Consider the following 288,358-nt stretch of genomic DNA (forward strand, 5'->3'; position numbering starts at 1 on the left):
GGAAGCTTAACCATTCTACTCTCCTCAGAGAAAGGCTAGAATTAAATCTATAATATGCTCCCTTAAGAATTATTAATCCAGGGGCAGCTAGGTAGCACAGTGGATAAAGCACCGGCCCTGGATTCAGGAGTACCTGAGTTCAAATCCAGCCTCAGACACTTGACTAGCTGTGTGACCCTGGGCAAGTCACTTAACCCCTATAGCCCTACAAAAAAAAAAAAAAAAAGAATTATTAATCCAGGGAGGCTAGGTGGCACAGTGGATAAAGCACCGGCCTCAGACACTTGACACTTACTAGCTGTGTGACGTGGGCAAGTCACTTAACCCCCCTTGCCCTGAAAAAAAAAAAAAAAGAATTATTAATCCAGGGGAAGCCAGGTGGCACAGTGGATAAAGCACTGGCCCTGGATTCAGGAGGACCTGAGCTCAAATCCAGCCTTGGACACTTGACACTTACTAGCTGTGTGACCCTAGGCAAGTCACTTAACCCTCATTGCCCTGAAAAAAAAAGAAAAAAGAAAAGAATTATTAATCTAGAGGATGTGGTTTTCCAGTTGAAGCAAAACTTCTGATCACTATTTCTTTATATCCAAGGCTAGATTTCCTCCCCACTAAATACCAGTTCCAAAATGAACACACATGGTAATTAGCAAGAAACCTATTGATCTGAGTCAATAGCAAAAAACAGAAATCAAAATATACATAGGGGAATATATACCAGACAATACAAAGTAGAGAAGCTCTCCCACTGAGAATGAGGTAAACAGCACAGCCAAGAGAGACAGTCTGAGATCTCACCCATGGGGAAGTTCCCTGAGTCTTCTGGTGTAGCACACTGGGAATAGGAACATGGTGGAAACTTGCCAACTCCTCCCATGTAAGATTCTTCCCAGGGTCTTTTCCTTTAGTGACCTGAAGTGGGGTTTAGTGTTATCCATCTTCTCCCTCAAAACTGGAAGCAGGAAAGTGACTATAGACCTGAAAGAACCTGAAGAGACTCAGAGAGTCTGGAATTCTCCTGTCTCCTGCTCTCACCAACTCCACCTTGCCTCTCATGAAGATCAGGGGACTCGTCTCCACCAGTGAGGAGCTAAACCTATACCAATGGGCTTTGGGACTTGGGTTATATAGAATAAATTGAAAAAATCGACAGGAGGACACTAAAATTAAGAGGGATTAGGAAAGGTCTCCAGTAGAAGTTGGAATTTTAGTTGAGACTTGAAGGAAGTCAGGAGGTGGAAATGAGTCCAGTGGGCATTCTGAGAGACAGCCAGTGAAAATACCAGCATCAGGAAATGATGTGTCGTGTAGGAGGAACAGAAAAAAAGCCAGTGTTACTAGTTCAAAGTGGGTGGGGGAGAGTGTAAAGTTGTTGTTTGTCCTTTGTCCTGATATAATGTAAAACCTCAACTTTTTTTTTAATATATGTGCAATTATATAAAACATTACCATATTAGTCATTTTGTACAAGAAAACTTGAATAAAAGAAAAAAATTTAAGAAAGTGAAAAATAGCATGCTTCATTCTGTGTTCAATCAATATCAGTTCTTTGGAGGTAGATAGTATGCTTCATCACTGGTCCTTTGGAATTGCTTGGATCATTGTATTGCAGGTAATAGTTAAGTCATTCACAGTTCTTCGTCAAACAATATTGCTGTCTCTGTGCACAATGTTCTCTTGGCTCTGCTTACTTCACTATACAACATCAAGGTGACGTCATGACTTGAAGTGAATTGGATTTAAGTGAGGGAGGGCTGTGCAAGGTCACTAACCTCACTCTCTCCTTCAGAGTCATCTGGGTCCAGTGGCAAGATATATATCAGCACTACTGGAGATGGTCCCAGATATTTAAGGCAATTGGGGTTAAGTGACTTGACCAGGGTCTCACAGTTAGTAAGTGTCTGAGGGCAGATTTGAATTTAAGCCCTCCCAATTTCAGGGCCAGTTCTCTATCCACTTCACCACCTAGATACATACCCCTGGGTGTAAAGTGTAAGGATATTAGAAAGGTAGGGGGAGGGTTCCGGGTTATGAAGAGTTTTGAAGCCAAACTTAAGATTTAATATTTTATCTTGAAAGTGAAAGAGAGCTATTGGAGTTTATTGAATAGAGAGGTGATATGGTCAGGACCTATGATTTAGGAATATCATTTTGACAGCTGAGTTGAGGATGCAATTGGAATGGGGAGAGACTTAAGTGGTTGTTGAAATGCATACTAGTGCATTGTTGGTGAAGCTGTGAATCAGTATTGCTGTTTTAGAAATCAATTTGCAATTATGCAAATAAAGTTACTAAAATTTTCATACTCTTTGACTCAGAGGCTCCACTACTAGGCTTATACCCCAAGGAAACAATTGATAGTAAGAAAGTCTCATATGTACCGAAACATTTATAGTAGCACTCTTTGTGATAACAAGGAATCGGAAACAAAATAAATTCCCATTGAGTGGGGAATTGCTAAACAAATTATACATGAATGTTATAGAATACTACCAAACTATAAGAAATTATGACTATGATAAATGCAGAGAAGCATGGAAAGGACTACATGAACTGATGCAGAATAAAGTAATCAAGACCAAGAAAACAATATACCTAATGACCACAACATAAATGAAAAGAACAAAAAAAAATCCAAGAGTGAATGTTGAAAAATTATAAAGAACAAGTATGACATGAAAGAAGAGATATGAGAATAAACTTTCACCTTATGTCTTTGCAGCGGTCCCTCAGCGTGGTACAATGCATGCATATTCTCAAATGTTTTCAATGTATCAATCAGTTATGTTGATTTTTTCCTCTTCTTTTAACGTCTTAAGAAATACTATTTGTTATATGGTGTAACGATTGGAATAACGCCACCTGCTGGATACTTACTGTAGAAGAGTTCTGCCCATGAAGGGAAGGTCTTTGAGGGCAAGACCAGGAGTCAGGAAGTGACGCGGACTAGTGGGAGGAGGAAGGAAGAGACTGGCGCTGACTCTGGGGCTCTTTCCTCTGGACTCTGGCGGAGAAGGGAGCTAAAAATGTGCTCTCCCTTTAATAGATAGAAATCTAGGCCTTTCTCTCTTTACCAAATTCTTATTCTCCTTAATAAATGCTTAAAAGCCTAACTCTTGCTAAAGCTTATAATTTATTGGCGACCACTCATTAGATATTTTAGACAGACTAGCTAGAATTTTAGCCCTTAACAGATGGCTGACCACGAAGAGGAAAGCTAAACCTCAGTCTTCTTCTGATCTTCTGGTTGGGTAAGAAATTTCCCCTACCCTTTAAATTGCTAAGTACTGGTGTACTGGCTGTGTTTTCCCTTTAAATTTTTTCAAATGGACCTTTTAAACTCCCTAATTACCCTATTTTTGATTTTAGTCTGTTTAACCAGACAAATGGGAGATAAGATCATGTTAATGCTTTGTTTTTGTGGATTTTCTATTTTTCTTTTTATTTTTGTTAAAAGAGCCAGCAACTTACTCACACAAGGAAATATCTCTCCCTCTCCCAACCATGCTTTTTCAGAGAAACCTGAAGAGATTCCCGCAGCTTTTCCCAGTTCTAACACTAATTGTTGCTCTAATTTTGCATGCCTGGAGGCAATGACCCACCCTCTAGAAGCTTTTAATCCCCTAGCACCTGGAGGCAAAGTGGGGGAAGAGGAATCCAGGCCTGAGTTCAAAATCAAGTCTGATTCAAATTGCTCTGGTCCCTCCCCTCCTCTCCAGACCCCACCCTCTACTCCTCCTATGGCCAAGCCCATTGCTTCCCCTGCCTGGGAAGTCCAGAGATCTGATGCGCATGCTCAACTTTGTCTAACTACATTTGCAGCTTCAGGCTCAGCCCTTCCCCAGCCTGGCTGTGCTTCTGAGACAACCTTAGAAAACCCTTTAAATTCCAGATATGCTCGTTTTGTTCATAATTTTGCTAACCTGCTTTTGTCTTTAATTAGTAATCTTATAAAGCATTTGTATGGTGAAAAGGCTGACAGACAATATAGAGGGGTTAAAGAAGAAAAACTTAAGCCGAATAAGAATGACAATCATCAACATAGTTCAAGACTCCACTTCTTTTGCCATGGAAGGGTATATATTTTACAGAAATGTAGAAGTAAACAGCAAGATATTGATATGAGTATTGGGGATTTTAGATACCGGAATCAAAAGTGTTCTGAATTCACTCAGAGTAATAGTATCAGTTCAGAGGTTACATAGGATTTCTATGCTATTACATATACATTTTGAAATTAATGGTATGGGTTTATTTTTATAGAGATTTTCATGCTTTTGAGATTGTGTCTTATACTTAGTTTTTAAAACAAGGAGAATATTTGTAAAAGCTTTTTAGTCATGTGATCAAGTTTATATTTTATAATACTCTTATTAATATTAAGTTCATGCTCATTTAGATTTCCCTAGTTTGAATTTCATTGTCTTTTATTGTTCCATGTGTATTTTTCTCTATTTATTCATCTCTAATTTTGAAACATTGCAAGATGGTTTTGATTTCATAATACAATGTTAATTCTAGGAGTATTGTGCTCCCATATTCTGAGTTGTTTGTTTTTGTTTTTCTCAACTGATTATTTGATCAAACTCTTTAAAGCATTTCCCTGGCAAATTGGTTGCCACGGCAAGTGTAAATTGATTCTAGAAGTACTATTTTTGATAAGCATATTCCAAAAAGAAAAAAAAAAGAGGGGAACATTTGTAAAAGTTCTTGGAGATTGTGTTGTGCTTTAACTTGTATTTAAATATGTTCAGATTTTTCAAAAAAGTAATTGTATACTAAGTTAAAAAAGGGGTATTATTTGAAATTGTTGCATAATTATATATTGTGTTCTGAGTCAAGATGTATTCACATTTTTTGCAATCATTTATTATCCTCAATTTTTAAATCCATATGAGACTTGGATTATGGGAACTTATCATTTAAGACATTAATTGCCTTTATTCTGAGTTATCAGATGCCAGTTGGCCAAGATGCCATCCAATCACAAGAGGAATACATGCAAGAGCAGACACTGAACTGTCACATGAGGGGAGACATGCATGAAGTGAAGGTATGGCCGAGGGAACGGCTTTTGACTAATGTTGAGGTTGGATTCTCTTGGTTTAATATTTTATTTTATTTTTCCCCACAATATTGTACAGATGGCTGGAAGTATTCATCCCACCCATCTCACTTCTACACCTGGCTTCTATGCTCCCTCCTATATGCCTGATGCCATGGACATCTCAATCCCATGCATCTGATTAAGTCTGACTCAGTTTCCTCCAATGTGTTCAGTGGCATGGACATATATTCCATCCACCTATTTTAAGCCTGACATACTGCATGGACAGTACATATTGCTCAAGTGTGGGAATGCTCATATCCCATCATTTCTCTGTTCTTTTATGGTAACCCCCATAATTATCTCAGGTGTCATGATAAATACAGTGTTGAATTTGGCCTTGACACCTGTTACCAATTATATTAGATTTTTAAATTTCTCATAATGGCATGAGGATAATTAGGCAGATGATGCAAAAAATGATGAAACAAAGATAAAAATTATTTTAAAAAATTAATATCACAGCAATTGTCTTCTCAATTTTCCCTTAGACATGTTTTTGAGAACTTTCATTGTTTGATTTGATTATTGACAAAGCTATTTTAAAGTTGTGTTAAGCTCAATTTTGTAGGAAATTTTCCTGGCTGATTACCAGCATCCACACATCAACCCCTGAAAAGACTTCCATTCCACGACTACACCTAGAGGACATCTGAGAAAAGACTTTCAGAGACTTTAAATGAACAGTTTTGATTTGTTGTTTTTGTTGTTTTTTTTCTCTTTCTGTTATAATATACACCATCTGTAACATGTATTCTCTGCAGAGGCCCTCCCTTTGCAAGACTAATGTCAAAGCGTCGGTTCATGAGGACAAAAAAAAAAATCGCCCCTCTGGACAAAACTTTCCTCTCTTCCTTTTCTATATTGTTGTTCACATATTATTAGTTAGCAATAGTTATTATATTCTTTTTACTGTTCTGTCAAGGAAACATTTTGTTTCTTGAGGAACAACAGGGGGGACTGTAACGATTGGAATAACGCCACCTGCTGGATACTTACTGTAGAAGAGTTCTGCCCATGAAGGGAAGGTCTTTGAGGGCAAGACCAGGAGTCAGGAAGTGACGCGGACTAGTGGGAGGAGGAAGGAAGAGACTGGCGCTGACTCTGGGGCTCTTTCCTCTGGACTCTGGCGGAGAAGGGAGCTAAAAATGTGCTCTCCCTTTAATAGATAGAAATCTAGGCCTTTCTCTCTTTACCAAATTCTTATTCTCCTTAATAAATGCTTAAAAGCCTAACTCTTGCTAAAGCTTATAATTTATTGGCGACCACTCATTAGATATTTTAGACAGACTAGCTAGAATTTTAGCCCTTAACAATGGGATGGCTCTCTGGGCAGAGAAGGGGGAGGGATAATGGAAGAAATAAATGCTGAATCACTCAACAAATACTCAGCATCTTTTATGTATACAACTCTGTGCTTCTATGAAAGATAACTTTAATAAAAACAATAACCAAATGCTAACTAGCAGTCTTATGATGTTGGATTAATATATTTAAAATATGATTTCCTCCAGTAAATAATCCAGTAGTGTTAGTGCTTCCTCTTGTCTAAATCCCCATATAAGCAGAAGTAGCCATGCAGTCTGGTCATTGAGTAAGGATGCAGCTAGGGAGCTCAGTGGCTACTGTATTGGGCCTAGAGTCAGGAAGACCTGAGTTCAAATGTGACTTCAGACACTGACTAGCTATGTGACCCAGGGAAGTTACTTAACCTCTGCCTTAATCCAGTGGAGAAGGAAATGTCAAACCACTTCAGTATCTTTGCCAACAAATATGGTCCTTGGTGTCATGAAAATTTGGACATGATGGAACAATAACTTGTCACTGAGTAACACTGCAGTCTTGTCATTCAGTAATATTCTATGAATGTGTCTACAAATATTTGTGCTCTTAATACTTGGCAATGTATTAGGTACTATGGGGTCACATCATGAGGCATATGCTTTTTTACAAAAATTATGAATATATTTTGTTTTTGTATTATCTTCATTTACAAATATGCCCCTTTCCCTACCTAGAGAGCCACTCTTATAATAAAAAAGCATATGCTTGGGCATATGAAAAAAAGAAAGCATGTGCTTTCAAAAGAGTTTTGTGTTTTAGAAATAAGAGAAAGGATTTAGAGTCAGAAGACTTAATCTAATTGTTAGTACAATAGCTTTGGGTAACTCATTTATTTTGTTTTCCTTTTTTTTTTTCTGGGCAATGGGGGTTAAGTGACTTGCCCAGGGTCACACAGCTAGTAAGTGTCAAGTTTCCGAGGCCGAATTTGAACTCAAGTACTCCTGAATCCAGGGCTGGTGCTTTATCCACTGAGCCACCTAGTTGCCCTTTGTTTTCCATTTTAAAATATTTATGGCTTGTTGTTTTTTTAGGGGGAGGGGCAGCAATGAGGGTTAAGTGACTTGCCCAGGGTCACACAGCTAGTGTCAAGTGTCTGAGGCTGGATTTGAACTCAGGTCCTCCTGAATCCAAGGCTGGTGCTTTAGCCACTGTGCCACCTAGCTGCTGCCCCTATGTATTTATTTTTAGCATTAATTTTTTTAAAATTGAGTTCTAAATTCTTTCCCCTCTTTCTTTAATCCCTCCCCCACCCATTGAGAAGGCAAGCAAAACTATATAGATTAAACATATGAAATCATGCAAAACATAATTCCATATTAGCCACATTGAAAAAAACCATAAGAAATCTATAGTGAAAAAATAATACTGTGGTCTGCATTCAGAGTTCATCAGTTCTCTTTCTGGAGGTAGTCAGAATTTTTCGTCATGAGTCCTTTGGAATTGTCATCATCTTTATATTAATTAGAGTAATTAAGTCTTTTACAGTTGATCATTGTTACAACATTGCTGTTGCTATGTACAATGTTCCCCTGGTTCTGCTCATTTCACTTTGCATCAGTTAATGTAAGTCTTCCCAGGTTTTTCTGAAACAATCCTGCTTATCATTTCTTACAGGAATATAGTATTCTATCACAATCGTATGTAACTTGTTCAGCCATTCCCCCATTGATGGGCATATTGGGAAAGTCATTTAAGTTGCTTTAGCTTGATTCCTCATTTGAAAAATGGTAAAAATAGTCCATTATTACCCATCTTACAGAATTATCCAGGATCAAATGAGGTAGATGATGTCATATACTTTAAACTTGTTGTTTGTCCTTCATTTTCTTTTTTTTTTTCCGGTGAGGCAATTGGGGTTAAGTGAGATGCCCAAGGTCACACAGCTAGTAAGTGTCAAGTGTCTGAGGCCAGATTTGAACTCAGGTCCTCCTGACTCCAGGGTCAGTACTCTATCCACTGCGCCACCTAGCTGCCCCTGTCCTTCATTTTCAAAGAGGATCATGGCATTGCCTCACTCTCCCCTCCAGAGCCATCTAGGTTCGGTAGCAAGATACATATCAGGACAACTGGAGATGGCCCCTGATATTTAAGGCAATTGGGGTTAAATGATTTACCTACAGTCATTTGGCTAGTAAATTTTTGAGATGAGATTTGAACTCCCAACTTCAGGGCCAGGACTCAATCCACTGCTCCACCTAGCTGCCTGCTTTAAATTTACATATATAGAAAGTAATATGAGCCAGCACATAATAAAGTTTCAGATTAAGTATTATCATGGGTGTGTTTCTTGGTAATCATTTTGATATTCATTTTGTGGCATTCTCACTTTGTCCCACCCTCAGATCTACTCTAGGATTGCTGATAAGAAGGGAAAGGTTTTTTATTAAGGGACAGAAGGCTGCACTGTGTAACTTTGTTCCTAAGGTGAGGCTATCATTTCCTCACACCATATCATGGGGGGGGGGGGGGGAGTATAGGATTGTAAATTACAAGATCGAAGAAAGATAAACAGAACTGCTTACAATAGTCTTTTTTAAACTCTTTTGTTCAGATACCTGTTTTTCAACAAATGTTTATTAAACCCTTTCTTTGTTCAAGGTACATTCCTAGGAGCTAGAGAAAGGAAACTGAAATACAACACAGATTTGTAATTTAGTGATATCCCTCTGGCTGCTGTGTGAAGAATGGGTTGGAAGCGGGAGAGAGGAGACATGAGGAGCCCAGTGGTGGAAGCTCTTCTAATTCAGTCGTGTCTCTTCATGACTCCCTTTGGGGTTTTTCTGGAGCGGTTTGCCTTTTCCCTCTCCAGCTCATTTTACAGTTGAGGAAACTGGGGCAAACAGGATGAAGTGACTTGCCTAGGGTCACACAACTAGTAAATCTCTGAGGCCAGGTTTAAACTCATGAAGACAAATCTTCCTGATTCCCAGGCACTGCTCTAGCTGCCCCTCTCTTATAATGCTCTCTACTCTTACAGTTAATCTATGTGAAAAGTGATAAAGTCTTGAGTGGAAGTAGGCTAGGAGACTGATATGAGTGATGTTGCAAAGGTAGAATGGACAAGACTTGCAAACTAATTGGCTAAGAGAGATGAGGGAGAGTCTGGGATGAATCTAAAGCCAGAAATCTGAGTGATTACAAGGATGATGGTGCCCCTGCTAGAAACTGGGAAGTTCATAGGAGAGGTGCATGACATATCAGATGGTGTAGTGAACAGAGTGCTGGGCCTGGCCCGGAGACAGGAAGACCTGAGTTCAATCCAGCCTCAGGCTTTTATTCTCTTTGTAATTCTGGGCAAGTCATTTAACCTCTGTTTGCCTCAGTTTCCTCAACTGTAAAATGGGGATAATCATAGCACTTACATTTTTTTCATTCCCATAGTGATTGTTGTGAGGATCAAATGAGATAATATGTATAAAGTTTTCAGCACAGTGACTGGTACACAATAGGTGCTATACAAATGCTAGTTATTATTATAATATCATTATCAAGTGAAGCAATCAAGCAACAAACATTTGTCTTGGGGGAAAGCTAGATAGGTTAGCATAAATTTATAGTGAATTTAGATTGTGAGTTTCTCTGTAAGTATTTTGGAATCTGGGAATAAGAGCAGAGAAAGTGAATGATGGGTGTTAGCCAGAATCAGGTATTAGTAGACTGGGAAAAGCAGAAGGCCAAGGGATTATGAGAAAATAATTATTAATAATGGATTTCTTGGGGAACACAGGGGCCCAGTTTTAGCTTTCTCTTCACCCCACTTTAAGGTTGAATTCAGAAACTTTAGCTAATCCCTTTTGGGACCAGCCCAGGAGCCCATGGGTGGATCAATAGAAATGGAGATTAAAACCACACCTAGTGGACACTTAACACTTACTAGCTGTGTGACCCTGGGCAAATCACTTAACCCAGATTGCCTCATCCAAAAACCAAAAACCAAAAACCCACACCTATCTGAAATCGACTTTGCCCGGGGGGAGGGAGGGCTGTCTGTCTTTCATTAGACCCAGGCCACATCCAGGTAGAGCTAATTTTCTTTTTTGTTGTTGTTGTTTTGTTTTTGTTTTTGGTGAGGCAATTGGGGTTAAGCGACTTGCCCAGGGTCACACTGCTAGTAAATGTTAAGTGTCTGAGGCTGGATTTGAACTCAGGTCCTCCTGAATCCAGGGCTAGTACGCTATTCACTGTACCACCTAGCTGCCCCTGCCCCTCCCCTCGAGCTCATTTTAATATGGACCATCCTCAGGTCGCATCAACCAATGGAACTGAATGATCAAATGAAAGCCAATTAGCTTTGAGCAGTGTGTAAGAACTGCATCTATGGAAGGAGGAAGGGGATTGGACTGCAGGAGGCTTTCCCTCTCTGCACTGGAGATGCTCTTGAACTAGCCAGGTGCCTTCTCCTCTCCTTCTTGGCAAAATGTGCTGGGTATGTAACTACTGGGGAAGTCAGTCAGACATGTGGTCACTACTTTAGTAATATGGGCAGCTAGGTGGCACAGTGGATAAAGCACTGGCCCTGGATTCAGGAGGACCTGAGTTCAAATTCGGCCTCAGACATTTGACATTTACTAGCAGTGTGACCCTGGGCAAGTCACTTAGCCTTCATTGCCCCATCAGAACAAACAAAAAATAACAAAAAAATACTTTAGTAATATATGATCTTAATTAATAATAAAACTAATACAATAGCTTTTAATTTATAAGTAGCAATATTTTAGAAAATCCCAGCCTAGGCCCACAATATTTTAAATGACACAGGATCAAGAAAGGGTCACAGAGTCAGTCAGAGAAGACTGAAGGAAAAAAGACTGAAAAAAACCCCAACAAACCAGGACTGAACAACAATTATGGATCAAGGGAAGATGAGAATCTACATTGAAATTCAAGTAGGTGGGAAGTGAAGCCAGAATGGAATCAATTAAACAATGAACATTTATTAAGGGCCTACTGTGTACCAAGCATTGTGCTGAGTGAGTGTGAGACCCTAGACAAATCACTTAACCCCATTTGCTTCAGTTTCTTCCTCTGTAAAATGAACTGGAGGACAGCAAACCACTCCAGGATCTCTGTCAAGAAAACCCCAAATGGGGGTGGCTAGGTGGTGCAGTGATTAAAGCACCTGCCCTGGATTCAGGAGTACCTGAGTTCAAATCCAGCCTCAGGCACTTTACACTTACTAGCTGTGTGACCCTGGGCAAGTTACTTAACCCTCATTGCCCCGCAAAAAAAAAAAAAAAGAAAACCCCAAATGGTGTCATGGAAAAGGTAAGGTATGTATAATATAAAATAAACATTGAATTTTGTCTATTCCAGTGGAATAGACAAAGTACTGAATTTGGTCTGAGAAGGCATCAATCTTTGTTGGTAGCCATGGGAATTTGAGTAAGTCATTTTCTCTCTCTTAGCCTCCCCTTCGTCTTCCATAAATGAAAATACTTGTATCATTTGCCTCAATAGGTTGTGAAGAGTGCAGCAAATAAACCATATTGTGCTATGTAAATTTAAGCAATAATAGTGATATTAAAAATTCTTTTTTCTGTCTCAAAACATAACTGTTTATTGAAGCAATGAGAAAGAAACGAGAAAGATAGCTGTTAAGGCAAAGGGGAAAAAATCCTTTTGATCAATTGTGAAGCTGGTGTTAAAACCTCAATGGTTCAAACTTGGCGCTAGGTACCTATTTAGGAATTTTTAAATGTTATATTGTTTCCTCTCCCCTTCCCTGAGAAAACTTCCACGTTACTTTTTCCTGGAGGGTTTTGGGGGTCTTTTTTAAAAACTACACTAGTAAATTTTCCTTTATCCTAGAATATATTGGCTTGCTGTGAAACTAACATCTACAGGTTTTTATGACTTACCCTGGTTAGGTAATGGAAATTTACAGCCAGATCACACCACTGATATGAAGTAGATGGAAATTTTGTTACATTCCACTGTTCCTTTTGTTTTGTGTTGTGTCTGAGGATGTTATACAGAAGATATTTAAATTTTCCACATTATTTTGCTCAAAAGTATTGAATTGAACATATTTTGAATGAAACTGAGGCACAATCTTAAACAGAGTAATCATCTTCTCTAAGCCTGCCCTCTCTTTCCCCACCCCATTTCCCTTTTCTTGTTGAAGATACTATGATTCTCCCAATTTTCTGGCTTGGAATCTCAGCCATCAGCTCTCATTTCTAATTCCTCATCAAATCCGGTGGATCTGACATCTCTTCTTTTTATCCTTTTTTTTTCTCCATTCAAAGTATCATTACTCTTGTTCAAACCTTTATCATACCTCACCTACATAACTGTAAGCCTCCTAATGAATTTCTCTGCTTCCAAGTCTCTCCCATCGGGGCAGCTAGGTGGCGCAGTGGATAGAGCACCGCCCTGGAGTCAGGAGGACCCAAGTTCAAATCCGGCCTCAGACACTTAACACTTAACTAGCTGTGTGACCCTGGGCAAGTCACTTAACCCCAATTGCCTCACCAAAAAAAAAAAAAAGAGAAGAAGTCTCTCCCATCTCCTATCCACCCTCTATAATAAGGATGCCAAAATTATCTTCCTAAGGGACAAATACAGACTTGTCATTCCTGTACTCAAAACCCTTCAGTGGTTCCCTATGACCTTTATTTTTATTTATTTATTTATTTTTGGTGGGGCAATGAGGGTTAAGTGACTTGCCCAGGGTCACACAGCTAGTAAGTGTCAAGTAACTGAGGCCAGATTTGAACTTAGGTCCTCCTGAATCCAGGGCCATTGCTCTATCCTGTGAGGGCCAAAATTTGATATACAGAGCATTATTTGGGTGACTCACCTTAATATTGGGGTCCTGGAAATATGAGGGACTCTTTTAGGTTTAATCTCCCCTTTGAACTTTCCTTTTTATATATTCCTCCCAGGCCAATAAGAAAAGAAGTCTCTGAGCTTTAGTTCATAAAGTATCAGATTTTATTACTTGGGAATTAATTAAACCACAAAGGTGAAGCCAATTAATGAAATAAGGAAGTAGAAATATAGATAGATAGTCTTAACTCTAAGCTTAGTCTATGCAATCCCAGAGCATTCCCAATTAAGCTAATTCAAAGGAATTTAGGGTTTTCCGTAATTAAAACTCACCAACCCTGGTCAGTCTACAGTTACTCTTCAGAAACAGCAGTCACTTGAAACAGAGCAAAACACGTGCCACCACCAGGTCCAGGACGCCACCGGACTCCTTGCCAGGCTGAAAGAGCATGAACTCTTGAACACACCCTGCCTACCAGAAGTTGCCTCCCTTCTGGTGGTGTTCAGTTTTTCCTCCCCCAAAAGGTGAGGTCATTCAAAAAGCTGCTCAATAGCATGCACATGATTCAGCTAAAAACTTGCGACATTAATTTATGCCATAAATAATTTTTACCACAATCCATTGAGCTACCTAGCTGCCCATCCCTATGACCTTTAGTTAAAAATGCAGACTTCTCTGCCTGGTATTTAAGGCTCTCAACAATCTGGTTCCAATCTCATTCTACAGACTTATTTCATGTTGTTCTCCTTCCTGTTTTATGTAATCCAGTATCTCACTGAACTAGTCTACTAGCTGTTCCTAAAATGCAACATTCTATCATCTGCCTCCATGTATTGACACAAGCTGTCCCTCAGATTTGGAATTCACTCTTCATCCATACCTCCCAGAATCCTTATTTTCTTGCCACCTTCTCAGTGAAGTGAGCCTTTCCTGATCCTGACTCCAGTGGTTAGGGGTCTCTTTCTCCTTGAATTACTTGTGTACCTGTTGTATCCTCCAAGTAGAGGAAATAACAGTGCAGGATAAGATACTCTGAGTTTCTAGTATTTTTCACAATGTCTTTCACATAGGGATGTTTAAAATACTTGTTTTTCTTTCTTTCTTTTTTTGGTGAGGCAATGGGGGTTAAGTGACTTGCCCAGGGTCACACAGCTAGTAAGTGTCAAGAGTCTGAGGTCAGATTTGAACTCATGTCCTCCTGAATCCAACGCCAGTGCTATTCCACTGCGCCACCTAGCTGCCCCTAAAATACTTGTTTTATTGAATTGCCTTATAGGTGTCCACTAAGTTTTTGTTAATGAAACTGAAGCAATGATTGCTTCAGAATTTGTATGTTTCAAAATTATTCACGTTGGCATTAATTTGCCATAATTTGGCTTTCAACTCCCTTGACTATACTTGTTCATTCTACTTCCAAAAGAATGTTTTGCTCTGGGAACTATGTTGTAAGAGGCATATGGATAAACTAGAGTTGAACAGAGAGGGTAGCCAGGACAGTGAGGAAAACTCCAAAGCAAGTCTTAAAACACACACACACACACACACACACACACACACACACACACACACACACACACACACACTCTCTCTCTCTCTCTCTCTCTCTCTCTCTCTCTCTCTCTCTGGAGGAACTGGTGGTGTTTAGCCTGAAGAAAAGGAAGCTTATGATAGACAGATAGGTTTTTGAACATCTGAACCAGGAATTACACTTATTCTTCTTGGCCCTGGAGGGCAGAACTAGGAACTTACAGAGAGGTAGACTTCAGCCGAAGGAAGAAGTTTGTTATGTTTTTTGAGCTGATGAAAATGGACTGGGCTATATCTCTTGCAGTGGCTGAGTTACCCACTACTGGAGTTGTCTGCTCAAGAGGCCAGAGGATGCCTCCTGGGGAATGTAATAGAATCCATTCATGGGTGAGAATTTGGTCTGGATGGCTTCTGAGGTCTTGTTCATGTTTAAAAGTCTCTGATTCATTTTTCCTGGTTGTTGTCCTCATGCCCTTTCTTGGTATGAGGAAAAATCCAAAGTCCATTCAACCCTACTCCACCCAGTGTAATTTACTAATTTCCTTCCAACAATTGAATCCTGTCTTTGAGGTTCCCTGTTTGAAGCTGTTTTTTGTAAATGCTGCAAGCCAGGCTCCCAGGGATATGAATGGCTTGGTATGGTCTCAAGTGAGTTAGGCTTTACCTGCTAATATAGGAAAGTTTGGTGCAATGAAATGAGGACTAAATCTGGAATGTAATTTTTTTTTGGGGGGGCATATTCATCCTCCTATCAGAAAATGAACTCCTTGAGAGCAGGGACCATGTTTTCCACCTTTCTTTGTATCCCCAGCACTTAGCACAGAATTCCTGGCACATAAGCAGACATTCAATAAATGCTTGCCAGCAGTTAGGTGGTTCACTGGTGGATAGACTGCTGGAACTAGAGTCAGGAAGACCCAAGTTTAAATTCCACCTCAGAATTTCCTGGCTCTGTGTCCTTGGGCAAGTCACTTAAACATTTGTCTTTCTGTTTCTTCATCTGTCAATTGGGATAATAATAGCATCCCTTTCCAGATTGTTGTGATAATCAAATGAGATACTATTTGTAAAGCACTTTGCAAATCTTAAAGTGCTATTTAAATGTTAGATATCGGAATTATCATTGTTGACTAGACTGCCCAGTTCGAATAGTACCTCCTTCCTAAGCTTACAATTTTAAGCAAATCACTTCAGCATCAGTTTTTTGTTTTGTTTTGTTTTGTTTTTAGTGAGGCAACTGGGGTTAAGTGACTTGCCCAGGGCCACACAGCTAGTAAGTGTTAAGTGTCTGATGCTGAATTTGAACTCAGGTCCTCCTGACTCCAGGGCCATTGCTCTATCCACTGCGCCACCTAGCTGCCCCGGGGCATCAGTTTTTTAATGTGAAAAATGAGGGGAGTTGGAATAGTCCCTTCCAGCTTTAAATCTATGATTTTAGGATTTCAAAGTGAAATCCCCACGTGGTCTTGGCTCCTCCCGAGTACTGTGAGGTACAGTGACTAGCCCCCTTCCTCAGTTCTGTCAGCTTGTTACATCATGAGGTTATTTAAAAATAACTAGCATCTGTAGGGTGCTTTGAAGTTTGCGAAGCGCCTTATAAATATGATCACATTTTGCAACCCTGAGATATAGGTGCTAATAAAAGTCCTTATTTTACCGATGGAGAAATTGATGCAGATGGATTAATTCTCTTGCCCAAGTAATACACGTGGAGGGGTGTGTGTATTTTCTTGCCTGAGTAAGGCCTCTTATGGGGTGAATTCTCTTGTCCAAAGCGGAGTTTAAACTCAGGTCTTTCTAACTCCAGGCCCAGGGCTCCGTCTGCTGCGCCACCAGGTTGCCTCCTTCCTTTCTCTTGGAAGGGGTCGGGATTTCCTGCGGGAAATCAGGACTGTGAAAGCCAGGGGCCACACTCCTTTCGGCCCCTCCCCATGGGCGGGACTTGATCCAGACCCCACCGCCCACGCTCTTCCCCATAGGCTCCTCCCCATCCCGCTGTCACCTCGCGGTTAGGGCCCGGGCGGGACATTCGGCCCCGCCCCTCTGCCCACTCTGTCTTTCCCCCGCCCTCATTGGGAAGCCAGGGGGCGGGGTTTGTTTACACCCTGCACGCATCGCGAGCCAGACCAATCGGCGGGCAGTGGCGCCTGATGTCATGCGGCCAGGCGTCCAACCGGAGCGCTCAGTGCCCAGCCCCCGCCAAAGCTCGCGCGGGGGAAGAGAGAGGAGAGCTGAGCCGGGGCCCGGGGGCGACTGCCGGCGAGGTGTGAGGAGCAGGTGGGCCTAAGCCGGGCTCGGGCCGCAGCAGCTGTTCCCGACGCTCGGCTTGGGGGCCGAGGAGAGCCGGGGCGGAGGCAGGAGCAGGGCCGCGCACGGGCGCGGGGGCGCACGCGCGCGCTAGCGGGCACGAGGTTCTTGGCGGCTGCGTGCGCACGGCCGGCCGGTCTCGCGGGCTCTCGAGCCCCGGCGTCTTCGCCCCCGGCCCCCGGGGGATGAGTCCGCAGACCACCGGCGGCCCCAGTCCAGCAGAGACGCTGCCGTGGCAACTGTGCCGAGTCGTTTCCTCCTCCTCTTCCCAGCCCGGGCCGGACGCGTACCCCCCAGGCTGCCTTCTCCAGGGCTCCGCTGGCAGGTAACGTCCCGCTTCCCCCCCAGCGTTCGGTTCTCGCGCGGCCGCGGCAGCTCCGTGGGGTCGCCGTGGCGGCGGTGGGGTGGGGGGACCGAGGAAGCAAGCCCCTACCTCTGCTCGCCCCTCCCCCAGCGGTTGAGGAGGGGGTGGGCCTGAAATCCCCGCCCTTTAGGCTGGGGAGCCCCCGCGTGCCCGTCCCCTCGCGAGCCTCACCCTCTTTTATTTCCACGCGCGCTGCCCCTTCCTTACATTCCCGCACCAGGACTCAGGAATCTACGTGTGCGCGCGCACGCGGGGGCTTAGATCCGGACTGGGGACCCCCCCCCAACCCCCATGGAGGGGTGGCAGGAGAGAGCGACTTTGCTGGCATTTCTCGCATAACAAAAGCAGTGATGCCTTCTGGGATGAAGGACCCCAGCTCCAAGATTTTCTGGGTCCTTTTGCACTTTTCTTCCTCTCCCCCTTCCTCAGATCATCTTCCTTCAAAGCCATCCTCCGAGAAGTGCCTAGTATTTTCATTTTTCTGTTAATAAGACTTGGAGGCATTGATCCAAACTGAAGCCTTTCCGTTTGTTTCCCATCCATCCTTTCTTTTTCTTTTCAACTTAATCCCTACGTTCAGCCTTTTCTCAACAATTATTACTGTTTCACTCTGCCTCTAGAGAGGCATGTTCATGTTCCCATGAAGCTTTATCAAAGAATTCCGAGCTCGAAGGGACCTCAGAGATCATCTATCTCGTCTACCCCCTTCCTCATGGAAAATGAATCAAATGTTACCAGTGTCAATATTAAGATACTGTAAACTTGAATTCCCTTTCCTTTGCTAAGCCATTCCAAAATATCACTGAAATTTCCAAATACCTCAATTCTGTGTTCTTATTCTCCCTGAAAAAGTTAACAGCTTAGTTTCTTGTGTACTCCCCTCCCTAATTTTAGTATTATAGTCATAATCTGATCTCTTGTCAAATCATTTCCTGTACCGTTTATCATTTTGACTGGTCTCTCAGTCACTGACTGATAGAGGGTTAGAGATGATCTTCAGATCTCTCCCCCTTTTACAGATGAGGAAACTGTTGCCTTGAGAAATGAAACAACCTGCTTGTTCAAGGTCACATGGTTTAAATTACTGCTAGGATCTTCACTCTATTACTCCTTTCTTCATATCAGGCTGCCTTTGATCTGGAAATAATAGATCATGTCATAAATTTAAAGGTGGAAAGAGCCATTAGAGGTTATCCATTCCAACCCCATCATTGTACAGACAAGAAAACTTTGGGCTAATGAGGTCCAGTGAAATGCCCAAGGTCATACAGGCAGAAAATGACAAAATTGGAATTTTAATCTAGAGCCTTTGATCCCAATTCCAGTGTATTTTCTACTGTTATATGCTGTGTCTAAATCCTTCGTCAGCTAAAGAAAAGAGAATTAATCATAGAATTGAGAGCTTGAAGGAACCTTGGAGATCATCTAGTTTACCTCCTCATTCCCATGGAAAATGAATTTAATGTTATCTGTCAATGTTAAACTACTATAAGGTTGTATGCCGTGGTGTTCCCAAGTAGCAAAGCAAATGCCTAGTGTTGTTAGGAAAGCAAAATGCTGATTGCTTCTTTTACTTGTGCTAGATTTTTCTTAGAAGCTGGTATGCTGTTTATTAACAAACTATGTTGTCTTTTAAGAGATATATATATAACATGTGTTTTTGTGGATATGTATCTTATGAAATAGTGGATACTTATAAAATGTTTTGACATTTGCAAATGAAACTTTAGGCTTGTAGATTATTTTGCAGCCAAAATAATTAAGTTTTACCATTTATTAAATGGTCTTATGTCTGGAGCCAAAGTTTGATTTTAATGTTTTTACATAGATGGCACTCTTTTCTCTGATTTAGGACTACTGTTTCTATTTCAAAATAAGTCCTTTAAGTCTCAAGGCTCATTTAGTTCTTCCTTTATTTTCTCTATTGATGTTAGAAGCAAACATACATTTGTTAGATGGAAATTATCTAGACCAAGCCCCTCATTTTACTGATGAGGAAGCTGGCCCAAATAGGTTATATAATTCCTTAGTCAGGTTCACACAGATAGTATCATGTTATTGTAGCCATGTAATTTGTGTCTATTTTTTTAACATGACTATGGACTCTCTGGACACCTGTAGAGTTTTCCTTTGCAGCCAGCATTCTTAAAGCCTTCTGAGACATGAACTCAAAAACAGTCAGAAGTTGAGATACACAGATAAAATCTCTGCTGCCTTAATAAATGGAAAATGGTAGCTTATTGCCAAAACTATAATAAAGAGGACTGGTCATAGTGATATAATTTAAATGCGTAGGAAGCATTTAAATTTCATACCTTTGAAAATTCACAAAGTTCTTTCATGAGTATGGATTTTATAATGTGCTTTTGAAATTTTTTTTTTCTTGTAAGACTGCATTTGCTTGGTTGATGTTGATCCTACAGATTACCAACTAATTTTATCCAACTTTGTAAGGAGCAAAGGTAGTAAGAGTTAATATTAAGTTTTGGAAGTATGGGTTCCAAAGTAAACTTTAATTTAGACATGTCCATTAATTTCTGATTTGGGCATTATCTTAAATACTTGGGTGGTTATTTTAAATGCTTATAGAGTGTATGTTTTTGAAAACTGACAAGTCCATTCAATTTTTTAAATTGAGAAGAATGATTTGAAGAATGTAAATCAAGTCTAGATTAATCTTGGGGTGGTTCATGGCCAAATCAACCACATCAGCAAATATTACTTTCAATTTTGGGGGGGACATCATCACCTCTATTTAACACATTTTTTGATACTATATTTTTAAAAATTTATTTCAGCTTGAAGGTTAGGAGAAGTAGGGATATAATTTTCAGTCTTTCCTCTGAAACCCAAGCATTGCCTTCTCCATTCCTGGGAAAATGTGAGTCTGTCAGACTTAGGAAATGGACTTCTTTTTGCCTTGGCTTGAATTTTGTGCTTAGATAATGCTGGCAGTTTCTAGGATTGATTAATAAGAAGTTAAGCAGAGAAATTCAGTTCAACAAGTATTTTGAATTTTAAGATACTAAAATAAATTTAGCATTTCTATGCTGAGTAGAATAGAATAAGGAATTATTACATACAACTTGTTTTTTTTTCCTTTTAAGTATATGATAATTATAATATGTAACTTTCAAAGCTGTCATTTGTCTTTGTTTCCTTCTGCCCTTCCTTCTGTGCGTTTTTAAATGCTTCAGTGACCCTCTTCCTTTCTTACTTTTCTTGCCCTCCACCTCTCTTTCCCCCTTCCCCAGTTCCCTCTCCCCAACTGAAAAAAAAAAATAACCCACAAAAAACTTATGCAATAAATATGCATCCTTAAACAAAATAAAATTCCCACATAGGCCATCTCAAAAAATATATGTCTCATTCTGCACCTTGAGTTCATCACCTGTCTTTCAGGAGGTGGACTGCTTGCTTCATCATTGGTTTTCTGGAGTCCTGGTTGGTCATTGCATTCAACAAGTATTTATTAAAGATCCCTATAGGCTTAGGGCACGGTGTGTGGTTCTGGGAAGGAACTTACTTTCTAGTAGAGGAACAACATGTGCACAGATAAGTGAAGGATAAGTAAATACAAAATAACATTTTTTCCAGAAGGCACACCAACAACTGGGGGAATCAGAAAAGGCCTCCTTAGGAGAAGGCACTTGAATTGAGCCTTGAAAGTAGCTGGGGGGCTTACAAGAGGTTGAAGTGGGGACCTACAGCATTACAGGCGTGCCAGACAACAATAGACCAGGAGATTTGAGATGGAATGTTGTGTTTGGGGAGCAGCAAGTAGGCAATTTGCCTAGAATCTAGTGTGTATGTTTAGGGGGTAATCAGTTTGGAGAAGGGTAGGTTGAAAATAGATTATGAAGGACAGACAACAGGACAGCTAGACATAGCTCCACCCTCTGAAGAGTTGAGAGGTGATGAGGACAATTGTGGAATGAATAGAGAAGGGGACAGATGCATGAGATTTAGATGTGGAATTGAGAGGAATTGGAACCTAATTAGATATGGGGTGGTGGTGAAGGAGAGTAAAGGGTCAAGGATAACTGAGGATTCCCACCAGGGTAACTTGAACAGTAGAGTGTCTCTGTCTGTCTGTCTCTCTTGCAGAGCAATGAGGGTTAAGCGACTTGCCCAGGGTCACACAGCTAGTAAGTGTCAAGTGTCTGAGGCCGGATTTGAACTCAGGTCCTTCTGAATCTAGGGCTGGTGCTTTATCCACTGTGCCACCTAGCTGCTCCCAGAACAGTAGTCTCTATAAAAGAGAGGTTAGTCAGGAGACGGGTGAAAGGGGGAAAAGATGAATTCTGTTTTGGAAATGTTGAATTTGAGATGCCATTGGGACAGCTAGGGGGAAATGAGGGGTCAATGTATAGATTTGGGAGCATAGAGATAATAGATGACCTCATGAAAGCTAATGAGATCATCAAAAAAGAAGGTAGAGTGAAAAATAGCCCAAAAGAGAGCCTCAGAAAAACCAGTTAAAAGGACTAAACATCATTTCACTTTGTCTTTGTTTATGTCATCAGTGTAGCTGTTCTTGTTTTTTTTTAAATTGTGATTTTGTCAGATATCTATATTAAAATGAAAAATAGAAATAATTTCTGGATTATCCAGTTTTGTTGCTCAGTCGTTTTTTAGTTGTGCCTGACTCTTTGTGATCCCATTTGGGACTTTCTGGATACTGGATACTGGAGTGGTTTGCCTTTTCCTTCATCTCATTTTGCAGATGAGGAAACTGAGGCAAACCTGGTTAAGTGACTTGCCCAGGGCCACACAGCTAGGAAGTGTCTGAACTCAGGTCTTCCTAACTCCAGGCTCAGCACTCTTCTGTGCCACCTAGGTCCTGGATTATTCAGTAAAATGATACTATGTACCTGTATCAATAGCAGTAATAGTTAAAATGTTTTTTAAAAGGCATTCACCTTGCATATATTTATGTCTTAAATATCCTGGCATAGTAGGTAGTGTGGAACTGAGAATCAGAAAGACCTGAGTTCAAACTCCACCTCTGACACTGATTAGATCTGTGACCTTTAACCTTTCTAAGCCTTAGTTTTCTCAATAAAAATGGACATGATAATAATAACTTACTTCACAGGTTTGTTATTAAGATCAAAATGAGGGGATATATGTAAAGCACTTTGTAAAAGCTAAAGTGCTATATAAATGTCAGCTATTATTTTTATTAAGGCATATTTCAAGTTTAGCAATATTTTAGTAAATTGGTTAAGTTATAACTCATGGCTGTATGGCTATGTAACAAATAGATGCTTAGTTCACATGGCTACTGTTAGGCTACTCAGAGTAATGGTAGTGTGAGTATTAGATACTAATTACTTAAATCTATCAACAAACAGCTACTATGTATCAGGCATTATGCTAGATGCTTTGAATACAAAGATAGAAATGAAATGGTCTTTGCCTTCAAGGAGCTTACATTTTATCAGAAACAACATGTGCACATATATGTATATACAAAATAAATATTAGGTAATTTTAGGAGAGACTCATCAACAGTTTGGGATCATTAGGAAAGGCTTCAATGGGGAAGGTAACCTTTCAAGCTGAACTTGGAATGAAACTAGCAATTCATTTATATTATGTGTATAGGGCAAATGATATACTGTACTCTGTTATTTTGACTCAAAAAAAATTTAGGTTCAAGGAAAAACATGTACAATAAAGCCTTTTTCCAATCTTAAATGGGATGAAAAGAGATCAGCTGAAACTGTTTAAGAAAATGTGGAAGAATAAAGTAGAGAATAAAAAACAGGACAGCTAGACACTGCTTGACCCATTGGACACAAGATACTAAGAGGCTGTTGCTGACTGTTTTTATTTATGTCAACAGATATAACTGACAGGTAGAAATGTGAACAACAAATTAAGATAAGCACTAGTAATCTGTGTCATGCCACTTACTATAGGAAATAGAGTAGAAATAGGACTTTGGATGAGGTGACTAAGCAGATGCAGCACTAAATAGTTTCTTGGATCCTTACTACCTCTCAAACCTTTCAAAATAGGAATTATGTGCCAGAGATAAGCAGTTTTATTTCTCTCCACCGTCTAGGACACCAAGAACCAGTGCAAGGTAAAAACTTGAACTAACCTCAGGCTAACCTCCAACCCTGCCACTTAATACTCTGTTACCCACCATTCATAAGCTAACTCCTCCAGTCATCCTACTCCCCAAGGTTGAAGAGATCCAAATAGCAGAAATTTGCAGTCTGAGAGTAGCAAGGATCAAGACATCAGCAGGGAGCTGTAGTGATCTGTGATGACTCCGAGTTCAGCCCAAGAACTCAAGAAGAATGAAAGCAAATAAGCACCTACTAGGTGCCAAACACTGTGCTAAGCACTTTATAAATATCATCTCATTTAATCGTCACAACATCCCCGGGGGACTAGGTACTGTTATCCCCATTTTATAGTTAAGGAAACTGGGGTGGACAGGTTAAGTGACTTGGCCAGGGCCACACAGCTACCAGGTGTCTGAGGCTGGATTTGAACTTCCCAGTCTCTGAGTCCAGGCCCACTGCTCCCTATTCACTTTGCCTAGCAGAATTTATGGTCTGAATAGCATAAATAATTTGCACAATAGAAAGACTTGAATCCATGGTGGCCAGTCTCACCAAAGAAACAAAAGAGGACAATGGGAATGCAAGTTGGGAATGCAAGTACGTGGAAGTGAAGGACAACCTGAAAGAAGAGAAAAAAACCTAATAGTATTAAAAGAATGATGTTTACATGAATAAAACAGTGATCTTGAAGACAAGATAAATAGGCTAAACATAATGTAAGAAATAATATAAGAAAACTGCCCAAAGCTTCTGAACACAGAAGACAAAGTACCAATCAACAATCTACAGATTACCTTCAGAAAAAAAAAAAGCAACAACACAATGCTGAAAATTCCAAGACTTAAAGTGGTTAATTTGAAAAGTTCCACCACAAACAACAAATTGTGCAGGTGACTAGGAGAAAGAGCTTTAGATATAAAGGAAAGAAAATGAATAACATGAGATCATTCTGTGCCTACCAGAAACTGTAGGAGGAAATGGAATAAAATGTTCTGAGGAGCAAAAGAACTCGAGATGCAATCCAAAATAACCTACCCTGCAAATTTGAGTCCAACCACAAATGAAAAAAGATACAATTTCAGTAGAAAAAAAGGTGTTCCAAAAAATTCCTAGGAAGAAAACCAGATCTTAAGAAATTATTTGCTTCTCAAACATCCTAGATGGCAGAAATATAAGGAGAGTAAATAAATAAAGCAACAACAAAATAACAAGATAGACCATTAAGAGATTTCTTTCTAAATGTGCATGAAGAAACATTGATGAAAACTGAAGTCACAGAGAAGTGATGGTGGGGAAGCAAGCCCGAAACATCATGGACCAAGCCTCACAACACTCAGCTCACAGGTTGGGCACACTGCTTTTTGTGGGATTAACAAAATTCGGAGTTTCTGAAAGGGGAGAGAAGAGGAAGAAGATGGAGGGGAATACATGATGTGCCCCACTCAAGTCAGAGGTTAACAATGAAAGGAAAGTAACTACTGTAGCTTCTCAGGAAGAAAACTATAGGGAAATGGGTAAAGCAAAGATAGGGACTGAAAATGGGAAGGAAAGGGAGAAACCTTGTTTTAGTGGTGGAAAGGAGGACCATTGATGAATGTTTTTATGGGAGAAGAGAAATAATCTATAGAGAGATAGGGGAACCTTCCAATGAGTATTATCTGTAGGTATTTGGTAGTTAGACTGCTTATCCTACCTCATAAGATTCAGAGCTCCGGGTGGCAGCTGATACCCAGAAGAGTGGTAGGGCATGGACCCAGGAAAGAGATTTTCAGGCAAAAAAATTGACCAAGAGGAGAACAAAAGTCATTAATAGACTTCACAATCAGGGTCACGGGAAGATTTTTATCATAGGGCATTAGTATTTCTAAGAGTGAAGCACAACCAGAAAGGGAGGTGGGATCAAGATCTACAAGGTAATTAACCAAACAAACAACCCAACTTGTTTAGGACAGGGAATCCAAAATAGATACTTCTAAGTTTTAATTCCATGAGAAATAAAGAGAGTAAAAGATTAAGGGTCATGAATTAAAAAAAAAAGTCTAGAATAAAAGGAAACAAGGGAAGGATTCTTTTTAGAAAAATGTATAGAAAACAAAAGAAAACTAATGAACAAAACAAATCAAAAGGGAAGAGAGGCAGGGGAAAGATTCTACTTGAATACTTAATTGAGAGGAAAAAGATTGAAAAAATTAATGAGATAAAAACAAAAAAGAAAAAGTAACTAAAAAACAAAATTCCAAAACTAGGGAAAGGGGAAACATTAGGAGGGTGAGGTGCCTGAGGATGAAGGGAAAAGACCCCGCGGATTGCCTTAAAATAAATTAAAATAACTGAAGAGTCATAGAAAGAGGGGAAAATCTTCATTGGGGGAGAAAAACCCTCCAATATTAGGGACAGAAAAAGGAAAGGAAAATAAAAACCCAACCCAACTTTACATGTGAATGGGTTAAACAAATGGGTTTCATGGCATGAAAAATATTGACTGTAGGGTGGCTGGGTGGCGCAGTGGATAAAGCACTGGCCCTCGATTCAGGAGTACCTGAGTTGAAATCTGGCCCCAGACACTTGACACTTACCTGCTGTGTGACCCTGGGCAAGTCACTTAACCCCCATTGCCCCGCAAAAAACCCCCAAACTTATATACACACACACATATATACATATACATATACACACACATATATATATAGACTGTATAAGAAAAGAAATCCCCACAATCTGTTGCTTACAAGAAACACATTTTATTTTTATTTAAACTTTTGAGTTCCAAATTCTATTCCTCCCTCCCCTTACTCCTCCCTGAGGTGGTAAGCAATCAGATATAGGTTATACATGTGCAATTATGTAAAATATTACCATATTAGTCATTTTGTATAAGAAGACTGAAATAAAAAAATGAAAGAAAGTGAAAAATAGCATGCTTTAGTCTGTGTTTCATCAATATCAGTTCTTTATTTGGAGGTGGATAGTATTTATCATTAGTCCTTTGGGATTGTCTCTTGCTGAGAATGGTAAAGTAATTCAGTTTTTCATCAAACAATATTGCTGTCGCAGTGCATAACATTTTCTTGATTCTGCTCAATTCACTATACATCAGTTCATATAAGTCTTTCTGAAATTATCCTGTTTGTCATTTCTTTTTTTTTTTTGGTGAGGCAATTGGGGTTAAGTGATTTGCCCAGGGTCACACAGCTTGTAAGTGTCAAGTGTCTGAGGCTGGTTTTGAACTCAGGTCCTCCTGAATCCAGGATTGGTGCTCTATCCACTGCGCCACCTAGCTGCCCCCTTTCATTTCTTGTAGTACAATAATATTCTATTACAGTCACATTCAGCCATTACCCAATTGATGGGCATCCCCATAATTTCCAATTCTTAGCCACCACAAAGAGTTGCTATAAATATTTTTGTACAAATAGGTCTTTTTCTCTCTTTTTATGTCTTTGGGATATAAACCTAGCAGTGGCATTGCTGGATAAAGGGTATGCACAGTTTTATAGCCCTTTGGGCATAGAACAAACACATTTTACAAACATATACATATAATCAAAATAAGGGATTAGAAAAAAAGTTTACTATGCAGCAAGTGAATCAAAAGCAGGAATTGCAATTAGTACTATCAGGTAAAGCAAAAACAAGCATTTAAAACATATAAAGAAATATACATTATTCTGAAAGAAACTATAGACACACCAATATCAGTATTTAACTTATATGCTCCAAATGCTTTAAACATCTAAGTTCATAAAAGAAACATTAACTGAGGTACAAAAAGACGCAGTAACACAGTAGTGTTATTTATCTAAAACCTCTCTAGGTTTTAGAGAAGTCTAATAGAAGGATAAACAAAAGAGAAAATATAGAACTAAACACATTGCTGCAGAAACTAGAGCTAAAGGACATATCTTCTAAATGGAACTGCTAAAGAATATATGTATTGCTCAGAGCTACATAGAACTTCTACAAAATTGCCCGTGTATTGGGACATAGAACTATTGCAAACAAATGTCAAGGTAGAAATCGTAACACAGCAAAAATAGTAATCAGTTTTTAGAACACAAACAAAACACACAGACCCAAATGGAATCCTAACAGGGAAATCTTAAATAATGAGTTTGTCAAAGAATAAATCATAAAAATAATACTTATGCAAAAGAAAATGATGAAACAGTATATCAAAATTACTGAGATGTAGCAAAAACAGTCCTTATGTGAAAAGGAAACAAAAATAACTAAAGGAACGACTGAATTTGAAAAACTCCTGATCCTGATGGATTCAAGGAAATGCTATCATAATTTTAAAGAATAATTAGTACCCATATTATACAAATTATTCACAGAAATTGAAAAAGAAAACACCCTACCACAATTCTTTTATGAGGCAAATATGGTCCTAACACCCAGATAAGGAAGGATAAAACACAGGAGAACTTTAGGCAAGTATCATTAATGAACAAAAACTTTTCAATAAAATCCTGTCAAACAGACTACAATTTATTATTATTATTATTATTATTATTATTTTGTGGGGCATTGAGGGTTAAGTGACTTGCCCAGGGTCACACAGCTAGTAAGTGTCTAGTGTTTGAGGCCAGATTTGAACTCAGGTCCTCCTGAATTCAGGGCTGGTGCTTTATCCACTGTGCCAACTAGCTGCCCCCCAGACTACAATTATTTATCCAAGACATCATTCATTATTGTCAAGTTGGATTAATACAGGGAATGCAAGGATGATTCAACATTAGGAAAATAATCAACATAATTGAGAACACTGAAAAATCAAAACCAATCCCAACCATATCTCTCAATACATATGGAAAACAATCTTTGACAAAATATAACATTCATTAATTGTACAAGCCCTAGAAGTATAGGCACGGAGGGACCTTTTTAGTGTGTGTGTCTGTGTCTATGTATATAGTATTTAAAAAAAAGTATCATATGTAATGGGGATACACTAGAACCTTTTCCAATAAATATAGGAAAAAAGCAAGGATGCCAACTATTATTTAATATAGTTCTGAAAATACTAGCCATAGCAGTAAGAGAAGAGGAAAAAAATGAAAGCTTAAAGATATGTAGAAGGAGATAAAACTATTACTCTTTGATATGATGGTTTAGTTAGAAAATCTTAGACATTTAACAAAGAGTTAATAAAAATATGATAGCGTCAGCAAAGTTGCATACTAAAAATTAAACACTCAAAAATCAACTTTTCTGTGTAATAATAGCAAAATCCAAGAAGCAGTAATAGAAATGAAAATCCCATTTTAACTAACTACAAAAATGCTTAAAGTGTCTAAGGATCAATCCTACCAAAGCACATAGAAGACTTGTTTAGCAATTACGAAATGCTCCTTAAAGAAATAAAGAACAACTTTAATAGGTGAAGGAAATCCTACCAAAGCACATAGAAGACTTGTTTAGCAATTACGAAATGCTCCTTAAAGAAATAAAGAACAACTTTAATAGGTGAAGGAAAAATATACAGTGTCCCTGGCTGGATTGTGCCAGCATAACAAAAATGACAATACTACTAAAGTTAATTTACAGTTTTAATGCTTTACCAAGCAAATTATCAGAGAGATACTTTGTAGAACTTAATAAAACTATAACAATTAATTTGGAAAAACAAAATTTAGAATATCTCTGGAAGTGAAAAATAGGGACAAAGGGGATAATTGTACTTGCAGAATTCAAACTATTTTAAGTAGTAGTTATTAAAACTATATGATATTGCTTACAAAATAGGAAGTAGATTAGTAGAACAGAATAGACAACAGAGAATCAAAAACAATGAAACAACTTCTAACCGCAAAACAAATTATTAGGGAAGAGCCCCCCTATTTGTTTAAAAAAAAAACTGCTGGGAAAACTAAAGCAGTATGATAAAAATTAGGCTTAGATTAACCCTTTATACTATATTCCACAATACAGTCTAAGTGGATAGGTGACTTTAATATTAAAGATGATTCTATTAAAAATTAGAAGAGAGGGGCAGCTAGGTGGGGCAGTGGATAGAGCACCGGCCCTGGAGTCAGGAGTACCTGAGTTCAAATCTGGCCTCAGACACATAACACTTACTAGCTGTGTGACCCTGGGCAAGTCACTTAACCCCAATTGCCTCACTTAAAAAAAAACCCAACAAATATACCTAGGAAGGGAAGCATTTCAGTGGTAAAAGATCTTTGTACCAAATTTCTATGAGAAGCATTTGTTATCCAAGATAGGTAAACAGTTAACAAATATATATATACATACACACACACGTATTCTACAGGAAACCTTTCTCAATTCTTAATTCTACTGCCTTCCCTCTGTTGATTATTTCTTATTATTTTTTAGTGTGTGTGTGTGTGTGTGTGTGTGTGTGTGTGTGTTTTGTTTGTACATAGTAGTTTGCTTGTTGTCTCCATCTTTACATTATGAGCTCCTCGAAAGCAGAGATTGGTCTTTTGCCTTTCTTTGTATCTTTAGCATTCAGCTCAGTGCCTGGCACACAATAGGCACTTAATAAATGTTTATTGCCTGACTGAATACAAAGAAGCACGGGAAGACCTGCTGGAAGTGATGCAGAGTGAAGTAAGCAAAACCAAAAAAAACCCAATGTGCATAGTGACTATGCCAATGTAAATGGAAAGAACATACTCAGTGAATGTTTCAGAATTATAAAGAACAAACATCTTGAAAAAAATATTGTAAGAAGCCGCTCTTACTTCCCCCCTTTGCAGAAGTGGGAAGTCTTTCAGTGTTGCACATCGCACATGTTTTCAGTCTTTTTCAGTGTATCTACCATTATGCTGATTTTGTCCTTTTTCTCTTTTTTTTGGTCTTTAATAAAATACCGTTTGTTAGATGAGATGACTCTCTGGGAGGGGGAGTGAAACAAGAAGAAGTAATTAATAAAAAGTCATTTCAAAAAGAGCTTTTTTTGTTTCTCTGTGTGCATATTGTGCCATTTTAATAGACTGCTAAGAACACTCACACACATACTATACACACACAGTCCAGAAGTTTACAAACCTATATAGAATCACTTCTTTTTTGTGTAAAAATTATTTTTTATAATTTATAGCTTGGAAAGAAACCTTTTGAGTGAGGTTTTCTATGAAAAGAGAAATGAATAATTTCACATGTCATTAAAGTTAACTGACTACTAATTTCTGTAAACTCTCTTGATGTTTGTCAGCTTTCCCCAAGAAGAGAATAATCGCTATTCTAACTTCTGGTTATTTCCTAATATTTTACCTAGGCAGAATCAAGACTGTTTTCATGTACTGGCCCTTGTTTTAAGAACACAGGTATGTTCATTTGAATATATTTATTTTGAAAGATAAATCTCATATAATAGGTGTTCATCAGGTCATTTTCTATTAATTAACTAATGAGTTTTATTAATTTTCTCTTTGAATGTTATTTTATATTTCATATAGGAAACCCCTTATGGTTCAGGGCTTTTAGTATTTGGGGTATTTGGATTTTTAGTCTTGTCAACCTCAAAAATAAATTAGCCTTCCCTCTAGTACTGCCTCCCTGTGTGCTGTGTGCTTATCATTCTACGTAGCCCACTGTTGCCTCTATGCTTTGTGTCCATCCTTTCCCTCTTCCCCATTACTCTTTTATCTTATTGCTCAGCACTTAAAAAAAAAAATCTATGGGATATCTAGGTAGAAATATCCAGTAAACATTTGGTTATGGGTTACTTCCTGTCAGTAGAGAGATTAGGGTTAGCTGCTTAGATTGGGAACCATCTGCTTTGAATTGTTCATTGAAACCATGGAGACTGACGAGATACTTCCTGGATAGAGCAGTGGTTCTTAACATGGAATCTAGGAGTTTGTGCTGGGGGTCCAAGAGCTTGGATGAGAGAAAGATTACATCTTCATTTCAGTTGGTTTCCTTTGTAATCTTTTTTATGCATTTGCAACAACTATTAAACCTAAATAGGGGTTCTGGAGGCAGATGAAGCACCAGCTTAGGAGGTTGAAGAGTGATTTGGACAGGTAGGAGAAAGGCAGTGCCAAGGAAGGTGATAATATCTAGGATATAGAAGGGGGTGATAACAGTTTCAGAAATTTGAGAGGTGTTAATAAGGATAAAGACTAAGAAATTAGTATAATATTTAGCAATTAAGAGATTCTAGTTGGTTTTGGATAAATTCAAGTTTCAATGGTCTTCCATTCTTTAAAAACAAATTTATTTAAGTCCTAAAATATAACTCATTACTTTTATTTTCTCACTTTCTGCTCACTTTGTCAACCCCTCGCAGTCTGGCATCTAATCCCACATGTCTACCAAAGTTGTCTTCTGCAAGATTTCTAATAATGATAATTCAATTGTTAAAATTTAAGTTAGAGGACCTGCGTTTGAACACGTGGGCAAATCTCTTTGGGCCTTCATTTCTTTATCTTTTTTTTTAATTATGAAAGTATTTTATTATTTTCTAGTTACATGTAGAAATAGTTTTCAACATTTGTTTTTATGAGATTACTAGTTTCAAATTTCTTTATCTTTAAAATGAAGAGATTGTAACCAGGTGATCTCTAAGGGCCCTTCTTTTTTTTTCTAGATCATGCATGTTGATGATTTTATTGTTTTTAAAACAGTTGACATGTGATAACAAATGTATGGCACATGCCTCACACAACTCTAGAGTTCCTTGCTAACCCAGATTCAGTGCTAGGTGTTTAGGGTAAACAAAATTATGCAAATATGGCTTGAGGACCCAACCAGCATATTCTCTACCTATATCCCAGGAACAATCAATGAAATGGCAAAACTATTAATTAGGATAGAGTAGCAAAGTAAATAACATGGGTATTTGAGTAACTGCATGGTTCTCTACCCCTGAATCCCATGCCCAGACCCCCACCTTGTTGCAAATTGGAGAGAGAACACTTCTCCATATGTAAGATTCTCACATGCTTACAGCACTGGCCTAGCTCCAATGTCTCTTGGGCTGCATCACTCAGCAACAAGCTGTGCTTCATTGCTACTCCACTTTCTCTGTCCAGCTGCCATCCTGCTGCTACTGCTGCTGCTGGTGTTTCTTTTTCCTCAAAGCAGTGTTGTCAGTCTTTTTTGATTCTCCAAATGCATAAGGCTAACCACATTGTCAGCTCTTTTGTGAGTCAGATCCTCAGCCATACGTGGCTGACAAACAAGAGCCCTTTCGGTGGTTATTGAAATTATTTTGTCAGTCATAATCCCCCCAACACACACATCTATGAATTGCCTGAAAGCTCCCCATGTCATTAGAAAGGGGTGAATATATTCCTTTCTACTCCAAATATGACTGATAGATATCTCCAAAGCCACATGAATGTCCTTGTAGTGATGTAGGAGGCAAAAAGGGGTTAATAGGAAAACCTAAGGCCCAAACTCTAATTCAGATATGAACTCTATTCAAGGGCCCTTCTAACTCTAAAGCTATCATCTTGTTTTTGTTTTTTGCCAGGAAATGATAGTTGAGTGACTTGCTCAGGGTCACACAGCTAGTAAGTGTCAAGTGTCTGAGGTTGAATTTGAACTCAGGTCTTTCTGAATCCAGGGCCGGTGCTTTATCCACTGTGCCACCTAGCTATCGTCTTGTGATAGTTTCACCAGACTGATGTTAGTTTTTCCATTTCTGGTAAACTCAGCTAGCATTGTATTATAATAGCTCAGGAATGCTCTCTAGTGGCAACAGAAGGTAATTTTAAAGCCAGTCAGTCAAGCATTTATTAAGTGCCAGCTGTGTTCCAGGCACTTTACTAAGCACCAAAGAAACAAAAAAGGGCAAAAGGTGGTTCTTAAGAGCTCATCCTCTTATGGAGGAGACAACTTGGCAAACATCTCTGGGTAAAGGAGAGAGAGACAGGATGAATTGGAGAAAATCAGCAGAGGGAAAGCATTAGCATAAAGGGAGATTGGAAAAGGCTTCTCAAAGAAGTTATAACTTTAGCTGAGACAGGAAGGAATACAGGGAAGTTAGAAGACTTGAAGGAAGAGAGTTCCAGGCATGGGGACAGCAAGTGAAAATTGAGAGATGGAGTGTCTAAATGGGAGGAAACAGCAAGGAGGCCAGAGTCATTGGATCACAAAGTACATGGTGGGGAAAGGGAGTTATAAGAAGACTGTAAGGAGATTGGAGGCAGGTTATGTAGGCCTTTAAATGCCAGAGGATTTTGTTCTAATCCTGTAAATGCCAGGGAGAAATTTATTAACTTTTATATTGTTATAGAGTTTGGAGGGATCTTGTTGTTCAGTTGTTTTTCAGGCACGTCTGACTCTTTGTTACCCTGTGCAGTTTTCTTGGCAAAGATACTAGAGTGGTTTGCCCTTTTCTTCTCCGTTTCATTTTATAGATGAAGAAACTGAGGCAAACAAATTAAGTGACATGTCTAGGTTTCCACAGCTAGTTAGTGTCTGAGGCCAGATTTGAACTCATGAAGATGAGTTTTCCTGACTCCAGGTCTAGTGCTCTGTCCACTGCACCACCTAGCTGCTTATTAAAGGGACCTTAGAAGTCCTCTGATGCAATCTTTTTGTTTTATAGATGATGAAACTGAGGACCAGAGAAGTTTGGTGACTTGCTAATTACTGTATCACACAGCTATTTATTGGTAAAGCTAATCTAAGGAATCATTGTACTTCACTGCATCTCTTCAATAAGCAATTATTGACAGTTTTTTTACCAACAAGACACTAAAGGAGGTATAAAGATGAATAAAACATGGCTTCTAACTTTAGGGGACTTATGAATTAATTTAGTAAGGTAGATAAAACTTAACTGTAATTTTTTAAATAAGATTTCAATTTCCAAATTTTTCACCCTCCCTCCCCTGTCCCCTTCCCAATACAGAAGGCAATCTGATACAGGTTCTATATGTATAATCACATTAAACATATTTCCACATTAGTCATGTTGTGAAAGAAGAATAAGAACGAAAGGGAAAAACCTCAAGAAGGAAAAAACAACAAAAAATCCCAACAAAGTGCATCTGCATTCAGATCTCACAGGTCTTTTTTCTGGATATGCAGAGCATTTTCCATCATGAGTCCTTTGGAATTGTCTTGGATCATTGTGTTGCTGAGAAGAGCTAAATGTACCACAGTTGATCATCACACAATAAATAACTATAATTTGAGGTAGAATTTGATAAATCTGTAATGTAGGTATGAGGAACTCTGAAATTTCAGAGATTCCATGAGCAACACTGGCATAGTAAAGAATTCAGATGCAGGTAGCTAACATACTAAACATATCTTACTTGCTTTGGTGCTTCCAAGAGTACAAGAATCACAGAGTATTCAGGGGGTCATGTTGGGAACCAGAGCCAGCCATCTACCTCTTGGCTTCTGATTTCACCCCAGAACCTTCTCCAGTGCTCTAGGAGGGCCATTTATGAGACCAGAAGTGGCCATCCCAATACCTGCTCCAGCACTTTAGACAAACATCCCCAGGACCAGATGTTGCCTGTCTGCCAGCTGGCTTCTATCCTTACTCCCAAAGACTTCTTCAGTCACCCCACATCACACAGTCACCTCCTAACCTCCCTATTGGACTCTCCAGAGTGTGACTTATGCCCGCTTCTGCCAGAAAGTGAGGCAGAATTCCTGGGGTTTCACAGGATTCATCATCACCTGTTATTGGGTTGGATCTTGAAGGAACACAGACTAATTGCCTTCCTCCTTCGTTGGACTTTTGCCAAACACTGGTATTCTACTTGGATTCATGCTTCAGTGGTCGGTCTGCTCCCATTCCCAGCAATTTTGAACCTCCAGCTTCCAATGTACAAACCCTGCTAACCATTCTCATTGCCTTTTCCTTCATTCCTATCCCTTTCAACCCTACCATCTGCATCAATGATCTATTCCATATCTGCCAACTTCCACTGTGTTTTCTGGAATGCCTTCTGCATAGCTACAAAACATTCGATTTGGCAATTAAGGAATCTTAGTAACTTTGGAGAGGGAACTTTCAATTGAATGATGAGATATGAAGTCAGATTACAGATAATTTAGAAATGAGAGGAGAGGAATTGGAGGCACCTAGTGTAGACAGTTTTCTCAAGGAATTTAGCCAAAGGGGAAGAGAAACAATGGATTATGACTAGTGGTGATGATTGTGGATCATGTGAAAGTTTTAAGAGTGGAGGGGATGGGGACATGTTTATGGTCAGCAGGGAAGGAGCCAATAGATAATGGAGAGATTGAAGTTTAGAGAGAATAGGGATAATAGTGAAGGCAGTGTGTTAGAGAAAATGGGAGAGGATGGGGCGAGAGGAGCTATCGTTTCATCACACACTGAGGTGAAGGAAGAAATGATGGGGGAGGGTGGCAGAGATGTTTGAATTATCTGAGATGAGGAGGAGGGGAAAAGTGGAAGCTCTTGGGAATGGTCTGAGGTTTTGTTTTGTTTTCCAAAGGAAGAAGAGAAATCCTTAGCTGAGAGGGTAGGGCAGAGATGCAGTGGGAGGCTTGAGGACAGATGAGAAGGTTTTGAACAGCTGCTGAGGAGAATGGGTTCATTTCAGTTAATGGGTAGGGTGGTGTGGTAACTAGAATGTTTGCTTTACTGTAGTGAGGGCCTAGTTGAGATTATGTAAAATAAATTTGTAGCAGATGCAGTCAGCATGGTTCCCCGATTTCCTATAGTTCCATTCTGCAGTGTGTGAATAAGCAGCAGAGAAGTTGGCTGATGGGAATCAGTCACAGGCATAATTTGGTGCTAGGGTAAGTGATTGAGAGTAGGGGATAATAGAGAGCTGAACTGGCTTACTAGATGGTTAAGATAGGGAAGGGAGGAGAGTGCCATGCAGCTAGTGAAGGAGTGATGGTGTGTGAAGGAACAGAGGAGTAAAAGGAAGGGAGATCTCAGGGAGGATGAAGAACATTGCTTAAAAATCATAAATGTGACAAAATAAAATTTCTTTGCAAGTATATGATTAGGAGTAAGGAAATTAAACATGGATTCTACAAACAAATAATTCCAACAGTGTTTTTAATGGGAGTCTGAGATATATGTATAGAATGTGTTAGAAGTATTATTTTCAAACTAAATATTATTTGTATAGATACTGTACACTCCATTGATTTGGATTAGCTTTTGAAAAAATACCTACATGCCTTGTGGCATTTCTATTTTTAGAAATATGCTGTCGATGTTTTGTTTTTGAAATTTATTTCTTTTCTAGTTGAACACCTATAAAAGTAAATGATTAGCCTGTTGGGGAATGGTAGTAAAAGATGACTAGAAACTAGTGTTTTTCCTCTCTTTCTTATCTTTTTTCTCCCAAATTTACATGTTTTATAATTTGGAAATTTCATGTGAGTTTAGTTTTTTTGTACAATCATTTTAATCTTTAAAAATATTGATGTATTTATAAAATATAAGAATGTATTGTCTCTTGTGATGGAGCAGGGAAGTCTATGCCTTGTCAGACATTTGGATAATTAGTCCAAGAGCTGTACTGGCCTAGAAATTTTGACCCTGTTAAGCAGCATATGTGTAACAGGTGGTCTAATCCATTTAGGCCCTGAGAATAAATTAGAGGTTTAAAATTTGGTTTGTACTGGTTAATAAAAGAACCTTTTTGTTATGTTCTTGGCAAGGTCATAAAAACCTCATTTTGTTCTAAATCAGGGTGATCCTCAGTGTTGTTTTTTTTCCTGACAGGAGCATATATATTACCTTTTAGACAAATATATGTTACTCCTTTAATAGTACATACTTAACTAAAATATTAAAATGTTCTAAAACATTCTAATGTCTTAAAATTATTTAGAAATGAAAGTAAATTTTTTTTTTGAGGGGAGAATGGAGTGGGAAATAACATAAGTGTACAGTCATACTTAATTTAGGCTGTACTGTGAGTTAACATCATATTTCAAATTGATTAATTTTTCAGGTAATTCAAGTTTATCCATTTTAACATTTCAAAGTTAAACAATTTTTATAAAATATATTACATAATTCCTTGTTTTCTTAAAAAATGATACTGAACATAATTTAATTTTCATACAAATCAGGGCTGTGATCATGAATATTTATTGTGATACTGTTCAATTCTGTATTTTTAGGATATCAACTTTAACTTATCCTGTTCTAAAAAGTCCCTTTCCCCTATCTTCATTTTACTTCTACTTTCTGCAAACTGGTAACTTAATAACCAAATTTGTTAAAAATTGTATGATAAATATCAGTAAGGAGAAAGAAAGCCCAAACTCCCATGTTTGGTGTAGGTTTCAGTGACTGCTACTTTAGGGAACTCAAACCTCGTTTCTTTCTGTATTTAAAGCTATGTTCTAGAGCAGCAGTTCCTGAACTTTTTGTTCTCAGGAGCCCTCTATACCCTTAAAAGTTATTGAGGACTCCCAAAGAGACCTTGTTTATATGGGTATTTAATATATTTGAAAGTAAAGCATCTTAGTGTTATTAAGAAAATAGTTTTGACCTCAAAGGGTCTTGGAGACCTCACTTTGAGAACTGCTGTTGGAGAATGTAGGACATTCTTTTGTAGTTTAAACTCAATTATCTGATATGATCAGGTTGTGCACATTCTGGTTAACACGGTTACTACATATATTACAATGTTATAAAATCTTAGCATTGAAAATGATCTTTCTTTGATGGTTCTGAATGACCTTGATGATCTTATGTTACTCAGGAAATAACAGTTATTGTATATTATATATATGCTATCTATTATTAATAAAAATTCTGATTAATACCATGTCAAGTTAACTAGCTTTTGTCACATACAGGTAGTAATGGGTAGAGTTTGTGTCAGTTCTGATTTTGCTATTTACCTGATATCGCTAATTTATTTTGACTTATTTGCTTTTAATGCATGATTCCAAGTTGATACCCAAAATGGTAGGACGGATTCATAGCCTCACCAACAGTTTATTTAGTGTCATCTAAAACGGAATGAGTTCCCATTTTGCATTATTCTTGCTAATTTGTAAGGTAAAGTTTCAGGGTTTCTTTGATTTGTACTTCTCTTAAAATTAGTGTTTTGGAGCATTTTTCATGTGGTCATTTATCGTTTTATTTGGAAAACCATTCTTTTGAAAACTGTTCATATCCTTTGACAACATATCACTTGGGGAATGCCTCTTGGTGTTACACATGTGTGTCTGTGTATTTTGAACATCAGATTTACCAGTGATATTTCTTTTCTTTTTTTTTTTCTTTTTTCTTTTCTTTATGGTTTTTTTTGTGTGTGTGTGTGTGTGTGTGTGTGTGTGTGTGTGTGTGTGTGTGTGTGTGTGTGAAGCAGTTGAGGTTAAGTGACTTGCCCAGGGTCACACAGCTAGTAAGTGTTAAGTGTCTGAGGCTGGATTTGAACTCAGGTCCTCCTGACTCCAGGGCTGGTGCTCTATCCACTGCATCACCTAGCTGCCCCTACCAGTAATATTTGATGCAAATATTTCTCCCCACTAGTTTCTCTTCAGTTTTCATTTGTTTTGTTGTGCAAAAACTTTTTAATTATATGTAATCAAAATTGTTTCTCTTGGCTTTCATGAACACTTCTATCCCTTGTTTGGTTATGAATTCCTCCCCTACCTGTGAAAGGCACCTCTTGCCAATCTCTTGATTTTTAAAAGTTTTAAAAGTTTTTTCATTTTTTCTTTCATTTAAATTTTCTTTTTAAAAATATAAATATTTTATTATTTCCAGTTACATTTAGAGGTAGTTTTCAACATTTTTTTTTATAAGATTTCTAGTTTCAAATTTTTCTCCCTTTCCCCCCTCCCTACCTCCTAGCCAAGACAGCAAGTAATCTGATATAGGTTATATATATACAATCACATTAAACATATTTCTGCATTAGTCATGTTATAACAGAAGAATCAGAGCAAAAAGGAAAAACCTCAAAAAAGAAAAACAACAACAACAACAAAACCCAATAGAAATAATATCATTTGCTCTGCATCTAGATTCCACAGTTCTTTTTTTTCCCCCTGGATTTGGAGAGCCTTTTCCATCATGAATCCTTTGGATCTATCTTGGATCATTGTATTGCTGAGAAGAGTCAAGTCTATCACAGTTGATCAACACATAATGTTGATGATACTGTGTACAATGTTCTGGTTCTGCTCATCTCACTCATCATCAGTTCATGCAAGTCCTTCCAGGTTTCTCTGAAATTCACCTGCTCATCATTTCTTTTGATTTTTTTTTAATGATGTGGCCCTTTATTTCAAATAACAAGCATTTATTAAGCACCTACTATATTCTAGGACTGTACTGGGTGAAATTAAAACAATCCTTGCCCTCAAGGAACTTACATTCTATTAGGGGAGCCAACACATATGCATAAGTAAGAATACATTAAGACATATACAAAATAGACATAAGAAAGGTGCTAGCAGACGAAGGGACCAGGAAAGGCCTTCTGTAGAAGGTTGTTTCAGCTGAATCTTAAAAGCTGCTGGAGACCACAAGAAGTACAGATAAGGAGGAAGAGCATGGGTGTATGGCTAGTGCAAAGGTCCGGAGATGAGAGATGGAGCATCATATGTATTTAGATTCATCTCTAATTGGAGCTTTAAAAAAAAAAAAAACCACTTTTCCCATTTGGAGCTTATTGTGACATGATTTAAGTTTCTGTTCTAAACCTAAATTCTGCCCAAATTGTTCTTTGGTTTTTAAAGCATTTTATGTTAAACAAGGAGTTTCCCCCCACAGTATATTCTTGTTTTTAATATAACACTTGATTTCTGTTTTTATTGCTTCTGTAGTTATTTTTTATTAATAAACATTTTTATTTAAAGTTTTGAATTCCAAATTCTATCCCTTCCTTTCCTCCCTGAGGCAATAAGCAATCAGATAAAGGTTATACATGTGCAATTATGTAAAATATTACCACATTAATCATTTTGTATTAGAAAACTTGAAATAAAATTAAAAAAAAATGAAAGAATGAAAGTGAAAAATAGCATGCTTCAGTCTGTGTTAAATCAGTATCAGTTCTTTCTTTGGAGGTGGATAGTATGCTTTATCAGTAGTCCTTTGGAATTGTCTTGGATCATTGTATTCCTGAAACTAGTTAAGTTATTCAAAGTTCTTCATCAAACAGTATTGCTGTCACTGCGTACAACGTTCTCCTGGTTCTGCTCACTTCATTATACATCAGTTCATACAAGTCTTTCCAGGCCTTTTTGAAATCATCCTGTTTGTCATTTCTTCTACCACAGTAATACTCCATCACAATCACATACCACAGCTTGTTCAGCCATTCCCCAATTGATGGGCATTCCTTTGATTTCCAATTCTTAGCCACCACAAAAAGAGCTGCTATAAATAATTTTGTACAAATAGGTCTTTTTCTCTTTTTTGGGTATGTCTTTGGGATATAAATCTAGTGGTGGTATTGCTGAATCAAAGGGTATACACAGTTTTATAGCTTTTGGGGCATAGTTCCAAATTGCTTTCCAGAATGGTTGGATAAAACACAATCCCCCCACAGTGGATTAGTGTCCCAATTTTCCCATATCCCCTCCAACATCCAATATTTTCCTTTTTTGTTATATTTGTCACTCTGATAGGTGTGAGCTGATACCTCAGAGTTGTTTTAATTTGCATTTCTCTGATTAATAGTGATTTAGAGGGCAGCTAGATGGTGCAGTGGATAGAGCACCAGCCCTGGAGTCAGGAGTACCTGAGTTCAAATCCGGCCTCAGACACTTAACACTTACTAGCTGTGTGACCCTGGGCAAGTCACTTAACCCCAATTGCTTCACTTAAAAAAAAAAAGTAGTGATTTAGAGCATTTTTTCATATGATTATGGGTACCTTTGATTTCTTTGTCTGAAAACTGCCTGTTTATATCCTTTGACCATTTATCAATTGAGGAATGACTTGTGTTTTTATAAATTTGACTCAATTCTCTATATATTTGAGAAATGAGGCCTTTTATTGCTTGTAGTTCTTACTTATCTAGTCTGTAACCCAGATAAAATTTTTTTCAAATCAAAGAACTCAGTGAAAGTTAAAGGAATATAGTGTTCTTACCAAGTTCTGCCCCAAAGGTTATGGAATACCAATTCAAATTAACATTTGAATATCTCTTTAATGTTACTTTTATTTAGAAGAATTATACTCTATTGTGCTAAATCAAGACAATGTGCAAAAAATCAATTCTTATAGAAGTTTAAGTTAAGGATCTGAAATGTTTTAAAGAATTTAAATTCTGTTTGGAAACTTTTTCCCCTGCAGAAATATTATTAAATGTTTCCCTTTTGGATATGGTGCATTTGCTTGATTTTGGTTTTCACTGTTGTCTTTTACAATATCATTTCACAGTCTCTGAATCCATTTAGGTAAAGCTAGGTGTTTTACTATCCAAAGATTTTTTTTAAAATAAGCCCCTAGTGTTCATTTAAAAATGTGTTTCTTCTCTATCCTAGTTTCTAATTAAAGTTGTGCCATCTTGAAAGCAGTGTGATACAAGCTGCCAAGTAGTGATTGGGAGTAGAAAAGGGTCTACATTTTGAGACCATCTGTGTGAAGTGCTTTGTTTGAAACTGACAAGAGGTCATGGCAGATGGTGAGGTCATGAAATCTGGCTTTTTGAGCTGGACAAAAAGTGTTCATGAAGCTGGAAGAAGAAACCCAACTGTTTTTACTGGTGTTAAAGCTTGGTGAGCTGGGTTTTAGCCTTGACAAAGCATTCTGCATCAGTGCACATGACTTTGTTTCATCTTTCAGAAATTGCTAGTGCCACTCAAAATGGTGAACTCTTAAATACTGGATTTCATGTATACTTTTACTGTTCAACATTTTAAAGGGTTAAAGGCCATGTAAATTTTGTCTTCAAAGACACTGTAAAAATACAAATCTACTAGTTTTGAAGATTTGTTTTATACTTAAACAATTATATATTCTACTTAGGTTGGTATTTTAAGATAATGTAAGCAGTTACTGAAAAAAAAAACCCAATAGGTTATATTTCTTTTTTTTTTCTTTCTTTTTTTTTTTTAGGTTGTATTTCTGTAACTGTTTTCATTTAGAAGAAAAATTTGTTCTGTTAGGAAAGAAAGTGCCACCTAAAAATCCTTCCAGATTTTCTGTTGTGGAGTTAGAGGTTACATATTAAAATTTCCTTAGTGTCTCCTAATTAATCTATATTAGTCAACACTGACTAAGATATCATTTTGTACAGAGAGTACTGTGCTAATTGCTATATAGAGAGATAAATAATACAGGTAGAATTTAATTATAGTAAATATGATAGAACATAAAAATTAGTAAGCTTTATTTTAAATGGTAGTTAATTGATTCCATGTTCTAAAGAGATAGTTTATTGCTTATTTGTTAAAAAAAAATCAAATGGTGAAAGTTGCAATTTTGAAAGGTTGGAGAAAAATGAGGAAAGTTGTAGGGATATATTTTTCAGCCCTTCTTGATGGTAAATGCTTCTGTTTTCTTTATTGTGATTGTATTTGAATACAGTGATGATCCATTAAATTTAATATTTTTTAAAGTGCTTTTGAAATTATTTGCATTTTTAACAAAGTTGCTATAGGAACCCAAACCTCATTCGTATAGATATGTGATTGTGACAGTGTTTATAAAAACCCAAACCTTGTGTGATTTATGTACAAGAATGACATACAAATTCATGAAATGCTCCATATTGAATAAAATTCCAAAATTAGGGGAAGGGGTGACAAACAGAAGAGAGGTAGGGCTTAAGATGAGGAAGACAGGGTTGTCTTCAGGTAGATTAAACAAAAAGAACTAAAGAGATTACTACCTTCAAAGACAAAGAGGAATAAAAATAGAGGAAATCATAACCTAAGCTTCATAACTTTAAATGTGAGTGTATCAAATGGTCCAATAAAACAACAAAGAATTACAGATTAGACAAGGAAAAAAAACCCCACAATCTGTTGCTCAAGAAACATAACCTAAAAATGGAAGACATAGACAGAATAAATATGAAAATATGGAACAAAATTTACTATGCTTCAGGTGAATCCAAGAAAGCAGGAGTTGTAGATGAAGCAAAAACAAACAAAAAAAACCCCACACATTGTTTTTGATAATTACAACTTTGGGGAGACAGCTAGGTGGTGAAGTGGATAAAAGTACCAGACCTGGAGTCAGAAGTATCTGAGTTCAGATCTGGCCTCAGATGCTTGACACTTACTATCTGTGTGACCCTGGGCAAGTCACTTAGCCCTCATTGCGCCACCCAAAAAAAAAAAGAATTACAACTTTGTAGTATGGTTTGAAATCTGGTACGGCTAAGCATCTTCCTTCCCATTTTCTTTTTCATTGGTTTCCATGATATTCCTGACCTTTTTTTTTTTCCTCCAGACAAATTTTGTTATTTTTTTCTAGTTTTGTAAAGAAATTCTTTGGTAGTTTGATTGCTATGACATTGAACAAATAAACTGATTTTGTAATACTATTTTTATTATATTGGCTCATCCTGTGCATAAGCAATTACTATTTCTCCATTTATTTAGATATCTTTATTTGTGTGAACTATTTTGGAATTATGTTCATGTAGTTCCTATATGTGTCTTTATGGGTAATCTTCCAAGTATTTTATATTGTCTGTAGTTATTTCAAGTGGGATTTGTCTTTCCATCTCTTCCTTCTGGATTTTGTTGTAAATATACAGAAATATGGGTGATATTTATGAGTTTATATCTTGTAACTTTACTAAAGTTGTTAATTGTTTCAATAGTTTTTTAGTTGACACTAGGGTTCTCTAGATTATATCATGTAGAAACAGTGTTATTTTGTTTATTCTTTGCTTATGCAAATCTTTAATTTTTTCTCATCTTAATGCTATCGCTAGCATTTCTATTACAATATTCAGTAGTTAATGGTGTTAATGAACATCCTTGCTTCATCCCTCATCTTATTGGAAAAGCTCCTAACTTATCCCTGTTACAGTTAACACTTGTTCTTAGTTTTAGATAGATATTGCTTATCATTTTAAGGAAAGCTCTATTTATTATTTTGATTTCTAGTGCTTAAAAAGAATGGGTACTATGTTTTGTCAAAAGGTTTTTCTGCATCTATTTCAATATGATTTTTGTTGGTTTTTTTATTAAATAATCAGTTATAATTTTCCTAATATGAACCAGCCCTGCATTCTTGGTTTAAATCTAGCCTGGTCATAGCGGATAATCTTTTTTTTTTTTCATAGTGGATAATCTTGGTAATTATATTGCTATAGTCTTCTTGCTAATACTTTATTTCAGATTTTTGTATCAGTATTCATTAGGGAACTTGCTCTGTAGTTTTTGTTCCTCTGACTGTTCCTCTCCCTCTTTTGACTCTTCAAGGCCATGTTTTTGTCAAAGGAGTTTAGTAGGATCCCTTCTTTATCTATCCCCCCCCCCCAATAGTTTATATGTTGTTGGAATTGTTTTTTAAATATTTGGTAGAGTTCATTTGTAAATCCATCTGATCCTGTTTCTCTCCCCCCCCCCCCCCTTTTGGGAGTTCATTTATAGCTTGTTCATTTTCTTTTTCCAAAATAGAATTATTTAAATATTCTATTTCCTATTCTGTTAATCTGGACATATTTTTGTAAATATTCATCCATTTAATTTAGATTGCCAGTTTTATTGGCATATAGTTAAGTGGAATTGCCTTTAATAGTTGATTTTATTTCTTCATTGGTTGTGAAGTCATTTTTTTATATTAGTAACTTGGTTTTATTTTTTTTCTTAAATCAGTTAATGGCTTATCTATTTTCTAAAAAACAGCTCCTATTTTATTAATTAGGGTTTTTGCCTTTAGTTTTATTAATTTCCCTTTGATTTTTAGGATTTCCATTAGTATTTGATTGGGGGTTTAAAAAAACTTGATGTTTTTCTGGATTTTTTTTTTTAGTTGTGTGCCTAAACTGTTCATTTGCTTTTTCTCCCCTTTTATTGATTAAAGAGTTTAGATATAAACTTCCTCCTGATTGCTGCTTTTGCTGCATCCCACAAATTTTGGTGTGTTTTCTCATTGTTGTCATTATCTTTAATGAAATTATTGTTTTTATAATTTTTGACCTACCCACTCTTTAGGAATAAGGTATTTAGTTTTAAATTAATTTTTAAGTTTTGATTAAAGTTCTTTATTGAATATAATTTTTATTGCATTATGGTCAATCAAAGGTACATTGAACATATTTACTTTTCTATATTTGTTCATTAGGTTTTTATGAACCAATATGTGGTCAGTTTGTGAAGGTGCCATGCACAGCTGAGAATAGGTATATTCCTTTCTGTACCCATTCAGTATTATCCAGAGTTCTGTTACATCTGACTTTTAAAAAATTCTATTAATGTCCTGTTCTTCCCACCCACCCTCACAACCACCTTAATGAATTACAATTCAGTAATGCCTTCTCATTCTTTCCATCTGTATCCCACCCCTTTTTGGCTCCACTTGTCCTCATACTAGTTCCTGACCTTTTCTTCCAGGGTCTTCCACTTTAAATGCTTCACTTCCTATATAGAATTACATAACTCCCCTCTCCTAATTCCATAACTCCTTCTCTGCCCCAAAATCAAACTAATTTCATAAGAAATTAAGAAAGAACTCATAAGAAATTTATACCTGTAGCATAAACCTATTTTCATTCAGATAGAATAAAGTCCCTCCACTCATTTTTGTGCACCCTGAGCATGTGAGATAATTTTCCCCATTCTTTCTCTCCATTTTCCTCTCCCAGTGCATTTTTCTTTCCCCACACATTCTATTCTTTTAAGATCATCCAAATATAACAGAATCATAGTCAGGCCTTCTGTCTAATTAGACTCCCTCCTGGGATCCTTGGTGATGATAAAATTCTGAAGGATTACATGTATATCATCTCCCCATATACAAATATAAATGATTTAACCTCTTATGATTTCTCACTCTTGTTTACCTTTTTATACTTCTCTTGACTCCTGTATTTGTAGGCCACATTTTCTGTTCCACTCTGGTGTTTTCATCATGAAGGCTTGCAGGTTCTCTATTTTGTTAAAGGCCTATTTTCCCCCTGTGGCAATATAATTATTTTTTTCCTCTGTAAATTATTCTTGGTTGTAATCCTAGATCCTTTGCCTTCTGGAATATCATATTGCAAGCTCTTTTCTCCTTTATAGTTGTGACTGCTAAATGTTGTGTGATCCTGATTGTGGCTCTTCAGTACTTGGCATTCTTTCTTTCTGGTTGCTTGCATTAATTTTTCCTTGACCCGAAAGCTCTGGATTTGGGTTGCAATATTTCTGGGAGTTTTTATTTTGGCGTTTCTTTTAGGAGGTCACTGATGGATTCTTTCAATTTCTACTTTGCCTTCGGATTCTATGGTATTTGGACAGTTTTCATTTACGATTTCTTGAAATCTCATGTCTAGACTCTTTTTTGTTCACGGCTTTCAGGTACTCTAATAATTTTTAAATTATCTCTCCTAGATCTGGTTTTCTAGGTGAGTTTTTTTTCCTATGAAATATTTCACATTTTCTTCTGGTTTTTTCCTTCTATTTTTTTTCAAAGAGGAGAGTCTAAACTGGTAGAAATATCAGGAAAGATTTCACATTTGGCTGCTTAAGTTTGGTTTTAAGAGATGGATAGAATTTCAGAGGTAAGGGCATCTTGAATTATGGAGGATATCTAGGCATGGGGAACATCACAAGCAAAGGGGATAAGGTGAGAGGTGTAACAAGACCTTTCTGCCTTGGCTCTTTTTCAAATTCTGTTTCTCTTTCAGTCATTAGCTCAACTACTAACTTCACTGTTATAAGTAGTATCTTGAATATTTCATACTCCTTTGTTTGACCTCTATTAAAATCTTATTCTAACTCAAATTATAGTCATTTTTGTACATCTTTTTTGTATTTTAAACACCTCTAAGTGAGGACTGTGCCATTTAAAAAATCTTTGTACACACAGCCTCCATGCAGTTTTGTGGAGCTAAAAGTAAAAGGATTGAATGTTAGGGTGTGATGTGTGTGTGAAATCTAGGTTGACTGTAGTATATATATGGAGAAGAGTCATATGAAGTAAGGTTTTAAAGGTACCAGGTGGTGCCAGATTATGAACAGGCTTCAGTACAGGACTAAGTATTAATTTCATTTCTAAGGCTGTAGGAAACCATCGAAGGGTTTTGAACAGAGCAGTGACATTATCTCACCTACTAAAAAGGAACATTCGTTGGGTAAAGTTAAGAAGTTTGGATTTGAAGTGGGAATGAGTCGAACCCTGGGATCATCCTAGGAGTTTAGATTTAGAGCTAGAAGAAACCTTGGGCATCATCTCGCCCAGTCCTCTCATTTTACAGATGAAGAATTGAAATCCAGGAGGTGAACAGGTTTGCTCAAGGTCTCAGATTAAGTAGCAAACCCAGGATTTGAATTCTGTCCCTTTGACCCCAGATCCAACATGTTTTCCATTATGTGGCAGTCGTTCAAATAGTTGGTAATTAGAATCTGTTCTAGGTTTATGACAATGGGAATTGAGAGGAGGGTAAGTTATTTTAAAAAGGTAGAATTCCCCAGACTTGAAAGTTGAGAAAGATAATGTTGAAGTTTTGAATTTGGAGCTTCGACTAATGATGGTACCACTGACTAAAATAGGGAAAATAGAATGAGAAGCAGATTTGGACAGAAAATCCTGAATCTAACAGGCCATGTCCTGTAGATGGTTAAAGATATTGAGTCTCTAGCTTGGTAGAGGGGTCAGGGTTTGGATATAAAGAGTTTGCAGTCATCTTCACAGAAGTGAAAATTTTTATGGTTTATTCCCAAAGAATGAATGAGATTTCTCCAAGAGAATGTAAAGAGAAGAACAGACCAAAAACAGAATGTTGATTAAAAAAACTCAACCCATAGTAAGGGCTCACAAAGGAACTTTTTTTAAAAATTAAAAAAAAATTTTTTTTTTACGGGGCAATGAGGGTTAAGTGATTTGCCCAAGGTCACACAGCTAGTAAATGTCAAGTGTCTGAGACTGGATTTGAACTCAGGTTCTCCTGAATCCAGGGCTGGTGCTCTATCCACTGCACCACTTAGCTGCCCTAACAAAGGAACTATTGAGAAAGAACAAAGTGCCACCAGATAGCTTAGAGTGGTACAAAGGGAGACCAGCCTGAAATTCAAGGAAAGAGAATATCTAGCAGAGTCAAATGCTATGTGGGATGGAAACTGAACAAGGACCAGTGGATATAACTGGTTTGGCTAATGGCAAGGGCTTCATGACATGTAAGACAGTGGCCTGTGGCCCTGAAAGGTAGTACCTTAGCAGAAGACTATCAGTGAGAGGCTAATGGAGCTATAGCCCTGCCAACAGGGCAGAAGCTTGCTAACCATCACAGCTTGTGAAGGGATCCCAAACATAGCTGGATATTGCAGAGATGTAACACCTAGCAGGAAGCTTCAGAGAGCAGCGCTTTGTGGGGATCAGAGAGTGGCAGTGCTAGCAACCAGAAGGAAGACCTGAGCAGTTTGGCAGCAGTTAGGGCTGTGATCATGACATGCTAGAAATGGAATCTAACCCTCTCATTTTACCGATTTGAAAACTAAGGCATGGGGCAGCTAGGTGGCGCAGTGGATAGAGCGCTGGCCCTGGAGTCAGGAGTACCTGAGTTCCAATCCGGCCTTGGACACTTAACATTTACTGGCTGTGTGACCCTGGGCAAGTCACTTAACCCCAGTTGCCTCACTAAAATAAAAAAAGAAAGAAAGAAAGAAAACTAAGGCATAAAGCAGTTCAGTGACTTGCCCAAGGATCACATAACTAGGAGTGTCTGAGGTTGGATTTGAACACAAATTAGGTCTTCCTGAGTCCAAGTCCAGGTTCCTATTTGCTTCACCAATAGTTCCCAAACTTTTTGTTCTTAGGACTCCTTTATGTTCTTAAAAATTACTGAGTACTACGGCCCTCCCCGCCAAGAGTTTTTGTTTATGTGGATTATATTTATCAATATTTACCATATTAGAAATTAACATATCAGTACCATGAGCATAGTTTTGACCTTGTAAACCTTTAGAATAGGTCTTAGGAATCCCTAAGGTTCCTCAGACCACTCTTTGAGAACTGATACATAACACCATGTTTCCCTGAGTGTGAACCATTACATATCACTGTTCTGGCCACGTGTGTTCTCCACAGGTGTAATACCTTACATATGAATCCTTTATATGCTTACTCTTCTCACTGAGCATGTGTGGTACATATTTGTGGGAAATGAGCTCAAATTTTTTGGGTAGCTAAGTGGCACAGTGGATACAGTATCAGCTCTGGAGTCAGATGGACTTGGGTTCAAATTTGGCCTCAGACACTTAGTATTTGTGTGACCCTGAGCAAGTCACTTTGTTTGCCTTAGTTCCTCATCTGTAAAATAAGTTGGAGAAGAAAATGGCAAACCATTTCAGTATCATTGCCAAGAAAACCCCAAGTGGGGTAATGACGAGTCACCACTGAAAAACAAGTTCAAAGTTTATGGGAAGAATGTTTTGTTCATTACTATATTATTGTGTTTATTTCATCAATGCCTGTGCTTTGAAATAAATAGGTCCTCTGGCTGACTAGTAAAAATAAGTACGCAGAGGTGTGTCAGCTGTGATTTAGTAAGACTTCTGATCTATAGAATACCTTGAACTTGGGATACTTTACTGGGAGACTGTGGGTGAGGGGAACTTTGGATGATAAATATTATCCTATTTGATTCTCACAACTCTCCTGTGAGAAAGAACTTGTTATTTCTGTTTTACAGATGAAGAAAGAAAACTCAGAAATGTTATTACTTGCGTATTAGGCTTCAAGTCCCCTGACTCCAAATCTAGTGTTCTGTTGACAGCATGACAGTACCTCATCTTCTGAGATGGGAAGAATGGATGATGTGACTGCAAGGTTTTGAGGAGTAGAGAAGGGAAATTGAAGGAAGCCTCATTCGCAATAAAATATAATTCTTAGTCCTCTGCCACACGGTAGAGTTTGGGTAATGGGTTGGAGCTTCACTTGGGGACTTGAAGAAAATAGGTTTGGAACACTGTGTCATAAATGGTGGAGGGACTTTATTCCATCTGAATGAAAACAGGTTTGTGCTACAGGTACACATTTCTGACGAGTTCTTTCTTAATTTCTGATGAAATTAGTTTGATTTTGGGGCAGAGAAGGAGTTAAGGAATTAGGAGAGGGGAGTTATGTAATTCTGTATAGGAAGTGAAGCATTTAAAGTGGAAGACCCTGGAAGAAAAGGTCAGGAACTAGTATGAGGACAAGTGGAGCCAAAAAGGGGTGGGATACAGATGGAAAGAATGAGAAGGCATTACTGAATTGTAATTCATTAAGGTGGTTGTGGGGGTGGGTGGGAGGTAGAAGGCAGATTGTATTTAGAGACAGATTATCCTGAAGTTAAGAATCTTAGAAATAATGGAGTTGGGTTAGAAAATCCTTGATAAAAGAGGTATGATTGCTTTATCTAGATCTTTAAAATATTTTTAATTTAGGAAAACTTGGATGCCTTTTTGTTTTTCTTTTTTATAGGAACTGTGGTTGGATAAAGTCGTAGTAATTCAACTTTACTTTTAGGGGAAAAGAAAGATGGTTAGGGGTGATAAGCAAGAGAAGTTCTTATCTATTAGAAGGTCCAGTTTTGTTTTTTGAGATATTCAAGTAATACTAGTTCTTCACTGTATTAATTTTTAAACTTGTTTTTAGCTTACTTGAGATGTTAGGGGATTTTAGTTTTTGTTTTCAAATAACTTTTTAATCAACTGCTGAGTTTCACAAAACCATAAATTTATTATAACTTATATTTATTTAAGTAGTATTTTAATGACTTCAAGGTACTTTCATATATATTATTATATTTGATACTCATAACACTCTTGTTGATCATAATACAATTATTAGTCTTATTTTATAGATAAAATGGCCACAGAGTCCATAAAGAACCCAGGACTGATAGTCATATCATTGGGATTCTAGTGCAAAGTCAATACAACCTTTCTAGACCTCTCTTTCCTTATCCTTGAAAGATTTGAGTTGAACTAGATGATATATCCAATTCTGAAATTCTATAGTAGACCTAAATTGCCTAAGATTATTATATTTAGGAAATTCTGTATTTTTAAATGATGTCTTAAAAATATAAAATCTAATTTAAGTTTACTTTTTTTTCTAAGTAAGACTATTTAAAAAATTAATTCGATATCACATTTGATATTTTATGAATTGTGAATTACTTTATTATGCAGAAAATCTAGAGTTTTAGTGTTAATATTCAAAACACTAGCAGCTATACTAGTTGGTTTTTAACTCCCAGGAATGCTGAATTCTCAGGTAGATATGATTTATATATACTATTGTGGCCATTGTAAATATGCAGTAAAGAGTTATTAGTAACACTTATTAGCTTTACTTATTTAGGATTTTATTATTTTTTTTTTAGAGAAAGGTATTTGGAGCATTTGAATCTCAGAATGGGGAAACCCAAAATTGGGGAATAGTTTATGATATCCTTGGATCTTTTACATGATCCACTTTCTTAAGCTTAAAAACATAACAAGATAAAAGTATTTTATTAGAAAGTGAAACCATATGATTGTTTTCCCCTCCAAGCCAGTCTTAATTTCAAGTACAAATAGAAAATTCCATTTTAGCCTACCATAGTTTTTTGCTGATGTCTAGTTTGCATTACATTAGTTTGATTATAAAGAGCCATATCAGCATTGAGTGAGCATCCAAGATTCACTAGACTCTTAAAAAGAAAGAGAGGTTCTGACCATTTTGTATCTTCTGTATCTTCATCCCCTTCGCATTAATTTAGACAAAAGGGATAGGTCCAACTACATACCTTATTTTTCTTCCTCTTTCTAGCTTCATTTGCACAGGGAAAAGGTGTTTCAAGAATATTCTCAAGATCTTATGTTTCTGTACCTCTTTTTTATTTAACAGGATGTTTCTTTTGAAGTATTTTTGAAGATGAAGAGTTTTTTTATGCATTTAGAGAAACTAAAAAAGACTCCAGTCTGACATGACGACAGAAAATGTAAGTGTTAAATGATTTCTTTGAGGGTTGTATTGTCCCCTTGCCCCTGGTGTCTGACTTCTGGTAAATTGCTGTCAAATTGCCATCTTGCAGTCAGATGCAGATTGCCAATGCCAGATAGAAAGACCAGGTTTTAAGAGTTAATTCTTGCTGTTGCTGGAGAATTCCTTCTACATCAGTTGAGTACATTAATTTCACTGGAGGACTTGTTTAAAAAAATATTTTCTTGGTTCCTTCCTTCCTTCCTTCCTTTCTTTCTGTGGGGCAGTTGGGGTTAAGTGACTTGCCCAGGGTCACACAGCTAATAAGTGTCAAGCGTATGAGGCCGGATTTGAACTCAGGTCCTCCTGAATCCAGGGCTGGTGCTCTATCCACTGCACCACCTAGCTGCCCCAGTTGTTTTTTCCTTAATGAAGAATATGTACTGTATCAGAAAGGCACTGATTATCTTTCTTCAAAAAATCAGTGCCATCCTTTGCCTTTCTGAAGACTCTTTTTCCCCTTTCTTTTCATCTAAGAACCCCATGATATCATCTGCTACTCGCTTCCCTTTTCTTCCAGTTTGTGATAATGATATAGGCCTTCTCTTTGCCTAGGAGAATCTTCCTCAACATGTACCCTTGATCTTATCCCTTCCCTCCTCCAACAAATTACTACCCTTTGACCTAACACTAATCTTTAGTCTTTCCATATCTACTGTTTTCCCCCTTAATTGAATTATTCAAACATGATATTACATCCTCTCAATCTGTCATCCCATATTTCTTCTCCCTTTCTCAACCAAACTTCTTGAAATAATTGTCTACAGTTGGTGCCTTTACTTCCTTTCTTCTCACTCACTATTGATCCTTTTGCAGTATGACTTCCAACTTCATCATTCAACTAGAACTGCTCCTTCTGAAGTTACTAAAGATTTTTTTTCCTTCCCTCCCCTCCCCCTTTATTCCTTCTTTATTCACTGTGTCACCTAGCGGCCCCAACTAAGGGTGTTTTATTTGATAAATCTGATTATTTTTTTCTAAGTCCCTTCATGATCTAATTTCTGCATTTGACACTTATTGACCATCCTTTCCTTCTGGATATTCTCTTGGTGGATTTTCATGCCACTGTTCTCTTCTAGTTCTCCTTTTACCTATCATAACCATTCTTTCTCAGTCCCCTCTGTAGCTCATCATCCTTAACTCATCCTCTTATTATGGGATATTCTGTGGGGTTCTGACCTGTACCCTCTTGGTTTCTTATATTTTCACTCTGTTTGTGACCTAATCAACTTCCTGAGGTTTAATTATCATATTTATGCAGATGACTCCCATATTTATCTCCTGTGAGCTTCAGTCCTACATCAAAAACTGCCTGTTGGACATTAAAAACTGGGATGATCCGTAAATATCTCAAACTCATCACATCCAAAATAGGATTTATTATCTTTTCCCCAAAACTCACTCTTCTTCCAAACCTATTCATTTCTGTTGAAAGCAATAACTTCTAATCTAGAGTGCATCTAAATTTATGACATTTGTGTAATTCTCACCTACTCACTCTTCATATATAACTCACTATATGCCCAAGAAGTTGCTTCATTCATTCAATCAACAGGCATTTATTAAGTGCCTACTATGTTATAGGCCCTGTGCTAGGCCCTTGGTATCCAAGTACAGAGAGTGAGGCCATACTCAAAAGGAATTTATGTTTTAATGGGAGAGACAACAAGTATATATAGAATTATATACAGCATAAATATAAGTATAAATATATGCACATAGAGATATATACACATACATAAACACACTAAGTATACAAGATAGGGAGCAAGAGTACTATCAGTTGGGAGGTCAGAAAAAGCTAATTGCAGAATATGGTACCTACCGTGCCTCTTCAAGGAAGAAAAGGATTCTGTGAATCAGAAGTCAGGAGGAAGGCACAGAGATAGGAGATAGATGATCTTGAATGAGGAACAGTTCAACCAGATCACAGAGTATGGGGGGTGGAGATATGTGTAATATTCATTGATGCTGTAAAAATAGATTTGGGCCTAGTTAGGAAGGGCTATAGAAACTAAACAGAAGCAGAACTGTAAAATTTCATGAGAAGGGGACTAGCTTAGTCAGATCTGTACATAAGGAAAATTACTTTGGTAGATATGTTAAAGGTAGACTAGAGTGAGGAAAGATTTGAAGCAGGGAGACACCAAGTAAGAGACTGTTAACCTAATATAGGCAAGAGATGATAAAGCCTGAACTGACATGGTGTCTGTGTGAGTAAAGATGGAATTGCATGCAAGAGATGTTGTGGAGGTAGAAAAGGCAAGATTTGGCAACAGCTTGGACGTGTAGCATAAGAGAGAGTCCTGAGGTTATGAAGCCGGGAGACTGAAAGTTTGGAACATGTTGACATGGGTCATCTAATGACAAATGTCCAAAAGGCAGTTGGTGATAGAGAACTGAAGCTCAGAGGAGTAACTTTGGCTGTCTTATGTCTCTCTGGGAGTCACCTGAATAGTTAAAGCCATTGGAGGGGATGACATCACTGAGCAAAAGTACAGAGAGAAAAGAGGACCAAGGACAGGGTGAGTGACAAGGCTGATGAGCAAAGGAGATGGAGATGCATGATCATACAGATAGGAAGATAACTAGGAGGGAGGTGTGTCTAGAAAACTCAAAAGAGAAGAGAGTATGCAGGGAGAAAGGGTGGGTCATTCTCCCTTCTTTCTCAAGTGCTTTATCATTTGGCTTGTCACATTTCTCTCCATCTCCCCTCACCTGCCATTAGATTAGGTCAGAAGTATCAAACTTGCCAGGAGTACAAATCCCAAAAAATCCCCAGTGGGATCCAAACTAGATTAAAATGTAATTGGGAAGGTTTAACAAAATAAATAAAAATCCAATACAACATAGATAATGTTAATTTGTGGTTTTCTAAGTCAGTATTCCACATGCAGGAATCCCCTTCTATTTGAAGATTGATACCACTGAATTAGGGGACTTCAGTAGTCACATAGATGCTGCCTCAAGCTTCTTAACCTCATTAAATCCCATGGACTACCCCTTCACTCCATCTTAACTGTACGTAAGGATAGTCACAGTAGCTTTCACTATTATCAACAAGTGTGGATCTTTAATAAAAAAAACCACTTAGGCATTTCCTTATCTGTCCATAACCTTGTTATCATTCCGTCAATGAACCAGTAAACACTGAAGTGCTTACTCTGTTCCAGGCACTGTGCTAAGCACTGGGGGTACAAAAGAGGGGAAAGACAGCCCTTGCCCTCTAGGAGCTTACAGTCTAATGGGGAGACAACACGCAAACAAAGATATCTAAAGCAAGTTACATATAGGATAAACAGGAAGTCATTAACAAAGGGAAAACACTGGAAGGGGATGGGGAAGATTTCCTGGAGGTGAGAGTTTCATTGGGGCTTGAAGGAAGCCCGGGAGCTCAGCAGTCAGGCTGAAGATGGGAAGCATTCCAAGCCTGGGGACAGCCAGAGAAAAGGCCCAGAGTGGAGAGGCGAATTGTCTTGTTTGGGGAGCAGCCAGGAGGCCAGCGACAGCAGACTGAAGAATACATATTGGGTAGGAAGGGATAAGAAGATTGGAAAGGGAGGGGGGCTGGATTGTGAAGGGCTTTCTGTAGCAAACAGAGCATTTTGTATGTGTTCCTGGAGATCATTGGAGGCCCCTGGAATTCACTGAGTGGAGTGGGGAGGGGCATGAGCAGGCCCACATTTGGGAAAATCACTTTAGTGGCCGAATGACTTAGAGTGCCGAGACTCGAGTCATCCAGACCGTTATTGCACTAGTCTAGGCATGAGGTGATGAGAACCTGCGTTAGAGTGATGGATGTATCTGAAAGATTATCAAAAGGTGAAATCAGCAGGTGTTTGCCACAGCTTGGATATGGGGGGTGGGTAAGAGAGAGGAATCCAGGATGATTCCATGGTTGCATGCCTGAGGGATGAGAGGGTGATATTGCTCTCTACAGTAATAAGAAAGGTATGATGGGGAGAGTTTAGGGGGAAATAGGATAAGTTATGTTTTGAACATATTTTGAGATGTCTAATGGACATGCAGTTTGAGATTCTTAAAGGCAACTGGAGATGCAAGATTGGAGGCCATCAGAGAGATTGGGCCGGGAAATGTAGGCCTGTGAATCATCAACAGAGAGATGGGAGCTAATGAGATCACACAGTGAAGAAGTATAGAAAAAGAAAAGAAGAACCAGAACAAAAAAATCCCAAACCTTGAGGGTCACACCCAAGGTTAAAGGGTGTGGTCTGTAAGAGAATCCAGCAAAAGAGAGAGAGTAGTGGCCATATTAAGTAGGACAAAAGCCAGCTGTCCTGGTCCTGGAGGCGCCTGTTGTAGATGGCTTTCTAGAGTTTAGGTACAGAGGGAAAAAGGGATATAAGATGATAGATGTGATAGATCAAATGAGGGATTTTCCAGGATGGGGTAGGTAGTAGGTAAGGAGCCAGTAGACCGGGAGAGTTTGGAAATGAGTGATACTGTAGGGATGATAGAGGGAAGAGATGGGATGGAATGGGATCACTTGAGCAGGTAGAGGGGTTAGCTTTGGTAAGGAGTAAGGGGTGAAGGGGTAGAAGGTACCTGAGTGATAGACATGGAAGAGAGAAGGAATTCATAGAAAAGGACCTCAATTTTTTTTCTGTGAGAGGGGTAGAAGGAGCCATTGGAGGTTGGAAGGGGGCTGAAAAGCTTTGGAAGAGCTGCTGGGCTAGTGAGTTGATAAAGGAGGTAGAGTGGATTGCCTAGCAGCAGGGAGGGCCCAGTTGATATTATGTAACATAAGTTTGTGGTAGACCCAGTCAAAATGGTTGCATGATTTTCTCCAAATTTGTTCAGCAGCACATGTGTAGGAACAGTGGTGATAAAAAGTAGGAGTCATCCTAGGCTGAGGCTTGTCTGGGAGTAATCATTGATATGATAAGGGGGCTACAGATTCAAGAGTAGAGGACATGGTGCAGCTAGGTGGTACAGTGGATAGAGCACCAGCCCTGGATTCAGGAGTACCTGAGTTCAAATCCGGCCTCAGACACTTAACACTTACTGGCTGTGTGACCTTGGGCAAGTCACTTAACTCCAATTGCCTCCCCCCCCCCCCAAAAAAAAAAAAGAGTAGAGGACAGTATAGGATTGAACTTGTTCACCAAGGAGTCAAGATGGGGAGTAGAGGAGAGAAAGCCTAGTGCAGGGGAGATGGCCTGGGAGAGGATCAAGAGGTCAAGGGATTGGAGGTCATAGTGTGGATTAAGAGTAGGGCTATGGAAGGGAAGGCAGAGGGAGAGGTGAAAAGTGTGGTGGTCAGATAAGGGGATTCCTGAATCCTGGAACATGGAGGTGCTATATTTGTGGGTGGTGGTCGAGGTGTCGGGAAAATAGGGTAGGGGTTTGGGGTCCTTAGGAATTTAAAGAATTACACCCTCTTGCACACAAAAGCAATTAGAATAAGATAGTCATTTATTTAGGGGCAAGGGAAGGGAAGGGAAGGGAAACCAAGAGAGAAATCCTTGGACTTCTTCTGGGGAGAAAAGCATGGCACAGAGGTAGCTCTGAAATGCCAATCTCCTTGAGCAGGAGACAGGTAGATACTTTTAGAGAGGACTGATGGGGGTGACCATCTGACTGTGGAAAGTTCCCTTAGTGAGGGAGGATCACCCCCTACTGGTGGTGGCTGGAGGAGTTGGGTGAGGGATGACTGCAGATCTCTCTAGCCATCTCCTCTGGACAAAGGCAGCAGTCACACCTAATCTTATGTCCCCAGGGCTGAGGGAGACTAGAATGAAGGGTGGAGGTCTCAAAGCTAGCTCAGTCTGATCTGGTTCCACTTATCTGTTTAGGTGTGTCTGTCCTTTGGTTTAGCTTCTCAAGGAGAAGGTTCCTTGATGTACCCCAGAGGACTTCTGGGGTGCTCTGGGCCCATAACAAAGGGTATGACCATTTTTGTGTGCAGCAAAAGTGGGGTGGAGAATCAGTTGAGGAACTGAGTGGTATGGGTATTTGAGAGAACATCGGTATGTATGTTGAAATCCCCTAGAATGAGGGCAGAGGTTAGGGAGGAGAGAAAAATTATAAGCCAGGTACCAAACTCATTGAGGAAGGAAGGGGAATGACTTGGGTGTCTGTAAATGATGGCTGCCAGGATTTTTATTGGATGGTAGATAGGAATAACATGAACCTCAATGCAAGAGAGGTTACTGAGTGATGGAGGAAGGAGGAGGACCTATTCTTTGCTCTAATCAAGACTTTTTTTTTCAGGCCATCACTCATGTTCTAACTTCCCTTTCTTCCTTCTCCAAACCTCAGTCCAGTTATCATTGCCGCTCTACACTGTCACATCTTTACAGCAACTTTGTGTGTTTGGTAGGCCTGGTATAATAATTATTTCCATTTTACTGATGAAAAAGCTGAGACTCATAGCAGTTAAGTGATTTGCCTAAAGTCACATAGGCAGCATGAATCAGAGGTATGACTTGAAATCAGTTGTGATTCTGTTTTCCATCATATTGTGCTGCTACTATATGTATGTATATATATGAACACATCAAGCATATGTGTGTATACATGTACATACATACACATAAATATATGTGTTTATTGTCATTTTAATTTAGGAAATATATAGATTTTATATATACATATATGAGATTAATTTATGTATATTTGTATATGTATATATAGCTGCAATCTATGTCGCCATTTTAATTTAGGAAAGAAAGAAGGAAACAAGCATTTCTTTTTAAAAAAAATTTATTTTTTGCAGGGCAGTGAGGGTTAAATGACTTTCCCAAGGTCACACAGCTAGGAAGTGTCAAGTGTCTTAGGCCGGATTTGAACTCAGGTCCTCCTGAATCCAGGGCTGGTGCTCTATCCACGGTGCCCGCCTAGCTGCCCCAGAAACAAGCATTTATTAAGCACACCTTGTATGCTAGGCACTGTGCTAAGCACTTTACAAATATAATCTTATTTGATCCGGACAACAACCCTAGGGGGTAGGTGCTATTATTATCCTCATTTTATAGTTGAGGAAACTGAGGCAGACACAAGTTAACTGCCTTGCCTAGGATCACACAGCTGGTAAGTGTCTGAGGGCAGTTTTGAACCCAAGTCATTCTGACGACAGGCCCAGCACTCTACCCGTTGTGCAGCCCAGCTGAGTAGATTTTGTTAGTGGTTTCATATTTAAATAGAAATGACTTGTACACTTTGTTCCATATTACAAAAAACATGGGTTTTATTATTAGAATATGCTGTAGTATGACAGGTATAAGAATAATCTAGGTACATATGTTGACTAATGGTTGTATTTATTTCTCTTAGGATATAATTCAATGGTTATTTAATGATGCAGGTGTACAAGTGTGAATTTTTTTCAGATTCATATGTTCCTTAACTCTGCAAAAGTCAGGCATTCAATAGAGCAGATGTTTAGATATAACAGTAACTATATAACCGTAAACTATCAGTTTTAAATCTGTGGTTTTAGTTGAGGTTTTACAGTTGATCATTTTGTATAAACAAAAGTTATAGGCCGATGCTTTTCAGTTTAGAATATCATGATTACTAATGTATTCACTTTGTATTAGGCCTGTCTTGAAGGCATAGTCTTTGTTTTTATCTTTCCACTTTTACTTTGGAGGAATAGAGAGATGACATTTTCCTTTCCTTTTCAGCTTTATTGTAAGAGTGAACAAATAAATAGTAGGGGAGCTTAGACGATTTCTTTGGAGTTCTCTTTGTAACAAAATATTCAGAATCTCAGGCATGGTTGAGCCTCTGCATTATTGCATGCAGAGTTCTAATAAAGTTGCTTTCTACCTGATTGTCTCAGTCCTGTTCCAACAAGAAGTGATCTTAAATTCTGGAGGAAGTTCTTATTAGGGTTAGGGGGTTATCTGAATAATGTGGGATGTTTGAGTCCACACATATGGCACTAATCAGAAGAATAAATGGAAGGCTTTTTTGCAGAGCTCTTGATTATGTATGTTGCAAGCTTAAATCCTGATGAAGAAAAGTATTTAAAAGAGGTAGAGGGGTAAATAGATAAAAGTGCATACAGCAAAACTCTTAACACTTCCATTGCTGTAGTCTCAGATCTTCAATTGTACATCACTACCTCAATTTCCTGCCAGTGTCACAAACACAGAATGTTAAAAACTGAACTAATTTTATCTGCCTTCCAAAACTGCCTCTCCTCCTCACTTCCCTGTTTTGTTGCCGATGCCAGCATGCTCCTAGTTATCCAGGCTTGTAACTTGCTCATATGGAATTAATTGCCAAGTTTTGTTAATTCTGCTGCCCTCTTCCTTTCCAGACCTTAAACATTTGTAAGGACTTCCTACCTCGTGTCTATGTCTTTATTCTCTTCCTCTAGCTCATTCCCCACCCAACTACCAGAATAATTTTTGTAATGTCCAAGTCTAACTATGGCATTCTCCTGCATAAAAATTATTGGTGGCTTCCTGTTATCTGTAGAATAAAATACAAATTCCTCAGCCTAACAGTTAATGAATGGCCTTCAGGGTTCGACTCCATCTCCCTTTTCAGCCTTATTTCACATCTCACAGCATACACTCTGGTGAAATTAGACTATTAACTATTCTCTGAATTCAGCATTCGTTCTCCCATATTAGCATATTCACTCAAGCCATTCTCAATGCTTGGAAGCATTCCTCCCTCCTCTTTTTTCTAGGCTGAGCTGTAGTGCCATCTCCTCCTTTTAAGCCTTCCTGGATCTCTCCTAGCTGAATGTATTCTCTCTTTCCTCAGATTTTCCTAGAACATTTTATTTGCATTGCTCCTTTGCCCTTCTCATACCCTAACTTTAATTATACTTATCTGAATGTATGTCATATTCCCTTTAATATGAAGAGCCAAGCAATGTCATTTTTCTTCTTTGTCTTTTCAGTGCCTAGGAAAGTGTTTTGCCCTTTTGGGAGACAGGGGAAGGGATATACTTGGGATTTTATTTTCCCAATGAGGAAACTGCTTTACCAATGCAAAATTGCAACTACTCTGAATCTCATAGTCTTAGAAAATTGCCTGGGATATTGGGAGGTTAAGCTACTTGTCCTAAGTTATAGTCAGTAAGTGTCAGATGCAGGGCTTGAACTCATGTCTTCCTGAATCAGAGAGCCTCTCTGTTCACTATGTCATGCTGCCTTTCACCTTGCACATATTAAGTGCTTTAGAAATGTATACTAAATTTAATTGTGTATAGAAAGCATTTTAGTCCTTTTAGTGTGATAATAACCTCAGTATTTACTTAGAAAAAAATCCTATGCTGTATTAGAAAGACAATGAGCATCAATTGAGTCAATTAACACAAACATTTAAAGAGTTTTACTATAATTTCTCCTATTTGTGTAAATGTGCTTTAAATACAAGCAAATATTATAATTTTTATTTGAAATTAAAATTATTTTCTTACTTTCTCTAGCATGTGTAAAAATATACTTTCTTAATTTACACTACTTGGTTCTGCAAACTTTTCTTAAATTCTGATTCTTCTTATAGATTGGCATAGAAGTTTATTTTGCAGGATTTCAAATATTGATTTACAAGTGAGGAAAATGAAGCCCAGAGATGGGAAATAATTTACACAAAACAATATGACTAATTATTGATTGTTTTTCACCCAGATTTCCTTTTTTAATAATTTTTCTCCAATTATATGTAAAGATAATTTTTAGCATTCATTTTTACAAAATTTTAAGTTCCAATTTTTCCCTTCTTTCCTCCCCTCCTCTTTTCCTAAAATGGTAAGCAATTTGATATAGTTTATATATGTGCAATCATGTAAAATGTATTTCCATATTAGTCATAGTTGTGAAAGAAGAAATAGACCAAAAGGAAAAAAAAGAAAATGAAAATAGTATACTTTGATCTGCATTCAGAGTCCATCAGTTCTTTCTCTGGATATAGATATAATTTTCTATCATGAGTCTTTTGTAATTGTCTTGGATCATGGTATTGCTGAAAAGAGCTAAGTCATTCATAGGTGATCATCACACAGTGTTGCTGTTACTATGTACAGTGTTCTCCTGGTTCTGTTCATTTTACTTTTCATCAATTCATATATCTTACCAGGTTTTTCTGAAATCTGTCTACTTATCCTTTCTTATCGCACAATAGCACTTCATTATGTCCATATACCACAGCTTGTTTCGCCATCCCCCAATTGGTGGGCATTCCCTCAATTTCCAGTTCTTTGCCACCACAAAAAGAGCTGCTCTAAATATTTTTGTACACGTAGGTCAGTTTCCTTTTTTTATGATCTCTTGGGATAAAGACCTAATAGTGACATTGCTGGATTCAAGACTATCCACAATTTGGTTGCCCTTTCAGCATGGTTCCAAATTTCTTTCCAGAATGTTTGGATCAGTCCAGAACTCCACCAGCAGTGCATTAGTGTCTCAATTTTCTCACATTCTCCCCAGCGTTTCTCATTTTCCTTTCCCAGATGTCCTTTAAACACTTTGTCCTCACAACTCCCTTTTTCACTTTGGCATTGTTTGCTTTAACCTTCAAGAAGTTGGAGAAAACTCTTTGGAAACAAAGGTTTTAATTACTTACCTCTTTGTTCCAGAAATATGTGAACCCACAATTATAAAGATCAACTTAATCTAATGCTGTGCATCAGACTAAGATATAATCCTCTCCATGCCCAGCAATTGAATAGGGGTCAGGGAACAGTAATGGAGTATGGGGTAGAAGAGAGCAATAGTCTCCATTCTTCCTACTTATATCTTTACATGGAGGCTTCATTAATTTATTTGATTTATTATGAATTACAAGAATATGACAACTGTATTTAAATATATGTTCCAGAACACATTCTAGTGTATGGGGGGATGTATGTGTGTATGCTTGCTTATATTGTCTGCTATTTTAAAATCAACTGCAATATGATTTTTTTTTACTGGTATAGATAAAAGAGTTAACTAAAAAATCCTTCGTATTGAATCTTAATGTAAATATGCCCAATTAATATTAATAAACTTTGGTACACTTATACAGCTTTAGTAAAGCTATCACCATTCATTGTTATAAATATAGAATTTTCTTCTTTTGCTCTTTTAATAAATGATGATCATTTTTGTTGACTATTCTTTCCATATTTAGCTCTGTGATGTAGGATGTGTCCTTTGGATATCCCTTTAAATGATAAGAAGATTCCCCAAAGGTGACTGTGGATAGGAGGTATCTTGCCCTTAAGCATTGTAATGTTTATCTGCTTCATTTGGCTTATGGTATCATAACATGCTGATCATCTAAAGCAATTTTTTCCATAATAAAGAAGGAAAAGCAAAAATCAGGTGAGTTTATGATGATAAAGTTTCAGTGCCTGTAGGGAGCTTTCTGTCTTCTAGCTGTCTCCTATTGATTGATAGCAGAATTCATAAATTACATTCACAGTTTCTTCCACAATCTTCACAATTATACATAAACAGAAACCATTATTTCTCATGGTTGTGAATGACCATCCTCTACCCACAGTTGATATTATTTGCCCTTTTAAATCTCCTTTTCAATAATCTGGGTATTAATAGTTTGTAGTGGTGTGCGGTGATGTTATGGAAGATATAAAGCAGTTTTAAAATTACTTGGGTACTATCATATATCCTTTTTTTAAACAGAATTTTCTTTTAAAAATATTTTATTTAGGTTGGTCTGACTTCTACAAATGGAGAACTCAAAGGATTTATAGATCAGAACCTGAGTCCAACAAAAGGTAAGGACAGTCAAAATGAAACATTCTGGTTTTTATGAATAGAGCTAAGCCACATCTGTTTAATGGATAAGATGTATAATTAGTTTGGATGCTTTTGTACATTATTTATTATGTATTACAATAAATGTGTGTCTGCCCATAGCAAATAAACTACATTATTGTACTGTCAGAATTAGATTTTACCAGTTTCTTAGAATTCCTTGATCACCCTCATTCATTCCTAGCAGATTTTTTTCTTAAACATGAATAATATACCTGATCCAAGGAAGTTAGAACTAATTTCCTATTACATGTGACTATGTACCCTTTACCACCTCACTAAGGGGCCTGAAGTGGCTTCTCATTATCTGTAGCATTGGTTTTCTCCAATCTTTTTTTTTTTTCCCCAGGGCAACGGGGGTTAAGTGACTTGCCCAGGGTCACACAGCCAGTAAGTGTCAAGTGTCTGAGGCCGGATTTGAACTCAGGAACTCCTGAATCCAGGGCCAGTGCTTTATCCACTGCGCCACCTAGCCGCCCCTGTAGCATTAGTTTTCAAAGTAGGGGTCAGGACCTGACTCTAAAGGGGAACGTAATCAAACAATTTGAGAGCAGCTCAAACTCCTCCACTGCAGTAATCCAAATTTGGGACTTGTCTCTGACAACACATCTACTCTTGTCCTCTGATAGTCTGTTCTGAACTCTCCCTCTGAAGATCCTGGCTTCCTCTTTTGTCTGTAGTTATAGCCTAACTCACCACCTGAATGCTCATGGCAGCTGCTGCACAGGTGCAGTTGGGAAAATTATTTCCCCCCACGCCCCCCATCAGAGTCTCCCTGACCCCCCATCATGTGGTGATGGTAGCAGATGGGCCTTAGAGTGAGAGCTTTGAGCTTTGGGGCAGTGACTGGTAAGACACCTCCCCTTTCTCATTTTGGGTGGGACAGTCTTACCAGATAAGCAGGTGTGCACAGGTTGTGATCCACTTCTCATATCTCATTACATTGTCTTTTTTTTTTGAAAATAACTTTATTTTAAATACCAAATAAATACCAAATACAAATAAAGTGAGCATTCCCAAATATCACCAAAAAGATTGTACATGGAATTGTGATTCTCTTAGGTACAGCTTGCTTTTCCTTGTAAACATATAATAAATTCAACATGTAAATTTCAAAGCTGCTCTATTTGCCTGTTTCTTTCTGACTTTTGTTCACTTCTGTGCATTGAAAAATGTGTCAATGATTTTTCTTTTTTCCAACCCTATTGCTATCTCTCTTTTCTTTCCTCCTTTCTCCTGCCCCAGTTGAAAAAAAGAAAAACAAAAACCTTGTAACAAATATGCATAGTCAAGTAAAATAAATGCCCTCCTTGAAGATGTTAACATCTTACTCTGTATCTTGACTCAATCCCATCTCAGGAGGTCTACAGTAGCATGCTTCATTGCCAGACCTCTGGAATTATACTTGGTCCTTTCATTGATATTTTAAGTTCGTCAAAATTGTTTTTTTCTTTCCAGTTTTTTTTGTTATTGTTGTTATTGAGGAAGTTAGATGGTATGGTGGGTAATAGCCCTGTACTTCAAGTCAGGAAAGCCTGGGTTCACTTCCTACTTCTGATGCTTACTAGGAAAGAGAGATCTCAGGGACAATTTCCTTATGTGTAAAATGGGTATAATAATGGCATCTACCTTAAAAGGTTGTTGGGATGATCAGATTAGATAACATGTACAGGACCTTCCAAATCTTGAGGGACTTTATAAATACCAGCTGTTATTACCATTAGTACTGTCATTGTTGCGTAATACATGTTGTATAATGCTTAGAGGCAGCTAGGCAGCACAGCCAATCTAACTGGTATGAGATTGTGTTACAGCACAGTTGACACAGAAAATGCTCAGCCATGGAACCTCAGTTGCTTTAATTTGGATTTCTCTAATTATTAATTATTTGTAACATTTTTCCTTATGGTTGTTGATAGTTTGGATTTCTTTCTTTTTTTTTTTTTCCCCCTGGGCAATGAGGGTTAAGTGACTTACCCAGGGTCACACAGCTAGTAAGTGTCAAGCGTCTAAGGCCGGATTTGAACTCAGGTACTCCTGAATCCAGGGCCAGTGCTTTATCCACTGTGCCACCTAGCTGCCCCTATAGTTTGGATTTCTTTTTTTTGTTGTTGTTGGTTTTTTTGTTGTTTTTTTTTTGGTGAGGCAATTGGGATTAAGTGACTTGCCCAGGGTCACACAGTAAGTGTTAAGTGTCTGAGGCTGGATTTGAACTCAGGTCCTCCTGAATCCAGGGCCAGTGCTCTATCCACTGCACCACTTAACTGCCCCCTGGATTTCTTAATTTGAGAACTCCCTATTCATAGCTCTTATATATTGGGGAATGAATTTTGTTCTTGTAAATGTGAATCCAGTCAGTCAGTAAGCATCTATTAAGTGTTTACTATGTGTCAGGAATTGTTCTATGTGCTGAGGATACAAAGAAAGACAAAAAAACCAGACCCTGCTCTCAAAGGAGTTCCATATGTATCTTGGGAGTGATATCAAAGAAATTTGTACAACAGTTTCCCCCTATGTAAGTGTCCTATCTAATTTTAACTACACTGAATTTGTGTAAAAACTTTTTATTTGTGTAAGTAGAGTTACCCATTTTATTTTTTTTTGAATCCTCTCCATCCTTTGGTCAAGAACTCTTAGCTATGGGGCAGCTAGATGGCGCAGTGGATAGAGCGCCGGCCCTGGAGTCAGGAGTACCTGAGTTCAAATCTGGCCTCAGACACTTAACACTCACTAGCTGTATGAACCTGGGCAAGTCACTTAACCCCAATTGCCTCACTAAAAAAAAAAAAAAAAGAACTCTTAGCTGTGACATACATGTTCTTCCTCGATCCTCTAATTAATTTTGTAACCTTTGGTAGCTGTCATGTATCCATTTGGCACATATCTGGATATATGGTGTGAGGTGTTGGTCTGTACCTAGTTTCTGCAAGACTTTTCCAGTTTTCCCAGCAGTTTTTCTCTATTAATTATATCATCCCTCACTGCCCCCCACCCCCACCCCCCACCCTCACCCCTCGGAATGTTCTGAACTTATCTGTTTCTTTAAAGGGCATTACATCTTTTTTTTTTTTTTGATGAGTGTAAAATTCATTTACTGCCCTGCTCCTCTCCCATCTCTTCCCCCACTCCATAAGCCTTTTCCTGTTTCTTTCATGTAGGATTTCACCTCTGCCCTTCTCCCTCCCCTAGTGCATTCCCTTCACCCCTCAATTTAACCCTAAAGATGTCATCACCTAGCTAGTTGACACAGTGGACAAAGCATCACCCCTGGACCCAGGGGGATCCTAGCCAAAACCTGGCCTCAGACACAAGACAGTCGCCCACTGTATGACCCCAGGTATGCCCCCCAGCTCCAATTTTTTATGGTTCTCTAGGGTCTTGTATTTGAAAGTCAAATTTGCCATTCAGTTCAGGTCTTTGCATCACAAATATCTGAAAGTCTTCTTTTTCAATAAAGTCCCATTTTTTCCACTGAAAGATTATGCTGAGTTTTGCTGGGTAGGTGATTCTTGGTTGTAATCCCATTTCCTTTGCCCTCTGGGATATCATATTCCATGCCCTCCAGTCCTTTAATGTAGAAGCTGCTAGATCTTGTGCTATCCTGACTGGGGCTCCACAGTACTTGAATTCTTTCTTTTTGGCAGCTTGCAATATTTTCTACTTGACCCGAAAGCTCTGGAATTTGACTATAATATTCCTGGGAGTTTTCCTTTTGGGATTTCTTTCTGAAGGTGATCGGTGGATTCTTTCAATTTCTATTTTAGCTTCTTCTTCTAGAATTTCAGGGCAATTTTCCCTGAGAATATCTTGGAAGATGGTGTCTAAGCTCTTTCCTTGATTATGGTTTTCAGGTAGACCAATAATCTTCAAATTATCTCTCCTAGATCTATTTTCCAGGTCAGCAGTTTTTCCCAGAAGATATTTCACATTGCCCTCTATTTTTTTATTCATTTGGATTTACTTTATTGTGTCTTGATTTCTCATAAAGTCACTGGCTTCCATTTGTTCAATCCTCATTCTTAGGCAATTATTTTCATCAGAAAGCTTTTGTACCTCCTTTTCCATTTGGCCAATTTGACTTTTCAAGCTGTTGACTTTTTTCTCATGTCTTTCCTGCATCATCCTCATTTCTCTTTCCATTTTTTCCTCTACCTCTCTAACTTTATCTTCAGAGTCCTTTTTGAGCACCTCTATGGCCTGAGACCAATTTGTATTTTTCTTGGAAGCTTTAGATATAGGGGCCCTGATGTTGACATCTTCCTCTGAGGGTGCCCCTTGGTCTTCCTTGTTACTGAAGAAACTTTCTATGGTCCTCACCTTTCTCTGTCTTCTCATCTTGCCTTTCTTTTACTTGACTTTTAGCTCCTTAAAATGGGGCACTGTTTCCAGGCTGCAGTATCCCAAGCTTAAGAAGTCCCAGGTGGTATGATTTAAGGGGAATCAGGTTCTTTACTCACTTGATCTGTTTCCTGGTCCTAGATGACCCCAGAGCAACTTGCTAATCAACCAGCTTTGTGTGTTGTGGTTGTCAGCTCTGACAAGCCTGTGCCCCTCCCCTACCTGGGCCACTGCTACTCAAGCCTACCTCCTGGTTTTCAGCAGGGGTGAAAAATCCAAGTTCTGTCTTAGCACCAGCATAGAACCCTGTAGTCTTCCCCCTACCCAGGGCTCAGCCCTCTCACCAGACTGTGAGCTTAGTTCCAGATGACACTGGTGCTTCAGCTGATTCAGAGGCTCTGGGGGTCTTCTCCGGTGAGGCCTTCCTGGGACTGGATCTGTGTCAGGGTGACTGTGGGGTTGGGCTTGACTCCTGTATCAACACAGCAGCTCCCTCCTTCTGTCCTACCAAGCCGTTCTTGATTAGAAGATGATTTCAGCACATTCTTCTGTGAGTTTTGCTGCTCCAGGCATTTTCCTATGGCGTTATTTGGATGGGTTTGTTTGTTTGTTTGTTTTTTTGCAGGGCAATGGAAATGACTTGCCCAAGGTCACACAGCTAGCAAGTGTCAAGTGTCTGAGGCCGGATTTGAACTCAAGTACTCCTGAATCTAGGGCCGGTGCTCTATCCACTGCGCCACCTAGCTGCCCCTGGATGTTTTTTTGAGCGATAGTGTCATGAGTTCGAGAGCTCACTGCCTTTCCTTCACCATCTTGGTTCCGCCCCAGAAGTCCAAGGGCACTACATCTTTTGAGTCACCTAGATTCACCACATTGGTATAATCTTCAACTCCTTACTCTTACCAACATTTTGAATCAGTTTCCAAATCTTATTATTTCTGTCTCCACAGAATCTCATACAGGTCCCTTTGTTTACTTATGCAGTTGCCACTCTAGTTCAGATCCTTATCATCTTTTTTCTTGGATTATTTGCAAAGCCTCCTCTTTGCTCCCCTGTTTCAAGTCTTTCCTTTGTCCAGTCTATCGTGCACACAGCTACAGAGGCAGTTTTATTGAATTGTAGGTCTGACCATGTTTCTTCACCACTAAAACCCTAACTCTAAACTAAAAATTGCATTGGCTCTCTACTTGCTCTGAGATCAAATATTATTTTATTTTATCTTCTTTTTTTTAATTTTAGAGATGCACTTCTCAACCCATCTTTGTCTGTTTACCTATAGAGACTTATTCTGGCCCAGCCAAAACAGAAAGAGGGAAGGGTCTTATCAGTCACTGCCCTGGAGTGTAGTGCCCTTTAACTGAGGGATACTTGCCATAGTCACTAGGTTATTTGAGTGCGTATGAATTGTGGGTGACTGGAGGAATTTTTTTTTTTTTTTTTTTGCGGGGCAATGGGTGTAAAGTGACTTGCCCAGGGTCACACAGCTGGTAAGTGTCAAGTATCTGAGACCGGATTTGAACTCAGGTACTCCTGAATTCAGGGCCGGTGCTTTATCCACTGCGCCACCTAGCCACCTGGAGGAATTTTTCTAATGAGATCTTTGTAGTTGCTGCTGAAAGTACCAAATCATAGTTAGGTTATAACTGCCATGGAAGACCAACAGTGGGTTTCACAAGTGGAAGATGTTGGGAACTTGAACTCAAGAGGGAGGTGGTGAAATTGGGAAATTTTGGAAGTCAAGTGGAGACATGGTTGTATTGGAGACAAACTCTACAATGGTCTTCTCTGTGGAAAAGGTGAGATGACCCATTTCTGTATCCTCTGATTAGTTGTTCATATGCCCCCCCAGGGTCAAATCAGGGTCTCTCACCAACTTCTATACTGTATTGATTGGTAGTATAGAACCCAGCCTGGCATTGTGGACGTCCTCACTCTGGCCCTTGCCTGCATGAGTGCTGCACTTTAGCCATGTGATGTCCTTATTGTTCCCAAGCCCATGGGATTTAACTTCTCCTGCTACTTGGAGCATCCTCTCTTGTTCTCTCCCTGCTCCCTCCCAGTAATGACTGGCTCTTCCTGACCCCATTTGGAATTTTCTTGGCAAAGATCCTGGAAAAGTTTGCCATTTCCTTTTTCAGCTCATTTTATAGATGAAGAACTGAGGCAAACACAGGGTTAAGTGACTTGTCCAGGATCACATGGCTAGTAAATGTCTGAGGTCATATCTGAATTCTTGAAGATGAGTCTTCCTGATTCCAAACCTAGTGCTCTATCCACTGTACCACCTATATACTTCTGTCTACTTATTTTGTGTCTGTTCTTTTGGTGCTAACTTGGGTTCTTATTTCTTGTTGGTGCCTTCTCCAACTGACCCCAGTTCATTAGGTGATTTCTCCATTCTGTGAACTCCAGTAGTTTTTATTGCCCATACCACTCATTTGGCAATTTAGATAATGCTACCTTACATTATTGTTTCCTTATATTGTTGTTTCCTCAAAATCCTTGAGATAGATGTTGTATACCATACCTTTTCAATCTCCATCATCTAGCACAGCACATTAGTACAGTTATATGACAGTCAGTAATTATTCATAATGGTAAAAGCTGACTACACATCAAAAATGTAAAAATTGGACTTCATGATGGACAAGGAAATAATGTTAAAGAAGCTAGTAAATCAATTCTTTTTTAAAAAGAGCACTTGACTTTAGCTAATAATCATTTATTAAGTTCCTACTTTGTGCCAGGCATTGCGCTTAGCATTGGGGATACAAAACAAAACAAAACAAAAGACAATCCCTGCCCTCAAGCAGCTCACAATCTAATGTCAAGACAAAAATAAGCTGCATATAAGATAAATAGGAACTAATTAACAGAGGGAAGTACAAAGTTAAAGAGGTGTTGGGAAGGGTTTCCTAGAGAAGATGGGATTTTAGTTGGGACTTAAAGGAATCCAGAGAAGCCAGTCTGCAGAACTGAGGTGGGAAGAGGGTTCCAGGCATGGGGAATAGCCAGAGAAAATATCCAGAGCTAGGAGGTGGAGTGGCCAGTGTCCCTATACTTAGAAGAAATGAATTAAAAATTAAAAAAAAAAAAGGAAATAAAAAGCTCTGGATGAAAGAATTGAAAGGAAAATAAATAGCTTGGAAGACAAAGTGGTAAACTTTGCCCAAATAATGGACTCTCTGAAAATTAGAATAGACCAAATAGACATCAGTGACTCCATGAGTCAGCAAGGAATAATAGGACAAAATCAATGTATGGAAAAAATAGAAATAATAGTAACAATCATAACATCTAACATTTATATAGTGCTTGCTCTGTGCTGGGCACAGTTCACAGCACTTTGTGGCTACTATCTCCTTTGACCTCACAATAACCCTGGGAGGTAAGTGCTTATTATCCCCATTTTATAAATGAGGAAACTGAAGCAAACAGAGATGAAGTAACTTGCCCAGTATCACACAGCTAGTAAGTGTACTTGAGGCTGGATTTGAACTTTGGTCTTCTTGACTCCAGGCCCAGCACTCTGTCCACTGTACTACCTAGGTATCGAATAGAAACAAACAATTGGAACAACTGACTTGGAGAACAGGTCAAGGTAAGATAATTTAATCAAACTCCCTTAAAACCACTTTGAAAAAAATTTAGACACTGTATTTTAAGAAATCATAAATGAAATCTATTAGAACCAGGGGGCAAAATGAGGATAGAAATAATCTACCGATCACCTTCTGAAAGAAATCCCTAAAGGGAAGGTCCTAGGAATTTTTTAGCTGAGGTCTAAAGCTCCCACAACAAAGTTAAACTATTGCAAACATCCCATCTCTGACACTTAATTTGTCTGTAATCATAGGTAGCTCAACTCAGAGTTGCCATTTTGTCATCTTTAAAATAGCATAATAATTATACTATCTATTTTACAGGGTTATTGTGAAGAAAGGGCTTTGCCAACTGTAGTTGTTATCTAGGGCAACCTCCTTTTGGTTACATGAATCTATTCTCTACAATATTCATGACCATTAGTCTCATATCTTTCGAAGTACTATCAAGATCCCCCAGTTGAGAAATGGTCAAAGGATACAAACAGGCAGAAATTAAAGCTATCTATAGCCATATGAAAAAATGTTTTCAATCACTACTCATTAGAGAAATGCAAATTAAAACTACTCTGAGGTACCACCTCATACCTACCCACTTGGTTAATATGACAAAAAAGGAAAATGATAAATGTTGGAGAAGATGTGGGGAAATTAGTACACTAATGCATTGTTGGTGGAGCTGTGAACTGATCCAGCCATTCTGGAGACCAATTTGTAACCATGCCCAAAAGGCTATAAAACTGTGTATACTCTTTGACCTAGAAATACCATTATTAAGTCTATATCTCAAAGAGATCATAAAAAAGGGAAAAGGACCCACATGTACAAAAATATTTATAGCTTCTCTTTTTGTGGTGACAAAGAATTAGAAATTAAGGGAATGCCCATTAATTGGGGAATGGCTAAACAAGTTGTGGTATATGAATGTAATGGAATACTACTGTGCTGTAAGAAATGATAAACAGATGGAATTCAGAAAAACCTGGAAAGACTTAAGTGGACTGATGCTTAGTGAAATAAGCAGAACCAAGAGAACATTGTGCACAGCATCAACAACATTGTGTGATGATCAACTGTGATAGACTTAGCTCTTTTCAGCCAAAAAGTGATCTAAGACAATGCCAAATGACTCAATGCCACATTCAGAAAAAGAACTATGGAGTCTGAATGCAGATTGAAGCATACTATTTTCACTTTTGTTGTTGCTCTTTATGTTGTTGTTATTGTTGTTGTTTATTCTTTCTTGTGTTTTTTTTTCCCCTTTTGTTCTGATTCTCTTACAACATGACTAATGTGGAAATACGTTTACATGTTTGTAATGTATAACCTATACCAGATTGTTTGCTGGCTTTGGGAAGGGGGAGGGAAGGAGGATTGGAGAAAAATTTGGAATGTAAAATCTTACAAAAATGAATGTTGAAAACTGTCTTTACATGTAACTGTGGAAAAAAATTTAAAATACATTGAAATGAAAAAGTACTATCAACAGTTGTTTATTTAAATAGAATTTTAGCTTTTGTTTTAGGAAATCTAATGAATATTTTCTAGTTTTATGTCATGTAGAGTGCCTTTGGATTTTATGCAACAGTAGATCTTAGCCCACAACTAAGAGTTTTTTGTTCACTCTATATGAAATAAATAGGAGGTTCTATTTAAAGAGTAATATGTCTGTTAGTTCCAATATATTTACTATGGATACCACTTAATTTGATTCTGAATATGAGTTAATGTCTTTTGCTAGTCTCTATTTTTGTTTAGGAAATTTGGTGTGAAATTTTAATAACAAACATAATTACTTTAGTTTTTTTTTGTTTTGTTTTGTTTTGTGGGGCAATGGGGGTTAAGTGACTTGCCCAGGGTCACATAGCTAGTAAGTGTTAAGTGTCTGAGGCTGGATTTGAACTCAGGTACTCCTGAATCCAGGGCCGGTGCTTTAAATTGCGCCATCTAGCTGCCCCCTACTTTAGGTTTTGGCCTCTCAATCTAGGTTTGGTTTTAACATATTTTAAAATCTCTTTGTGGCCTGAAAAAAGAGACCTACTAATTCCATAATTAATTTTGTCATTGGTTATACATAAATACACATTCTTTTTCCTTAAGGGTCTGGGTTCATAGTTTCTTTTCCTAAATCGCATCTTCACTGCATCTTCTCTGCTACTTCAGTTTCCAAATGAGGACATTTGTTGGAATTAGGCAGAAATGACCAAAGTTAAGACCTTTTCCCAGCTTTTGTCTTTTAAGTGTTGAAATTTTAGTATTCCCTTGAATTTAAAAAGAATGTTTCCAAATAAGATCTTAGTTACCCCATCTTTTAATCTTCCTGTTAGCCGTTTTTGCAATTTGGATTGTGGTTTAGTAGAATTACAAAATATCCATGCTCTCAGAAGTCTTTATGTCACTTTTACTGCAGGTTTTGGACTTAGAACTTTGACGATGGTATACAGTTGTTATAATTGAGGCAAGTAGATTTTTCCTTCTTAAATATGCCACTATTTTATATTTTCCTTAATGATGGTTATTGTTAAATTGCTTCATTTTCAAGTGATTTTCCTAAAGTGCGACTCTGACCATGTAAATGCCAAGAGTTCAGTATTGCTGTGAGGATCAAATATAAGCTCATTAGCTTTTAGAGCTCTTCCCAACCTGGTACTATTTTGCCTTTCCAACCTTATTGTATATTTCTCCCTCTCATACTTTACAATCCATGCAACTTTGATCTCTTGCTGCTTCTCATGCAGGAAAATAATCTCTCTCAGTACCTTTGCACTGACTGATCCTTATGCCTGGAATGCTCTTCTGCTTCACTTCTGTCATTTATTATGTGTGCTAAGTACTGTGAATACAAATAAAACTAGAAAGAAAGGCTTCCTCTGGCTTCAAGGAGCTTAACTTTTAAAGGGGTAAGACAGCACATAAAATGAAGTTGGAGGGGAGTTGGGAAGACTTGGACATGGTAGGGGAAATCCAGAGTGCAGCCTGGAGAGTGATGAGACCACAGTACTCTCTTGAAATGGAATTTCTAGGAGAAGCCATCCAATCAGATGGAGAAGGCTACAGACACAGAAGGTATTCCAGGGTATGGATTGTAGGGCTGGACTGCAATTTCAGGATGAAGAGCGGGGGCATGGTAGAGGAAGTCCACAGTGTAGCCGAGAGAGGAATAAGCCTCTTAAAAGTTCTTATTTCCTGCAACATTGTGCTTAAGCAACATCTTCTACATGAAGTCCTTCTTGGTACACCTCCCTCCATCCCACCCCTTCTCAGCTGTTGGGCCCTCCTCCCAAACAAAACTTATTTTGTATTTATTTAGTATAAACTTATTTATGTACATATTGTCCCTTCTGATAGAATGTAAGCTTCTTGAGGACAGGTACTGGGTTTTTTGGTTTTGTTTTGTTTTTGGTGAGGCAATTGGGTTAAATGACTTTCCCAGGGTCACACAGCTAGTAAGTGTGTCTGAGGTAGAATTTGAACTCAGGTCCTCCTGACTTCAGGGCCAGTGCTCTATCCACTGCGCCACCTAGCTGCCCCCAGGTACTGTTTTATTTTTATTTTTCCTCCCTGGTGCTTAGCACACTACCTGACACATACTGAACACTCAGTAAATGCTTGTTGATGAGTTAATTGATTTCTAGACCTGGAGGTAATGATACCTGTTATTTTTAGAAATCTTGAAGTGACCCACTTACTTGTGAAAATACCATAAACTGAATCTTCCTCTTAGAGGAAATGATACACACAATCTTGTGTTATTTCAACATCCATATTTGGTAAGTCAACTTGTAACCCTTTAGAAAGATTAGGGCTATTGAAATAAAATTTCTTTTCTTATGTAATGTAGTGGCCAAATTTAATATGTGAAGAGTTAATTGGGTGGCTTGCTGTAATATTGGGGTTCAGAAAATAATGAGGGACCTCTAGGTCCAAAACTTCCTCCCCTCTGAACTGCCTTTTTACTTATTTCTCCCAAGCCAGTAAGAAAGGAGCTTCACAGCCTCTTTTCCACAAACGAATCAGGTTTTATTAATGGGAATAAAATACACAGCAAAGGTGAAATTAATAAAGTCAAGGACAAGGGAATAGGGAAAGAGGAAAAATGGATAATCCCCCTAACTATAACAAAAGCCTATCCAATCCCCAAACTCGCTTCTAGCTCAGCTAATTCAAAGAGCTGGGCTTGTTTTATTAACTCACCACCTGGGGTACATAACTTCAATGGGAAACAGCTATGCTGCCAAGGCCCACAGGACAAACTGCCAGGAAAAAACTCTCTTTTTTATTTTGTTTTGGGTTTTTTTGGGTAGGCAGTGAGGGTTAAGTGACTTGCCCAAGGTCACACAACTAGTAAGTGTCAAGTGTCTGAAGCCAGATTTGAAATCAGGTCCTCCTGAGTCTAGGACCAGTGCTTTATCTACTGCACCACCTAGCTGCCCCCATATTAATCATTTTGTATGAGAAACCTTGAATAAAAGAAAGAAAGTTAAAAATAGCATACTTCTGTCTGTGTTCCATCAATATCATTTCTTTCTTTGGAGGGGGATAGTATGCTTCATCATTAATCCTTTGGAATTGTCTTGGATCATTGTATTGCTGAGAATAGTTAAGTTCATTCATAGTTCTTCATCAAATAATATTACTGTCACTGTGTACAATGCTTTCTTGGTTCTGCTCACTTCGCTATACATCAATTAATACAATTCTTTCCAGGCCTTTCTGAAATCATCCTGCTTGTCATTTCTTATACCACAATAACATTCCATCACCATGATATACCACCGCTTGTTTAGCCATTTTAATGGGCATTCCATTGATTTCCAATTCTTAGTCACCACAAAAAGAGCTGCTATAATTTTGTAAAAATAGGTCTTTTTCTCTTTTTGGGGATGCCTTTGGGATATAAACTTAGTAGTGGTATTGTTGTATGGACAGTTCTATAGCCCTTTGGGCATAGTTCCAAATTGCTCTCCAGAATGGTTGGATCTTCTCACAACTCCACCAACGGTGGATTAGCATCCCAGTTTTCCCATGTTCCCTCCAACATCCAATATTTTCCTTTTTTGTTATATTAGCCCCTCTGCTAGGTGTGAGATGATACCTCAGAGTGGTTTTAATTTGCATTTCTCTGATCAGTAGTGATCTAGAGCATTTTTTCATATGAATATAGATAGCTTTGATTTCTTTGTTTGAAAACTGCCTGTTCATGTCCTTTGACCATTTATCAGTTGGGGAATGACTCCAGGGCCGGTGCTCTATCCACTGAGCCACCTAGCTGCCCCCCTTTTTATATCTTTTTTGGATATAGACCTAATAGTGGTATTTCTGTGTCAGAGGATATGCACAGTTTTATAGCCTTTTGGGCATAGTTTAAAATTGCTTTCCAGAATGGTTGGATTAGTTCATAGCTCCACCAAGAATGCATTAGTGTGTGCCAGTTTTCCCACATCTTCTCCAACATTTATCGTTTTCCTTTTTTGTTGTATTAGCCAATTTGATAGGTATGAAGTGGTACCTCAGCGTAGTTTTAATTTGTGTTTCTCTAATCAATACTGATTAAGAACAGTAGCAGACTTTTATCAAAGAAGTTTGCTGTAAAGATTTTTTTTAATCAGGTTAACTGTTTACCCTCTAATTTTAAGTGCTTTGATTTTGTTTGTGCAAAAACTTGTTACTTTTATGTAACCAAAATTGTCTATTTTGTCTACTGTGATAGTCTCTAATCCTTTGTTTGCCCAGGATCTTTTCCTTTATTTGTATTTGTGAAAGGTGTTTCCTTACTTGATCTTCTGTTTTGTTTATGATACTTCTCTAATTGTTTTTGTTTGGCTGTCCTGGGCAGAGAGAGCTAGGAGTAATGGACAGAAGTACCAAAGAGGAAAATTTAAATTTTATGTAAGGGAAAGTTTCCTAAAAATTAACACTCTGCCAGATGGTATGAGCTTCTCCTGGAGATGTTGGGTTCACCCCCACAGATCTTTAAGCAGAGAAGATTTAGTCCGTGTTGGATAGTAGAAGGGATTCTTTTTAGGGTCTGCATTGAACTAGAGAATGTGGAATAACCGTATTGCAGGGGTTAGACTGGTATTGTTTGTTTTTAGAAAATTTCTGATATCTCCTAGTATGTAAGAACTGCAAAAGGATTACATAAATATATAAACTTAAAAATTTAATTTAAAAAACTTCAATTTTTGATTATTCACTTTGGCAGTTTTGGGGTAGATCAAAAAACCTCTCTGGGTTTTTGGGCTTCTCTGTGGTCCATAGACTTTATTTGTACCATAATTCTTTTGCTCTAGACCCATCTTTCTTCTCATTCCTGGAAACTATCAAGCTTTATTCTTTTACAACTGGAGCCTCACCAGTCTCTAATAACTTGTGACATCATCATGACATCACATTTGGAAAACCCGTGGTCCTCATCTGTAACAGGAAACTGCTTTGGTATGAGGAGACAGGGCCAGAATTGTCTCTCACATTAATCAGGAAGCAGTAATAGGGAGTTGGTAAAACTCCAAGTCTCAAGGTTTCTGCAAGACCAGAGTTGGTTCCCCTTCCTCCTCTTGCCCTGAGATGATACTTTCACAGCTGAGGTTCTCGTAACCTTGGTTATGGTCTTCTCTTGTTGTTCTTTCTGTTATGTTCTCACTCCTAAATTTCTCATGTCAGCCTTTAAGTTTTCCTTTCTCTGAGTTAAAACATTTAATAACACAGGCCTATTGCTTTAACCCTAACTGACTCATTTGGCTCTTTTGTGAAAGCCTCCTTTAAATCCTAAAATTGGTGCAAACGGCAGGGGTACAGTGAGGTGGTTGGTAGGAGGTGTTCTGGTATAGGGAAAATGCATTGTAGGGGTAAGGAGACCTACATGTTGGTAAAGCCTCTGCCAGTGACTCACTCTGTAACTTCCAACAACTCATTTAAACTTTCTGATCCTGTTTCTTTATTTGTAAAATAGCGGTAATGATACTTTTCCTACCTAATGCTTTTGCTTTTTGTGTGCAAATTAATGAAATGGTTTATGGGAACATACTGCATTAATAAGTGAAGCACAAATTGTTGAATCAAGTATAAACTGGCACATCATAAAATTATTTACTTTAGTTTCTTTAAGATCTTATGTTAGATTTAATTTCAAAATTATGGTCAGAGACCACACTTAGAATTCTGTAGATTTATTTTTCTCTATAGAGCAGTAGTTAACATCAAGATGTTTGTGAAATAAGAACTTTATCTACTTGGTATATGTTGGACCTACCTTAGTAAGAAATATAAAAACATCATGGAATGATTCTCATTTTCAGTTGACATTTTCATGGAAAGCTTTCATATCAATAATTCTATATGATGGAAAAATCTCTTTCTGGTATTCCTTTGAATAGTTTGTCATTTTTATAATCTGTCATATAGTGGTACCTCAGAATTACTTGAGGAGTCACTTTGGAAGCAGAGAGCTTCAATATAAACTCTTTAGCATGGTTATTTACAAGAGAAAAGATCACTGGAGAAACCAGTGTTTGAAACCTACTGCAGTTTCTTTGTGGTATCACTTAGAAGACCTTAGAAAAATATTAATCATCCAGAATTAAAATGTGTGTATATTTTTTCTATAAAAAGATTCATTTTATGGAGGATTTATTTATACCTTTTGCATTCCTCCCTTGTTTAGGATTTTATTTAGTTTTTATAGATAGTATTCTCTCAAATACTTTGTAACTATTATGTTATACAATCCTTTATTTTTTTCAGTCTTAATAGTATTTCATTTTTTTCCAGTTACATGTAAAGATAGTTTTCAACATTGTTTTTTGTTTGTTTGTTTGTTTTTAGTAAGGCAATTGGGGTTAAGTGACTTGCCCAGGGTCACACAGCTAGTAAGTGTTAAGTGTCTGAGCCTGGATTTGAACTCAGGTACTCCTGAATCCAGGGCCAGCACTCTATCCACTGCGCCATCTAGCTGCCCCAACATTGGTCTTTATAAAATTTTGAGTTCCAAGTTTTTCTCTCTCTTTCCCTTCCCTCCCCTGTCTCCAATGCAGTAACCAGACTGATACAGGTTATATATGTACAATCATGTTAAACTTATTTCTACATTAGTCATGTTGTGAAAGAAGAAGCAGAACAAAAGGGAAACACCTCAAGAAAGAAAAACCAAAAAAAATCCCCAAAAGTGAAAATAGTATGCTTTGATCTACATTCAGATTCCACAGTTCTTTTTCTGAATGTGGAGAGCATTTTCCATCATGAATCTTTTGGAATGGTCTTGGATCATTGTATTGCTGAGAAGAACTAAGTCTATCACAGTTGATGATCACACAATGTTGCTGTTATTGTGTATAATGTTCTTCTGGTTCAGCTCACTTCATTTAGCATCAGTTCATGTAAGTCTTTCGAGGTTTTTCTGAAATCTACCTGCTCATCATTTCTTATAGCACAATAGTATTCCATTACATTCATATACCACAACTTTATACAGTCCTTTATCAATCAGTCATCAAATTGCATACCCATGTGCATTTTCCCCTCCACCATAACGGAAAGTTTAGGTGACAGAAATTAAAAGGTGATCAGTAAATAGGGAAATGTTTATAGATGGTGAAAAGAAAGCCACCTACCACATTTTAATTTTCTTTGTTACCTTTTCCTTACAGATTTATGATTGAGAAAATACTGTGTGTTAAGTATTTAGTAAAGATTGATTGATTGATTGGCAGATGAATTTATGATACAATGTTTTCATTTCCTCTCAGCTTTACTCTTTTAATTCCAGTCCACCATCATCATAATGCCAAAGACCTTCCCTTCTCTTCCCAGCCACTTCCCCATCCCTGCTTTTTAGCTTCTTTCTGTCTTTCCTTGTTTGTATCCCTAGTGCTTAGCATAGGGCCTGACACATAATAGAGACATAATAAATGTTTATTGTTTTGTACTTGTCTTCCACAAGCTGATTTCAGAGGGATGAATTTAATTTTGGCAGATTAATTGGCTCTTGTTATTATCTACATATGATGACCAAAGGGGTTAATATCCCACTTTTGTCACTTTCTACCTTTGTGACTTTGGACAAGTTACTTAACCTCCCTGAACTTCAGCTTCCTTATGGGTTAAAATGAAGATTTTGGTTTAAGTGGTCTCTAGGGTTCCTGTCTAGGTATTTCTAAACAGTCTAAGACCTCTTATTTCCTTAGTGTGGAGAGCTCCTAAGCTGAATCAAATAGGAGACCATTTATATATAACTCATGATCTTGGAGTGTTGTTGAAACTCAGAAATTTATATATAGTCCCATAGCTCATAGGGATCAGAGTCAGAATTTGAACCAATTCTTGCCTCCAAGTCTAACACCTTATTTACTATAACACATTATCTCTCAGTCAAGTAAGTAATTGTATTAAATAAGCTTAGGATACACAACTTCAATCAATCGATAAACTTTTAAGTACCTACAACGTGCCAACCACTGGGTTAGATGCTGGGGACACAAAGACAATAATGAAAAAATCCCTGGCCTCAAAGATGTTATGTTTTGTTGGGGAAGACAGTATATACAGATATAAATTTTTTTTTGGAGAAGAACATGACCTTGGTTTTAAAATATTTTAGGTTTTCTATAGTTCGGGGTGAGCAGTAATCATCCTAGGCTGATGTGATTATTCAAAGATTCATGGAGCATATAGGACTTGAACTGATTCTTGAAGGATGAATAAAATGGCTAGGTAGAGAGCAACGTAATTTCAGAGTTGGATGGGAGCTCAGAGGTCACGTAGATGAGCTTTCAGTGAGCAGGGACTCACGACCTCTTGGTACAGTCCATTCCACTTCGGAATAGCTTTGATTATTAGGAAGTTTTTCTTGACCTTGAACCTTCAATTGCTTCTTTGGATCTTCTTGCTATTGCTTCTAATTCTTTCCTCCATTGCCATTCACAGCCTTTCAAAAACTTGAAGAGTTTTCATGGCCTTCCCAAGTCTTCTCTTTACTAGGCTAAGCACCTTCTTCAGGTGGCGTGAATTCAAGGTTCTTCACTATAGACATTTTCCAGCTTTTTAATATTTTTCTTAAAATATGATATCTAGAACTGGCCCCTTATAATGTAGCCAGATATTGCATTAGCTTTTTTTTTGGCTACCATATCACAGTGCTGCAGTTTTTCAGATGAATTTTTCTTTAGCTTGGCCTCCCTCACCTTGTATTTGTGAAGTTGATTTTTTAACCCCAATCAAAGCTTTACATTTATCCCTATAAAAGGTCATCTTGTTAGATAGGGTCAATGGTCTAACAGTAATAACTCTTTAAATCCTGATTGTATCATCAAATATGTTAGCTTTCTCACTTAACTTTATGCCATATACACATTTGATAAGTATGTCAGCTATGACTTTATCCAGGTCATTGTTAAAAGTGTTAAACACCAATGAGAAAAGAGCAGAAGAAAGTTCAGTACAATATTGGAAGTGCCATGCTGAAATTAAATTCTATACACACAGAAAAAGCTTTTGTGGGAAAAAACAAATTGACTTAACCAACTTTCACATATGTGTAATTGCATACCAATATGTATGTTTGTGTGCTTGCATATAGTTTCATATACAAACCTTTTTTGCTTTTCTTTATATGTTAAAGTACTTTATATTTGTTATGTTTATGTAACCCAAATTAAGTTAATAATTTGGGAATAAAATTTTTAAAAAAGAATGCAAATTCCTCGAAAGCTAGAACTGATTCACTATTGTCTTTGTATCCTTCTTCCTCCCTTAATAAATGCCTGATTCCCCCCCCCCAAAAAAAAGTGTTAAACACCATAAGCCCCAACACAAATCCCTGGGGTACTTCCCTGGAGACTGCCTTCCAAAGGTTCAGTAGGACCATTAATGATTACCTTTTGGGTTAGGGCATTCAACCAGTGTCAGTTCTATCTAATGGTACAGTTGTCTACCCTGCATTTATCCTTTTTTCCATGAAACTTTATCAAATACTTTGTTAAAATCTGGAAATCTATAGGATTTTCCTGGTCTGCCTGTTTAGTAACTATCCTAAAAGTAGATCTTTTCCTGATGAAGTCACTCTTTATCTTTTTGTAATGTGTGAAAAGATCACTAACCATCCTTTTAATAATGTATTCTAATTTTTTTTTTTCAAGATTTCAAGTTAAGATGTTGGAAGGGGATGTGGGAAAGCTGGGACACTAATCCACTGTTGGTGGAGTTATGAAAAGCTCCAACCATCCTGGGGAGCAGTTTGGAAGCATGCACAAAGGGCTATAGAACTGTGCATACCTTTTGATCCAGCAATACCACTGCTAGGTTTATATCTCAAAGACATCATCAACAAGAGAAAAAGAAATATTTGTACAAAAATATTTATAGCATTTCTTTTTATGGTGGCTAAGAATTGGAAATCAAAGGAATGTCCATCAATTGGGGAATGGCTAAACAAGCTGTGGTATATGATGGTGATGGAATATTATTGTTCTATAAGAAATGACAGGCAGGGTGATTTCAGAAAGGCCTGGAAAGACTTGTATGAACTGATGTATAGTGAAGTAAGCAGAACCAAGAGAACATTGTGCACAGTAATAGCAATGTTGTTTGATGAACAACTGTGAAATACTTAACTATTCTCAACAATACAGTGATCCAAGACAATCCCAAAAGATTATTGAAGAAACATACTATCCACCTCCAAAGAAAGAATTGATATTGATAGAACACAGACTGAAACATGCTATTTTTAACTCTTTCATCTTTTTCTTTTATTCAAGTTTTCTTATACAAAGTGACTAATAGGGTAATATTTTACATAATTGTACATGTATAACCTATATCTGATTGCTTACTGCCTGGGGGGGGAGGGGAGGAAGGGAAGGAAGGTTAAAAATTGGAACCCAATTGCTCAAAAAAGATTGGAACCCAAAACTATAACTGAAAATGTTTATTACTTAAAAAAATTTTAAAATAAAATAAAGTATTAAAAAAGAAAAATTATTATTTTTATGTATTTGGATAGATATTGTGCCCTTTCAAGCGACATTATCTGTATTTGAACCCCAAAAGAAAAGAAAGCTTCATATTATTTATAGTGATTATAATGATGAGCCTCCAAAAGAAAAGCCTTAATGATTAAAAAAAAAGATTTCAAGTTAAGCTTAGTAGCTTAAGGCTTGCAAACTCCATTTTATTCCATATTTTGGACAATCAAGCATGGATTCTGTGGCAACCCTGCAAACTTTCCTATTCACCATGGTCTTTTAAAGATTCACTGGGAGTAATTCAGCAATCACACCTAGTAGTTGGGTCTATATTCTAGAATGTAGTTGATGACTTAAATTGCTGATAAAAGGCAGCCCGGTGCTTTTTTGCTGTAGATGTATTTGGACATCAGCTCCCTCTTAGATGTTTTTGTTTAGTCCTTTCTAGTCTAAAGATTATTCTGTTTGTCAGAGAAAACAGAAGAAAAGAAGAATTGAACAGGCCTGCCTTTTCTTAAGTACATCCCAGTGCTTAATGTGGAGCCTGGCAGATAGTAGGCTTTTAATAAGTGTTGATTGACAGACATGCAGCAACAGCAGCAGCATCCTATCTACCTCCCTTTCTTTGATCCCCCCCCCTTCTCTGCAAGGTGGCTGAAAATTAAAACAACAGCTTCCTTGCCCCTTTTTGGTACTTAGCTTTCTTTACTATCCTAATGCTTTAATATTTGTTGTACTATTCTTACAGTACTGTGCTATGCTTTTGTATTTAGCCTTTGTTACTTGCCCTTGCTTCCATCTTCTATGTGTGTGTTTTATCTAAGTTGGTTGGTTGGTCTAATTCGGTCTCTTTAGATAGCTACCTTTCTCCCAAATCATCAGATTTTTTTTCCCCTTGTTTCTTCAGTATTTGAGCACCTCCTCTTTATCAGTCAGTCAATCAGCATTTGGGTGCCTACTATGTGCCAAGCACTGTGCTAGGTGCTGGGCATATAAATACAAAGAATGAAACAATCCCTATTCAGGAAATACTTTTATTCTAATGGGGAAATACCTAGTATGTACTGAATAAATATACAAATAATACATCTGATATCCACTTATGAGGTAGTTAAATATAAAGTAGTTGGGGAAGGAGGGCATGAGAAGTTGAGGAGGCTAAAAGGCTGCTGAATACAGAAAGTGGTGCTTGAGAACTGTCTCCTGAAAGAAAAGAGGAATTCTGTGAATCCGAAGTGAGAAGGGCATGTATTCCAGTCATAGAGAACAGCTGACATGTAGGATACCAACAGAGGATGGAGGGCCATTGGTGAAGAACAGAGAGAATTACATTTTGGCTGGAATCCAAAGTATGACTGGGATAATAATGTGCCCGGAAATACAGGTTGGGGCCAGGTTGTGAAGGACTTTAAAAGCTAAACAAAAAATCTTAGATAGACAGACAGACTGTCTATCTATCTTTCTGTCTGTCTGTCTATCCATCTATCTATATTTCATCCTACCAACAACAAGGAGCTACCAGAGTTTACTGACTGGGAAGTAACATGGTCAAATTTGTGCTTAAAGAAAATCAGTTTGTCAGCTACATAGACTCTTTTTTTTTTTCCCCCCTGGGACAATGAGGGTTAAGTGACTTGCTCAAGGTCACATAGCTAGTAAGTGTCAAGTGTCTGAGGCTGGATTTGAACTCAGGTCCTCCTGAATTCAGGACCGATGCTTTATCCACTGCGCCACCTAGCTGCCCCCTGTCAGCTACGTAGAGGAGGAGTGAGGAGTGGCTCAATTAAAGTGACTGAGAAAGGGAAGATAAATATAAGACAACAACTTCAGAGTATGGTTGAGTCCAGTGAAGGTTTTTTTTTTGTTGTTGTTTGTTTGTTTTTAAGGAATAATGGAGAGTTGGGCCTGTTTAAATGCAGTAGGAAAGGAACAAGTAGATATGAAGAGGTTGAAAATTGCAGAGGAGGATGATTAAGGGGGCTATCTGTAGGAAGAGAAGGGGGAGGATGGGATTAAGAACATTATGTAGAAGACTTGACCTTCACAAGGAGATGAACCTTTTCAATATCAGAGACTACATTTCCCCCTGTAGAACTTTAGTCCATGACATTCTACCTAGCCTTTCTCCAAAACCTTTGAAATCTGTTTTTATAAAATCATCTGTAAAATGGTTACAAATTCTACTTGGTCATAATTCATAATTTTTTAGTAAATGTCTTAGTCTGTTTGACTAAGATTTTGTTTAGAATTTTGAGTAAATATGGCATTATTAATGGCTTATAGTTATCCTTTTGTTTTGTCTTTCCCTGGTTGGGTATTAGGACTACTATATTTTTCTTCTACATGGATTGTGATAAGGTGCTTTCTCAATTTTTTTGAGAATAATTTGTGTAGGAAGGGTATTTATTGTTTCTTTAAAAGTTTGATCTCCTTTTTCTGTGAATACATCAGAACCAGGATTTTTTTTTTTCCTTTGGTAGTTCCTTTACAACTAGATCTATTTTCTTTTCAGAAATTGGGTTATTGAAGCTCTCTGCCTGGTCTTCTGATAGTTTTGGGTATTTTATACTTTTGAAGATAATCCACTATTTCCTTTATGTTCTCAGTTTTGTTAGAATATATACTAACTGTGCACAATATGTTCTGATTATTCTTTTTTATTTTGGTTTTGCTCAATTTCACCTTGCTTAATTTATTATTTTGAGCATGTAATTTTGAAAAAAAATGTTGACTGGTCAACTGAGAAAGGAGTTTCACTAGAGTGGTAGAGTTGGAAATCATTTTGCAAGAGATTAAGGAGTGGGCAGTGAGTGAGGAAGTATAGACTGTGGGTAGAATATTCATTGTTGAAGACAAGGAAACAAGGCCAAGAAGAATTTCTGGAAGAGCTAAAAATTTTAGCAATCAAATAACAGAAGTAGAAGAAAAATTGGGGAAATAAATGAGAGTGATACAGGAAAATGATGAAAAGATAATTAATTGCATGGTAAAAGAGGCACCAAAAAACGCTGAAGAAAATACCTTGAAAAACAGAATTAAGTGGCACAGTGGATAAAGCACTGGCTCTGGATTCAGGAAGACCTGACTACAAATCTGGCCTCAGACACTTGATATTTACAAACTGTGTGATCCTGGGCAAGTCACTTAACCCTCATTGCCCTGCCCGGCCCCCCCCCCCCCAGACCAGAATTAGTCAAATGGAAAAAGAGGCACAAAAGAGAACTGAAAAAAAATTAGACACGTGAATGCTACTGACTCCATGACACATCAAGAAACAATAAAAAAATTGAAGAAAACATAAATTACCTCATTAGAAAAATAACTGACCTGGAAATTGATTGTGGAGAGAGACTTTAAAAATCTTAGACTATCTGAAAGCCTTGGTCAAAGAAAGAGGCCACACATCATATTACAAGAAATTATAAAAGAAAACTGCTCCAATATCTCAGAACCAGATGAAGTAATCCACTGACCACCTCCTGAAAGAGATTCCCATGCAAAAACAGCCAGGAATATAATAGCCAAATTCCAGAGCTCCTAGGTCAAGAGAAAATCCTTCAAGGAGTTAGAAAAGAACCATTCAAATACTGTGGAGTCAGAATCACACAATATTTAGCACCTTCCACATTAAAAGAGTGGAGGGCTTAGGATGTGATATTCTGGAAGGTATAGGAGCTAGGATTACAACCAAGAATGACTTGATCAGCAAAACTGAGTATAATCTTTTGGGGGAAAATGAAATAGAGGACTTTCAAGCTTTTTTTTGTGAAAAGACCAGAGATGAATAGAAAATTTGACTTTAAAATATAAGACTCAAGAGAAGCATAAAAAGGTAAATAGGAAAGAGCAATCATAAGGGATTCAATAAGGTTAAACTGTTTATATTCCTATATGGGAAGAAAATACAGTGACTCCTAAAAACTTTATTATTAGAGCAGTTAGAAGGACTCTAGAGGAATGAATTTATTATGTTGAGATGACTTTAAAGATATGGGTGAGAAAGAGGAATTTACTGGGAGAAGGTGGAAGGAAGAAGAATGGGGAAAATTATCTCACATAAAAATAGTTCAAGGAAGAGCTTTTACAGTGGAGAAGAAAATGGGGGAGAGCAGGCCATGCTTGAACTCTGCACTCTTATCCAGATTTATTCATCGAGGCAAGAAAACATGTACGCACATTCACAAGTACACACACATATGCACACGCATACACATACACACACACATGTACGACACACCCCCCCACGCACAATATGCATATGCACACGCACATACACACATACATACATGCGTGCGGGCGCACACACACACACACACACACACACACACAAAGTTGAGTATAGATGTCTCTCTTACCCAAAAAGGAAATAGGAGGGGAAGGGGATAAGAGAAAAGGGAGAGAGAGTGATAAAGGGGAGAGCAGATTCAGAGACTTTTGAGGAAGACAGGGCAAAAAAAGAGAGAGAAGGATAAACAGAAGAAAATAGAATAGAGGGAAATTCACAATTAGTAATCATAACTCTGAGTTTGAATGGGATGAATTCACCCATATAACAGAAGCAGATAGCAGAATGAATTAGAAACCAGAATCCAACAATGTGTTTATAAGAGATACACTTACTTAAAAAGAGTGACTGCCCAAAGGGCTATAAAACTGCATACCCTTTGATCCAGCAATACCACCACTAGGTTTATATCTCAAAGACATCCCCAAAAGAGAAAAGAACTTTGTACAAAAATATTTATAGCAGTTCTTTCTGTAGTGGCTAAAATTGGAAATCAAAGGAATGCCCATTAATTGGGGAATGGCTAGGCTGTGGTATATGATTGTGATGAATATTATTGTACTGTAAGAAATGACAGGCAGGGTGATTTCAGAAAGGCATGGAAAGACTTATATGAACTGATGTGTAGTGAAGTGAGAAGAATTAGGAGAACATTGTGCACAGTGACAGTAATATTGTTTGATGAAGAACTGTGAATGACTTAACTATTCTCAGCAATACAGTGATCCAAGACAATCCCAAAGGACTAATGATAAAGCATACTATCTACCTCCAAAGAAAAAACTGATACTGACTGCACAGACTGAAGCATTCTATTTTTCACTTTCTTTCATTTTTTCTTTTATTCATGTTTTCTTATACAAAATGACTTACATTGTGATGTTGTGTATAATTGCATGTTTGATTGCTTGTCTCAGGGAGGAGGGAGGGAAAGAGGGATAGAATTTGGAACTCAAAACTTTAAATAAAAATGTTTATTATTATTTAAAATTAAAATCTTTAAAAAAGAGAATTAAAATAAGGAATTCTCTATTAATCTATTATTTTTCAGCTGAAGTTAACAAAAAAGGCAGGGGTAGCAATAATCTGAGACAAAACAAAAGCAAAAATAGATTTAATTAAAAGACGGAAACTACATCTTGCTAAAAGTCACCGTAGACAATAAAGTGATTTCAATACTAAACATAGATGCACTAAACGACGTTGCATCCAGATACTTAAAAGAAAAGTTACAGGAGGGAATGTTGTTCATCCTTCATTTTTTCAAAGAGGACCAATGACGTCACAGCGTGATGTGAGGCAGAGTTGTGCTAAGCCATCAGCCTAACTCGTCCGGAAAGCCCGTGAAATCCAGTGGCAAGACAGAAGTCAGGGTGACTGGTTATGGTTCAAGATGCAGTAGAAGACTTTGACGTTGTCCGTGAATAACCAAGTTCCAAGTGTCCCCCAGGGCCCACTGCAGCCTCCTTCACGGCTAGTGGGACAACTTATTCTCACCCGCTTACTCTTCTGGGGGAAATCTTCACACGCTTGTGGTAGACAACCAGCTAATTCACTGATAGGTTTCAGACTCCTTGGCTACCCTCAACCTAGTTTAGCCCGTCTGCTGAGACAGGCTACCGTGTACGCCGCACCTTCTGAGAACCAGAGGTGACAGCTGGCTGGGAGGTTGGCAGCAAAGTTAGGTGAGTAGCCCTGAAAAGGGCTTAGCAAGCCCTCTTACCAGAGGTGCTAGTTCTCTCTGAACACCCCATACAACCCACAGGGGGAAATAGTAAAACTATTTATTACTACTAGTGAGGGACTTCGACTTTCACTTCTCAGAGCTAGATAAATCTAGCTATAAAATAAATTAGAAGTTAAAGAGATGAATAGAATTTTAGAAAAGTTAGATATGCTACACCTTTTGACAGCACAACACCCATTCCCTTTAAAAACATGAGGGGCAGTTAGGTGGCTCAGTGGATAGAGCACAGGCCCTGGATTCAGGAGGACTTGAGTTCAAATCCGGCAAGTCACTTAACTCCAATTGCCTCACCAAAAAAACCCCCCACAAAACAAAAAAATAAGCTAAAAACATTAGAAAGTACAGGAATCAGTGGAACCTTTCTTAAAATAAATAGTAACTATCTAAAACTGAGAGTAAGCATTATCTATAATGGAGATAAGCTAGAAGCCTTCCTAATAAGATCAGTGGTGAAGCAAGGATGTTCATTATCACCCCTATTATTCAGTACTATATTAGAAATACTAGTTATAGCAATAAGACAAGAAAAAAGTTGAAGAAAAAAAATGGGGAATGAGGAAACAAAGCTATCACTCTTTGAAGGTAATATAGTTAGAAAATCAACTAAAAAACTAGTTGAAGCAATTTCAACTTTAGGATATAAAATAAACCCACATAAATCATTAGCATTTCTATGTAATACCAACAAAGGCCAGTAGGAATATATAGAAAGAGAAATTCTATTAAAAATAATTGTAGGGGCGGCTAGGTGGCGCAGTGGATAAAGCACCGGCCCTGGATTCAGGAGTACCTGAGTTCAAATCTGGCCTCAGACACTTGACACCTACCAGCTGTGTGACCCTGGGCAAGTCACTTAACCCCCATTGCCCCGCAAAAAAAAAATAATAATAATAATTGTAGGGGCAGCTAGGTGGCACAGTGGATAAAGTACCGGCCCTGGATTCAGGAGGACCTGAGTTCAAATCTGGCCTCAGTCACTTGACACTTTCTAGCTGTGTGACCCTGGGCAAGTCACTTAACCCCAATTGCCTCACCAAAAAAAAAAAAAATTGTAGACATTTTAAAGTACTTGGGAGGCTACCTACCAAGAAAAACCCAGGGACTGTGTGAATATAATTACAAAAAACTTTTCATACAAATAAAGACAGATCTAAACAGTTGATGAAATATTAATTGCTCATGGGTAGGCTGAGGCAGTATGATTAAATGACAATTCTACCTAAATTAATACACTTCTTCAGTGCCATGTCAATGAACCTACCAAAGTATTATTTTATAAATTTGGAAAAATGGTAATAAAATTGATCTTTAAGCTAAAAGGTCAAGAATATCAAGAAAATCAATGAAAAAATTTCTTTTTTTTTTTTTTTGGTGGGGCAATGGGGATTAAGTGACTTGCCCCAGGTCACACAGCCAGTAAGTATCAAGTGTCTGAGGCTGGATCTGAACTCAGGTCCTCTTGAATCCAGGGCCAGTGCTTTATCTATTGCACTACCTACCTGCCCCCACCAAATTTTAAATTATATTACAAAGCATCACAATCATCAAAACAATTTGACACTGGCTAAGAAATAGAGCAGTGGATAAGTGAAATAGATAAGATACACAACCCACAGAAGTAAATTACCATAGTAATCTAGTAATTCAAAATTCCAAGCAGTTGGGGCAAGAATTTAAATTGCTGAGAAAACTGGAGAGAAACTAGGCTGAGATCAACATCTCTCAACATATACAAAGATAAAATCAAAATGGTTACATGATTTACCTCTCTCACTTGATTTTTTTGGGGGCGTGAGGCAATTGGGGTTAAGTGACTTGCCTAGGGTCACACAGCTAGTAAGTGTCAAGTGTCTGAGGCCGGATTTGAACTCAGGTCCTCTTGAATCCAGAGCCGGTGCTTTATCCACTGCGCCACCTTGCTGCCCCTCAGTTGATTTTTGTTTTGTTCTGGTTTTTTGATGGGGCAGTGAGGGTTAAGTGACTTGCCCAAGGTCACACAGCTAGTTAAGTGTCAAGTGTCTGAGACTGGATTTGAATTCAGGTCCTCTTGAATCCAAGGCTGGTACTTTATCCACCTCAGTTGATTTTTAAAATCTTTTTTGAGCTCTTCTAAGAAGGCCTTTTGGTCTTGAGACCAGTTCATCTTCCCTCTTGAAGCTTCACATGGGTGCAGTTTGAGAATATTGTTCTTATCTGAGTTTGTGTTTAGCTCTTAACCCGTTGACACAGAAGCTCTCAATGGTAAAAGCCCTTTTCTGTTACTCATATTGTGGCTTTTTTTTTTTTTTAAAGTTGAGGTCTGCTCCTGGGGAACAGGGGTCCCTGTTTCAAGCTTCTTGTGCTGGGGGATAGGGGCTGTGTCACTGGCTTTCTACTCTGAGGTCTCTGTGGCTTGTGGATTCCTCACAGCCCTGGGCTTGCTCCCTGCACTCGTTCCTGGTGCTGGGATGGCCTGGCCCAGTCATGCCTGTCCTGTGGGTGGCCCTCTCAGCCAGTGCTGGTGGGTTTCACCACTGGCCCGCTGCGCCACCGGCTTGCTGAGCCAGGATCAAGGGGCCTCAGCTGCTCCGCGCTGTGGCCAAGAGCCTCCTGCTTGCCTTGCCCAGACCTCCCGCCCCAATCAGTGCTGCGCTGGGCTGGGCTGGGCCCTGCTCCCCTTTTGCCCGAGCAAGACCTACCTCTCCTGAAGTCTTCTAAATGATCACAGGTTGGAAGGTTGTGTTTCTGTCTTTTTGTAGCTTCTGTAGATTCCGAATCCATTTGGAGGCTTGATTTCATGTTCTTTGTGAGGGAAGCGCAGGAGAGCTCAGGCAACTTCCTGGCCTCTCTCCTTAGTCTTGGCTCCATCCCTGGTAATATGGGCAAATTAGCGGAATGTGGACAATTTAACCTGTCAGAAGAGAAGAGTTTATGACCAGTGAGATAGAGAAGATCATGAGAAATAAAATGGGTAACTTTGATTCCTTGAAATTAAAAAGTTTTGGCACAAACCCAATGCAGGCAAAATTAAAGTGAAAGCAGGAAATTTGGGGGGGGGGGTTACAGCAGATTTCTCTGATAAAAGCCTCATTTCTCAAATATGTAGGTTACTGAGTCAGATTTATAAAAATAAGGGTCATTCCTCAGTTGATAAATGTTCACAGTTTATGAACAGGTAGTTTTCAGGAGAAGAAATCAAAGTTATCAATAGTTGCATAAAAAATGCTCTAAATCGGGGGCAGCTGGGTGGCGCAGTGGATAGAGCACTGGCCCTGGAGTCAGGAGGACCTGAGTTCAAATCCGGCCTCAGACACTTGACACTTACTAGCTGTGTGACTCTGGGCAAGTCACTTAACCCCCATTGCCCTGCAAAAAACAAAAAAAAATGCTCTAAATCACTACTGATTAAAGAAATGCAAATTAAAACAGCTGTGAAGTACTGCCTATCAAATTGGCTAATATGACAAACAACAAAATGACATGGTGGAAGGAATGTGGAAAAATAGGAATTGCTGGTGGAGATGTGAACTGGTCCAACCATTCTTGGGAATAATTTGGAACCCAAAGGTCTATAAATCTCTGTGTACCTTTTGACCCAGCAATACCACTACTAGATCTGTTTCCTAAAGAGATCAAAGAAAAGGGAAAGGGACCTACATGTATACAAATATTTATGGGATCTCTTTTTGTGATGATAAAGAATTGGATATTGAGGGGATACCTATCAAATGGGGAATGGCTGAACAATTTGTATTCAATTTGTGATCAGAAGTGTCAAGCAAGATGGTTTCAGAAAAACCCATCAAGACTTATATGAACTGATGCTAAGTGAAGTAAACAGAACCAGGAGAACATTGTACACAGTAACAACAATATTGTATGATGATCAGCTGGCTTAGCTACTCTGATGAAAAATGCTATGAACCTTCCAGAGAGAGAGAACTGATGAACTTTGGGTGCAAATTGAAGCATTCTTTTTTCTCTTTATTTTTCTTGCCTTTTTTTTGGCAACATGGCAGATATGGAAATATTTTTTATGACTTCACAAGTATAATTGATATCATATTGCTTTCCTTCCAGTGGGTGGGGGAAGGGCTGGAAGGAGGGAGAGAGTTTGGAACTTAAAACTTCAAGATAATAAATGTTAAAAATAAATTTAAATTTAAAAAAAGTTTAGTAGTGAAGGAAAGGAGAGATACAGGATTCCCTACGAATGAGGTCATCCAGGTGTTTTTGTTCGATGCTGAACTATACTGATTTCATCAATGAGATCCAGAGTCATTTTCCAAATAGTTACATAAGAAAAAACCAGTTGATGAAGGATGCCTATTGCCCAAACTATCACATACTGTAGGATAGTCAGTGCACTGAGAGAGAGAGAGAGAGAGAGAGAGAGAGAGAGAGAGAGAGAGAGAGAGAGAGAGAGAGAGAGAGAGAGAGAGATCAGGCTTTGTTGACTGAGATTGTTTCTGAATCCTTTTGATCTCCTCGTTGTGGTCACTGCTTTATATCAGTTAAATATCTATAAGAAATGGGGAAAATCAGTCAATATTTTTGTTTTTGTCCTTTTCCATTTTTAAAGTCAAAAACTTGTTTGATTGGATTCAGTCAGACTATAATATTGTAATTGTATGAAGTGACCTTTTCCCATATTTAACCTTTCTTCTGATTCGGTGTAGATTTTGACTTTTGCTCTGAGGAGAATAATAATAAGTTTAAGGTTTGCAAAATGCTTTACAAATATTGTCTCATTTAACCCCATGATAACTGTGGGAGGTAGATGTCATGAGTATCTCCCATTTTACAGATGAAGACTATCTACAATCATGCCCATGTTTCTCCTATCCTGAAAAAAAAAACTTAATTGATGCCTTCCATCCCTGTTGACGATCATCCTATTTCTCTTCTCCCCTTTGTAGCTAAACTCCCTAAAATGACCTCCAACAATAGGTTCCTCTACTTTTCCCCCCCTCACTCTTTTTCTAACCTACCTTCTCATTCATTACACCAAAATAGCGCTCTCCAAAATTAATAATGATATCTTATTTTCCAAATCCAGTGGCCTTTTCTCAGTCCTTTCTTCTTGACATCTATGATGCCTTTCACTATGATGTCTGCTCTCTTTTATATTCTCTAATCTCTAGGTTTTGTTACATTATTCTCTCTTGGTTTCCCTCCTTCCTCTCTGACTGCTCATCTTTCTCCTTTGATGGGTCCTTCTCTAGATTATTCCCCTTAACTGTAGGTGTCCCTAAAGGGTCTGTCCTGGGTCCTTTTGTTTCTATATACTACTTCCCTTGGTGATCTCATCAGGTCCCATGGATTTAATTATTTCTCTGCTGATGATTCTCAAATCTACCTCTCCTTCCTCTGTGTCTCTACTGACCTCCAGTTTCACATCTACAAATTCCTTTCAAATATCTCGAACTGGATGTCTAGTAGGCATTTTAAACTCAACATGTTCAAATTGAAACTCATTTGCCCCCCAACCTCCTGCCCGCCTCCTATTTTCCCATTTACTTTTTTTTTTTTTTTTAGGGCATTGGGGGTTAAGTGATTTGCCCAGGGTCACACAGCTAGTAAGTGTCAAGTGTCTGAGGCCGGATTTGAACTCAGGTCCTCCTGAATTCAGGGCTGGTGCTCTCTCCACTGAACTACCTAGCTGCAGGGCAATGGGGGTTAAGTGACTTGCCCAGGGTCACACAGCTAGTGTCAAGTGTCTGAGGTTGGATTTGAACTCAAGTACTCCTGAATCCAGGGCCAGTGCTTTATCCACTGTGCCACCTAGCTGCCCCTCCCATTTACTTTTGAGGGCAACATCGTCCTCCCAGTTCCTCAAGCTTATGACCAAGGGGTCATCTTGGACTCTCGACTATCTCTCACCCCCTTATCACTAAGCTCTTGTCAAGACCTGTCAATTTCACCTTTGCAACCTCTCTTGAATATATATATTCCTTTCTCTCTTCGGACAACAGCAACACTGGTTCAGGTCCTCATCCCCCATGCCTGTACTATAGCAGCAATAATCTGATGGTGTTTCTGCCTGCCTGAAATCTTTCTTCACTCCAGTCCATCCTCCATTCATTCTCTAAAGTGATTATCCGCTTTACTCAGTAAACTCCATTGGCTCCTTGTTGCCTCCAGGGGCAAATACCAAATGGTAAATATGAATATTAAAAGGGGATCCTTTTAGTGGCATGAGCAAAGGGGAAAAAAGCTTAGAAGAAATTCTGAGAGAAGTCAGGTAAAAAGGGTCTTAAATACCTTCTCCTTGTATCTTTGGGTTGTTTTTTTTTTTTAGGGCAATGAGGGTTAAGTGACTTGCCCAGGGTCACACAGCTAGTAAGTGTCAAGTGTCTGAGGCCGGATTTGAACTCAGGTACTCCTGAATCCAGGGCCAGTCCTTTATCCACTGTGCCATCTAGCTGCCCCCCTCCTTGTATCTTTGTAGAGGAACAGTTAAGGACAGTAGGGACAGGAGCAATTGAGGAAGGCTATTTGACTGAGACTTTGAGCACTGAAGAGAGGGCAGTCCAGCTCACTCTGTAACATGGAGAGAGGGATAGTTAGCTTGGGGGAGCAGGGAAGAACAACTTAAGGGGAATATGATCATTGATTTCACATACTCTTAGAATTATAGATTTAAAGCTAGAAGAGACCTCAGAAACCATATTGGAAATCCTCTCATTTTACATTTGAGGAAGTTGTAGTTCTGAGAGGTTATGTTATTTGCCCCTGGTTATGTAGCTAGTAGTTGTCAGCATCAAGGTTTGAACTCTGGTCTTTCTGTCTCCAATTCCAGCACTATATATATTATTATATATTATATATATATGTATATTATAATTTTATTATATCTTGCTGCTGCTTTATTTGAAGGATTGTCTTTAGGAAGGATTAGAGTTGGATATAAAATGCAAAACATAAATTAGTAGAAGTTATTGTCAGATAATTTTCAACTCAATAAAAACTTTATTGATGACCAAAAGTAGAAGGGACTGGCCTAAGGCAGCTCTATGTATATGTGTTGTATATTGAGCGCTTGATCACTAGTGGTTGGAGGCTTGGGCGATCACTTGTTAAGGATGTGTACAGGACTCATATTTTGGGTACAGTTTGGGCTAGATGATTGAACCCTCAGGCCCCAAAGGAAAATGGTTAGGGCAAAAAGAATAAAGATGAAAAGTAGGAACATTGTGGGAGCAGAATCAACTGGGCTCTATTTGCCTTGCTCCTCTTGCTTATTGACTTGCTCGAGTATATTTTAAGCTACATAGAATGAATAAAAGCCATCTTAGTGGTAGATAGGAAAAAGACCAGCCAGAGAGAAATTCCTTTGGGATGCTCACCGTGGCCAGTGCTAAGATGTTTTTCAGAGGGGCATGTTTTTAGATTTTTAATCAAGAAAGGAAAATAATTATTTGCTATCAAAGCAGTTCTTGCTAGGGATTTGCAAGGGTCAGACATTGAAATTTATAAAATGGCAAGATCTCTTTGAGCTATAAAATTCTTGAACTTTATAATTGTTTCACACAAAGTTTCCATTTAGCAACAATTAAAATATTATCAAAAAGTTATATTTGATATTTTGTTTCTTTTTTACTTTTTGTATGCCTGCTGTCTATTTATATAACAAAGTGACAGGGAAGCCTTATAAATATTACCAATTTTATAATATGGTTCCCTGATTTTGAAAAGAATAAATCATGAAAAAGATCTACTTTTGTTCAATCTCAAGCCAAAAACTAATATTATTAGTTCTATATTTATAATTAAGCACTAATTGGACATAAAGAAATAAAAGATCACAGATGCATGAAATATTAATTGGTGTCATTATTTTCCCCTCTGGCAGATTATATTCTTTCCTCCTTAGTATAGTTTTCATTACTTGCTATGGCCAAAAATATTAATCATTCGGTTGCCAGTCTTTTGATGATGACCTAGAACTTAGGCTAGTGTTTGGACAATAAACATAGTCAGTACCTGGAGTCATTTGAGCTTGGGTAGGATAAGGCAGAGCTTGTGCTCTGTTGCCATTGCCTTTGAGAACCTAGTGGAAGTTGAGGCAAATTAATAAGCTGAAGAATTTGAAGATTATGTTGTAGCCCAGTGGAAAAGAAAAAAAAATGAGCACAACTAAGCTGTTCATAGTTGATATCAGAGATGAACATGTCAGTCATTTTGGCATGGAAGCAATACACACTATCTCAAAAGGGCAGGATCAAAAAAAAATTTTTTTAAGGCAAGAAACCTAGACAGTTATTTCAGACTCAAAACGTGCTGGGTTTCTCAGCAGTTTTTCATGGTTTCTTTATGTTTCATTCAGTAACTCAGGATACCTTTGCTTTCAAGATACATCAAGGTTTCCTGCTTTGACTTTGCTTCTGAGCCAGTGAATATCCTGGCATGAAAAATAACAGGCTTCATGAGTAAGTTTCATCTATAGATGTTAATGCTATGCTGTTGGTATTCAAGTGATTTTAAAAACTATTTGCCAGGGATTAATTAATTGTATTTTAATGTAATCATTAATTGTATTTTTTAATGTAATTAAACATTTTATTCACATTTCAGTAAAGGAGAGAGAGTTTAAATGGAAAAAGCTAAAACTGGGGGTCCAAGATATTATACTATCTATTCTTAGGAGCTCATTGTGTTCATATTATCACAGATAGGAGTTTATTGTTGTTGGAGAGTGTTTACAGATTTTTGTGAAATATGGCTAATATTTCCCTTGAGCATCTTTTTGCTATTCTTGTGAAGTATTTTAAATGGATCTATTCTGAACTCGATTGCTTAAGTCTGACATAGTCTCAAGTTTCCACTGAATGGTAACAAAGACTGTAGAGTGTTGTTGGTACTGCAGTGAGAGGCATGCTTCCTTAGAACAGGTAAGAGAGATCATTTTGTTTCATACGGCTGACTAAGTTTTTGATGTGGTTTATTAGATATTCTTTAATGAACAGCAGATTTAAATTGGTAAATAGGCAGTAGCATACTGAATTCAAGACATTCCTGAATGTTGCAGTCAGGGAAACTACAGTGTATTGGGGATTGGGGGAGGGGAGGGGGTAGACTTAGCTTTAGTTTGTCACTCTCATACTTGATAAATTAATTTTAAAAATGCAAAAATTATACCAGAAAAATTTCTTTTCTCAAATATATGACAGGCAGTTTGGTAATGGAATAATTAAAAAAAAACTATTTCGTGTGATTACTGGTTGAGAAAGCAGCCCAAATTGTTATATCATACAGTTTTTACTTTCATTTCTTTCCAATAGTTAATAAAATGAACTTTGCCCCTAACAGGGGACAAGTTTCTGTTTAAACTTTTTAATTGCAAAAAATTAAATGTTTTTTGATGGTCACTGGAAATAAATTTGATACTTTAAAAGTATCCCAGCTTTTATAGATGTTTCATTACCATTTTCTAGAACAATTTTCTTAAAAGTATTTGTGCTTTGAAAATGTCAGCTGTATTCTAATGAAGCTCAGGCATTGTTTGCTCATAAAGGGGCTGGTGCATTCCACAGCTTTATGGTTTATTATGAGGCACAGTGTGAGAGTGTGGGTGGCACCATTTGGTGTCTGCCTCTTGGGCCAGTGACTGCCATTATGTTAGTTTTGGATTGGCAAAGAAAATATAGCAACTAAGGTCCTGTGTAGATCTGGGCCCTATGAACAAAAATGTTAACATTGAACATTTGAAAAGACATGATTCTTGAATGTATGACAACTTAATTGAGTTGACCATTTGAAGAATAATTTTAAAGTCCATATTTTTAGGAACAAATAGTATTCTGTCAGCCATAGCACTTGTTCTTGAATATAATGTATGACTTGTTGGCCAACTGAACTTTTTAGGTGAATGTTTATTGAGAAATCAGTACATCATTGATTAGTATAGTAAAATTTGAAGTATATAGTACATTTTTTTTAAAAGTAGTTATTTTAAGGAATTTAGTCAGTGAGGTTAAGGGGGAAAAGCCTTTATTTCAGTTAGAAAAGTCGTGATGGGGAAAAAAGCAACAGATGTTTCTTCTGTTTCAATTGAGGTTGTTTCATTCAAAACTCACAGCATCCCATGTGGAGAATGAGAGTGGATAATAAATCTGACTTAATGAGTTTCTTCTTAAGCTGAACAAGAACCACTTAAAATTATTTTACTTATTAAAATTTTAAATTTTGTTAGATAAACTTTGAGTAAGTTTGCAAATGGATTTTTCTTTCTAGAATAATTAATAAAATTAAGGATGAAATTGATACAATGAGGCATAGAGAGCTCTATTCCAAGCATCTTTTGAATCAACATATTTTAGTTTTAGTAGCGATGATTTGCTATGTAGCTTGCCTCTGAAAAGAGTCAGTGCATTAGTTGGATGCTAATAATGATGGGAAGAAAAATTGGGAGATAGAGAATCAGAAGGAAAGAAGGATCGGAGAGGCAAGATGTGATTAAAAACAACTAAAATAAGAATAATATTAGGAGTAGTGATTAAAGAAAATGTTAAAAACCGTTTTTCTTATGGTAGAATAAAGAGAGTATTGTTATTGCAAAACATTCTGAAGTTTTAATGTTTATAGGGTTGTTGTTGAAGCAATGTTATGATAGTAATATACTAAATATTCCTAATCTTTACTAAATTATTGATTATCAAACATCATACTTCAAAGTTAGGAGCAGTTTACTTAGCAGTAGAAAACCTAGAAATTTCCTATATTGTGGTTCGTGGTTCCATATCTGTATTCAACATTTGTTCATATGCAAAGTTTGTATGGATTTTTAATATACTCAGATAAAAGACTAGTGGGAGGGCAGAAAAAGTCAAGGGCTCCATTTCCAGGAGATATTTTTTGAACCTATATTATCTCATTTGAGAGCTTTAGTCATTTCTTTGCTTTGATCATTGTTTTAACTAAAATTCAGGCATGTAATATTTTAAAGTTTTAACTTTTGAAAGAAAAGTAACATTATGGTAGCTTTTCCTACAGGAAACATGACAACAATAACATGGCGCATTTAGCTTAATATATTTAAAAATACAGTACTGTATTTTAAACACACTATAGTTATTACAAATTTTGGCACAACATACTATTTAAAGTAGAACAAAAGGCTTTAAAAATAGGGTAAGTAGAGCTTTTCCATTTTGTTTCTTTTTTCTTGAGAGAGACATTTCACTGTCAAAATAAGAACTCAGAATGTTAGATAGATCTGACAGAATGTTAGATAGATCTGAACCAAGGACTGTAGGAATAGTCTAATTCAGCTCTCTAATTTTATATTACTATTCTCAAAACTCAAGGTTGTTTGGTAGATTTTGTTTGTAATTTCACATTTTTTTCTTAATTTTAGCACTTTGGTGGTCCTAAATGATGCATTATTTTATTTCCCAAAGTGTTAAATTAAAATCATTTGTATTATATCTCAAAAATGATCTAGAACAATTACAGTTTTGAAACCTATTTCCAGCCCCTCCTTTTGACTTCACCCCAGTAGTTTACACTTTTGCTATTTTGTGTATATTACTGTCATTTATGCTCATAAGCATGAGCGTTATAATAATGGGAAACACTTCCAGCAACAATAACAAAAAGATCGGAGACTATTTAACCTTCAGTTTAGCAACAAATTAATTTATTATGGCAGTTGTTAAAGTAATTCTTTACTCTTTAGAAGAGCATTTTTATTACAATTGTATCTCAAAAAGTGTTTATATCAATTTCATTCCTTCCCCCAAAACACAATTTCATTGCCATGGCTATCACTGAGGTGAGATAGTAGCCACTTCACACAACTATAATAGATGGTTTTGGTGAATTGCCCTGACCAAAAAACATTCACCACCTGGTAGCTAACCCTCTTGGGATGAGGCTTGTGGCTATACAGAGCAGTACAGATAAGTGCATTAGTTCTCAGTGCACTGGAACATGACATTGTGATCTGGTTTTTGTATTTATTTATGTATTCATGCCATCTTTCCCCATAGACTAGAAGCTCCTAGAGAGAAAGGGGCTGTTTCTATGTTTGTATTTCTAACACCTGGTCCATAGTGTACGCTTAATACATGTCTATTGATTGATTGATTGAGCATTTTTTTTTTTTTAGTGAGGCAATTGGGGTTAAGTGACTTGCCCAGGGTCACACAACTAGTAAGTGTTAAGTGTCTGAGGCCGGATTTGAACTCAGGTCCTCCTGACTCCAGGGCCAGTGCTCTATCCACTGTACCACCTAGCTGCCCTGAGCATTTTTATTAAATTTAAAAACATTAAGTATCTGCTGTGTGCAAAGATCCTGTGCTCGTTGTCAGGGATAGATAAAAATGATACAGTTTCTGCCCTCAAGGAGCTTACAAAAATAGTTCTGTCTTATTTTCTTCACATTTAGATACATTATCATTGTTCTCTCTCAAATGAATTTCCCCCCCCATTCCAGTGTATACTCCGTTCAAACTGTCAAAATGATTTTCCGTAAAACTCAGGATTGACTATATCATCTCCTTCTTATTCAGTAAACTCCACTGACTTCCTGTTAGCTCCAGGATCAAATAGAAAATCCTCCCTTGGACTGTTGAAGCCCTTCATAATCTGGCCTCTGCCAGCCTTTTCAGTCACTTTTCTCCACTCTGTATATTCTGTGACCCAGTCATACTGATCATCTTGCTGTTCTTCTCACATGAAGATTTTCAGTGATGTCCAGCATGCCTGAAACTAACTTTTTCCTCATCTCTCTGCCTCCTGGCTTCTCTTCCTTCCTTCAAGTCTCAGCTAAATTCCTACCTTCTATGAGAAGCCTTTTTAAAGTTCTCCTTAATATCAGTGCCTTCTCTTCTGTATCTCCAATTGACTAAATATGTGTATGTATATATAAAATATGTTATGTATACATACATATGTATACATGTACCTATATACACACATCTGTCTGTCTAATATCCTCCTTGTACATAGTTGTTTGCATGCTGTCTCCTTTAAAGTGTGAACTTCTTGGAAACAGGCACTGTTTTTTACCTTTTTTATATCCTCAGCACTTAGCAAAGTCCCTAGCATGTTTATTGTTGTTTTTCAGTCATGTCCAACTCTTTGTGACTCCATTTGGGGTTTTCTTGGCAGAGGTACTGGAGTGGTTGACCATTTCCTTAAGTGACTTGCCCAGGGTTAAACAGCTAGTAAGTGTCTGAAGCCATATTTGAACTAAGGAAGATGAGTTTTCTTGACTCCAGGCCTGGCACTTTGTCCACTGCACCTAGCTCCCCCTTCCTAGCACATAATAGGCCCTTACTAAATGTTAGTTGACTTATACCATCTTAAGCCAGATGATTTTTCAAATGCTGTTCAAATTCAGAAATAATTAAGCCTACTGGGGACTTCCCAAGTTGAGTTGACTTTATCCTTTTTCATCAACATGTACTGAGAGAGTGAATGAAGACTACTGGGTTAGATGCTGACCCCAAGCGTTAGAAGTTCTGGCTTGTTAAACACCCGGACCTGCACATCTTCCTAGGGAACACATTGCTGATTATTTGTTTCCCCATCCAGAATATCCTGGGAAATATAGATCTAGATAGATGCCTTCTCTTATGTAGTTGTATAGAGTTAGCCAGAAGTGTTATTGGTGCCAAGTAGTATCTACTCCATTATCTTCAGGGTAGTTGATTTCTTGGCATTGTAAATTGTAGTTCATAATGAGTTTTCCCATAGAAGTAATGTTAGATAAATGTTGGTTAGGTTTAGTTGGAAAAGCACTACTTATACTGCAAGTGTTATAAAGTAAATTTGTGAGCTAACCTTTTATGATAATACAGATCAACAGTAAATTTTTAGAGAGCAGTACAGTGGAGGGAGCCCTTGACTTGTAGTCCCGGGACTCGGTGTCAGATTCTGGTTCTACCCCATAATAATTGTGTGAGCCTAAAAGGTCATTTAATCTCTTTGGGCCTCGGGTTTCTTATCTGTTAATGGAGTGGATTATATGATTTCTAGGATCCCTTCCAGCTCTGAGTTTATGATCCTATAAACTGATTGGTAAATTGGGGTATGCCTGTAGTAAATATTATTTTTGACACTTCCAAACATTTATGGTAGAAAGTTTACATTCTCTTGGTTATTTTCTTGATGGTAAAATGAACTAATTACATTTATGAAACTAAGATACTTGAATGAATTCTGTTTGAGCACAAAGGGTTGTTTTTGTCAGCATTAAGGCATGATACTGAGATTTTATACCTTTTTCTTACCATTTTCATTCTTAATTGTATTTAGTATGAAATTATAGTGGTTTATGATGATGACTTTGTCATTAGATCCAGAGCAAAAAGGCCATTTTGTACCTTTAATTCCTCTGTGGAATCCTTCATCTCCCTTATCTTGAGTGTTTTAAAGTTTAAATTTATTTTAGAAATTCTTTTTCTCTTTTCATCTACACTATTCATCAGCCTGGGTATTTTTATATGAGAATTTGAGAAATATGATACCTGCGTATAAACTAGTTCCTTCCTATCTGTAACATAATTAAAGGCAGTTTACCTGGCAAGAGGAACTGTGGTATTTTTCATGTGAGTGATTTCTAAAGCTAAGTGCCCTGTGTCTGTTGATAATGGTAAACTCTGATCTCTCTATTTGTACCTACCTCCCTTGATCTACTCTAACCATGCAGACTGTTGGTAGGAGATAAGATTTTCTGTTTTCTGCTTAGCAGCCTTTTTCTGTGCCTGGGCAGTTGCATGTGTTCCATTTGGCAAACACGTCTCTTGCTGTTGTTTATTAATTGCTCACAATATGCTAGTCATGAAACACAATATTCAGGGCTACAGAGCATGGGTTTATTATGGAGGGCTCAGGAAAAAAAAAGAAGAACAAGTACAGTTCTTGCTCTTTTCTAAATAAAGTCTCCAAGGTGGGGTGAAGTTCAGTGTGTAACTGGACTGTTCTATGAATGAACATCTTTTTATGCCCTTAATTTGAATAGGTTTCCTAAATGAGGTGAATTTTTGGACAAAGGCAAGCAGGAGGAGGCAGTGGCTTAGAGGATTTCAAATGTCAGGTTGTTTTAGTCATAAGGAAAAGTCAGTCAGTAATTATGAATATATGAGATGCATTGTATTGAAGTGGGAAAACTTGAATGGACAGATGGAAATGGGAATGAGAAAGATGTGAAATGAAATATTTTTTGTGGGAAAGTAAAGAAATTGTAAAATGACATAAAGTCAGACCTGATCTGATGATGGCATTAGAAGCAAAGATAATAATTAATATTTAGTGCAAAAAGTCAGAGGAGTGGATCATTAAGTGATGTGGTCGACAGATTTTGGCAAGACCACTTTGGACAGATGGAAAGGGATGAGACTCTGGAAATGAGAAGACCCAAATATAATAATCCATGTATGATCATTTAAAAATCTTTTTTGTTTATTTAGCATTTTATTTTTCCCCAGTTATATGTAAAAGCAATTTTCAAAATCATTTAAAAAATTTTGTGTTCCAAATTCTCTCCCTTGCTTCCTCCCCATACCCACCCCCTTTGAGAAGGCAAGCAATTCAAATTATACATGGGTAGTCCATGTAGATCTTGAGGAGCTGGAGAAGACTTTAGAAATCCTTTCTTCCAACCTTCATTTTACATAGGAACAGACTGAGACTACAGAAACAAAGAGAGTTATCCAAGGTTGCAGAGTCCTTTAGTGTGAATTCTTAAGTGTATAGACAAAGAAATTGGTTTATCTTGGTTTATGAGAAGAGTAAGACGTTTTAGGAAACATAATGATTTTCCATAAGTATGAACTTGAGAACCTCATCAACAAACATGGACATATACAAAGAAGTCCAGAAATTGGGGGTTATATATGAAATTGTGAATCTATTACATGTTGCTTAGTTTTTAATGTATATTAAATCTAATGTGATTGTGCCCATCATTGCCTAGTTGTCTGTATCTCCTTCTGAACTTTCTTCTATTCTCTTCCCATTGGTTTAAATGATTCATTGACAGTTTTTTGGAAATGTTTTTTAATCATGTCTGGAAAACTGGGTGCAAAGGACTTTAGATTAAAAATATGCTGGGTATTTGCAACTCTTAGGTCTAGTTATTGTACGGTGTTAATTTTGGCATGTTGTTAAAAATGAAACCTTTGAAGCAGAAACTACAAAGGGCATCCTGAAGAAATAAATATACTAATCAAAACCATAGGAACAGATGATATAGCTCATGGAAGTAATGTAGGGGAAAATAGCCTAAGATCCATTGACCAAGGTAGGACTTTTACCACTCCAAAACCAGTCTTTATTGGAAGGACCCTGAGTGTACTTAGATGCAATAGATTAGCAGGATTTTGCTTCCATACCTGTCTTATCCAGAAGCCTGTCTCACTAGCCTCTTTCCCCTTTTCTTTACACTGTGGAATCCTCACAGACTTGACTACCATTAAAGAAGTCACCAGAGACTTCAACTGTAAGCAGAGGTTATCCTTCACTTAGGTTCCTTCCCATCAATCTTGGGGTTGTTAGGACTTTTAAAAGAGCTAAAAAACAAACCCTTTCATAAACAAGGTATCTAAGATAAATCTTCCTCCCCAAATCTAGGAAATCCCCAGTTTAGCCTTGCACTAGAATGTACTTGTTCTTGTAACATGGATCCGTCTAGATACGAGCCTAAGAATTTATTATGTTGAATGTTTAGAGAAAATCAAGTCAGAGAGAACTGAGTGATTGTGTGTATTTAGGTGATGTTCTCAAAGATGAAAATTGAAGGGTAGGAATAAGTAGCTATGAAAATTGAATGAATTTTTTGATTATTTTTTAGAATGGAAGAGATCTGAATATGTTGAAATATAGAAAAGAAGGGGTCAAAACTTTTGAAAGTAGTTTTTCTTCGCTTTCTGGGGAAGTGAATAGCTGGCTGCCTAGTTCGTATTGAAGAACAGAATTTGGTTTTCTGGACTATAGTTTATCCTGCCAGAATGATGGGTTCCTGACAAGGGCTAGAGGCTAATGAAAACTGGGAAAAGCATGTTCGACAGAAGACTCATTGATCTGGTCAAAAGAACTTTAAAGAAAACTTTGAGAAAAAGGCAGAAAACATGTTCAGAAAAAATATATTAGATAATATCAGCTATGACAGAGAAAGAACAGTAGTAGAGGAGATAGGCAGTTTAATTCACAGGAGAAAATAGCAGGAAAGAGAATTGAGCCTGATGCTTAGAGCTCCATATTAAGGCATATATTGTTGCTCACTTGTTTCAGTTGTGCCCAACTAACTCTTTATGACTGCATTTGGGTTTGGGGTTTTTTTTGGCAAAGATACTGGAGTGTTTTGCTGTGTCCTTCTTCAGCTCATTTTACAGATGAAGAAACTGAAGCAAATGGGGCTAAGTGATTTGCCCAGGGTCACACAGCTGGTAAATGTCTGAGGACAGATTTGAACTCAGGAAGATGAGTCTTCCTGACTCCAGGCCTGGCACTCTATCCACTGTGCCACCTAGCAGCCCTGTATTAATGCATAATGTGGATATATATTAATGAGGAACAATGAAAGAATGTACCTTGGTCAAAAGGAGCATATATAATATAAAGAAAAGATAAATACTCTGAATGTCAAGAAGACCTGTGTGGAAATCTGTTAACCTGAGAGTAGAAACCTAGTTGTGAGTTTTTAGGTGAGAATAGAAAGGCACAGAAGGGACATTTTTGTGGATGTGACCTGTGGATTACTCCCATGACTTCAACACTTAAATGAAGGGTATTGATAATACTTTTCTAATACAGATGCAAAACTTGTACAAAGGAAATATTTAGTGATAGGAGACTTCAGTTATCCCAATAACTGCTAAACATCTCATCCTATTAAAAGCAGATTCTTGACTTTCCTTGCTGACAGTTTTCTTTTACGAAAACAAATGTAGTAATTCATGAGGGAAACTATATTTTGTACTTTTAAAATCCTGGGAAATAGTGGCTGTGTCATCTAATGTATGAAGCCATTAAGAGAATTTGGGGCATAATAAATGATCATGGGATCATATATTTAGAGTTGAGAGGGACTTTAATAGATTATACACGGGGTCATAAGTTTAGAATGGGAAAGGCCCTTAGAGATTCATCCCCTTCATTTTTTTTTGTTTGTTTGTTTGTTTTGTTTTTAGTGAGGCAGTTGGGGTTAAGTGACTTGCCCAGGGTCACACAGCTAGTTAAGTGTTAAGTGTCTGAGGCCACATTTGAACTCAGGTACTCCTGACTCCAGGGCCGGTGCTCTATCCACTGTGCCATCTAGCTGCCCCCATACCCTTCATTTTACAGATAAGGAAATGAAAGCTCATCCATATGAAGTTACATATCAAATGTGACACAAGTAGTAGTATTTGACATAGATGAGATTTGAATACAGTTCACTCAATTCCAAATCCAGCCTAGACTTTAGGAAATTGGATTTCAGAGTGTGCAGAGAAAAGATAGATATGATCCCAGTGGTAGTGACTATAACAGGGGAATATGTTCCAAAAGAGATGAGGCTCTCAAATAAATTCTGAGACTATGACTACAAAAGAACCCAAAGAAAAAGCAAAGGAGAAGGAATCAAATGAAACCAGTGTGGCTGCCTGGAACACTCTCTGATGAACTCAAATGTGGAAGGAACTTTCACAAAATGGCTTTTGTGAAAGGACATATAACATAGGACAATTTAAATGTGGCACAGGCCTGTGAGAAGAGAGTGTGGAGGGCTGACTCCAGAACAAGTCGAGGCTCTCAAGGCTTCCAAGGAAAAGTCAAGGGGCTTTAAGAACTGTGCTTGGAAGGAGCACAACAAGTAAGTTTGGGATAGGCCTGCGGTTTGGGGCAGATGGTGTGATGTTAACAGATGACAGAGAAAGCAGAGCTGCTTAACTCCCATTTTGCTTCTGTCTTCTATATTAAGGATAATGATCTACACACTGGAAAGATAGAACAGACATGATTAAGAAGAAGTTGAAGCTCAAGATAGGTGAGGATGTAGTAAGAGAGCACCTAGCTGCTTTAAATGATTCTCCAATCTCAGGCGAATTACATCCCAGGAAACTGAAAGAACTTGCAGATGTGATTGTGGAACCATTATCAGAAATCTTTGAGGAATCATGGACACTGGAGGAAGTGCCAAAAGACTGGAGGTGGGTGAATGTTGTCTAGATATTCAAAAATTGGGAAAGGATGAATTCTAGAAACTAGACTGCTGTCCTGGCAGAGTTCCAAAATGGATAGTTAAACAGATGGTCTGTAACCACTTATAAAAGAAAATAATAATCATTGGGGCCAGAGTGTCATAGGACTTAAAGTGAGAGGGAATCTTAGAGGAAACACATTCCAGACTTCTCATTTGATAAATGAAGAGACCGAGGCCCAGAAAGGTGAAGTGATTTGCCCAAGATCACAAATAAGTAACTCAGGCCAACTAACCTCATTTTATTTTTGTTAGAATTAATTTTCTACCAAATTGAGACTACTTTAGAAATGGTATATCTTGAGTTCAGCACTTTATTTGACCAAATTTCTCAAGATATCCTTATCCACAAGTTTAAGAAATATGAGCTGGAGGGGCAGCTAAGTGGCACAGTGGGAGCCATGGAATCAGGAGGACCTTAGTTCAAAGTGGCCTCAGACACTAGCTGTGTGACCCTGGACAAGTCACTTAACCCTGATTGTTGGCTTAAATGATTGAAGAACTATTCAAAGAGTGTGTGTTAATGGGTCTGAGTCATATTTGAGAGATATCTCTAAGTGGCATGCTGCCAAATTGTATGTGACCTCCTGTCCAGCATGGATTCATAGATTTTTAGAGCTCACAGGGACTTTAGGTATCATCTCGTACCACCACATGATGTTATAGATAAGGAACAGAGTCCCAGAAAGGCTGACTGTCTTTGTTTATGATTAGATAGCAAATTTCAGAATAGTTGGGATGGTGACTCAAGTCTCTTCACTCTTAGCCTCTTGCTCTTTCCACTCCATATAATGCCATGTTGTTTCTATAACATTTTTTTTTAAATCAGTGACTTGGCTAAAGAAACAGGAAGCAGAAACACAAATTTGCCAGGCACAAAATTGAGAGGAATCACTAATTTGTTACAAAATGCAGGCAGGATTCAAAGGGATTCCAACACATTTTTTTTTTAAATCCCATTTTTTTAAAAAAACCTAGCAATTTTAGTTGACTTCAAGCTATGAGTTATTAATGTGACATGGATACAAAAAATAGTTTATAGTCTTTTTATTGGTACAGAGAACTCCCTGTAAGAAAACTTCCTCTACCAATTCAGATCATCAAATAATGTACAATTGATAGTCTGGGAGACTTTCTGAAGGCCTAAATGGTTAGACAACCATTATGTGTTGTAGATAGGACTTGAACCCAGTTTTTCCTGACTTGAGATGGGCTTTCTTAACCCTCCCCCTGCCCCGACTGTATTAATAGAATTCTATCATGTGCTGATGTGACTGCATATGCTATTGTGTTTAATCATGGGAACCACATTATGAAAGTAAGATTGACAAGCTGTCTCAACGGACCACAGCATGATGGGTGGAGTGCTCTCTGTATGTACGTGGGAACTGTATTTTTCTATAATCTAGACTAACACGGTTAGGATGATGAAGGGTCTAGAAACCACTGGGATTTGGTCCCAGGTCCCTAACTCTTTTTTTTTTTTTTTTTTTAGTGAGGCAATTGGGGTTAAGTGACTTGCCCAGGGTCACACAGCTAGTAAAGTGTTAAGTGTCTGAGGCCGGATTTGAACTCAGGCACTCCTGACTCCAGGGCCTGTGCTCTATCCACTGCACCACCTAGCTGCCCCTAGGTCCCTAACTCTTAATTAAGCACTTTTTCCATTGACCGTCCTGCCCCAGCCTCATTGAGGAAAGGAATGGAAAAGATTAGGAGCCTAGGTAGCCCTTTTTTTCTTAACATCTTGCTAAGATTGAAATCACAAGATTATAACCAGGTAGTTTTTAGGAGATAGAACTCTTAGCCTGGAGTCAAGAAGACTTGAGTTCAAATCTTCCCTTAGACGTTTATTATATTACCCAGAACAAATAGCTTAAACCTTTGTTTGCCTCAGTTTCCTCATTTGTAAAACAGTGTTAATAATAGGAGTCCTGTCTCCCAGAGTTATCATGAGGATCAAATGAGATAATATTTGTAAAGCACTTTGCAAATCTTAAAAGTGCTATATAAATGCTGGCTGTAATTATTAGTTGAGCTAATTCATTAAAACTCAGCAAGTCATTTCATTGAAACAATGAATCAAATAGATTATCAGTCGCTCTGTAGACCAAAATTTCCCAAAATGTTTTCCTTAGTATCCTTATCTTTCACTCTATGTGAATAGGTCTGTGAGAAAATGTGTGTTGCAATATTTTCCCCTCTAATATATTAAATATGGTATTATGTAGTTATACTTTCCTATTTCTGCAAAACCCTTATCAATGAGGCAACTTCTTCAGTGCCTACAGATTACAACCTGTCCTTGCCTTTTCGTGCTGTGTAATTTTTGTCCATGTTTTCCCAAAGGCCTTCCACAGAATAAATTATTTATGTATTAAGACTATTTTTTATATGTAGTCATTTTTCATTTTGAAAGTAATCATAGTTTCTTCTATTTTGGTCCAAAATTTCCTTGATTCCTTTATCTTAGCAGTATGCTATCCCCACCTCATATTCCCACAAGTCAATCACTTTGCAGCTCTTCAAAATATTTCAGGGCCCAAAATGTGCCATAAATCAGATTAATTTCCATTCTTCTGTAAGCAAACCACAATCATTTGAATTAATCGCTTCTCAGTTAATCTAATTGGTAGTGTTCAGACATAATTTGAATTCTTCATGCAATAAACTGTAAAATTCAAGTTGTCCATATGATAGAACACAAAAAGTTATTTTGTATCAAGTGTTCCTAAAATTGGAATACAACTAATGTTGGAGATTTGGGCAAAAGTTTGGGATGAGTGACTAGAACAGCTGCCAGCTCTTCAGTGTTGTAGCCATTTTTCTTCAAGTGTAGAGGCTACTTTAGAGAAAGTTTGGGGAATGACCTAAGAGCAAACACTCAAAGATACCAGAAGAATGCCAGAGTGTGGTTTCTGGGTATTGCCAAGGTCATGCTATTGAAGGGAGGGGGCTGTTAGCCAGGGCCAGGTTCTTAGGGAAGAGGGCCTTGTTGAGGCTTCAATTCTAGTAATCTGACCAAAATTTCAAGTGATTGAATTTTTAGACTGTTTAGAGTCGTTCTTTGACTATAAATAGGAAGGGCAGTAGCCAAGACAGTAGAATCCAGGTTACATTGCCGATGTTGAATGTTTCCCTCTGCCACTTTGTTTCTGGATGTGTTTACACTTATTGAAATCACAGTGGTACCTTTTCAGCTGTTTTTATAGCCTCTTTAGTTATTACTTCTACTAAAAACCAAATGCTTGAGGGGCTTGATATTTATCTGAGGTTAAGGAGATATAGTTGGCAGTCTTTTAAAGATATTGATTATGGTGTGAATTTTTTTCCTCTTTCAATTTTGTATAGAATCTTACACTCCAAGGTTACTACTAGTGCTTTGTAGGGACTAAAGTATAAGTCATTTTGTGCCTGTTAGTCTTTTTTTTTTTTTTTTTTTTTGGTGGGGGCAGTTGGGGTTAAGTGACTTGCCCAGGGTCACACAGCTAGTAAGTGTTAAGTGTCTGAGGCTGGATTTGAATTCAGGTACTCCTGACTCCAGGGCCGGTGCTCTATCCACTGCGTCACCTAGCTGCCCCTTCTGTCAGTCATCTTGTTATTTACCCTTGAATTTTTTACTCTTGTTACTTATGTAGCAAGAAGGGACTTTATATCATAAATTGAGTAACAGGAATAAATATTTTAAAAAATAGCACCCCCAAAATGTGACCAAAACTAAGGTTGTTGCTTCCTGATATGGCTAACATTTTGGTGCTCTCATACCCTTTTCAGCAGAACTTATAACATATATACTATTAAATTATTTGACTTTCCCTTTGCCCTGTTATAGAATGGTCTATAGTTATGTTGCGAGTAAAACTATATGTGGTCACCCTATTTCTGTCTCAAGTGTAGGGAAAATTAGCTGGGGTTTCTTATATAGTTGTTACTTATAAATTAGAAGCTTTAGCACCAGTTTTGGGGCATTAAGCATTTATTAAAGTATATTAAATATTAGTAAAGAGAATGCACATGTCTCTGAAAGTTCAGAAGGCCTATCTAGCCTAGAGGAGAGAATAGAGCTCAGCCTGGCCTGCTTCTTCCTCCAAGTCCTCTGCCGCCAAGAGTGCCTCTGAGAGAGTAACTGAGTGTGAAAGCTTCCTCTGGGCCTGGAGGAGAGGCGGGCCTTACACCCTGCTTCAAGCTAATTGGCCAGCATCACCCAAATCCTTTGGTTCACTGGACTTGAGGGCGGTCCATGAGCAGAACGGGCCAAGGTCAGAGTGCAGAGAACACACCCTCTGAGGGCCAGGCTTTCAGTTAGATGTGGTTCCAATCAAGTTAACTCCAAGTGAGTCAATGAGCAAAGTCAATCCAATCAATCTTAATATAATCCTCTTGAGTTGGGCCTCTGGGTGTCTCAAAACCCATTATTTTCTCACAGTTAGATGTATTCATAGATTCTTGAACTACCATACCCAAAGTATCCTTTGCTGGATCATCTCTTGTACTAAGTGTGTATGTCCCCTCTAATCCTGGGCCTCTTCTTTCTCTATACTTTCACTGTTGGCTATTTGGTTATTTCCTCAGTTTTCATGGGCTCAACATCTACATGGGTTTATGCAAATGATTCCCAAATCTGTATAGATAGATAAATATAGGTATATTTCTCTCTATATAAATATCTAGCTGTATGTTCAATATCCTTGAAATACTTTTTCAATGTATCAATCTCAACTTGTCCACAAACAAAATCATCTTCCCCAAATCCATTTTTTGACCAAACTTCCAATTTTTTTTTTTAAGGGCATTATTTCTTTCTATTTACTCAGGTTCACAACTTCAAAGTTATATTGATTTTTCTCACTGCTTCACTTCTTCATTTGGGTTACCAAGTCTTTTCAGCTCCATCTCTGAAATATCAATCACATGTCACAGAGCCACTGTCCAAAATCATGTCCATATCTTTATATTAGACTCTTTGGGGGGGGGGGGGGTGAGGCAGTTGGGTTAAGTGATTTGCCCAGGGTCACACAGCTAGTAGGTGTTAAGTGTCTGAGCTGGATTTGAACTCAGGTCCTCCTGAATCCAGGGCCAGTGCTTTATCCATTGCGCCACCTAGCTGCCCAAATGCTACCTATTTGATTGACTTTTTGTTTGTTTGCAGGGCAGTGAGTGTTAAGTGACTTGCCCAGGGTCACACAGCTAGTGAGTGTCAAGTGTCTGAGTCCAGATTTCAAACTCAGATCCTCCTGACTCCAGGGCCAGTGCTTTATCCACTGCGCCACCTTGCTGCTATTAGACTCTTAATTGGCCTCTTGGCTTCTAGTTCTTCCCTTCCTTATCCATCTTCCAAATTTCCAACAGCTAAAAGAATATTCCTAAAACATTAGTCTTACCATGTCACTTTCCTGCTTAAAACTCTCTCCAGTGGCTCTCCCTCCAGGAAACCCTTGTGCTAGCATTTAAAACCTACTACAATCTGGATCTCACCCACCTTTCTAGATATTTTATGTTATTCGCATTCACCCATTCTACATTCTAGCCAAACTGGCCTACCAGTTTTATTTGTTTTTATATAGAGGCTTAATTTTATCTATTTGACTCCATGATTTTCCTGATCTCTCCCCCCCCCTTCCCCCAATTTATTCTCATAGGTATATTTCATGCCCATTCCCATCACACCCACCCTTTGGATCTTTTGAGGTCCTGGCAATTTAGGGCAAAGCCCAGAGTAGTATTCTGAGGCTAAATCACTTTGGGAAATTCTGGACTCATTTCCATCAGTCTGATTCTTGGCTACAAGTTTTGTTTTTTTCAAGTGGGTAGGTAATTGTGTTTATCATACCTACATTTAATCCTGAAGGCTTCACTTCTCTGAATTGGTTGTAGTCCTAGTTCTCTACGCCCTTGTCACCCCAGCCTAACCCTGTCATCCCCAACCTTTTTGTTGTTTGTCCTTTGTTCTCAAAGAGGACTATGACAGATGTCATGACTTGGAATGAATTGGATTTAAGTGAAGGAGGGCTATGCAAGGTCACCAACCTCCCTCTCTCCTCTGGAGCCATCTGGGTCCAGTGGCAAGATATACATCAGGACAACTGGAGATCTCTTGCTACAGAGAAATTCTTTGAACTCTGTATTCTATTTCACATCTTCATGCCTTTGCAGACCGTCTCCCATGTCGAAAACGTGTCTCCTATGTACCTTTAAGGCCTAGCTCAAATACTGTTACCAAGTGTTTCCTGATTCCCCCAGTTGTTAGTTCTCATTTCTACCTCATTATTCACTTATTTTTTTATATGTTGTCCCCCTTAGACTTCCCCTTAGAAGAATATAAGTTCCTTGAGGGCAGGGTTTGTTTCTCTTTTTTTGTATTTGTATGCTTAGCACTCAGCACAATGTTTTATATATAGCAGCTACTTAATAAAAGTTTGTTCAGTTAAAGTGGAATCGGTCTGAAGGGATATTTTTCTGGCATGCCTTCAAGCTCTTGTCTCAGCCCTTTTAAGAAGATATGCTTTGGGGCAGCTGGATGGCACAGTGGATAGAGCACCGGCCCTGGAGTCAGGAGTACCTGAGTTCAAATCCGGCCTTAGACACTTAACACTTACTAGCTGTGTGACCCTGGGCAAGTCACTTGACCCCAATTGCCTCACTAAAAAAAAAAAAAAAAAAGAAGATATGCTTTACAAATTTGCTAGAAAAATTAGCTAGTATATTGGCTTACAGAACCAAGATAGAAAAAGTTCTTGATAAACTGGAACAACAGGCTGAGTATAACAATGAAACTTATTTTTTTAAATATAAATTTAATTTAATTGCTAATTCAGAAGAAAATCTGAATGAGGACTTGATGGCAGAAGTAGAATTAGATGATAGAGATACCGAATGTAAGACTATTTCTTGAAAAAAAAATCATTAGATTAGAAGTAATAGACCCTGAACTGTCTTGTTTATTCCTTTGCTAATTCTTATCTCTGAAATATCTCCTCAATTCATTTCACCAAAAGTTCATTAAGTGCCTACCGTGCACAGACATGGTGGTAGGTGCTGGAGATGTAAAAACAAAATCAATCCCTGCCCTCAAAGAGCTCACATTCTCACCAACTCTTAACAGGAATCCCCTTGCTTCATGCTCCCAGTCCAGATTAAATACTCCATTCTGTGTACCTAGAATAGAACAAACAAAAAGGCTAAGGATGCAGGACCATTTGGGAGAGAACTATATTGTTATGGGGATAAGGATGGGAGACCCCACTGCTCTTACCTTCATGGTGTGGTTCTCTCACCAGACATCATTAATGAAAGATTACCTCACTTCTTCAGACATGAACATGGCCAAGACATGTAATAGAACAACCAAAACCAGTTATAGAATATCCACACATGCTTCAGTCTTCATGACTTTCCCAGAATCCACTCCCTAGAATTCTCCATGTGGATGATGCCATCTTAAATTGAGGGGGTCTGCACATGTGCCATATTCCTATTTTAATTTTTTTTCCATAAATAAGGGGTGACTTTCTGGAATGGGAATGGGAAGGATTACATTTGGAAATATCCTATGTAAAAGCAAAATTTGGACAATAAAAATTAAAATATGTATTTTATATACCATAAAAACATACATTGTGTATGTATATATATATATATATAAATAAATACACACATACATGTAGCTATTGTTTGCCTCAGCTAGATTGTTAGTTTCAGTAGAGTAGGTAATGTTTCACTTTTTTCTTTCTATCTCTCGAGTACTTAAAACATGTTAGGCATTTAGTAAATGATTGATTGATTGAAGGTAATGTATTTAAGACATGTTATGAAGATAGAATGTATTTCTTCCTTAATTACCTCATTCATTCCCTTTCTTCCTTTAAGAAGCAACTCAGGTGCCATTTTTAGCATAAAGCCTGATCTCCCTCACCTTGTGTAGTGCCTTTCCTTCCATAATACTTTATAGTTTACTATTTCTTGTTTATATTAATTTATATGAATATTTTATTGATATTAATTAATGTACATATTAATTTTACATTTATACCACATATATTTTATGTATCTGAAATGCTCTTTCTTTTTCTCCCCATCTGTCCCAAACTACCAAGCTCAAGTTGTACTTGAATTTTGTGATCTTGCCTAGGTCTCTGAGATCTGAAACTCAGGTGTTTGGTGTTTTTTTTACTATAAAATGAAAAGGTTTTATTCCCAGCTCTAAAATTTTGTAATTTTATGATTCCCTGTAAGTCTCTAGCTCACAAATACTTCTCTGAACTCATTTTACATTTATCTGAAAACACACAATTAATGCTTCATTTTATATTGTGACATTCTCAAGCTTTCCATCTTTTCTTGTAATACAACTGTAACCCAACATAAAAAATGTAGAATTTTATTAAGAATAAATACCTATTTTCAGAAGGCTATGAGAGACTCTGAAGTAGGCAGTTCTGAGGGAATAATCACAAATGATTCATAAAGAAGAAAAGGAAAGATGTCTAAAGAGAACAATGTGGCTGCACAGTGAACTCTAAAGATATATTTAAATTTTAGGATAAATATTAAAGCTAGAAGCAAAAGCAAATAACAGTGTTTTGTAATAATTATTTTCTCACATAACCAAAAATAGATTCAAGGGTAACATAGCCCTATAACAATAGTGTTGTTATCATTCTTGTTATTTTTATCTTGTTCTCGTCTTTTTTGATGGAATTCAGATAGAAACAACCCAAAGACAGGTGCCTATCCTGCTGTTATTCTTTTATACTTGAAGTTTGGAGGACTGTTGTTCAGGTAGATAAAATGACTGCTCTTTTGTAATCAAATAAGAGTATTTAGATGTCCATTTGTCTTCTGTAGCCTCATTAAAAACATCTTTGGGACAACTCTGGTAGTCAGGATGACAGATGGCATGTACCTTGCCCTATTCACCAATGGCTTTGATTTCCTCTTTGCGGTCTAATATTTTAAGGGCTTTTTGTTTCATGTGGTTTGGAAATTATGAATCTTAAGTTTGGTGTGATATATATTTTTAAATTATGTCCTAAAATTTTATAAATTAGTGTTATATTTAATCAATTGTGGACTATGGTTCTGCCTGTTATGGTGCTCCAATTCCACTACAAACTGTTAAAGATGTTTGGGGAAGGGGTTTCTTATTTGTACTGTGAAGATTTGCCATCTGTTAAATTTTATTTTTTTAGTCTGTTGATTTCTAAAGGATAGTGAGCTTCTGTTTTTGTTGTTTAGTTGTGTCCAATTCTCTGTGGCCCCTTTTGGGGTTTTCTTGTCAAAGATACTGGAATGGTATGCCATTTCCTTTTTTTTTCTTCAGATCAGTGAGGGTTAAGTGGTTTTCCCAGGGTCACATAGCTAGTAAGTGTCAAGTGTCTGAGGCTGGATTTGAACTCAGGTCTTCCTGAATCCAGGGCTAGGGCTTTATCCACTGCGCCACCTAGCTGCCCCCGGTATACCATTTCCTTCTCCAGCTCATTTTACAGATGAGGAACTGAGGCAAACAGGGATTAAGTGATTTGCCCAGCATCACACAGCTAGTGTCTGAGGCTGGATTTGAGCTCAGGTCTTCTTGACTCCAAGCCTGGCGCTCTATACAATGTGCCACTTACCTAGTGTATAATTTTAGCTATCTTGATTATGTCTCTTTAGGTATCTGGTAGATGCTAAATTTTTGCAGTCTGCAGTGATGTATTACAGTTTCCACCATTTCATTGCATAATCTTCATTGATCGATAAGTCTAGGTTCCCTAAGGATAAACTTTCTATAAATCCTCCTGGCAGTGACCTGATCTAGAATCACTATTATAAATCTTTAAATTCTTTTCTTTTCTTTTGCAGGGCAGTGAGGGTTAAGTGACTTGCTCAGGGTCACACAGCTAGTAAGTGTCAAGTGTCTGAGGCCGGATTTGAACTCAGATCCTCCTGAATCGAGGGCTGGTGCTTTATCCACTTCACCACCTAGCCCCCTATCTTTAAGTTTCTTTAAACAAATCTGTTTGATACAACATTTATTTGAATCTTATTTATCACCATATTTGTTGATGGAAATGTTGTCCACGGGATACTGTTGATCTTTGATCTTAGAAGGTTTCATTGATTCTTTCTAGAGATAAAGCAGTTTCATTAACATTAAACGAATATGGTGGTGGCACATGTTGTCAACCTTTGCTGTTGCTTTTTATTTATTTATTTTTTAGTGAGGCAATTGGGGTTAAGTGACTTGCCCAGGGTCACACAGCTAGTAAGTGTTAAGTGTCTGAGGCTGGATTTGAACTCAGGTACTCCTGAATCTAGGGCCAGTGCTCTATCCACTGCGCCACCTAGCCGCCCCTTTCTGTAAATTTTTAACCTGTTTATCAGGTGTTCCATTTCTCTATTCTCTTTTTGAGGAAGAAGTCTTAATTTTTCTATACTTGCCTTGGGGCAGTGAGCCCTGTGTTTCTGAAAGCATATTGGTTTTGGTTTAGATCTTCTGTGAATTTTATTATGTCAAAAGTATACATTAAGATGGTAACTGCTTAGGTGATAATTGCTCTAAATGTGTTCTTGTTAAGTTTTGACTACAGGATACCAATCATCTCTTAACATACATAGCTTCAAAAAGGTGGAGTCCAGCAGCATTCTACTTTGGGGCAGACCAAAACCCAGGTCAGGAACTTACAGAGCTCAGATAGGGGAGAAGCAATCAGACTTTGCCCTAAATCAGACCATTTTGGGAATACTGAAAGCTTGCAGGTCTCCAACCTTTACCTAAGATCCTGGAATAACACGATACGTAATGCCCCCAAGAAAACAGCAATAGTACCAGTCTAGTACTTCCTCTAGAAGTGCTGCAGAACCAAGCTCTAACATTAAGTCCCTGGAAGAATGGGCAGAGAAAAAAGAACCCCACTATATGAGTTATTATGGCAGGGACACTCAAGATGCAAACAGGAGAAGAGAATGACTCCAAAACCTTTCTAAGCAATACCTCAGAGAAAATGACAGTTTGAACACAAACTCAACTAGAATTCCTAGAAGAGATGCAGTGACAGTTTAAAAATGTTTTTATAAATGGAATGAGAATTCTTGAGGGAAAAATCAGAAATGATAGCTAAGGAAGAAAAATTGGAAAGGGAATTAACAGCCTGGCACCACAGGTACAAAATCTTGTCCAAGCAACAAACTTCCTGAAAACGTGAATGAACCAAATGGAAGCCACTGAATTCATGAGGGAGCAAGATAAATTAAAACAGGGTTAAAAAGCTGGAAAAAAAATAGAAGGAAATGTAAGGTATCTCAGAGCAAAAAACAACTTACCTGGAAAACAGATTAAGGGAGAGGGGGTTAAGAATAATTAAGCTATGCAAGATGTTGAATATTACATATACTGTCAGGTTTTTGTTGATGTGTGTTAGTATAAAGTTAGAAAAAGCTGAACTGCCTTCCTCTTTTAAAAAAGTTCTGGTGACCCTGGGCAAGTCACTTAACCCCAATTGTTTCACTCCCCCCCCAAAAAAATAAATTCTGGTTCTGCTTACTTCACTTTGCATCAATTCATGTAAGTCTTTCCAGTTTTTTTCTGAAAACATCTTGCTCATCATTTCTTTAAAAATTTTTTTATTTTATTCTAAATTTAAGAAATAAAACAAATTTTTCAAAAAGGTTTTTTCTTCTCCAAAATTCTGCTTCCTTAGTGATGTGGACATAATTGCCTACAGTAATGAAAACCTAAAGGAAATTTTTATTTTATTTTTAATTTTCCCCTTAGACATATTTAGACATCTTTTCCTCCAGACAGATCATTCACAAATGTGTGAGAGTGTGTGCACATACTAGAAAGACAACTACCATGTTAATGAAATATCAAATTTTTGGAGGAAAATCCCAATTAAATGACCAAAGTATTATTTTACTGAATTAGAAAAAAAACCAACAACAGTTCATTTGGAAGAACAAAAAGTCAAGAATACTAAAAGGAACTAATTTTTTAAAATGTAAAGGAAGGAGACTTAGCAGTACCAGATCTTAAACTATATTATAAGGCTATAATTATCAAAACTATCTAGTATTGCCTAAGAAATAGAAAGGTAGATCAGTGGAACAGAGTAAGCATACAATTTACAGCAGCAAATAAATATAGTAACCTTATATTTGACAAGTGTAAAGACTTAAGTTTTGGGGATAAGAATTCAATATTTGGTAAAAATTGTTGAGGGAATTGGAAAGCAGTCTAGTAGAAATTGCTCATAATTTCTTAAAACACACAAGTATTCCATCACAATTATATAACACAAATTGGTCAGCCATTCCCCACTTGATGGACATCCCCTCAATGTCCAATTCTTTACCACCACAAAAGAGCTGCTATAAATATTTTTATACATTTAGATCTCTTTCCCTTTTCTTTGATCTCTTTAGGATACAGATCTAGTAATGGTGTTTCTGGGTCTAAGGGTATGCACAGTTTTATAGCCCTTTGGATGTAGTTCCAAATTGCTCTGCAGAATGATTGGATCAGCACACAACTCCACCAGTAGTGCGATAGTATCTGAATTTTCCCACATCCCTTCCAACATTTGTCATTTTCCTTTTCTGTAAAAGTAGCCAATGTGATAGGTGTAAAGGTATCTCAGAGTTGTTTTAATTTTCATTTTTGTAATCAATAGCGATATAGAGTATTTTATATGACTATAGATAGCTTTGCTTTTTTTATCTGAAAACTGCCTGTTCGTTTTCTTTGACTATTTATCGTATGGGTAATGAATCATATTCTTATTGATTTGACTTAGTTCTCTGTTACATTTCTTTTTTTTTTTTTTTACGGGGCAATGGGGTTAAGTGACTTGCCCAGGGTCACACAGCTAGTAAGTGTCAAGTGTCTGAGGCCGGATTTGAACTCAGGAACTCCTGAATCCAGGGCCGGTGCTTTATCCACTGCGCCACCTAGCTGCCCCTCTGTTACATTTCAAAAGTGAAGCATTTATTAGAGAAACACTGCTCGTTTTTCCCCTCAGTTTTCTGCTTTCCTTTCAATCTTGGCTGCATTGGTTTTATTTGTGCAAACCCTTTTTCATTTAATGTAATAAAAATGATTCACTTTACATCCCATAATGCTTTCTATCTCTTGTTTGGTAATAAATTATTCCCTTACCCAGAGATCTGACAGGTATACTATTCTATACTCTCCTAATTTGCTTATGATATCAGCCTTTATATCTAAATCATGTACCCATTTTGATCTTATTTTGGTATGCAGTATGAGATGTCTTCTAGTTTTCTCAGCAGTTTTTGTCAAATAGTGGGTTCTTGTCCCCAAAGTTTTGGGTTTATCAAACACTATGGTCATTACCTACTATATACTATGTACCCAATCTATTCCACTGATCTGCCACTCTAATTCTTACCCAGTACCAGTTTGTTTTGCTGATTACCACTTGGTAAATACAGTTTGAGATCTGGTACAAGCCATCCCATTTGGATTCTGCTTCACAGATCCACATATACTAGATGTCTTAGTATTGGCACTGGCATCAGATAGCACTGAAAGGCATGGTATTGGCACTGAAGAAAACAAATATGGGAAAAGCAGCTAGACAAGTCCTAGCATACATAAAGGAAGTCCGTGCTTTGAAGTGATATGGTTTGGGAGGGCATGGAGACATCATTTCTCAAAGTATATGAAAGGAAAGATTTTTAGATATCATTCTGAAGGCATGGGAAAAAAATTTAGACCTTATTACCCAAAACATGACTTAGATGAACTATGAGTGACTTAACTATTCTCATCAAGACAATCCCAAAGGACTATTGATGAAACCTACTGTCAATCTCCAAAGAAAGAACTGATATAACTCAACACAGATTGAAGCATGTTATTTTTTGCTTTCTTTCATTTTTTCTTTTATTCAAGTTTTCTTGTACAGAATTATTAACATGGCAGTATTTTACATAATTACACATGTATAACCCTTATCTGATTGCTTGCCACCTCAGGGAGGGGCAAGGGGAGGGAGGGAAGGAGGGATAAAATTTGGAACTAAAAACTATAAATAAAAATGTTTATTATTTTAAAGAAGAAAATATTAATAACTACCAACTAATATAAAGTTAATATAAATAATATGAATAGCTAATATATTATATATAAAAATATATGAATAATATTAAATAACTTATATAAAATAAAGTAAGCACTTTCCCATCTGTACAAAATTTTTATGAGGATAATCTACACATGTATCAAAGACATCTGTAATGTAGGTGATTGAAAAGGAACACATAGGCTTTTAAAAGTGATATTCTGCAGGTGACCACATCTTTACCATCATACAACTTGCAGAAGGATGTGAAGAATGCAATATCCCCCCCCCCCAATGCTTATTGTTTATTGACTATAACTAAGTATTTTGATTTGAAAAAAACAAAATGCTTTAAAGGTTCTCTTCCAGTTGTCTCCTGTGCATATTTCAAAATAATAGAAGATACTTTGAAATTGTAACAGAAATAACTTTGTTCGGCTGAATGATTATTAATATAAAACAAGGTGTGAAATAAGGAGGCACACTTATAACAAAAGTCTGTGTCACTCCCATGGAGGCTATTCAGTGCGGAGGCCAAATGGAAGGAGGGATTCCTTATAAATAGGTCTTCCAAATGTTCCTCTTATGGGTAAAATTATTTCATCGTGTTGAAAGACTTCAGAGCATCTGAAATCATATTTATTATCACTCAGAAGATTATCTTAACTATTAACATAGGAAAAAGCCAAATGGATAAAAGAATGTTCATTGCCCAAACTATGATATGCAGCTGAATGATTAAACTAGAGCTCATCCATCAGTACATCTGTGTTTTATAGGCAGTGTTACAAATGGACAAGGATACACTTCTAGAATTGAATGGGAGGAAAATAGGTGGGTTGGATTAACTTCAGGAGATAGCGCAATTCTTTTAGTGCTGCCAAGCTTCTCCCTGAAACAAAGGTTCATCTTTCTTCTAACACTGATATTCTTCTGGGAATGCTGTATGGCTAAAAGCCAAGGAATATTGTTATCTTCAAAGAATTGAAGTGGAACATGACCCAGAGGATAATGAAGAGACATAACATATTCTGGTGCTGCTAGGTGTGAAGCTCAAATAGAAATGAATTCCTGCCTCATGTTGACTTATAACATTTTGATTTTCTATTGTATTTTTATTTATTTTGTTAAGCATTTTCCAATTACGTTTTGATCTGGTTCAGACTGGACTCCTGGAAGCCCTGAGTTTGACCCATCTGGTATAGTAAATAGATGGCTGGACTTGGAATCAAGAAGACCCGAGTTCAAATTCTGCTTCAGACACTTACTGTGTGACTCTGGGCAAGCTGCATAATCTTTCTCAGCCTCATTTTCCTCATCTGTAAAGTGGAGATAATAAGATCACCTAAATTATAGAGTTTTGGGTGGGTCAAATATGTAAAGCACTTCACAGACTTTAAAATGCTATGTAAAATGTTAGCTATTATGACAGGCATATTACAAATGAAGAATTATACAGGAGAAGTGATGTAAATAATGTTCTCAGGGTAGGGTAGGAATGGAAAAAAGAGCATCACATCACACAACAACCAGTGGGCAGCTCATACTCCAGTGATGGATCCCCCCATGCAAAGTGATGTGTTTGTGAGGAAGACTTTCTGCCCAGTTTCTTCCTACTTTGGGTGAACCCCCTGGTGGCCAAGGTTGTGATCTGCATCATTGGATGAGACTGATGGTAGACAGTAGATTCTTCAGACTTGTCTAGGGTCAATGAGCTAGTAAGTGTCTGAAGCTGGGTTTGAATTCAGGTATCAGAGTCTTCCTGACTCCAGACATGGCACTCTATCCACTGAGCTACTAGCTTCCCAAAAGATAGTTGGAAATATAAGACTTGAGTCTTTAGTGAGGCAGCTAAGTGGTGCTGGATAGAGCTCTGCGTCTGGAGTCAAGAAAGCCTGAGTTCAAATCCAGCCTCAGATACTTCCGAGCTCTGTGACCCTGGGCAAGTCACTTAACTTCTTCCTTCCTCCGTTTCCTCATCTGTAAAATGGTGATCTTAGGTTATTATAAAACATTTGGCAGAACTTAAAGTGCTGTATCAATGCTAACTGTTATAATGATAGATGATTGATCTGGATTGGTTGCTTTTGGATATTGTCAGCATAAAAATAATAGCTAAATCTGTTGTAAAGAATGAATTTTCTGGGGCAGCTAGGTGGCGCAGTGGATAGAGCACTGGCTCAGGAGGCAGGAGTACCTGAGTTCAAATCCAGCCTCAGACCCTCACATACTAGCTGTGTGACCCTGGGCAAGTCACTTAACCCCAATTGCCTCACTTTAAAAAAAAAAAAAAGAATGAATTTTCTAAGAAACGTTGTGGAGAGGAGTACAGAATTGAGTCTTGGTTAAGCCAAGAGGAGCTAATAAAGGAGATAGGAGGTGGTCAGAGACAGAAAATAGCCAAAATATTGCTTTGTCAAAGAAGTAAAGGGACTTCAAAATGATGGAGAATGGTTATATATTGCAGGGGCTGCATCAGAATAGTACATGAAACCAAAAAAAATCTTAAAATTAAATGTTCAATATTATTTTATTTTATGGGACTGTACTTCAAAGGATTTAGTAAGTTGACACTCAAAAAGTACTGATTTATTATTTTTTTCTGATTAGCTTTGGAAACATTAACTTTTACTTGGTGGAGAACATATACTTTTGCTATTGGTTGACTGACTGGTTCTTCCTCAAGAAACTCACTATTCCTGTTTAGAGGTGCTACTTGAATTACCTTTTTGAAGTTGGGATTCTTTTTTGTTAGTAACAACAACTAACTGTTGTTTTCTTATATAGCATAGACTTTTAAAAAATTAAAATAAATTTCAATTAGCTTGTTTTGATAACTTTATGTAACTTCACATTTCTTCAAAAAAATTACAAATACTTCTAGTTTGTCACAGAAGAAGGGTTGAGAACTAGCAATCTTGGAATTCAGAATGCCTTGAAATTTCAGAAAACTAACAAATTTTTGCTATTTTTTTTTCAGGTAACATTTCACTTGTTGCATTTCCAGTTTCCAGCACCAATTCAACAACAAAGATTTTACCAAAAACCTTAGGACCAATAAATGTGAATGTTGGACCCCAAATGGTAAGAAGATCATGGATTCTTAGAACTTAACATGATGCTTGATTAAATTTTTGTAACAAGTTGTCAACTTTTATTTGTATGTGTGTAGGGACATCCTTTTGTTCTCTTAGTAAATTGTTGTTTTCAAGTAATCACTGAAGTTAAATCTTGAGGGCAGGGAGACAAGCTTTTATCTTTTCAATCTGAGTTTAGATAATTTGTGCAACTCTGTCTCTGTTTAGTCCAATTCATATGCAAGGCAAGGCATCATTCATTTGTGGGGTCATTGGTCTTCAAAGAACAATAGTTGTATGAGGGTGAGGTTGCAATTGCTCACGAGATACTTTTCTCCCTTTTCCTCTTGGTTGATTAAATTGGTGGCTTGCATTCTTTTTTTTTCTTGGTGATCCATTCTCTCCTTTTCTCATATCCATAAAAATAATATGTTACAAACTATATGTAAAATCGAACCTATGGGATACAGCTAGAGAATGAGTCTATGTTTGGTCTCACTACTGCTTTCAAGAGGTTTTTGTGTGAAAAGATGTATAAAAGAAACCAGATTAGATAATTTATCACTTAACAGTATTTTAAATTAATTATAGAAAATATAAAAGTAAATCTGCTTCAGATACATTAAGTAGTAAACATACTAAAATATGAAATATGACACTCAGAGAATGTTAGTTATAGGGAAGTATGGCCTTCACTATTAGCTGTTTTAAAAGATATTTTAAAATGTCTTCTATCTTTTAGATTGCAAAAATACATTTAAACACTGCTCCCCCTACCCCCAGTTTCTCTAAACTGTATTAAGCACACATTAAAAATTAGCATTGCTCTAAAAGATAGTTTTGTTTTGTTTTGTTTTTTTAAAAAGGGGGGCAGCTAGGTGGTGCAGTGGATAAAGCACTGGCACTGGATTCAGGAGGACCTGAGTTCAAACCCAGCCTCAGACATTTGACACTTACTAGCTGTGTGACCTTGGGCAAGTCACTCAACCCTCATTGCCCAACAAAAACAAACAGAAAACATAGTTAAAAATAGGATTTGGGGCTTATGGGATTTTGATAATGCCAGATAGGCTTTGCAAATTGTTTAGTCTGATCCCCTTATTTGTATCGATAAGGAAAATGAGGCATGAGTATGTAATATTACTGTGCTCTGTAGTATAAATTTGTATGAATACTGAAAATCTTGACTTACGCATGCCTGGTATGTGTGTGTGTGTGTGTGTGTGTGTGTGTGTGTGTGTGTGTGTGTGCGCGCGCGCACGCACATGTGGACTAACACACATATACATATACATTCACATATATGTGAATAAACATATATCTTTTATATAACCTACAAAGCTATGATAGATTCCTTCTCACTACCACTGGGAACTTACCTTTTCCCCTCCCCCCCAATGTTTTTTTCTTTCTCTTGCAGACCCTATCTCTGCAAGCTACCTTACTGCCCAAGATGCTCCCATTTACTACCCTTCCCTAGTGCTTTGCCTCTCACCTTGCTTAATGACCTGGCAGGGATAGGATTTTCAGTAGCAAAAAGGATTAGACATAAAAGATGGGGGAAAAGGAAGTACAAAGAGAAAGAATCCCCTGTCGTCCTGCTGTTCTCCTGTTTTTCTACTTTGCCCAATTGTCAGCTTAGTTTTCATTGCTTAGTTAAGGTTAGGGGAAGGTTAAGGGAAAACTAGTGCAAAATGAAGGGGAAGGATAATATGTAGAAGGAGAGAGCTGCAGGGAACAGAACACTAAGCTAAAATGGAGGCAAATGCATTACTGGCCTCTAGCATTCATGCAACAAATGTAATTTACTTTGAAACATTATTCTATATAGTTTAAAAATCAAATCACTTTAGAGGGGCTTAAACTATTCTTGATGAAACCATGTTACATGCTTAGGATCACAGTTTTCTTCCCAGGTATTCATTAAGCATCCTTTTAATTGTAAATTCAGTAATTTTATGAAGAATTCAAGTCAAACTCACTGACCCATAGTTTGCAGATTCTTGGTTCTTTTGAAAATCAAGATAACATTTACCCATCTCCTGTGGAATGAAACTCTCAAATTCTCCATAATCTTTCAGAAGTCCCCGCTGTCTCAGCAGCCATTTCTGATAGTCTTGATTGTGCTTTTCTCACTATTTAATGTTTGATATCTTTCCCTGTGGGTATCACATGCCAATTGTCCTTAAATGTTTTCTGCTTTGATGGTGATCAAGTGACTTTATGAGGCAGTGGATGAGTCTGCTCAGCCCTACTTCTGGCTCTGTATAACTCTGGGCAAGGGACTTAACAAACTCTTAGAGTCTCAGTCCTCTTCTTTGTAAAATGGGGTGTTAATACAGTATCTATTTCATGGGGCTCAAATCAGTTATTGTATATAAATCACATTGTAAATCTTAAATCTGTGTGTAAATATCTATTATTATTATTATTAAAATTTGAGTGAAGATTAATATCTTCAAGTCAGAGGAGCCCTTGACTATGTTTTCAGTCCTCGGCCAGTAGTTTGGGAATTAATGGTAGAGATCTCAAAACCTTAACTGATAGTTTCCCAAATAGGTTGCCCCCTCCGTAATTCATTCTCTGTGATTTTCTGGAATTCCTGGAATTGGGCCAGGAATGGAAGAAAGTGCAACTAACAATGGTGCTACCTTCCCCTTCTCCACCCCCCTCTATACACATCTGACACTTTTCTGTTATTTCCTTTCTCTTCTTCCTCTCCCCCACTCCTTTCCCCACACCCTAATGATCACAAGTCTTCATGAAAATTAAAAATTATTACAAAAAAGAAGTTAGCATCTCTTTCATGAAGGAAAAGGTAAATAACAGTTTAATGGTAGCCCAGGTTCCGTTGAAATTGGGAAATTTGTCTGTACTCAGGAAATTGTATGGTTGAGAGCCAGACTAAAATTTTCACATATTTTCAGTAAATCTCATTGATACTTTACTAAAATTCTACAGATCATTAAGCTTGTTCAACTTATTCAATAAAATGTCTTTTAGAGCCTAGTTTGTGTGTGGTTTTTAGTTTCAAAATAATTAATACAATTTAGCACTTTAATATACTTTTAAAACTCATGGCAGAAGCAGTTGTATTTTGTTCTTAATAATTTTGCATTTAGCATATCAAACTTTTCAGTTTTGCATTTTAAAGTGTATAACAAATAAAATTTATTATTCTCTTCCTACCTTATTAGCAGGAAGGGACACTACTGAGAAACAAAGCAAGTTGTATGGGGGCAGCTAGGTGGTGCAGTGGATAAGCCACCTGCCCCTGGATTCAAAAGGACCTGAGTTCAAATCTGGTGTCAGACACTTGACATTTACTAGCTGTGTGACCCTGGGCAAGTCACTTAACCCTCATTGCTTCACCCCCACCCCCACCCCCCCAAAAAAGCATGTTATGTGAAAACATTAGTAAATTAGGCTGTCTGTAGACCTATGGAAGATTACTTTGAAAAAACATTGTTAATCATTTTGCTGCTCTTGACCATAGTGACATAGTATATGCATACGGGTGAATTTATGTGAGCATATGTGAGAGGTGAAATAATAAAAATGGCTGACACAGTGCTTTAAAGTGTACAGAATGCTTTGCACACCTCTCCTTTGATCCTTGAAACAACCCTGTTTGAGAGGTAGTACAAGTTTTACTACTTAACACTTAGAAAGTTGTTTAAATGTGAGTTAAGTAAGTAAATGAGTTGGGAAAAGCCTAAGTTTTAGAAGGAAGCAGAGGTGAGGGACATCTACATGTCATTAATAGTCAAGGTCACCCATTCACTGGCAGAGACGATCACCTCATTTGCACATTCTGATTTCTACTTTGATTTAAGCACGAGATAATTATGCTGTCTTTTAAACATTTTTTAGAATGAATGAATGAAAAGGAAAAGCATTTAGTAAGTGCTTACTGTGTATGTGTTAAACACGGGGGACACCAACAGAAAAAAGCAAGACAGCCCCTGCTCTCAAGGAGCTCCCACTCTAACTGGTGCAGTTCTGAGGGTGCAGCAGTGGGACAGATGTCAAGGTCTCAGGATCTTTGGGTTATATCAGTAGGTCAGATGACAGGCTGAACTGGGCTCCTGCAGACTGTAACGATTGGAATGACGGCACCTGCTGGATACTTACTGTAGAAGAGTTCTGCCCATGAAGCGAAGGTCTTTGAGGGCAAGACCAGGAGTCTTTTCTTTGGGAGGAAGTGACGCGGACTAGTGGGAGGAGGAAGGAAGAGACTGGCGCTGACTCTGGGGCTCTTTCCTCTGGACTCTGGCGGAGAAGGGAGCTAGAAATGTGCTCTCCCTTTAATAGATAGGAATCTAGGCCTTTTTCTCTCTCTTTACCAAATTCTTATTCTCCTTAATAAATGCTTAAAAGTCTAACTCTTGCTAAAGCTTATAATTTATTGGCGACCACTCATTAGATATTTTAGACAGTTTAGCTAGAATTTTAGCCCTTAACAGATGGCTGACCACGAAGAGGAAAGCTAACCCTCAGTCTTCTGATCTGCTGGTTGGGTAAGAAATTTCCCCTCCCTCTCCCTTTAACTGCTAAGTACTGGCGCACTGGCTGTGTTTTCCTTTAAATTTTTTCGAATGGACCTTTTAAACTCCCTAATTATCCTATTTTTGATTTTAGTCTGTTTAACCAGACAAATGGGAGATAAGATCATGTTAATGCTTTGTTTTTGTGGATTTTCTATTTTTCTTTTTATTTTTGTTAAAAGAGCCAGCAACTTACTCACACAAGGAAATATCTCTCCCTCTCCCAACCATGCTTTTTCAGAGAAACCTGAAGAGATTCCTGCAGCTTTTCCCAGTTCTAACACTAATTGTTGCTTTAATTTTGCATGCCTGGAGGCAATGACCCACCCTCTAGAAGCTTTTAATCCCCTAGCACCTGGAGGCAAAGTGGGGGAAGAGGAATCCAGGCCTGAGTTCAAAATCAAGTCTGATTCAAATTGTGCTGGTCCCTCCCCTCCTCTCCAGACCCCACCCTCTACTCCTCCCATGGCCAAGCCCATTGCTTCCCCTGCCTGGGAAGTCCAAAGATCTAATGCGCATGCTCAACTTTCTCTACCTGCATTTGCAGCTTCAGGCTCAGCCCTTCCCCGGCCTGGCTGTGCTTTTGAGACAATCTTAGAAAACTCTTTAAATTCCAGATATGCTCGTTTTGTTCATAATTTTGCTAACCTGCTTTTGTCTTTAATTAGTAATCTTATAAAGCATTTGTATGGTGAAAAGACTGACAGACAATATAGAGGGGTTAAAGAAGAAAAACTTAAGCTGAATAAGAATGACAATCAACATAGTTCAAGACTCTGCCTCTTTTGCCATGGAAGGGTATATATTTTACAGAAATGTAGAAGTAAGCAGCACGTTATTGATATGAGTATTGGGGATTTTAGATATTGGAATCAAAGGTGTTCTGAATTCACTCAGAGTATTAATATCAGTTCAGAGGTTACATAGGATTTCTATGCTATTACATATACATTTTGAAATTAATGGTATGGGTTTATTTTCATAGAGATTTTCATGCTTTTGAGATTGTGTTTTATATTTAGTTTTTAAAACAAGGAGAATATTTGTAAAAGCTTTTTATAGTCATGTGATCAAGTTTATATTTTATAATACTCTTATTAATATTAAGTTCACATTCATTTAGACTTCCTTAGTTTGAATTTCATTGTCTTTTATTGTTCCATGTGTATTTTCTTCTATTCATTTGTCTATCTAATTTTGAAACATTGCAAGATGGTTTTGATTTTATTATACAATGTTAATTCTAGGAGTATTGTGCTCCCATATTCTGAGTTGTTTGTTTTTGTTATTTTTTCTCAACTGATTATTTGATCAAACTCTTTAAAGCATTTCCCTAGCAAATTGTTTGCCATGGCAAGTGTAAATTGATTCTAGAAGTATTATTTTTGATAAGCATATTCCAAAAAAAAAAAAAAAAGAGGGGAACATTTGTAAAAGTTTTCTTTTTTCAAAAAAAAAAAAGTTCTTTGAGATTCTGTTATGCTTTAACTTGTATTTAAATATATTCAGATTTTTCACAAAAGTAATTGTATACTAAGTTTTTAAAAAAGGGGTATTATTTGAAATTGTTGCATAATTATATATTGTGTTCTGAGTCAAGATGTATTCACATTTTTTGCAATCATTTATTATCCTCAATTTTTAAATACATATGAGACTTGGATTATGGGAACTTATCATTTAAGACATTAATTGCCTTTATTCTGAGTTATCAGATGCCAGTTGGCCAAGATGCCATCCAATCACAAGAGGAATACATGCAAGAGCAGACACTGAACTGTCACATGAGGGGAGACATGCATGAAGTCAAGGTATGGCCAAGGGAACGGCTTTTGACAAATGTTGAGGTTGGATTCTCTTGGTTTAATATTTTATTTTATTTTTCCCCACAATATTGTACAGATGGCTGGAAGTATTGATCCCACCCATCTCACTTCTACACCTGGCTTCTATGCTCCCTCCTATATGCCTGATGCCATGGACATCTCAATCCCATGCATCTGAATAAGTCTGACTCAGTTTCTTCCAATATGTTCGGTGGCATGGACATATATTCCATCCACCTCTTTTAAGCCTGGCATACTGTATGGGCAGTACATACTGCTCAAGTGTGGGAATGCTCATATCCCATCATTTCTCTGTTCTTTTATGGTAACCCCCATAATTATCTCAGGTGTCATGATAAATACAGTGTTGAATTTGGCCTTGACATCTGTTACCAATTATATTAGATTTTTTAATTTCTCATAATGGCATGAGGATAATTAGGCAGATGATGCAAAAAGTGATGAAACAAAGATAAAAAATTATTTTTAATAATTAATATCGCAGCAATTGTCTTCTCAATTACCCTCCATAAGGGGGGGGACTATAGTAATATTATAATTTTAAAGAATGGTTCAATTTTTGTTTTATTATATGTTTCATGTGTAACAACTAAGATTCTGAATTCCCTTAGACATGTTTTTGAAAACTTTCATTGTTTGATTTGATTATTGACAAAGCTATTTTAAAGTTGTGTTAAGCTCAATTTTGTAGGAAATTTCCTGGCTAATTACCAGCATCCACACATCAACCCCTGAAAAGACTTCCATTCCACGACTACACCTAGAGGACATCTGAGAAAAGACTTTCAGAGACTTTAAATGAACAGTTTTGATTTGTTGTTTTTGTTGTTTTTTTCTCTTTCTGTTATAATATACACCATCTGTAACATGTATTCTCTGCAGAGGCCCTCCCTTTGCAAGACTAATGTCAAAGCGTCGGTTCATGAGGACAAAAAAAAAAATCGCCCCTCTGGACAAAACTTTCCTCTCTTCCTTTTCTATATTGTTGTTCACATATTATTAGTTAGCAATAGTTATTATATTGTTTTTACTGTTCCATCAAGGAAACATTTTGTTTCTTGAGGAACAACAGGGGGGACTGTAACGATTGGAATGACGGCACCTGCTGGATACTTACTGTAGAAGAGTTCTGCCCATGAAGCGAAGGTCTTTGAGGGCAAGACCAGGAGTCTTTTCTTTGGGAGGAAGTGACGCGGACTAGTGGGAGGAGGAAGGAAGAGACTGGCGCTGACTCTGGGGCTCTTTCCTCTGGACTCTGGCGGAGAAGGGAGCTAGAAATGTGCTCTCCCTTTAATAGATAGGAATCTAGGCCTTTTTCTCTCTCTTTACCAAATTCTTATTCTCCTTAATAAATGCTTAAAAGTCTAACTCTTGCTAAAGCTTATAATTTATTGGCGACCACTCATTAGATATTTTAGACAGTTTAGCTAGAATTTTAGCCCTTAACAAGACCTTAGAGGTATGGAGAACCTTAGGAACCCACTAGGTTCAGAGCATCCTTTGACATTCTGGCATTCCGGAGTTCACAGGTTTGCGGCTCGTATTAATGCTCCAAAGAGCAACCTTCAGAAATGACCTTTGAGACTGAGGCTAGTGGCAACCAGGACAGTTGTACATCCAGCAGCCACAGTACATCTGGACATCAGCTTGGTGCGACCGGTGCTTATTAAAGGATCTGAACTAAGTTACTGGCCTACTTCCTGTAAGAGATCAGGGCCTCAGAGTGTTGGGGAGGGGGAACATTGGGTATTGCTAGCCTTTGGAAGCACGTTATCCCTTTCTGAAAGCCAGTGGATGTTAAGTGGTTAAATGGAACCGAGATGCTAGTCACTGTCTCCTTAACTGTGGGGAAGAGCACAGTCACTCCTTAGAGTGCCCTGGCACACTCACCAGCCTGGCTCTGGAGCGTGTGGCAAAACGTACTCACTACATGTGGGGGTTGTCCAAGGTGTCCTCAGACAAAGAAAGCCCCAAGACCGTTCCCCTTGCAGCGTGGTCTCCCACTGAACATCCTGAGTGAAAGTGCTCAAGGTTCCCCAAGAGTGAATGAAGCAAAAGATCACGGGGTTGAATTCCTATGCACATAATCAGAAGGCCTCTCCTTACCATGCAGTTAGCCAGCCAGGAGGAGAATGTCTCTCCTTAGCACTCTCCTTGCACTACAACATGCTTCTCCCAGGAGCAAACCCCACTGTGTCTCCATGGGCAAGGGTGCCATCCAAGGTGCTCTGCACATATACCAGACTCCACGTTACATCGGAATAATGTTTTTAAATGCATAATATAAAATACATAAGATTGAAAGGAAACCAATTACATTGAAATACTGTTAGAATTTTTTTTTTTTTTTTAGAAAAAACAAGTTCACAGACACAGGGTTAGTAATCCCTGGTCTAGAAAAATTATCTTCAGACTACTGAAAGAACTATAGTTTACCATTGCTGTTATTGATCTTTGATTAATCATTGAGAATGATCTGCTGTATCTGCTAGGTGGTGCGTGGATCGAGCATTGGCCTGCAGTCAGGAAGACCTAAGTTCATTTCCCACCTCAGATACTTTATAGCTGTGTGACCCAGAGAAAGTCATTTAACCTGTCTGCCTCAGTTTGCTCAACTATAAAGTGGGGATAATAATAGCTTGTATCTCACAGGGCTGTTGTGAAGATTGTATGAGATAATTTTTATAAAGTCCCTAGTAAAATGCCTGGCACATAGTAGTCACTTAATAAATGCTTGTTCTCTTCTTTCTTTCATCAAGATACATACGTAGAAAGATATATATTCCATAAAACTTGGGATCAGCAAGGAAAATTAAGAGAAACCATAGAAACATGTGGAGGGTTTTTCTCAAGCAAGGCTAAAGACTCTTGCTTTAGGAGACTGTCGTAGCTCCAAAATGAGTAAGAATCAAAGTCTTCCCTTCTTGAACCATGCTCAAGACTAACTCCTTGATCTGGCTCTTCCTAGACCCCTTCTTTTCCAGATAACTTGACTTTCCCCCCATGTTGTTTAAGATATTTCTGAATAGTAATTTCCTTCCTCTTTCCTTCAACAAACATCTCTAACGTCTGATAGGGGACAGAAGTGTTTTGTAATAGGTTGTTAGGTGACACGAAAGTCCAGAGGGTTTTTTTTTTTAATGGCTACAAAAACTTTGTCAACATCTTCTGAGCCAGAGGGTCCTCATTTTCAAACTTCTACTTATTTCTCAGTCCTTTGTCAGAATAGCAAACTTTAAGGTAGCTAAACACCAAGTTTGTGTAATGTTAGCATAGATGGAGCAGCTGCAAAGAAAATGGAAAGTCTGCTAATAGAAGGCTATATCTTACTTAGAACTTTGTATTCCCCCATAGTATGGTGAAATGCCTGTATAATGTTTAATATCTGCTAAATGAATGAATTTCTTTGCAGGTTCTTTTGCTACCCTAGTCTAACCAGACCTGAAACTTTGGGTATAGGAAGTAGGAAGGGCTAAGAGGTACTAAAAGTACTTCCAGAATATTCATCTCTTCTTTAGTCTTTATCTTCTGGACATCCACCCAGCATCCCAGTAATCGTCTGAATTCCCTAACTCTCCTTTAACAGTTTCTTGTTTTATATAGGGTAAGAAAACCTGGATGCTGGAAACCCTAGAGTAGCAGAAACTTGGTTTCTAGGCATCAAGGAAGAGACTTTGAATGTTACAGCTTCTAAGTTCAGGAGATCTGAAGTTTACTTGTTCCTCTGTACCCTTAACACCTTTCCTACATGTCATTTTGTGGCATGGCTAGGAATTTACAAGCCCATTGCTCCCAAATGGTTATTATGATGACTGTAAATTTTACTTAAGTTAAAATCCTAGATGATGAGTGAACAAATGAAAAAAATTATTAATTGCTTGCTATGTGAAAAGCCCTGTACTTAAGTACTGGGGAATAGACATTTTAAAAGCAAGACAGACTGTGCTCTCAGCATCTCATATATTCCCCATTCTCTCCTTTGACCTCACACTTGAACTGTTGCCATGGCCTTCTGGTTGGCCTCCCAGCCTCATATCTCTCCCCACTCCAGGCCATCAGCCACTCTGATATTAGAATGATCTTCCTAAAGTGGAGGTCTAACTATATCAGCATCTTATTCATTACATGCTCTATTACATCTAGGATCATATAGAAAAATCTTCTGTTTGGATTTTTGTTTGTTTGTTTTGTTTTGTTTTTGTGGGCAATGAGGGTTAAGTGACTTGCCCAGGGTCACACAGCTAACAAGTGTCAAGTGTCTGAGGCTGGATTTGAACTCAGGTCCTCCTGACTCCAGGGCCTGTGTTTGGCTTTTAAAGGCCTTCATAATAGCCTGGTCACTTCCTGTTTTTCCAGTATTTTTATATCTTGTTCCCTTCCAACTACTTTCGGATCCAGTGACACTACCTTCCTGACTATTGCTTACATAAAAAATTCTGAAACTTTTTTCTGTTCTCATCTCTGCCTCCTGCCCTCCCTAGCTTCCTTCACGTCTCAGCTCAAATCCCATCTCTCCTTAATGCTGGTGCCTTCCCTCTGAGATCACCTCCTGCTTACCCTGTATTTTCCTTGTTTTTCCATGGTAGTTTGTATATTGTGTCCTTTAGAGTATGTACTTCTTGAGGGCAGGACCTCCTTCTGCCTTTCTTGACATCCCCAGCACTTAGCATGTGGCTGCTACACAAGAGGTACTTGATAAAGACTTGGTGACTTGACTGGAGTTCACTTTCTTGTTGGTGGAGACAATAGCAGAAGAGTTTCCAGGAACCAATCAGAAATACCTTGCAATAATCCCTGTGTAATTGGTGTTTTTCTTCCTGAAAGTAAAGTTCTGCCTTTCTTACTGTAGATGGCAGTAGTGCCTAAGAATCACAGAGTTGAAACTCAGAGGTTTCAGCACTTGGCTGATAGAGTAAATCAATACTTAATAAATGATTTTTCATTCATTCAATCAATCTCTTGTCACAGTATTCAAGTTATTATATTTTGGCTAAAGTGTATCTTTTATATCATATATGCTCTGAGATTTGAGGTGAAGTCCATTTATTTTGCTTGTCCTGGCCAAATGTCATCTCCTTTGAAAATAGAGATGTGTCAGTGTCAATCAACTATAAAGTGAATCTCAAACATGCTTGAAATGAGTTTTTTTCTGTTTGGTTTTGCTTTTATAATTAACATCTTCCTGGAAAGTGCATTATGCTGAAATCTGAACTTATAGGGAATAGTATGATAGACTCTAATCTGAAAGAAAAAAAAGAAAATTTCATAGATTGATAGATTGCATTTAAATGAAAGACAAAGTGAACTCATAAGTGTGTTTGTGTAAACAAATGTGTACAAAAATGAAGAGGAAATCATTTTAACTAAATTGTTGTGGGCTTTGTTTTGTTTTTTAAATGTACAAAATGTGGTCTCTGGTAGTTTTGCTGCAGTTGATCAATAATGGACAAAACCTGATCCAATGGTGAACCCATTGCTGCTACCCTACCTTTTCTGTGGCTCACTAGTACTTTAGTCATTCCCTTCAGGCAAAGAAAAAGAAATACCGCCCTTCATGCAGGCCCTCCTCATCTTATTTGTGACCTTCTAATTGTTCTCCTTGCTTCCAGTCTCTCCCTGTGCTCATCCATCCTCCACCTGGCTGCCAAAGTGATTTTCTTGATGCACAGGTCTGCTTTTGTGCTTCCTCTACATGACATTCCAAGACACTCATGAGCCAGCCCTAAACAACTCCTCTTACTGTTTCCCTTCACACCCAAATGGCCTACTACAAGAAACTCCATCTCAAACACTGGCTGTCCCCCGTACCTGGAATGTTCCCCCTTCTCGACCTAACTACTAGAACCCCAAATTTACTTCAAGACTCAACTCAAGCCCCATCTTCTGTGAAGCCTCTCTGACCCATCCTCTCCCTTCACCCCCATCTTCATAACTGCTGGTTACAAAGGCCCCCCCCCCCCCAAAGACTGCCTAGTATTTTTGTCCGTATTTTCACATTCCTGTATATGTACATGTTGTCTCCCATAAGAAGCCTTTTGACGGGGAGGAACTTCTGTCTCTGTCTCTTTTGCCCTCACTCATATAGTGCTGCTTAATAAATGCCTGCTTGATTACTGCTTTTAAATCCTTCATCTGTCTCAGTGGTTTACATGGAATTTCCTGCTCAGAACACACATATTTACCATTTTCTCTCTGAAAGCACCAAGGTTTCAGGTGAGAAATACAATAGTTGCTCATAACAAAAACATTGAGGCCTGCCTTAAGAAGTTCTCAGACTCGGGGCAGCTAGGTGGCGCAGTGGATGGAGCACCGGCCCTGGATTCAGGAGGACTTGAGTTCAAATCCGGGCCTGGACACTTAGCAATTACTAGCTGTGTGACCCTAGGCAAGTCACTTAACCCCAATTGCCTCACCAAAAAAAAAAAAAAGAAGTCCTCAGACTCTAGGGGCTGTTCATTGACTCTTCCTTTATATACTTATGTTCCAGCCCCTGGAAGTTTAAAGGCTTCTCGGAAAGGGTAGGCACATAGAAGGTGGTGCATTGGGGTGGAAGAGCTGCGTGGTGTGGTAGGTAGAGCACTGGACCTGGAGCCAGGAATGTGGCTTCAGACTCAGACAGCAGTGTGACTGTGCACAAGCTACTTTACCTCTGTCTCCCTCAGTTACCTCAACTGTAAAATAGGGAACTTAGACCTACCTCCCAAAACGTTTGCGGTGAGGATCAAATGAGATGATATTTGTAAAACTTAGCTTAGCATAGTGCCTGGTTCCTTCCTTCTTCCCTCCCCTCCCCTCCCCTCCCTCCCTCCCTGCCTCCTTCCTTCCTTCCCTCTCTCCCTCCCTCCTTTTTTGTAAAAGTTCTCATCAGTAATTTCTCTGACAGGCTCCTGTATTACATATGGAAGTGTTTTGTTTTTTTTAAATATATATCTTGTTTGGTTATGGATTTTTGTTAAAGCAATGTCTGCCTGTGCATGCACATGTGATGCTTGTTTCAGATCTTGAAAATGCCTGTCTACATATAGGGAAATTTTCAATTGCAGTGAATGAAATAAATATTACTCTTCTGGGCTCTGGGGACACAAGCAGAAATGAGAATGACCTTTCTTCAGGGAGTTCACATTTTACTGGGAGAGACAGACAGACAGACAAACAGACAGACAGTAAACAGACACAAGATAGTTTGAGGAGGGTAGCAGCCAGAGGAGCCAAGAAAGGCTTCCAGTGGCATCTTTTCAGGTGGCACCTGAGTCAAGCCTTGAAAGAAAAGTTGGCATCCAAGAGGCAGAGATGGGGAATGAACACATTGCAAGCAGGAGGAACACCCTGTGCAAAGCTACAGGAGCAGAAAAGGGCATGCCAAATTTCAGCAACAGTGAGCATTCCAGTCTGTCTTGCGAGTGGTATGTTTGAAAGGGAGGGAAATGCAATACCTATGGAAAGATACAGGCTGGCGCTAGATTGGTGAAGAACTTTCAAAGTCAGGATCAGGCATTTGTACTTTATTCTAAAGCCTCTTTGTATTGTTTTAGGTTAAATGTGTCTATAAAAACTCCATTGCTGAGAGATTTCTCCCAGGGAGACTCCACAAAAATAGAGAGAGGGGGCCCCATTTTTCCACATTGGGACTTCTTTTACTTCAAGAATCAGACCATGGTATCCTCCAGTTTCATAACAGATCCTGAGCAGTTTTCGCATTGCCCTGGGAGGGGAGGATTGTAGAAGTGTGAATCGATGACTTCCTATTTCATATCTGCACAGCGTCCCAGGCTGTAAAGGCCCCTGCTTATCTACAGCCTGCTGTTTTAAATGAAGAGAGGGTGCCAGGGCAGGAAGCCACTTGAGGAATTGACAACAGAGAAAAGGCTTATGAAAGATGATGAAATGTCCTTGAAGTTTTTCTTCCAGCCTGGCCCCTCTACACCCCCTTTCCTGCACTAGGTAGTCATCACAGACGTTACTGCACAGCAGGGGCCAATGCACTCTTGTCTTGCGCCCTCTTCTGTTGAGTTAGCTCTTTGAATACCTCTGCCCTTCTGGGTTGCTGATAGTTCTGTTGGTGGGGAAGGACTGGGTTTTCCTGACTTGCAAGCCCTACCCCCATATCCACTATACTTTTCATCTACCTGCCATGGCATAGTGGATAAAGTGTTCAATTTGGAATTCGAAAGATCTAAGTTTGAATTCGGCCTCACACATTTACTAGTTTTATGACCTGGGAAAGTTATTTGATCTCTCCCTGCCTCAGTTTCTCTGTCTGTAAATTGGGGATAAGACTAGCACTTTTGTTGTGGTGGTTCAGTCTTGTTTAATTTGTTGCAGCCCCATTGGGGGTTTTCTTGCCAGAGATGCTGGAGTGATTTGCCAGCTCCTTCTCTTGCTCCTTTTACAGACAAGGAAGGTGCCCAGAGTCACACAGCTCGTGAGTGTCTGAGGCTTCATTTGAACTCAGGTCTTCCTGTCTGCAGGCCTGTACTCTGTCCACTGCACCACCACCTAGCGGTCCCAAGACTAGCACCTACTTCACAGGATGGTTGTGAAGATCAGATCAAAAGAGTAGTTCTCTTAAAACACTTAAAATACACCATATAAATGTTAGCCATCATAAATTATTGTTGCTTTATAGAGTCTAATTTAATTTTATATATTGAAGTGGTCAGCGAGTAAGTACCAACAGTCCCAACATTTATTGTAGCAACAGATTCCCTGAGTAAATCATGAATTTGCCATTGAATGTAGTTAATGCAACAACATTGTCTCCTTTAATTTACGAATCTCTGACTTCTTAACCTTCTCTCATTTCAGTGCTCTAGAGATTAAAAAGAAAAAACTAAACAAGTTCACTTTTCCTTTTGAAATCCATAGAGCTGTAATTTCTCCCTGTACATATATATATACACACGTGTGTGTGTGTGTGAGAGAGAGAGACAGACAGACAGAGAGAGACAGAGACAGAAGGGGAAGAAAAAGGTGCTAAGAATTTTTTTTTGAATGTCAGTGAAATATTGATGAGGCAAGTCCTAGCTTTGCCATATGGCAGCTCTGTGCCACCTCATGTCTCTGGTGGTCAGCTCTCATCATCTATAAAATGGGAGCAGTAACACTTATATTACCCATGTTAGGACAAGTACTGTATCAGTGAGATAGTATCTTTATCTTATTTGGACCTCATAACACTTCCCAGGTTTTCTGATCCTGTTCTTTCTGCTGCACCACAATCATGCCTCTCCAGCAAATATCCCTTCATCTATTTCTTACCCTCAGAACTTGAGAAATCAATTACTTTGCAGCCCTGAGCCATCTAAACAGTGTTTTTTTAGGTTTCAGGGTTTTTTTTGTTTGTTTGTTTGTTTTTTGGTGAGGCAATTGGGGTTAAGTGACTTGCCCAGGGTCACACAGCTAGTAAGTGTCAAGTGTCTGAGGCCAGATTTGAACTCAGGTCCTCCTGAATCCAGGACCGGTGCTCTATCCACTGCGCCACCTAGCTGCCCCTAAACAGTGTTTTTAAAAAGTGTTTGAATGGTTAAAGGGAGCAAGGTAGATCATGTTAACACTTATAGCTGAAATTTCTATGCTGCTTTATGATTTACAAAGCACTTCTATGGACCACTTCTGAGAGGTAGACAGTGCACTCATCATTATCCTTATTAAATGAGAAAGTGGCCCAAAAAGATTAAGTGACCCATCCAAAGTCACCCTGCCAGTAGAGTCGGAGTGAGAGTGAGAGCTTAAATCTAGGTTTCCTAATTCCAAACAGTTTTCTTTCTTACAATATTCCATGCTGCCTCTGTGTTCAGATTATTTGCATTAGGAGATTAGAAAGAGATTGTTTTTAAGCAAAATTTGGATGAATCAGATTTGTGGAAAATGAGGTGAAAAGAAATTAGAAACTACTCACTTTGTGTAAAATAGAAAATATGCATGGGAGATAATAAAAAAGATTTGATTTGCTAAAGTAGATGGAATAGGAGTGATGTGGATTAAAAAAACACAAACTAGTAGAGGAATACTGATTGGTGAAAGAAAGCCAAAAGAAGGAAATTCAGACTACTGTAGAAAATAAAGTAGCCAAATAGGGAATGTTTGTGTCTGGAGCAGTGAGTGACATGTGGACTAAGCAATAGGGTTCATGTAGAATTCAGGTTCCCAGAGACATCTGCTACTACTTCCTCATTATTAAGAAATAATTTGAAATTTCTGAATTTCTTTCTCATAATTTCAATTTTACTAGTTTTATACTGTTCTTAATTTTATTTAAAATTTTATTTAGTTAAATTTATCCACTTATTTATTTATTTGATTTTTTAAAAATATCTCATCTCTTATTACTTGTATCTGGCCAGTTTTTTTTTTTAATTAATAAAGTATTTTATTTTTTTTCTGTTACATGTAAAGATAGCTCTCAACCTTTGTTTATACAAGCTTTACAATTTCAGATTTTTCTCCCTCCCTCCCCTCCCTCCCTCCTCCCCTAGACAGCAGGTAATCTGATATAGGTTATATATATATATATATATATATATATGTATATATATACACACACACACACACACACACACACACATAATAACATTAATCCTATTTCTGCATTAGTCATGTTATAAGAGAAAAAAAATCAGAGCAATGATGGAAAACCTCAAAATAGAAAAAAAACAACAGCATCAAAAACAAAAGAAATAGTATGGTTCATTTAGCATCTATACTCCGCAGTTCTTTTTTTTTTTTTTTTCTGGATTTGGAGATCCTCTTCCATCACGAGTTCTCTGGAACTCTTCTGTGCCATTGCATTGGTGAGAAGAATATAGTCCATCACAGTAGATCAACACTCAATGTTGATGTTACTGTGTACAATGTTCTTCTGGTTCTGCTCATCTCACTCATCATCAGCTCATGTAAGACCCTCCAGGTTTCTCTGAACTCTTCCTGCTCATCATTTCTTACAGCACAATAGTATTCCATTGTATTCATATACCACAACTTGTCCAGCCATTCCCCAATTGGTGGGCATCCCCTCAACTTCCAATTCTTTGCCACCACGTAAAGAGCAGCTATAAATATTTTTGTACATGTGGGTCCCTTTCCCCCTTCCATGATCTCTTTGGGAAAAAGACCCAAAAGTGGTATTTCTGGGTCAAAGGGTATGCACAGCTTTATCGCCCTTTGGGCATAATTCCAAATTGCTCTCCAGAATGGTTGGATCAGTTCACAGCTCCACCAACAATGGATTAGTGTTCCAATTTTCCCACAGCTTCTCCAACATTTATTATTTTCCTTTTTTGTCATTTTAGCCAATCTGATAGGTGTCAGGTGGTACCTCAAAGTTGTTTTTATTTGCATCTCTCTAATCATTAGAGATTTAGAGCATTTTTTCATATGGGAATAGATAGCTTTGGTTTCTTCATCAGAAAACTGCCTGTTCATATCCTTTGACCATTTCTCAATTGGGGAATGACTTGCATTCTTATAAATTTGATTTAGTTCCCTATATATTTTAGAGATGAGGCCTTTATCAGAAGTACTGTCTGGCCAGTGTTCTAACTTTAATGTTGAAATTTTTTTTAAAAAACACCAAACATTATGTATATATGTGAAGCTCTAATACATAAACTAGCTTTGGTAAACCAACTTGTGCAATAGTCGGATTTCACAATTACCAAATGAAAGGTTTTCATATTTCTGATTTTTATAACATGTTTAATCCTCCCAAATTGTAGCTTACTTGTTTAAACCTGCATTTTAACCCAGGTTAAGTGTTCTATTTGTGTGAATCGGATTCAGGATCTATGCTGCCTCTATTATGTGTTTTAACATTAATGCATCTTAGTGACAGGGTTTTGTTTAAACTATTTTCCATATCTAAGAATTTTTCCTATTCTTGTTCTTTATCATTTACAGATTATAAGCACACCACAAAGACTAGCCAGTTCTGGGAGTGTTCTGATTGGGAATCCTTATAGCCCTGCACCAGCAATGGTCACTCAGACACATGTGACAGAAGCCACTGGCTGGGTTCCAGGGTAAGGCCTTTTTTTTTTCTTTCTTTCTTTCTTTCTTTCTTTCTTTCTTTCTTTCTTTCTTTCTTTCTTTCTTTCTTTCTTTCTTTCTTTCTTTCTTTCTTTTTTTGAGGGGAGGGAGAGGGGTTACTTATCAACTTGTTGAATTTTTTAGCTTTTTGTTAAAAGTACAAGTCTGACTTTTTGCATTCTTATCTTCCAGTATTGTCTCATGTCTCTTGAGTGCCTAAATCATGTTGAATCATGTTCCATTTGGAATCATCATCTTTTAAAATCTTTTAAGCAAAATGTGCCATGGCATATCTAGCTGATTTTGCTCAGAATTTCCTTTATATGTGGACTTCTGAGACTCTGTCCTCTCCCCTCCTTTATAGGCAAAGACAAAAGGACATGAACATGTTTGTGTTACTACTTCTTCCTCCGTGTATTTCCTAATTAGTAAATAGGGCATTCCCCCAATGTCTTATTCTAGTAATTGGAATAATTCTTCTGTCTCTGAAAGTGAACAGTTACCAAGAGAAGAATAAAATCATCAGTCATCTTAGAAATATAAAATATATTTTTAACTCCTTGGACTTAGATGTTAAAAAAAGAAGTTACATATTTTCATTGATGAAAAGCCAGTTTACTGAATTTGAATTGCTGTTTCCCTCCCTGGCCATTTCCATTTTCTACTATTTATTTATCTATCTATCTATTTATTTATTTATTCATTCATTTATTCATTTATTTATTTTTTATGGGGGTAATGAGGGTTAAGTGACTTGCCCAGGATCACACAGCTAGTAAGTGTCAAGTGTCTGAGGCCAGATTTGAATTCAGGTCCTCCTGAATGCAGGGCTGGTGCTTTATCCACTGCGCCACCTAGCTGCTCCATTTTCTACTCTTAGTAGATCATAGATTTAGAGCTTGAAAAGACCTTGGTGATCATTTAGGCCAGCCTCCTCATTGTACAGATGAAGAGAATAATCTTGGTTCCAGAACTGGGGTTTGGACATGGACCTCCAGACTGTAATCCAGTGCTCTGCATACTGCATTATGCATAAGTTAGAGCAACTAAAAAAGGAATTAGAACGACAGGTAGATGAAACTTCTCAAGAAGGCTGCCCTAGTTATTGGCTTGTTGTTTGTTTTTTAAGATACTGGCATCTGTCAGTATTTATTATATCATAAATCCCAAAATGAAAGAAAAATTACTGTGTTTTCTTATATAGGGAAAAGGGAAAATCTTTCACAGCAATGCCCACACTTACTCTCCCCTCTTCAAAATTCAGAAGGATAAAGAAATGGAACAGAATTCAGTTCTTGTCATTTCTTAGTGGATAATTCTACTACCGGCTCTATCATCCATCTACTTTGGGTGACTCTAGCATGGCTTATTACATAGTAAGAACTTCATAAACATTTGATTAAGTATTTACTTTAGATATTTATATGTATTAATGAAATAATACTAATAATAAAGCAGTAAACTGTTGGAGATAGTTATAAATGTGAAATTTGTTATTATTTTATCTAATGTTGAAGGATTGGGGGGTGTGGGGGGGGAGAGACAATCAGGGTTAAGTGACTTGCCCAGGATCACACAACTAGTGTCAGGTGTCTGATTCCAGATTTGAATTCAGGTCCTCCTGACTCCAGGGTCAGTGTTCTATCTACTGTGCCACTTAATTGCCCCTTAGCTTCCTTTTTAAAAGTTCTCTTGAACAGATGAGTTCAGAGTTGGATAAACCAGTGTTGCTTTCAGAGGACAGATGATGGGGGAAAGTGGGGACATGTGAGTATAGGTATTTGCTACTTAATGAATAAGCTTAAGCTAGGCAACATTGCTTGGTGGCTTGGTTTTCCTGAACTGTTTTTTCTTGCTATAAGGGTGGGCATTCTGTGATACAAAAGTGTGCATTTGTTTGTTTCAGATGCATGGTCGGTGGATTAGACAACTGACGCCGCTCCTCCTGCATTAGGGGAGCGTTTGATACTTTGGATTTGGAGCTTAAAAATGGCCAAATGCTAACTTTCATGTCTGTCGAAAACTATGTTCAAAATTATAATTAATTTCAGGGTTCTAGAAAAGCTTCGTTTTCCACTTCCCTTATTAAATGCTCACTAGGTGGTTTTTATTTTGTACCAAAGTATGTCAAGCTTGGGAGAAGAGCAGGGTAGAGATTCTGCTAGTCCCAGTCATGGCCCAAAAGGGGGTTCTTCACCATCTGCCCCCTAAGAGTTGTTTCCCTAAGGTTCACCCGGTACTGTTGTGTAATGAGCTGATTCAGAAGGTCACGACTTAGTGAAAGTTTTCCTGTATCCTTTTTCATTATAAATCTCTGTTTTTCTTCCCAAAGATTTACCAAGCCCTTTTCAACCTATGGGCTCATTGTACAGAAATTGATTGATTCATATAACATGGTATTCACATAACACAATTAAAATTTTTTCTCCATAGTACTCTTAACATACTAAATTTTGACTGAAATGCAGTCACTCAAATACTTTCCCTTTGCAATTATTTTTTTTGTACCTTGACTTATATAGTATATTTCATTTGTCCTAGTGTTTGTTTACCTTCTGTTTAAATGAAACCTGAAATGATACAAGGACAAATCCTTTATCAAGCTTAGTTCAGTTATATTTGTACATATGTTTATTCTGGTCCAAAAGAATCAGATGAATTTTTTTTTTAATTCTTTAAAAATATTATCTCTTTTTTCCCCTTAGGGATCGAAAACGTGCTAGAGAGTTTATAGACACTGGTTTTTCAGAAAGGTGAGTAAAAGCGTAGGGGAATACTTAGCACATGAAGGTATGGTAGGTGGTAGAGAGCTGGGAGCCTAGGGTGGACCCCAGTCCAGACTCCAGAAGCAAACCTATGGGTAGAGAGCTAAGCTAATTCTCCTTAGCTGCTCTTGTTGCCACCCTTGTTGCTTTCCCTACTGAATGGCCTGCCCTCCTCTCTGAACTCATGCATTCCACAGGGCAGCAGAAGTATCATTAAACTCAGAGCTTGGCCACATCTTGGCGCAGATCCTGGCTCTGCCCAGGGCTGGCAGGGTTGTCTCAGGGGAGCTACTGAAAGTTGTCTTCCCCACCTCTACAAGGAACCTCACACGGTTGTTGTGAAGGAAGCACTTCCTAAGCCACAATTTGCCATGTAGATGTGAACTAGTCTTGTTTCTTTTAAAGAGAACCATTAACAGAAGAAGTGTTCTCCTAAATGTGAGAAATTTGACTATTAGTGATATGCAAAATAGATATAATCATTCCTCTTTTGCTATTCCACATGTACGTTTTTAGATATTTGAAACTTAGCAAAGTATTAAATCTTCTTAAAACCATTTTTGATAGAAATTTTTCAAAATTCATTATACTTCTTATTGTTGTTCAGTTGTGTCTCACTCTTGATGACCCTATGCACCATGTTGTCTGTGGTGCTTTTTTGGCAAAGATCCTAGGGTGGTTTGCCATTTCCTTCCCTGGTAGATTAAGACAAGCAGAGGTTAAGTGACTTGCCCAGGGTCACACAGCCAGCAGATATCTGAGGCCAGATTTTAGCCCAGGTATTCCTGACTCCAGGTCTAATGTTCCATCCACTGAGCCACCTAACTACCTCCATTATACTTCTTAAAAAAGAGGATATGAAACATAATTTGATCTTTTCTTGACATTTTAGGATTATCATTATCCACATGATTCCATGTGTATTTATCCCCTACCATAGCTAAGGCATGGTGTTGGGCACTTCATCTTTATTTTATTGTTCCATAATGATATATGTCCTCTGAGGCTGTTGGGATGTCTGGGGTGGTTGGTTCATACACTAAATGGTATCTGATGATATGGTTTTTTTTGAGTTTTTATGGCTACTTTTTTTAGGGTTTTTGCTTTTATTTTTGGTTGGTTTGTTTGGGGTTGGGGCAGGGTTCCTTCCATGCAGTCAGCTATTACTTTTGCGGGGGGGGGGGGGGGCGGCGCAATGAGGGTTAAGTGACTTGCCCAGGGTCACACAGCTAGTAAGTGCCAAGTGTGTGAGGCTGGATTTGAACTCAGGTCCTCCTGAATCCAAGGCCAGTGCTTTATCCACTGTGCCACCTAGCTGCCCCCAGCTATTACTTTTCCTTGCTGTCAGTGTAGGAAGTCCTTGTCCCATTTCTCATCATGGCACATAAGCTTCTGTTGTTTGAGATATGAGAAAAATGTCCTTATTACACATTTATGTCTAAAATAAAAGTAAACTGTTGATGAATGCAAGCCTAATGAGCTTCCTATTGAGTAAATTGTAAGAGCTTTATTGCAGAGACTTTAACATCTCTTTTGGTCTTCAGTGCCTTTTTTTTTTTTTTTTTTTTTTTTTTTTTGCTTTTCCGTTTCTTAGTCGTGTTTTGGAAGTTGGGTAAGATAAAAGCTAATGTGATTGGTTAAATGATGTTTGCCTCTAATGTGAGTGCCCTTGAGTGGGTCAGACTGGACTTTCTAACACTGTAGCCTTAAGGAGAGTTCCTCTAAATGTAAGTCAAGTCAACAATTGTTTACTGGGTGTCTCCTCTGTGCCAGGCGTGTTGCTAAGCCCTGGGAAGACCAAGAAAGGCAATAATCAGTCCTTGCTGCCAAGGAGCTCTCAGTCCCCTTACCAGAGACAGATGGGCTCAGCTGGAGGAAGGAGCACTGGGCGGGGCTTCTTACCCGTGGTGTTACTATGGTTGAGCCTTAAGTGAAACCAGGAAAGCCAAAGGGCGCAGATGAAGATGAAGAGATCACAAACCCCCCCCCCCCCCACACACACACACATTCACATTCTACTGTGATTGAGTTTATGGATAGGACTTTAAAGCCATCAGCACCTCTGCTTACCAAAGACAGTAGTTTACTCAAAGAGAACAAATATGAGCTTCCCTCATTCTTTTTTTTTTTTTTTTTTTTTTGTGGGGCAATGAGGATTAAGTGACTTGCCCAGGGTCACACAGCTAGTAAGTGTCAAGCATCTGAGGCCAGATTTGAACTCAGGTTCTCCTGAATCCAGGGCTGGTGCTTTATCCACTGCACCACCTAGCTGCCCCTTCCCTCATTCTTTTAATCCTTTCCCCTTGCCTCCTTGAAAATCCAAATATGAGTCCACAAAACACTTTGAAAAATGTGGTCATTTGCTAAGAATCTGTAACATTATGTAGATAATTAAAAACCATCTCCTGTCCATCTTTAGAAGCGACAGGGCTCAAGGGAAGGAGTGCTGGGGTGAAGGTCATTATGACATTTATGGGGAAATGTCACAATAGTTCATTTCTTCAGTATAAGAAGTACTTAAAGAATTGTCCTATTCCAAATTTAGAATTAAAAAAAATACCCTACAACTTTTCTTCTGTGTTTTCCAGAAATCTTGATTTTGATAACAAGACATTTAGATCTGTGGTAGCTTCTAAGCTCCATGAGATTTCATTAGTGGTCTCCCTGGCTCTGGTCAGTTCAGCTTAGCAAGAGGAGATGTAGCTGCTTACAGAGATCAGATAATGAATTGTGTAGAAAGCAACTACAGAAAGTGCTTTTTGCATTTTATTTAATGTCATTGCCACTTATTCTTAAACTGTCTAAATGAGATTATGATTTTATATGGGTTTTGTAGTATGAGCATGGTGAATGAATTTAAGCTTTCAATTTATTACAGTAAATCCATATACAAATGTTCCTATACAAATTAGAAAAGAAGAATCTCAGATTTACAACTAGTATTTCAAAATGAAATCTCATTTTGGGTTTTTGATTGCTAGCCTGTTCTGTTTTTTATTTCCCTGATTTGACTGCCAGTGAAGGGACAGACTGCCTTATGCATATAAGCACAACTTTAGTACTTGGGGATTTCTTCACAGTCATACCATATTTAGGACCAAGCTGAGAAGAAAACCAAAACTTTGTGTTTCTCCTAAGAAACATGTATAGATGATGACTTGGAACCGAAGTCTCTTCACTCTTAGTCCAACATGCTTTCCTCTACACCAAAATGCACTTAAGCACAAACAAACCATTCAACAAACTAGTTGTGTATTCTTTGGCAAGTCTCTTAATCTCTCTGGTCTTAGCTTTCCTATTCTGTAAAATGGGTTAGTCAAACAATCTCCTAAGTCTTTTTCAGCTTTAGTGTTCTATTAGTCTGATATGTTTCTGGGTTTTTTATGCACGAAAGACATGCCTATATTCCCTCTAATCTTATGATTGAGTGGGAAAGACCTTGCAGACAAAAGAACTCTGGATCCCACTGTTGCTTCAGTAGACTCATGATTCTTGGTGGGTTTCCAGGGAATTTTGAAATAAAACATAGATGCTCTACTAGGAAGGGGAATATAGTTCGAAGCTCCTCCCAGCAATTAGAAATCCTTCTGTCAAGCTGAATAATGGCTGGAATTCCCCCATGTTCCTTTCCATCTTTGTCACTCTAGAGATATCTATGTGAGATACATGAGAATGTGTCCGATGTGGCTAAAATAACTATATCCTTTTGTCTATACTTCCTATCAGTGGTCCTTTCTATTTTAATAATAATGATTGGCTTTTGGAGATACTTAAATTTGTCTTACCTTCCCCCGAGCCTAAATTGTGTATCTTTGATGGTATATATACTGTTTCACTTTAAACACTCTGCTGACAGTTTGAACTCAATATATTTTAAAAATACACTAATCATCTTCACTCCTAAACTATTTCCCACTGTCAGTGGTACTACCATTACTCTAGGCATCCAACTTAAAACTTAAGAGTAATTTTTGATGCCATCCTTTACTTTCACCCTGAACTTTATTCAGTAACTCACCAAATCTCAAACATTTCAATATGTCTCCTATGTGGCTTCTTCTTTATTCTCACTATTGCTGTTCTGGTCAAAGTTCTCATTCTTGGATAATTACTAAAAACTGACTTCTCCTCTAATCATTTTCCTTCTTTCCCATCCCATATATTGCCAGCAGCTTAATCTTCCTAAAGCATTACTTCGTTCTGTTGGTCTGTTGCTTGAATTACTTATAGGATAAAAATCTGAACTCTTCTGAAGCCTGGCCATTTAAACCTTCATTGATTTTGTTCCATGTAAAATCTACATAATATTTTATGTTTCACAGGCTACATGAGATTTAGAGCTTGAGTAGACCTTGGAGAACAAGACTTTGGTACCAAACCCAAGAAATCTTATATTGTTATTTAAAAGCTGGGGGGGGGGAAATGGGGGGCAGCTAGGTGGTGCAGTGGATACAGCACTGGCTCTGGATTCAGGAGGACCTGAGTTCAAATCCAGCCTCAAACACTTGACACTAACTGTGTGACCCTAGGCAAGTCACTTAACCCTCATTGCCCCACCAAAAAAAAAAAGTTGGCTGGACATGTGTTGTTACCCCAGCTAAATTTAATGTCCCTCAGTATAGGCAAAGATTCTTTTTTAGAGCTGTACATTCCCATACCACCTAACATAGCACTGATAAGTGCTTTATGCTCCTTTTTATTAGAGTAAAGCATTGGATAGGGCAGCTAGGTGGCACAGTGGATAGAGTACCGGCCCTGGAGTCAGGAGTACCTGAGTTCAAATCTGGCCTCAGACACTTAGTAGCTGTGTGACCCTGGGCAAGTCACTTAACCCCAATTGTCTCACTAAAAAACAAAACAAAAAGCATTGGATAGATTATAATATAGCCATATAAGTGATAACCATTCCTTTTCAGCTATAAATTCTGAAAATGATTTTTTCCCAAATCATACCTCAGTATTTTCCAAATCAAACCTTTGGTTTTGTCTTTATATTTATTTTTCATCACTGAAAAAGATTTCATAGATGTTGTTTTGCATCATTCTGTAGTATTTTCTCTAAATAAAGACTTCCTTTGGGGTAACACATTTAACAACTTTATTATTGTTATTATATTTTATGATAAGGGGAAATGAGTCAGCATTTCATAGTAAAATTGCTTACTTAAAAATGCACCTATCTTTCGGAACAGCATTTTCCAAGGACTTGAAGTCTACCTTGTATATTTTAAGTAACATTTAGCTTCCTAGTGTCATTTTTACCCAGCAGCAGGAAACTGAATTACTGTAATATCTAAGTGCTTTAATTTGCCACTTGGCAACTATTGCAATGTTCATGTCTCATTCTGGTAGTATATGTTTCAAAATGTACAATTGATTTTAAAGACTATAAAATAGAAAACATTTTAATAGCACAGCAGTAATTTCAGTTTAAGCTTAGCCTTTCTATGTGATAGAGCACTAAATGTTGCATTTTGAGACATATAAATGAAATCAAGTAATTCAAGAATTTTATTTTAGTGAACAGTTGGGAAAATCCCTGAAAATATTTTAACAGGGTTATTTAGTAATAAAGTAGACCTAATACAGTTCATTACTATTCCCTTTTGCCAACCTCTTTGGGAGAGGTGTTAATAGTGGCAAAATAGATAAATTAGAATCATAGTACAGCCTTGAATAATAGAGAATTTGTGTGCCACATGGTAAACCATCATGCAAGAATACTTTGCTTATAAATTCCCCATATTTGTTGTCTTTATATATTGTTGTTGCTTAGTCATTTTGTAGTCATGTCTGACCCCTTTTGGGGTTTTCTTGACAAAGATAGTGGAATGGTTTGCCATTTCCTTCTCCAGCTCATTTTATAGATAAGGAAACTGGGTCAAACAGAGTTAGATTACTTGCCCGGAGTCACACAGCTAGTCAGTGTCTGAGGCTGGATTTGAACTCAGGAGGATGAGTCTTCCTGACTCTAGAACCAGCACTCTATCCACTGCATCACGTAGCTGCCCCTGTCTTTATGTCACTAGCCTCTAATACAGTGCTTGACACATAATAGACACTTAATAAATGCTGGTTTATTGATAGATTGCAATGTATGTATGGACATAAATATCTATATACGTGTGTATTCATGAATATAGTCTAAGACTCCAAAAATGTTAACAGCTAGTCTTCCCTGTCACAAAGATAGAATAGTAGAAGACAAAGGAGAAAGTGACTATATTAAGATAGCCTTCTGCCCTGTACTGGGGGCCTCTAGGAGCATTTTCCTACATATCAGCTGACTGATGAAACTTGCTAATAGAATCTCAGAAGGTGAAGAAGCGTCCCAAAGAGGAGTCATGTTCTGTACCACACTGATGCTTTACAGAGGACTCATAGTAGCTAAGCTGCAGCATATGGAGAGGAGACTTAGTTTCCTAGTTCAATACCATATACTACTTACTGCTTTACCAACATCAGCTGTCAGAAAGTGGAAGGAACCCCAAGGTTCTGGCCTGACTTCCTGCCTTCAAGTGGCTAAGTTGATATTGTCCACATTTTACAGATGAGTCAAACTGAGACAACTAAGGGTAGCCAAAGAGTTTAAATGACAAAGTCACATAACGAAATTGGAAGGACTCATGATATTTGAATCATAGTCCTCCTAATGAGTATCTTTTCTACAATATCAACTTGATTTGTAAGTTGGATCAATTAAATTCAACAAACATTGATCAAGACCCTCTCTTGTGCAAAACATTGTGCTCAGTTGCCTGTCATTTTGTCATTGTTGGTGGTCCTCATTGGCCCATTCATGTTAAGTCTAGCTTATTGATGGTTGTTGGTTAAATAAATCAAGTAGCTACATGTGGAATCAGTTTTAAATCTCTGTACTGTAGGTTGGACGCTATTACTGTTCTGTAGAACATCACTTTTGTGTGGGAGCTGATAGTCTTTTACTCAGGCACCCTGTTCACATATTCTGAACACATGCTGGATTCCTTAAAATTCAGTCCGTGCTTCTTTGGGCCATTTATTAACAAAAAGCAGATTCAAGTAATAGCTTTCAACTTTACATTTTTTAAAAATTATTTTTCATTTTTCTCAATTATATGTAAATATATTTTTTGAGTTCCAAATTTTTCTCCCCCCTCTTGAAGTTTGATATAGGTTATACATTACTATCATGTTAAATATATTTCCACATTAATCAGAACAAAAGGGAAAAAAAACACAAAGAATAAACGAGAACAATAACAAAAAGGCAACAACAAAAGTGAAAATAGTATGCTTTCATCTATATTCAGACTCTATAGTTCTTTTGTTGAATATGGAGAGCATTTTCCACCATAAGTCTTTTGGCATTGTCATTGTTTTTGTTTTTTTGTTTTTTGTGGGGCAATGGGGGTTAAGTGACTTGCCCAGGGTCACACAGCTAGTGTCAAGTGTCTGAGGCCGGATTTGAACTCAGGTCCTCCTGAATCCAGGGCCGGTGCTTTATCCACTGCGCCACCTAGCCGCCCCCTAAGATCATTGTTTTGCTGAGAAGAACTAAGTCTATCACATTTGATCATCCCACAATATTGTTGATACTGTGTACAATGTTCTCTTGGTTCTACTCATTTCACTCAGCAGCAATTCATGTAAGTCTTTCCAGGTTTTTTGAAATCTATCTGCTTATCATTTCTTACAGCACAATAGTATTCCATTACATTCATATACCACAACTTGTTTAGCCATTCCCCAGTTGATGGGCATCTTCTCATTTTCCAATTCTTTGCTACCACAAAAAGAGCAGTTATAAATATTTTTGTACACGTGGATCCTTTTCTCTTTTTTGTGATCTCTTTGGGATATAGAACTAGTAGTGGTATTGCTGGGCCAAAGGGTATGCACAATTTTAAAGCCTTTTCGGCATGGTTCCAAATTGGTCTCCAGAATGGCTGGATCAGTTTATAGCTCCACCGACAATGCATTAGTGTTCCAATTTCCCCACATCTTTTCCAACATTTATCATTTTCCTTTTTTGTCATATTAGCCAATTGGATAGGTATGAGGTAGTACCTCAGAGTAGTTTTAATTTGCATTTCTCTAATGAGTAGTGATTGAGAACATTTTTTCATATGGCTGTAGATAGTTTTAATTTCATCATTTGAAAACTGCCTGTTCATATCTTATGACCATTTCTCAATTGGGGAATGACTTATATTTTTATATATTTGATTCAGTTCTCTATATATTTGAGAAATGAAGCCTTAATCAGAAACAGTGTCTGTAAAAATTGTTCCCCAGCTTTCTGCTTTCCTTCTAATCTTGTTTGTTTTGGTTTTGTTTGTGGAAAACCTTTTTAATTTAATGTAGTCAAAATGATCCACTTTGTATTTCATAATGTTTTCTATCGCATCTTTGGTCATAAATTTTTCCCCTCTCCATAGTTCTGACATCAACTTTACATTTGTGGTAAAAGTCATTCTGTGTTTTGGCAGTGTTTTTTTCTGATTTTGATTGAGACTTGTCCATTTTTCTTCAGAGTTATTGTTAGTTTGTAGGCTTGTACTAATAGAGAAGAACAATTATGTCTTACATCTGTGTCTGTTTTAAGAGTATAATTATCTGTAGTTAAACATACAACAAAATATAGCCATTCTTATTTGAAGGAATTTTTGCTTTCTGCCTTTAATCAAATGAAGTTTTTTATATATATATAAAGTCTTTTGCAAACTTTAAAGCATAATGTTATGTTTCCTATCATTAAGTGAAATAACTATTCCTGAAACATAACAAGTATTTTATAAATATTTGTTGATTAATTGAAATGATTATCTTTGAATGACTGGCTAGTGATGGGCAGACACCAGTCATTGATCTTGGAAAGATAAAACCAGAATGAGGAAATGCAGTTGCATCATAGTCCCTGCCCCCCAAAAAGTTATCCCAGCAGAATAAGATTCACTAGACAAATAGGTCAATTCTCATTTCTGGTTTTTTTGGGGAGGTGGGGCAATGAGGGTTAACTCACACAACTAGTAAGTGTCAAGCATTTGAGGCCAGATTTGAACTCAAGTCCTCCTGAATCCAGGGTCAGTGCTTTATCCACTGTGCCACCTAGCTGCCCAATTCTCATTTCTATTGTCATAATTTTGTTTATAACTTTTGCTTTTATATATTTAATACCATTGTTCATGCAAAATAGCATTTTATATTTGTTAATTTTATTCCAAAATGGAAATTATTTAAATAAGACTTTGTCGAGCTATGTACAAGAAGATCTCACAAGGTTTTATTGAAGATGAAATTATCCTTGATCAAAGCTTAGCACCAAGTAACTATAGAATTTAAGTCAAATGAAACACTAGGTAGAATATGAGATCTTCTATTGTCTCTTCAGAGTTAAAGAACACATGAAATTCATAGTAGTGGTACTTTTGATTTCCACACACAAAACAAAAATCTTTATATTTTGAAAGACACTAAAGTAATGAATAAACTTTAAAAAGTTTCTAGAAGTATATAAATTAGATTTAAAGTATACATTTGTCTGTTACCCAGTTGTAGATATTAGAGAACTATCAATAAGATTATGTAATAAACTGAATAGATTTCTCCAAAATGAAAATCATTTATTTTTTGCCTAACATGATGGGTTTCATGAAAATTATTTTTTCCTTTATAGTAAAAGAAGCAAAAAAGGAGATAAAAATGGAAAAGGCTTGAGACATTTTTCCATGAAAGTATGTGAAAAAGTTCAACGCAAAGGAACAACTTCCTATAATGAAGTGGCTGATGAGCTGGTATCAGAGTTTACCAATTCAAATAATCATTTGGCAACAGATTCAGTAAGTAGATAATAAACTTAACGTTGAATATGTTTACTGCAGCAACAACATTACCTCCTTTAAAGTACATTTTAAATTTGGAGAGGTCAGAAATATTTGAGAAATCTCCAGCTTTATTCTCCTTAATTTCAGTGTTTTAGATAGATTTTTTTTAATCTTATAAAATTTAGCTTTCCTTTTGAAATCAATATAGTTATAATTTTTCCATCATATATTTAGAAAGCCAAAAAGGTTCTAGGAAAAATATATTATTAAAAAGCCACCTTGAGATGCTGATTATGTACATTCTGGCTATCAACACTGGACCCTGATCACAAGCACTGATAGCCTGGCACTACCCATTGATGTATAGTCTTCCTCTTTTTCCTGAGCCCTTGGGAAAACAGTCACTGGATAGTGCCAACTGCTGGATACAGAAGGGTCACCAAAGGCATACTTCAGTGATACTGATAGCAAGATGGGAACATCTTTGTTTGTTTGTTTTGTTTTTGTTTTTGTTTTTAGTAAGGCAGTTGGGGTTAAGTGACTTGCCCAGAGTCACACAGCTAGTAAGTGTTAGGTGTCTGAGGCAGGATTTGAACTCAGGTACTCCTGAATCCAGGGCCGGTGCTCTATCCACTGCACCATCTAGCTGCCCCAAGATGGGAACATCTTTAGGGGAATGACAGCAGTGGGAGCCCAAAGGCCTCATGAGCATGGAGATCTTGGCACCATCAAAAAGGTTCCAACTTTAACCAAGGAGCCACATGCATGCACTCCGGCATCCATTTAGACGTACATATCAGTGAGATATTCGTATTGAGCAGTTAATTATTAATTTTACAGAGGAATACCTTGCTCTCCTTCACACTCCAAGATACCCTAATTTAGGGTAGCTTATTTTTTATTTATCTTGGATTCTGGTAACAACAAATATAGTTTGGCAGAAGTAGATAAGTTGTTCTGTGAGGATTTATAAGGTATTCTTTGTTATTAGATTAGAAATTTTTTTAAATATACAAAAAATTAGAGGGCCAGGATATGGCTTAATATAGCAATCGTGAATAAACCCTAAGTAAGCAAAAGTTTAAAATAATTGAACACAAGCTTTAAATATTTCTTTGCCTGCCGCAAGAGCTTGCTCTCTTTAACAACAGAATTTTTGAAATCTGTTCCAAGATCTTTTTAAGAGCCACAAAATTGATGTAGTAACAGTTTTTTTTAACTCCACAGCCATAACTGGGGTGGAATGTATTCATGCCTGTAATTTCAGAAACCCTTATTCTCTTTTAAGTCTTTTAATTTTACGTATCTGAAATGAATTTTTAAGCAGGATTTCTAAATTAATTATCGATTTCCTTCTCAGAATGTTGAATATATTTACAGTAATAGTATGATTAGCAGGACTAGGATATACGTTTGGGACATAGTATCCTCAAAGATCATTGGAAAGTTAGTCTAGTGGTAGCTTACTTGTACTAATACCAAATGGTGTACAAATCAAAAATTACTCGTTAGAATTGTTATAAATTGAGAAGCTGTCAGCATAAAGTGAAAAACAGGTTTTATTCGAAGTTTTGATAGTGATTTGATGGGTGACCTGGCACCAAGTTAGTAAGCATTCACAGACGTGCCACTTGATCATATTGGTGCCATGAGTATGGAAAGAAGTCTTCCTAATATAGTTTAAACCTGAACTTGTTATGGTTTAGTCAACCATATAACTCCCTTGAATTAGTCTTAGAAGTTCGACATTCGTTGCCTTGTAACTTATTTTATATGCCATCTGAGTGTACTAAGAGATGATACCTATCTCATACTTTGGGATTATTACATTTATTAACTATCCACATGTGGTAATGGCAGTTCTGTATAGTACTATGACTCAGAAATCGAAGAGAATTAGTCCATAATTAAAGGAATGGGATTCTTGTATAAGAATTTTAGTAGGTATTAAATGAATAGAATATACTTATAATCTTTTTTAGATGAATGTGTACTACTGTCATTACATACATCATTGCTACCATTCTTTGTAAACATGATGTGCTTAAAAATATCAGCCTATATCTGCAAGGCTGAGTAAAATAAATAGTGTTGTGTCTGTGTGTGAATGTACATGTGTGTATGTTACTACATATTGCACTTCACATAGGTGCATATATACATGCACCCATGCTTTGTGTTTATATACAAACATGTGTACATGTATGTGAATAACCACACACACACACATATATATATATATATATATATATATATATATATATATGCGCACACACACATATATATATATACACACACACACACATACTTCATAACTTCAAATTTGCCTAAAAATTGATCAAAGGTTTTTGTTTTTCTTGGTCAATATGTTGTGTAATTAAGTGTCAACTAATGTGTTAAAGTGACTTGAAGGATGAAAGATATATTTGAGGTTATTGATTATAGTAGAAGACATTATAGTGATTGGCTCTTGGTAGGTATAGAAGAAACACTTAATTTCTCATAAACCTTGTTTATGTTATCTATGCATTTATAATGTAATATCCAATATAATATAATAATATCCAATTTAAATCTAGAATTTGTAATACCTTGTCTTTATTTAACAAAATACACAAATAGTAACCCCCCAAATGATTATGTTTATTTGAGATCCTTCCTTATAAATAAATTCTTTGTTGTTATATATAATTATTTTAAAAATAGTCTCCATGTTAACTAAAACTTCATATCAGCATGTTTGTTTGGTTTTTTTGTGGGAATAAAAAGGGCATGATTTTTGTATTATTAAATATTGTCATACTGTGTCATAAAAAATTATAATTCTCACTCCCTGTTCTCAAGTTTTAGGGTAGTTTAATTATAGGATTATATACTTTCTACTTATATTTATTAATAAACTGGAAGAATAACTGCATATATAACAAATAAGGAGAATCGTACACTGGGTTCTGTATTCTCAGGTCCATGCCATAGGATCTCCTTATAGATAAAACAAGGTCCTCTGCAACTTAACTAATGAAATCTTCTTGAATGAGGTCTAAGGTGAGCCTATACTGTGCCAAATTTTACACTAAATCAAATAACAGAATATCATGACTCTGGTCTAGCCTTCATTTTCCTTGGTTTTACCTCAGATGAGAACCAGTATCAAACACTTGGTAGACTCCACCGTATAGTATAAATGCTGGATCATAGTGATTATGGTAATCACAGTTGGTTTGAGCATAGATGATGACAAATCAGAATTCAGGGTCTTGATAGGTGGGAAACTTGAGTGTGAAAGGGAAGACTTGATGGCTCCTTTTTGTCTTGGCATTTGGCTTCTCCTGTCATGCCAGCTCCCACTGAAGAGAATAATGATATTATCCAGCCCTTCACCAGAAGCCAGAGATGGAGGTTCATAGCTTTTGACCTAGTGAGTTTGACTTCCACAATCACTAGCACTTTTTTTGTTTGTTTTTTTTTTGGGGGGGGGTTGGTGAGGCAGTTGGGGTTAAGTGACTTGCCCAGGGTCACACAGCTAGTAAGTGTCAAGCATCTGAGGTCAGATTTGAACTCAGGTACTCCTGACGATGGTACTTTATCTGCTGCGCCACCTAGCTGCCCCACTTAGCATTTTTTAAAGATGATGTCTAGAGAAATTATTTTGTGTTCATATAGTGGTAATATACTCATTAGTAATTGTGCCTAATTCTTCAAGTTCAAAAGGAGTAGATTTCTCATTAACTAGATACCTTGTGAAATCCATTCAATAAATTGATTTTTCTCCTGCACCAAGTAGTAATCTCATTTTGAGAGAAATAATAGTGCTTCCTCCATTAAGAAGGTCAAAATAGGGGGCAGCTAGGTGGCACAGTGGATAAAGCACTGGCCCTGGATTCAGGAGGACCTGAGTTCAAATCCGATCTCAGACACTTGACACTAGTTATGTGACCCTGGGCAAGTCACTTAATCCCCATTGCCCTGCCCCCCCCCCAAAAAAAAGAAGGTAAAAATAATGGGGAGGTAAGAGTCATAAGAAAAACATGTCCTTATCCTAAAGTGGGGATTAAAAGTTAAGTAGTACCTAAGGTCTTTTAGATAGCCTCTTAGATAATTGGGAAAATGGTTCAGTAGGTGGTTGTGTGTGAATGTGGTGGAATATTATTTCATTATAGGAGGTGATGAGAGGTGATTTCATAGAATCCTGGATAGTATGAACTGATTGATACAGGGTGAGATGGGCAGAGTTGGAAGAATTTAAACCAGTATAAGGACAACATAAAGAGAAAACAATTTTGAAACTAATGAATACAAAGAACCAAGTCTCCAGGAGACCTGGAAATACTCTAAACATGTTAGTCTTTTTCAAACAGAAGGGAAGGACACCAGGTGGAAAAAGGAGCATTTTTTAAAATTAATAAAGTATTTTTTTTTTTCATCAGAGCAATGACAAAGAACCTCAAAATAGAAAAACATCTGCACCAAAACCAAAAGAAATAGTATGGTTCATTCAGCATCTATACTCCACAGTTCTTTTTTTTTTTTTCCCCCCTGAATTTGGAGATCCTCTTCTATCATGAGTTCCCTGGAACTCTACTGTACCATTGCATTGGTGAGAAGAATATAGTCCATCACAGTAGATCAACACTCAGTGTTGATGATACTGTGTACAATGTTCTGGTTCTGCTCATCTCACTCATCATCAGCCCACGCAAGACCCTCCAGGTTTCTCTGAACTCCTGCTGCTCATCATTTCTTACAGCACAATAGTATTCCATTGTATTCATATACCACAACTTGTCCAGCCATTCCCCATTTGATGGGCATCCCCTCAACTTCCAATTCCTTGCCGCCACATAAAGAGCAGCTATAAATATTTTTGTACATGTGGGTCCCTTTCCCCTTTCCATGATTTCTTTGGGAAAAAGACCCAAAAGTGGTATTGCTGGGTCAAAGGGTATGCACAGCTTTATTGCCCTTTGGGCATAATTCCAAGTTGCTCTCCAGAATGGTTGGATCAGTTCACAGTTCCACCAACAATGCATTAGTGTTCCAATCTTTCCACAGCTTCTCCAACATTTATTATTTTCCTTTTTTGTCATTTTAGCCAATCTGATAGGTGGCAGGTGGTACCTCAGAGTTGTTTTAATTTGCATCTCTAATCATTAGAGATTTAGAGCATTTTTTCATATGGGAATAGATAGCTTTGGTTTCTTCATCAGAAAACTGCTTGTTCATATCCTTTGACTATTTCTCAATTGGGGAATGACTTAGATTCTTATAAATTTGATTTAGTTCCCTATATATTAGAAACGAGGCCTTTATCAGAAGTACTGGCCATAAAAATTGTTTCCCAGCTTTCTGCCTCCCTTCTAATTTTGGATGCATTGCTTCTGTTCGTACAAAAATTTTTTAATTTAATGTAATCAAAATCATACATTTTGCATTTTATAATATACTCTATCTCTTGTTTGGTCATAAACTGTTTTCCTTTCCAAAGATCTGGTAGGTAGACTATTCCTTTCTCTCCTAATTTACCTATGGTATCACCTCTTATGTCTAAATCATGTATCCATTTTGACCTTATTTTAGTATAAGGTATAAGATGTTGGTCTATGCCTAATTTCTGCCATACTATCTTCCAGTTTTCCCAGCAGTTTTTGTCAAATACTGAGTTCCTATCCCAGAAGCTGGAGTCGTTGGGTTTATCAAACACTACATTACTAGTGTCATTTACTACTGAGTTTCCTGTGCCTAGTCTATTCCATTAATCCTCCACTCTATTTCTTAGCCAGTACCAGATAGTTTTGATGACTGCCGCTTTATAGTAAAGCTCCAGGTTTGGTACCGCTAACTCACCTTCCTGTGAATTTTTTTTCATTATCTCCCTGGATATTCTTGATTTTTTGTTTTTAAAAGGAGCATTTTTAGACGTGGCCATAGTGTGGATTAACCTCCTCTCCCCCATTTGGGAGGAAGAAAGGAAGGTTAATGGGAGGTGTAGTTCGTAATAATGTAATACTAATGTTTTAAGGGGTCATTGTAATATTGCAGATTCTTTCAAGGGAAGATAAAATAGCATGACAAGCAGAACTTTAAAATGAAAGTATAGAATTATATACTTAGAGCAACTGGTATGAGATAGAATTCATAATTTCATATACAGTCCTATTTTTTCCATGTTTTGATTTGTATATGGAAATTCTCTGTGCTTTTTAAATGCAGCATTAAATTAAAAAACCCAAACAAGTTATAATTTAGCAAGTCATCCATCCTAATGTGAATTCTTGATGTATGTCTTTTCTTATAGCACAGTAACATTTCATTGTGTCTATGTATCAGTTTGTTCAGCTCATTGCCAGTTGATTGGTATCTACTTAGTTTCTAGTTCTTTATGACCACCAAAAGTACTGCTATGAATGGTGGGTGTATGTTGGACAATTTTCCCTTCATACCATTATTTTTCAAACTTTGTATATCCTATTTCCACTTTTCACAAATAGAAATACTTAATAATTTTATCACAGTGCTTTGAGGGTTGTTTTTTTTTTTGCCTTCCATTCACATTTTTCACAGATTCCTTTTCATTTTGCCAGTGTGACATATTCATTCTGTCACCATAAATCAAAATTCTTCCTTCATTTAAACTTCTTGGCTCAATAAAACCTTTTTTTAGCAGGCTTATGATCAGAAGAATATTAGACGAAGAGTTTATGATGCCCTCAATGTGCTAATGGCAATGAACATTATTTCAAAGGAAAAAAAAGAAATCAAATGGATTGGACTTCCCACAAATTCAGCTCAAGAATGTCAAAACCTAGAGGTAAGAGCAAGATTTTTTGTTTTTAAATCATTTCATTTTATATTCTCTTATTTCATTTGTAAAATAATTTTATCTAATTTTAAAATACATTTTCATTATTGTCTATATTTTCTTCACACTTTGTATTATTTTCATAATTATTTAGAAATTTTTATATTGAATTTTAAAATCTATGTAAGAAATGCCAATAGTAGATAACTAAGTCACTTAAAGTATAGTTAGGATATATTAGGTAACAAATAATTATCAATTGAGTTTCAATTTACATCAGTTTTTTCTATAGAGACTAGAGAAAATTGGCCATACCTTGTTGAATAAATATTATTCATCTGTAAAATGGAGAAAATAGCACCTCTCTCTTGGGGTTGTTGTGAGGATAAAATGAGATCATATTTGTAAAGTACTTTGCAAGCCTTAAAGAACTATATAAATTCTAGCGATTACTATTACTATTATTATTATTATTAATAAATTTACTACCATAATTTTTTGTAAAAAAAAAACAAGCATTTTGGGGCACCTAGGTGGCACAGTGGATAAAGCACCAGCCCTGGTTTCAGGAGGACCTGAGTTCAAATTCGGCCTCAGACACTTGACACTTACTAGCTGTGTGACCTTGGGCAAGTCACTTAGCCCTCATTTCACCACCAAAAACCAGAAAACAAAACAAAACAAAAAAACAGCCAAGCATTTAGAAACCAGGCACCTGACATTTATTAAGCACCTACTCTGTTCCAGGCACTATATTAGGTGCTAGAGATAAAAATACAATAAATGGAAACAACCCCTACTTGCAAGGATGCTGTAATTCTAATAGGGAAGAAAACAAAAACATATATAACTATATTGGAACTATAAAGAGAATAAATGCAAATGAATACAGAGTTGTTTAAGAGGTTGGGCCCAGCAGTTGAGGTTCATATAGAAGGTAGTACTTACACTGAATCTTGAAAGAAGAGAGGTATTCTGTAAGACCGTGATTAACCGGGAGAAAAGAAATTTTAAAATATTAGAATATTAAAAAATAATAACAATATGATCTCATAATTAGTAATTTTGATAATATTTCAAAGTATTTCCTATTGCTTTTTAGCAGTATTTTCTAAAATTCTGAATTTAATGAATATCCAAAAAAATGAACATTCCCACGTATAAAATAGAAGAAAATATGTAAATCTCCTTTGTAAAATTGTGAGTCTTTTATGTATAACTTGCTTTTTAAAAGTGTAAAATAAACTCAGTTGTTACTTTCAAAACTGTTCTACTTATCTGTGTTTCTTTCTGAACTTCGTTCTGTTCTGCTGTGTACATTTTTTGTTTGTTTGTTTGTTTGTTTTGTCTTTTTGGTGAGGCACTTGGAGTTAAGTGACTTGCCCTGAGTCACACAGCTAGTAAGTGTCAAAGGTCTGAGACCAAATTTGAACTCAGGTCCTCCTGAATCCAGGGCCAGTGCTCTATCCACTGCGCCACCTAGCTGCCCCTGTGTACATTTTTAAAAAATGCTTCAGTGACCCTCTTTTCTTTTTTCTTTTTGGTGAAGCTATTGCTAGCTCTCCTATCCCTTCCAAATTTCTCCCCCAAACGGAAAGAAAAGAAAAGAAAAAGAATCATTTAACAATATGTAAAATCAAGTCAAACACCCACACATTTGCTACGTCCAAAAATGTATGTCTTATTCTGTAGCTTACGTTCATTATTTCTGTCACTGAAGGCAACATGCTTCTTCATCAGTCCTATAGAGTCATGATTGGTTATTGCATTGAACAGAATTTTTTCCAAGTTGTTTTTCTCTTCAGTTGTTTTTGTTACTGTATAAATTTTGCCGGTGGTTCTGTTTACTGTACTCTGGGGCGTTTAATTCATGCTTTCCTAGATTTCTCTGAAACCATCGCTTTCATCATTTCTTTTAGCTCAATATTATGGTATTCATATACAGTAATCTGTTTGGCCACTCCCCATTTGATGAACATTCCCTCAGTTTCCTGTTCTTGACTACGACAAAAATATCTGCTATGAATATTTTTTTACTCATGGGTCCTTCCTCTCTTTCTATGATCTCTTTGGTTTATACACAATTTAGTGACTTTGGCCATGGTTCCAAATTGCTTTCCAGAAAGACTGGTCCAGTTGACAGCTCTGAAACAGTGCACCAGTGTGCACCTAATCCTCTGCAGCCCCTCCAACAATTCTCATTTTCTTTTTTTTTCCCCCAGTCTTTGCCAGTCTGATAGGTATGAAGTATCTTTGCTTTAATTTGTATTTCTTAAGAGTTGCTTTAATTTGTATTTCTCTAATTATTCATGATTTGCAGGATTTTTTCATGTAGCTTTTGATAGCTTAGATTCTTTTTTCAAAAACTGCCTGTTTATATCTTTTGACCATTTATCTATTAGGGAATGATTTCTATAGATATAGATATAGGGGTTTTGTGTGTGTGTGTGTGTGTGTGTGTGTATCCCAGTGCTTTATATACTCTTGGAAATAAGACCTTTATCAGAGAAACTTGCTGAAAATATTTTCCCCCTAGGTAATCTGACCTTCTAAATTTAAGTACATTAATTTTATTTGTACAAAACCTTTTCAGTTTTCTTTTCTCTCTCTCTCTCTCTCTCTCTCTCTCTCTCTCTCTCTCTCTCTCTCTCTCTCTCTCTTTTCTTTTTGGTGGGGCAATGAGGGGTGATTGACTTGCCCAGGGTCACACAGCTTGTGTCAAGTATCTGACGCTGGATTTGAACTCAGGTCCTCCTGAATCCAAGGCTGGTGCTTTATCCACTGTGCCACCTAGCTGCCCCCTCAGTTTTCTGTAGTAAAAATTGTCCATTTTATTTCTTGTGATCTTCTCTGTCCTTTGTGAAATCTTCCCCTACACATAATTACAAAAAGTACTTTTACTTTATTTCTTTAATTTATTTATAATATGAATTTCTTAGGTCTTTTATACATTTGTAGCATACTGTATATATATTTAACATATGGTGTGAAATATTGGTTGGTCTACTTTCTGTCAGGCTAATTTCCAATTTTCCTATAAGTTTTTGTCTACTTGTGATTCTTTATCCCAGTAGTTGTGTTCCTTAAGTTTATTGAACACTATCTTACTATGTTCATTTGCTTTTGTAGTATGCCTAATCAGTTCCACAGATCGACTTTTCCATTTTTTAGCCAATACCAATAATTTTTTAAAAATTATTTTTGTTATGTAGTATAGTTTGAAGTCTGCCAGGCCCCCTTCCTTCCAATTTTTTTCATTATGTTACTTTAAAATATCAACTTTTTTTGTTCTTCTGGCTCTCTACAGTAATCCTTTGATAGATCTCTCTCTCTCTTTTTTTTTTGTTTTGTTTTGTGGGGCAATGAGGGTTAAGTGACTTGCCCAAGGTCACACAGCTAGTAAGTGTCAAGTGTCTGGGGCTCGATTTGAACTCAGGTACTCCTGAATCCAAGGCCAGTGCTTTATCCACTGCGCCACCTAGCTGCCCCTGATAGATCTCTCTCTTGTAAATTAATTTCAGTAGTATTGTAATTTTATTACATTGGCACAGCCCAACTCTGGCCTGTTAGCATCCTTCCTAATATGTGGTATCTAGAACTAAACACACTTAAAGTGTCATCTAGCCAAGGAAGAATATAATAGAGCTCTTATTCTCCCTTGTTCAGGGCTCTGTGGTTCTATTAATATAGCCCAGATTGCATTGAGAGGCAGCATTGTATAGTGGTTAGGGAGCTGATTTCAGAGTACGGAAGATCCAAGTGCTCTTCCTAAGACCTCCTGGCTGGATGATCCATCACTGGCTGGTACATCGTCAGTTTCAGAGTAGATGTTGATCCTCACTGGGAGGGGGTTCTTCATTTAGCATCTGAGTAGCTTGATTGGCTGCTATATCACACTGTTGGCCTCATAATGACATCGCGACCACTAAAATCTTTCACTTTTCATTCCATCTTGTATTTTGTAGCTTCTTTTTAAACCAATTCTAGAACTTGATGATAATTTCCTATTACATTCCCTTATTCCACCCAACCAATCATCTCAGCCTGTGCGGATCTTTTTAGATACCTGAATTAAGTTATATCTATTAATCAACACTCATTAGGTTCAGTCAGTTTTGAATCCATCTAAGCATAATATCATCCAGCCTACACTTCTCCATGTTTTCCACTTCTTAAAATAAAATTTTATTTTCAGATCTCCATTTTCACCATGTTGTTTTGAGAAATGTTGCCAGATACCTAATAATAACAATTAGGACTTATGTAGTGTTTGAAAGTTTGCAAAAGTACTTTACAAATGTTGCCTCATTTTATCTTCACAACAGCCCTGGGAGGTAGATGTTGTTAGTATCCCCATTTTATATGTGATAAAGCAGGCAGCATAAGTTTCAGTGACTTGCCCAGGTCCACACAGCTAGGAAGTATCTGAGGCTGGATTTGAACTCAGGTCTTCTTGAATTCTGGTCCTGTGATCTGTCCATGACACCACCCTAACAACCACTTCACATATATACATAAAATCCTTTTTGTTCTTAGCATTTTTTGTAAGTCTTAGTTCATTCTTAATAATACTAGTGTTAAAACACTTATGTCCCTTTGGTTATACTCTTTTCTTCTTGTCCTTCCTCCCAACCTGTTCTGTTATTTTGATGTAATAAACACTACTGATCAAATACTCAAATTCCATAAAATACATTTACTGAATAAAAAAAAACCAAAACATTGAAGAAGTAATAGCCTGTTAACATGCATGACTTTCCATTATGTTCACAGATGGGGCAGCTAGGTGGCGCAGTGGATAGAGCACTGGCCCTGGGGTCAGGAGGACCTGAGTTCAAATCTGGCCTTAGACACTTAACACTTACTAGTTGTGTGACCCTAGACAAGTCACTTAACCCTAATTGCCTCACTAAAAACAAAACATTATGGTTCACAGATTACTAGTAAAAGAAAGAATGTATGCTTTAATTTTAATTTAATCATCTGGTACCGTGATTGTCCATCATTTTTCCAGTTCCATTAGGCAAAACTAATCGGTTTTATAGCTTTTTCTGTTGTCAGTCTTTATTTTGTTGTAGTCGTATGATTAGTTCTTCTTGCTGTTTTCCCCATCTGGCATCGTATTATACATGTTCCTCTGAAATTTGAGTGTGTTTTTCATTCATTATGTTGCAATACTATACCATATCAGTGCATATCTATATTACTACAATTCAGCTTCTCCTTGACCCTAAAGCCTATTTTTCATTATTACAAGTAATGCAAGTATGAGTATTGTATATAAGTATGTCTTTTCTTGCTGTTAACATCTTTGAGTTATATAAATTTAGTTGTGGGATTGTTTGTATCTTGAAAAATTTCAAATTGTTTTACAGAATTCACAACACCAGCAGTAGTAGATTATTATATCTTTCCACAGACCCTCCACATCCTTTTACCATCTTTTCTAATTTGAAAGGTTTAAAGTATCTCAGAATAGTTTAAATTTGTTGTTTCTATGATTTTTACCAATTCTGCATCATTTTTCAGATGGTCATAGTTTTTTTTAAATAAACATTTTTATTTAAAGTTTTGAGTTCCAAATTATATCCCTCCTTCCCTCTATCCCCTCTCCCCTCCTTGAGGCAGTAAGATCAGTCATAGTTTAATTATCTTCTTTTAAAAAATCTTTTAAAATCCATTGATCACTTTTTTTAGGACTCAATCTTTGTCCTATTGGTTTTCTTATCAACCATCTTCAAATCTGAATTCATCATAGATTCTACTTGGCCTCTTTAGATGCTTTCCTTTTTCTTTCTCATCAAATACATTTATGATGGGGCTGTAATGATTTTTTTTACTTGAGCCTCAGATTTTTCTTGAACCTACTTCCCTTTTTGTCTTATGGGATCATACATATCTTGTCTTAAATTTTTTTATATCCATTTAAAACATTCTAGTTCTGCCCTCTTATTTAAATAGAAGTTTAAGAAAATTCTTCCTGAATTAAACTTTGTCATAGCATATTGTTTTTTAAATTGGTTTGGGGATAATTTTACTCTAATGACCATAAATATAGATAACTGGAGCTCATTATATAGCTGTTGAGGTAATTAAGGTTGACTTCATGTATCTCTCAGCTCACTTTCCACAGCAAGTCTAAAATAATGTATGTTCAACCAGTCTGTATACAGAAACAAGGAATTATAGCATGTGAAAGTTAAAAGAAGAGGATCTTTTCTCTGAGCTTTTTTTGACTTGATAGCATATGTTTCTTAAACACACACACACACACACACACACCCTCTTTCATTAAGATGTCTTGGCTGCTACTAAGATAAGCTTGGTACCAAAAATTACTCCAGCACAGCTAGAGGCCTTTAGCTGATTTCTTTAGATAGACTGCCATCAATAAACTCAGAGTTAGTTCATCAGAATGCCTCCTAAACAAAAATTATATCAAAAGTGAGATTGGAGGGGGCGGTTAGGTGGCGCAGTGGATAAAGCACCGGCCCTGGATTCAGGAGGACCTGAGTTCAAATCCGGCCTCAGACACTTGATACTTACTAGCTGTGTGACCCTGGGCAAGTCACTTAACCCCCATTGCCCTGCAAAAAAACAAACAAACAAACAAAAAGTGAGATTGGGAATATAAAAGGTCAAGTGTTCTGATAGTTAACTAGAGCAACACAGACTTAGACAGAAATGCACAGACTAGGCTAGCAACTCTAGTAAATGGTATTTGGTGGGACCTTTGAAGAGAAATGTTTGTTTAAACAAGGAGATAGAAGAATCAGGCCAAAGGAAATAACTTTTCTAGTCTTTGTGAGTCAAGTGTGAGATTGGGGAAAGAGGATGTTGTCTGCAAATGGGGGATTTGTCACAAGGTATTGGTTCTTAATGTCATCTTTATTAAGACTGTCGCTCATGCTCTTCTTGGCAATACAATTCTAAAACACTTGTGATAGAAAATGCTCTCCATGTCCAGATACTGTGGAGTCTGAATGCAGGTGGAGGCATACTATTTTCACTTTTTTCATTTTTTTTTCTTTCTCGTGGTTTTTCCCTTTTATTCTTTTATTCTGATTCTTCTTTGACAACATAACTAATGTGGAAACATGTTTAATATGATTGTACTGTATATCAGATTGCTTGCTCTCTCAGGGAGGAGGGAGGGAAGAGGGACAAAAATTTGGAACCCCAAATCTCACAAAAACAAATGTTGAAAACTATCCTTACAAGTAATTGGGGAAAAATAATATACTATTAAAAGTGGAAAAAAAGAATGATGCTAATGTACCTAACTTTTATGTTATTCAGCCCTCATGCTGTTAGACACATTCTACTCTATTAGTTACTAAAATTTTAGCAGTGGATTTAGCTGTTGATGACAAGCACTACACTGCCCTGTCTGCTTACACTCTATCAAGAAATAAAGTGATAGGCCATTATTAAAATGAGCTGTTTATTAGAAGAAAGTTCTTGTTGTCACAGAAAAGGGGACGAGTAAGGAAGCTGAGGCACCTCCTTATTCTTTAGTCTCATTATATTGATGCTATTTGTAATCCATGTTTTAAAGATAGAGAAGCAAAGGCGAATAGAACGGATAAAGCAGAAGAGGGCTCAACTGCAGGAGCTACTACTGCAGGTATGTGGGTGTTGTTTGTGATTTGTTTGTTCTCTCTCTCCCCCTACCCCCAATTCTCCACTCCATTTCCTCTGTTGGACACTCGTACTGTTGACTTGCAGATGCTTAGGGAATACAGTTGTGTTGAGCAGCAGTAGCTTCTCTGCCCGGGAGCATCTCACCACCTCTCTTACTTCGGCCTTCTTCTACCTCTTGCCTTTGCAAAAAGTTCAGTTTCTTGCTATACATACTTGACTTTTTCTTGTAGAAGTCTGTTCACCCCATGAAGGACTTACGTTGAGAAATGTCAGTGTTTTACCCTGGGCATAAACCACTGTGAGGCTTCTTGATACTAGTTACAATTTAGGACTCTGTGCAGAGTCATGGAAGCCTCCTTTGACTATGGCATAGAAGTATCAGAACTTGAAGTGCATTTCTGTTTAAGAAAAAGAAATTTAGTTTTTAAAAAGGGATCCCTGTATTGGTAATTGTTTGGATCACCGCTAGGGGGTTTGGATGCTTTTTGAACATAATGGAGTCTTTGTATAAAATCATGTGAGTTAGAGAGTCACTGAGCCATTGGGCTGAATAACCTTTTTTTGGCCTTTGATTGTTATAATTGGTGTAAAAATGCACTTTGCACAATACAATAATGCTGTTTTCTCTACCGTCAGATAAACTTCACAAAGAGCTTTCTAAAAAGGGCTTTGAGACTTTTGTCTTCCTCGGCAGAAAGTCTTTGCCATTATTATTGGTTGGAAATATATGTAAATATATAATTCAGGCTTAAATAACTTGATTTCTGTACTGTTTAGGTAATCATTAATTTTTCTGTATGATCAAAATATTCTATACCTGTTTGGTTCCCCTTATAATTTACTGAATTTTTGTAGTGATAATAATACTTTATATTTATATTGTGTTTTAAATTTTATAAAGTGCTTTCTTCACAAGTCTGTAAATTAGAGAAGAGTAAATATTATTGCTAATTTTTTAAGATGAAACAAGGTTCACAAATATGAAATGACCAGCCCATTGTCACACAGGGCTTGAACTCAGGTCTCCTGACTCCAGATCTGGTTCTCTTTCCATCACACACTCTTATCCTCACAAATGAAAGAAGTAATATTATTGAAAGCAGTTTTGTTGTTGTTGTTGTTTTCTGCTTTAATTTTTCATCTTAAATGTATGGCATGAGTAAATTAATTCTACAGGAATTTGATTAATATTCCAAATGATTTACCTCCTTTTGTCTTCTTGGTCTTATGTCTGAGGAGAGAACACAGAAGAGAGAGAAAAAGCAAGAGAGGAATAGATAAAGATGGAAAACAGAGTCAAGGAAACAAAGCATTAATAAATGGCTCATGTGTTATAATGAAAATCTTGGTGAAGTTTTGGGGAACACGGGATAAGGAATGAGTTCATCAGTTAAACAACTTCTGACTGGTTTAGATAATTGTTTTTCTAAGGTCTTGGTAGACAACTCATTTGACCATTTACTTAATTCACTTCAGTATCTATGTCCTGACAACAGACAAATACATTCCTGCCTCTAATTTGTCTCTCCTTTTTCCTGATGCAGATGAACTGCTGAGACTTCCTAAGCTGCCGTCTTTCCCACTTTTCACCCTAATTTTCATTTTCTTCTTTTAATGTCAATTCCCATTGATCCTTATATTTTATAGCCATTCGTATGTCCTAGCATAATTATCTGTAGTTTTCATTCACCTTCCCGTTGTCCCCAGATGCTTTCCATAAACCAAGAAGTGGATATGATAAAGTTGGTCTTACTGGAGCCAAGCTTGTTGTTTCAAATTCTGACACTCAGAATTGTTTAAAACTGACTACTTTTTAAACTCACAGTTTACCCTAAAGGTGCTGTCAAAGACATGGCCTTGGGCAGGTCTCTGGTGATTTATGCAAAATGGAAAGGATGACACTCAGCCTTAGGAAAGATCTCTGTCCTGTATAGCCTGTCCATTAGGTGTTCAGCCAGAAGCATCAAAGCTTTTCCTTATTGTTTATTTATACCACAATTAATAGATTAGTAATGACATAGCAGCCCAATTTATTTGGCACCTTACAGTATACTAAGCATTTTTCTAACAACTTTATGATTTAGGTAGCACATGCATTCTTATCCCTACAAAATATGTGTACAAATAGTCCCACTGAGATGAAGTGAGAGGAAGCGGGCCATGAGCAGGCAGGAGATAGGATAGCTAAGTCTACTTCCTAGACTTTTTGTTCTAGGCACGGTCATCAGAAGTGTGGCGAACAGCTTCTGTCCTCACTAAAAAGGTGAAGTGATCTTGACTTACAAGAAACACAGCTGGGGCAGCTAGGTGACGCAGTGGATAGAGTACCAGCCCTGGAGTCAGGAGGACCTGAGTTCAAATGCGGCCTCAGACACTTAACACTTACTAGCTGTGTGACCTTGAGCAAGTCACTTAACCCCAATTGCTTCACCAAAAAAAGAAAAAAGAAAGAAACACAGCCCATCAAGTGGTATTTTTTTTTTTACCCCCAGATGCCTATTTCCCAGCTGTACTCTGGCTATTTTTTCCTTGTGAATTTATGCATGTGTGTCCCACATGGTACATAGAATACACATTACAATATAACCCATGCATGTAAATAGATAGACCAGTTCTTTTATTAGGTGTGTCTGTAATACTATACAACTAGTAAAGTACATAACAGTGGGACTGGTGAACTGAAACCCTTTATGCAGAGTAACCTACCAGCTAATATATACTGCTAAGTGCTTGACCATATTCTATAGCTATATAGCTCCTTCGTACATTTGTGTGGTATCTCCTTGTTTAAACAGAGGGCTCCTTGAGAGTAGGGGTGTGTCTTTTACCTTTCTTTGTATCCCATCATTTAGAGAGAGGGAGAGGAACAAGCATCTAAGTGCCTGCCATATGCCCAGCACTATGATAAGCACTTTCCAAATATTATCTCATTTGTTTCTCACAATAACCCTAGGAGGTAAGTACTATTATTATCCCCTTTCCACGGTTCAGGAAACTGAACCAGACAAAGGTTAAGTACTTGTTCAGGGTCATATAACTAGGAGGTATCTGAGTATGGGTTTAAACTCAGTTCTTCCTGACTCTAGGCCCAGTAATCTATCCTTCATGCTACTTAGCTTATCACAGTGTCTGACATATAATAGGTGCTAAATAAATGTTTAATGACAAACTGAATATGATTGTTTCCTAAAAAAACTCAAAACATTTAGATGATACAATATCCTTTTGAAATTACAATGTAACTAAAATAATTTTTAAAAATTCATTTTCTCCCAACCTGGCCACTGAGTGAGGTCATTCTTCTGTTAACTTCTTGTAGGTTTTATCTTGTTACAAATACATCTCGGTCAGTATCTTAAAGAAGTGACACCATAAATTAACTGATTTTAAATTTATTCTAACTCACATGAAGTTGAAATTACTTAATCATATTCATTGATCTCATTCCTTTACTGTTCTTCTTACTTTGTATAGCAAATAGCTTTTAAAAATCTGGTACAAAGGAATCGGCAGAATGAACAGCAGAACCAGGGCCCACCAGCTCTGAACTCCACGATACAACTGCCTTTTATAATCGTCAACACAAGCAAAAGAACTGTCATAGACTGCAGCATTTCAAGTGACAAGTAAGTGTGAATAAGGTGGGATGGGGTTTAATTTGGGAAAGCAAACGCATCTCCAGACTCATATCAAAGAGACTTTGTGCCAACACATGACCTCTGATCTGATGACTTGGGACAGCTAGCAGCACATGGTTGTAATGACATGTGACATTCTGCTCCTATTCATACAGGCTCCTCTACTAGTTATCAGTATTTATCATATGGTACAGAGTGAAAATACATTTAGGAAATCACATGTTCATCCTTCCTAACTGACAGGACAAGTGACATCATGATGTTGGATTCAAGGTACAGTGTGTCTGACTGGCTGATCAGTCCAATACAATCTCATTAGGCTCCACCTTAGGTTAGGCACAAATAGTGCATTAGAAAATCTGTGAGGAAAATATCTCTGAATTTACACAGCTTACATTTCCATTATACTACTTTGAGTCTGCTCTGCTCATAGAGAACACAGCACCTTCTTGATGTAGGCATGCCATGCTGGATGGTCCTATGCCAGCATCTCCATAATTGATATTAACACTCTTCTTGAGAGAGTTCTTATATCACTTCTTCTGACCTCCATGTGAGTGCTGGCCTTGTGTTAGTTCTCTGTGAAGTAGTTTTTTAGGTAAATGTGCATTTGGCATTTGAGCTATGTGGCCAGCACATTGGAGTTACTTTTTCCGGCAGGAGAGTTTGAATACTGGGCAGTTCAGCTTGAGAGAGTATTTCAATGTCTGTATAAATCACATAGTGTGTTCTAATTGAAACATTGTGTCCCAATACCACTTTATAACTATATGGACTTGATCTAAGGGTTGTTATGGACTGTAAGCTCCATGTGAAGCCACCGAATGATTGGGCAGCCCAAAAAGATGTGATTAGGCTTCAGTAGGAGACTTGTAGGTCAAGAACATGGAAAAGATCATCTTGCTGTACTCTGCCCTGGTCAGCCCATACCTGGAACACTGTGCTTTACCTTAGGCACCACACTTTAGGAAGGATATTAACAAAATGAAAAGGGTCCAGAGGAGGGTGGTGAGGGTCCCTACCTTGAGAACATGTTGGATGAGGGTTGGTTGAAGAAACTGTTATGATGGTTAGCCTGGAGAGGAGACTTGAAAGGTCTGTCTTTTGGAAAAGGGATTAAATTTGTTGTACTTGGCCCCAGAAAGCAGAACTAGGAGCAGTGAGAAGTAACAGATCTCAGCTTGAAGTGTGGAAAAACTTCCTAACAATTAAAATAATCCAGAAATGAAATGGTCTGCCTTCCAGAGGACATTGGGGGCTCCCTCATGGGGGATCTCTCAGGAAAGTCCAGATGACCTTGTGTTTAATGATGTTAAAAATGGGATTCCTAATTAGGTCCCATCTGGGGATCAGACTTCCTCCTCTATAATTGTTTGGTAGTACCAAAACATATGTCTCTTATGCCCCCTTTTTAATGTCTTCAGCCGGGGTGGGGTGGGGGCGCAATGAAGGTTAAGTGATTTGCCCAGGGTCACACAACTAGTGTCAAGTGTCTGAGGCCAGATTTGAACTCAGGTCCTTCTGAATGCAGGGCTGAGCCAGTGCTTTATCCACTGCGCCACCTAGCTGCCCCCTATGCACTTTTATATTAATTGAATATACTTCCGTTGATTGAAAATCATTGAGTGTGAAGATGGAAGGTAGGTTATCCTGGAAGGCAAAGAATATTGTGTTTTTGTTTTTTCTTTTCCTGGCACCTATCACAACAAATGCCTGAAACGTAGTAGGCATTTAACAAATGTTCATCTAAACTGAATTGAATTGTATTTGATTGAGTCTGATAAACTATTTCTGCAGATAAGAAAAACAGCACTTTAAAAAAATCTCAGCTCATTTTCCCTGGAATCAGAATAATGTTAATCACTGGTATTCCAACCTGTGGCCTATGGGCCATTCTGGAGACATCAAAAATCCCTGTGGGCCTTGCCTTGCATTGTTCTTTCTGATATTTTACTTTCCTCTTTAGTTCTCCTTTACCTCTGCTGTATACTTAGTGCTTAGTCCTGGGTACATGAGTCAGCTAACGAGAAGGCACCGAGTTTTTAAAAAAAGAAGCGATAGAGGCAGTAGTAATGAAATGTTTACTTAACAAATTGCCTGGGAATATACTGTAGAACATTCCATAGTATTTGGATAGCACAGTATAGACTGTAGTATTTGGACTCCTAAAAATATTATATGTGAACACATACATTGCTTCCATATCATATTTATAGATATGATCCAATGGTAATCCTAGAAGAAACCACATATATAGAACCTTCCTACTTGAATCTTGGCCTTTCAAGATTCACTTTTTCAGTCAGTTTAGTAAAAAAAGACTGCTCAGAAATGGAATCATTAGAAGTCTTGTCTGTGGCTATAAAATAATGCTACAATCCTTAGCAAGTTTCCCTTAGGATTTTTCCAGTGAATTACCAAGCTGAGTTCTTCCAAGTCACCCTGGTGTTTTTGCACAAGCTAAATTAACCCCATTTTGATTTATCATGTGATTTTTTTTTATATATGAAGTGGTTTAAGAAGTTTCACATTAGACTAAAGAACCTACTCATGTTGAGGACTTTTGTTCTGTGTATGTTGACTTCTTGAAGTTGTTAGGGCTTGTAGAGTCAGTATACTATACCAGGCTGTTCCTAATGTGGACAGACTTTCTTTAAAATGATATTTCATGACAAGCAGGATGATTTCAGAAAGATCTGGAAAGACTTATATGAACTGATGTATAGTGAAGTGAGCAGAACCAGGAGAACATTGTCCACAGAGACAGCAATGTTGTTCGATGAAGAACTGTGAATAACTTCACTGATCTAAGACAATTCCAAAGGACTAATGATGAAGCATACTATCCACCTTCAAAGAAAGAACTGATATTCATTAAACACAGGCTAAAGTATGCTATTTTTCACTTTCATTTTTTATTCAAGTGTTTTTTTACAAAATGACTAATATGGTAATGTTTTACATAATTGCATATGTATGGCCTGTATCTGATTGCTTACAGCCTCAGGGAGGAGGGAAGGGAAGGAGGGATAAAATTTGGAACTCAAAATTTTAAATAAAAATGTTTATCCTCTTCACAGTATACTTGAAGGTGAGAGAGATGGCAGAGACTTTGAGAACTATGGACCTAAGAAAATAGTAGACTTTGTTCTCCCATCTCTGTGGTTGGCAAGATTTTCATGTGCATTAGTGGCCTTTTAAGAATGGCTCTTGAGAGCTTGGAACAAGGCTCAGAAGCCTATCAAAGCTTGTTAGTCTTGCACAGACCCCAAAACTTTGTCATTCAGTTAAATTAATGGCTGATTTTTTTTTTACCCGGTATATGTTTTTCCTTAAACTAGCTAGAAAGCATTTTCAGTGAATATTAAATATAGAAAGTATACACTTTTAAATGTTGTTATCTTTCTACTCCCACATACCTCAGATTATATGAACACAACATTTTATGCTAAGTTTTTTCAGTTGGCATTTAGTTGACTCCTACATTTGGAAATTTCACCTTTTTTGGGGCGGGAGTGAGGCAGTTGGGGTTAAGTGACTTGCCCGTAGTCACACAGCTGGTAAGTGTCAAGTGTCTGAGGTCAGATTTGAACTCAGGTCCTCCTGAAACCAGGGCCGGTGCTTTATCCACTGTGCCACCTAGCTGCCCCTATTATAAATTTTTATGTTCAATTCATTCAATGGCTTTTGCTCACCTGCTATGTACCAAGCACTCTTAATGTTCATAATATTATCCTTTGAGAATAGAATGTGCTCTGGACTTTTGATGATGCCCATAGAATTAATCTTTGTTGGTGATTTTCTATAGTAAGGGTATGCTTGTCCAGGTTACCCCTGTTGGTGGTGGTAACGTTTGTAGGATGTGGTCTCTGCATATAGACTAAGAGCTAAAAAATAAATCAATTCCTTCATTCAAGCTCTTTTACAAAAACCATGCTGCTCATCATAGGTACACCAAAGAATAATGGCCTGTGTGTGCACATAATGATGCTGTGATACTAGTTGCAAGAAAACTAGGAATACAGGAAAATATTGACCCAGAAGTCCAGAGTTAAGGTAACCGGCTAGTTTCTGAAGGAGAGAACGAGTAAGGAATTCAGTTCATATTTGTGGGGCAGTTAGCAGTTGGCTTTTGAAAACAAAAAGTGCAAAGTATAAAAAAATATGTTTTCATCATTTAGTAGGCCAACTCAGATTAAATTGAAAAGTGAAGGGGGAAATAATTGCCACTATCCTCATTTTTATTTTTTATGTAATTCAGTCTGTCGTTTATAAAGGAATAAATGTACTGGGTTTGGAATAAGTGATGGTTCTTGCCAGAGCAAAATTTCTGCCTTATGTTTCAGCTGGCTTAGTAAGCACTAAAGGTTTGTGCTTTCCTATTTTCCTTTATAGGAAAGATGTTTTAATTTAGAAAGTGGATCATTTTGAGCCCTAGTTTCATGAACACAACTGAATGGCTCTTACTACTGTGAGGTTTAACAAAATTGTTTCTAGCCCTTCCTAAAATTTATATTCCCACTGTAATATGCTTTATATAGTGTATACAGTGAAAAATCCCATACCTAAAAATAACTAAAATAAACTTTTTCTTTGATGCAGGTTTGAGTATCTTTTTAATTTTGACAATACTTTTGAGATCCACGATGATATAGAGGTGTTGAAGCGAATGGGAATGTCTTTTGGCCTGGAAACAGGCAAGTGTTCACTCGAGGACCTGAGAGTTGCTAAATCATTGGTGCCAAAGGCTTTAGAAGGTTATATCACTGGTAAGATGGTTTAGAATAATTTTCCCTGATAAGACTAAAATCCAGTAACTTTTCAGTGTCCTTTTATTTCCAGGTTCTATTTAAACAGCTTATGAAGGATAGCAAGATCTCCCTAATGAATGATATAAAGAAGATAGAGAAAAGGTTCTGTGGTGAAAAGTAGTAGGATTTTTAAAAAAAAAAGTGGTAGGATTTCTGCATGAGGACAGATTTTTTAAGTCTTGAGTCTGAATAGATGAAGGCCTGAGGGAAGCTAGGATCAAAGTTTATAAAGTTGGAAAAGATAAATAGAAATGGGATAAATACAGCTCACTTTGTTGTCCACATGTTTAAAGCTTATGATAAGTTGACAAAGACCTAGATTTTGGGATATGGAAATCAAAGGAATGATCTTTTAGCATGCAAAAATGTTTCCAACCAACATACTTCTTTGAACTAAGCATATGGCAGAATAACCTCTTTAATCTGTTTAAGAGAACAAACTTTTCATATAACAGTAACTAACACTTTATGGTTTTCACAGTAATTGGCATATATTTTCTCATTTGGTCCTCAAAACCTTCTGTGAAGGAGATGCTCTTATTAGCTCCATTCTACTAATGAGGAAATAAAGATTGTCTTACTCAGGGTCACACAGCTGGAAAGGGTCTGAAACGAAATTCAAATGCTCCTCTTCCTGATTCTCTATCCACTCCACCATGCTGCTTCCTCATATTCTAACAGTATCCCTTGGCCTACAGTGTACTTGTGATCAATAATTTTATTAATCTCACTGTAGTTTATATATAAAAGCATGAAGATTGTATTACTTTACATTTTGAATGTCCTATAGTTCAAAACTGAACTTCTGACTGTTTGATATAAACTAAAGCTTTGGGCTCCCCTTCTTTTATTAATACTATGACTCCAAGTCTTAGGCATGGACCTCATGGTCAGAATCCTATTAGAGGTCATCTAGGTATTTTTTATATGAAGCCACTGAGACCCAGACAGTGAAAGTGATTTGTCTCAGGTGGCCTGGCCACTGGAAGGCATTTGGGTCATTCTCAGATGTCTCCAGGGTAAGCGAAGGATTTTATTTTGCTTGTTTAATCAAGAAAGAACATGTCTGTTGATGCTGTGAGAGTTATTTGGTTTTTATTTTAAAATATGAGGAACTGCATCAGGCAAGCATCAGAAGCTAACTGAAGACAGCACTCTTAGCCCTCCATTTGTTGGGGTGCTCCACCTACTAACTACACACAGAGCTGGCATCCTAGTCAAACTGGCATTTCAGCAGTGGGCTGAACAGAGAGCTTTACTCAGTATGCCATCAGAAATTCATTCTAGTTTATTCTCAGTCATAGGCCCCAGAGAGATTGGGCAGGCAGGCCTATTGTTTTGATTTGGTCCTGACCTCACCTAAGGGTGGGTCTGAAATATGACCTTTTTAGTTCATTTTTTAAAAATTCATGGTTTTTCAATTGTAACAGGACATAAATAATTGTTTTGCAGTTTGCCTGTACAAATGAGCTTCCTTTTTGATTTTTAAAAGCACTGCAGCAAAGGAACAGATTTGTGATAGAGAGCTGCATTACTGAATGCTGGCGCAAGTCATTCACCTTTATGACATACACTCATTGCATTGCTAATATTTCAAAACAAAGGTGAAATGAAGATTAACTATATATTCACACACTGTCATAAGACCACATACTTAGAGCTGGAAGGGACCTTCAACCTCAGAGTCCATTGAGTCTAACCCCTGCATTGTACAGAAGAATAAACTGAGGTACCGTGAGGTTAGGTGACTCGTCCAGGGTTACACGATAGGTGTCAGAGGCAGGATTCAAACCCATGTCTTTCTGGCTTCCAGATCAGCACTATCCATTATCCCACCTGGTTGCCTCTAGTTTGCTTTTTTGACAGAAAGTTATCAATAGATCTCAGGATCAGCTTGGGAGTCCTGGCTTCAGTTCATCTGCCCTGATCAGACTTGTTTGCATTTAACATACTGAGACCTTAGGTCTTATGCAGCTGTCTGATTTATTTTATCATAAAATGAGGTTATAATTAGTATAGTCATCTTGTTTACTTGTCCCACATGGAAAGAAACAACCCACTTGGTCAACAGGAACAGCAGCACAAAATGCTTGCGTCCTAATTATAGATACAGTAGTGGACTATATAGATCTCATTGTCATTTGTATGATAATTGAAGTGAGACTCAAACAGAATGGAAGAACCTCACATTTTAGCAGATAAATTTTTTAGAATGAACCTTTGATCTGTCTTTTAGCTTACATCAGAGAATGGCCTTTTCTAAATTTGGTAAAGGGGAGCTATTTCTAAAAGAAGAAAATGCTAGCCCGTTTACCAGCTTTCTTAATGATGACATAGCCTGTAAAGCTCTTATATCTTTTATTTTTTTTAATTTAAAAAAATTTTTTTAGTGAGGCAATTAGTGTCAAGTGACTTGCCCAGGGTCACACAGCTAGTAAGTGTTAAGTGTCTGAGGCCGGATTTGAACTCAGGTACTCCTGACTCCAGGGCCGGTGCTCCATCCACTGCGCCACCTAGCTGCCCCTATATCTTTTTTTTTTTTTTTTAGTGAGGCAATTGGGGTTAAGTGACTTGCCCAGGGTCACACAGCTAGTAAGTATTAAGTGTCTAAGGCCGGATTTGAACTCAGGTATTCCTGACTCCAGGGCCGGTGCTCTATCCACTGCGCCACCTAGCTGCCTGCCCCTATATCTTTTATCTTAATCATGTCTTCTCCATTTCCCTTACTCTAATCAAGAGCAGTCTCTAGAAGAGACTACCAAGGGGTATCTAGGACCAGAGGTGATTGTCTGCACAATCAGAAGGCATGGATACTTTTGAAGCAATGAGCTCAAACCACTTTGATGTAATGGCTCCTTCACCCATGTACATGTTGATATATTCCTATTTTAGAAGGGCATAGCAAGGAAAGCAAGTAATATAGTTAAAATTTCTCATCAATAGTTTGCATTTCTATAATTCTTTAAGGTTTTCAAAATTCTTTGCTTACATCCCTATGAGGATGGTAGGAAGCGTATTATTATCACCAGTTTATAGATGAGAGATTGGACTAGAAATTTGGTGACTTTTAAAAAAATTGAATTTCCCAAGGACACACAATTTGTTGGATTTGAAAACACAGCTCTTGATTTTATATACAATATTCTTCCTGTTTTGCTACACTGCTTTTCATTAGCAAGATGAATAAAGAGACCTTGGGCCTTTTCTGATAAGATGCTTTAAGCACAAGCTGTATTGTGGCCAACTGTCTAGGTGGTCAGCCTCCCTTAAAGTCTTTTTTGTATCTTTTCACTTGTTTGACCTCAGAAAGTCTAGTTTGGACTTGATTGTTTATTTTAAAATGCAAACCAGATCTAGAAAGAACTGTTGACCACCCCTTAAATTCAAACAATTCCTTAAACAGAAGCCCTCATTATAAATCCCATTGTGACAGACATTTCTGAAAGCAAAATAGCCTTCAAAATCCTAGAAAATTGCCCACTTTTTAAAAGACATATTTTGTAGGTGAGAAGATAACTTGTTAATAACATTACCAGTATCTACTAAGCCCAAATGACCTTTACAGTGCCTTAGCATGATTATTGATTATTCATATTACTGCAACATTCATATTGATTTGATAGCTTAAAAATTCTAGAATCTGCTTAAGTGCATCTTTCTTTGTACTAAATTAGAGTTCTTTCTACTTTAATTTGAAAACCTTTCATACCTAAAGTTTGATTTTGCAGATTTGCTAAATTATATCATCAACATTTAGTACAGAAGAAAATTATACTCCATGACAAAGACAACCACCGAAAACTGAGAACAATACCACTTGATAGCAATTCCCATTCAAGCAAAACAATCAGCTGTTTCAGGAATGTTCACATTCAGTAACAAAATGAAACTGATATTTACAGTTTTTTTAATTGACAAATACGGAGGACATTTAATGTCAAAGTAAGAGAGTTTCTAAGATGGATATCGAGGGCTATTATACTAAAAGTTATTGAGGAAATGTCTTTGCATGTATAAGTAAAACTTGACATTATGCAAATTTCTGAATATGCCTTTGGCTAGTTAAATTCTTGTGTGTCACTAGCTACTCCCTTAATTGGAGTAGCATGAGTACTTGAATTGCTGTAGAAGATGACTTCAGGTTAGTTGAAACTAGGTCCCAAACAGTAACTTCAAAAGTCCTTATTTTCTTCTCTTCTCTTTTTCTTTCTTTCTTTCTTTCTTCCTTCCTTCCTTCCCCCCCCCTTCCTTTTTTCCTTTCTTTCTCTTTCTTATATTTTTGTGGAACCCTCACAGGAGGGTTGTTTTCCCACTCATACCATTTGCATTTGTACAATATATAAAAACACAGGAATTAATTTCATTGTATCCCTTAATTGATATCCTTTAACACTGACTAGTTGTATAAGCTTGGTTAAAATACCCAGCCCTTTCAAATCTCAATTTCTACCTCATCAAAATGGAGTTGGCTGGGTGGGTAGGACAGAACTAGATTATCTCTAAGTTCTCTTGTGACTTTAACATAACCTGATCCTCTACTTATTCTCAGAAAAAAGATTACATCTTTATAATTATGAGTATTTTAACGGCATTTGAGTTTGATCAGGAGCATTTTCTTCTTCTCAAATTATCTTTTATTTACTGCTGTATCCCTTCAGTAGATTTAAGTGTCTTGAAGGCAGGGACCATTTAATTTTTGTCTTTGTTTACCCAATTTCTAACACATAGAAGGAACTTGTTAAATATTTCAAGACTTCATTGAATAGATATTTTTATAAAATGTTTAGTATTGTGGAGGATTGAGAAAGAAATTAATTTTCAGCTGCATGGTTCTATATGTCTCCTATCCCTTTAGTTAATCTTTTTTTCTTTTTAGTCTGAAACTATGGTTTAATTTTAGTATAAGGAACACTTACCAATGTAATGATGCTGTTCTGCAACTGACTGTCTTAGGGAGTTGCCCAGGGCATTGAGAGGTTTTATGCCCATTATATTTCATAAGGGGAACTTTGGACCTCCAGTCTTCTTTACTCTAAGGCTAGCTTTCTCCCATTGTTCCACACTGTCTCTCCAATCATTTCTCCTGCAGAGTATTTTGTTTTGTTGGGTTTTTTTAGTGAGGCAATTGGGGTTAAGTGACTTGCCCAGGGTCACAGCTACTGAGTGTTAAGTGTCTGAGGCTGGATTTGAACTCAGGTACTCCTGACTCCAGGGCTGGTGCTCTATCCACTACACCACCTAGCTGCCCCTTCTCTTATTGTTTTAAGTTTTATGATGATCATTTAATTTTTCTCTTCACCTACTCCTGGCTTTGCCTATTGACACCATAGATCTTTTAGGTTTTTTACAGGAGGAAAAAAAAAGAGAATGAACCAAATGTGGAAACTTGATCATATTTCATCAGTGATCAAACTTGTTTTCTCTGACAATAAACTATTTCTTACTAATGCATCAGTGATCATAGAAATGGCTAACATTTATTCAGTAGAAGTCTTAATAACTTCAATGGCTGTAGCCCAGGGTGTTTTGGGGAGCAGCTAGGCAATTCTGTTGGAAGTTTGGCTATAAGGAGACTTTAAAAAATCTTTCTCAACTTTCTCACAGAATTTTAATTAATTTTAATTTTAACTTAATTTTTTTTCCCTTTCTACTATGAAAGAAGTGGCAGGCATTTTCTTTTTTTCCTCAGTTATCATCTCCTATAGATTTTTTTTTTTTTAGTGAGGCAATTGGGGTTAAGGGACTTGCCCAGGGTCACACAGCTAGTAAGTGTTAAGTGTCTGAGGCCGGATTTGAACTCAGGTCCTCCTGACTCCAGGGCCGGTGCTCTATCCACTGCGCCACCTAGCTGCCCCACTCCTATAGATTTTTAAAGGTGCTAAAGAAAATTAGAGGGACTTTCTCAGAGAAATGATGGGTAGATTTAAGAGAACCTCTTAGCTTCAGTTAAGATCAGATTTATCTACTATAACAGTTTCAGCCATTTTGTACTGTACATACTTCCTGTCTTTCTGGTTTTTGGTTTTTGGTTTTTGGTTTTTTTTTTTAGATATGTCTACAGGACCTTCATGGTTGAATCAGGGGCTACTTCTGAATTCAACCCAGTCAATTCCAAATTCAGATATGACCAGTGGTACCACTTTATCGCAATCAAGGTAAGCTTGCAAAATATTCATTTGTTCATATATATATACACACACACACACACACATATTAAAAAGCTCTAGAGTATGCATAGAACAGAAAGAGTCAAGTCTTCCATGGAAAGAGAGCAACAGGTCTGTATCACAACTTTAGAAGAGTTTATTTACATTTAGAAACTCACTTAATGATGTATCTCGGGTCTTACTTGAGCCAAATTCACATCTGTTCTTTTGTCTGTTTATCAAAGCTTAAATAGTCTACCTGGGAATTAATGGATGTGTGTGTTCTTTTAATTGTTTAATAGTGTAAACCAAGGGTTTTGTTTGGATGCTGAAGTGGCCTTAGCAACTGGGCATTTCCTTGCCCCAAGCAGTCAGCAGTCCAGCAGTGCAACATCCCACTACTCAGAGTCCCGAGGCGAGACCCCCTGCTCTTTCAACGATGAGGACGAAGACGAAGACGATGAGGATCCCTCATCCCCAGAATAAAGACAGTAGAAAAGCTAAATTTTACAAAATGCTGCTCGTGTGTGTTTTTAGTGTGAGCTCTTATTCCTGATGTGATTGCTTCAGCTCTTGCCTTTGTTTGCACTGTGTATTCAGTGACAATAAATGAAACACAACTAAATGACATCAAAGTTAAGATGATTTAGATGAAAGTTAATAATGAAGACTCTGGCATACAAAGCACTAGGACCCAGTGCAAACAAAGTATATTTTCCTCTGTGACTGAGGTAAAGAAATCCCTGAAGACCCGGCAGAGTGAATGAGGCCCAGCCACCTTCTCAGATGTGGGACCGTTGTCTTCTCCCACACCCGTGTCCTCCTGCTCAGAACCGACAGTGCGACAAGGAAGAATTCTTAGCTAAAATACTTCTCGGGCTCATTATCTCTTGGCTGTGCTGTTGTTAAATGCCAAGATGAATATTTAGAGTTATGCTTCATACTGTATGAGTGAGGTACCTAAAATATTTGTTCACCTGACTCTAGAAATCAAAGTCTTAAAGTAGTTCTGAGTGCTGATATTTCTTGAAGTAGCAGAAAGCCTGTTTAATGATGTGTGTGACCTACCAGCCACTTTAGACATTTGTCAAGGATGTAGGAAGACCAGCTCAATACTTTTACTTCAGTGACACTTCAGATATAATTTATCACCTTCAAAAACTGGAATTAGGATAGTTAACCGATGCAAACAAAAGAATCTATTAGGGCTATTTATGGAAGACAAAGGAATCTCTAATAACATTTTCATGTATATATTTGCCAGCACTGCCTTTTGCCAGTGCCTACAACATTGGAATTTTACAGGGAAGGAAACTGTAGGAATAGCTTTAATCCAACTATTAGCCAATGCAATTCAGGCAGTTTTTTAAAAAAATTTAAAACAAAAACAATAGAAAAATAACCAGCTCAAGTTTTGAAATGCTTGCTTACATTTCATTTGACAGTATTGTCATGTCAACAAGTGTACAATTTGTAAAACTGAAGCAGCTGACTTCAATTTCGTCTTAAAAGAAAACATCTCAGAAATACCCATTGGTGAGCCCTCCTGCACTTTGATTACTTAGTACATTTCATTAATCCCATTGACCTCTTAATCACATTGGACCTCTTAATGAGTAAGTTGCATCTCTCATGAACTGTTCCATATTTTGGTTCCGTGGAAACTTCATAGGATGTTAAGTGCTTCCAAATTATTGGACTTACAGAAGGTACAGTGTTTCATAGCCAAAGATGCTGTTAGGAATGCTACATTATTGAACTCTGTTTCTGTTTTAAAAGAAGAGTGCCTGGGAAGGGAACCCTTAAATCACAAGTGTAAATAATTCCCCATTGTGGTAAAAGCAGGGGGAATAGGCTCAAAATCAAGGCATAATTCCCCTCCTTGTGCCCACAATCCCCTCACCTCTGCCCTTTTTCTACTCTCATTCAGATCTGCAGTCCAGGAAAACAGTACATAAACCATTTAAAATCACCCAATGGTAACTTCTGTCTGTGTCTTAAAATGTGTATTCATCAGATAAACAAATTAGATTTACTAGTATTTTGGCCATTTGGAGAACTCATATCAAACTACCCACAAAATTGTTATCCTGATATTTAATAGACACAATGTGATACCACTTTAAGATGGAGAAAAACCAATGCTTCTACATTATGGTATACCATGTGTCTATCCAAAATGTTAAAAATTAAGTAATCCCTATACTATTCAAAACCCAAAATATAAAATGCTAATGTGAAGACTGATCTATTTGGAAGAGGAGAAACAGTGAAGGAGAAACAATTTTTAAATGTTAATTTTGTGGGAGGCAAAGGATTGGGGGCTTAAAACATTATAACTTACTCTGGTGTCTCTGAACTCAGCTCAGTTGTTGCTGTAATTAGCTGTGAATTGGATACTTCATAGTAATGCTTTTTTAAGTTATAAGGGGTCTGGAAAAGGAAAGGCTGTTTTGTAGTGCAGTAAACAGCTAGAATGGCCTCAAGTCTTTGTCACTGCTCAGAAATCCCACAGACAAGGACAGAGGACACCAACCTCTTCTCTCTCCTCTCTCAAGGTCCACTTGAGAGAATACTCTGTCAAGATTATGTGATGACTGTAAGCTTTAGATAGCTTAGGGGTCAGGAAGACACATGATGACATCATGTGTTGGTTTCAGTGTCTTGAACAGAAAATTCTTCTTAGCATGAATTTGGGAAGAGACCTAGTCAGGCCCACAAGGAAGTGTCCATAAAGGTGGCAGGCTTCACAAGGCCCTCATCAGATCTGTGACACATCTGCGCTGCATGTTTCTGTGACTAAGAAACGTGGGGTGGGAAGAATGAAGGGAGTGACACCCATGGACAGAAAGCTGCTGTTAGGGAATGAACCCTTTCACTTACTTCAAATAGCATCCAGATATTTAGACTGCATGAAAACAGACCCCCCCCAAACACACTGCATTCCTCAAGAATAGTGAGGGAAGAGTGCAGAACTACCATCGTAACCCAAAATGACTTTTAACAATTGTCCATTTTCAGAATTCATTCTTGTTCCCCCTTAGCTCCACTGAACCTGCAGCCTCATTCATTCCTTCTGCGCCTCAAAAGTGGAGCAGGCCTGGCTTGAACAAGATTGCTTTAGTTTCTACCCAAGAGGCTTAAAAGCAGCTCCCTATCATCTAGACCTATTGCACAATTGTCAGGGCTTTTAGAAGTAAAGCACTTGCTCAAATACCCATCCTCCATGGATTTCTGGAAGCAATAATCCTTTCACCCACCTTTTAACACACTGTGCAACGGGTAGCTCTGAGATCTGGAAAGCTCTGGCAGCCAACAAGAGCCTTTTTTTTTTTTTTTTTTTTTTTGAGGCAATTGGGGTTAAGTGACTTGCCCAGGGTCACACAGCTAGTAAGTGTCAAGGGTCTGAGGCCGGATTTGAACTCAGGTTCTCCTGAATCCAGGGCCGGTGCTCTATCCACTGTGCCACCTAGCTGCCCCAAGAGCCTTTTTAAATTGTTTTTTTTTAGTGAGGCAGTTGGGGTTAAGTGACTTGCCCAGGGTCACACAGCTAATAAGTGTTAAATGTCTGAGGCCGGATTTGAACTCAGGTCTTCCTGACTCCAGGGCCGGTGCTCTATCCACTGCGCCACCTAGCTGACCCTGTAAGAACCTTTTTAAAATCCATGGGCTAGGTTGCTCCCCTAAGCACACTTGACATGGGGAAGAAGAGGAATAGGGAAGCTGGACTGTTTTTCTACTTAGGCTTCTTTGTGTGAATGGAAACTCTAGGCCACTTTCAGAAGATGCCCAGTATCCAGATACTTTTGCTTCCCTATAGTTTGTCACTCTACTTATTGACCATTGAGGGCAGCCCTCTCAGGTACACCAAAACCAAGGGCTTCTTTCTCTGTGAGGACTATGCTCTCAAGCTAACAAGAGAACACCCAGGCCCTCAGTGCACTTATCTTGATTGTTGTGAACTGCAGACCTATTTGCACAGAATAGAACCTCTAAAGAAAACAAAAGTCTACACACACACACACACACACACACACACCTGAAATAGGCCCTGGTAGCCATTGAGGCCAGATTTACCTATACTTACTTGTTTTCCCTAAGTCTGAGCCTCAGTCTTCCTTTAAAGTCATGTTATGTCCTGGTGATCCCAAGCAGCTTCAGGGCACATCAAAGTGAAGGGCTTTGTCTTCCTGGTTGGATAGACCAGGGAGTTGGGAGTTGGGAATGGTGATTCTAGGGCCTTGTTCTGAAGTCATAAGATAAAGTGGGAAGGGACCAGTTGCTTCATTTGCGACATGAGAAAGCCAGCTCAGTAAGGTAACAGTAGCAGACACCAGGTTTGAACACAGGCTCTGAGACTCCACACCATCCCTTGCCCTATTCTGTGAGGTTAGACGTGCGCCTCATTTGTCCTCTGCCTTTAAGAGAGCATACTTTCCCTGGGTAATTTCCTAAGTCATTCATGCCTGTGTTCATTGCTTTCTTTTACTTTACTCTCTGGTATTTTGTCACAAGAGGTTTTCTTACCCTATTAGGAAAATAAACCAAGGGACTCTACCTCAGTCTGCACTGGGGAAGTGTTGTTGGATCACCTTCTGTTCCTGCAGCTTGTCATACTCTATGTTCACAAACAGCTCATTAAAGTATTTTTCACAAAGGAAAAACTTGGGCAGTGTAGACATAATCCAACATAACCTGGGCATTAATCCCATTCCTAAATGAATAAACTTGAGCTGGGAAAGACCTCAGACACTGTCCAGTCCAATTACCTCATTTAGAAATGAGGAAATAGCTCCATAGAAGAGCAGATTGCCCAGACAGCAAAACAGTGGAGGGCATGCCAAAGATCCAGGTAGTGAATTATCTGGTTCCTTGACCTGGGGGCTCAGTCCTGTCAGGTAATGATCCTGGCAAACATTCTGGCCAGAATTGTAGTGGCTGGTGAGGGCGTGGCATCCCCTTCTAAGTAGGCAGCTATAGCTAGACTTGAAACTTTATTTTTCCACTAACACTCCAAAGAGTGTGGGAGAGTTTTAAGTAAGATGAATGTTATGCGTTTAAAAACAAGTCTGGAGGTTGGAACTGGCTCCAAAGGCAGTTTCTCAGTAAGTTGAAAATCAGAACTATAAGCACCAAATACATTTGGGGAGAGTTCACTACAAAATCTGTTTTGAACTTAATATGATTCAAGTTAACAAAGTTCTGTTCATGGCCGTCTCTTCAAGAGCACTTGTGCTATATAAGAAAGCTAACATTTACACCTTTGATATTCAGGTGGTTCTCACCAGAGTGAAACTTTGGCATTGTGGACTAGTATAATTCAGTAGAACCCGGGCACAATTCCCACTTGACCATAAGGAACTGATCTGAGAAAGGCCTTAGAAATCATTTATAATTGTAAACACATATTAATATAAATGATATTTTTTGAAAGCCCAACCCCCAAGTAGTTCCATAAATTCTGCGATCTCGAAGGGCCCTTCACACTTTAAAATTATGATGCCTATCCAGTACATATATGTAGACATGCCCATATATATATGTATGTATATGTGTGTGATTTCCCAGACTCTATCATAAACACTTTGAAACAAGGTATCTTTGGAAAGCTAATAGCAGTTTAGGTTGTTTAAAACAGACTAGTAGCTGCGACATCTATAAACAAAGAAATGTTTCAGTGCGTTTAAAAATTCTAATCGGTTAACTCAGTAATCATCTGATTTCTCCCAGATGGATCTATAGAGAGTTGACATCAAAATGAAGAATTTCTCTACACAAAGTGTATCCTCCCTAGGTTGTCCAGTTGTGATATTTTGGTGCAAAGATAACCTACTTTAACTTGCCCAGGAACTTAGAAAGCGGATTTGGGGGGGGGGGTGGAACAACCATAAGGACATGTCATCTAAAAGAGTGTCCCATGTACTCTTTGAGTGTAGTGAAGCATCCCATCAAAGGCCTGTGTGGTTAACTAGCTTTTATCTACAGCCTGTAGTGCAGGGCTAAATTATCACCTCCTTACCTTGTACCTACTCAGTGCAAGCCACCGTAAGCATACAGCCATAGTCCCTACCCTTGAGAAACATCTTTTTTTTTTTTTTAATGGCCAGGGTTATGACAGTAACGGCACATACAATCCAAGGAAACTCAGGAAACTTACACCTCACCCCAAAGTGATGGCACAAAGTGGGAAGCCAAATAGTTCTGCTTAGTTTTAGTTGAAACTAAACAGCAACATTAGTTTTCCAAGTCACACCTTAGCTTTCTTGATATATACCATTGCTTACAACGTGTTTGAGAATAGGTGGGATGGGAGAGCAAGATAGCCCGGTGCCTTCTGTTTGCAGAGCTCTGCGATTTATAACCATGAAATTCCTCACACAAGCCCTGTGAATTAGGCAGAATGGCTATATTATCCCCAAAATTGAGACTCAGAGTCACTTGCCCAGACTCATACAGCTAGTAAGTGACCAGTCTAGGACTTAAAACCCAGGTCTTCCAACTCCTCAGGATCTCCCCACCAGACCGCCACATAACAACCGTTGTGTCTCCCCCGCCCCCAACCTCCAAAAAAAAAAAATGTAAGAGTGCTTTAATTGTTAGAAAACTGTTTGCCACTGCTGGGGAATACTATCTACGTTTGTTGTACGTATTCGTAGTATAATTTCTTATGCAAGTCCATACCAAGAGGCCTGTAGAATTCATACCACTAGTGCATTTCTGATTAACAGATCTTTCACCCTCTGGTTGGGGAGCTGGTGAGATGAAAGCAGCCAAAATGCAGGGGAAGTTATAAAGAACTAACAAGTCTACCAGACCATCTGTGGACCATGACGGTGCTCTGTTGTGTTACCCTGAGGGTGCTGGACTCCCATCAGGTGGACACCAAGAATCCTTTTGGGGGCTTCCCCTTAGAAAACCATGCAAGAAGGAAGCCACTCATTGCACAAGGGTTACTGCAGAGAGCTCACCTTTATTTGTCCTTTCCATTGAATGGCAATGCAATGGATCTACATGTTCAGGGAGTTTAAGAGACCTTGCAAATTCCTTCTACGAAGCACAATTCAGGAGTTTGCAATTAGTTTGTTTCTGTTGCCCCCTCCCTCCCCCCACCCCCCACCCCCGTCTTAGCAACAGCATCCCTACCTACCACAGCACGACTCCCTTCTGCCCAGAGCACAGGTAGATTTTAAAATTCACCATTTGCCAGTATCATTTACCTGATGAGATTGTCCTGGATGCTTAGTCCCCTAAAAGGATCGTGCCATTACCACCAGGACGTGTCAGGTGCCAGTGGCAAATGGCTCTGTTGCACTCCATCACAAACGAGGTCAAGGTTTCAATGGTGTTTTTGTTGCTCATAACTGCTGTTTATGGTCTAGGTCATCGCCTGCCAAAATACTCCCTCGAGATGTACCAGTTCTAATTTTCCCATTAGAGCTTGACAGGTATAACCCTTCAGCAGGCCCTGAAAAATAAAATCAACTATTCTAGCCAACCGCCCAGAAAGCCTGAGTGGCTTCCAGCAAATTCGTAATTCTCTGCGTTGCTTCATGCATTTTGTTTTCAGCTTCAACAAAACAGTCTGCTCTTGTTCCCTCCCCACCTTCCAAAATGCTGTTAAGAAACCAATGGTATCTGAAGACTTATTGTTATTTGACATTTAGTTTGTAATCATGCAATGTTAGGCTTTGCCATCACAGAGGACAGGTCCATTAGAAATTGTATGTGGTAGCAACACTATCTGCTTTAAACCATTTAAACATGAGTAAAAATATAAATAAGTTTGACTTTCCTAATGGGGTATCAATTAGGGTATCTGAACTAATATGAAACATTACTTTGTAGTATTATAAACTTTGTAAATAAATACCCGTTATTTTTTTATGGAAATTTTATAGAAGAGGCTATTTCTGTACATGCAACTAATCCCACGTTTTCTGAAAGTGTTGCAAGGAGAGAGCAAATTTATGTCCTACATGACCGTGCCTTGCACAGAGGAGGTGTTTGATAAACATTTGTTGACTAATGCAAAAATGGAATATGATATCTACAGTGATGGAAAGTTGTGCTTCCCGTGGAGAAAGAACTACATCAGATTGTTCTGTGACCTGAAGGAAAAAAAAATGTAGGAAAATAAATGATTTTAAGCAACGTGGGTCTGTATTATTATTTGAGAAGAGGTGTCAGTAATACAGTTCAAGATACCTTTAAAAAATAATATTGGAAATGATGGTGACTCATTCTCATTTCTTAGTGGGGGAGACTCCTAATTTTCTCTTACACCAAAACAAAACTGATAGAAGCAAGATCCTGAGCATAGCAGCCCTTTTTCAAAATAAAACCCTTCTTATCCAAGTAACATTTTCCCCTTTTCCTTTGTGCCATTACTGAAGGGCAGAGTTCTTAACACCTGGGGTCTGTGAACTTGAAAAAATATATCTTTTGATAACTGCATTCCAATACAAATGAATTCCTTTGTAATCCCAGGTATTTTATGCTTTTAGAAATATTCTGGGAAAGTGTCTGTAAGCTTCACCAGATTTCCAATGAGATCCATGCCACAAAATAGGTAAAGAACCCTCAGGTTAGAAAATCTCTATGGTCCCTCCCCAAATTTTAGTTCCAAGTGAAAAATGTCCAGGGTGTTGTTTCAACCCTCTTTTTACTTGGTGAAATGCACTGTTTTTGAGATATTGAGATTTTTCTTCATCTTCAGCAGTCATGATTAATTCTAACAATGTCCTCCAAGAGGAACATTCCACACACTCGTCTTTAAAATAGATTGATAGACACCCTTTATTTTTGCAACACAGTAACAATTGAACCCCTGCTTTAACAAAAATCACTGGTTGTCACCAGATCTGAAAAGGTATACCAGATTGTATCATGATAGCCCCTGCCTCTCATATTCTCTTTAATAACCAAAAAACCAAGTGCTCGTAACATAATCATCCTGCTTTGGAACTAGAACACCGTTGCTATAAACTCATCCTTTCCCTCTGGGCTTCTGCTGTTTAGTAACTGGGAACTCTACCCTAGGCTGAGGAAAGGAAATTCTATTTCTTCATATAAGTGTTTCTCAGGTGCTTTTCACCCTGTATTTTTTTTTAAAGCATTAGCCAATAAAACGGGAAATTTATGTGCTTTATCTTCACACCGGCTAAAAAATAAACAAGATAATAGAGGACATTTTTAGAGTATTTGCAGATATACTTTCTTGAGATGAGCCTTGTATCAATTCTGACAAATATTAGTGGTATTTTTATGCCAATTTTACAAGTTAACCGAGTCTCAGAAAAGTTAAGTGACTTGACCAGGGTCACATAACTAATAAGTGGCCAAGGCTGGTTTGGAACCCAAGTTTCCTTGATAAGATTCGACCCCTTATCTTCCATGCCCTTCTGTTGATACTTTTTAAAAATTTTTTGGTGAGGCAATGGGGGTTAAGTGACTTGCCTAGGGTCACACACCTAGTAAGTGTTAAGTGTCTGAGGTCGGATTTGAACTCAGGTCCTCCCGACTCCAGGGCTGGTGCTGTATCCACTGCGCCACCTAGCTGCCCCCTTCCATGCCCTTCTAATTCTACAACTAGTTCATGCTAAATGGGAACTGATGATTCTACTATTTTCAGCTTTCACATTGGAAGAATGGTTAATGGTTCATCAGTTTCTGGCTGGATAAAGTCTATGGGGAAGAAGCTTGCCCTTTCAAATGCTGGCTTGAAGATTCCAGCTTCAGAGCTTTGAACCATAAATATATAGCCATTCTGGTGGAAAGACACCCAGGGGTAAAGCAAGCCTAAACTAAATTATCCAACCTTGTATCATCTTCAAATCAACCATCGATTGCTCCATAATCTGGGCTTTTATTTAAAATGATGCCTCTGGGCTAGCCAGGAGCTTTGTTGAGGCTTGCTTTCCCACCCTGGGCCTCCGGTCTGACCTTCACATTAATTGTATCTGTTGTTTTCTTGGGGCCGATTCCGTTTGACTCTTGTTTAAACTGCATTAGCTTCCACTTTCTTTGGCTTTCCTGTTTGAATTCCATCTCTGCTGTCCCTTTGTTCTATCTGTTATTCCATTCTCCTGTGTGCCCATCTTCTTGTATGGTCTTCCTTCTGAATGAGGCTGATTCTCTTGTTCTCAGTCTTATTTCTTCAAAAAAGAAATAAGCTCCTCCATTTTGTTCTTTATGTGAGAGCTTTCTAACTTGTTGAGATAGGCTTCCTTTATCAAAAGACTAATTCTTGGATGATGAAGTATCTGTTATTCTCAATTACATAATCACAGTGATCCAGTCCCATAAAAATAATCCCATTTAGTCCAGTACAGCATTAGTCAACAACATCTGCTACCTGCTAGCCAGGAGATTCTCGATGACTTACTGAAGCAGTTCCCGTTATGGAATGTGTCTGGGCAGTTACTTCATCTACCTCTTTTATCTTCTCCTAATGCACTTTGACCTATGGTGCCCTGGAACTCTTGGGATCTGCTCTCTTTCTGGGGACCCAAACCTAGGGTCAATTCCTTCTCAAAGCCTGAATCCATTTAAGGTTGATGCTGTGTTCGTACATGGAGGCACTCTCTGTGGCCTTTCACTTATCCTGGAACTTCTGGACTCCCTCCCAAGATGATACATTTGAGATACTCAACTCCAGAGGAATGATGTTCTGATTCAGTTGATAGATTGTCCCCAACCTCTTGAACCAGATAAATGTCAATGTCACTAGGAAAGCAGGTATAACAAATCATACCTGGGGAGTAGCTCACCCCAGCCTGCCTGCTGAAAACCATTCTAACTAATTATTCTTGCTAATGAGGTTCTAAGTTTGGCTATTTCTACCAGATTGAAATACTGCAAATTGGTAACATCAGTGCCCAGCAGCAAAGCCCAGGTCACCTTACCCAAGTTTAGCCTCTGAGGGAAAAGGCTCTGACTTCTTTGAACATATATTTCTTTCTTATTTAAAAAAAATGTACTTTTTTTGTGAGGCAATTGGGGTTAAATGTCTGAGGCTGGATTTGAACTCAGGTACTCCTGACTGCAGGGCCGGTGCTCTATCCACTGGGCCACCTAGCTGCCCCTGTACTTTTTATTCTGAACTTAAACACCAAATAAAATGAGCATTTTGATATACATAGGGAGGATTATACATGAAACAGTGAGTCTGTTAGGTACAGCTTGCTTTTCCTCTCAAGTATCTAATTCAGCATGTTACTTTCAAAGCTGTCCTGCTTGTCGGTGTTTCCTTCTTTATTTCCTTCAGTTCTCTTCTGTGCATTTTTTAAATGCTACCATGACCCTTGTATCCTTACTTTCCTCCCCCCCCCCCTTTTTTTGGCTATCTGATCCCTACTCCTCTTTGAAAAAAAAATGAAATCCTTATAAAAAATATGTATTGTGGGGCAGCCAGGTGGTGCAGTGGATAAAACACCAGCCCTAGATTCAAGAGGGCCTGAGTTCAAATATGGCCTCGGATACTTGACACTTACTAGCTGTGTGACCCTAGGCAAGTCACTTAACCCTCATTGCCTCACACACACACAAAAATTTAATTAAAAAAATATATATGTATTGTGAAGTAAAGCAGATTCTCATAGTGTGTGTGTGTGTGTGTGTGTGTGTGTGTGTGTGATTCTACATTTTGGATCATCAATTCTCTGTAAGGAGGTGGGTAGCATGCCTTACCACTGATCCTCTGGAATCATGGTCGGTTGTTGTTTTGATTAGAATTCTTCATTCAAAGTTCTTTTTTCTTCATGATGTTATTACTGTATAAATAACACTTTGTTCTCATGTAACAACTTCCTAATTCTTCCCTTCTCAAGTCCATCCTTTTTACTGCTTCCATCTTCCTCAGACATGGTCATGTCACTCCTCTACACGATAGCTGCCTCTTGGTCCGTCTCCCAGCCTCTAGTCTCACCCCACTACAGTCCAGCCTCCACTAAGCTGCCAAAGTGACCTTAAAGGGTAGCTGTGGCTAACCATGGCACCCCTCTTGTTGATAAATGCCCTGTTATCTCTAGGATCCAATATATAATCTTCTTTTTGGCTTTAAAGCCCTTCAGAACCTTGCCCCTTCTAGACTTATTCCCCTCCCCTTCTATTCCATTCCCTCCCCTGCCCTCCCTACTCATTCCAAGATCCAGTGATACTGGTCTTGTTGTTTTTCCCACAGGACAGTCCATCTCTAGAGTCCGTCCATTTTCACTGTGCCCCATGCCTCCCTCCCTTCTCATGTCTACATCCTGGCTTCCTTCATGTCTCAGTTGAAGGCCTACCATCTGCGCAAGCAACCTTTCCTAGTCCTCCTTGATCTTAGTGCCTTACCTCTGAAACTACCCCCACTTTATGCTGTACATATCTGGTTTGTACATAGTTGTTTCCATGTTGTCTACCCCGTTAGACTGTGAGAGCCGGGCCTCTTTTTTTTTTTTTTTTTGTCTTTCTTTGTGTTCCCAGTGCTTAGCATAGTGCCTGGCACATAGTAGGCACTTAATAAATGTTTGTTGACTGGTTGACTATTGACATTTACTCAGTTCAAACTCCTTTTCCAGAGCCTCAGATCTCTTTCTGCCCAGGCGCCAGCCTACTCTTCCAGCCTTATCTGCTCTGCCACCCCTTCCCCAAACATATCCTACATTCTCCTACCTGCGTGCCATTCCCTAACCTTGTAATGCATTCCCTTGTTCTCCCTCTCCACCTGCTAAATTTCTACCCAGCTTTTCAAATTCACTTTCAATATCATCTCCTCCTAGAAGATTTGGTAATAACCCTTGGATCCCCTGTAGAACTTTATTTTGCCCCTTTCTTATCTACTTATGCAATGCTGTGTATTATACATGACCTGTATGTATATATACATACATACATACAGGCTCTGGGCTCACTCCCCCAGTCCACACTTAGACTAGCAGGGAGGGTCATCAGACTGCAGCTACTATTTCTCCCTATCAAGGTTCTTGGATTCAATCTGAGGGGTCTTTGCTCTTCAGCCCCCATCCAGTGTATTCCATTCAATATCAGTCACTAGTTAATATTTCCTCAATATCATTTTGACTCTTTTATCTCTTCTTGGTATCCATTAGCCAGCTGACATCAATTTGCTTTTTTTTTTCTTTTTCTTTTTCTTTTTTTTTTTTTTTTTGGTGAGGCAATTGGGGTTAAGTGACTTGCCCAGGGTCACACAGCTAGTACGTGTCAAGTGTCTGAGGCCAGATTTGAATTCAGGTCTTCCTGACTCCAGGGCTGGTGCTCTATCCACTGTGCCACCTAGCTTCCCCTCATCAATTTGCTTTTACAAAGAGATATTTACTGAGAACACTTAGCAAGACAGAATTGGCGTGATATCCAGATAAAAGTGGGCACCCTCTTCTCTACATAGTTACTTAGTTCTGGGAGAGTCGACTCAAATGTAAGACAGACTACCAAACATTTCCTGACCAATACCTCCAAGTTTACTGGGGAGATGGCCTAGCTGAGGGATAGCTCTCTCTTGCCTACAGGTGAGCTATGGCTCCTGGGTTGATTCACTCTTGGACTGGATCAAACTGGGTTGCTCCTCATGATGAATTCCTCCCTGTACTCCAATGATTGCTGTGGTGAGTAGCAAGTTCTGCTGGATTTCTGGCGGTGTTTCCAACCTTTCAAAACTCAGATCATAATCTGACCTGTTGGGGGCAGCTAGGTGGCACAGTGGATAGAGCACCGGCCCTGGAGTCAGGAGTACCTGAGTTCAAATCTGGCCTCAGACACTTACCACTTACTAGCTGTGTGACCCTCAGCAAGCCAATAAATAAATAAATAGATAAATAGATAAATGAATGAATGAATAAATAATAAATGAATAAACAAATGAATGAATGAACGAATGAATGAATGAATGATCTGACCTGTTGCATCTCTGATATTCATTCACCTAAAATCAGGAAGGTGTAACCTTGACAGATAAAGAAAACCAGCCCCACCATGAATACTTGAGCTACAGGGTAGCCAGGTTAGGAAACAGCGCCCCCACCTGGCAGCTCACAAAATTTCTTCCTCACTCAAAAGCTAAAATTTGGGGAGAGAACATTCTTCCACTCATTCCCACTTTTGTTGGAATAACACACTCAGTTCTGGCTCAGCAACCAGTTACAAGGCTTTTTGTCTTCATGCAGTAAGTCGACAGGAAGCAGTCATTAAAATATCTGCATGTGGGGCAGCTAGGTGGCGCAGTGGATAAAGCACCGATCCTGGATTCAGGAGGACTTGAATTCAAATCCGGCCTCAGACACTTGACACTTACTAGCTGTGTGACCCTGGGCAAGTCAATTAACCCCCATTTCCCCGCAAAAACAAAACAAAACAAAAATATGCATGTGCTCTGACTCAGGGAGAGGTCACCTCTATTATATATATATATATTTTAAAGAGGCTCACCAAGCCTCCAAAAAGACCAGGTAGAGTATGTTGTGCATGCCTTATGAACTGTTGGGCCGACACTAGCCAACCCGCCACTACATGGGTGTAATGGGTCATATTTCCCTTGCAGACTTTTAAGTGCCGTAAGAGTAGGGTATGTTTTTATCTAAACTTTGTCTTTCTACAAAGTAGGTATTTAATTCGTTTTTTTGAATGAATGAATGAATGAAAAGTTCTGTGCTCTCCTCAGGCAGTTAATTAGTCAGCAACCGCTTGTTAACTGGTTACAATGCTGACCCTAGATCTTTTCAGAGAAATTCATCCCTGACATGTGTTGACTATGACAGGTATGGCTTTTGACTCCCTGTTTGGGATGGGCCTGCAAATCTGTCCGTGCAAAGATCCAGATGGTTAGGACATGCTTGGCAAGAGAAACAAAGTGCTGCTTCCCCTCCCCCAGCACCCCCTCGGCGGTCCCCACCCTGTTGTTTCTGAAGTCTCTCCCTGTAGCCTAGAGCGGTCCCACAGCACCAGCCAAAATGCACCCTCCTCCTCCAGAGCTGAGAAAGTTTGTCGTGGCATGTTGCTAAGTCGACTGCATGACTCAGGAGCATGCACAGCACTCTTCCCTGTGAGATACCTGTGGTTCCTGCACAGAGCCTGAGGATATGTCATCTGCAGGAGGGTTTGGCCTCTGGTGATGCAGGGCACCAAGTCCTGGCCGGGTTCAGTCTTGGAGGCCTCTCAAAAATCATACTTTTTGTTCCCAGCCAAAGTAGCCTCCTTGGGAAATCTTAGACTTTAGCTCAAAGAATAATTCTTTTAGGTTTCCATGGATTCAGGTAAAGGGTCCTCAGCTCCCATACAACTACTCATGTAACAGATCAAATCAGGTCCAGGCAACCTTTATCACACACACACACACACACACACACACACACACACACACACACACACACACACACACAAATGGAGAAAACAAAGGCCTCGTAGTTTCCAAAAGATATCTATATTTCTCCCTCCTTACTTGTGAATCTCAGTCTTTCACTAGGCCTATTTACAATGCTGCAGCCTCATAATGATACCCTGTGGCTTGGACTCTTCAGAAGGTAAATGAAGTTGGGGTTTCTAGAGAAGTAGCCACCCCTTACATTCTGCTGTCTCCCATTTTCTCCAGAGGGATGTTTAGAGTTGTACAGCCACTACAGAATTTTCTGTAATTGCCCTTGAAAGGAAATTAATTTGGGATTGCTGGAAAGGCAACTACTTTCCTATCATACGTGCATTGTTCAAATACCTCACAGAATAGGAGAGAGTAAAAGTTAGGTCTTTTGCTCCCTTATGTCATGGCTCAGTCCCTTCTGATCCTCCAATTACAGGGCTGTGTGCATAACCCTTTTCTCCCCAAGAAGTCGAGAACCTATTGAGGAGAAGACCCCATCTCTGCTGTCTGGAAGAATCCTAAAACTTGGGTCCAGAAACTCTCCTCCCAGTTCATTCAGGTGCTGCCATTAATGACTTCAGGGGACAATGCCGACATTCACTGCCTCCTTTGGGACATGCCATCCAGGTCCTGAGCCAGGCTCACTTCTCTTTAAGGTCTTCAGGTTGGTCAGGCAACTTACCTGATTATCCCCTATATAAGTAGAATACACAGGAGAGAATGGAGCATGGTAATGAAGAGACCAGAGCAAGCTGGAAACTGTCCAAGAGAGAAGGACCCAAGTCAGCAGAAATGCCTCTTTGAATGGGCTTTGGTTTTCTTCTTTTGGGGTGGGAGCTTTGAAATGTGTCATTGACTTGTGGGGCATAGTAAGCCCCACAATAATTCCCCCCCAAACATTTGCTTGGTTAAGCATGATGCTACTGGTTAACCAGCATGGGGATTAAAGAATTTAGACCCAAAAGAAAGCAAAACACCCCATAGTCCAAAGATCTTCAAAGGATGACCTGAGGCACACAGTTTCTGTTAAGGTGTGTCTATGAATTGTATGGAATTTATATTTGTAATTGTCATGGGGGAGATTGGTGGGGATCCTTAGGTATTCCTCTTTAAAGAATTATATCGGGGCGGCTAGGTGGTGCAGTGGATAGAGCACCGGCCCTGGAGTCAGGAGTACCTGAGTTCAAATCTGGCCTCAGACACTTAACACTTACTAGCCGTGTGACCCTGGGCAAGTCACTTAACCCCAATTGCCTCACTAAAAAAAAAAAGAATTATACCCCCCAAAAGAATGAAGAATTATACCCTCTCACACACAAATCCAATTAGAATAAAATCGTCTTTTATTTAGGCGCAAGAGAAAGGAGACCAAGGGGAGATGATTCCGAGACATGATTCTCCGTGAACAGGAGAAAGGCAAAAGCTTTTATAGATGGTAGATGGGGTGATCACCACCTGACAATGGAAAGTTCCCTTTGGGGTTGGGGAAAGCTTGAGTGAGGGGTGGTGGTCCTGACTCCTGGAGTTATCTCTGTGCCCTGGTGCAGATCAGGCAGCAGCCATGCCTGATGGATTTATCTCCCTTACTTGTTAGGTGTGTCCATCCTGGTAGCTTAGCTTCTCAAGGAGAGTTACCCCAGATCCATGTCCTTTAGTTTAGCTGCCAGTTTAAACTTTAATAGTCCCAAATCCCTTGATATGTCCCAACCCCATATCAGTAATCAATCCTTAAACATTTATTCAACATCTACTATGTGCCAGGCACTGTGCTAAGCATTAAGGAGACAAAAAGAGGCAAAAAGACAGCCCTTGCCCTCAACGAGCTCGCACTCTACACACCAACTCTAACAACATGCAAACAAATATCAATACAAAGCTATATACAAACAAAGCAAGCTATATTCAGGATAAATAGGAAATAATTAATGGCGAGAAGGCACTGGAATTAAGAGTGGTTGGGGAAGGGGGCAGCTAGGAGGCACAGTGGATAGAACACAGACCCTGGAGTCAGGAGGACCTGAGTTCAAATCCGGCCTCAGACACATAACACTTACTAGCTGTGTGACCCTGGGCAAGTCACTTAACCCCAATTGCCTCACTTTAAAAAAAAAAAAAGTGGTTGGGGAAGACTTCCTGGAGAAGGTGGAATTTTGGTTGGGACATGACAGAAGCCGGGGATGTCAGGAGTTGGGTGCCTGAATCTCCCAATTCTGCTTTAGTGTGCCTTCATTCCTTGTGGCAAAGAATAATACTAATGGGGTCGGGAAAGGAGGATGCTTGAGAACCACTGATCTGTCTAATCCCTTCATTGGACTAACAGGAAAACATAACATGCTGAAGATCACACAGGTAATAAGTACTAGAGAGAGGGGTTACTCTGTGGTCAATTTAACGACAAACATTCATTAAACTGAGAATATACTGGCCCCGGGGATCCAAAGCCAAAGTTGAAATAGCCCTTCCTTGTCTTCAAGTTTACATCCTGTTGCAGGAATAAGAGGTCATTTGACCAAAAATCAAGTGTTCTTTCCCCTCCATCTTTCTTCTAACAAAGAACTTTAGTTTTACCTAACTGAAAAGGCTGATTTAGAAGCAGGGAGACAGCACTGGAACTAGTCCTCTGAATTGTTTGTTGTTCGGTCGTTTCAGACTCTCTGTGACCCCATTTGGGATTTTCTTGGCAGAGATACTGGAGTTGTTTGCCATTTCCTTTGCCAGCTCATTTGACAGATGAGGAAACTGAGGCAAACAGGGTCAAGTGACTTGGCCAGAGTCACACAGCTAGTAAGTGTCTGAGGCCAGATTTGAACTCAGGAAAAGGAGACTTCCTGACTCCAAGCCCTGTGTTCTATCCACGTGGGTCCACCTAGCTTCCTCTTCCCTAAATTGTATCTGCATACAATTAGACATAGGGAGACAATGAAACCACATTTTTTCCCCAACTTCTTTCAACCCAGATCCGAGCCAGTTCAGCCCTTCCTCTTGGCATCATCTCTGGAAAAGGACTTTGTTAAGCAGATTAGCGTCAGAGGAGAGGATGTGGGGATGCTGTTTTACCTACCTCAATGAACACACTTTTCAAGCAGACTAGCATCCTTCATTTATTAGACAATAGCTAATTATAAACAAGCTTCGCCTCTTGTTTCAACAGGTCCTGGCGAGTTACTGGGTGTGATTGAAAGTGGCAGGACAGCACTTCTTTGAGGGTATTCTCTAATTCAAACTTTTGCCAACTTTGCTCATAATTCAGAGCTTGGGCAGTTAGACCGGAAACAGCCAGTAGTTCTAGGGATCCTCTCTTTTTAACCCCAGCGAGACCCATACAAGACATTTAAGCTTTCGGTAAGACCCTGAGGTCTTGGGTTCTCCCAGGAGTAAACCACTTTAGGGTCTGCAAAAGAGACAAGCCTCCAGAAACTGTGGTTCAGGACATCCCACGGTCCTAGCCACATGGGCAAGCACACAGGTGCTACCTCATGCCACCCCAAAAAGGTTTTTATTTTTATTTTTAATGTATAGTTATTTTATTTACATTTATTTAATTTATTTAATTTTAGTTGCTTTCTTTTTCCTTTTCTTTTCCTAATTATTTTCTGGGGGTTGGAACAGACCTTTACAAGCACCAAGGCCAGCATGAGCCTAGAGGAACTTTGTACAATTGTTTCAAATAAATGAAAGTAAAGAAAAAAGGAAAAAAAGAAATTAAAAAACTTAAAAACAAAAAGAAATTTAAAAACATAAAAAAGAAATAAAAAATCAAATAAATGAAAGTACTAAGGCTTGACAAGCTATGGGAGATATGAACCTTCACATAGAACTGTTCATTTGAGAGTTTGAGTACTGTCCCTTGAGGTAGCTAGGGGCATAGTGGATGGAGCGCTCAGTAGGGCTTCAGTTCAAATTTCTTTCTTCCTTTCTTTCTTTCTTTCTTCCTTCCTTCCTTCCTTTCTTTCTTTCTTTCTTTTTTTTTTTGGTGAGGCAATTGGAGTTAAGTGACTTGCCCAGGGTCACACAGCTAGTAAGTGTTAAATGTCTGAGGCTGGATTTGAACTCAGGTCCTCCTGAATCCAGAGCCAGTGCTCTATCCACTGTGCCACCTAGCTCCCCCTCTCAGTTCAAATTTTTTTTTTAGACTTTTTTTTTTTTTTTTTAGTGAGGCAATTGGGGTTAAGTGACTTGCCCAGGGTCACACAGCTAGTGTTAAGTGTCTGAGGCCGGATTTGAACTCAGGTACTCCTGACTCCAGGGCCGGTGCTTTATCCACTGCGCCACCTAGCTGCCCCTCTCAGTTCAAATTTGACCTCATATTTGCACTAGTTCTGTGACCCTGAGCAAGTCACTTAACTCTGATTGCCTCGGGGAAAAAAATAAAATAAAGAACCTGGACACTCTGTAGACTATCTGGATAGCAGGTGAAGAGGGAGGCACTGAGGAAGACAATTAAGAAAATGATAACTACTGGATCCTTCCCAAGTTCCCAGGGTGCTATCCAGAATTGGGGATATGGAACAATGTACCTGAAGGCACCCTGGCTTGATTTGTAGGAAACAAAAATATTTAACTGAGGGGAGAGCATAAAGGGATGATCAAGTGGACTCTCTGATCAGCTTGATAAGCTTGCTGGGCAATGAGTCTTTGGAACTTGTGATGGTCTCTCCCTTTAAAGGAAAGGGTATGTCCTGGAGGAGAGATTTCAGTGGCAGGGCACTCTGCCAAGATGAATTGATCGACTGGAGCTCTTGGAAGGAAGGGCTTTTCTGGGGATGAGGAGATCCACCCTTTCTGCTGACTTTTATTTTTTGTTGTTGTTTTTGTTTTTTGGTGAGGCAATTGGGGTTAAGTGACTTGCCCACAGTCACACAGCTAGTAAGTGTTAAGTGTCTGAGGCCGGATTTGAACTCAGGTCCTCCTGACTCCAGGGTTGGTGCTCTATCCACTGCACTCTGCTGACTTTTAAATAGGAAGTCTAATCACAAACTTGAGCTTTTCTTTCTTTCTTTCTTTCTTTCTTTCTTTCTTTCTTTCTTTCTTTCTTTCTTTCTTTCTTTCTTTCTTTCTTTCTTTCTTTCTTTCTTTCTTTCTTTCTTTCTTTCTTTTTTTTCCCCCTCTTTGGAGAATAGTCCAGAGTGCAGCAAGGTTGTACAGTGGTTAGAGTGCTGGGCCTGAAATCAGATAGGTGACTGCAAATACCTACTAGCTGTGTGATCCTGGCCAAGTCACTTAACCTGTCCTGCAGTTTCCTCAGCTATGAAATAGGGATTATAGCACTCACCTCACAGGTTTGTTATGAGGTTCAAATGGTGTAATATTTGTAAAGCACTTGGCACAGTATCCAGCACATAGTAGGAACTTAATAAATGCTTGTTCCCTTCCTTCTCTTTCCCCAGTAGAGCCAAAATGTTGTCTATGTGAATTTACTAAGAGTATAATAATTGCTATCTTAAGACGTACCATACATTTCCTTAACAAACAAAAGGATCTTTCATATGAAAGCAGAAGGCTTGGATTCAAACCAATGGTTAAAGTCAATATCAAAGATGGAAACAGTCAGGTGATCTGCATTTGACTACTTACTCATTCCCTGTAGGACCTTCAGGAACCCACTTTAATTCCCTGGGCTTCAGTTTCTTTATCTCTAAAATGAGAGAACAGAAGACAATTCAGGACTCCTTCCCATTCTAAATCTATGATCCCAGATATATGCATGTATGCATATGTATCTGTGCACATGTATGTGTGTATGTGTGTGTGGATGTATATGTATGTGTGCACCCTGCCCTGTGACCTCAATCCTTTCCACACCCCAATCCCTCACACCTAGTACCTTATTACAGCAGTCCTATTTCTCATGGACTTTATTATTTTCTTTTTCTTTTTTTTTTTTTTTTGCGGGGCAATTGGGGTTAAGTGACTTGCCCAGGGTCACACAGCTAGTAAGTGTTAAGTGTCTGAGGTTGGATTTGAACTCAGGTCCTCCTGAATCCAGGGCCAGTGCTCCATCCACTGCACCACCTATCTTCCTCTTCTCATGGATTTTCAATTGTTCTCAGTCCTAGATCCTTAAAGGTTGCCGGCCTGCATGGGAAGTGCTCCAGTTCCCTCAAGTTTAAAAAACCAGTCTAGCCCCGCCCCCCTGCCCCCATCCTATTGTTTCCCATATATATATTTGTCCTCATTGCCAAACTTCCAAAAAACAACTTTATGTGCTAAATATCTCTGGTTTCTTGTCATTCTGTCTCTTGAGTGTCTTACAATGTGATTTCTTAACTGTTGGACTCAAATTGCTCTATTAAAAATCAGCATATATTTCCTTAACAAACAAAAAGATCTTATGACTGGTAGTCAACACCGTTTCCATCTGAAAGCAGAAGACTTTTATTCCAACCAATGGTTAAAGTTTACATCAAAGATGTCAAAAGAACCTTGATTCATGATGTCAATAAATAGTTGTGTATTAGACACTAAATAGTTAGGTGGCACCAGAGTGCACAGAGTACAGGGCCTGGAGTCAGGAAGACTCATCTTCTGGAGTTCAAATCTCACCTCAGACACTTGCTAGCTGTGTGACCCTGGGCAAGTCATTTAACCCCAATTACCTTAAACATCTGGGGCCATCTCCAGTCATTCTGATGTATATCTTGCCACTGGACCCAGATGGCTCTGGAGGAGAGAGTGAAGTTGGTGACCTAGCACTGCCCTCCCTCACTTAAATTCAGTTCACTGCAAGTCATGACATCCATCACCCTGATGTCATCGTCCTCTTCAGGAATGATGGACAAACAAGTTTTTGAGGTGAGACTTGAACTCAGGTCCTCCCAACTTCAAGGCCAGTGCTCTATCCACTGCTCTATCCACTACCTGCCCCCAGGACCTTTGGGAAACCAAAGGCACTCCGTGCCTCAGTTTCTTTACATGTAAAATGAGGGAGTTGAACTAGAAGACAATTAAGAACTCCTTCCCATTCTGAATCCATGATCCCAGAGACATGTAGATAGTACAGGTGTATACAGATTGACATACCCCAAACTGTTACGGTGTCTGAGAACTTTGTCCCTAATGTGGAATGTTGTAGGAGCTCAGCCCCCAGTTAAGGAATCCCCTCTCCACCAGAATTACCAGCTCACATAGAGCCATTCATTCACTCAGTGGATCTCCAAGGGAAAAGCAGCCTCTGAATTCAATGGGGAATGTGGGGTGCAGTCCCAGACAGACTCCTTTTCCACCTCTTAAGAAAATGGCGGGGGCAGTGGATAGAGCACCGGCCCTGGAGCCAGGAGTATCTGAGTTCAAATCCGGACTCAGACACTTAACACTTACTAGTTGTGTGACCCTGGGCAAGTCACTTAACCCCAATTGCCTCACTAAAAAAAGAAAGAAAAAAAAAAGATAATGGCGACTGCTTTGGGAATTTGGCCTTAATGTTAGAGGAGTAGTTTGAATATTATTTTTGGTTTTTTGCAGGGCAATGAGGGTTAAGTGACTTGCCCAGGGTCACACAGCTAGTAAGTGTCAAGTGTCTGAGGCTGGATTTGAATTCAGGGCTGGTGCTTTATCCACTGCGCCACCTAGCTGCCCTACTGAGTAGTTGGAATATTGGAGGTAGATAGAGGGAGGAGACCTGAGGGTTGGCTGCTGGCCTTCAGCGAGCAGCAGTTTCATTGGTTGTAATTTTCCCTTCTCCAGTGAACAAGTGAGAAGCCCTCAGAAGACAGCTCACAGCCAGACCGTTTCCCCTCTGAGCATTGCCTGGAGAAAGCCATTTGTGATGTGGATTATTGCTGTGAATCTGTAATAAGCCCATAAACAAGGAAGATGGGCTTCTGGAGTCAGACGGCTGCATTCAAATCCTTCTCCTGAAATGTCTTTACTTGTGGGACCTTGGGCAAGTCACTGAACCCCCATGACGGTCAGTTTTTTCATCTGTAAAATGGGGTAGTTGAACCAGATGGGTTCTGAAATTCCACCCAGTTTTAAATCTTTATGTGCACATTTTCAAATTAATTTCTAGCATCTACAAGCCCCTATGGCATGTCTTGCACCCCCAGCCACCCTTTCCCTCTCCCTCCACCATAAAAAGGGAGCCAGCATGACAGAGCTGATTTAGAGAGCCAGTCTCAAAAGCCAGGAAGACCTGGGATCATGTCTTGTTTCTGACACAAAGTGGCTGTGTGACTCTGGGCAAGTCACTTAATTTCTCATTGCTCTTGCCAACCCACACTCTAAGTTGGGTCACTGGCAGAAGGGGATTCCCTCTATCAAAGACTTCACAGGTCCGGTCCCTATTTCTATCAGTATGGGGTGGGTGGGAATCAGCCCCTCTCACTAGCGACCCATTTCTTCTGGTCTAGAAGGAAAGATGAACAATGAAAGCAAGGTTGTTATGCGCTTAATGTCTAATAATTTGGGGAGGGGGGAGATCTGGACCTGTGATCTCATCTGAGTAAGGGATTCCCAGGGCAGAAACCCCCTCCACTATTGTAAATCTTCAACTCCTTCAGAGTCAGGGAGCTGTCTGGGATAATGAGAGGTAAAGTGACTTGAAGGTCACACAACCAGGACCCATCAGAGGTAGCATTTGAACTCGGATCTTCCCAACTTAAAGTCAGGCTCCCTGGCTCAATAACAATACCTTGCGTTTGCAAAGCACTTTTTATACTTTATCTCATTCAGGACAGGCCTCTGACTTTAAATAACAATATGTTGATTCCATCACCGGTCTGTCACTGTCTACTCCCCACTAATTACCACACCGGTTCTAACTTGCAGCAAATGGATTTTCTGTGCCTGAATGTGGGCAGCACCTTGACATGAGAAGACTTGCTCAGAGAGTCTGGAGAGCGTGGGCAGGCTTTTTACCTTCTGGGGTCGCAGGAGCCTGCATGGTGTGGTTCCAAAACGAAACCATGTTATCGGTTACAGCCCCCTTCTGCCCAGAAGCCCCAAATCCTTTCACATGTATGTGTCCTACCAGCATCCCCTGAGGGGAAACTGAGGCGACTTCACTGGCGTGAGGTGACCAGCCCAGGCTCATGGTGCGGCTTGGACGGTGGCAAATGGACTCAAGAATCCTGATTTCTACTCCTTCCATGGTGAAGAGGGTTGCCACTGAAGAAAAGATGAGTTATTTTCTCTTCTTTACTGGATCATCATCAACAAGTCTAAAACAAAGCTGTCTTTTTCCCTAAACCCACTCCACCAATTTTTTTGGGGGGGGAGGCACTCCCAAGGCTTCTAGTCACCCCCAAGGCTTCTAGTCACCCAGGTTCACCACCTCTCAACCATCCTCAACTCTTCACCTTCCTCATTCTCTTTAGGAAATTAATTTCTAGGTTCTTTTGATTTTTTTGGTGAGGTAATTGGGGTTAAGTGACTTGCCCAGGGTCACACAGCTAGTAATTGTTAAGTGTCTGAGGCTGGATTTGAACTCAGGTCCTCCTGAATCCAAGGCCAGTGCTTTATCCACTGAGCCACCTAGCTGCCCCAAGTTCTTTTGTTTTTAACTCCAAACATCTTGGGAATGTTTCAAGCATTCACAAACCACCAGCCTGGTTCAGGCATTCATTAACTCAGCAGGACTATTGTAACAGCCTCCTAATGATGTGGGATGGAATTTAGGGTCAAATTGATTGTGAGTCGTCCCAAAAGAATTACAAGACTCAGTGACTCAGTTTCCCAAATTTTATTGCAATACTGTGTGACCACAGGGAGAGAACCAGAAAAGTGGAAAGGTATCTCTCGAACAAGGAAGGGAAAGACAGTTATATTTATAATATGGATTAATTGATTATCAATTTCATTATAATAATCTCCCCTTTAGGGAGGTACAGGGGAGGGTTTATCCTAATTTGGAGTTCCTGCAGGCTTAAGCCAACCCCTGAGGCAGGTACCTTTTTCTGTGGAGGTGTGTTTTGGGGGTTTACATGTGATAAGGTGAATCTGGGGACAAATTTGGCCTTTTCTGTACACGTCTCTTTTGTATTCCCATGCTTAGTTTCAAAACATCTTCATTTTTCATTTATTTCTAGTTTGATTTTCTATAGCCTGTCAGAATATCATTGTTCTAGTTTAAGGTCTTCATGGCCTGCCTCCCTCTGTTCCCGTTATGGGTACTGACTTATGTAGGTAAGAGAACCCAGCATCCTGACTTGTAAGTTATCCATTAAGTGAGGTCTGAATCCCTCTTAGAGCTCCTATCTAAATTAGAGCTTGGGTCTTAGGTTTTTCTGTTAACCCCTTTTTGCCTCCTACATCATCAACTCATCTCCCTGCCTCCATCTCCCCCCTCTTCAATTCATCCTTCATTCAGTCTCCAAAGGAGTATTCCAACAGCATGGCAGATGTCATCCCCTGTTCAAAGATCTTCACCCTCCATATTGCTTCTGGGATAAAATACAAATGCTTCTGTGTGGCATCTAAGCCTTTTCCAATATGGTTCCGATCGACGGTTTCCTTCCCAGCTTCTTTCCTAATACTCTTCACTTCACCCGCTCCAAGTTCCAGACAAAATGCCCCATTAGCATTCCTTGGAACTAGTTACATTCCATCTTCTATCTTCATGCATTCTGAACAGGTTGACCCTATTCCTAGAATGTGCTCCTCACCCATCATTCTCATCAAGACTCAGCTGCTGCAGGGGGCTTCCTCTACCCCCATTGTTGGTGTTCTTTCCTATCTTCTATGAATCTCTTCTCTCTTGATTTATATTGATCTGTAATCATACAAGCATACAAGTTCCGGAGGACAAGCCTCATTTCCTCCTTAGAATAATAGCAATGGGTGTTCCAAAAGGATGGTTTCCTTAAAGGTCAAGGGGCAGCTAGGTGGCAAAGTGGATAGAGTACTGGCCCTGGAGTCAGGAGGACCTGAGTTCAAATCTGACCTCAGACACTTACACTTACTAGCTGTGTGACCCTGGGCAAGTCACTTAACCCCATTTGCCTTACACACAAAAAAACAAACAAACAAAAGGTATCTGGTAAAAAAAATATGGGTTAAAGGTTCTAATGAACAGAGAAAGATCTGAGCAGCACAGGCAATCATGTCTCCCTGAGGGAAGATAGAAAGCTGTTGGGGTTCCCTTCAATCTCCTTGCTTCTGTGTCTGTCACTCTCTAGTCACACACGAGTGGACAGGCCCTGATGCATGTGAGGACTTTCATCTGCCAGGCAGTTACTGGTAGGGCACAGAGGCAGAGAAAAGCACCCAGATAATCATCTCATTCCAAAATAGTAGGGCATGTGGGTGTGTGCTGACCTGATGGAATTGGTATTCTCTGGAAAGTCGTGTCGTATAAATCAGCTCCTTTATGAGTCCTAACGACAACAGTTCAGTAAGAAAGATTAACAACTGTAAATTTTGTCTCTGAGGAAAGCTGGTTCTAGAGGAGTGTGTAAATTCAGGGACTGGTAGCCTCCCTTACATGCCATCCCTAGAAGATAGATGGCATGGGCAGGATTCCACTGGATCATTTCCCCCTTCCTCTGTGGGTAAGATAGGCAAGGCTAGCCTTCTGTGAAGAACAGTCATTCCAGAAGTAGAAGGCAAAAAATGGATGGAGTAAATATATTCAGTCCCCACCCCCTCCTTATAACACTGAAGTCGACTCAGGACTGGGAGAAGGGGAAAGATGGTCACGGGTGACATCCCCTCTCCTGGCCAAACACTGCTCTTGCCCTGTCTGTACCCCCAAAAGGGGTACTTTTTGGGGCAGGGGAGAGGCTCATAAATGGTTCAAATCAGTTATGTTAGAAAATAAAATGATTTGACAATAGCACTGACAATAAACTATCATGACCTTCCTCAGCCATCTTATTTTCCTCTTCCTCCCCTTCTCCCCCCAACAATCTCTTGTTGTGTTGCTGACGGCAGTGATTACATTATCCAGGGCAAAAATAAGAAAATCAAGAATAGGTTCCCTCTTTGCCCAAGACAGAAAAGGTACTGCATACTAGGGTGTGGGTGAAGTGTGGCCCAACTCCACTCAAGCGATCCAACCCCTCTCATTTTACTGATAAGGAAACTGGGCCTTAACCAGTGTTGTGGGGAAATAGGGCAGGGGGTTTGGGTTCGGGGTCCTTCGGAATTCCTCTTTAAAGAATTACACCCTCTTGCACACAAATCCAGTAGAATATGATAATAGTTTATTCAGGGGCTGGGGAAGGGAAACCAAGAGAGAAATCCTTGGACTTCTCATGGGGAGAAGGCATGGCACAGAGCCTGGCTCTGAGATACCAATCTCCTTGAGCAGGAGACAGACAGATACTTTTATAGAGGACTGATGGGGGTGATCATCTGACTGTGTTAAGTTCCCTTATTGGGGGAGGACCATTCCCCACTGGTGGTGGCTGGAGGAGTTGGGTGAGGGGTGGCTTTGGATCTCTCAAGCCAACTCTCCGCTCCTCCTGCCACAAAGGCAGCAGTCACACCTAATCTTATTTCCCCAGGGGTGAGGGAGACTGGAATGAAGGGTGGTGGTCCCAGAGCTAGCTCAGTCCGATCTGGTTCCACTTATCTCTTTAGGTGTCTGTCCTTTGGTTTAGTTTCTCAAGGAGAAAGTTCTTTGATGCACTGGGCCCATAACACCAGGTTAATGACTTGTCCAAGAGATCATGAGTGGCCGAATACAGAATGGATTAGAAAATTCAAGGTTGATTTGCTAGGACAGAGTGCTTGGGATAGTAGCAGGTTGAGTGGAAAAAAGAATGGGTTAGGAATTAGGAGTCAGGACACTAGGGTGGGTTCGAGTCTCCATTGTTCCTAACTAACTTTGTGACCTCCCTCGGGTCATGCCTGCCTTGGGCCCATCCATTTCCACATCTGTAAAATGGGATGATTGGATGAGATGGCCTCTGAAGTCTCTTCCAGCTTTAGTTTGATGATCCTGGGGTTTTGAAAATGTCAAGAGTTAGAAAGTCCGAGAAAATTCCAAGTAAACTTAGGACAAAAGGGAGGGGAGGGGCTATCGGCACAACTAGCTGAAAAATGAGGTGAGATGGCATAAGACAGCATTCCCCTGAATTCCCTTTAAAACTACACTGGGCAGGGGCAGCTAGGTGGCTCAGTGGATAAAGCACTGGCCCTGGATTCAGGAGGACCTGAGTTCAAATCCAGCCTCAGACACTTGACACTTACTAGCTGTGTGACCCTGGGCAAGTCACTTAACCCTCATTGCCCTGCAAAAAACCCCACCAAACTACACTGGGCATTTTGAGAAAATCAATAGTAATAGGGGACAGTTCAATAGTACGAAGGGTGAACAGGAAAGAGTCGCCATTGAGGTGGGGCTGACTAACCAGGAGGAGCTAGGTCCAGGTGAATTCTGAGTAGGGCTTTGAAGGAAGGCAGGAGCACAAAGCTGGGCACTTAGAGACGCTGTTGGAATGCCCCATGTCAAAATAGGGACGGGGTGGAAGGTCGTGGCCCAGACTAAATCTGCTCATCTTTTCATAGGCACCAAGATCAGTTATTATTGAAACATGGGCAACCCAGCCACTGTACTATTTCCTCGGTTAGTTTAATAGTCAATTAAACAAACAACAAATCTGTTGGACACTATAAACTGAACCATGGGTGGAATTATTTAGAGATGACTAAGCTTTCCTGTCACTTAGATAAATCCATTTTTTTTCCCACAACATAATGTTATGAGGTCAAATGAGGCAGGAATATTGTAACAGAACTGTATTGTATTGAATTGCTCACCTGGGGCAATGCCTTAGCTTTTAACCACACCCTCACATCATCCCTCCTCCTTCCTCTCCCACTGGCTTTTAGACAGTAGCTTGTGTGTGATTCTTTTTCTTTTTCTTATTTAGAAGCCGCTTTTTGGGTCCTCTGCCCCAAACGTAATGGCAATCACTGGGAAGTGGGCTCAAAGAAACACAGGTGGCGAAATGGGGAGACCCCCTACAGCCTTTTACTGTGGGAGAGAGTTCTGCTGGTAGAAGCCTTCTTGATGGATTAGACAAAGAGCAAAGGCCTAAGCTATTTAGAAGCTAGAATACATTGGGATTTTGTTTCATGTCTTTTGGGTCCAGGATACATATCTAAATGGAGCTGTGAGGTGGGCAATAATGATGGTAGACAATCCTGTGTCACTTTCCTCCCCTGGCTCTGCAGATGCTGACTTTTCTGTCTTTTTTTTTGGCCGGGCAATGAGGGTTAAGTGACTTGCCCAGGGTCACACAGCTAGTGTCAAGTATCTGAGGCTGGATTTGAACTCAGGTCCTCCTGAATCCAGGGCTGGTGCTTTATCCACTGCGCCACCTAGCTGCCCCCAGATCCTGACTTTTCCACCATGCTTCAGCTGTGGGGCCCCTTCTCCCACTGAGGAATTTCTCCCAGAGCTTCTATTTTGGGGAGGCACCCAGGGCAGAAGAGTTGCTTTTTAAAATTTGGTACTTTTAAAATTTAGTATTTTATTTTCCCCCAATTACATATAAACACAATTTTTAACATTCATTGGGGGGGGGCGGGGCAATGAGGGTTAAGTGACTTATCCAGGGTCACACAACTAGTGTCTGAGGTTGGATTTGAATTCAGGTCCTCCTGAATCCAGAGCTGGTGCTTTATCCACTGTGCCACCTAGAGGCCCCTTTAACATCCATTTTTCAAACTCTGAGTTCCAAATGCCCTCCCTTCCTCCCTGCACCATTTGAGCAGGCCAACAATTCGATATAGGTTCTGTGTGTGTCGTCAGAGGGCAGAAGTTTCATCACTCTCCTGGCTCTGTGTGTCCTCTGCACAGGCAGCTCCCACCCTCCAGCTCTTTGTGTGTGTCACCTTCCAACATTGGAAGCTCACTGAAGGCTACTACCTTTTTGCTTGTATTTGTATCCTGGGCATTTAGTCATGCCTGGAGCGCAGAGCTTTTATACCTGCTTCCTAGTCTGCCCCCTCATTTGCCATGGGGCAGTACACCGCCACTGGCAGGTAACGGTATTGCATCTCAGGGAGGAGGCGCACGCCAATTCCCAAAAGCAATCCAGCCTGCTCCATTGTGGGTTCAAGCTCATTTTTTTCATTTGCGGTGTCTGTCCGAGTTCTATGAGCTCCGCAGGTTGCCCATCATATGACAGACAACAGGTACTCTTCACCAACAGTTAGGTCTAACTTGAATGATTAGGGATCATATGGGAGAAGTTCTGAAAGGCTCTGGGACTTGTGACTCAGTCAGCATTTGGCCCAAGGGTCTCACAATGCACAAGGAGTCACAACAGTCTCCCTGAACTCACAGAACAAGGTTCTCTCTATTGCCAAATCTGTCAAGGAACCTTGTAATTGTGATGTATATGGGAAACACCTTGTGGGGGTTTCTGCTCTCAGTGATTTTGTAAAATCAACAAATTACTGAGAGGGAGCTTATATTCTCTTTATCTTACGGTGAATTGTACCATGGTAAAGATGTAGTCTACTGTGCAATGTTTTAGGAAAGCCTAACTGATAAACAGTCAAAAGACATAAATAGGCAGTTTTTAGAAAGATCAAAGCTATAGTCATTGGAAAAAATGCTCTAAATTCCAGCTTCTTAAACTGTGGGTCATAACTGAATGTGGGGGTCGTGAAAAATTTGGCACCAGTAAAAGGTTATGTATTCCTATTTTATATAACTTTATACCCAGGGTCATGTAAAAATTTCTGGGGCAAAATGGGTAGCAAGTGGAAAATTTTTAAGCAGCCCTGCTCTAAATCACTAGTAGAGAAATGTAAATTTAGAAAAAAAACAACACCTACCTCTGAGGACAGAAAAGGAAAATGGCAAATGCTGGAGATGTGGAAAAATAGGGACACTAATGCAATGTTGAGGGGTTGTGAACTGATCCAACCATTCTGGAGAGAAATTTGGAATTCTGCCCAAAGGGTTATTAAATGGCACATGCCCTTTGACCCAGCAATACCACTGCCAGGTCTGTATCCCAAAGAAAGCAGAGGAAAAGAAAAAGGAGCCATATGTACAAAAATATTGAGAGTGGCTCTTGTTGTGGTGGCAAAACATTAGATATTGAGGGACTGTTCATCAATAAAAGTCACAGTATACTATTATGATGGAATATTGTGCTATAGGAAATGTTGAGGGGAATGGTTTCAGAAAAACCTGGCAAGTCTTAAATAAGGAAGGAAGGTGTGACTATCCCAGACAACCCCTTGCCCAGGTGAACATGGGCCGCCCAAGCAGCTTCTCTCTGACCCTGGGATTCACTGAAAGATGAATTCCTCCTTATAGCATCTACATCTATTATGGTGACATCACAGTTTGTTGTTCTTTTCAAAGCCATTGGGCCATTTTTTTTTTGTTTTGTTTTTAACTTTTTTAGTGAGGCAATTGGGGTTAAGTGACTTGCCCAGGGTCACACAGCTAGTAAGTGTTAAGTGTCTGAGGCCAGATTTGAACTCAGGTCCTCCTGAATCCAGGGCCGGTGCCCGTTGGGCCATTTTTACATTACAATGTAGATAATGTAGGTATCTAGCATAGTCTCCAACACACCGAAGAGCATCAAAACCTAGAGTGCTTAGAGCAGACTACTGAAAACCCCTCTAAAACCTCGCTGCCCACCGAACCCCAAATGAACACAAGCACAAACAAGGAATCATCACCTGGGGCCCTGGTCTGTCATCACAACCCCAGAGGCAGCAGAGAGAATGGCCTAGTTCTGTGTGTGATGTAGGAGGTGAAACAAGGGGTTAACAGAAAAACCTAAGATCCAAGCTCTAATTCAGATAGGAGCTCCAAAAGGGATTCAGACCCCAGTTAATGGATGACTTACAAGTCAGGATGCTACGTTATCATACCCACAGTGATCAGTGCCCATAACGAGACCATGAAGGGTCAGGTCATATAACAATAAGACACAAGACAGGGTATAGAAATTCTAATGAAAAATGGGAAACTAGCCATGGGAAACAGAACGAGACGTGCAGAAAAGGCCAAATTTGTCCCCAGATTCACCTTATGACGCGTAAACCCCCAAAACACACCTCCACTGAAAAAGGTACCTGCCTTGGGGGTTGGCTTAGGACTCCAGGAACTCCAAATTAGGATAAGCCCGCCCCTGTACCTCCCAAAGGTGGAGAATATTATGAGGACAGGCTTTCCCTTATACCTCCCCAAGGTGGAGATTATTATAATGAGATTGATAATCAATTTATCCATACTATAAATATAACTGTCTTTTCTTTCACTATTCAAGAGATACTTTTCTGGTTCTCTCCCTGTGGTCACTCACAGTATTGTAATAAAACTTGGGAAACTGAGTCACTGAGTCTTGTAATTCTTTTGGGACGACTCACAATCAATTTGACCCTAAATTCCATCCCACATCATGTGCATGCTAAGCTGGAGTATTTCCACTTTTATCTCCGCCCCCCTATCCCAGTGTCCTAGAGGACTAATTAAAATGAATTACAAGAACCCATGCATGTGTAAGCTGAAGGACTGCAGGGGTCTGGGGCTATGCTACGGATAATGCCATGGAGTTCGCCTCCCTTTCAGAAAAAGCCCTGTCAATAATCTCTTTGGTTTAGCTTGCTTGACACCGCGATGTGCACAAACGCCTGCAATCCCAGCGAAAGGGTCACAGTGGAGTGGACAGCCATTAACGATGTCTTCTGGGGAGTCAGGATAACTGACTCATCAAGATGGTGGCATTTAGGAAAATACAATTTAAAGAGAATACTGTGAAGGGAAAACCTCATTATCCTTTATCCTATTCTTCTTTTGTTATTAGAAAATGACATATCTGGTGAGCTCATAGGGAGAATTTAACATGAAACCAAAGGGGGCAGAACTCCCTCAGTAGTTATGCCTTGAGGGCACAGACTGTCTTTTACCTTTCCCTGGCACTTAGCTCAGTGCCTGGCACATAGAAGGCTCTTAATAAGAGCTTACTGGCTGATCTACTTGTCTCCTAAGGTCTACTTGAAGGGCTAAGTGTTTTAGTTCTTCTGTAGGTTGGTCTCAATGTCTTTGTTAAAAGGTAAGTTCATAATTTAAAAATTTTAAAAGTAGTATATTAAAAAAAAAATTAAGACATATTAACTCACCTAAACCAAGTTGCTTTTAAAGGGGCCACCCATAATGATACTCATTTGAAAAACTGTTCTGTGTTTTACACACCTCCCAAACGGGAAAGCTCGATGCCAGCATGCTGGTATAGCTCCCGTTTTTAAAACTCAAAACCCTTTCTTTGCGCTCAGGTCCCAAACCAATCCAGCCTTTTAAAATAAGTTCAAAGACTCCGTGAGGACAGTTTTTCAATCCACTTTTATTTATCTCCCTCCTCACACACAGAACTTAAGGTGTCTCCACACAGCACAATTCTTGCAGAGTTGTAAATCACTTTAGGTCGGTCGGGTACCTCTTGTTTTTTAATCATTTGATCCCTAAAGGTGTGTTGGCATTGAGATAATGACAGTTAAACCAGTGTTAAATCAATAAAATATTTACATAGCACAGCACGTTAAGCTTTATAGACACTTGGAGATAAAACCACATTAGAACAGGACAAGACCACCATTATTACACGCTTTGAATCAGCTATTTACAGGTCCCTAATATGACATGTCTATGTCTGCACACTGGTCCAATGGGGCAGGCAAAGGCAAAAGGCAGTTACTTTGAGGACATTAAACATTATGATCTGGAAGCACATTATTATGCTACCCCAAACGTCATGTACCACCCTAAATTTCTCCAAGGTGGTTTCATATTCTAGAATGGCAGGTCCAGCTGATACAACATGAAGATAGACAACACGTTTACTTTGTGGAGATGTTCTACTCATACTAATGAGCCATTGAGATTTTGAAGGCAACTCGTCCCAAGAACTTGTCACGATCATCCTGGTTTCTTAGATTGGGCGACCCTTCAATCTTGCATTCTATCAACACTTCTTCATTGTGGGCATGAAGCATGACCTGGAGAGCAACTAATGGCTGTAGATAGTCCACCTAGCAAATAGAGATAATGGAGTAATAGTTGGTATATGGGGAAGGACAAAGGTCGACAGAATCAGAAAGGGTAGAAAACAAATGACAGACTCGAGACTTAATGGAGAACCAAAGATTCGGGAGGATGATCTTTTGTCAATGACCGCCCAGCTCAGTGCCCTCATTTGACAGGAGTGAACTCAGGCCAAAGAGACCTGACCATGGACAGACACAGAGGTGCTAAGTGGCAGGGCTGGATTTAATCCCGCTTCCTCCTCATTCTAGGAACATACTGCCCCCCTCCTCACCTCTATTGTCCATACTGGTGGACAGCATGTCTGGGCCCACAGTCACGCTTGGTCCTCAAGCCTAACTACTACATTCACCTTTTCCTCATGGGAACATGGAGTTATAGCTAGAGTTTTATAACAGAAGTAAAGGACAGAACCAAATTTTCATTACAAGAACCCACTTTACTGAATTTTGAGAAAGAGCCATATTCAACATGCTATGGGCCAAGAAAGCTAAAAACCCAAGCATACTTACATGCAACTTTTTCCCGTAATATGGATAATACTTTAAGTCAATACTTCCATTTTGGGGGAAAACTGCTAGCGGTACTTCTTTTCCTTCCTAAAATGTAAAACACAAAAAACCCCCCACTTTCAGTGAGTGAAATGACAAATATATTCTATGAAAGAAATTTCCATTATTAATGGCATGGGTGGGGTGAGTAAGAATGCTGATGAAAAGATGACCTGACACTTTTCCTAACATTATTAAGTCAAGGTTTACAATAGAAACTGTACAAATCACAACAACTGTGGTCGCTGGTATATTCTACTACAGGACAGATAACAATTCTGACTGTAACCATTCTCTGATAGTGCCACAACGGCACCAGAGGGCAACAGGTCTGCAGGGGATCCACTTATTGCTGACACAGACAGAAGGCACTTGGAGTAATGGAATTTGCTTCAGGTAGTACAAATCTTAGTTATCTTAAAGTATATCTAAACTAAGTTAAACACTGCATCTTTGATGGGATAACTCAAATAAAAGAGGTGAATGCTTATTATATGCACATGCACACATGCACAAGTCCATGGACCTTGTATCAGATGAATATCCAGAATCTATTACTGTCATGTTTTCCCTATTATCTAACAATTTATGAAAATTTCTACTTGTGTCTTGTGTTCTCTCTAATGTAGTCTAGTCCTAATGACCATGTATAGAATGATTTGTATAGAATGACTATAGGGGCAGCTAGGTGGCACAGTGGATAAAGCACCGGCCCTGGATTCAGGAGTACCTGAGTTCAAATCCGGTCTCAGACACTTGACACTTACTAGCTGTGTGACCCTGGGCAAGTCACTTAACCCCCATTGCCCCGCAAAAAAAAAAAAAAAAAAAAGAAAAAAAAAAGAATGACTATGCACTGTGTAAGGGGAGCGCCACACAGAAAAGCCACCATATTGATTACTTTCTAAATGGATAACCAATTTAGAAAACGATGATTGCTTTATAAACACCAACATATCTACTAATCACCAATCCAAACATTTGGATTTAATCAAAGCACACACCATATAACAGCACTTAAGGACTTGCTTAAAAAAAAAAAAAGTAGCCTTACCCATTGGCATCCCGTCTTTTTGATGGCTGCATAAGGAAGCGTATGCGTGATGATGATTGGGGTGGGGAAAGCAACATTAATCTTTCAGCTCTACCTCTAAATGATCAGTTAGAAAATCCCACATGAAAGAATTTCAGTGACCAAGATCTGGGGTCTATCCTGACAGAAGCTTTACCTGGTCAATGGGAGCATCAGAAGTTACCATGAATGAAGCATATGTCTGTAGCCTATGACTTGTCGCACAAACCAGCTCCCTTTGAGCCACCTTTCTCAATAAATCAATTTTCCTCAAACATTTTACCATTAGCCAAAAATCCAAGTCTTAAAAGAGAAGCATTTTGTCCTGCAATGACGCTGATGTTGCTGAAGGTCAGTTTCCCTTCCACATGAGAATCTTAACTAGTTTTCTACACTGTGCCACAACTCACAACACAACCACTCCTGCTACTTTTACCCAGCTCCTTCTTAGAGGGGGAAAAGGCACTGAGCTGAGCCATATTCAATTCACTAGAGACACTCTTCTAATGTTCATTTTCAAGGACTACTAAATAGGACAAAAGGGACCACACATAGGGTCCTTTAGTTGGAGAAAAGAAGGCCGATGGGTAGACTTTATAACACTGTCTAGATACGGGAAAGGCATTCTCTTTCCCCACTAACAGAAAACAAAAGAAAACAAACACAAGAGGAAATGGGCTTAAATTGAAGAGAAGGAATTGAGATTTGAAATGAGGATGGGTTACACAATCTCCTTCTACCCTTTAGGTATATATTTGTCTACACTGGATTTGCAGCATGAAGAAAAATAATAGGCTATGATATTAAAACCCTGTAAAGAATTTTGGGGCGGGGGCAGCTAAGTGGTGCAGTGGATAAAGCACCGGCCCTGGATTCAGTAGGACCTGAGTTCAAATATGGCAGAAGAAGAAGAAAGAAGAAGAAAGAAAAAGAAGAAAGACAACTGTGTGTAATACATACACCAACTAAAGGCAACATCTGCATGAACCTGGAAAACTTTTAGATCCCAGGTTTAAAGGGACTTCTGAGGTCATGTAGTCCAGCTCCCTCCTCTGCTACTAACCTAGAGAACTGTCTAAAATGGCAGGAAGAGTGGAGAACAGAGGGAGGTTTCCTTCAGCCCTGTATCATTAACTGTTAATAAGTTAAACAGAAGCTTAAGGAGCTAAAACTGAGACATTCACTTTCAATATGGGATAAATGTGGAGACTACAAGCATTGTGGCTATTACTATTTAAAAAAATAAACACAAGCATATTGGCAATCTTCCTGTCTTTGGAAAGTTCTAATATAAGGTTTAAAGTAAAAATCATTTTTCCAAAATTCATTAATACTCAAAAATTAGATAGCAAATTGAGTAGGAAATAGCCACTATCATTACATTTTTTCAATGTTTTTAAGTAAAAGAGCCAGACAATGAAGTCTTATAGATTATATCTGGTTCTTTCTTTAGGAAGTTCATCATAGTAAAAACAAAATAACGGTTTTGTTATTTTCTATGCAATTTAATATAAGTATAATTAATTCTTCAAAAGAAAGAAGGAACATCTTGGGGGAAAACCTGCAACAATGCACATGTATGGCATCTATCCAATGACAATGTAGCCACAATAGGTCTTGAGCTCAAAAATAACTGAGTTATTAATAAAACCTTCATATCCAATAGAGTATTTGGTTTTCGGGGAGGTCCTTGTTTCTATCCAAGTTTCATGCTGAACTGACAGGCATACAGAAGAAAAATAATGGCCCATTGTTCAGGTGCATAAGAGAATTCAACTATGAAACCAGGAATCGCTCCCCCTTTTCAAATCTTCCACTTTAGACACATATGGGGTTACAACAAAATACAAAACCCTTCTAGAAGCAATTTAAATATAACCAAAGTCAAATGACACCCAACAATTCTGATAAAAACATTTGTCAATAACCCTGATGTGGTAAAATTTTACAACTAAGCAGTTTCTCTGAGAAACTCTTACCCATTATTTATGTATTTGTCTAAGTTGGATTTCCAGCATGAAGAAAAAAACAAAACAGATTATGATATTGAAACAATGTAATTAATTTGACTAAAACTAAACATCTGTGAGAGAAGCCAGTGTAATTAATGCACACATATCAACTAAAGGCAATGTCTACATGAACCTGGAAAAGAAAACTCTTTGAGATCCCAGGTACGTGGAGTTTGAGCTCAAAGGGACCTCAACTGCCTCGTTTTACAGAGGAGGTCCTAAGGGTGAGCCATGAAGCCACCTGGCTCTCCACAGGCCATCAGCCAAGCCAGTGTCTGGGCAAAGGTTTGGCTCTATACTCCAGGCTCTTTCCACTGGGAATACTATTCTATAAGCAGCAAACTAAAGACAGACATCTTACAGACATGAGATCTATTTTTATGGAAATTTAAAAATATGTTTCCAATATACTAACCTTAACTGCGCACGCTATCCTGGGTGTTCCTTGGGGCCTTAATCCAATTATCTAAGGTTAAGAGAACATGATTATTTTTCATATCACATATAGAAATATGATTTCACCTTGTTCCCCCCAATACAATGGAACCCTTTTATAAGGTTGGCGTTGGGGGCCAAGCTGACAGTAAATCTTGTTAAGAGGTGGCTTACTTTGAAATCATTTATAATCAATTTTGACTCTTGTCCAGGCTTTCTTTTTTCATGCTTGCTGTTTTCCCATCTCCTAGAAAACCTTAAGTGTCTGCCCATTAGGTGCATCTGTTTCACCTGTAAATCCACATAACTCAGGAACATACCAATTGTTGCCTTATGGCCCTGTGGGACTGCCAACACTTGAGTGCAGCATGAACCAGATTAAAATACAAACGGGAAATGTTTAACAAAATAAATAAAAACACGAGAAGAGATAGTTTTAATTAAGTGTTAGGGATGTTTCTACTTGAGTTTGACACCATTGCTACCTATGCCAACCCCAAAACATGTTCTTTATGCACATCCAGTTTACATCAATCACAAGAACTAAAGAGCTTTGCCAACTAGGTAATCCTGATAAACAATCATCAGATTAGTGAATTGTCGGTGCCAGTATTTCCCAAATGACTTCTTCCTCAGATCATTAACCTAACAACATTTTGAAAAAAAGGTTAGCTTATATCAAGAAATCTCCACCGGCATTCAATGAGAATAAATATAGACCTAACAGTAGCTGTGCTCTGGTGTTGCTGCTCCTTTTGGGGGTTATGCCCAATTTACTGTAGTTAGCAACAAAACCAAATACTGGAGTGTTGCTGTACAGAGCACTAATAAATATCACGTGTCCCTGCTGCTGCCCACAGTTACTAGAGCCCTAATGTTAATCGTTTCTCCAGCTGATCAGAATGAGATGCTGCCTGGGGCACACTCAGAACCATAGATGGACCCTGTCATAAAATAGTACAGAAAAATCTGAATACATTCACATTGCCATCTGAACAAAGAATTTATCATTTGACATTAATCTGATGGGTATAAAATAAAATTCATGAAAAGTGTTCCAGTATATCAGTTTCATTTATAGGATGTAACTATGTAAAAAAAAAGAGATCTACATTACTAACTTGCAAAACAACTGTTTTTTTCTATATCTGTCTATCATTTTACTTTATTAAAAAAAAAAAACCCAACTAGTTAAGTATCACCCATTTCCCCCTTAAATCAGCTGACTCAAACAGAATTTCATTCAATTCTGGACAGAATCCTATTCATCACTGAAGCCCCAAGTCCCCAGCATGTACTTACTCTATTCATTTTCACAAAAATACAAGGATTTCCTTCAGGATAGCCATAAGAGGTATCTTGCAATCCAGAGCAGGTTTCAAGCATCTCAAGAGGAAATCTACATGCCCTTTTAGGAGACAGGTCATCCTGTTCAAAAAGTGTTCCATTACGACAGTGTGTGTGAAATTCTTGTCTTTCTCTTTCATATGCTTATGGGATAAAAAGAAATAACCACTTATTATTTGCACATCAATCTTGAACTGTCCAAAGATAAATAGTTTAATTTTTATGTATAATTTTAGTGAAAAGATTTCAAAAGACAACTTTCACCATGTAATTCATTACTGTATTATTATGCTGCTGCTAATCTTGCCTTCTTAAAAACTGTTCCTTCCTGGGATCAAATATACTGTTATTTTCAAATTGATGTCCAATAATGACATGACATGTTAATTGACTTTATTGTCAATGACAGCATTGGGACCGGCTCTAGATTTCTCAGTCCAGCCATGTAAATTGTCATAGTGAAAATGAGGTCCATGACAACTGTAATCTGTACATTTACACACAAATTTACGTAATTCTCAGGTAATCTCCAAATTAATGTTTCATTAATTAATAAAGTAATTTCTTACTTTTTCCCTTTCTAGGAGGCTCCTCACCATACTGCTACCAGTGACCTCTGTTGGGTAAGAGAAGGAGGGAGCAGCACAAAATATACTAAGTTCACAGTGGCCAGCCCAGCAAACATGCCGAGTCTGCAAAACTCAAAACTGAGAGGGAAGATAATACAAATGCCTTTACAGCAGAGGCAGGTGATGCACCTTTGTAACTCCCACAGAGCCTAATTCGGAGTATTCCTTCTGCATAGACATTTGATAAACACTGATTTTTCCTCCAACAAGTGTTGACTTTCCAAAAATTTAGGTTTTAGTGAACAAAGACTGGAGTAGCAAAGAGCCCTCCTTGTGTTATGGCCCTAAAAGCACTGCTATATTTCAGGTATGACTTCCATGAAAACTCCTAACTTCCAGGGGACTTCATTCACAAAACCTTCTGAAGAGTTTTATGAAATTCCAAATACTATCAATGGCTATGGAGAAGATATCTGACTCCAGATGAAAAGGCTTAAATTTAACACATGGATAAAATAATTTTTCACCTCAGGTGTATTTTACATTTATGCCGGACAACATTTATTTTGTGTGGACATATGAATGATATGAACATGAATTGCTTTTTGGCCCAAATCTACCAAAAAGTCTATCTGCAATTTTAAAAATAGGTAGACAGAAATAAAATTAGTGAAAACAAGATGACAAATATGTAAGATGACTAATGTGAGGGAAAGTCATTCTCATGTTAGGGCAAAATAAATATTTAACTAGATGGTGAAAATTAACTCATTTTTACAAGTCACCCTCTTTAAAGAATGGAAGATACCCTTACCTAAGAAACAGGCCTCAAATATTTTTTGTATCATATCCCCTTGGATAGTCTGCTGATGCCTACAGACCCCATCTTAGGATGTTTTTAAATGCACAAAATGAAATGCATAGGATTACAAATGAAACCCATTATACTGAAATAAAGACGCAAATTTCCCCATAAAAGTTCAAAGACCCCCTGAAATTAACCAATCCCATGGGGGTTTTTTCCATGCACTCCTGATCTAAAATGTTCGAGGCCTTCCATATCAAACTATCATTATCATAATCCTGTACTAAGAACCACATACATGAGGCTTTTCCTTATTTAGCAATTGCTAGTACCAAATTTCCATTTAACTACTCTGTAGTTACTCTCCACATGTCCCTATATGTGTTCGCATACACACACATTTCTGTCTCTCACTCCTGGAGGATGAGCATTGCTTCATTTTGCTCTTATCTCCAACACTTAGCACTGTCCCTAGCATGCAGAAGGTGCTTAATGGTCACTGATGGACTGGTTGATTCCATCAAGATCTGAATGTCAGAACCGTCACTTCTTTGTGTCCCTTTGGGCAAGCCACAGTGTTCCTCAGAAGGCGGCAATGAAGGACAAAGGAAAATGCTCTGTGAATGTAATCAATCACTCACATCCCCACCAACCATCTTTTATTTGGGGATGGGATAACAAGCAAAGAGAGTTACGAATGAGCAAACAATAGTTGAAAAACACTGGTCTAGAAGATAGCACGTACATACTGATTAGAACTATGTAAAGTTCAAGATGGGAGTATTAAAAAAAATTGGGCTTGATATTCTATCGTGGTCTTATTAGCAGAAAGACGATATAATTTCAGGAAATAGTGCCACAGCCTAACCAGTCAGACAAACTTTATTTGTTCCTATATGGAGCTCTGAAATAATCAGAATCCCTACTTTAATTAATATGGGTTCAACATAATGAATGAACAGCTCATTTATGTTCTTCCAAACAGAACTGTCAGGAATAATCAATACAATTTACTCTAAAGGACAGAAAAATCCAATGAACTGTTCACAAAATTGATGCTTCTTTATATGTTCTGTGCCTTGCTAAAGCATACTGGTGAATCAAAACGAGTGGCAAAGCACCATCTGCTACTCCTTCTATTTCCTTCAAGTGAAGGAAGAGGATAACAGAAACATTTTCCTGCTGTTAGAAATCAGATTTGAATCCATCACTTCAAACAATCTCACCTCTTAGGAAGTTTGTAATGGCGGAGACATAGTTTTCATAGGTTGATGTTTTAGAGGAATTTATAGAAAACTCCAATGCACCATGTGGTTTTGGAACAATTGTGAGCCCTGTGAAGTTAAAAGATTAAAGATCAATTTTCACCTCAGAAATTTAATTAGCAATTAAGAAAAAACCCAAAGGGCCCATTCATATCCTGCCCCAAAGAGACCCCCACTACCCTCTTCTCTAAGTAAAGGGCATCTGAATCTGTTGATACCAGTTTACACTGCACTCTTCAGATTGAGATTTTTACCAACCGGTTTTCTACAAGGATACCATCAATTCCTCACTAACATATGGTAGACTAGAACTTCGAAGACTGGTATGAGGCCAAAACATGAATATCAATAAAACGACAATCTTAGGGTAACCTACAGAAAGGTCTGGCTTCTTCTATTTAAATAATCTTTAAATTATAAAGGGAAAATATTGGTAATTTTGAAAAGTTGGTAATCAAAAGATGCTCAAGTAATGCAATTTCCCATAAACTGAATCTAGAAGGAGAGCCTGCTCACTAGTGTCATGGTCAGTCAGTTCTCTCTCTGAAAGTCCTTCTGTGAAGGGCCTTCTCCACAGCTTCCGTCTGTCTGTCCAGTTCACTGGCGGTCATAGCTGTCTGACTTCTGACTGTGATAATCTCACCCAGATCATTTTCAGGTGACATGTATCAAGGTCTAACCCCTCCTGTGTGTGCAGAGTTCATTTCTGAACCTCCCGACTCTGTCTGAGAGGCAGCCATGCCACCAGAGAGGGAGCCATGTGCAGACCACATCACTTCGATACCCCAAGCAGTTAACTCTGAGATGATCAATTACAAAAGGGTTTGTCACTAACTGACCCAGAGTGTGTGTGTGTGGGGGGGGGGGGCGGGGGGGAAGGGGGAACTAGGAGTTCAGACTAAAAAGTTCAGGTGAAAAAAAAAGAACGTTCTTCCCCCCCCCACTCATTTAGCTGAATTATGCCCGTCAATATTAGTTTCTAATTGATTTTGAGAAGGAATCAGGATGTGTTTTGTCATAACACCCTGGAAATCAGCACCAATGATACGAAGCAATGCCAAGCCCGACTTGTTTTTTCTTTTGGAGTTTCTTTAAAGGTTAAAAGATACTGGCTGGTAAGACAGTGTGGCTTAATAAGAATCCAAGGAAGGCAACGAGCCTGTATGAAGAGCTTGCTGTGTGCTAGGCACTGTGCCCAATGCTTATACATATGACCTCACTCCCCCCCTCACAATAATGCTGGGAGATGGAGTGTTACTATTTCTGTTTTATGGCTGAGGAACAGACAGATGGGAAGTGACTTGTCAAAGGCCACACAGCTAATGATTGTTTAAGGTCAAATCTTTCTTTCTTTTTTTTTTAGTGAGGTAATTGGGGTTAAGTGACTTGCCCAGAGTCACATAGCTAGTAAGTGTTAAGTGTCTGAGGTCGGATTTGAACTCAGGTCCTTCTGATTCCAGGGCCAGTGCTCTATCCACTGCGCCATCTAGCTGCCCCTGAGGTCAAATCTGAACCCAGGTCTTCTTCATTCCAGGCCCAGCACTCTATCCACAATGCTAACTAACTCAACATCTAGTCAATCCCTCACTCCACCTCCCCCTCTCCCCCAAATCCTAACAAAACAAAAACTCCCTAGCTCCTAGATATTTATTACTAGGTGCGAAGGAACACGCCTTTTTTTAAGGTCTACTTTCACACTACATACTTCCTTCTTTTTTTTTCCCTCTGGGCAATGGGGGTTAAGTGACTTGCCCAGGGTCACACAGCTAGTAAATGTCAAGTGTCTGAGGCTGGATTTGAACTCAGGTCCTCCTGAATCCAGGGCCGGTGCTCTATCCACTGCACCACCTAGCTGCCCCTACATACATCCTTCTAAAGAGGCCTTTTTAAACTTCAATGGCCATCGGCCAAAGACCCAAAATTAATTACCTGGGCTGGAAATCTGGTCTCGGTACTTTGGGATGTCATCACTCAGTGTCTGAAGCATGACCCACATCGTAAATGTGAAGAGCGCAGCGAGGAAGCCATAGAAGGCCAAGTAGAAGAGTAAGATCAGACCTGAAACGACAAAGAGTGGCTGTGAGCCCCCTCCCCCGCAGCACAAACCCTCTCAGCAGAGGCCTCCCTCCCCCCTAAGCACAGGCCCGCAGAAAAGGAGGCCAGCAAGGCCAGCCATGCAACAGCCTCTCAACCTCCCAGTGGAGGCCTCCGGCTGCCTGGCTCAGCAGAGACCCCCACCCAGTGAGCTCCTGGAGGACTCTCCTCCCACACACCCACATTGTCTAGGATGGCCTGTCGCAAAGAACATGTCCCCGAGGTCAGCACAGGACCCACAGCAGCAGGCAAGGCCTTGAAAGCCCTGGACTGGGTAGAAAGCCGCCTTTGACACAAGAACGACAGGCTTCCACACCCTTGGTCTGTCTTTCTCTTTCAACATGTGGCTGGGTCTATAGCGGGTCAACAATCCTTCTCTGGCCCCTAAAGCAGTTTGGCTCCAATAACTAGAAAAGCAAAGGTCTAAAGGCAATGATGGTCACTGTTGGGCTGCAGTTTGTATCCCATGAGCCATGCCCTTCTTCTGGTTAAATACCAGCCATCAGATTGGTGCTTTAGTTCAATAAACTCCCAAGTTACTTCAATTCACTTTTTCCTCTCAGTATAGACACAGTCACAGTTCTAGTCCTCATTCTAGGGGAAGGGCTGAAGCTGGGCTGCTTCCCTAGTTTTATTTGCATGCCCAAGGCGCTCTGTTTCAAGAAAGGCAGGAATGGCTAAAGCGAGGTCTTCTTGAGTCAGAGGAAAGTTTTTTTTTACCAGAAGATCAAAAGGGGGGAGAGGATAGCACAGAAGAAAGGCAGCAGGGTCGCCTTCAGACAGCATCACTTCCCTACCCCACACCAGGACCCTGTTTCAGAAAAAAGAAAAAGGAAGAGCAAACTCAAAGAAGGCATCATGTTACTACTGAGGGAAAGAGAGAGAGAGGGGGGAAGGGAGAGAGGGGGGGGAAGGAGTGAGAGAGAGGGAGGGAGAGAGAGAGAGAGAGTGAGCGAGAGCACCGGTACTCACAACCCATGGGATCAAGCAGGACAGCAAAAACGGTACTTGGAAGTCTACAAATCTGCACAAAATTAGGACTGATAACTAGGAAAACTCACCTGAATTTTGAAAGAGTCTTATCACACCATTTCCTAGGAAATGACATAAACTTCCAAGATAAATACCACGGATTGGCATTTAGAATCCAAACTCACCAGATAAACCCATCCCCTACCCCCCACATAGGCATTTTCCATTTTCTCTGTTCCCCGGGCACACTAATGCCCACCCTGTTGGCAGAGCCATGAATTGTTCAAGCTCTTGTGGAAAGCAATGTAGCACTATGTCCCCAAAATTACTAAACTGTACACATACCCTTTAAACCAGAAATACCACGGCCACACCTTTATACGAAAGAGATCAGAAAATAAAAAATTCCCCATGTGCACATTTTATATTTTTGTGTTTTCACACTGGTTCACGTATTACTTTTATGTATTTTATATTTAAGCAGCTCTTTTGGTACAGGTACTGCAGAACATTCATGTGCCAAAAGAAGTATGAAAGAAGCCGTTTCTGAGAAACCTGGACAGACGTGTATGAACCGATTGCGGAGTGAAAGGAGCAGAACAGGAGAACAGCAACATGCTAACCACACCGAAGACAAACTTTGAGAGACTCAAGGGCTCGGGTCAAAACCATAACGAGCCACAAGCCCAAGGAACCCTCCTGGCAGAGGCCACTGGACCAAGAAGAAGTCTGTGACATACATACACACACTGGGGGATGTGGCTGCTCTGGACCTTTGTTTGACTTTGTTCTAATGGGGGAAAGGAAGGAGAAGGGAGGGAGAGAAAACAAATGCTTTTTAGTTGAAAAAAATTTTAATGTTTCAAATCAAACTCAGGGAAAATATGAGAAAATATTTTAAAAGACTCTTAAAATATCCAGGTAGATTTGAAATGTTTTAAGGTAATATTGGGGCAGCTAGGTGGTGCAGGGGATAAAGCACCAGCCCTGGATTCAGGAGGACCTGAGTTCAAATCCAACCTCAGATACTTGACACTTACTAGCTGTATGACCCTGGGCAAGTCACTTAGCCCTCATTGCCCCACACCTTCCCCCCAAAAAAAGAAAAAAGAGAGAGAGAGAAAGGTAATATTAATGGACAAATGTGCTTTTGCAACACAAGTATAAAATGTATCCATTGGCTTGCCACAAATCTGAAAGTCCTTTCCCTAAACTGAGTTTTTGCTCCCTCGACATAGCATGGACTTGACAAGACTTTATAAAAAAAATGCAGTTCAAATTATTTCTACTCCTCACCAAACATGAAAAACTATCAAAAAACAGCAACAACTTGATCAAAGGATATTTCTATGCCTTCCAATAGGAAAAAATACCTACTCTCACACACACATAACAGTAAATCATTTTTTAAGAACCTAGGTGTTTAAAAATAATTACAGCTAGCAAATAAATTGTAATCATTACTTTTACCGATAGGTAATTTTCACATAATTGCAGAGGAACCATTTAGGGGTTTAAGATCGATGTGGCTCTAACATAGGGGAAGTGAGAGCCCTCCTGAGGGCAGTCAAAGTGATTTGTAGCCCGTCCCAATCCACTTTGTATGCAGCATAGTAAATATATCTCAGAATGCCTTTAAAACATGTTTTTAGAACAAAAGGAACATAGATAACCTATAGCGTCTGAAGAATACAAAAAGGAGCTCATTGTTAGTACAGTACTCAAAAGCTTTCACTCTTTCAGGAAGCTTTGTTAAAGTCCTGTTAAATGAAGTCCTCTTACTGACTATCTTGATCCAATGTTTTATTCCCTCACACATCCAAATACCTACTACATACAGGGTAGCTGTGCGTGGTGGGCTCTGGGAATGCAAATAACCCTCACGGGGCTCACATTCCAGGGAAGAAATATATGTTCATAGAAAAGTCAATACTTTTTGTGTGCAGGGTAGATACAAAGCAATTCCAAGGGAGAGGCCATTAGCAAATAGGAGATGGGGATTCTGAGGCAGAGACAAGGAGGGAATGCATTCCGAGCATGGCAGAAAGAGTTTGCAGGCCAAGACCGAGATGAGTGTGGAGAATAAGAAGGCTAGAAAGGAAGCATGGAGTGAAACCAAACAATGGAGTTAGGGTTTATCCTAAAGGCCATTGGTGCCTGACAGGATAGTATCACAGTCAGATTTATGCCTTTAAGAATATCACTCTAGAGGCAGCTAGGTGGCGCAGTGGTTAGATCACCAACCCTAGATTCAGGAGGACCTGAGTTCAAATGCAGCCTCAGACACTTGATACTTACTGTGTGACCCTTGGCAAGTCACTTAACCCCCAATTACCTCAAAAAAAAAAAAAAAGAATATCAATCTAGGGGGCAGCTAGGTGGTGCAGTGGATAAAGCACCAGCCCTGGATGCAGGAGGACCTGAGTTCAAATCCGACTTCAGACACTTGACACTTACTAGCTGTGTGACCCTGGGTGAGTCACTTCACCCTTACTGGGGGGGGGGGGGGAAAGAAACCAAGAAACCAATTTTCACAGAATGCTGTCATCCTGTCTCTTCCCCTTCCCAGCCATATTCCAGCCAAGTGAAGTTGGTCTCTCCTTCCTTTCACTCCAACCCCTAATACTCACCCGCCTCTAAACTGACCCAATTCTATGACCTCTCTTGTCTTGGCTTCTTAGCAGCACTGGCACTGCTGGCCCCAGTCTCCTGCCTGACCTCCTTATCAGTCTCCACGACTGGGCGAACCCTGAGGCTCCTCTTCTCCCTCTCTTCACTGTCTCCCAAGGGCTCCCCCATGATCTCTAGGCAGATGACAACTACCAGACCTCGCTCCATTCTTTGACGTCCATCTTCTGACAAAGATGCCTTTTAAAAGCATCTAAAATTCGACAGGTCCAAAGTAAAGGGAGCAGAGCCAGAACAATGTGACACCAACACTGGGAAGAAAACAGTCTTAAAACTAATCAGGGCAATGACTAGTGACAACTCCAGAGGATCCTGGGGTAAAGAGACGAGGACCCGACATCTGATGCTCTAATCTGCCTAGATAGCATAGGATTCACAGATTTAGACCAAAAGGCAGAGGAAATATTCAATAAATGGAATGAGAGGAGCCAAATAGTCAAAAATAAAGAGGAGGGATTGTGAGAAATGGGTAGTTGTCTCCTCTCAATGTGGATATAACAGTCAGTCATACTCCCCTGACCTGTTTGTAGGACAAAGGTCTCAGATCCCCCCCACCCTTCAGGTTAGCAAGGTCACATGGTTCAAGGAGCCCTGGTCTCAATGAGGTCCTCTCCAGAGTTGTGTCCATATAAGGAAGTATAAGGCCCACTCTCGAGTTATGCCCATACAAGGAAGAGGGGTGGGAATACTGCCTTCCGATTAGCTAGTTTTTGCGTAGATTGTAACCCCAACAGTGATGAAAAAGGGGAAGGTCCATTCGCGTTAGGGACTAGGGTATAAAACAGGGCCTGCGAGCCCCCTTTCTGGGCACCCACTAGCTGCACACTGGGGTGCCTCCTTCTCATGAGAAGAAAATAAAGCCTTTGTCACCTCAAAAAAAAAAAAAAAAAAGAGATGAGGACCCGAGAAGCAGAAGATGACATGTTTGCTGGTAACGCCAATTGAGGAGGTGATTTTACTTGACTCGACAGATTTTATGCAAATTTTTTTCTTTTTTAATTGGAGGAGGTGGGGTAGGTTATCTACCTGGTGGCCCCTCCTCCAAGAGGAAATGAAACATTTTTGGGAAAGGAGAGAACAGAAGGCGGGTCAAAATGAAAACAATCAGACAGCCAGGACAAAGTTTCATAGTGAATTTATTAGATGCCTCAAGGAAAACCAAGCTGCACCCAAGAGATCTCTACTTCTGTGCATAATGACTTTACTTCTAGAAATGTGTCTATTATTTCACATTTCTTAGGTTTCAAATTTTAGAAGTTTGAGAATTCCAAAACAGAGCCCATTATTTTTCTCCCCAAACCCTTCCCTCTTTCTGCCCAGGAGACCACCACTGAAGCCTCAGGGTCATTCAGAAGACCCTGTTCTCCTTCATCCCACACACCTGCCCGGGCCTGGCTGACTACTTCCACAACAGCATTGCTCTTTAATCACAGGGGCTTGACCCATCATTCATATCCTTCCCACCACAGTTGGCCATGGTGGGTCATCCCCAAGTCTTAGCATACACATCCCTCCTCAGTGGTTCCCTATCTCCACAAATACAAACTTCCTTCACAAATGGCTCCACTTTCCTTTCCCCAGCTTAGTTCCCAGTGCTCACCTTCATTCCTCCTGTGCTGTGGCTGAACTGGTCATCTTTATCCTGTCTTGTGGTCTCTTCCCACCCGAGTCCTCTGGTATATCATGGTGACCTTCCTTAAGTGAAGGTCTGGATCAGGTCACTCTCCCCCCACCACACTCAGTAAAGTGCAGGGATGACCCAATACCTCCAGGATCCCATGTAGAACTCTGCCTGGTTTTTAAAGCCACCTACACCCCCCCCCCCCATGCCTGGAACTCTACCTTCCTCATCTCGGCATCCTGGCTTTCTTGAAGTCTCAGCTGAAATCCTTCCTTCTGTAAGCTTTCCAGTCCCCCTTAACTCGAATATTCCTCATATCACCAAGTTAACCTGCATATACCTAGTTTGCACATAGTTATTTGAATCCCTCCCCCCCATTAGGACAATCAGCCCCTTGAGGACAGGGACCTTGCTTTTGTCCCTTTTTGTATCCCTAGGGCTTAGCACAGCACCTGATGCACAGCCGGTGCTTAATAAATGTGTGTGAACTTGTCTCCATACTTCTGCTAGCCACCATTTCTGGAATATACTTCCTCTTCACCACCACCTCTTAGAATCCTTAGATTCCTCTAAAGCTTGGGTCAAACAAATGCTGCCCCCTTCACTGGCCTTTCCAGAGTCCTTCCCCTGCTGCCAGCGCCTTGCACCTGCCTTCTTCCCAAAAGGGCACTTGCTCGAGCTCTCTCTGTCTCTGTCTCTGACCAACTGCAGCAAAATGGCGGCAGAGAGCATTTTTATAGGAAAGTTTGTCAACTCTTGGTTGGCTATATGGTCAATCCCAAAACTGCAATTTTTTTCCCTTTGTAATATGTTTTTGTAATGATGTTTAATGGTATAGAAATGTGACAAATAAACTAAGAGCCACACACTGAAAAGCTGGAAAACTTGCTTAACCAGACTTCATATTGAGAATTATCAGCTCTATCAACTAACTCTCAGAAGCAGAGTAAGCAAAATTCCTTTTTTTCATGCCCTTCCTAAGGCAGGGAAGTGGCTAAATGTCTTTCCTCATCCCAATTTAACACCCATTTATTAAAAAGTACTGAGACCCAAGCAGGAGATACAGAAACAAAATCTAAAAATCATCCCTCCCAACAAGGAATGGTAAGCAGGGGGATAAAAAAAACCTAAACCGATAAGAAAAAGCAAGACAGAATTATCTGAAGGCTCAAATAAACAACAGGTAAAAAAAAAAAATATATATATGTATATATATAAAGACAACAACAACAGGTAGGGTAGGGTCTGGGAGAGTGAAGGAGGGAACACCTGGAAATGTGACCAGAGTTAGCTAGTGAAGGGCTTGAAATATCAGGCTATTTGATCTTCAGGACCACAGCTAGAGCTAATGGACATTTTAATGAATGAGTCAGATCCAGGCTCTGGGGGCATTAAAAGTTGTAAACAATTAGCCACAAGTCACAAACAGGATGGGGTCAGAGAAGTGGTCAGAGAAGACTGTAAGTTTGATGTTGTAGGTGCTATGCACTGGCTGAATAATACACTAACACCTGTATAAGTTAATCATGGGATTTTGGAATTTTGACATGGGTGGGGGGGTGAGGAGCATGACAGCAATCCGAAGACACTGAATCCAATCATTTTGTATTGAGTTTTGAAGTGCATTTTAATATTTACAGTTGAATGAGCAAGCCCAATACTCAAATTTAAAATTCAAATAAAATAAAGTCAACTTAAATAATTTATTATCCCAAAGTAGCCACTGTGGGGCTACTGAGGAGCTGTGAGTTACAGACCAGTGAGTCCAAGTGACAGCAGTAGTCCAGCTATCACCTACCAGGATACCTAAACTCAAACATCTGCAAAGTTCAAATCATTTTTCAAAAAAATTAATTAAAACCAGGTCACTTGAAGAAAGAATCAAAGTAACAAAATTCTAGTACAATAAACCAAGTGTGGGGTTTACCCAAATAGATTTTTAAATAACTGTCTTCCGGGGCAGCTAGGTGGCGCAGTGGATAGAGCACCGGCCCTGGAGTCAGGAGTACCTGAGTTCAAATCCGGCCTCAGACACATAACACTTACTAGCTGTGTGACCCTGGGCAAGTCACTTAACCCCAATTGCCTCACTAAAAAAAAAAAAACAAAAAAACCAAAAACTGTCTTCCATATTCTGTGGTGATTAATTTTTAACTTGTTAGACCCACAAACTAAGCACCATAATTTTTTTTTGGCCAAAACTGACATCAGGATAAACAGTCAAAACTTTATACCACAATTTCTCCTCTTCTATCATTCTCACAACAGTCTTCTGACCCTTGTTAAGGATATCGGGAAGAACACGATTATCTCCCCCCACACCCAGGGCAATGGGGGTTAAGTGACTTGCCCAGGGTCACACAGCTAGTAAGTGTCAAGTGACTGAGGCTGGATTTGAACTCAGGTCCTCCTGAATCCAAGGCCGGTGCTCTATCCACTGCGCCACCTAGCTGCCCCCACAGTTATTTAATAAAATTGTTAATACCCCGCTAAGTCCCCAAGGTGCACTGGTTCGGTGTGAGTACTATTGGGAGTGTCTGATGTTGATGAACATTAGAAGAATGGTGTGTGAAACAGGGAAACGAGGAAGACAAAAACTGAAAAAAAAAAAAAAAAGTCCTCAAATATGCGAATAAATATGGTAACCTAAAAATCAGCAATAAAACCCCAAACACTGCAAAGGTACTGTGCAAATTCCGTCCCCCCCCCTCCCAAGACAGCAAACAGCAACTAACTCAAGTATACTTACATATACAACAGTTAAGAAAAACATCCTAAGACTGGCTGTAAACTCGCATGTCTGTAGTTTGCTCTTTGTTCAGAGAAAGGAAAGGTGCAGGTAGAGGTTTTCCCATGAAACAGTTACAGGCACCTATCTATGTTCACCAAAAATCACTTTACCTTTAGAAGTGGGGACAGAAACAATTCAAAGCCTTTCCCAATATGTCACACATTCGAGACGGGAAAGGCAAGTGTGCTAACAATCTGTAAAAAAGATCTGGGTGTTTTAGCGCAAAGCTTCTTAAACTGTGGGTCACAACCCCATATGGGGTCGAGTCACTGAATGTGGGGGTCGGGAAAAATCTGGCACCAGTAAAAGGTTATGTGTACCTACCTATTTTATGTGCCTATACACCTATAAAAAAATGTTTCCGGAAAAAAGGGGTTGTTAGTGGAAAAAGTTTAAGAAGCCCCGTTTTAGTGAGAAGCGAGATGAATTAGCAAAGTAACAGGACAGCCACACATGTGGATGGAATCTTACCCTGGGCTCAAGACTAGGGAGATGGTGACTTTGCCCTGGGGAGACTTACAGAATACAGCTTTTATCTCTGGGCCCCACATTTTAGGAAAAGACATTGAAGAGCTAGAACCTGTCTAGGAGGGCAACTGACACGGGGAATGTCTGTACCTTTGGACCTAGAGATTTCCTTACTGAGCATTTACATCCAGAAGACCATTGTTAAGAAAAAAGTCCCCATGTACAATCAAAATATGTATTAGGAGTACTTTTTGTGAGAAAGAATTGTAAACAAAGTACATGCTACTGATTAGGAATGACTAAACAAATTTTGTCACATGAATGTAATAGGGCAGCTAGGTGGCACAGTGGATAAAGCACCGGACCTGGATTCAGGAGGATCTGAGTTCAAATCCAGCCTCAGACACTTGACACTTACTAGCTGTGTGACTCTGGGCAAGTCACTTAACCCTCATTGTTCCACAAAAAAAGAAAAATAAAAAGAAACAATGTGATGAATACAGAGAAACATGGAAAGAACTATATGAACAAATATGAACTTAACATTTGAGCTTTTAAAATAACTAATTTCAAATATAATATAGGAGGTGGCAGTTTGCCTTAAAATGATCAACAATTTAATTTACTGACTCATTTTTCCATTCAAAAATCCTGTCATTTTTGTCAATTTTAAAATGTGTCCTTTTGATATCAGGTATACAAAAGTCAAGCCAATAACAACCTTAAAACCCAAAGTAATCTCTAAGAACTTTTAAATTATCCTCCTCTTTAATCTAGAACTGTTAGGAAAATTCCCAAATAAGCACATCCTGCTTCAGAACTGTTTTTATTGTTTTATTTGTGTGGTCCCAAAATACTATTGAAAAACCATAGTAACTGGTCATGATAAATGGAATTCCTGGATGAATCACTGTGGACGGACGTCTGACAGGATTTTATTGAAAAGTTTTGAAATCAATATTCATTAATACTAAATAGTTGTGCTTTAGCCTTCTGGCAGGGTGCTTGCGCCCTCCCCCAATTTTTGAGAATAATTTGTGTAGTATTAGTACTGACTGTTCTTTAAAACTTGGAAATAATTCTCCTGTGAATGCATCGGGTGCAGGAGGAGGTTTTTTTACTTGGTCATTCCTTTACAACTTGTTCTTTCTTTTCTTGAGATTGGATTAAGATTTCCACTGGGTCTTCTGGTACTTTATATTTGTGAAGGTTTGAAGGTATTCACTGATTTCTTTTATATTTTCAGTTTTGTTAGCATATGGTTGTGCAGAGTAGGGTCTCAATTCTTTTCATTTCTTTTGGTTTTGTTGTGATTTCTCCTTGTTTGTTTGCTTTTTTGTTGATTTTATTTTTCTGCCCTCTTTTAAATCAAATTGGTTTATCCATTTTAGTAGTTTTTTTTTTTTCAAATTACAGCTTTTAGTTTTATTTGCCATTTTTATAGTTGTTTTGGGGTGGGTATCTAGTTGATCTATTTCTCCCTTAATTTTTAAATACTTCTTCTTTTTAGTTATTTAAATGCATGTTCAGTTCATTAATCTACTCTTTCTATTTTATTTTGTGAATGTACATTTGAAGGGATGATTTTTCAGAATACTTTAGTTACATTCCAGAAATGCTGGTACACTGTGTCATCCCCATCACTTCCTTTCATGTAATTATTGTTCTGATGATTTGTTCATTAGGATTTTATTGTTAAACATCCATTTAGGTCTCTATGTTTTCTTTCTGGTCCCTGAACTGATGATCAATACTTTTATTGCATTACATTTATTAATTCTATCCTTTCAGATTTTTTTTTTGGGGGGGCAATCTCTGTGCCCTGATACATGGCCAATTTTTGTAAATGTTCCATTGTTGCTGAGAAACGTATATATTCTTGAATAATCCTATTTAAAAGATACTCTAAGTAATTACTCTAGCTTCTCTTGCAATTTGTTCTACTTGTACTTTTCTTTATCTTTTTGTTGGCTTTGTTTAAAATGATAAGGGAACATTATTTTGGGGATGACACTTTTAAGAATATTAATGTATCTTCACAAGGACAGTGAACTTATTCTAAAATTTTATGTTTATTTGCTATGCTTGTAAGTTGACTTACAGTCAAAATCAAGTCCTTCTATTAAGTCTCCTTTGTCTTCTCAGTACTTTAACAAAAAGCTAAAATTAGGTTACAGCCAAAACAGAAGCAGAAAGAAGTGATAAACTCTCTCTTGGGTTTATCTATCCCCTTAAAAGATTCACAGCTGTGAAAAAACCCAAAAGTTCACTAATTTCCAGAATGTGGAAATGCATTTTAATTAAAATAATCCAGACTGATTTTAGAGCTACAAAGACTTCAGGACAATGGGACCAGAGCTCAGACAGGTTAGCTGCACTTGCCCAAATTCAAGGTAGGATTTGAACCCAAGTCCTCTCTCACTCCAGAATCACTGGTCTTTGCTTTATGATGGGCTTTTTCTACTCAACAATGAGTAATGGGGCATGTTCTCACCCTGATGTTGCAGCATTTGAGAGTCAGAAGGTCTCAGAGGCCACAACCCACACTTCAACAAGAATGAATCCCTTCTATAATTCCTGTGAGCTCACCTCGAGGACGGAGCTGATCTGTAGCTCTTTCCTATTCCCACTCTAATCTCTGGCCAGTACTGCACCATCTCTTCCCACCAGAACCTGCCCCTTCTCCTACTAAGGTCTCTGTCATCCTTCCTTCCAGTCATCCAGGCTTTAGCTTCTCCTCCCCATCTATCCATCACATGAGCTGCCAAGTCTCTGATTCTCTTTCCTGTGTCATTTCCTTAATTTGTTCCCCACTGTGCCTGCCTATTTCAGGCCCTCCTTCGACTTAGCAATACTCCTTGTAATACCTTCCTATAACTGGCTTTGGACTCTGGCTCTGGCACTGCCGTCGAAGGAGCATCATCTCTTCTATCCTAGCATGCCCCTGGCTCAGAACCCTTGGGGAGGGTCCTCATGGCTTCCTCAGCCTTCGAGAAAGGCCTGCTCCACAATCAGCCTTGTTTCAGATGACAATCATTCCTACAATGCTCGTTTTGATTTTTTTTTTTTAAGTGAGGCAATTGGGGTTAAGTGACTTGCCCAGGGTCACACATCTAGTAAGTGTTAAGTGTCTGAGGCTGGATTTGAATTCAGGTACTCCTGACTCCAGGGCCAGTGCTCTAGCCACTGCGCCACCTAGCTGCCCCCCAATGCTTGTTTTGAAATGTGAATTTGTTCCAAAGTGTCTGATATGCTGGGGAACGTTTGGGGCATAAGAATTCCCTAGGTGACTATGTCTAATTCTGTTGGAGAAAAAACAGTTTGAATGCAGAAAATGGCACCACTTGCCAATAATTCACAAGCAGCAGCCCTCCTGGTACCCACTTGCAGAAGCACACTTCGGGTCTTTTTCTCAATGTAAACGACTTTATTTATTGTATATCTCCGGGAGTGCAGTAAGAGCTGTGGGCAAAGGAGGGCTAGGTTAGACCCATGATACCCCACCACCCCCAGGGACTGAGTTGTGAACCACCGACCAAGGCTGCCCACAAACCTTCATTTTGCCAGCCTGTGCTCTGTGGGAGCTGGGCCCGAGACCAGGTGGTCACCACTATTTACTAGAGTGTTTCATGTATGTCTTAATCATTTCACATATATAAAAATGTGCTTTTAAAAAGTCCCTATCACAATGCTGTCCAATGGGGATTAAAAAGCTGAGAATCAAGGTGATCAAGAGTCTAAACTCTGCAATGGGCCAGGTCTGTATTTATGAGGACAGGAGAGTGCTTCGGGCCATGAGGCTCATTACCTAGCACTCATTACAAGGCTATGAGCTAGCTGTACTGCGATCCAAGCATTAATGATGTAAGCTGGCACACCCAGTGCTCTCTCTACTAGACTCTATCTGCCTACTTCGAGGTTTGATGAGATGATCTCAAAGACCTCTGTCAGCTCTACAATTCCACAAACTCTTATTCCAATATAGATGCACGGCTCCAGTAACACTCCAGTCATTACCAGTAACACACTAAGTTTCAAATGACCTAGTAACTGTTCTCTAAGAAATAATGGGGCAATACTGAGATGACTGGCCTAAACCAAAGACCCTGTAAAGAATGATAACTGATGCTGAATATGGGTTTATTTTGAAAAACTATATAACAAAAAAATACTTCAACAATCTGATTTTGTTGGTGTGGAGACTCATTGCAGGGATGCAACTAGCAGCCTCTCTACACTTTAGCACAGGATCCTCGTCAGGCCCAAATCAATCATCACTCCGCCTCTGGTAATGAGTCTCACCTGCAAGTCTGTGGTTGGTTCCACAGTCAAAGCTTTTCGACTGGAGGCCGGAAGAGCACAGCAGAGCTTTTGGGATCCAAAGGGTCACCTCTAAACCAGGCAGAGACCCTAGTAGAGGGTTCTGAGACAGAGGAGGGTGACGAGGATTGTGCTGTACAAAGACCCCAATTTACCCATAGGGAAAGGGAGCTTGTGGCCAAACCTGATACACACTCTGGATCCCAGTGACTGCCGTGCACAACCAGACAATGGGCATCTTCAACCTGCCCTTTCCCTCCTGTGCACTGCCGGCCCACTGCCTGGGGAGAGCTCCATGGGGGTTCCGAGGTGCCCACACGCACCGCTGCTCTTACCAGCCTACACAGCGGGGAAGGCAAGTCTTGTTACTTTGCCAATGGGGCACATGTCCTGGGAAGCTTCTTTAGAAGGTTACACTTCCCAGGACAAAGAGCAGCACGAAAGCCCTCTCACCACCATGTGATATTGGGGAATGAAGCCCACCTGCCTTCTGCCCTGAGCCAGGCACCCACGACAGGTGGAGTGCGAGGCCCCAAGCAGGGCACTGACAGAGGCACCCCAAGAGACCTGCCCGTGTGGATGATGACTGACCCAGAGGGCTGCAGCCAACTGTCAGGGAGCCAAGAGAAAAGAGGCTCACAAAAATCAAAGGAGGACACGCTATCATCTCTCCCCTTACCAGCTGGGAGTCACACCCATTTCGGGGCTGTCTAAAACTCTCCTACAAACCAGGGGTGAAACAAGATGATGCTAAGGTCCCTTTCAGCCCGAGCAGATCAGAATTAGAAAGAGAGGCAGTTGGGATTGGAACCCATTGTGTGCAGAGCCCTGAATGGAATACTGAATACAGCAATCAACAGTTGGAAAATCTAGGTTTCAATCCAGATTCATTAGCCTCTCTGAACCTCAGGTTTCTCCTCTCTAAAACGGAGATGGACCAGACCTTGAGTCCAGCCCCCCAGCTGTGTGATCCAATTTCATACAACACTGTCCAAGAAATGCTATTTTTTTCATCAATATGGTCTAGATGTAGATTATTCTGCGAGGATGTTTTTAGCAGACAGTTGTAGCAGGTTCAGCTTTCCAAAACTGGCACATGTCCCTCTGCAGAAAGGGGCCAGACCGATGAGAACAGCCTTGGGTGTTCCTGGGAATGGAATGGGGCTTGGGGGCACTGGTGAAGCCCCACTTTTAGTGACAGACTGAGCAGGTGGCATTTGGCACTGTATTTAAGAGTTGGCATTTCTTGTGTGTTGGAAGCTGGCTGCCATAGAAACAAAAAACCTTGTCATTAGGACTCAATTATTCATTTGGATATCCTGTAAAGCGGAGGTGTGGCACATCAAACCACAAGAGTCCCCAGCACCGCCAGAGCCAGAGGAAAATGTCCATGGGAAATATTTTCAAAATAAACCAAAATACGATAAAACAGCTAACATTACATTTCAAAACTGATCCATATGCAGCCTGCAGGGAATCTGATGTTTATGAAAACAGGACACTTTAATAATAGACATGACTTGATATTACTAGTAATTGTAATTACACTTGGGACATTAAGACCACCCAACCTAAATGTGTGTGCGCACCCCCCCACACACACACTTGTGTAATGGCCCCATTTCTACTTGAGTTTGCCATCCAAAAAGTGATTTTCAGCTTCTCCATCTAAAAGGAGGGCATCACTTTTGGCCAAAGACACAGAATTAGTTGTTCAATGAGGTGTGACTGTTAACATTTTATACCTTGGCTGTGTCCGCCTGTCGATAACAATTGCCCCTTTCACATATACACTTACTACTCAAGTTCTTTTTTAATGGTAAATTTTAAAAGTGTTCTCATTAGTGGGAGTAAGGGAAGACAGGCATTTATTTAGTAAGCACTATGTGCCAGGCACTGAGCTTTATCACTATCATTTTGTTTTATCCTCACAACAGGCAAGTACTCTTATTAACCATTTTACAGTAGAGGAAACTGAGGTACAGAGTTTAAGTAATTTGCTTGGGGTCACACAGCTAGTGTCTGAGGCCAGATTTGGACTCAGGTCTTCCTGACTCCAAGTCCAGCACTCCATCCACTGTGCCATTTAACAAACTGGACAAATTCTGGAACTCAGTACCTCAGCTTCCTTATCAGTCATCAAACCATCAAACATTAAGTGCCTACCCTTTGAATGTCAGAGAGCTTAAATTTCAATGGCGGGGAGGGGAGAGGGAGAGAGGGAGAGAGGGAGAGGGAGAGAGAGAGAGAAAGAAAGAATGAATGCCTATGCTGTGTATAAAACAAATACCAGGTAGTTTGGGGAAGGTGGCCCTGGAATGCTAAAGGAAGCTGGGAGTCAATGAGGCACAGATGCTGAAGAGCAAGCACTGGGCAGCACGGCTGCATGGGCAAAGGCAGAAAAGGATGGGCTGGGAGGAGTTTCTCTGATTCCAGAAGGAATCAGGAGCCACAGGACCTTATAAAATGAAGGGGCAGCTGTGGGAGTAGTGGAGCGGGAGGAGTCGACTGTGAGAGAGGGAGGTGAGGTAAGTGATCCGTGAGATGTCAGGGAGATCTGGTGGCTGAATGGAGGGACACAGCATCAGTGAGAGGAGGGAAGTTGCCAAAGATGAGTCCAAGGTTGCCAACCTTGGTGAATGGACAGAGGATGGGGACTTCAACAGAAAGGGACAAGTGTGTGGAAGAGAGATGGGTTTGAGGAAAATAAGGAGTTCTAGTTTTGGATGCGTCCAGTTTATGATACATATGGAACCTCTGATTCAAGAAGTGCTATAGGCACATCATAATGAGGGGTTGGCGGCCCAGGAAACACTAGTATGTGTGTTAGAAGTTGACAGTACTGAACCCTAGGGAGTTAATGAGGTGACACAAGGAACATTTTAAAGTGAAAAATGAAGACAAGCCAGGACAGACAGTTGGACTACACACAAAATTAGTGGCAGTGACATGGATGACAAATTACTGAAGGAGATGGCGTCGTGATAAGGCAGGTAGGTAAGATTATGAATCCCCATCATGACAAAGTGTCATGAAAATGCAGAAGATTAGACTGGTTATTAAGAGACCCTGGGGGGGGGGGCGGCTAGGTGGCGCAGTGGATAAAGCACCCGCCCTGGATTCAGGAGGACCCGAGTTCAAATCTGGCCTCAGACACTTGACACTTATGAGCTGTGTGACCCTGGCCATGTCACAGCCCCAGTTGCCCTCCCCCCCATACACAAAAGAGAACATGTAGAAGTTCTGGCCTTAGTGAGGCCTTGATTGGACTCCTTATAGTCCAACAGAGATTCCTCACCAAGAGCCAGCCTCCTACTTACCAAATCCAGCGGCTTTGGGGTTTTTGGGTTCTCTTCCTTGATTTCTGTAGCATGACACTATTGACTGCCTACTACTATCTTCTTGTCCTGGTGTTCAAGACGCGGCAATACCTTCCTGTCTGTTCCCCCCTAAATGCAGGGCTACCCCGCCCCGACCTGCGGCTCTACACCCTCTTCCATGGCCGGAATGGCCACTTTTGTGGAGAACTTCAATAACAACCTTCTTTCCCAAGTGGCTCCCGGACACCTCCACCGTCCCATCAGCATGTCAAACTCGGCAAGTCCAAAACCAAACTCCTTCTCTTCCTCCCCAAACCCTTTTCTCCTCCAAGCTTCCTTATTTCTAGGAGTAGTACCACTGTTCTTCTAATTAACTAGGCCAACAATAAAAATAAAAATATGAATAACTAGCATTGATACAGTGTTTTCTTTGCCATTTGCAAAATGCTTTACACCTGTTACCTCATTTTATCCTCACAACACCTCTAGGAGGCAGGTATGATTTTAATACCCATTTTAAAGATGAGGCAACTGAGGCAGAGAGGGGTTAAGTGGCTCAGGCAGGCTCCTACAGCTTTTGAGTACCTCAGGCAGCATCTGAATTCTGGTCCTTCTGACTGCAGGCTCTCTGCACTGCCCCACCTCAGTGCCTCAGAAGGCTAAACACAAATTCTGACCTCTCTAATTCTTCAGACATCAAACCCAACTGGTTCTAAAATATTTCACAACCCTATTTTGAGCAGAATAGTTACAAACCAGCTTTCCCCTCTGTAGTCTCTCTCTATTCCAGACCCATACAACTTCGAACTGCAAGAATCATTCCACTAAGGATGGAGATTTCCAACTTTAACATGCCTGAAACCAGACTCAACTTTTCTGTAAACCTGCTCCTCCCTTTGGCAAGACTGCCTCGTTTCTCCCAGTTATGAGTGTTGGTCATAGTCCGTTTTATCTCTGCAATACCTCTCTGATCATTCCCGTCCTTACTATCCGCCCCCTACCATCCCCTAAATATACCATTCCAGGAATAGAGCCTCTAATCCATCCCATGCACCACTGCCAGATTAATCTTCCTAGTGCTCAATTTTGAACTCACCATCCTTCCTCAGAAAATGCATTGGGTTCCTCTTGCCTTTCAAACTTCTCAGCCTGTCATTTAGGCCACCTAGCGGTGTCTTGCACACAGTAGGTATCCAGTCAGTGTGCTGAATTAAATGTGTGGGGAGAAGTTGGAAATAACTAGCACCTTGAATTAAAGGGCAGACCAGTACTCTTTCGGAAAAAATGAAGGCCATGCCCCAGAGTCTTAGGCAGAAAAAAACCTAGGAAACATAGGCCCAATGATGTTACGTTTTTTTATTTGGTGCAAGGAAGATTTGAATCCAGCAAGATGGAAAAAGAAACCATGAAAGCAATTTAGAGATTTTGGGATTTGTAAAGAAAGCCAGAGGCTGAAAATGGGAGAACACAAAGGAAAGTTAAAGGAAAGTAATTCAAAGCAAAGGACCAAGAAGTCAATCTGGAAGGGGAAAGGACGGTTTCAAGAAGCTCCATGGGCAGGGTGAGAAGTCAGTGAGAGAACAGAAGAGAAGCTGAGTGGAGCCATCAGGTTTTGGCTGAGATCAAGGAAAGGAAGTTGGGTGTGGTTGGACCACAAGAGGGTAGAGGAAATCTAATGAAAGACAAGGTTGAGGGTTTCAAAGAGAAGGCAGGAGAGCAGGGCATTCTGCATGTGGCAATGGAACAAGTGACTGTCATGTTCCAAGCTCATCACCTAAATGAGCTCAAGAAACCGTCCACTCTACAGATGATCAGGGACAATGAGGGGCCCCTAAAAACACTTCCATGCTGAGGGCAGAAAACCATTCAAAGCCTCTGAAATGTCAGAAAGGAAAAGGGACCCCTGGGGGAGGTGCCAACTTGGAACTCCAAGGTAAATTGGGGCCTCTTCCTGAAGGGGAGGGAGGGAGGGAGTGTAAGAAGGCACTAAGCTGGATACTCTGAGGAAGGGGCAGCTGCTGCTTGTCTTCCAAGGGCTGAAATCCCCAAGTGTGACCAGGTGAGAAACCACCCAGGAAGGAAGAGTCCTCATTTCAGAGGAGAGCTGAGTAGTGGTGGTGGCGGCATGTAATCATCCGTACCTAGGCTCCTGAGGACCGTCATCTTCCCAGGGCAGGCGTGGATCAGAGATGTAACAGAGAACCTCTTGAGTCTTGCCCAAAAGGAGGCCCATGACCTACCCCTCGCTTCTGGAGAGCTGTCTCTGCACCCCACAGCAAGGTGCCTAGCATACAATGGGCGCTCCATATTGGCTACTTTCTGAGTGACTACAAACACACCCACATTTCCTTCACTCTTCACCTGAGGAACCCTCTACCATGCTAGTCATCAACCCAAACTCCCCCCTTTCCAGGCTAAGCATCAAGAGAAGGTGGTCTACAATCAGGGCCTTCGTTCTCTTAACTCTCTGCCACGTTACAAGCACCTCTTAGTGACCCAAACTAATGGCCTTTTCTCAATTCTTAGCCTTTGTGATTTCTCTTCAGACTTTGACCCTCTCTCCTGGTTCTCCTGCCTGACAGATCCTTCTCAGCCTCCTTTGCTGCACACCTTCATCCAGAATCCCCCCAACCTTGGGGGTTCCCCAAGGCTTTGGTCCTGGGCCCTCTACACTGTTTTCTGGGTGATCTCACTGATGCCCATAGATTCAATGACCATCTCCATGCTGATGATTCTCAAATTTACTTATCCACTCCAAACCTCCAACTGCCTCTTGTCTTAAACTCCATGTGTCCCCAAATGGACCTTGTTCATCTTTCCCTTCCAAGTCCTCTCTTCTTGCTGTTAACAGCACCACCATATTCTCAATCACCCAGGAAACCACAACCTGGGGCCATCCTCAACTCCTTACTCTTTCTCACCTGCCGTAGTCATTCTGTTGCCAAGTCCTGAAGGTGCTGCCATGGCAACATCTTTTCTATAGGCCCCCTTTCCTCACCACCACCCTGGTGCAGGCCCTCGGTGCTTATCGCCCAGACTGCTACGGTCGCCTGCTCGTTGGCCACATGTCTCAAGTCCAGCCTACACCGTCCCATGTCACCCTCCTATTCAATAAAGTCCAGTGGCTCCCCAGCACCTCCAGGATCCAAGAGAAAATCCTACTTGGCCTTTAAAACTCTTCCTAGGCTGCCTGCCACCCCCCCCACCTCCTCGTGCTCCCCCCGTGGATCAGTGCACACGCTCACAAGCCAGCCACAGCGCGCTACCATCTCGGATGCTGTGAATTTCCATTGGCTTGACCCCAGTGCCTGAAATCCTCTCCCTCCTCATCTCTGCCTGCTGCTTCTTCCAAGTCCCAGCTAAAATTCTGCCTTCTACCCCCAAAAAGCCTTCCTCAGTTCCCTTTAGTGTGAGTTCCTTCCCTCCATGATTAACTCCAATTTGCCCTGGGTATATCTTGCTTACACATAGTGGTTTGCAAACTGTCTCCCTCCTTAGATAGTGCCTCAAAAGAAGAAGCTGTTTTTAATTTGTAGCACCAGCACAGGGCAGACATTTATTAAATGCTTATCAACTTGCTGCTTGAGACTGGCTTCAAGGATTCCGACATGCACAAATGACAGCACTGGAACCTAAAAGAGACTGGGAAAGATTACAAAGTCTCGGGCAAGATACTGAAGTCTTTACAAGGGCCTATGAAGCACTTCCATTCCTTCTATGTACTGGATGTAAAGGATAAGGAGAAATTTGGATTGGGGAAGTGACTATCTGAGAATGAGATTGAGATTTCTAAAATATAATTGAAGAACAGAGGAATGACAGGGCTGATAAGCACACACCTGGCATCTTGCAAATTCAAATCAAAGGGGCTTTTAAGTAAAAAGGGGAGGGTGAAAAAAACTGCATGAAGTTCAGAGGAGACAGAAACCCAATAAAGAACCCAATAGCAAAATCCATCACATATCCATGGTTGAGTCAATAAGCAAGTAGATGTCCAAATGCAAAGAGGCCAAGTTTGAGCTTGAGACTTGATGGAATGAGAACCATTCCAAATTCTTTGCCCACTATGGCTCATCTACCCCACAAAACAGGATAGGTGTTCCCAGGGGCAGCCGTCTTCCTGTTTCCAGGGTGGGTCAGCTCTCTGTCCCCATGGACACGGATAAATGCAGATGGAAGAGATCTTAGAGATCACCTGGTCCAACCTTCTTATTTTCCAGAAGAGAATCCATAACGATTCTGAAGGGAGTTGGGACTTGCCCATGATCAATGGCAAAGCCCAGCAAGGACCCAGGTATTCTGAAAGACAGTCCTCAGCTCTTCCCATTATACCACACTGCCTTGATTGTGCAGTTGTGCCTCAGCTTCTACAATGGACAAAAAAATCTTATGGATGTTAGGCTCTACCAAATGAAATGCTGTATAGACACAAAAGCCCTTAAAACCTAAAGGTATTAAATAAAACCTAAAACTTGTGATTTCCTGGTTTAAAAAAAAATGGGATTCCTGTGGGAGTGACTGAGTAACTCTGTATAGTAGGGTGCTCATATGTGAGGAAAGCCAGAAGCCAGGCTTTCTCCTGCTAGGAGTGGGGAGCACTTGAGCAAAGATTAAGTGAGGGAAAACAGAATGGTATTTACTAAGTGGTTACTGTGGGCTAGGCACTGTGCTAAGCACTTGGGAATAGTAAGAAAAAGCAAAAATAGTGCCTGCCCTCAAGGAGCTTCGAGTTGAATGTAGAATTAGACTCTAATTGCCTGTGTACTATAGATGATTTGGACAGAAAGAGAGACTAGACAAAACATCTGTGAAACATCACAAGCCTGGCACAGAAGCCCGATCGGAGTAGCGAGCACTCTTTTTCTGCCAAAAGCAAAAAAAGCGATTGACTTCTTAACTTGTCTTAACAATCTCATCCTCCAAGAAGAGGAAGAACCAGCAAAGGGAAATTCTATTCTAGTTCTGATTCCTACTAACAGAAACTGGCTACTGGGACAGAAATGACAGAAACCTAGGAAAGAAGAGCCCAAAGCTGGGAAAATGATTGTGAATTGGCAAGTCAATCTGGAATGGATCAGAAATATGTAAGGATGAAATTCTGAATAGAGGGAGAAGCAATTTTGAAGAGTAGGCAAGCAGGGAGCTGTGCGAAGAGTAAGACCCTGATGTACAGTGAACTCATTAGCATACTTTAATTTTTAAAAGCTATGTACAGACAATGGAACAGGCAACAGAGGGTGAATACAAAAGCATGTCACTGTAAGAACAATGTCAGGAGAGCTCAAAGGAAGACTGAGCTAAGGAAAGCTAAGGGATAAAAAAAAATTAACAAAGAGAGGCCTTTTAAAAAGTTATACTGGGGAAAATAACAGGATCTGAAATGAGTGAGGACCACTGCTGGGGGTGACTGGGGTGATAACTGATAAGATGGCAGAAATGTTCACTCCTGACCGTGCTTCTGTTTCCTCTGCCAAGTAAAGACCTTGGTATTAGAAAGGTCACAACAAAAATGAATAATAAAGAACTGATACTCAATAGAAATAAAGAGGTTGTAAGAGTACACTGAGCTGACTCCTGATGACTCAAGTCACCAGGCCCCTGTCATTGATGGTTCCACCACCCAGAGAGCCTGGCTCCAGTGGCTTGATGGCTTTGAGAAGTTGCAACCTCTTTGGGCTCAGTTTCTCCGACTAGTATACAATGAGCCTATGAGGGAGTTGCTGAATGTCCTTTTCCTGTCTAAATATAAGTAAGTCCTTTATTTACAGAAAGGCCTATTTCAAGACAGGAACTACAGGTCCCTCTACAACAGCAGCTCATATTTATATAATGATTTAAGACTTAAAACATGCTTTCCTTATAACACCCCTGTAGAGGTACACAATGTTCTTTACAGGTGAAAAAAACTGTGGCTAATAAAATGGAGAAATGAGGACTTTGAACCCAGGTCTTTTGACTCCAAATCTAAGGTTCCTTCCACTATATATATTGTCTTCTGAAGGCCTACTATGTGCAAGACTGCATGCTTGGGGTAGGGGTGGGGAGTCGAAGAGTTAACAAAGACAGCCTTGAAAGCTGAGACTGGAACAGGTCTTTCTGACTCAGTTAACACGAATGTACTATCTTCAAACTTTTCTTAAATTTCATGCTAATGTTCTACACACTAGGAAGTTAACTTTACAGGTACAAAAATGTCAGATGAAACAAACCCATAAAGCCCTGGCTTTGGACACAGGAGGTCTAGATTTGAGTCCTGACTGACAGTCACTGGCTGGGCCATCTGGTCAAATCAACTGGCCTTCAGTTTCCTCAGAGATAAAATGAGGGTGGGTGGCGAGAGGATCTTTAAGGTCCTTTCCAACCTCTACGGAGCTGTGAAACTGACATTCAATTTCTGACGTCTTAAAAGGAGGTTTTCCAGCAAAGAGAGGAATGGCCTTCAGTGAAGTCTTATTTAGATGTGGGCTAGTCATCTCCCTTTCCACTTTGAGTACTCAAAGAACAAACTCACTGCTTCTAATTCCGTTTTTTAAATAGGTGCATCCTTACAAAGACTGCTTAAGTGCTTACTTAAGGCTTCATTCAATCTGTTAAAATAACCTCGAGTTCCACAGACACTCATGGGGGGGGGGGAGGGGGGGGAGAGAAAACCTTGCTTAAAGAGAAAACCCAAGAGTTTTATTAAATGAGCCGCTGGAAAGGTCGGTCTAAGAGCAAGGGAGATTTTTAACTGCCAAGAACCCTGAGTTTTCCTTTAAAAAAAAAAAGATTCACAGAGAACCCAACTTCTGTCATAAAGAGGGGAGGAATATTTTTTTAAGTGTCCTATAACTACCCCAAGCCAGCCTACTTCGGTATACAATGTGCTTCTGTGATTATTTCACCACGGCATTCATTCTACCCACACACTTAAAACACACACACTTCTCGCTGGGTTGGGGTGCCAATGAAGAAGTCACAAGACAACGACGGGAGTGGAAATTTCCTCTCCCCCACCCAGTGGGGCAGGGTCTGATTTCCCCGAATCGCTCCTAGGGCAGTTGGCATCGGAGGCGGGCCCTGTCCTGACAGAGGCTGGCACAAAAGCGGCCGGCTCGGGGCGAGCCCCCGGCCCTCCCCGGGCACCACAAGAGGTTCGTACCACCCCCGGGGAGGGGGTCACGTCTGGAGCCGAGCTCCTTCTCCACGCCAGGGGGCCAGCCTTTGGCGGAGCCAGAGTTCCCCCCTGAAGGGGAGTTCGCGAGTGGCGCTAAGGCTAACCTGGCACCGGCTTCTCTGCCACGGGGGGAGCGGGGACCCGCGGAAACACGTGTGCCCCCTTTCCCCCAAGGGGAGAGAGCCCTGCCCGGAGTAACGGAAGGAAAGCCCGGCGGCGGCGGCGGCGGGGGAGGGAGGGAGGGAGGAGGGAACTCCGCGCGGCCTAGGAAGCCGGGGTTTCCCCCACGCCGGGGCCCTCCCAGCAGAGACAGACAGCGGCACATGGGCCCTCCCTCGTCCTCCCCGGCAGGGCCCCACGCGGAGGCCCCCCTCCACGCCGGCCGGGCCAAATGAATGGGAGCCGGGGCTCGGGCCCGGCCGGGCGGGGGGCGGGGGCCGCGCCGGCTCCTCCTCCCCGAGCCCTCCCCGCTGTCAGCTTCTATTTTTAGCGGTGAATGTAGCGGGTCCGGGAGCTGCCCCGGCGCGGGGGTCCGGCGGCGGGCGGGAGGAAGAAAGGGAGGAAGGAAGGGAGGGAAGAAGGAGGGAGGGAGGAGGGACAGCGACAGGCGTACACACTCCCCGCACTCACAGCCACCCCCGGGGGTCCGTTCCGCGCCCGCCCGCCGCCGCCCCGGCCCCAACCGCCGCCCCGGCCGCCCGGCCCCGCACTCACCCCAGCTCTCCGCCGTCCTCCCCAAGATCTGGCCGTTTCCCGGGTTGTAGATGAAGCGTTTCCACTCGCCCAGAGTCTGTTCGAAAGGTTTCTTCTCGTCCTTGGTCATGATGGGCGCGCGTGGGTAGCTGAGAGATCCGTGTCAGAGCGTGGCTGTGAGTGCGAGTGGGTGTGAGTGCGTGTGAGTATGGTTGCGGGGGAGCGGGGGAAGGGGGTGCGTGAGGGGGGAGATTGGGAGCTAAGGAGGAGGAAGGGGCGGGGGGAGAAGGAAGGAGGTCTAGGAGGAGGGAGTGAGGGGGAAGCGGCGAGGAAGGTCGAGGAGCGTCCGGCAGTGGTAGGCGCAGCGGGAGCCCCAGAGGGGGGAGAGGGAGGGAGGGACCGGGAGGGAACTCACACGCTCACACACCCGGAGAGAGTGAGAGGGAGGGAGGGAGGGAGGACCGAGGCGGCAGCACTTCCTCGCTGCAACGCGCACTCGAGCCGACTGAGCCGAAGCTCGAACTGGGGCCACCGCTCGGCCAGCCGGGCTCTGACGTCGGCGCCCGCGCTAGCCAATCGGGAGGCGGAGGCCCAGGCGCGAGCGCCGCCACCGCCGCCGCCACCGCCTACCGCCCTCGAGACGCATCGTTGCCGGAGGCGGGCTGGCGCTGGCCCCGACCACTGGGGCTGGGAGCCTCCGCCCGCGCGCACGCCCAGGACAGCCCCTCTCCCCCGCCCTCTTGTCTTCCCCCTTCCCCCCCCCCCCCCGCACTCTCCCTGCCCCCTCCCCATGTCTGCCAGCCGTCCCCCGGAACCCAGATAAAACCGTCCGGGATAAGGGAACGGTTCCAGCCTCGTCCGAGAGGAGACTTCTGAAATACTAATCTTGCAAATGTTTTTAATCGTAAACAAGAGGTCGGTGTTGCTGACCCTGGGACTGTTTGCAAGCATGCATCTTTGGGGTTTCTCTTGCAATATGACCAAAAGATGCGGTTTCTATCTGATGAGGGTGGGAAGGTGCTTTATCATGGGAGGAACCGAGTCTTCCTCCTTGGAAAACCCCCTCGTTGCTGACTTATCCTTTCGACCCATTCAAGTCCTCCATTTGCCAAAGAATTGACATCTTTGGACGTCAAGGAAATTGACTCCTTTGGAAGCCAAGGAAATTGACTCTCATGGATGTCAAGTATATTGACTCTCATGTATATCAAGGAAAACGACTCCAAATGATGTAAAGGAAACTGACCCCTTTGGATGCCAAAGAAATTGACTCCAGTGGATGCTGAGGAAATTGACTCCAAATGCATATAAGGAATGAAAGAGAAGGTGCCTTTCCTCTGGCCTTAACTTGATCACTTCCAAGTTCTGTATACTCTCCAAGCTTTTCTCAGTGGAAATTCTTTTTTTAGGCTTTTGCCAGTCCGATTCACGAGGCATTTATTAGGCACATACTACCCTACCTAGGCACTATCCACTCGTGTGTACTTTGGCTAAGTCACTTTCTTGCTGTGGGCCCCAGATTCCTCATCTGTAAAGTGGAGGTGGACCCTATCCATCCTTCTAATTCTAAATCTGTGATCCGATGATCATTTTATGTGCCTCCGGCCTTTAGTTTTCTCATCTGGAAAAGGAGGGAGTTGTACAATAGGGCTCCTAAGATTCCTTTGGACTCTAAATCTGGGCTCCTATGAACTTGTAACATCTCTTCCAGTTCAAAATCTGGCCTCCTGTTATTTTCATGAAGTAACCGTGGTAGAATTTACCTCAAATGCAATTAGGGTTAGGGCTTGAAACAATGCTCAAACATTGTTCACTTTGTAAAATGATTGTTTTAAAGTTAGTGAGGAAAGGCCCAGAATGGAACAGATTGAATTTATTTCAATAAAATGAAATTTATGTTCTATCGTTGTTGTCCACTTCCTGTCAGCTAAAATATCCTGCCTTGTTTCTCAGACCCTCTAGTTCTCAATCTGACAGAAAACAAACCCTCCAGCTAAAGCGTTATTGTTTAACTAATGCCACAGGATTTTCAACTTCATATAAACGTGTCTTATGCTTCCTGGGCTCAGTAAAGGATGCAGGTGATTGTACTGCATTAGGATCGCCTTCCTGCCGCAAGGTGGGGCTGAAGAACAGTGATGTTTTTATAACTAGAAGCCTGTTGAATCACGAATTTGGAGAAAGCTTACTTTGAAGGAGAAACGGAGAATCAGTTGTGTAACATTCGAATGTTTAAAAAACCCCACAGTATTCAGAAAAGTTCACATACATGCATACTCTGGGACATGGGATAAGGAGTTCCCAGAACTCTGGAATATTTGAAGTTATTCAGAACTGGGAAACTGCTCTTGAGCATCAGCTGTCCAATTACAACCCAACTTGAAAAGTGTCAAGATTTTTAGCCTGTAGTCGTTGGAGCAAAATGAATGGAGAGAGATGCTTTGGAATGACACCAGTTTCTTCACTTTGCCCTAAGCTTAGCAACATAAGCAAAGAAATTTCACATTAACTTTCCTGAATTTGAACTGGGGAAAGATGAGTAAATGACTACATGAAATTTTTGCACAAAGGAGTAAGTAAATAGTCGATGATGGTGATTAGTTTATCTGATTTTCTCATGAGTTTGGATTTTGTTTTTTTTTTTTCCCCAGGGGGAGTTCAGTGCCAGTTTTCAGTGTCATAAACCAACACAGTCAGAACACCAAGAGATTTGCAGAAACATTTTGTAAAACTTGGCTTGCAATCAGGATCAGACATAGCTTAGCCCTGGGCAAACACAAACTCTGATTCAGTCTTATTAGCAATGCTTACAAAACAGTGTTATTAGAGTTTAAATAAAAACAAAATAACATTGAGAAAGATGGTCGACATCCAAAAAGTTTATCATCATGACTTTATTTTTTTAAAACCCATGGGAGAATAGCTATGGAACCTCGTCCAGTTGGTAACTGACATTTCACTCTAAATAAAAAAGAGAAGACAGAAGTCAAGGAGCTTGTATCCAACCATTCCAGAAACATAGAGCTGGGTGGTACAGTGGATGGAGTGTTTGGTCAAGAAGACCTGGGTTCAAATCTGACCCCAGACTTTCTAGCCCTGTGAATTTGGGCAAGTCTCCCTTCTGTGCCTCAGTTTCTTCAACTGTAAAATTGTGATAATAACAGCACTCATCTTCCAGGGTTGTTGTGAGGTTCTAATGAGATAATATTTATAAAGCACTTAGCACAGTGCCTGATACATGGTAGGTATCATATAAAATATATATATTTAAATATAAAAATGCTAGTTGTTTCTACTGCTGCTGCTGCTACTGCTACTACTACTACTACTACTACAACACACCCTCAGTGTGCAGTGTGCTATGTTAGGCATTAAGGAATACACAAGGTAAAATGAGACCCAATCCTTGGTCTCAAGGAATTTACAGTCTGGTATATTCTATGTACCTAGTTATATACATGTTGGCTCCTCCATTAAAATCTAAGTTACTTCTAATGCAGAAATATGTTTAATGTTATTATATATATATATATATATATATATAACCTATATCAAATTACCTGCTGTCTGGGGGGAAGGGAAGGAGGGGAGGGAGGGAGAAAAATTTGACATTGGAAATCTTATATAAACAAATGTTGAAAACTATCTCTACATGTAACTGGAAAATAATAAAATACTTTTATTTTTTAAAAAAGAATCTAAGTTACTTGAAGGGAAGGACTATTTTTGGCTTTCTTTGTATCCCCATGGCCTGCCACACTTGCTGATTGATTTTTTTTTTTTTTGCTTTATTTAACAAGTACCATAGGAAGATGAGAAAACGCCACAAACCAGGTCCTTTTGAGATACTAAGCCAAATCAAATCAATGGCTGATCAAAACAAAAGAGTTAAACAAAAAAAAAGCTAATCATTTCATATGATTTTCAGATATGTGCCATGGTGTTATCCAAATAACTTATAGATTAAGTCAAAATCAATAAAAAATCACATCTTCTAAAAGTACGTATAGTATATTATATAACTTTATAGCCTGGTATCCATGGATAGTTTTTTTAGCTGCTAGGAGGCCCTTTGACATCTAGCCTTTGCTAGAGGAGGAAAAAAATATATGTATATATGTGTGTGTATATATATGTATCTATGTGTATACGTGCATGTATGTGTGTATATATATACATACATAATACACACACACACACACACACACACACACACACATATATATATATATATATATATATATCTAGTGCCTTTGGGGATACTGACTTACTCGAGTCTAATAAGATGATAAAAGTTATTTAATCAAAGCTTCTGCTCCCTGATGGCTCATTACTGTACTCAAAGTTCTCTTTAGAGAGCAAGCTGCTAGGCCACATGAATGAGGCATGCTGAAGTATCTCCTAGTAAAAGACAATAGTGGGGCAGCTAGGTGGCACAGTGGATAAAACAAGCACCGGCCAAGAGGACCTGAGTTCAAATTCGGCCTCAGACACTTGACACTTACAAGCTGTATGACCCTGGGAAAGTCACTTAACCCCAATTGCTTCACCAAAAAAAAAAAAAAGACAATAGTGTTCTGAGTTATTCTGATGAAGCTGTATAAGGCAGAAAAAGAAATGTGAATGCCATCTACCAAAGGCTGGTAGTAGTGGGGATTGAAGGATAAATAAGCATGTTCCCTGCCCTCAAGATGCTTAAAATCTAGTATGTAAGTCATAGTGCTTCATGCTTTACTCTAACAGCAAGTACATGACAAATAAAGATGAAATAAAGATGGTATATATTTATGTATACAAACATATATATATACGCCTATATGTATACACATACACATATCTATGTGTATGGCATTCTTAATGCAGTTTTAAGTTTTCATAGCTTCAATTTTTTTCTATTCCTTTTGGAATCATTTATACAAAGAAAAGTGTTTATATCTTCAAAGATGAAAGGAGGGGTTAGTCTATATTATAACACCCCAAATGCCCACTTAGTTTTAGCTTTGAATGTTCTGAGCATAGTAGCCCTCTGCTAGGTCAATTACTTAGCCCTTTGGGAAGAGTCTGACCTTCAGTCACTTGGATTTGTTCAGAAACAGTCTTTGACTTTAGACAGCACATATAACAACATCATCTGCAATTGGGAGGGATTTGAAAGTAGCTAAAAGTATGGGTGGTGAGAGTCCAATCCTGTTACCGTTACATGGGAATACAGCTCATCTTTCCAAATGGTGTTAGGTGTCAAGAAACGTAGTCAACAGCTCAACAAACATTGGTTCATTTCAGTTCAACTCAATATTCCCTACTATATACCAAGCATTATGTTATGGGGGAAATGGTTGGTGTGGGGGTCCTTAGGGATTCCTCTTTAAAGAATTATACCCTCTCCCACACAAATCCAATTAGAATATAATAATATCTTATTTAGTCACTAGAGAAAGAAAACCAAGAGAAAGAGTCAAACTTCTCTCATGGGGAGATACATCCAGAGACATGATTCTCTGAGAGATCTATCTCCTTGAGCAGGAGAAAGGCCATAGCTTTTATAAAGGACGGATGGTGGAGGGACAGATGGGGTCATCATCTAACTGTGGAAAGTCTCTTATTGGGGCTGATCACCTGAGAGTGGAACGTCCCCCACTAGTGATGGGCCGGGAGAAGTTGGGTGAGAGGCAGCTCTGATCTCTTAAGCCATCTCTGTCCTCCTGGGGCCACTCAGGCAGAAGCCACACCTTCTCTCTCTGGCTTCAAGGTGTGTCTGTCTTCTCAAGGAGAAGCCCTGTATAAACTTTAATACTCCTAACCATTATAACAATTATACTCGGTGCTGGACATTCAGAAATGAAACAGTTCCTGCCCTCAAGAGTATTATATTCTATTAGGGGGACATAATCTTTATTATGCACTTGATATGTGCATAACACAGTTCCTGGTATTGGGGAAGATACAAAAATTTTTGAGATATAACATATGCCAGGGGTGGGGGTGGGGTTATATTCTAGTTCAAGAAGAAAGGTAAAAATACCTTTTACAAGCACATATTAAAGAGTTTGGAAGAAAACAAGAAGCCAGAAGCTTCCCTGTTTCATTTCACTAAGCTTGCTCTTTCCATCTTGGATTGGGGGCATAGTTTTTGGAGGTCCAGCTTAGAAAAAACAGCTGGGTGTCACAGTGGATGGAGCATTGATTCTGGAATCAGGAAGACTTGATTTTAAATCCAGTCTCAGGTACTTTTTTGCTGTGTGACACTGGGCAAAGTCTCATCTCATTTTCCTCATCTGTAAAATGGGGATAATAATAAAACGTATAGGATTTTTGTGAAAATATTTGTAAAGTGCTTTGCATCTAAAGTGCTTTATGAATGCTAGCTGTGAAAAAAGCTGCTAGCTTTCACCTTCCCTCCTCAAACTGTAAGCTCTTTCAGAGCAGGGACTGTTTTTTGCTTTTCTCCTGGCATTTAAAGTAGTACCTGGAACATAGTAGGTGCTTAATCAATGCTTCTCAACTGACTGTCCCAGGTTGGGAGAAATGGGACTACTGCAGGGCAGGTGGAAAGATGGCCCAAGGCAGGATGGCTGAATGAGATGTAAAGCTTGATTCAAGAATACAACCAGCAGAATACAGGTGAAGAGGAAGACTCCATCTGCTGATACAACTGTGACCTCGTGATGGCTGCATTTGAGAAAGGAATCGACAGTTAATATGCCAGAAAAATAAATAGCAAGACCCCTCCTTGGAAATTCTGTGTATCACTGTTGGAAATCCTGTGTATGGAAAAGTTTGCTCCATTTGGAAGATCCAGTTTGATTTAGTATCCAGAGCCTGGTGGAATTCTGTGACTCTGGAGGTGGTCTAGAAGTAAAGCTGGGGTCTCTACTTGTTGACAGTGTTATACTAGTCAAGGTTAAGTAAGAAAAAATAAAACAAATTGATAACAAAAAAGAGATTAATGAGAAAAGGGAAAGAAAGCTGGGTGGGGCTGTCAAGTTTAGAGTTGATAAAAATGATATAAAGCTATAAAGTGGGATAAAAGTGTATAAAGTTGTTAAGAAAGTGATGAGAAAGTACTTATAAACACCCCAAACTGTGTAAAACTCAAAGCTGAGGCTCTCAAGCATAAACTCCCGCAATGAATTATTTATGGAGAAACCTTGGCATATCTTAAAGGCTACATAAATTTAAGTTTTTATTGTTATTCTTCCTCACTTCCTGTTTCTACCTAGGACTTTGACCAACTCCAAAATTGGCCATCCCAGCGACGGCCACACCCTGGTAAAAACCATCTTGCCAGATGGGGTTAAGTCATTGAGGGTTATTGGGTGAGTTGGGGGGGGTTGATTATCCCAAACATGTAAAGACTTCCCCAGGCAGAATGGATGGATGACAACAATTTGTACCAGTCGCTATAAAGGCAGCTGAAACAGGTTCTGGGCAGCACTTTGAGCTTGGTTAAACAGGTTCATCAGGGCTCATCTTGACTTCTGTACTGCCACTGAACTTTCAATGACTACAAGAGAGAGCAAGACTGATACCTTTGCACAACTCTGCCTCATTCATTATTTATTTATTTAGGGCAGGTGAATGAGGGTTAAGTGACTTGCCAAGGGTCACACAGCTAGTAAGTGTCAAGTGTCTGAGATCACATTTGAACTCAGGTCCTCCTGAATTCAGGGCTGGTGCTTTATCCACTGCACCACCTAGCTGCCCCTACTCTGCCTCATTTAAATCCAATTCATGCACAAGTCAAGACATCACCCCATGATATCATTGGTCCTCTTTGAAAACAACAACAAAAACAACTTCCCAACCTGAGTCGTGCTCCCCTCTTCACTCTCACCCTTTATATCGAATCGGTGGTCAAATCTTGTCAGTTCTATCTCCACACCATCTCCTTGGGCCCATTCCATTTCCCTCCCTCTACTCAAAGTAGCTCCAACCCACATCACCTCTCACACAGACTATTCCACTATGCTCCTAATTAATCAACCTCACTGCCTTAAGTCTCTTCTGGGTACAATCCACTTAACTGCCATACTGATATTCCTTAAGCACAGATCTTACTGAGTCAGTTCCCTGCTCCAGAAACTGCAGTGACTCCCTATTGCCTCTCTAATAAAAAAACAAGGGGCAGCTAGGTGGCACAGTGGATAGAGCACCGGCCCTGGAATCAGGAGTACCTGAGTTCAAATCCGGCCTCGGACACTTAACACTTACTAGCTGTGTGACCCTGGGCAAGTCACTTAACCCCAATTGCCTCACTAAAAAACAAAAACAAAAAAACAAGCTCCTCTGTCCTTTAATTTTTTTCAATCTTAATAGTATTCTATTTTCCAGTTACATCTAAAGATAATTTTCAGCATTTGTTTTTATAAAATTTTGAGTTGCAAATCTTTCTCCCTCCCTTCCTTTCTTCCCTCTTCCCCAAAACAGAAAGCAGTTTGATACAGGTTATATATGTACAATCACATTAAACATATTTCCATATTAGTCATGTTGTGAAAGAAGAATCAGAACAAAAGGGAAAGCCTCAAAAAGGAAAACAAAACAGAACAAGTAGAAATAGTATATGGCTCAATCTGCATTCAGATTCACAGTTCTTTCTCTGGCTGTGGGGAGCATTTTCCCTCATGAGTCCTTTGGAATTATCTTGGATCATTGCATTGCTGAGAAGAGCTAAATCTATCACAGCTGATCATCACACAATGTTGCTGTTGCTGTGTACAATGTTCTCCTGGGTGTTTGTCCTTTAAAGGCCTTCATGATATGACTCCAGCTGACTTTCCCAAGCTTATTGTGCAATCCTTCTCTACACATGCTCCATTTCAGCAAGACTAGTCTACTTGACATTCATCTGCTCTGTCCATGCCTTTGCATAGGTTATACTCCATACCTGGACTGCACTACCCCCTTACCTCCTCTAAGTTGCTTTAGCTTCCTTCAAGTTCAGCTCAATCTTACCCGATCCCACTAGTAGCTAGTTCCTTCCCCGCTCCTGAAATTACTTTGCATTTTCTTATCTGTGTACTTGTTCCCCAGGATAGAGGGTAAGTTTTTCCAGGGCAAGGACTTTTTTCAGTCTTTATCTTTGTATTCCCAACACCTAACACAGTGTCCAGTCTGTAACAGGAATTTCAGAAATATTGGTTAAATAGAATTGTTGAATTGATTTCAGAGGGACTTTTTAAGTGACTTCCATTGAGTGTGCAATGTTTGTATTTCTGCCACGGTCAAAGGATTTCATTCTGTACAGGTTAATCCCCTCCTAAAAAGGAATGTGAAAGGTCTCAAGGATGCTCAAGTTTTCCTTAAAAAGCAAAACCAAAAACAAAGCAAAAACACAAATTTGGGGGCTCTTCCTGAAGAGTAGGGAGCTGGATGTTCTGATAAAGAACTAGCTGTTTATCTCCCAAAGCATGATAAATCCACAAATGCTATAAAGTGAGAGATGACTTAGTAAAGGTCAGGCAGAGAAAAAGATGGGTAGTGGTGGTTGGTAACTCCCTACCCAGGGAAACTGAGGCAACTATTAGATCTGTTATCCTTCCTGGGGGCTGGGAGGGGGGATAGATCAAAGGCATATCAGAGAACCTTCCATGATTTATCAAAATGGATGACTATTTTCCATTTCTGATGATTTACATTGGCACAAATGTTATAGCCAGAAGGAACCTAGAGAGGATTAATGGAGACTATGAAGTAATAGGCAAAAAAACCTAAAGACCAAAGAGGCATAAGGGATGTTTTTAATCACTGCTGCCCATTTAAAGTCAAGGGATGGGCAACTAGGTGGCATAGTCAATAGAGCACCGGGCCTGGATTCAGGAGGACCTGAATTCAAATTTGGCCTCAGACACTGAAACACTTACTAGCTGTGTGACCCTGGGCAAGTCACTTAACCCCAATTGCCTCACCAAAACAACAAAAAAAATAAAGTCAAGGGATACAGAAGAGAAAAGCTTTCTTTAACCTCCAAACCCTTGCTTCCTACTGGTTCCTTTCCTCTTGCCTATAAACATTTCTATGACTATGCCATTCTGAAAAAACAACAAATTAAACCCTTCCTACATGCTACCATTTCTACAGATTATCATCCTTTTCTCCCTTTCTAAACCAAAGTAATTCTAAAAAGCCAGTCTCAAGGGGCAGCTAGGTGGCACAATGGATAAAGCACTGGCCCTGGATTCAGGAGGACCTGAGTTCAAATCCGAACTCAGACACTTGACACTTACTAGCTGTGTTGACCCTGGGCAAGTCACTTAACCTTCATTGCCCTGCAATTTAAAAAAAAAGCTAGTCTCTACTTCTTCTCCTATTTTCTTCTACACCATCAGTAATCTGGTTTCTGACCTCATCATTCAACCTAAATTGTTCTATTCAAAGATTTTGATGTTTCTCCTAAGTGCCACATCTAATGGCTTTTCTCAGTCTTCATTCTTCTTGACCTCTGAAGCATTTGGCACGGTTAACCACCCTCTTCTCCTTGATACTCTTTCCTTTCTGGGTTTTATTTCATCCATCTACTCCTGCAGACTTATGATCCTAAAATATCCCTCCACTATGCCACCAACTCCCTTCTCCTATTGTTGAGTTCCTCATGGGGTCTCCATTTTGGGTGTTTCAGACTGGTCAGCCTTTATTTCCCTTCTACTTTGGATACCATTCCCCACCTCCACCCCCTCCCCATCAAGATACCTTCCACCCACTCTCCAATATTTGACTCCCTTTTATGTGTTGTTTTCTCCCATTAGAATGTAAGCAACTTGAGGGCAGAAATTATCTTTTTTTTTGCTTGTATTTGTATCCCCAGTACTTAGTACAATGCCTGGCAAATAGTAAGTGCTTAATAAATGCTTATTGCCTCTGATACTCCCTCTTTGGCTGGCTCATCATCAATATAACACCCCCAACTGTGTCTGTCCTCCGCCATCTTCTCTTTCTACATCCTCAGTTACCTCATCAGCTTCTGTCATACCTATGGAGATGACCTGCAGATATAGATTTCCTTCTCCATTTTTTTTCCCTGAGTTTCAGTTCTACATTACCAGTTGCCTTATTGGACATGTCAAACTGGATATCCTGGAGATATCTCAAACTCCAAAACAGAACTTACTACATTTTCCCCCAAACCATCCTCTCTTCCAAACTTTCCTGTTTCTGTAGCAGGCACCCGTTATCATTCCAGTCACCCAACATTATAATCTCAGGGTCCTCCTAGACACCTTACTCTTATTTACCTTATATATTTGTTAAGTTGCCAAAGCCTACTGTTTCTACCTCCATACATCTCTTGCATTTGTCCCCTACTCTCTACTCACACAGTCACCAGCCTAGTTCAGGCCCTCATCACCTCTTTCTTGAACTAAAACAATAGCCTCCTAATTGAACAAACCTCTCCCTACTCCAATCCACCCTCCACACAATTGACCCTGTCATATCTTCTACTCAATAGATTCCAGTAACTTTCTCTTGCCTCTAAGACCAAATATAAATTCCATTGTTCAGGGCCTAGTCCCTTCCAATCCTTAGTGCTTTTTTATACTTTGCTTCTCTCCACACACTCTATGGTCGTGCCAGACGGACTTCTTGCTATGCCTTTGTGTTGTGCTTCCCTTCACCCCACTTCCCCTACCCCCAACCTGAGCCCCCCCCCCATGCCTGATATACACTCTATCCTCAATTCTGCCTCTCAGAATTCCTGGTTTTCTTCAACTCCAGTTTCACTTTCTGAAGGAGGCCTTTTCTGGGCTCTCCAGCTGCTAGTGCCTCCCATTCCTATTAAATTTCCTAGTTTCTGTTTTCTCTGTGGTTTGAATATATCAATATATGTGCACTTTGTCTCCCTTGATAGAATGTAAACTCTATGAAGATGGGAGACTATTTCACTTTTGTGGTTGTATCTCAAGCACACAGGATGGTGTTTACCAAACAATAGGTGTTTAATAAAAGCCTGAAGCTTGTTTGAAGGGAACCACTATCGAGGCTATGTCTGAGAAGTGGATGTAGATTTCTGGCCCATGGCCCAAAATATAAGTATGACAGGCTCCTGGTTGAGAATGGAAGGAACCTTACATAGTTTGGTAAGAATCTGCTTACCTAGTGTCTTGCAAATCTAATTTTAAACTGAAAAGGGGAAGGAGAAAACCATCTGTGTAAGGAAGTAGCAAAAATGTAGGAAGAATGGGAGTTGAGACACTCAAGTTCATAGGATCATTTCATACTTATGAAAAAAAAATCCCCAGCATCTATATGCCTAGCACATAGTAGGTGCTTGATAAATTCTTAGTGATTGATTTGCAGAAGACAAAATCCAAGAAAAGAGCTAGACATAAGCTAGGCATAAAATTATTGGCCTTAAAAACTAAGGGTCTCAATTTGACCAAATAGCAACTTCAGTTTGGTATTTTCAAAGGTAATAAGAAATACAGCATGATATAATCGAGTTCCATTTTTGGAGTCAGAAAGACCCAATTTTGATTTCTTCCTTTGACACATACTAGCTATCTCGCTATGGGTAAACAGCCAGCCTCTTGGGGCCCTGAAAAGCTATTTAACACTATAGCATACAAAGGAGTGGTTGGTTTACAGGTATGCAACATTCCCACATAAGGAGTTTATCAAAAGTTGTAAGAATAAAGTATCTAAAAATATTATTTTATTTTTTCCAATGACATGAAAATACAGTTTTTAATATTCATTTTTAAAAAATCAAATTCTAATTTTTCTCCCCCTCCCAAGACAATTTGATATAGATTACATATGTCCAACTAAAAAACGATGTAGTTGGGAAAGCAGAAGCCCATTCTAACTGGCTCTTGCTAGTTCTGGTTGTTGAAGAATCAGACATTATTACCCTCTGATCCCTTTGCTTCCAGTCTGTAAACACTTTTTTTTTCTTCCCAAAGAGATTTAAATTCCTTGGTATCTATTTAGATAAAAAACTACAGATTTAAAATAAAGCAGCTATAGATTGTATGTATACCTCATCCATGAAGATTTAATACAGTAAAAGTGCAAAAGAAACTAAATCTACAACCGTGGGTTAGCATTTCCCCCAAAACACTGTTTTATAAATGTCCTTTCTTTAGGAAGGGAGGTATTTGGGGGAACTACTCATTTTCCACTTAACTTTCCCCAAAATGTGAATGCCCAAATGAAACCCTTAAAAATAATAGTCTTCTAAGTTTTATCAAGCTAGATCAATCTCCAATGTAGAGTGAACGTGGAAAACACAAAAGTATCTCACTTCAATTGTATAGGCTTATCCAGGCACCAGTTGCCTGTGCAGATTTTCAATGTTGCTTTGTTTGCTCTAGAATGATATGTCAAGTTAAAAAGTAACTGGTTCATTTACCTCCAACTCAGTACCACAATAGTGTGACATGGGGAGTTCAGAAAAAAAAATAGTCTCTCTGGACTTTTTAGATTCTTACATTTTTCTTAAGCAATAAGAACATAGGGCCCCAAGTGAAGGAGAAGCAAATTCACCTAGAAGATAACAAAAAGATGGCGTCTCCCACTCTAGCATTCTAACAGCAGGACTCAAAAGTTGTTTGGAGTAGAGAGTGAGCTTTGAGTCACTCCTATGATAAACCTCAAAAGTCCTTGCCAAGATTGGAAAATTTGCTTTTCAGATCTAGTCTGTTTTGGGGACATGAAGTATTCTGTCCACAGCCTGACATTTCCTGGCTGAGAGATAGATACACATTATCTGGGACTAATGAGCCCCACTACCTGTATTTTGGAATGGAAGGACTGGGCATATGTATTTGGATGAGCACCTTACTCAACGACCCCACTGTCCGAAGCATCAGTGGTTAATGAGAGAAAACTTAAGAATACAATGATTCTCCCCAGGATGGGTGGGAGGCTGAGGATATCTGGGTGTGGGGTGTGGTCATTGCTAAAAGAACTACACTTCCTAGCTTGCGGATCCCAAGGCTAGATGCAAACTAGATCCTAGCTTGTGATTTCCCATCAGGATCTAAACAGAGTAAACAGAGACATCTGACAACTTTACAGCCAGGAGCTGCTTCATTTTATTTAAATGAAATGGGACTCTTGGTCTTCCGTATAAATCCCTAGACAGTTCTCCGGGAGTCATTGGCTCAAGCTGTGATGTGATTGGGGTGGGGGTGGGGGTAAGCTGGACCCACCTAAAGGTTTTCTTTTCAAGCTTTGCTTTTATTTGATGGAGGGGGAATAAATGTCAAAGTGACCTCATGGCTTCCTTTCTGTCGGGAACTAGAAAGTTCTCTGCAGAATGAGTAAGAGCAACTTAAATGTCACATTGGAAACGTGGCAGCATGGTTTCATAAGAGAATGCAATACATGTCCAGAGGTGGGGTATTTATATTCATATTCCTAGACTCCAAGGCAATTCTAGCCTCGGTTTACCTATCTGTAAAATACTATATACTCCCTTTTATTAGCACTTCATTTTTAAAAATTCAATTTGCCATTTTAAAAAAAAGTAATTAAAATTTTTTTGAGGCAATTGGGGTCAAGTGACTTGCCCAAGGTCACACAGCTTGTAAGTGTCAAGTGTCTGAGGCCAGATTTGAACTCAGGTCTTCCTGACTCCAGGGCTGGTGCTCTATCCACTGTGCCACCTAACTGCCCCAATTTACCATTTTTTATAAGCAGTGGAGTAATGTAGTCTAACCCCTCTACATTTTTTCTTTTTTTTTCTTCTCTTTTCTTTTTCTTTTTTTGGTGAGGCAATTGGGGTTAAGTGACTTGCCCAGAGTCACACAGCTAGTAAGTGTTAAGTGTCTGAGGCTGGATTTGAACTCAGGTCCTCCTGAATCCAGGGCTGGTGCTCTATCCACTGCATCACCTAGCTGCCCCACCATTTTTTAATAATAAACATTTTTATTTAAAGTTTTGAGTTCCAAATTCTATCTCTCTTTCCTTCCTTTGCCTAACCCCTCCCGGAGGCAGTAGGCAATCAGATGTAGGTTATACATGTGCAATTATGTAAAATGTTACCATGTTAGTCATTTTGTACAAAGAAAACTAGAATAAAAAAAAATGAAAGAAAGTAAAAAATAGCCTGCTTCAGTCTGTGTTCCATCAATATCAGTTCTTTCTTTGGAGGTGGATAGTATGCTTCATCATTAGTCCTATGGGATTGTCTTGGATCATTGCATAACTGACAATAGTTAAGTTCATTTACAATTCTTCAATGAACAATACTACTGTCACTGGTTTGGCTCGATTCACTATACATCAGTTCATATAAGTCTTTTCAAGCCTTTCTGAAATTGTCCAGCTTATCATTTCTTATAGCACAATAACATTCCATTATAATCATATGCCACAGCTTGTTTAGCCATTCCTCAATTGATGGGCATTCCTTTGATCTCCAATTCTTAGCTACCACAAAAAGAGCTGTTCTGAATATTTTTGTACAAATAGGTCTTTTTCTTTATGAGCACTCTGTAAACAAGTGCTCCTAACTTCCAGCACTTTGTTTGGCTGGTTCGTTTGAATTTCTGTTTTCATTTGCATTAAAATTATTTTCGGGGGCAGCTAGGTGGCGCAGTGGATAGAGCACCAGCCCTGGAATCAGGAGTACCTGAGTTCAAATCCAGCCTCAGACACTTGACACTTACTGGATGTGTGACCCTGGGCAAGTCACTTGACCCCAATTGCCTCACTTAAAAAAAAAAAAAGATTGTAATAAGATTTTTGGGACACCCTGTATAGGCGCAAGGAATACACGATAGATGAATACAAAATCCTTTTGGGGAGGAAGACAATATTACCAACTGGAATCATCTGGAAAAACTTCAGTAGGAAATTACACTGAGCTGAGCTGGGGATTCTAATAAGCAGAAGAATAGATGGTATACATTCCAGGCATGGAGAACAACTGGGCAAAACTTTGTGCAGAGACGGGAGATAGCATGTTGAGATGAGGGAAGCTCTAGGCAGCAGGCCAGTTGGAATAGAAAGTTGAATGTGTGAAGGAAGTAGTATGAAATAAGCCTGCAAAGGCAAGCTGGAATCAGATTGTGGAGAGCTTGTATTTTATCCCTGAGGCAAAAGTGATATGGTCAGAGGTGGATCTCAGGAATATTCATTTGGAAAGTGTGTGGAGGAAAGGGAAGAGAGCAGCTGTAAAGAGATCAATTAAGACCTATCTTTGTAGTGCAGGGGAGAGGTGTTGAGGTCTAGGAAACTGTAATTGGAGAGATAGGGACAAGTACAAGTGGCATTGTGGGAAGAGAAACAAAGATTTGGCACTGATTGAATGGATAGGATAGGTAAGTGATGGCTCCAAGGTTTCAAACTTGGGGTCCTTCAACAGAAATAGGGAAGCTGGGAGTTTGGGGAAAATTCTAATGAGTTCCATTTTGAACATGTTGAGTTTGATATGCTGAAGGGATATCCGGCTGATTCTGGATTGTGGTTCACAATAAAGATTAGGGCTGGATAAATAGATTTGGGTATCATTTGCATAGAAATGATAGTTCAGCCCATGGGAGCATAATCAGACAGGTAAGGTGGTATTGTGGACAGAGGATTGACCACAAGTCAGGGAGGCCTGGTTCAGGACTCAGGACAAATCATTTAGTCTTTCTGAACTTTAGTTTTCTCACCTGTAAAGTTGGGATGTTGGACTAGATGATGGGGTGGGGGGTGTCCATTCTAGTTCTAGAGCTATGACCCTGAAATATTTAAAATGGGGATTAAAAATAGCACCTACTAGGGGCAGCTAGGTGGCGCAGTGGATAGAGCACCGGCCCTGGAGTCAGGAGGACCTGAGTTCAAATCCGGCCTCAGACACTTGACAATTACTAGCTGTGTGACCCTGGGCAAGTCACTTAACTCCAATTGCTTCACTGCCCCCCCCCAAATTAATTAATTAAAAATAAAATGAATTTAAAATAGCACCTACCTCCCAGGTGAGTATGAGGCTCCAATGAGATGATTCATATAAAGTACTTTGCAAACTATAAATGCTAGCTATTATCATCATCCCCATTTCACGGATGTAGAGGCTGAGGGTCAGAGAATTTAAACAACCTCTTTGAAGTTATATGGTTAAGGGACTAGGATCCAAGTATTTTGACTAGTGCTCCTTACCATTGCTTGAGGATCAAATGAGAAAACCATCTCAAATTGAAACGTGAGGTGTTTCTAGTGTATAAATCAAGAATTCTCGTGGAACAGGTTGTAAAGCCCTGAAATGAGCTCTAAAGGAAGGGTCAATATCTTTGTGGAAGATCAAAAGGGGAGAGAGTTGTTTTTGTATGCAGCTGATCTAGGTTAGGTGAGCATTTAGGGCATATTCATCTTAGTCCCTTAAAAGAATCATTGGGTCCTCAAAGATGAATTCTTTACTCCTAAAGAATACTTAACACAAAGGATCATCACAGGATCAGGCCACTAGCATTAATACTTAATAAGCTGCTATCTTACATTTGCATAGTGTTTTGTACTTTTCAAAGGGCTTTCACTGATTGTTTTATCATTTGACCCTCAGGATCACTGTGAGATGGCACAGTAAGTCTTGAAGGCTGAGAGAGAGAATAAATAACCCCTAATCTATCCAAAGTGATGATTTTGTGAATTTACTCTGAGATTTAAGGTAATTTTATTACAACAAAAATTCATTTAGTAGGTGTTTCCCTTAGAATAGGACAAAATTGTATTCATTCCCTAAGATGACAATTTTGTGTTTTATGCGGTGAGAGAGCTGACTTAGATTAAATCTCGAGAAGAGGTGTTGCTGTTAGGTACAGAAAATGGAGTGGCAGGAATGGCTACCTCTTCCATTTGAGGCAGACCCTGTTGCTTACCACAGAGATTATATCTGTATCTGTAGCTATATCTACATCTACATCTATATTGAAAGAGAGGAAGAAAGAGAGAAAGAAAGAAAAGGAAGGAAGGAAGGAAAGAAGGAGGAAGGAAGAAAGTGCTGGATTTGGAGTCAGGAAGACTAATCTTACTGAGTTCAAATCTGGACTCAGACACTTCCTAACTGTGTGAATGCGGGCAAGTCACTTAACCCTGTTTGCCTCAGTTTCCTCATTTGTAAAATGAGCTAGAGAAGAAAATGGCAAACCACTCTAGTATCTTTGCCAAAATAATCCCAAATGGGGTCATGAAGAGTTGGCCACAACTGAAAAATGACCAAATGATTGCGTATTCAGTCATTTTACAGTTGTGGCCAACTAGATATTCTCTATATAAAATTTAATATACATTGAATATGCACATATAATTTAATAATATTTAATATATGATATAAATTTATATTTTACATATATTTTATATTATATAAAGAATATACAACATATAGAAAATAGTATATTTTTATTTTTATTTTAATATAAATTTAAAATATATAAATATTTATATATATAAATAGTTCTTCTATAGTTGTGTCTGACTATCATCTATCTGTCTATCTGTCTATCTGTCTATCATCTATCTGGAAAGCTTAGCTGGGACATTGAGAGCATGGAGGAGAAAGATCTGTAATAAGCTTGGCAAAATAGATTGGATCCAGGCTGAAGGCCTTTCAATGCCAAACAGGGGAGTTTGTCCTGGATCCTAAAGACAGTGAAAACACACTGGAGCTTTTTGAACAAGGGAGGGACATGGTCAGACCCAAGCTCTGGCAGCTGCATGGAGTATGAATGAGAGCTGGGAAATACTTGAACCAGGGAGGGGGCAGCTAGGTGGCGCAGTAGATGGAGCACTAGCCTTGGATTCAGAAGGACCTGTGTTCAAATCCAGCCTCAGACACTTGACACTTACTAGCTGTGTGACCCTGGGCAAGTCACTTAACCCCCAATTGCCTCACTAAAAAAAAAAAAATAATAAAAATAAATGGATATCCCAGAGGTTCTGCAATTAGCCCTGCCCTTTCCTTTCTTTACATTTTCTTTTGCAGCAATGGCATCTATTACAGTTGCCCCAATGATTACATCGATGAGGATGCTTCATGCATGCACGCAATATACATATTACAAATACACATATGTGTATACATACATATATATGTCTGCACATGCATAGAAGTATTTGCATGTATTTATATGCAATTTCAACCACCTTCCTGAGCTTCAGTTTTGCATTTCCAACAGGTACTTTGAACTTAAGATATCGAAGGGAAATAGTAGTGTAGTGGATAGAAGCACTGTGCCTGGAGTCAGAAAGACCCGAGTTCAAATCTGACCTTAGAAGTCTATTAGCTATATGATGTTGAGGAGGTCACTTAATTTCTGTTTGCCTCAGTTTCCCCAATTGTAAAATGGTGATAATAATAGTACCTACTTATATAAAGCACTGAGTCAAATTTATAAAAATATAAGTCATTCCCCAATTGATAAATGGTCAAAGGACATGAACAGGCAGTCTTCAGACAAAGAAATCAAAGTTATCTATACTAATATGAAAAAATGCTCTAGAGCACTATTGGTCAGAGAAATGCAAATTAAAACAACTCTGAGGTATCATCTTATACCTATCAGAGTAGCAAATACAACAAAAAAGGAACATATTGGATGTTGGTGGGGATGTGGGAAAACGGGGATGCTAATCCACTGTTCCTGGAGTTGGAAAAGATCCAAAGATCCAACTATTCTGGAGAACAATTTGGAACTATGCCCAAAGGCTGTAGAACTATGCATCCAGCAATACTACTTCTAGGTTTATATCCCAAAGATATCCCCCCAAAAGAGAAAAAGACTTTTTTTTTTTTTGCAGGGCAATATGGGTTAAGTGACTTGCCCAGGGTCACACAGCTAGTAAGCGTCAAGTGTCTGAGGCCGGATTTGAACTCAGGTCCTCCTGAATCCAGGGCCAGTGCTTTATCCACTTCGCCACCTAGATGCCCCTGAAAAAGACCTATTTGTACAAAAATATTTCTAGCAGCTCTTTTTGTGGTGACTAAGAATCGGAAATCAAAGGAATGCCCATCAATTGGGAAATGGCTAAACAAGGTGTGGTATATGATGGTGATGGAAAATTATTGTGCTGTAAGAAATGAGAAGTAGAATGATTTCAGAAAGGCCTGGAAAGACTTGTGTGAATTGATCTATCATAAAGTGAGCAGAACCAAGAGAACATTGTGCACTGAGACAGAAATATTGTTTGATGAAGAACTGTGAATGACTTAACTGTTCTCAGCAATGCAATCCAAGACAATCCCAAAGCACTAATGATGAAGCATACTATCCACTTCCAAAGAAAGAACTGATAGTGAGTGAATACAGGCTGAAGCATGCTATTTTTCACTTTTATTTTTTGTGGGGCAATGAGGGTTAAGTGACTTGCCCAGGTTCACACAGCTAGTAAGGGTCAAGCGTCTGAGGCTGGATTTGAACTCAAGTTCTCCTGCATCCAGGGCTGGTGCTTTATCCAATGCGCCACCCAGCTGCCCCATTTTTTCTTTTATTCAAGTTTTCTCATTTAAAATGACTAATATGGTAATGTTTTACATAATTGTACATGTATAACCCCTATCTGATTTACTTACCACCTCAGGAAGGAGAGAGAGGAGGGAGGGAAGGAGGGATAAAATTTGGAACTCAAAACTATAAATAAAAAATGTTTATTATTTAAAAAAAATAATAGTACCTACCTTGTAGGGTCATTGTAATGATCAAATGAAATATTTTTAAAAAATTCTTAGCCTGGTGCCTAGCACATAGTAAGTGCTTTTATATGTTTATGACCTTACTTTCCTCCTCCAAAACCAAATTCATCATCTTTTTTTCCAAAACAAGAAGCCCATTTTCCAGACTTCTGTTATCCTTCATACTTTGATTCAAGGACCTTTGTATTCTACCCACAATCTGCCTGTCCTCCCTTATCTTCTACTACTCCACACATTTTGCCTTATTGAATGAATGAATGAGTAAATGAATAACTGCTATTCGTCAATTATCAGCATGGTTCAATAGGGCATTAGATTGGAAAGTCAAGCACAGCCCGAATTTAGAGCTAGAGGGGACTTTAGTCAGTCAATAGGCATTTTTAAGTCCCTACTATGTTCCAGGCGCTGCGTTAAGAACTGGAGTTAAAAGAAAGGCAAAATATAGTACCTGTCCTTAAGATTACTCTTCAATGAGAGAAACAATAGGCAAACAACTAGGTACAAACTACATATGGGATAAATAGGAGGTAATCGACAGAGGAAAGGCACTAGAATGAAGGGGTTTGGGAAAGGCTTCTCATAGGAGATGGGACTTCAGCTGGGACTTCAGGGAGGCCAAGGAAGTCAGGAGATAGAGATGAAACAGGAGAAAATTACAGGTATGAAAGGCAGGCAGTGATAATTTTCAGAGTTGGGAAATTCAATGCCTTGTACTAGGAATAGTAAGAAAGAGAGGGTCACTGGATTGAAAAACTTGGGGCAGGGGGCAGCTAGGTGGCACAGTGGATAAAGCACTGGCCCTGGATTCAGGAGGACCTGACTTCAAATCTGGCCTCAGACACTTGATACTTACTAGCTGTGTGACCCTGGGCAAGTCACTTAACCCTCATTGCCCTGCAAAAAAAAAAAAAAAGACAAAATCTTGGGGCAAATAAGGTGTGAGGACCCCAGAAAGGTAGGAGGGGGCCAGGTGATGAAGAGCTTTGAATGCCAAATAGGATTTACTATTTGATCCTGGAGTTAATAGGGAGCCAGTGAAGTTTCTTGAGGAGGGTGGTGACAGCTTAGGTCTATGCTTCAGGAAGGCCACTTTGATAGTTGAGTGGAAGAGAGACAATAGTGGGGAGAGAGACCTGACCCTAAGCAGCAAGCTATTGTAATAGTTTAGGCATGGTGGCATGTCAGAGGAAAGAAGGGGGCAAATGAGAGATGTGTAATAAAGATAAAATCTGCAGGACTTAGCAACTGATTGGAGAGGGTGGCAACATGGTACAGTGGAAAGAATGGATGATTTTGTAGTCAAAGGACCTTACCTGTATGACTTTAGACAAGTCAGTTCAAACCTGTGTCTCAGTTTCCTCATTTGTAAAATGAGACGGTTCAGTTAGATGTCATCTTCTAAATCTGTCTAGGAGTGAGGAAGCTGTGCACCAGAGAAATTAAATAACATGCCCCTTGCTCATGGGCAGTAAAGTGATAAAGCCAGAATTTGAACCCAGGTCCCCTCCTTCCCCATCTAGTACTCTTCCCATTATATTTCACTGTGTGCCATCATGGCTGTCAGTAATTAGGTCTGTGACCTTGCACAAGCACATTTTCTTTTTGGATCTCAGTTTCTCTACTTGTAAATGAAGGGGTCCTTTCCGGGATCTAACTTTCTATGACTCTATGAAACATGCCTTGCTCTCCCTTGGGTGTCCTTCTGTTGATACTATTCCCAGTACCTGGCATGTCCATCCACCCCAGATGTCTGTCTCCATGTCTTTGTCCTGGCTATCTCGTATGCTGGGAATGCCCTTCTTCCTCATCTCCACTTCTTAAAACAAACCCCATTTCTTTCTAAGTTCAGCTCCCACAACACCTTCAACATTATGCCTTTTCTTCTCCCCTCCTCCTACCCAAATCACTCTGTATCTATGTACTTCACTTTGTATCTCTGTATTTTGTATGTAGATACATACTGTTGTATGGAGATTCCGTCTCTCCCCTCCCTCTTCAACCTCCTTGAAGACAAGGAATATTTCCTTTTTGTCATTGTATCTTTGCACAATACCTGGCATACAGTAGGCATTTAATCAGCCTTCAAGCTCAAACACTGCCTCCTTGCCCCCACCAGACAGATATGATCTCTATCTTCTTTGACTATCCCCAAGGCACCAGCTGTCTCTTTTTCATGGCATTTATCTCACATACAGTAAAAGATTGTAGTTATTTGCATAGGTGCCTCCCTGAAATGTTAGCTTTTCCAAGGTGGGGATTGTTTCTAATACCTCTTTGTACACGTTCTCTCCCCGCCCCTCATCATCTACAGCAAGATCTTGCCCGTGGTAGGTGCTCAATAAATGAATTCAGCTGCTGGTTAGGTCCATGCCCAGACTGGGCAGAAATCTGTGAATGGCCATTAAGCCTTTAAAAAGACCTTGCTCTGTGAAGGTGGGAGACAAACAACTATCACGCTCTTGTGCCCCTCCCTTCCATTCCCAAATACATTTTTAGAAGAGAAACAACAGGGCAGCAAGAGCTTGAAAAAATAAAGTCCAGTGGATGTATGAAGAAAGAAAACAAGGCAGAAAAAACCATCAACATTCCTTCCTGCAGTCATTTGAAAACCTGTCAACACAAGCAAGGCCATCTTCACCTAACAGTGATACAGCTGGGAGAGGCTATTTAAGGATGGTCAGGCAAACTTGTTTCACTGCCACAGGGGAAAATATCTTCAAGTTGAACTTCTTTGGCCCACTGCATCTGCAACAGGCCTAAGGGATAATATAGACTGTAAGCTTCTGGAGGGTAGGGAATTTTTTTTTTTTTTTTGGTATCACTGGTGCCTAGAACAATGCCTTACACATAGTACTAAAAGATTCATTGACTTGCATTGAGTTGAGTGCCCTTGGGTGCCACTGGTAGGCCCAAGAATTAGGGGAAAAGGAAAAGAAGGAGAAGGAGAGCAAGTGGGAAGAAGGAAGGAAAAAGTAAAGAGAGAAAAAGAGGGGAAAAGGATGTTTTTTTATTTGACTTACAAGGTCACCTAAGGAAAAGGACCCACAGACACAAAGAGATTTATACTTATTCTTTTTGTCTTGGCAAAGAACTGGAAACTAATGGGGTGTCCATCAATTAGGTAATGGCTGAATACATTATAATATATTAATGGAATGGAATTACTATTGTGGCATAAGAAACAATGAGAGGAATGGTTTCAGAGAGACCTGGGAAGGCTAGTGTAGAGTGAAGCGAGCAGAACCAGGACAACTGATACTTTAACAGTAACATTTTCCCCGTTAGAGCAATGAGGATTAAGTGACTTGCCCAGGATCACAAAGCTAGTAAATGTCTGAGGCCAAATTTGAACTCGGGTCCTCCTGAATCCCGGGCTGGTGCTTTATCCACTGTGCTACCTAGCTGCCCCCATGACAGTGACATTTTAAAGACACTTTGTTTATTATTTTTCTTTTTTGGTAAGGCAATTGGGGTTAAGTGACTTGCCCAGGGTCACACAGGTAGTAAGTGTCAAGTGGCTGAGGCCGTATTTGAACTCAGGTACTCCTGAATTCAGGGCTGGTGCTTTATCTACTGTGCCACCTAGCTGCCTCTTAAAGACACTTTGAAAGGCTCAATGGCTATGATCAATGCAATGGTGAATCAAAATTCCAGAGGACTGATGATAAAGCAGGCTACCCCCACCTACTAATGGAGAGGTGATGGACTCAGTGCAGAATGAGACGTACTTTTCAGACATTGCTAATGTGGGAATTTGTTTTGCTTTACTGTGTATATTTGTTATATGGATTTCCCTTTTCTTTTCTTTTTTCTCTTGTTTTTTTTTTGTTTTGTTTTGCGGGACAATGGGGGTTAAGTGACTTGCCCAGGGTCACACAGCTAGTAAGTATCAAGTGTCTGAGGTCAAATTTGAACTCAGGTACTCCTGAATCCAGGGCCAGTGCTTTATCCACTGTGCCACCTAGCTGCCCCCTTTTTTCTCTTTAACGAAAGGAGAATGGAGAGAAGATAGATGCTTGTTAACTGGAATCAAAAATGTAAAAATAAATAAAAATTGTTTAAGGCTAGCATTGCCTCCAGGAGCCAATTGGCTTATGGAAGATACTGAACAAAGGTCTCAAAAGAAACATAGAGTTCCCTCATGTCATATTTCTGCTACCTCCCCTACCTTCCCCTAAAGGTAGGACCTACTATGTGTCAGAAGACAGTAGTATAGTAGGGTATATGAAGTGTTCATTGATTTTTCTTTTTTAAGTGCTCATAGTATGCTCTTAATAAACATTGATTAGTCAATTGGTTAACTGATACAGTGAAGTCGGATAAGAAAAGAAGAATGGGATAGATTAGATATTACTTTTTTGGGGGGGCAGGGCAATGAAGGTTAAGTGACTTGCCCAGGGTCACACAGCTAGTAAATGTCAAGTGTCTGAGGTTAGATTTGAACTCAGGTCCTCCTGAATCCAGGGCTGGTGCTTTATCCACTGTGCCACCTAGCTGCCCCCTAGATTAGATATTAAATGAAGGATATTACAGAGAAATACAGGGAATTAAGATTAAGAATTCAAGTTGAGAATTTCTAGTCCTTCCCTATGCCTATTCCTCTTGGAGAGTGGATAATCTCTAGGGGGATTCCAGTTTTTTAAAAAGTGAATCACTCCTTCCAAGGGACTCATGATGGAAAATGGCCTCCATATCCAGAAACAAGGACTGTGGGATCTGAATGCAGATTGAACCATACTACTTTTTTTGTTTGTTTTTTTTTTAACTTTTTCCCTTTTGTTCTGATTCTTCTTTTACAATATGACTAATGCCGAAATACGTTTAATGTGATTATACATATATAACCTATATCAGATTGCTTTCAGTCTTGGGGAGGGGGAAGGAAGGGAGAGTGAGAGAAAATTTTAGAACTAAAAATCCTATGAAAAAAAATCTTATGAAAACAAATGTTGAAAACTATCTTTACATGTAACTGGAAAATAATAAAATACTTTAAAGATTGAAAAAAATTAAATGCAGGACTGATAAAAGTGAATCATTCCTTGAATCTCTCAGTTTATTTTTTCTAATAAGGGAAAAAAGAGACACCCTTTCCCCTTCTGTCTGCTACCCATTAAATCTCTGAATTTTTTTCTATTTAGAATTTTATTTTCCCAAATTACATGTAAATGCAAATTTTGACATCAATTTTTAAAAAACTTTGTGTTCCAAATTCTCTTCCTCCCTCCCTCTTCCCTCCCCCAAGAACTCAAGCAATTTAATACAAGCTATACATGAGAAGTCATGCAAAACATTTCCACGTTAGCCAGGTTGTGAAAGAAAACAAAACTTCAGATAAAGGAACTAACAAAAAACCCCTTATGCTTCAATCTGTATTTAGACACCATCAGTTCTCTCTCTGTAGATGGACTACATTTTTCATAAGATCTTCAGAGTTGTCTTGGATCATCTCATTGCTGAAAATAACCAAGTCATTCACAGTAGATCATCTTGCAGTATTGCTGTTCTTTTGTATACAGTACATTTCATATTGCATCATAAATCTCTGAATTTTCAAAACCAATAATTTAGTTTTTAAAAGTTTTGACAGAGTTATGGGATTATTTACCAAATAGGAATAAAGATGTACATTTGTTAATGTACCAGAAATATTATGTAGCACAAACTGATCCAGTTCTAGAACTTTCTGTCAAACTCTTTAGTCCTCTAAGATTGTACATACACATGTGATTTCAATAAATTCCATGATGCATTGTTATTTTTAAAAAAGCTTTGGGGGACAGCTATGTGGTGCAGTGGATAAAGCACCGGCCCTGGATTCAGGAGGACCTGAGTTCAAATCTGACCTCATACACTTGACACTTACTAGCTGTGTGACCCTGGACAAGTAACTTAACTCCCATTGCCCCGCAAAAACAAATAAATAAATAAAAAAGCTTTGATAAGGGGCAGGTAGGTGGCGCAGTGGATAGAGCGCCAGCCCTGGAGTCAGGAGTACCTGAGTTCAAATCCAGCTTCAGACACTTAACACTTACTTAACTGTGTGACCCTGGGCAAGTCACTTAACCCCAATTGCCTCACTTAAAAAAAAAAAAGCGCTTTGATAGGCTCATGACCAGGTTGGCTATAAGAGTATGAGGTTTGTTTTAAGCTATGATGTATCCACTGATACACTTTTGTATCTCCCACTCATATTGGCAAGTTGGGTCCCTAGAGAGTAGAGAATTATCGCTTTCTTTAGGGTTGTATGGACAACCCTTAGGAGCTGTGGCTTTTAACACTGTTGTCCTTGAGCCCTACCAATATGCTTCCCATGATCAATGAGTAGCATTTGAATCTCATTAGTTTGTATAAAACAATCTCCCAAAACTTAGGTACACTCTGTCCTTGAATAGTCAGGATCCCTGGGGATGGTAGGCTCAGATTTAAAGTACACAAGGATCCAGGCACTGTAGGGAATATAAGGGACTCTGCCTCACTTAAATCTAATTAATGGGCAAGTCAAGACATCACCCTCATGATGTCATTAGTCCTCTTGAGGATGAAAGAGAAACAGCAACAACAATAATAAGTGCTCATTGGAAACAGACACAGAGAGGTTAACTTTGCCTAGGGTCACACAATTAGTGAACCTGTCTGGGGCAGGATTTGAACCCAGGTCTTCCTGACCCCAGGTTTAGTACTCTATCCGATGTGCTGCCTGACTACCCGAATTCAAATTCTGCCTTAGAAACTTACTATTTGACCTGGTCAAGTCACTTAACCTCATTCTCAGCCTCAGTTTCCTCATCTATAAAATGGAGATAATATTTGAATAGCACTTTGTGAGCCTTAAAGCACCATATAAATGTATATCATTAGTTTTATTGTTGTTGTTATTATTACTCTTTAATAGGGTTGGGCAAGAACACAAATAACTATGATATGGACTGAGGTTCAGGGGAAAGACAAATACAGAAATAGCTGTGATACAGGAAGAGGGAGATATATGCAGGGGAAAGGTCTGGGCAAATATTATGAGGAACTTGAGGATCATTTTTTATCTGACTGAGTCAAGAAAATCTTGATGGGAAAATGATAGCACCGGAGTTGGCCCAGTGAAGAAAGGAAGAAACTTCAAAAAATGGAAGATTGTATATATGTGGAGTGGAGTCCACTTCCAACATGGTGGCTTGAGCAAAGTCACAGAAATGGGAAATAGTAATGCAAGAACCCAGAGTATGGAATTGGCCAATTTGCCCAGATCACATACTAATAATGAAGAAGATTATTCTGAATTAAGGAAGGAGAGGCCATTGGAAAGGAAGCGCCTTGAATGCCAAGATCATAGGCATAGTCAATAGGCAATGGGAAGTCAGAAGGCTTGAGACCAGAAGAATAGTACCTGGAGAAGATTGCTCAGTAATAAGAAAGATGGATTACCGAGATGCCAGTAGCAGGAAGATGAGTTAGAAGGCTATTGTAATAGTCTAAGTGAGAAACTATAAAGCTCTGAATAGGAATGGTTTAATGAGAGTTGAGAGGAGGGGACAGGTGTTACGGCTGCTATGAAGGTAGAATCCACAGGACCCAGCCAGTGACTGGACATGGAGGATGAGGAAGAAGAAATAGTTAAAGTGGGTTGTGAGTCTTCAGCCTGTTTGAAGTATGATAAAAATAGCAGGTATTTAAATAGGTCTTTGAGGTTTACAAAGCACTTCGTAGACATTGTCCTACTTGATGCTTATGACAACCCTGTGAGGTAAGTATTACCTCAGGTCATACCACAGGTATGAGCATCTTCATTTGGCAGATGAGGAAACTGAGTCTCAGAGAGGTAGGGTCAGCAGCAGGATTCAAAGTGACTCCGAGTCTAATACTGGAGGGGCCAAGGGTAGAGCACCATCAGCAGAATGGGAGGGGCCTTTGGGAGTGGAAGATGAATGATTCCGTTTTGGACTTGTGGATTTGGGGGTGTTGGCAAGATACCATAATAGAGATGGGTCTGGAACTTGGGGGAGGAGGGCTCGGCTCTTGACTCTGATGGTTACATGGACTGACTAACAAATGGTAAGAGAAGACCATCAAGGCTTTGACCTAAGGCTGCTTCATTGGAAAGAACATATCTTGAGTAAGAAAGTTTACTTAGAAGAAAAGAACTACTGAGATGCTTTTGACCATATTGTGTGTGTGTGTGTGTGTGTGTGTGTATGTGATAGCAATGAAATCTGAGAGACTCGATTGAAGTTGCCAAGTATTACCATATTCTGAATGGAATGGCCCTGATGATAAGACCTTAGCCTGATATTAAAAACAAACATTATTTATTTAGTTTAATAAATCCTTAGACTTTCTTTCCACGTGTTTCCCCTTTACTAGGGAGAAAGAAATCCTCCAAAATTCAACTAATTTACAGTTACAGAATGCTTTCTCTCTTCCTCTTAAAAGTATTCATGGGGCAGCTAGGTGGAGCAGTAGATAAAGCACCGGCCCTGGATTCAGAAGGACCTGAGTTCAAATACGGCCTCAGACACTTGACACGTACTAACTGTGTGACCCTGGGCAAGTCACTTAATCCCTATTGCCCCGAAAAAAAAATAATAAATAAAAGTATTCACTTGGGGCAGCCTTAATGTTTCCTCAATGTAGGTACAGATAAAGTAAGGATGGCAGGTGGAGTCAGAAATAATAATGAGAAGAATAGTATTAATAATAATCCATATTTCTATATTATTTTAAGATTTACAAGATATTTCCCTCACAACAATCCTTTGAAGCAGGGAAAAATCAAGAAAGGAGTCAAGTTGGCAAATGTTTAATAATGATTTGTTTACAAGCATGCCTAGGGAAAAAAGATGATAAAATTCATCTCCTTCCCTTCTTTGCAGAAGTGGGGGGGGGCACTGGTGTAGTGCATTGCATACTGCCAGACTTGGTTTATATGTCAGCTACTTTTTCTAAACTGCTTTTTTCCTTTTTTTCTTTTTCTTTGTTATAAGGGATGGCTCACTAGGTGGGAGAAGGGAAGGGGACTGAGAGGAGGGCAGCAGAAAGGAGAGGGATACATTTGGAAATGAAAGGGATATAAAAACAATGAGTATCGATAGAAATTACAAAGAAAACCAGATAAAAATGTTTGTGTTGAATGAATGAATGTCAGATGAAAATGAAGAAGGGAAAAATCATTCCCACTAGACTGTATGTTCAATGAAAACAGGGATCATCAAAAAGAAAAAAGGATCTATTTGTATAAGGATATTTATAGCAGCTTTTTTTTGTGGTGGCTAAGAATTGGAGATCAAGGGAATGCCCATCAATTGGGGAATGGCTAAACAAGCTGTGGTATATGATAGTGATGGAAAATTATTGTGCTATAAGAAATGACAAGCAGAATGACTTCAGAAAGGCCTGGAAAGACATGTATGAAATGATGTATTGTGAAGTGAGCAGAACCAAGAGAACATTGTGTACAATGACAACAATATTGTTTGATGAAGAACTTAGAATGACTTAACTATTCTCAACAATACAATGATTCAAGAAAATCCCAAAGGACTATTGATGAAACATACTATCCACCTCCAAAGAAAGAACTGGATATTGATAGAATAGACTGAAGTCTGCTATTTTTCACTTTCTTTCATTTTTTTTCCTTTTTATCAAGTTTGCTTGTACAAAATGACAAATATGGCAATGTTTTACATAATTGCACATGTATAACCCACATCTGACTGTTTTCCACCTCAGGGAGGCAAAGAGGGATAAAAATTGGAACCCAAAACTATAAATAAAGAGTTTATTATTTAAAAAATAATAAAATAATAAAATAAAATTTAAAAAAAAGGAAAACAAGGACCATGTCTTCTTTTTCCTTTCATAATTCCCTAAGTTCTGTTTATAGTAGGTCTTAATAAATATTTGTTGAATGAACAAATTGAGTGAATTAATGCCACCAGGCCACAATTTTTAGGACTCTGTGCAAAAGTTAAAGAAAAGTATATGTGGCCTTTATTTAAATAAAATCCCACAAATTAGGAAGTCTGGTCCCTTTAGACTTGAGGTGGCCAGAATACGGAATAGGAGCTAAAGAAGAACTGAATAAAATCTGGGAAAATGGAGCTCCATTGAAATGGGATTTCTCATTTTGAAGTGAAATGTCCTTTGACATGGAGGAAATCCAGTGAAGGGTTTGTGTCCAATTTTGGCATCCTGCCCTAATTCCACAGGCCATATTTCCGGGGGCATGTCTACAATAGCTGCACCAGCCAGTGGGTAGGAGGGGTTGGTTATGTCTCGAAGCCCAATTCCAGCGAACCTCTTGTTTCAGCGTTCATGTTTGGTAATCACATTTCTAGTTTCCAGAAGACCCCTTAGATCACTGGGATGAAGTGTTGGGGAAAAGATGTACAAGAACCAAAAGAAATGTCTGTTAGTCCTAACCTGTCTTTGAAATGTACTCTCTGTCCTTTGTAGGATGGAGTGTAGGGAGAGTGATCAGTTGATAGCCATCCATATGGGACTTGAGCCAACTTAGACACAGGCCAGCATATAAATGGAAGGTCCTTTGAGTGATGAAGTTAATCAAATCCATGGGGCATGCAGGAAATCGAATCAAAGTACATAGAGTCAGGCTGACCTTATATTTTACCTGGTAGCTTGTTGGGTTTTATTGTGGTCAATCTGTCAGAGTTGAGGGGGAGTCAATTTATTCTTTGGAGGGAGCTCTTTGGTTCCCTGCTTCTCTATCCTTCTAACCTTCATAACAAGAGTCACTTAATCACTTCTTATAGGCTCAGTTCCATCCCAGACTCAAGGAACTAGGCTGGTCTCAAGGGCTTGTGCACAGGGCAATGTCAACAGCTCCCTAGCTCAGCATTGAATTAGGCTTGTCACAGATGTTTTCACTTTGTTCCCTGATTTCCCTGGTAATTGTGTTTATGCCTTTTTTACCTCATTTCCCCATGATTGAGATCTTCATTCATGCTTGTCAAACAGGTCTCGCATGACAGAAACAATGCAGTTCAAGGAACATTTTTTTTTTTAGGCAATTGGGGTTAAGTGACTTTCCCAGGGTCACACACCTAATAAGGGTGAAGTGTCTGAGGCTGGATTTGAACTCAGGTCCTCCTGAATCCAGGGCCAGTGCTCTATCCACTGTGCCATCTAGCTGCCCCTCAAGGAACATGTAATAATCAAATTCTACATGAATTCAAGGCCCTGAGAATGGAGAATAAAGCAAGACTGGCCCAGCCCTTAGTGAACTTACATTCTACTGGGGTGGTACTTGTAGAGGTGGGGAGGGAATATGCCAGTACATGAGTCATATACACAAAGTGACTCAGAGTAATTTCAAGAAGGAGAAAGTGTTGCTTACTGAGATGATCAGGGAAGGAGGTAGTGGTCTGTGGCACCCCAGATGTGGTGGACCATTTGTTCAGAGACACAGAGATGGGATTCTTGATCCTTGCTGATGCCAGCCATATGTGAATAGCTGCCAACTGCTTGCTGATTGACCCTCCACTGATGACCTTCCTTTCCCATTTGAAGATCCAGCCCTGGTTTTGTTTTTTTGTTTTTTGGGGGCCTTTTTAGTGAGGCAATTGGGGTTAAGTGACTTGCCTAGGGTCACACAGCTAGTAAGTGTTAAGTGTCTGAGGTCGGATCTGAACTCAGGTCCTCCTGACTCTGGGGCCAGTGCTCTATCCACTGTGCCACCTAGCTGCCCCCACAGCCCTGGTCTTGAATTAAGTTGGAGCCTTTAGCTAATAATACTCATATCTTAACTACCCTTTAGCCCCAAGGAATAATCTTCAAACCATAAAACACACTCTTGGCCTCATGTCCCCACATGTCCGTCCCTGTGATGTTCAACCTGGACAAATCTCCTGGCTTTTTTTCCAAACTGTGTGTCTCCCCATACTCCAAGTCATGGCTTTCCCCAGAATGGTCTATCCTCTTTCTGTTGAGTCTTGACTGTGACATAGGGTGAGAGTAGATTAGGATTCCAAGTTGGGTTTAAAAATAAAAAGTGACGTGTGCCTGGCCAACTCATGTACCTCAACATGTCCTCACATTTAGGTTGTGAAAATTATGGCAGTAAGGGAACACATGTGCCATCCATCCTTTACACTCAAATATGATGATACTGATTTACAGTCGGCAGTGTTGTATTTGCATTGACACATGTGTTCACCCATTTCTTTTCTTTTTTTTTTGTGAGGCAATTGGGGTTAAGTGACTTGCCCAGGGTCACACAGCTAGTGTCAAGTGTCTGAGGCTGGATTTGAACTCAGGTCCTCCTGAATCCGGGGCCAGTGCTCTATCCATTGTGCCACCTAGCTGCCGCCATTTCTTCTTTTTTGAGGGCACTTACTTTTTCCCTGGGTTTCATACCCTAATTAGTGGCACTAAGGAGTCACTTCAGAACTACTTTTCTCATGATGGTGGTAAGGATGCTGGTCTTCCACCACAAGGATTACTTGGATTAAGTTGGAAGCATCTAGGAAATGAGAAGTTTCTACACCTGCAGTAAATCCAAGGGAATGGCCCTTGTGAAGAAGGGATTTGCCATTGGTGTGTCTATTGGCACCAAACCCCTAGGCCTATCTATTTTTTTAAGAGTTTTTTTTTTTGGGGGGGGCAGGGCAATGAGGGTTAAGTGACTTGCCCAGGGTCACACAGCTAGTAAGTGTCAAGTGTCTGAGGCCATATTTGAACTCAGGTCCTCCTGAATC

At 39.2% G+C, this 288,358-nt stretch overlaps 2 protein-coding genes across 12 annotated transcripts; one reads left to right on the plus strand and one right to left on the minus strand.

Moving 5' to 3' along the window:
- Window positions 1-16,959: 16,959 nt before the first annotated feature.
- On the plus strand, window positions 16,960-187,055 carry TFDP2 (transcription factor Dp-2). 11 transcript variants are annotated; one of them, XM_043995458.1, is made up of 14 exons: window positions 17,325-17,382; window positions 30,754-30,802; window positions 52,396-52,489; window positions 64,174-64,240; window positions 126,422-126,525; window positions 144,808-144,929; window positions 147,642-147,689; window positions 157,360-157,522; window positions 164,169-164,315; window positions 171,865-171,933; window positions 175,425-175,576; window positions 180,191-180,357; window positions 186,449-186,554; window positions 186,848-187,055. In XM_043995458.1, the coding sequence occupies exons 3-14, from the start codon at window positions 52,475-52,477 to the stop codon at window positions 187,029-187,031; spliced, it is 1,344 nt and encodes a 447-aa protein (XP_043851393.1). In that variant the 5' UTR covers window positions 17,325-17,382; window positions 30,754-30,802; window positions 52,396-52,474; the 3' UTR covers window positions 187,032-187,055. The 11 variants fall into 11 exon arrangements, with proteins under 11 accessions (XP_043851389.1, XP_043851390.1, XP_043851391.1 ...); XM_043995454.1 differs by lacking the exon at window positions 52,396-52,489 and having other exon boundaries at window positions 16,960-17,382; XM_043995455.1 differs by lacking the exon at window positions 52,396-52,489 and having other exon boundaries at window positions 16,960-17,382; window positions 164,172-164,315.
- A 33,080-nt stretch (window positions 187,056-220,135) lies between these two features.
- Window positions 220,136-255,464, minus strand: ATP1B3 (ATPase Na+/K+ transporting subunit beta 3). The gene is made up of 8 exons (XM_043996731.1): window positions 255,447-255,464; window positions 255,053-255,205; window positions 230,838-230,966; window positions 228,870-228,977; window positions 226,225-226,412; window positions 224,903-224,953; window positions 221,365-221,451; window positions 220,136-220,839 (listed from the first exon to the last, which is right to left on the minus strand). Exons 2-8 carry the CDS (start codon window positions 255,159-255,161, stop codon window positions 220,675-220,677), a joined length of 837 nt encoding a protein of 278 aa, XP_043852666.1. The 5' UTR covers window positions 255,162-255,205; window positions 255,447-255,464; the 3' UTR covers window positions 220,136-220,674.
- Window positions 255,465-288,358: the final 32,894 nt, after the last annotated feature.

Source organism: Dromiciops gliroides, chromosome 3 (assembly GCF_019393635.1).
Source record: "Dromiciops gliroides isolate mDroGli1 chromosome 3, mDroGli1.pri, whole genome shotgun sequence".
Taxonomy (NCBI): domain Eukaryota; kingdom Metazoa; phylum Chordata; class Mammalia; order Microbiotheria; family Microbiotheriidae; genus Dromiciops; species Dromiciops gliroides.

Bases quoted from the DNA above. Each gene is read 5' to 3' on its own strand.
- TFDP2 (XM_043995454.1), top strand. From the start codon at position 17,243: ATGAGTCCGCAGACCACCGGCGGCCCCAGTCCAGCAGAGACGCTGCCG. The intron at 157,523-164,168 runs GTAAGTAGATAA...ACCTTTTTTTAG, and splicing joins ATCATTTGGCAACAGATTCA to CAGGCTTATGATCAGAAGAA. The intron at 186,555-186,847 runs GTAAGCTTGCAA...ATTGTTTAATAG, and splicing joins ACCACTTTATCGCAATCAAG to TGTAAACCAAGGGTTTTGTT.
- ATP1B3 (XM_043996731.1), bottom strand. From the start codon at position 255,161: ATGACCAAGGACGAGAAGAAACCTTTCGAACAGACTCTGGGCGAGTGG. The intron at 221,452-224,902 runs GTTAGTATATTG...TTTACATTTTAG, and splicing joins GGATAGCGTGCGCAGTTAAG to GAAGGAAAAGAAGTACCGCT. The intron at 220,840-221,364 runs GTAAGTATGCTT...TCTATTTGCTAG, and splicing joins ATTACGGGAAAAAGTTGCAT to GTGGACTATCTACAGCCATT.